The following is a 282,085-nucleotide window of genomic DNA, read 5'->3' as shown; positions in this document are numbered from 1 at the left end:
CCACACCTGAATTTCCCTGCAGGGAAAAGAAATGGCTCCTAATTCCACAAACTGACATCATTAATATGTGACTAATATCCCTCCTCATATGCTAGCTGCCACAGCAATGAGGAAGACACTCCGGGGAGAGGGCGAAAGACAGCACAGCAGGGAGGACCCTTGCCTTTGGAAGAGAGAGGTCAGCAGGTGAGGCGCTTGCCTTGCACACAGTTGACCCAGGTTTGATCCCACGCATACTCTAAAGTCCCCTCACCCTGCCAGGAGTGATCCCTGAGCGAAGAGCCAGGAGTGAGCCCTGAGCACTGCTAAGTGTGGCCCCAAAACAGAAACGGAAGATGATTCTGCATCTGCCAATACAATTGAGTAGGTAACTTTAAAAGTCCTTCTATTTAAAAAGCATTCCTAAGGGCCGAGCAATAATAAAGGGCACAGGACGTTATGGTCCTCCGAACCCCACCAGGAATGATCTCTGAGTGCAAAGCCGGGAGTCAGCCTTGAACACCGCCGGGTGTAGCCCAAAAGCGGGGGGGGGGGGGGGGGGGGGGGGGAAGCATTTCTAGGAATCAAATTTGAAAATGCTGATCCCTAGAAATACTGATTACATAACACTATTCTTTTAATTACACAGCTGGCCTCTAAGAAAGCAAGCCAGATTCTTCTTGGGGGCAGTAACGTTGAGGGAATCAGGAACAACCGTGGTAAGTAAGGCCAGGCTTCCCCATTGTCCTGGAAAGAGAGCGACTCTGCTCTTGGGCCCACCTGAAACTGAAGAATTACATGTAGCTCAACTCCCAGATCGAGCCAGGCCCCTCGAAGAGAGCGCACGTCCTAGGGGAACCAGCTCGGTGACACAGTGCCAGGAGGAAGCTGACTTGTGAGGAGGTTGAACAAAAGCATTCCTTAGGACCAGGAGGTGGGTCAGTGGTGGAGCACAGATCTCGCCTGTGTGAGTCCCCGGGTTATAATCTCCAGTGTCACCAAGAAAACGGAAGTGTTTCTTCTAAGAACCTGAAGTATAGTTCTTCGCACTAGTCCTCTGGGAGAAAGGGGACGTCTCAACTGTTTGCTGGCTGATGAGGAGCCAGTGTAAGCAGCTAAACCGAAGGGAGCCACAATGCAGGGGGGAATATCAAGTGCACTCAAAGCCACCAAGGCACCCCCGCATATGGTTCCCCTGAGCCCTGCCAGGAGTGAACACAGGGTCAGGAATAGGCCCTGAGCACCTATGGGTGTGCCCCCCATCACCACCCCCTCCCCCCGCCAAAGGAAAGGATGAAAGGATGGAAGAATGGATGGAAGGAAGGAAGGAAGGAAGGAAGGAAGGAAGGAAAGAGGCTAGTGTGGCTGAGAATAGTAAATCTCAGGGACAGTAGTCTGGAAAGTATATGAGGACAATAGTTAAAGTAAATACCCAAATACCCAGCGGACCACACACAGCTTGTAAATCATGTTGGCACCAACTGTTTCTTAGTTTATAATGTGTAACAGCAAAAGTAAAGTATTTTTGCAACTCTAAATTTTTGCAATCTTTTCTTTTCCTTTTTTTAAATTTTGGATGGGGGCCTGGGCCACACCCAGTGGTGCGTTGGGGGATTGGGGGGTGGGGAAGACCATGCTCCCCGGATCTTAGCTGGAGCTCCAGCATGCAGAGCGCTCACTCCAGCCCCCTGAGCTACCCACCTGGCCCCTCAGATCACACCTCCCTTCTTTATTATCAACCCTACCGAGGTTGCGGGCTGGTACTGCTGAGTTAGCAACCAGTCCATTTCCCACCCATCACTCAAGCAGGGGTGGTTTTCACAGAACCAGACCAAATGCTAGCACTGCACATCTACTGGAGCAAAGTTCTATCTGATTTGGTAACGCTCTGTAACCAAATAACCAAGTCTTCATAAACAAGGCAGACTCCAGATGGTTACCTGACAAAAGACAGCAAGCAACTTGAACTCAGAATCACCTGGTTTTGTTCTAGAACCTTCCCATTCTCAAAATGTAGCTCTTTTGAGTCCTAGGTGGTCATAAAAAATACTCTGGACCTACCTATATTCTTGCAATACTATTTCCCAGTACTACTGGTTTGAAGGCTGTTTGAAGAGCCGAGGGAAATAAGTAAAACTGATCAAGGACCTCTACTTTGAATTGAGAGAAAGGAAGTTCCGGGAGATCGAGCTGGAAGAAAGTGAGTTCAGGAAGAATGAGTCAGCAGGAGCAAAGTTTCCTAAACCTGATCTCCCCTTAGTCCAATCTCCTATTCTTGGATGGCAGAGCCTGTCACAGATTACTTTTATAGCCTTCACTATATATTTATATACACACACACACACACATTAGACAATAATTACTCCTCAAAGTTTAACTAGCTAAAGAGGGTACATTCCATTCTTTTTGACAAAGGACAAGCTAAAGTTAACCAAGACTGCTTTGCACTGGAAGATGAGAAACATTTTTTTCCCCCAGAAATGAATTTTTATCCTGCTTGGTTGAGAACATTAATCTCCCCAAAGATCCAAGTATCTGGGAGAGAGGAGTGGGATCAATCAAGAAAATAATCATGCCTAACCTAATCAAATTAGGCCTTGTGGGCTGGGGCAATATTGTTCAGCAGCTAAGGCGTCTGTCCTGCACAGGACAGACCTGGGTTCGATCCCTGTGGTCCCCTAAGACCCCCAAGAGCAATCCCAAGTGAGGTGCGTGGAGTAGGCCCTTAATACAGCCAGCTGTGGTTCCCCAAACAAAGAAAAACAGATAAAACAAAATCTGGCCTCGTGTCTTGGATTTGCTATTGGGCTATCCCTTACAAACTCGAGACTTGATCAACATGGGCTCACTGTACACGCCGCACCCGGCCCCCCCTCCACCCCTCCCCCTCTGCTGTGGAGCAGAGTTTCTCGAACTTTCCTCAGAGTTCAGAAAGGTCCTAGTTGTCTTTTCCCGTACTCCTAACCACACACTTGAGGGCCAGACCACGTCAGAGCCTCCCCTGGGGAGGGTGCCGGGTCTCAGTTTTGACGTTTCTCAGGCGAGCCCAGCCTGTTGTCAGTGGGAAAAAATGGATCATACTTGGGTGTTTTTCTTAAAATTTTAGCTTTTGTTGACCTCGGGAGGTGCGGCTACAGAGTGCCTTGAGGGAGAAAGCCTACAACTGGCACTAAAGACACGCCAGAGAAAAGCCTAGAGAAAAAGGGGGGCGGCTGGTGCCTCAGAACGTGGCTGCAGTGAGTGGTCCCAAGGGTCCTCTGAGGCGGGGACAAGAGTCCTTTCCTTCTAACTGATGGAGGCAGGCAGAGAGCAGGAAGGGCCCCATGACAATGAAACTTCTAGGGAAGAGAGTCACCAGAGTTTACGATGAAATTCCTGGGAAGTAAAAGTCCTAAGGTCGGGGCTGGAGAGATAGCACAGGGGGTAGAGTGTTTGCCTTGCACGCGGCCAACCCGGGTTCGATTCTCAGCATCCCATATGGTCCCCCAAGCACCACCAGGAGTAACTCCTGAGTGCACAGCCAGGAGTAACTCCTGTGCATCACCGGGTGTGACCCAAAAAGAAGAGAGAAAAAAAAAAAAACAGTTCTAAGGTTGAACAAGACCTTCAGCAGGGGTCCCTGAGGAGATTAAACCCCTCCCCATGAAGGAAATTCCTCGAATACCCTGGAACCTCTCCCTTAACCTGATTAACTTTAGCGATTCGGCCCAGAAAAGACTTCAGAACATTGCAGACCAAGGAGATATCCTCTAAAAGCCACCTTGAACAAAGGAAGGGCGCGCACATGCTGCCTCAGCCCATGTGGCCGAGCACATGTGGTGTCCGAGCACATGTGTTGCCCGCATCGCCCCTCTTGAGATGTGCACTTTCATGCTTTCATGGCTATTGCTGGGATGTGTATAGGGGCTCTCTCCGCCCTTGGAGAAGCCCGGGTTCTCTCTTGAACACATTACTCTCCACTCTCCCCCACTTTCTCTCCCTCCTCTCCTTTGAAACCTCCACATAAAATCCATTTTACCTGACTGCTTGTCTACTCCTGAAATCCTTTTCTGAGAGGCGAGATAACAACCCAGTAACCCTGGTTCACGGGTGGCAGAGGCGGATCGGGAGAAAGTGACCGTCTTTCTCCTCCCCGCTTCACGTAAAGCACCTGTGGGGCCCTGCCCTGTCTACCTGCCTGCCCACCTCATAACCAGCCGGTGGTCCCCCACAACAAAGACAGACCCTCCCAGGATCTGAGGGAGGTCACCGCGATCAATCAGAACAAATCAGGCCAATCTCACGAGTAAGTGGACTGGCCCTAAAGGAGCAAAGGACACACTGGACAGGAGAAGCAACAGGGACAGGGCCCCCAGAGCACGGTGCTCAGGGCCCCAAAACACCCTGGCTACTTGTTAAGAAGGGACACTGGGGCTGGAGGAGGCTGACCCTCATTCGATTCCTGTCGGAGAGAGAGGGGCAGACACAGAATGACCTCGGGATAAAAAGAAACACAGAAGGGAAATAATTAATGCCCAAAGACAATAAAAATAAAGGGCAGGAGAACTGGGCTTTAGCAGGAAGCTTGCTCTAGTAATGGGGCGGGCAGAGGAGGACTGGAGTTAGGACAGGGAAGGGACCATGACAACAAGAAGAGAGGGAAGGGGTCGCTCTGAACGAGAACTGGATGCTGAAAGGAGGCAGAGCGATATGAAGGGCACCTGCTCAGCAACAGTGCTGCAAACCAGTGCCTAAAAGAAAAAGAGAGAAAGGAAAAAGTGCCTGCCATAGGGGGGCAGGTTCGGGGGAGAAGGGAAACTGGGAACACTGGTGGGAGGAAGTAGATTCTGGGGAAGGGACTGGTGCTCAAACACCGTCTGCCTGAAACGCAATCGTAAATAATGTAACTTTGTAATTCATGGCGATTCAATAAATTTCTTTAAAAATAACAAACAAACAAACACAGTCCTCCCGTTGTTCATCGATTTGCTCGAGCGGGTCCAGTAACGTCTCCATTTTTGAGACTTGTTGTTACTGTGTTTGGCATATCGAATACGTCACGGGTAGCTTGCCAGGCTTTGCCCTGCCGGCGAGATACTCTTGGTAGCTTGCCGGGCTCTCCGAGAGGGGCGGAGGAATCGAACCTGGCTCAGTCGGGCTGGCTGCGTGCAAGGCAAACGCCCTACCGCTGTGCTATCCCCACTTTAAAAATTTAATACTTTTAAAAAATAAATAAAGGGGCCAGAGAAATAGTATAGTGGGTAGGGTGTTTGCCTCACAGATGACCAACCCGGGTTCGATGCTTGCCCTGCACGCAGCCAACCCAGGTTTGATCCCCTGCATCCCACACAGTCCCCGGAGCACCGCCAGGAGTGATTCTTGAATGTAGAGCCAGGAGTAACCCCTGAGCATGGCCAGGTATGGCCCCCAAACAAAACAACAATAGCCAAGAACAAAACAAAGCAGAGTCAGGGCAGATGATGAAAATTGGAACTCTGCTCATGCTCCTAGTCGGCGGGGTGGGGGGGTCTGATCCCCCCTGCAGCCGCCACAGGGAATGCTGTGGGGCCTCCCCCCAAATGAAGAATGGAACTTCCACGTGACCCAGTGACTCCCTCCTGGGCGTCTAACCCCAGAACACTGATCCGCAGGCATAGACGATTATTAATTTAATTAGTGAAACATTAATTCGCATGCACACCTGCGTTCATCGCAACGTTATGCACAGCAGTCGAGATCTGGAAAGAAGCCAGTCCAAGTGCTGGAAACAAGCAAATGGGTAAGGAAGTCGCCGTCTGCCTATACCAGGGGCTACTCGGCCTCGAGAAATGATGAAACCTCGAGGGCTCACTGGAACCTGGTTGGAATTAAACCCGGGTGACTGGCTACGTGAGTCAGGAGGAAGAGGACTATTTACCAGGTGATACTGCTCTTTGGTGGAGTAGAAAGAAGCCAAGCCAGGGAACAGGCAATCTTGATGGAAACGAACCCCGGAGACAGTGCCAGGAGAACAGTAAACTGAGACTGCAAACAGTGTTCAGGGGAAAGGAGGGACCTTGGGAGAGTGGCGGCGGGCTACTGACACCCCGGTGGTAGAATGATGCAGGCTACTGCAAGTAGGACACAGTAACATCAATGCTACTGCAAGCCATGAGACCTCAAGAAAAAGAAGCAGAAGAAGCAGCAGAAGAAGCAGTAGCAGCATTGTTGGGGCAGGATTGTAGCTCAGCAGCTGAGCCTTGCCTCTCACTTGTAAGGACCTAGATTCAACCCCTGGCAACACAAAAAGGAAAACAAAGAAAAAAAGATGACTACAATAAATGGACAATACAGTTCTTGTCTGCTAAAAATGATATCAAATTGGCTGGACAGATAGTATGGGGGGGCGAGGAGGGTGCTTGCCTTGCATGCAGACCACCAGGTTTAATCTCTGGCATCCCCGAAGTACCCCAACCCCGCCAAGAGTAATCCCTGAGTGCAGAGCCAGGAGCACTGTCAGGTGTAGCCCCAAGGATAAAACAAAACACAAAAATGTAAAATGATTCTTCTCTTCCTAAAATCCAAAATACATTCCAACAGAGTTATTCCCATGAGTAGCCACTTAAAATCAAAGGATACTGATTTGCACTCTCTACTTCACTCCATTAAAAAAAAAACATACACAAGGGGCTGGAACAATAGAACAGCATATAGGGCTCTTGCACTGCACACAGGGATTAATCCCTGGCACCCCATATGGTCCCTCAAGCCCACCAGGAATGATCCCTGAATGCAGAGCCAGGAGTAAAGCCCTGAGCACTGCCGAGTGTGGCCCCGAAACAAAAACATACAACCGGCTACGGAGAGATAGGAAGGGGTTAAGGCACCTGCCAGCTGGGTTCGATCCCCGGCACTATCTGTGGTCACCCCCGAACACTCCTCAGGGCTCAGTCCTGAGCAGAAGCTAGGACTGATCTCTGAGAACTGCCAGGTGTGGCCCAAGCTTCCCCCTCAACCACCCCTGGAATAGATCATAAAATACGCACAGAGGAGAGTGACGGGCTGGCTCGGTACATCACCTGCGCCAGCACTTCCAAAGCTTCACCACAACTAGATCTGCATTAAATAGGCCCCAAACAGAGCAGCCAGCAGAGAAGTTAAAATCCATTTCCTGTGTTGCTATTAGGAACCTGAATGTTAAACTCGGAAAAAAGCCACTTAATTCTGGTAGGAAAATCCCAGGGCAGAGATCAGACGTCGCAATATGCCCCGTGGGTTTATTAAAAGATCCTGGGGGGGGGAGGGGGGCGGGGGAGAAGAGGCTGGAGAGAGTGTCCAGAGGGAAGGCGAAGGCGCTGGCCTTGCATGTGGCCGCAATGGCTGCGACCCTGTTTCCACTCCCAGCACCACACATAGTCTCCTGAACACAGGGCCAGGAATAGGCCTTGAGAGCTGCCAGGTGTGGCCCCAACCCCTCCACCCCCCTCCATGCCCCCCCACCACACACAAAGATCCTGAGGGGACCAAAGTGAGAGGAGTGAGTATAGGGGGAAACTCTTTTGCCTTGCAAGCAGTTGACCCTGGTTTGACCTTGGCACCTCCTGGTCCTCTGAGCACTACCAGGAGTGACCCTCCCCCAGCACAGAGCAGGGAGGAGCCCAAGTATCAATAGGTGTGGCCCCCAAACTCAAAACCCCTAAATACATAAACCAACGAATAAATAAAAGAGCCTTGGCGGGGCTGGAGCCATAGCACAGCAGGTAGGGTATTTGTCTTGCACGCGGCTGACCCGGGTTCGATTCCCAGCATCCCATATATTCCCCCGAGTACCACCAGGAGTAATTCCTGAGTTCATGAGCCAGGAGTAACCCCTGGGCATCACCGGGTGTGACCCAAAAAGGAGGAAAAAAAAAGAGCCTTGACATTTGGGGGTGGGTGCATGCAGACCTGAGCAGGCGGGCTGGCAGCCCTGCCCTGGGCTACAGGGTGTAGGAGGGAAAGGCAGTCCTGCCTGGAGGCACCCCAGCCACCCCCGACACCCGCCTTTCCTCTGCCATCCCGCAGGACGTTTGTCCCACAAGGAGGCAGGAACGGCAACTAGGAATTTTCCACAGGAAGGCAATTTGGAATCTGCCTGGTCTGGATGTCTGGTTTCTCCGTTCAGGTAAGGGCAGGTGCAGAGGGTACGGGACGCAGGCAGAGGCGGCTGGTGCCAGCGTAGGTTACAGCAGGCGGCAGCCAGGCAGAGCTCCTGCTTTCCTCCCCCATGGCATCCCTGCCTCTTCCTGCTCGGAAGCGGAGGCTGAAAATCGTGGGCCCTAAGCCCAGCCCTTGTGCTCTGCAGGTGGGAGGCCCCATTCGACCTCGGCACTGCACAGTCCCCCAAGCGGCACCAGGAGAGACCCAACCCCCTGCAAGACCGCAGAGAGCAAAACGAGAAGAAAACCGGCTGGCAGTATTTTTTTTGGGGGGGGGGGGGTCACACCTGGTGATGCACAGGGGTTACTCCTGGCTCTGCACTCAGGAATTACCCCTGGCGGTGCTCAGGGGACCATATGGGATGCTGGGAATCAAACCCGGGTCGGCCACGTGCAAGACACGCACCCTACCCGCTGTGCTATCGCTCCAGCCCCCACAGCTGGCAGTATGAAGGATTCCTGCCGAAATTCAGGTTTCTGGTCCCTCTAGTGAAAGCCGAATCTGTGCTGAGCGACAGGTTCGGCAGAACCTCCCTGACACCCTCCAGCCCAACAATTACCCCATGAGCGGGCCTCCAGGGACCAGTAGACCTTGCCTTGCCCCTGCCCAGAAGACCAGTAACAGATTATTCTTGCCTGGAGGCCAGGCACACCACAGACACCGCAACAGAAGCAACAGCTGCCCAGCAAGGCCCAGGCAACAGCCGCCACAAGACAAGGCCCCTCTAACAAAGGAGGGACGCCTGCAGACGGGACAGGAACAGCCGGGAACCAGGAACCCTGACAGCGTTGAGAGCTGCTCAGGGTCTGTGCACCAAGCATTTGGTGCAGTATCATGTGCAGTATCTCCCCACAAACATATGTTGGGGGGGGGGGGCGTTGAGAAGGGGCTCCCAAGTGGTGCTCTAAAGGCCAGGGGCCACCCCAGTAACACTCTGCGCCAAGAAGGCCAGAGGCTGTGTGCCCAGACCTGGTGATGTGAGGCTGATGGGGCCACGGGGGCAGAGGACATGGAGTGCCAGGGATGGAGCATGGGTTCCTGACCACTGAGCTACCTTCCTAGCCCTGGGGATCCCTTTTATCAGAAAAGAGGGAACAGTCCTAGAATGGTCCCCGAGAGAAAACAAGTTTCCCAGCATTCTACCCTACAGGCAGTGGAAATAACTTAATGCTCACTGATTAAACTTTCAGCCCTGATGCTGACAGGCAACAAACTGAGGAACTTCGTAACAATGGAATAGTAATATTTTTTTTATGATTAGAAGAGGAAGAAAAAAAATTTCTATGTCAATTCTTTTTTTTTTAAAGATAAAGAAAACTTTATTGAACCTCGCTTTAGGTTCGTTTACTCATGGATTTGCTTTAGGAACTTAGTAATTTAGTGTGAGAACTGTTTTCTATGTCAATTCTTCCTGCCGAACCCTTCCTGAAAGCATTCAGATTGTTCCAGGCTTACTCACAGGCTCACCAACAGAATTCAGTCTTTTCTTTCAAAGGACTGAGCTCTTCAAGGTAGAAGGCAATCTGTTGCCAGATGTGCTGTAACAGAGTCACCAGCTCTGCTGAACAATGAAGAGAACACGTGTGTGTGTGGGGGGGGGGGGCGCAGAAACAGGCCCCCTTTCAAGCAGAAGCCCCAATCTCACCCCAATTTTCTCTTTGCAGCACCCACAAGCTTTGGCCGGGAGCTGATAATGACAGGACCTGCTCTGTGCGCCTGTCTCTGCTGTCTCTGCAGAGATCTGTTCCAGTATCACATGCAACACTGCTCAAGGAAACCATTTGCGCTACCTCGGACAATGGGGCCACATTAAAAATCATCTCAGGACAGGAAAGAGAGCGCAAAGAGCTGAGTGTAAGCTTTGCATGCGGGAGCCCCGAGTTCAACCCAGAGCGCCACATTGTCCACACCGCAAGCCAACAAAGGAACCCAGTAGGTCATCAGAGACAAACAACAACAAAAAGTCACAATCAATCGATACCTGGCTTGAAATGTGGTCTGATACCAAAGGAACCGCGATCTAATTATTCTTAGTATATAAAAGTATTTAGGGGGCCAGAACAATAGTACAGCAGGGAGGGCGCTTGTCGTGCACATGGTCAGCTCAGGCTCAATCTCCGGCACCCCATATGGTCCCCCAAACACTGCCAGAAGTGATCCCTGAGCGCAGAACAGGTGTGGTCCAAATTAATCAAAGGTACTCTGAGACCCTAATCTTTTGGAAAGTGGCTACCCACATTGTTGAGAGGAAAAGGTAAAACTTGGAAACTGCTGCTCCTGGTGATGCAGCAACACCCCATCCCCATTTTTGACAACCAACAATGTCCAAACACTGCTGAGGTGTGTATGTGGGGGAGCGTGGGAGGGGGGCAAAATAGCCCCAGTTTGGGGATATTTTAATTGGGTCTCTCTTGGCTGGAATCCTTTGGGTTTCCTGCACACCTGAGCTCTGGGGACTTCTCAGCTATGATTCCTTTAACTGATGATTCTTCATCACCATCACCTTCCTGTTCCTCAGGGACTCCAATGATTTCTATGCTGCTTCTCTTAAACTCATCCCCCTAGTTTATTGGTTTTTTAATTTTATTTTTATTCTTAATGAAGTGAGGTAGTTACAGACTTACAAACTTTAGTGATTACATTTCAGTCATACAGTGATTGAGCACCCATCCCTCCACCAGTGCCCATTCTCCACCACCAATGTTCCCAGCACCCCCCACCTCCCCCAGCACATCCCCTTTTACTCTCTCTCTCCTTTTGGGTGTTATGGTTTGCAATACGGGTACTAAGTGGTCACCATGCTCGGTCTATAGTCTACTTTCAGCACGCATCCCCCATCCTGAGCGAGCCCTCCAAGCATCATTTACTTGGTGGTCCCTCTCAGCTGCCTTTTCCCCTAGCATGTGAGGCCAGCTTCCAAGCGTTAGAGCAAGCCTTCTGGCCCTTATCACTACTATCCTTGTCATCCCCCTAGTTTAGACCCACTGATGAAGCCTCCCAATTTCCTGTGCACTATCCCGCTGTTGCCTGTCTGCCTTGTGGGCTCCCTGACTCTTCTGTGCCCCAAGAGCAACACTGACATTCCCTCTCACGAGCTAATCCACCCTGGCAGACAGTCACAACCTCCAACACCTCCAGAAACCATCCAGCACCCGCAGGGACTGGCCCTCCCTGATAGCCTGCGCTGCCCAGCTACCCAGTACACAGCAGGACAAAGAGCTTGGCCACGGGTTCCTGGGCCAAGGCTGCAGGACCTGATTCTGCAGGACCAGGTAGCCAGTCCATCCTCACTGGGACCGTCTATGTCCAGGCTGAAGTCGCCCGGCACGGTCTGAGCCTGGCCCGCAGCCGGCACCTGAGCTGCGAATGGGGGATGGCCGCACTTCTGGTTTTGTTTGTGGTCTGCCCCAACCTCTCCCGGGGCTCCCCGCACTTCAGAGTCACACCCAGAGGAGTAGGGGCAGGGGGATGGGGGGTGGGATCACAAGTATCCACACCACAGCCTGGTAAGGAAGTAGAAATTTCCAAACCTTTGACAGAACTATATGAGAAGCTGGGCAGAAATCTGGAAACAAGACAAAGGCGACAAGTCTCTGATCAGTGGGAGCCCCTGGCAGCACGCGCGGCAAGCGAGGGAAGCCAACGGGAAGCCAACGGTGACCAACATTCCGGCCTTCCTCCAGGCAACGCCCCAGGGAACCCATGTCCCAGCAAACCCTAGGACTCTTCTGGTGTGTCACACACACACTGGGTCACTCTCAAGGCATAGAACCCCTGAAGTGCCTTGCACATGGCTGAGCTGGGCTCAATCCCCTGCCCCCGGTATGGTCCCTCTAGTTTGCCAGGAGTGATCCTTGAGTGCAGGGAGTGGGGGGAGGAGGAGGAGGAGGAAGGGGGGAGGAGGAGTTGTTGTTTTAGGAAGCCAGAATTAAAGAAATTATTCTATTGGACAGTTAGAAAATTAGGGCAAAAGGGATTTTATAGTACTTTGAAATTTTATTTATTTAAATTTTAGGCCACACCTGGCAATGCTCAGGGCTTACTCCTGGTTCTGAAATCACTCCTAGTGATGCTCAGAGGACCGGATGGGATGCCAGGGATAGAATGATTCAGCCATGTGCAAGGCAAGTGCCTTACCTGCTGTACTATCTCTCCAGCCCCCCCCCTTTTTTGGGGGGGGTCACACCCAGCAATGCACAGGGGTTACTCCTGACTCATGCACTCAGGAATTACTCCTGACGGTGCTTAAGGGACCATATGGGATCCTGGGAATTGAACCCGGGTCGGTGGTCACGTGCAAGGCAAACGCCCTACCCGCTGTGCTAATGCTCCAGCCCTTCCAGACCCTTGACCATACTTTTGAAAAAAGCCTCCAATTTACTCTGTTTGGCCCGACTAAACTTTACCTCCTCAAGGAAAAGAAGTAGAAGGGGGTGGATCAAACCCATGAGCTATCACTGGAGGAAGTGAATGTTTTCTTTGGCGCCATCCCGGATACAAGTTTCAAAACCAACAGTCTTCTTTCCCACTGAGGATTCCGTCCAGCCCCCCCTCCACTTGGCGTCTCTGTGCTTTGATAAGAGGAGTCTGGTGAGAAGACAAACCAGCCCCGTTCCTCTAAAAGAGGAACAGAGATGTCTTCGCAATAGAGATGATTGGGAGTTTAAAAATTCACTTGAAAGGACTTGGCTACTCGCCACCCTTTCTTTTGCACAGTGACAACAAGCGACGGAGGTGCTTTCTGGAGACGCCACATTTCTCTAAATCGCTTCAGATACAAATTTTGGCTTCAGCTTCTCGGGGTGCAAACAACAAGCGTCACCTCGGTGTTCACTGCACTGTGTGCGGGCGGGGGCTGGTTTCGTCTGTCCTGAGAGTGGGGAGAGAGGCAGGAGAGGGAGAGAGGCGGCAATGGGGGTGCCCGTGTGCGGTCCTTGGCACAGCGAGAGCATGTAGCAAGCCAAGTCTGGCCACGAGCTTTGGGGGCACGTACCAGCCCGGAACAACCTGTCAAGCAAGGCCACCCCGGGAAGGTCTGCCCGCCCCCGCCAGGGCCGCACACGAGCTGCCCAGCAGGCACGGGTCGCTTCTGGGGCTCCGGCTTCCTCACACAGGAGAAAGAGAGGAACCTCTTACTCAAGGCGGCTGTCGTGGCGAAACAGAAAATGTCACGGACACGTTTGCCTAATGCCCGGCTGCGTAGATCCAGGGCTGTCCTTGCGGGGGACCCAACTTCTCTTCCTTCCCCTGACCCTGGGCTACCAAGTCCAACACGCGGGTTACCCCGTCACTCCAGCCTCAGGACACTCCAGGACCAGGAGGTGACCTCCACTCCATCACGCAAGCAGATAAGACAAGCTCGCTGGGCCAGCAGATGGTTTCTCCCTGCCTCGGTCGTCACAAATTCCAACCCGAGGCAAGCGGGTGTACGTCTCGGGGGTTCAGAGGGTACACTGCCTGAGAGGGTCCCCCCTGGGGATGACTGGAGGGTCCTCGCTTTCAGATCAGGGCTCATCTGACTTCCTCGGCAAGGACAGTGTGGTAACAAGGGGCACAGTGACCGAGAAATGGAGGATTCCGTTTGGCAGTGGGCTGTTCAAGGTCCCCCACACCCCCAGCACTGCACAGGACGATCCTGCAAGCACCGCCGGAAGTGGTCCCGGAGCACTGAGCCAGGGGTCAGCCCTGAGCACTGCCAGGTGTACACCCTCCCCGCCCCTCTGCCACCACACAGGATGAAAGTCTGCCTTGACCAGATGCAGCTTGCGTTTATTTCACCAAGCAGGCCTTCCCCTCGCCTCGTGACCTTCCACGCAACTACAGGATGGGGGCCACCTGCAGCAGCCGTGTCTCGCTGCGTATCCCCTCGCTGAGGTCCCACGTGACACCTCCACTTGCAGAAAGTCCCCTCACCTGTGCCTACTCCCCTCCCCGTCCCCAAGCCCCAGGAGGGCCGGGGGGAGCCTGTATGCCTCTTCGCATCCACAGCGTCCCGGGGACGGACGGGGACACGATCCCTCGGAGATCCCCAACACTGGCGATGGGAATCCTCCCGCATTACTGAATCGGTGCTTTCTGAGCCCCAACAGGAAACAGAACATTCCAACCGGCAGACGGAGAACACTCGGTGATACTCGGGTTCTCTGGGAGGCCATCATGTGGACCGGCTCCGTCAGAAAGCCCATCTTCTGATCGCTGACAACACAGGGAGAGCATCCAGTGCTCGAACTGAAATGGGGGGTGCGGTGCCGGCCCCCGGAAGTCCTGCTGAAACTCCTCTGGGCTCAGGCGCTCAGGTTCTCGTCCTCGGGCAGTTGAGACTGAAGGGGGGGGGGCGGCGAAACTTGCCTTGAAGAAGGCACCAGAGCCATGGTGCAGTGGGCAGGGCACTCGCCTTGCATGCGGCCAACCTGGGTTCAATCCCGGGCCACCAGAAGGTGTGACACCCCTCCCCCCAACCCCGGAAAAAAAAGAAAGAAAGAAACCTGATCTGAAGGAAGGAAGGAAGGAAGGAAGGAAGGAAGGAAGGAAGGAAGGAAGGGGGAAGGGGCCACATGGTCTCCTTAAGGATGCTCAAGCCAGGTGAAATACCTCTTTCTACATTGCCTTAACCAGGGAATGAGTGACCTGCAGGATGGTCAGATAAGCATTTGGGGAGGGGCAGAAAGTCTGAGAGCATGATTTCCGGCATAGCCTGGGTGCGGATCTGGAGTCCGTGCTCAGGAGTTTTCCTTTGGGGTCAATCTCTCGTTAACCTCACCCACCTATTCATTTCCCTCCTATCCCTAGATTACCATATCACTTCACACACAAAAAGCAAAAAAAAAAATTAAAAATAATCATAAAAAAAGAAACAATAACTGTCCCAGGCAAAGAACTAATATACCCTGTGGCCCACCTGCTCTGCCCTTTACAGACCCTGAATTCATCACAGACAGACAGACAGACAGACAGACAGACAGACAGAGAAGGGTCTGAGGCACCCCTCCTTCCTTTTGTCATAAAGGACAATAACCACTGGGGACCCAAGGTCCCCGGCTGGCCCCGGGCAGCCTTCATGCTAAGCCCAGGGACAGTCTTCCTTCTCATCTTCAGGAGGAAACAAAAACAAGGTCCTGACCTGAGCTGTCTGGAATGCTCCTTTCCTAGCTCACATGTCTGGTAAACTCCTACTCACTCCTCAAGGCTCAGATCGGGTATCACCTCCTCAGGGAAACCTTCCGTGCCACCCCCAGCCCTGGGCATGACCACGGGCATGTCCTGTTCAGGACCGACAGGATTTCCCGGCTGCTGAACTTGAGTATGGGCCGGGGGTGGGGAGGAAGGAGGCAGAACAGTCTTCCACAGTGGGATCAGGAATAACCTAGGGGAGACCCCTCTGGGAACTTCACAAGAACGCATGTACCCAGAACCAGGGGCCCCAAATCTAGAGAATCTCCCCCTTTCTGATGGGGGAGGGGAGAGCACATTCTTGCTTGGTGCTCAGGGATCACTCCTGGCATGGCTTGGGGGAGGGGTGGCAGATGGGGTGCCGGGGATTGAACCCAGGGAGGCTGTGTGCAAGGGGAGCACCCTCCCCACTGTACTTGGGCTCCAGCCCCAGAACCTCCAACATAACAAGCCCTGCTCACAGGTGATCCGCACGCATTCTGAAGGCGGTCACACAGAGTGGGCACAGGGGCCCAACTTCTGAGTGCATCTCTGTGCCGGGCCACAACATTCACTCCAAGTCTCCGGGCGGGAGACGGCATTGTCCACAGAGGAAAATGCCAAGGGAGACGAGCCGTGTCTTGGCTGTGACCTGGCCCGACCAGAATCCAGACACACCTCAAGGAAGAGGGAAGCCAGGCTTGGGAGTCGGGAGACCCCAGATAAAAAACAAACAGGCTTCCATCACCCCTTCCCTCCTTAACTGAGCACTTCAGGCTCTCTCGGCTTCATGCCTCACACGCCACTCCAGAAACAGGATCACACCACCGCACGGATTAAGAGGGAAGAAGCATATGAAAGTATACGCACGTTAAGCATATTAAAATTCATACTTTCAGGGCCAGAGTGATAGTACAGCAGGCAGAGCGTTTGCTTTGCACACCCGCTGACCCGGGTTCAATCCCCGGCAACCCATATGGTCCCCTGCGCACCACCAGGAGTAATTCCTGAGAGCAGAGCCAGGAGTAACGCCCGAGCAATGCTGGTTATAACCCCAAAACAAAACGAAACAATAGTATTTGAGTTTTGTTCTCTGAAACAGAACTACCGGGCTAACGAGACAATACAGTGATGGGCTTTTGCCTTCCATGCGGCTGACTGCGTTTAGATCCCTGTCACTGCATATGGTCTGAGCACAGAGCCAGGAGTAAACCCTGCACAAAGCCAGGTGTATTCAAAAAAAGAAAGAAAACAAAACAGAATTACCAACATCTTCCCCCTTCGACTCCCACGGAGTGGGGGGTGGAACCAAGCCTCACACATACAAGGCAAGGACTCTACCTCCGAGCCACGCCCCCGCCCCTCAACAAGTCATCTTTAGAAGGGTGACTTCAATGTAGCTCCAAACAGAGAATGCAGTTACTCTGTCAGACACAGAAATGCTCGAAATATACAGAAGTAGGTAACCAATACCATTCAAGATTTTTACAGGCCAAGTTTGATTGTGTGTTTTGGGTCTGCACTCAGGAATTACTCCTGGCAGGGTTGGGGGGACCATACGGGGTGCCAAGGATGAAACCCAGGTCAGCTGCATGCAACGCAATGCCCTACCCACTGTACTATCTCTCTGGCCCCCATGGGCAAGGTTTAAACCAGTGACGCCAAGGGCAGGAAGGACCTTCAAGAGGTCCTCTGGCTCTGGCGTTCGACAGTTCTGCGGCCTGCACCCACGCCAGAGATGAATCTGACTCTCTGCCCCGGTTACCGTCTGGTCCACACCCCTCACCCACACATGCAGGAGCACGGGGAAGACCTGGGGGCTCCTGGAGGCTGTCAGGTGATGCCGACCAGAGGGAAAGCTCCTGAAGCTCTGCCCCTAGCCAAGATTCAGCGGGTGCTGGTCCTCAGTGCCCCTCCCTGGGTACGGATCCTTCCCTTCTGACCTCCCTAGTGTGTGAGAGGGTTAGCCCGTGGGGTTGAGAAGTGGCCGCCTCCCGACTCCAGACAGGGCACAACGGGGTCACAGGCCAGGCGCCAGCACTCCTGTTCCACACCCTCCGCCCTGCAGGGGGCACTTCAAGGTTCCTGCAAACCCCCCCCCCCGCCCCGTGCCCCCCGAACCCCCCTCCCCCACAGCAGCTCATCCTTAGCAATGAGCAACCAAAAATTTCCCCACCACCCCATCTGAGCACTGCCAGGAGTGAGCCCTGAACACGGAGATAGGAGTAAGTCCTGAACATAGCCTAGTGTGGCTCAAAAACCAAAATAATAATAATAATAAAAACAAACACTGTCCTCCCACTGTTCATCGATTTGCTCAGTAACACCTCCATTTTGAGACTTGTTGTTACTGTGTTTGGCATATTGAATACATCACAGGTAGCTTACCAGCTTTGCCATGCGGGCGAGATACTCTCAGTAGCTTGCTGGGCTCTCTGAGAGGGGCGGAGGAATCGAACCCGGCTCGGCCGGGCTGGCTGCATGCAAGGCAAACGCCTCACTGCTGTGCTATAGCTCCAGTCCAATAATAATAATCATAAATAAAATGGCAGTCTCCCCTCAACACTTCCTCACGGTCAGCAACGGCACCATTAATAGTGGACACTATTACTGTGAACTGCTCCCAACCCCTCTGTATGGAGGAGGGCGGCTCCGAGCAAGACAAGGGCGTGAGCCACCCCCGCTGGGGTTATGGGAACTCAGGCCTCTGCTCCTCCCGCTCATAAGGGGGATGTGTGTGAGGGAGAGTGTGAGTGCCCCAACCCCACCCAGCGCTGCTGACCTCGCAGGCGCTGCTGCCTCTGTCCTGCTTCCAACGCTCAGAACCTTCGCCAGGGCCCGGTCTGCCCAGGTCAGAAGATCAAAGATTCCTGAGGAAGGCAGATGTGCTCAGATGGGGTCCCATTCTCTGTCTCTGTCTATCTCTGTGTCTCTGTCTGCCTGTCTCTATCTGTCTCTGGGTCTCTGTATGTCTCTGTCTCTGTCTGCCTGTCTCGGTATCTCTGTCTCTGTGTCTGTCTCTGTCTCTCTCGCTACATTAGTGGGACACTGAAGATTAAGGCCAACGGCAGGGGAAGGGGGACGATCGCTTTATTAGCCAGAACTTCTTCCTGACCGATTCCCTTTACTCAGGGCCTTCCTGAGCCAGCAGACCCAAGCCCTGGGCCACGGCTTGACCAGCGCTCCTGCTTTGATCCCTGAGGCTGTTCCTCACCCCGGCTTGGGCAGCTGAGAGTGTGGTGTGGCCAGCTGGCCAGGCCTGTCGTCCCCACCCCCTCCGACAGCCGCCAGTGGTGACAGTCCCACATTCTGATAGAGACTCTCAGACTATAGGGGGCGGCGGGGCCTGCTCTCTGGAGCCCTGGAACAAATGGTCGGCCGCCCACAGCCCCCGCAGTTGGTCCTTGGTGCGACCACGCTCGTTCCCGTTTCGAAAACGAACTTAGTTTCAGGCCTCCAACACCGCCCCTCAGCCCCTGGGTCCCCGCCAGGAAAGTCAGACCGAGGCTCCCCACCCCCCAGCCCTCTAAGGCAGCCCACAGGTCCCAGAGGCACCCCCGGGGGTGGGGTGGGGTGGGGGGGCCGTGAGAGGGTCCACCCTTCCGCAGGGAAAACCCCACTGCACCCTCCAATCTCTTCAGAACCAGAGAACCGGGGAAGAAAATTCCTGTAGACCAGCTGAATCCAGAGAGGGAAGAAAGGAAGGAATGGGGGTTGGGGATAAGAATCCCACCACTCCCTCCCCTCCCCCTCTCCCCTCCCCCTCTCCCCTCCCCCCTCCACTGCTCCTTCCGGCCTTCCCAGGTCTCCTTAGGAGGGCACAGGCCCCCTCGGGCCCCTCCAGGCCGCACAAGGATGGAGGGGGAGCAATCCTGTGATCCAGAAAGGAAAGAGCAACTGGCCGAGCAGAAGGGAGGCTCGAAGGGAGGCGAGCCGTTTCTTCAGAGGCGCCAGCCGGTGGCAGCTGCACTCTTTGCCCGGAGTCCCTCCACCCCAAGCAGGCTCCTGCCCTTCAGCCCTCCCGAGCCCCCGGCCCATTACCTGTCTCAGCCCCCAGAGGAAAGGCATGGTGCAAGAGCATCATCCACGGGACACACGCTGGAACAAAGGACTCTGAAAAGTTAAGGTCTGGGAAGGCGCCTCTCCCCCCCACCGCGAGGCCCCGGGCCCCCGGCCTCCCTGGCAAAGAAGAGAAAGTAAACAGAGTCCGGGCCCCAGCCGGCGCACTCACTCACTCCCGCCCGCCCTCCCTCCGCTCGCCTCTCGACTCCCCCTGCCTGGCTCCCTCCCTCCGCCAGGCTCTGACCCACCCCCACCTTCCCATGACATATCTCAGACGCAGCAAAACCCCAAGCTGTCTGCCAAGGGGGAAATGACATCAGTTCAGGCTCGGCAGGAAAAAAAAAAACTCCAGACAGCTGCTGTGGAAGACAGAGGAGGATGGACTGCGAGCCCAGAGAGGGCCAGCCCTGCGGGGAGGGCAGGGGGCCACTCCGCCCCGGAACGTGCATAAATCAAGCCCTCCTCGGCTGAAAGCTGAAAGGAGCGGCCTCTGAATGTGGGCTGGACGCGCCCCATTGTTTCTAAGCCCTGGGAAAGAAAATCAGACCCCTGGTCCATCCATTTCAGAGCAGAGCCTCGTCTCCCCGGCCAGAGTCCCAGCTCAACACACAGCCGTGCATGAAGGGGGCTCTCCCAACGTTTCCCTGGTGCGGGTGTTGAAGGCAGTTGTGAGGGAGATCTCAGACACTGACCTGGGGTGGTGGGGGGGGGGGGGGAGCGGGGAACACAGATTCAGTTCAATAGTCAAGTTTCTGTTTCATAAACAAGCTGTGCGTGTACAGGTGCCAACATCTTTCCTCACTTGTCTTAGAAAAGGTACAAGCGCACACCCCTCCCCACCCCGCCTCCAAGTGGCCGGCAGAGCAGATAGTCTATATTTAAACTCTCCCTAGCTCAGTCTCTTCCTTAGGAGTAGCTTACGGAGAAAAAGACTCTCTCTAGTCACAAGCTCAACCCTGAGCAGCCAACGCCCTGGGACTCTCCGGGAAACCAGCCCGCACCCCCCACCTGGCCACCCTTCCCTTCCCTGAAGATCAGGTCACTGTCCCACTCCCTGGCCCTAAACCCGTTACCCTCCTGAGACACTTGCAAAGGACAGAGAAGACTCCTTAAAGGGGGAGTCATCTTCAGAGGGAATGTGAAAATCCAGAGTGCCTCCGCCCTCCCCCACTTCAGTTTTTGAGTCATACATGGCTGTGTACAGGGCTTACTCCTGGCTTTGTGCTCAGGGATCACTCCTGGCGGGCTTGGGGAATCATGTCAGGTTGCGGGGATCAAACCCAGGTTGACCACATGCCGAGCCAAGCACCCTGCCCCGCTGTATTCTCTCCAGCCCCCAGAGTTCTTTTCTGTTAACTTCTTAGACCACAGGTAAAGGTGACTTGCCATGTCTTTTAAAACAAGCACGATTTTCTGTCGGCCATCAGTGATCGACACAGTGAAGGCCTCCGGGCGTGTGGCACGGGGCTTGGCAGGACCCAGGAAAGTCAGAAATGACTCTTGCAAATGAATACCAATCACCCCTATAAATTAGCTCTAAACTAGCAGGACCAACACTCACAGCAGGTACCAGTCCGTCCCAATCTGCAGCAGTGGGGGGGCGGGGGGGCCGCACACGTGCGCGCACAGACACAGTGTACTTCTGCAGACCTCTCTCCCTGCCGGTCAAGGTCACAGCAACTTTCCTGACAAGGAAATGATTGGGCCGAGCCTGCTGAGCCTCTTCCTCAAAAAAGAAAAGAATGCAAAAAAAAAAAAAAAAAAAAGCTTCACAGCTAGGGGAAAGAGAAAAAACAGACACCATTCTGCCCTCAGATTCTCCAGACACACAGTCTTATCTACTCCAGGCCTGACTACCACTTCACCAACAGGCCACCGTGCCAGGCAGGCAGGTGGAACGGCAAGGCAAGCCCAGGGCAGAGCAAAGAGGCAGCTTTCAACACCTTCCTCTCATTGCCTCGGTGCCCTGGTAATTACCGGCTACCCCAGAATCCATGCAAGAACGACTGACACCGGAGAGCCAATGAGATGGAGAGGTGTCCCCGGCCTCCTCAGCCCGGCCCAGGGCACTCTGGCCTCCGTAGAGCCGCTGCGTCCCCCTGCCCGGAGCTCCTATAGGCAGGCCTCTAGGTGCCGGGAAAAGCCCTGCTCCCAGGGATTGAGGGCACCGGCCCATTTCTCACCAAAATCTCTAACCAACAGTTATCTAAGTCAGTGCAACTGCCACAAAAGTATTCAAAAGTAAATCTGGAGGACTTCAAAAGAGCAAAGCGGAGCCGGAGTGATACTAGAGCACGTTGGGCGCAGAGAGCTAGCTTGCTCACACCTGACCCAGGTTCAATCCCTGGCAACGCATAAGGTCCCCGGAGCCTTCCTTGCCAGGAGTAATTTCTAAGTGCAGAGTCAGGAGTAAGCCAGGAGCATCGCAGGGTAAAGCCCCAAAACCAGGGTGGGGGAAAAAAAAAGCAACAACTGTGTCAAAGGTTTCAGGGTCCCAACCACCATGACACCCTTTAGGGGAGCCTCCCAGGACAGAATTTCTAACTCATGTCCACTGCTCTGTCTTTGGTTTTGTGGGTTTGGTTTTAAATTGGGCTTGTTTTGTTTTGGGGCCACACTTAGCTGTGCTCAGGTCCTACTGCAGGTTCTGCACTCAGAAATCATTCCCAGGGGGTTTCAGGGGACCATATGGGGTAGTGAAGATGGAACTTGGGTCACAGACACCTAACGTCTTATTGCTCCAGCCCTGCACTTCGTCTTCTAATGAGATGAGAAAGCCCCATGTAGGAGGCAGCACTAAAGCCGGAAGTAACGGAGCAAGATCACGGACCCTCACAAAGTGAGAGCTGACGGTGGCTTCTATATGGTGTCCCACCCCTCGGTCAGTTAATGCTCTTGGAGCACTGAAATTTAGGGTGTGAGCAGAAAAAGAGAACAAATTGGCAAACACAGGCACTCCTAGGAAGGGAAATTCATTTTCTTGCAATGCCCAACAAACATTACTATAACCAAGGGATAAAGTAACTTAGCTTCGGGTGGGATTTAAGAGGTGAGACCATTATTAGCAACTTTTACTTGTCTGAGGAAAAAAAAACGGGGGGGGGGGGGGGAGGAGTGTTCTTTCATGTTAGTGATTCAGGCTCAAATCTGGTAAATCAAATCCTTCTTCAGATCATTTGTCATCTACCTAACAACACACATTTCAATGAATTCATGACAATGAGAGAGAGAGAGAGAGAGAGAGAAGAGACATTCTAAATCAAATAATGCAGGATAATGTCAGAATGTTACAATTTATGACAATAGTCAGTGTCTGACACATGTGATCATTGACCCAGTCACCTCCTTCCCAGCTCAGCCAGTTTCCAACAGTGATGCTGAGCCCCTGGGGAGTCTGATTAACTTACTCTTTAAGAGGACCCCCTGCAGAAGCCTATGTGTTCAAGGCTAGCAGAATTAAAACTTTCACTGACTGATTTAAGAACACTGGGCTCAAGGGCTGGAGAGAGAGTGCAGTGGTTCAGGCATTTACCTTGCATGCACCCAACCTGGGTACGCCCCCCCAGCACCACATGTGGTCAGTCGTCCAAGCCCCACCAAGAGTGATCTCTGGGCACAAAACCAGGAGTAAGTCTTGAGCACCGGTGGGTGTGGCCCCAAAGTAAAAAAGCAAAACAAAGCGCCACTCCCCCGGCCGCCCCCCCCCCCCCCCGCAAAAAAAAAAAAAGTTAAGCCCAGGAGATGGCTTGAAGGATGGAGCGCATGCTCTGCATGTGGGAGACCTAGGTTCAAACCCCAGCACCACACGGTCCGTCAAGCACCGCAGCAGGAGGAGGTCCGGAGCACCACATGGTGTGGTCCCAAACCCAAAAGGAAATCAAAAGAGAGTCTCGGGGCTGGAGCAATAGCACAGCGGGTAGGGTGTTTGCCTTGCACATGGCCGACCCGGGTTCAATTCCCAGCATCCCGTATGGTCCCCTGAGCACCGCCAGGGGTAATTCCTGAGCACAGAGCCTGGAGTAACCCCTGTGCATTGCCGGGTGTGACCCAAAAAGCAAAAAAAAAAAAAAAAAAGAGTCTCTGAGCAGGTCGGGGGGGGGGGGGGAAGCACAAGTACTAGCATGTGGAACCCCGCCTGCACGCCCACCCCACCCCCAACACAACTGGGGGTGGTTCTGGTGCTCCCCGACAGTTCTCCTGCCCTCGGCGCTGGGTCCCTGTGACTGCCCCGCAAGAACCTTCCCAAGCACGAGACCGGTCAGGCCGGTTTATGACAGCCGGTTTCATCACTGCCCTCCCCACACCCCCGCCAGGCGCCCAATTTCTCGTCTTTAAATTCTGGCGCAGGCAGAGGGGAGAAGGGAGAGTGTGTCCAGCGCTGACAATGGAACTAGACTGGACAAGGAACGCCACTTGGCCCACTCCTCCCTAAACCCCAGAACGAGCCCGTGCGGTCACTACCATCTCCGTTTCTCAGCTGCAGAAACCGAGGCAACGGGGCAGCGAGTCGGGAGCAGGCTCAAGAGGCCGCTTCCTGCACAGGTGCACATGAGTCAGGGGCTCTCTCACCAGCGGTCCCGGGAGGGCGAAACCCAGGGCCGAGGACCGGCTGGAAACCCGAGGAGACAGGCCTGAGGCCGGCCTGTGCTCTGCAACCATGTTCCTGAGGCGGCCACTTGAGCTTGCACGTGACCGGGGCATTCCAGAGTGTGGCCAGGGCCTCGGCCCAGGACGCCTGTGCTGACCCACGGAGGAGCCGCAGCTGTCCTGGGCAGACGTCCTGGGAAAGCCCCACAGCTCTCGTCCGTTCCCAGCACTCCGAGGTGCCCCACCCCCCGACACACACACACACCCTACACCACACAACGGGACCCCAGGCCTGGGACCTCGGGGATCCGGTCAGCACGCCTTCAGCCTCTAGCCATGCAGTCAGCCCGGCAGCAAGCAAGGAACCTGAAGAAAGAGAGTCTTGTCAGAACACAACAGCACCGCCAGGCCTGCCACCGAAGAGATCCTTGAGCGAGCAAAAATGGCCATTTTTTCTCTCCAGGAGCTGTGGGTAGAGGCGGCAAGGCTGACGCAGAACATCTGTGTGGTTCTGGCCCTCAAGTCTTGTCAGGTCAGGCCGCGGCACGAGTAAGTCCTGCAGAGTGCTGACTTTCACAGAGCAGCCAGACACGAGTGGGTCCCGATTCCCTGCCCGCCGCCCCCCCACAACCCAAGGGAGCACTACAGAAAGAGTCAACCGGAAGCTTCACACCACAAACGTGGGGCTGGACAATCGAGGGACCCTGAGGTCTTCCTTGCCACCAGCACCTGCAGACCTGGGGAAGGAGCCCCCGGCACCCCAGATGGTCTCCTGTGCCCACCAGGAGTGATCCCTGAGTGCAGGGCCAGGAGTACGGCCTGAGCACAGCCAATTGTGGACCAAAATCAAAAAAAGTTTCAATGAGGTCAGTTTCACTGGGAGCCCCGGAGGAGCGGGTGCTATTACCATCCAGGGAGAGAGTTTATTCTTTTACAGGAACATCCAAGGCACTCTTTTTCCCCTTTCCCTTTTATTCTGGGGGTGGGGGGTGGGGGGGATACGGGGAGGGCCTCCCAAGAGTGCTCAGGAGGTAGATCTGGGGGCCCCGTTGGTGATCTTTGGCCAGCTGGGCTGGCAGTTCAATGCAAGGGCTTGAGGACACCGCCTTTGGGTGCCAGAGACCACACGGGCTCTCCTGGCAGAGATCAAGGTCTCCAGGGCTGCCCCCGGTGATGCCTGGGGGAAACCAGGGTCAGCCACGTGCAAGATATGCACCTTAACTCCTGTACCCTTCCGCTTACTCTCCTAGCCCCGCACATTCATAGCCCCGCACAGTCATCTAAAGCAGTATTTCTCCACTGAGGCCAGATGTACTCCCTGCCCCAATGTACCCCCAGAATACCCCGAGGGGGTCATGATGAAGATCACATGGAGGGTGGATATGGAGAATACTGGACTAAGGCCTACTGGACAAGGAGGACCACAGGGAGGAAACGAGGTCTGAAGGAAACCATGGGGAAAAGAATACCAGCAATTCAGGAGACAAGAGCCCGCACTTCCGGCCCAAGCATCAGTACAGTGGGTAGGGCGCTTGGGTTGTACGCGGCTGACCCAGGTTCAATCCCCAGCACCACAAAGTCTTCTGAGCCTACCCTGAACATACCCAAAAAGAGAGAGAGAGGAAAAAAAAAGAAGAAAGAACCTGCATTTCTGTGGCCCTCGCAGCAGCAAGCACTGGTTTGCATAAAGGGGCCTTAATCAGAGACCCCAGGATACAGAAGACGGCAAATATGAAGACAAAGCAATCCAACCCCCCACATGAAAGTTGGTGACACTCCCCTGGCCACAGAAAAGAAGCCCCAGAAATGACTAAGAGACCAGGAAGGCTGAGCTCAAGTCAGAGGGAATATGAGGAAACCCTTCCAAATCCTCAGCCGGGGAATTTAAAGCACCTCAGGAAGCTCAGAAGCAAAAGTGCCTTCCTCCGAGCTGAGCCGGGCCCTGCCAGAAAGCCCCTTGGTCACGGTTTTTCACTTAGGGGCTCTGGGGTGAATCTGTGCTGAGTTTGGTTTCCCTCTCCTCCCAGCCCCCCCCCCCCAGAAAATTCCATTAGCAACACCTTGAAGATGCTTTTCTTCTCCCCCACCCCCCACCCCCGTTTTTATCCCTTTGCACAAAGGATTGTGAAACCTAATAGGGTCTCATTGGAAACATAGCTCCTGGCACCCAGCCGTCCCCCCCATTTACAGGATCTTACGTAAGTCACCAATTATCTCCCCCTCCCGAGGCTATTCCATGACCCTCCATTCCACATCTAAGATTTCATGGTCTAAGGCACCGGGCAGACAGCCCTAAGACAATTCATCCTAGTCCCTGAAACAGCTCAGTTGGGAGAGCGAAGACAATTTGTCCTGGCTGGAGGTGACCCGGAGGGCTGGAGCACACGCTGTACATGAAGGAAGCCCGGATTCACTCCCCGAAAGGCACGCTCCCCCTAGCACCCCAATACCGCATGGTCCCCCAGCACCGCCAGGACGACCCGTTGCGCAAGTGGGGAGTAACCCCTGGGCACTGCCCCAGGAGTCAAACAAGCAGGGAAACAAAACCAAAAACAGATCATTTATCCTTCCCATAAACTGCAAGGACTAGGAAAACTTCTGGATTACGCATGACCACAGTCCAAGCAAAATGGCAACGGCAACGAAAGGTGGTGAAACTGGAAAGGGTTTCCTGTTTTTGTTTTGTTTTGGCCCCCCCCCCCCCCCACACACACACACACGCGCACACTACTCATGGCTCTGCACTCAGTAATCACCCCTGGGGGATGCTATGGGTTGCTGGGGATTGAACCCGGGTTGGTCTCCTGCAGGGCCAGAGCCTCCCCGCCGTACGCTTGCCCCAGCCACGAAACGGGACAAGACTTCACAGCACTGCTGGCCCTTTGGTCATTAGGACGCCCGACCGCAGGCCACGAAGAGTACGACAACCCAGAGAGAGAACAGAAAGTGTGCTAGCACTCCGACCAAGAGGGGCCAAGTCAGCGGGTAAGCAAAGCCGAAGTGGGCAGACGCGACGTTCGGGGCCTGGGCTCCAAGGGATGAGCTGGACATACCTTTGAGAAAGGGTTCCTCCTCCGGGGCAAAAACAGGCACAGCAAGCACAAGCCAAGGGCCTCCCCCGGAGACAGAACAACTTAACACCCATTGTCCTGACTCTTCGCTTTGCCCCAGATGTAGCTCTGGACAAGATGCGACCAGTCTGAGCCATCCGGTCCCTTTGCCTCAGCAAATGGCATGGTCTGTGCGTGGGGCGCCCCGGGACACGGCCGGCCCCTCTGCCGGGCAGGCACACTGAAGGTCAGAGAACATGCTATGACCTAGGACTCACGTTTCCTGATGGAAAGGACAGAGGTGTCCCAGAGAGATTTCCCCCATGGACCGTCCCTTCGGCACTGCAATTTGTACCCATTAAGCCACATCCAGATGTGAGCCACAGGGCGAGATCTCTAGCATCAGGCGCCAGCCAGATGCTGCCAGGCCCAGACTCTCCACTGTGCTACTGGCCACGAGCCTCATCCCCAGACCTGGGGCCAGTTGCTTAACCTCTCTGAGTCTTGGACTTAGTCTTTATTCTTTCCAGGCTTGGGGGCGCTATACTCAGGAGGGCTGAGGGTACAGGGAACTATCCCAGTTTGCAGGGTTTGCCATTATTCCTTCTTTTTTTTTTGCTTTTTGGGTCACTCCCGGCGATGCTCAGGGGTTACTCCTGGCTCTGTGCTCAGGGGACCATAGGGGATGCCAGGGATTGAACCTGGGTCGGCTACATTTGGGGCAAATGCCCTCCCGGCTGTACTATCGCTCCGGCCTCCCAGGTCTTGCCAAAGATGACACTCAAACCCAGGGCTCCCCCATGTCAATCACAGCTGCACCCTTTAAGCCTCTCCCCTGGCCAGGATATTACTTTTTCTTTTTAAAGATTTCTCCTGTTCTTTTTTCGTTTGTTTGTTTCTGAGGGTCACACCAGGCAGTGCTTTAGGACTTACTCTGGGCTCCAGCTGCACCCTTTAAGCCTCTCCCCTGGCCAGGATATTACTTTTTCTTTTTAAAGATTTCTCCTGTTCTTTTTTCGTTTGTTTGTTTCTGAGGGTCACACCAGGCAGTGCTTTAGGACTTACTCTGGGCTCTGCATAGTGATGCCAGGGATCAAACCCGGGTTGGCCACATGGAAGGCAAGCACCCTGCCCACTGAACTATCTCTCCTATCTCTCAAACCCCTTAAAGTTATTTTTTTAGTTTAAAATTGTTTAGGTCACATTTGGGCTGGAGCGATAGCACAGCGGGTAGGGCGCTTGCCTTGCACATAGCCAACCCGGGCCGACCCCGGTTCAATTCCTCCGCCCCTCTCAGAAAGCCCGGCAAGCTACCGAGAGTATTGCACGAGCACGGCAAAGCCTGGCAAGCTACCCGGGGCATATTCAATATGCCAAAAACAGTAACAAGTCTCACAATGGAGACGCTACTGGTACCCGCTAGAGCAAATCGATGAACAGGAGGACAGTGCTACAATGCGACAGAGCTAGGTCACCCTTGGATGTGCTCAGGGGACCACATGTGGTACAAGGCGTTGAACCTGGGCCCACCACATGTAAGGAAATGCTGTCTCTTCAGCACTCTCTCTCCAGCCCCTCCAGGCTCACGACTTATCGGCATTGCCCAGAGACTGCTCCAAGGCAGGCATTTCTGATAAGGGTCAGGCCGCCTCTGCCCTACAGTTCATCTGCCCATCAGTCCCCCAAGCCAAAAACCTGCTCTAGGGTTCAAGCGTTTTTCCACAGCATCCTTCTTCCCAGCGGCTTTCAGCCTCCAGATCCTACGTCCCATGTTCTCCCTCGATGGCACTGCCCGTCAGCTGTAAAAACCCCAATACTGTACCTTGAGGGCGCGCATAGCCAGCCAGGCATGGGACGGGGACACACAGCTGACACTCCCGGAGAGCTGAACGGAGAAAATCCACTGACCGGGCCTCCTCATTTTCCCAGGTTTCTCTGAACATTTGTGCAATCTCAGATAAGAGCAGGATTTTTCCAAAATTTCTCCCTATGCTAGAAATCGAGGGCAAAAGTCATAAGTTAATCTTTCACTTTATACACTGGGCAGAGGTTGGAAATAGATTATGTGTCACACAAAATGACAAACGTTCTAAGGGAAGGAAGAAAAGAGTTTGCCACGGGTCACTTGATGAGAATTAATTGTGAAGATTGAAGAATTATTTCACAATTTGCTTCATTTTCTTTCTCTTTTTTTCACTTGTCTCTGTTTGGGGGCCGCTCCCTGGCAGCTCTCAGGGCTAACCCCAGCTCTGTGCATCGCTCCCGGCCGTGCCCCGGAACTCAGAGAACCAGACCTGGGCCTGGGCCTCCCAGCCAATCCACCGAGCTATCTCTCCGACCCTTGCTTAATTTTTTTAATAATACCACTAATCACTTCCAATCAAAATACTCATATTCTCCATAGCCATGTACACTCCTCGTGTATGTTACTAAGTTGGTTTTTTCCTTTGCAGAAACAATACATTCTCACAAGCAATGTCTTAGCCTGTAACTCTGAGGCGTTACGGCCAGGCTGGGAGACGCTCACAGAGCTGAGACACGCTTTTCACGCAGGAGCTGAAGGTCTGATCCCCAGCACCACACGGTCCTCCAAGTACCACCAGGAGTGGGCACGCAGCACTTTCCTCCTTTCTCCAAAAGGAGAGAGACAAAGAAAGCAAAAGGAGAGAGACAAAGAAAGGCATTGCTGCTGATTTTTTTTTTTTAGGGCATGATAAGGTATGCGGTTTTCTGCTAAGAAACAGAATCCTTTTTCTCTTTTAGAGAGTCTAACAGAACTATTTATGGCTGAAATGATATGAAGTTTGCAAGTGGCTTCAAAATGATGGTGTGCAATTTGCTTCAAAGTGAAAGAAAACTGGGGACAAGTGGAAGTAAAAACGGACAGAGATAAAACAAGGGCAGTCATGAGGATAAGCTACTGAAGCTGACTCAGGGTACACGGGGCTCATTTGTCCAGGCTCTTTACTTCTGTCTGTGCTTCAAGCTTTTCATAAAAAGAAAAAAATGTAAGAGGATTCTATTCTGAATAGTGCTCATTCTTTCTTACTTTATTTTTGGTTCAGGAGTCACACCCAGCGATGCCCAGGGCTTACTCCTGGCTCTACACTCAAGAGCCTATGGTCCCCCTACTCACTGGTCGTGCTAGGGGGGACCATATGGGGTGCTGAGGATTGAACCCAGGTCGGGTCCTGCAAGGCAAGCACACTACGCACTGTACTATCTCTCCAGTCCTCACCCCCCATGCCCATTCTTGACTTAAAATAATATTTAAGTTTTTTAAAGAATTTAGGAATGAGCTGGGAATTTGGCTGAAGAGTAGAGCATTTGTGAGGCTTAAGTTTAAAAGGGAGGGGAGGGGTCAGAGCCGCAGTCCAGCTTGTAGGATATTTTGCCTTGCATGGGGCTGACCGCAGTTGGGTCCCCGGCATCCCATATGGTCCCCCAAGCACCGCCAGGAGTAATTCTTGAGTGCAGAAGCAGGAGTAACCCCAAAGCAACACTGGGTGTGACCCTCAAAAGGCAAAAATATTAAAAAATATTTAAAAAGAGGGAGAAGAGTAAAGGGGAAGGAAAAGGGAAGGGGAAGAAAGGAAAGGAGAATGAAAAATGGAAGGAGAGGGAAGGAGAAGGGAAATAAGGGGAAGGGGCGGACTAAGGAACACCAAAGGCTCAAGCAGCCAAAAGAAACAGAAAAAGTGGAGACTTCAATGAAAAAACTCTCTCTCTCTCTCTCTCTCTCTCTCTCTCTCTCTCTCTAACACACACACACACACACACACACACACACACACAAAGAACTCCACACAGACAGTGAAAAATGAAACAAAACCCGAGATTGAGAATCGCTTCCTAACTGAGAGCTGGGGTGAGGGGTGGGCAGTGTCCTCAGAGGCTGACTGGAAAGCACAGGCACCATCAGTCTCCAGGGCCACACAGGTTTGTTTTGTTCTTATTTTTCCATTTTGGGGCCACACCTGGAAGTGCTCAGGGGCCACTCCCGGCAGGGTTTTGGGGGACTAGCTGGGGTGTCGGGGATCCAACCAGGATAGGCCGGGACAAGGCAAGAGCCCTCCCTACCCCTTGTACTGTGCTTCCAGCCCTGCGACGGAGATTTTTTTGACTGGAGGAACAAACTGCAGAAACGGCTGCTCTGATGAGGCTTCTGGGCAGCACCGCAAGAAGGGAAGTCCTGAGGACAGGGGACGGCACAGTGGAACACCAGAAGCCGAAACAAGTCCAGAAACAAGGCCAGCTGCAGGCCCTCGGCACCACATGGTCTCCAAGCACCCCTGAGTGCGGCCTTCAAAGTCCCCGGGGAATGCCCAGCACCCCAGGACCCAAAGAGCTGCCATCCTAGGTCCCTTGTGCCAAACCACACCCCTGGTTGGCCATGAATTGCCAGTGGGAACCCAGGCCACCTGAGCACCACTCAAGAGGGTCTCCCAAGTTCTACAAAAAGGTCGACCGCAAGGCAGAGAGAGCACTCAACATTGCTCGTGCTCTGCCAGCAAGAGGCTTCCGGTGTGATCCCCAGTGCTGAATGATTCCCCCGGGCACTCCCAAGGATCACTGAGTATGGCCCCGAAACCAAAGTATAATTAAACAGGTGCACAAAGATCAACCTCTTCCCCAGACCGTGTCTCATTAAACCTCTTTCCCTTCAGCTGGAAAAGGCACGTAAGCAAAAGACCGAACAGAAATTTCCCCCAGAGATCTACTAAACCAGGCTGGGCGCAGGGCTCGGTAACCAAGACTCGTCTTGCAGATGCTCTTCCTTGTCTATGTACAAGGCCCTGATTTCCATCACCTCCAAAACAAACACTGAAAAAAGAACAGTCTGTAAATGCCAATCAGAAGCCAAAAAGATGTTTGAGATCACTAATCATTAGGGAAATGCAAAGCACAGCTACGACTAGGTATTATTTAAATCTTATCAGGATAGGGGGGAAAAAAGACCACAAGGTTGTGGAACTTGGGAAACAACCTCAGACACCGTTAGCAGAGGTACAAAATGGTCCAGTCTTGACAGATCCTCAAAAAGTTCAACAGAGTCACACCACCAGAACATAAGACCAGTCTTTCCCCTGCTAGGTACATAGCCTAGAACAAAAACATCTTTTAAAATTTATATATTTATTTTGCTTTTGGGGTCATGCCCAGCAGAGCTCAGAGGTTATTCCTGGCTCTGCACTCAGGAATTACTCCCGGCGGTGCTCAGGGGACCATATGGGATGCTGGGGATCGAACCTGGGTCGGCTGCTTGCAAGACAAACGCCCTCCCCACTGTTCTATCACTCTGGACCAAGAACAAAAACATTTATCCAATCACAAAACATTAGGAAGATGCAAATCAAAATAAAATGAGATACCATCTCACACCACTGAAACTGACACATGTCAAAAAGAACAAGAACGACCAGTGCTGGCACAGATGTAGAGAGAAAGGGACTCTCATTCACTGCTGGTGGGAATGCCGACTGGTCCAGCCTTTCTGGAAAACATCATGGGCATTCCTTAAAAACCTAGGAGGCTCTTTCGGCCGTGCTCAGTAGCACATGCTGCCATGAACCATGTGATCCATGGGCAGAGGAAGGGCACAGGCTCCATATTCCATGCTCACGTGAAGCATCACAAGGGTGTGTGCCATGGACTTCACTAGGCGCCACAGCTCCATCAAAGGCATCGTGAGGGACGATGTCCACGACCCCAGCCCTGGGGCTCCCCTCACTAAGGTAGTCTTCTGGGACCCGTACCAGTTCAGTAAGCGGACAGAGCTGTTCATCGCTGCCAAGGGCATCCAACTCAATATCGGTACTGTGTTCCCAGTGGGCACCATGCCAGTGGGCACCATCATATGTTACCTAGGGGAAGGCTGGTGACCGAGGCAAGCTGACCCACGCCTTGGGGAACTATGCCACTGTCATCTCTCACAACCCTGAAACCAAGAAGACACGAAGGAGGCCACCCTCAGGCTCCAGGAAGGTCATTTCTTCAGCAGACAGCTGTATGTGGCAAGTGTGGTGGCCAGAGGTGGTGGTACTGACAAGCCCAGACTGATGGCTGGATGTGCTACTGTGGAAGTATATGGCAAAGAGGAACAGTTGGCTCTGTGTGTGTGTGTGTGTGTGTGTGTGAGAGAGAGAGAGAGAGAGAGAGAGAGAGAGTATATGTATGTGTGTGTTTGTGAATGTGTTGTGTGTGGGGGTGAGGGAGGTGTCACCATGAACCGCCCTTCAAAGGTGGTAAACACCAGCATATTGGCAAACCCTCTACCATCCGCAGAGATGCCCCTGCTAGCTGCCAAGTGGGGCTTTTTGCTACCCGCCACACTGGGTCTCTCTGTGTGGGACAAAGAGAAACAGTGGCTGGGAACTTTTACACGAAGTTTGCGCTAAAACATACACACAAACAAACAAACAAACAAAAATCTAGGAATAGAGCTTCCATTTGATCCAGCAACTCCGCTTCTTAGGTTATAACCCAGGGCCCCCGCCAAAAAACGGAGAAAGGACATCTCCACAATAGCCAAAATCTGGAAACAAACCAAGTGTCCAAGAACAGACGACTGGATAAAGAAACGATGGTACATAGACAAACTGGAACATTACTCAGCCATAAGAAGAGATAAAGTCATGCAGTTTGCTGCTCCATGGAGGGACCCGAGGGCATCATGCTGAGTGGCTTAAAGTGGAGGGAGAGGGATAGACAGAGTGATCTCTCTCATCTGCGGGAAATAAGCATAATGGCAGAGTAAGGAACATCCAAAGATACTGGAAACAAAGAACATAAGGCGTGACATTCAGTAGGAAACGTTGTCACTGTGAGGGGCTAGGGATAAGATGGGGCGGAGGAGAGGGGGTCACCAATGATGGAGGAGGAAAGCACGGGGAGGGGGAGAGGCGGTGCTGAGAGGGGGTAGAGTGTTACAGCAACAGCACTGTGAGTCACAAAGCAGAGACTTATTATTTTTTTTGTTAAAAGGCGGCTCTTGTAGAAGCAGACTGGGGGGGTCAAAAAGGGGCGGCGGAGAGAAGTGGACACCGGCGAAGGGATTGGTGTTGAAACATTGTATGTCTGAAACCCAATTATGAATAACTCAGCAATTTCACAGTGACTACATTTTTTTAAAGAAAAAGATACAAAGAAAAAAAAATTTATCCCCACAAAAACTTGTAAGTCAATGGGCAAAGCTGCATTATAACAGCCCAAGGTAGGAAGAACTCAAACATCCATCGCTTAATAAAGAAATAAAACCTGTGCTGTACCCATGCAGTGGAATACTTGAGGAACATGAAAAGAAATAAACCACTGGTGCATGCTTTATGAGAGGGGTTCGGTATGGGGGGGGCATAGAGACAGAGCAGGCTGGGGCGTGGAGGGGGTGACTGCTATACGGTTTCCTAGGTGGGGGTGGGGTGAGGAATATGTTCTGAAGATAGCGGTGAAGATGGCCCAGCCTTGAGAATATTCTAAAAACCACTTAACTGCAATCTAAAAGGGCAGAATTTATGGTACATGAGTTCATCTTTTTTGGGGGGGGGTCGGGCCACACTTAGCAGTGCTCAGGGCTCACTCCTGGTGGTGTGCAGGGACCCTTTGGGATGCCAGGGATGGAACGTGGATTGGCTGTGCACAAGGCAAGATCCTACCTGCTGTACTATGGCTCCAGCCCTTGCAGGAATATTCTCTGTCTCTGTTTGTCTTTGTCTCTGTCTCTGTCTCTGTCTCTCTCTCTCTCTCTCACACACACACACACACACACACACACACACACACACACACAGACTTCCCACACCCAACACACACACCCCATCAGTGGTAACTGATAGAAGAACAGCTAAGTCCATGCCTTGTTATCAGAGCACAAGCACAGAAAAGGCCTCTCCTCTGACTGCCAAGGCTGTTGCCATGGGAAGTGGTTCAAGTGCCTTTGGGACTGGGAGTCAACCAAAAAGTATTCTTAAATTCCTCCACTGCAAACAAATCTTTAAGGGAGGAGGGAAGCCTTCCAGCTTCCCCAAAACTTAAAAGACAGAAGCCCAGAGGCTGCTACTTACCGGTAATTACTCCAGGGAAGGCACTAAGTGCTTCCTAGCATTCACTCAACCTGCCTGATAACCCAATCAAGCAGCTGCTATTAACCCCATTGTACAGATGTGAAAATTGCGCTAATGAACTAGCCTAAAGTCATATGGGGACATTCTGAGCCTAGAGCAAACATTCCTCAATGCCATATCCAAGTATTCCTAGTTCTGGGACTCTCACAGAAGTCACTGGTGGCCACTCAGCAATCACCCAACAGCTGAGGCCACATGCCTGCAGCTCCCAGGAGACCCACATCTGTCCCGCAGTGCCCCCACAGGGGCCTTTTCAGGTACTACAATGCCCTGGGTGACTCTTGCTCCAAGACTAAGGGGGGCAGTGTGCACCCGGGGAGAATGAAAACTTAAGCAGATTAGAGATTCAAGGATCTTGGTGGTTTGGGGAACCGCACCCAGAGGTGTCAGGGCTTACTCCGGGCTCTGTGCTCAGGGATCATTCGGAGTGGGGCTTAAGGGACCACATGTGATGCCAAGGATGCAGTTTTAAACTCTATTCTAGTCCCAAAGTGCTCTAACATTCCAGTTAAGACAAAGTCAAGAATTCATTTCCTCACCCAAACAAACCACTAAGAGGGAAAAAAATATTTATATCTGGTCAGTAAATTGCAGTTTGATTTTGCTGTCATTTCTGAGTTTGATTGGCTTTTAACATAACTAGCTTGAGAGACTACTTTTCTTTAGGTGGAATTTTAGATAAGGAATTATGAGGGAAAAGGCAGCGTGTAGAATTTCAAAAGACATGACTATTTGACCCATGAAAGCCTCTGATCTGCAAGAATGTGGGATAAAACAGTGCGATAACAAGATCCACCTCACTCGATATTTTATTTATTTTTTTGGTTTTTTGGACTACACCCAGCAAAGCTCAGGGGTTACTCCTGGCTCTGCACTCAGGCAATTACTCCTGGTGGTGTTCAGGCACCATATAGGATGCTGGGGATTGAACCCGGGTTGGCCGCATGCAAGGCAAGCACCTTACCCACTGTACTATCCGGCCCTATCACAAACAAATATTCTTACAAAAACTTCCAATCACTTAATGTTTTTTTTTTTGTTAATTGTGTGTATGTGTGTGTGTGTGCGTGTGTGTGTGCGTGTGTGAAGGCTTGAGGAGAAAGTTGTGCAAGTTTCACAGTCAGGAAGTGCAACCTCTGGCCAGTGTGAGCGCCACAAGGACCCCCCTCCCCGCTGCAGCTTTGTGTGCTGGCTAAGAGCGCAAGCCCCAGCGAGCACACACACAAACACAAGGAAAGGAATGCAAACGAAGCTGAGCGGGCGAGCACAGAGCCAAAAGGGCGTGCGACCCTGGCCATAACATCCATGAGGCGGGGAATGGCCCAGAACAACCGGACAGCGGGCAGGGCGCTTGCCTTGCACGCGGCCAACCTGGGTTCAGTCCCAGGCATCCCATATGGTCCTCCAAGCACCATCAAGAGGAATTCCTGAGTACAGAGCCAAGAGCAACAGCGGAGCCTCGCCGGGTAGGGCCCCAAAACAAGGAAGGAGAGAGAGAGAAAGGGAGAGAACTAAAACCAACCAACCAAAAAACCCACCTGAGAGGGTGGATAGATCCTTAGCCTTGGCACACTAAGGACTGCGAAGACCCCAGCGACACGAGACGCACAGCTCATCCGTTTTCCCACGGAAGAGTGTGGAGAGAAGACAACCCAAAGCAAATAAACCAGAGTCCGGGGAACGCAGCTGAGTAAGCGAGCTTATCCTGAAAGCCCGGCCACGCAAGGCTCGGGCCATCTCCAGGCCGGAGAGAGTGACCTGCTCTTTCTCCTGCACAGGGAAGGTCCGGGATCGTCTCAATAGGCTGCAGAACGCTGGAGCGTGAGACTTTGTTTGCGAGCTGCTTACCTCCCCGGAGGCAGTGCCCTGGATTTGCCTGCCTGCCTTTCTTTCCTTCCTTCTTTCTATCTTTCATACTTCCTTCCTTCCTTTCTTTTCTTTGTGGGGAGGGAGGGTCAGGGAAGGTGAAGTAAGCAATTCATGTTATTGAATGCAACTTGACTTAGAGTGAGGGGAAAGAAAAGAGGAATCCGTGGTTTCTCCAGAGTGATCAAAGCAAGCAATGACACACGGAGGCAGGCAAGTGTTCAAGGGAGAACTTGGGCCTAAAGAGCTTTATCTGCACCGCTTTGTGGCATCCACATTCCATGCCAGGGTTTGGGGATTTCTTTTTTTCTATTTCTCTCTCCACCTAGTGAACTGCACAGGCCAGCCGGAGCGTGTGAGACCTGCCACCGTCACTGCCCCCTGGGACTGGGTGACTGTCCGGTGACTGTGGGGCGGGTGCTTCTGCCTGCGAGTGGGGAAGGGGACAAGGAATGAACCCACGTCACTGCACTGCCAAGATCCTATAGTTACCTGAGTGTCAGTCATGACCCTTTTTGGGGGGTGGGGGCTGGGTCACATCTGGCTGTGCTCAGGGTTTGCTCCTGGCTCTGTGCTCAGGGATCACTCCTGGCAATGCTGGGGGGGTGCGGGGAATCATATGTAGTGCCAGGGGTCAGACCAGGGTTGGCAGCATCCAAGGCAGAGCCTGAACCCCTGTCCTATCTCTCTTTCCCTCCAAAGGGCTATTTTTTGAGCATCAAGGGGTGTGCCACGCCCAGAGGTGCTCAGCGTTTGCCGCCCGCTCTGTGCTCAGGGATCACCAGATGGGTGGGCTCGGGGGACCAGATGGGCTCGAACCTGGGTCTGCTGCATGCAAGGCAAGCGCCCCAACTGCTGGACTATTGCTGGGGGGGCCCCCTCAAGCATCTTAACAACTCGCGTAAGGCAGGAGAGGAAGTGCTCTCGGGCCCTCCAGGATCGTGGCTGCGGTCAAGCTTTCACAGGGCAGTTAAATTTTTAATCCAAAACCATCTGAGATGGTGGTTTTCAGCCTTTCTAAGCCTGAGGACTTGCGGTCGAAAACCACTCATCTGAGACACCTACACATCCACAGAGAGCCGGTGGGGCTGGAGAGCGCTCAGAGGGATCCCCGGAATCCATGATCCCCGGAGCACAGAGCCAGGAGTAGCCCCTGTGTACCAACAGCTGTGGCCCAGCCCCTCCCCCCCCACACACAAAAGGGGTCGTTACAAGTGCCCGACACCTACAGAGGAACAGCACCCTGACGCCTGGAAAGGAGAGTCTGGGGGCTACACAGCCACCCCCAGGTCCCACACGGTCTCCCAGGGACCCTGAGAACATCTGGTAGCTACTGCGGCCTGAGCATGTGGGAGAAGAAAAGAGCAACTCGTAGAAATGAGCGCGGGGGTAAGGGCTGGAACGGGAAAGGAAAACGGTCCTAAGAACATGACTCAGTCCCAACTGGCTACGGGACCGGGAAGGACGCGGAGGAAAGAAAGTCTCGGGGCCACCAGGCTCTGCACCAGGCAAAAACAAACACGCTGTTAAAACGAAACCACAAGGGCAAACCGCAGCTAGGGGAAAGAGAGTTCAAGACGAGGTGAAAAAGGGAGGTTCACCTGCCTGCTGAACCACAGACCGAAAAGACTGGCTTTTTTCAGACGGTCGGATGCTGGCTGGAGCCAAAGGCCGATGGAACCCGAAAAAGACCCAGGCTGGAGGGCAGCGCCGGGCGGGCGGGCTGACGGGAAGCAGGGCCCAGGCCGGCCCACGACCGCACTCCACAAGCCGGGTTGGCCACGGTTTTGTTCTGGGGGGTACCCTGGGCATGGAGGGTGGTGAGCGCCCCTGCTGGCTTCCCCTAGGAGATGCCAGGTGTCCTCCCCAGGTTGGGACAGCCAAAAGCGTGCCCAGCCCCAGAACAGTGTTCTGGGGAAGGGGCGCAGACCTGCCTCCAGCTGAGAACCACGACTCGGAACACAGCGGGTACAGCGCTGCCGGGCACATGGTTGGCCGGCTCGGGTCCCCGGCACGACACACGGTGCACTGAGTCCCGTCAGGAGTGACCCCTGAGCACAGAGCCAGCAGAGACTGCTGAGCACTGCCTGGGGGAAGGAAGGAAAGGAGGGAGGGAGAAAGGAAGGGAGGGAGGGAGGAAAGCAGGCAGGCAGGAGGTGTCCTGAATAGTAAGATCACAGGGCCTGGGCCAGAGAGCTAGTACAGCAGGTAGGGCACTTGCCTTGCACATGGCCAACCTGGGTTTCATCCCCTCATCCCCTGAGCACCATGACATATGGTCTCCTGAGCACCGCCAGGAGTGATCCCTGAGAACAGAGCCAGCAAAGAACCCTGAGCACCACCAGATATGGCCCCAAAATTAAAAAAAAAAAAATGGGGGCTGGAGAGATAGCACAGCGGAAGGGCATTTGCCTTGCACACGGCCGACCCAGGTTCAATTCCCAGCATCCCATATGGTTCCCTGAGCACCACCAGGAGTAACTCCTGTGCATCGCCAGGTATGACCCAAAAAGAAAAAAAAAATGTCAGGGACACACCTCAACTCAGACAGAAGGCAGAAGCAAGGGCTTGACTCTCCTTCACTTCCTAATCTGCCATCACACCCTCTGACAGGACACAGAGGCCACCAACTGTAACAAGAGTGCTAATCATCTTCATACTTAGTACCTAATCATCTTAATACTTACTAGCCACTAAACACTTATGAGAATCTGATGTATATTAATTGCCCTTTTACCTTACGGGAAACAGATACATATAGAAGGTAAATACTCCTATTGCTCCCATTTTATAGATGCACACACTGAGGAACAAAGAGCTGCCATGTAAAATGCTCAAGGAGTCTGAGCAGCACCCTTCCCTCGGGCCAGAACCTCACCTAACTGCCCACCCTCACTGCAAGTGGTTGGAACTCAGCCGCTTCAGGTCAGCTGCAAGTCTCTCGTTGATATTTAGCCTAAGTAAAAATCAAACATCCTACCACTTTGGAAAGGCCCTTGTAAGTTTAGACATAGAGTTACCATGTGACCCAGCTTTTGTGTAGGTTGACACAAAAACTTCTGCCCACACGTCCACGGCGTTCTGCATGAGAGCCCCAACAGTCCTCAACTGGTAACACATCAAGAAAATGTGGCATATCCCTACCAATGAGGATGACTAAGTTAGAGAAAACTGCGAAGGGGCCCGGGGCGTGGCTCAATGGCTAAAGGGGCTGCCGGGAAAGCTGGGGTCTCAAGTTCCACCCACAGTGCCACTGCTGGGGGTGAGCCCAGTCCCAGGAGCGCTGCTGCGACATTTACACAGCAAGCAACTCCGGCCACGTGGCAGCCGGGTGCGAGTGCTTCGACCAAAGGGGTGCAGCTCCCAGCAAGAACCCAGGAAGGACGGCCCCTAGTGAGCGGGTACGTGGGCACCAGCACGTCCACAAACAACACAACTCTAAGGACGGCAGAGCCCTGGCAAGCACACATGCAAGCAGATGGCGACAGGGCGACAGGAGTGAGCCCGACCAGTGCCACAACCAAGCGCGCATCACGCCAGTCATGCTGCCAGTGGAAGCAGTGACCACAATCAACAAACAATGGTGGGGTGGATACTGATACACACACTGATAAAATACCTGATAAAATACCTGCTGGTGCTTTATCTAGTGGGGTTTTGTTGGTTTTTTGGTTTGTTTATTTTTCTAGGGGCCACACCTGGCCATGCTCAGGAGCTACTCCTGGTTCTGTGCTTAAGAGTTATTCCCGTCAGTGCCCAGGGGACTATAAATAAAAGATGTCAGGGATCAAACCCTGCTCAGCCGCTCAAGGCAAAGAAATCCCTATCTGCTATGCTATCACTCCAGCTCCTGGTCCTATATCTACTTTTAAAAGTTGAATTTTGGGGCTGGAGAGATAGCACAGCGGGTAGGGCGTTTGCCTTGCACACGGCCGACCCGGGTTCAATTCCCAGCACCCCATATGGTCCCCTGAGCACCGTCAGTAGTAACTCCTGAGTGCAGAACCAGGAGCAAACCCCTGTGCATCGCCAGGTGTGACCCAAAAAGCAAAAAAAAAAAAAAAAAAAAAGTTGAATCTTGGGAGCAAGGAAGAGTGCCCAAGTGGTAAATCACATCCGAGCACAAGTGAGACCCAAAGTTAGGTCCCCAGCACCCACATGGCCCCTGAGAATCACCAATGTGACCCCTGTTTCAAAAAAAAAAAAAAAAAACAGAATTGAGACCAGAGAGATCACATAGAGGTTTAGGCTCTTGCCTCGCACATGGTTAATTCCTTTGTTCCTTGGCACCACCAGGAGGGTTCCCTAAGCACAGAGCCAGGAGTAAGCCTTGAGCACCACTGGGTGTAGCCCAAAACCAAAACCAAAGTATTTAGCAATGAATCTTTTGGCGTGAGTGACAGTACCAGTAAAACCTGACACACAAAAAAATTGAATATTAAAATTTCAGTTCCTGGGCCAGGGAGGCAGCTGGGAAGGTCAGAGTTCATCTTTTGTGAGCAGCAACTGTGAGTTTGGTCCTCACCAAACCCCCCACTACAGGGCACAACCCCAAACACCAAGCCAGGAGTAGCCCTTGAGCACCACTGAGTATAAGAAAAATTAAGATTCTCAGTTATCCCAGATTCTTTTCTTTTTTTTTCTTTTGAAATAAAAGTTTCATGGAAGGAGGATACTAACTCTAAAAAGACGATGGGATTCTTCAGAGAGAGAAAGAAAGAAGACCGAAAGTAAAGGTAATCCATGTGCTACAAGGTACGGGAAACCCCGAGGCAGACTGAGGTAAAGGCACCCACAGTTGGAAGTGGGGGTCCCGAAAGTAGAGTGTCTCTCCTACCCACAATTCTAAGGCCCCAAAGCCACCTGCATCTCAGGGAGGCAAGGGAAATGCCATCCCACTGAGCCAGGCTCTGTACCATTCCCAGCCGGAAGCAGCACATAGGCCCCCACAATGCAGTAGCTGCTGGAATAAGGCCAGTGAAAACCTGAAGTAGATTCTGGACCAGATGACTTTTTCCTTCATTAATGTCTGCAAGGCAAGAATCCACCAGAAGAAACAAAAACCAAGGGCTGGAGCAATAATACAGCAAGCACACAGGGCACTTGCCTTGCATGCGGCCAACCCAGGTTCAATTCCCAGCACTCCAGAAGCTACCCCAGCCCTGCTAGTAATAATACCTAATTACCAGGACCAGGAAAAAGCCTTCAGCACTGGGGCTGAAGTAATAGCACAGTGGGTAGGGCATTTGCCTTGCATGCGGCCAACCCGGGTTCGATTCCCAGCATCCCATATGGTTCCCTGAGCACTGCCAGGAGTAATTCCTGGGTGCAGAGCCAGGAGTAAACCCTGTGCATCGCCAGGTATCACTCAAAAGGGAAAAAAGAAAAAAGAAAAGAAGCCTTCAGCACTGCCAGGTATGACCCAAAAACAAAACAAAAAAAGCAACAAAACAAAAAGATGACCCAGTGACGACCAAATGGACTAAATTATGGTGGCTTCTGTGTCAATCATTATATGGCAAATCCATCCCACAGATTAAAGTTTCCAGCATCACTCTCCCAAGTACTCACCCACAGAAGAGACAACATGATAGGGGGCGGGGGTGGGGGGACAAGGGTGAAGATGAGGAGGATCCTCATTACAACAATCCTTTCTCTGCAGCAATGGAAACCACAGCAGCACGGCTGGTCAATGCTAGCACCCATCCAAATGGAACAAAGTACAAGAGCCACCCTGTCCCAAAATAAGTATCGGGAGAGCCAGAGACACGATAAGCCAACTGCGGGTGATTGGCAAACTGCAATCAGGGCATGACATTGAAGCTCGCCTCCCACGGGTCCTGGCCAGCTCCCAGGCGGGCACGAGGAAGCTTCCCCTCCCATCCTTTCTCCTGCTCTCTGGGTGGGTCTGGTCCCACCACCCACCTGGAAATACACTCCGCTCTCCACCGGGGTGAAGCAGTCCACAGACCCAAGGGCCCCCAACTCCAGCACCGGAAGGAGGGCTCCGAGGGCTGGAGCCCAAAACACCTGAGAGTAGCATCCCCCAGCCCAGCACGGCGGGATAGGATTCCCCCAAACAAAACCAAAGAGTAGAAAAGAAAGTTCCACTGTTTCTAGATCAACTCTCTAGTCATACTTATTTATGAGAACCTGGTAACAGGTTCTTAGAGATACAGAAATCACAGATGCAATGAAAAAGCAACAGTTTGGGGCCAGAGCAATAGTACAGCGGGAGGTCGCAATGTCCTGCATGTGGCTGACTGACTTGGGTTCCCTACCCAGCAACACGTAAGTCCCCCGAACCCGTACCAGGACTGATCCTTGAACACAGAGCCAGGGGTAAGCCCTTAACTCCGCTGTGGCCTCCAAAAAAACAAGCCAAAAATGAAGAAAGGGAAAAAGCAACAGGTCTGCTTTGTCAACATCTATGCTTCTTAGCTCTAATGGTGCTGAGGATGTAGCTTTTCTAATAAAGAACTTCGGCCAGTTTAGAACTTTGAAAGGGAAAGACAAAGAAGCCAAACCAAATCTAAAAATAAAGGACTCCAACCCCGGCAAGGGGTATTTTCCTGGGCCAAACACCAAGCCCCGCGGCTTTCACCTGCGTTTCTAATATACGGAAATAGATTCGTAGGGGGAAAGAGAAGCAATCCCGCAAGTAAATGAATCAACCAGATGGAAGTACCGTCACACAACTGAATGTTATTGAGCCACAAAGAGCAATAAAGTGCTCTGGCACTGAGACCCGTGGATGAACCTCGAAAACATTATGCTCAGGACAAGGAGCCAGACACAAAAGGTCACCTAAGGACGGATTTCATTTATAGGAAAACTCCTGAAGAGGTTAAAGACACAAAACAAACCTAAGGTTGCCAGGCGCTTGAGGTAGGGGCACAGGGAGTAACTGCTGAGTGGGTCCAGATTTTTTAATTAGGGAATGAAAATGTTTTGGAACTAGAGACGGGTGGGGGCGCACAACGGTGGAAATGTACTAACCACCGTTGAAATGTTCGCTTTCACACATTTAATTTGATGCTATGTGCGTTTCCTCTCATTTTTCCAGAGGAAATGGGCAAAACCAGACACCAGCATGAGAAGACGGGCCCCTCATCTGGGGGGGAGGGAGGAAGGTCAGCACTGCTGGCCTCTGCTTTAACTGAGGACTGCACATAGAGTTCAAGTGCAACATGGCACCAATTCTGCAGCCGGGAGTGGCCGGAGAGTGGGCTCCCAGGTGTACCCTTCTGAAAAGACAAGGGAAGGAAATAAAAACAGGAAAGTTCAGGCAAAAGTAAGGGAAGGAGGCGTGGGTTCCCCCCCCCCACAAACTGCACCCCACCCAACTTGGCACCAGGAATCACGCTCCAATTAGGGTTTCGAAATGCCAGCCTGAGCTGGAATCGGCACCAGCAAGCTTCTCTCCGGGGACACAAAAGCCAGCCACCCAGCAAGAAACGCTGGGGAACTCCATTTGCTGCCCATAACTGCCACGAGCACCGCCCTTGCTCAGAAGCCCCGTGCTGGCCCCTCTGGGCATGGGAGAGGCGGGGGAGGGCAAGAGCCAGGAGCAAGGGGGACTCTCCTCCTGGGGGTCGTGCCCCCAACACCACGAACATGAACATCGGGGGGGGGCCACCTCTGAGCAGCCTGAGCTTAGTAGCCCTTCAGCCCTCCTCCCTTGGGACCAGGCCTGCACGCCTGCACACACGCACGCGCGCACGCCCTGCCCCGCAGGCTTGCCCCACCGGGTGGGGGGCCACGAGGGCGCCCCGAGGGCCCCAGCTGGGCACCCCTACCCAGTCCCAGTCGTCCCAGCACCCCCGGCCTAAGTGCTGTCTCCACGGCCCCTCGCTCGCTGGGCAACGTGCTGGTGCCACCTCCCTGACGCCCAAGCCGAAACAGGTGTCCCTCAGCTCCACCCCGGCCCCCTGAGGTCCTGTCCACTGCAGGCGGGAGGGCCCTTCTCGGGACCCTCGGGCGCCAACGCTCCCTCCTTCCACTGCAGCCCGCCAGCGACGCCGTCTCCGGCGGCCTCCAGCCCGACCCCGACGACCACCGGGCCCCCCGGCTGATCCGGACGCTCCCTCCCCTTACCTGCGGGGGCTCAGCCCTGGCTGACAGGGGGCTGGGCAGCGCCTGGAGGAGCAGGAGCGCCATGCCATGCAGGAGCCTTCTCCTCGCCATCCCCCTCCTGCTCCTGCTCCTCCGCCACGGCGCCGCCACCTCCCTCCTCCCCCTCCCTCTCCTCCTCTTCCCTCTTCTTCCTCCTTCCCTTCTTTTCCTGTTTCACTCTCCCCTCCCGCTTCCGGCTCTGTTCCAGCCCGCCCCAGCCCAAACACCCGCCCAGACGCGGGAGAGGCTCCGCTTCCCGGGCGGCATTGGCCTCTGCCCTTCGTCCATTGATCAAAGCAGCTGTCGGTCAAAGGGAAGCCCCGCCCCCCCGCCCAGCCAATGAAAAGTAGGAGGAAGCCGGGCCATCTTGAGAGGGGCAAAGCCGTGCGAGCAGTCCGGTCCACGGAGAGGCGGAAGTCGCCGGGTGGGGGGCGGGGCCGCCTCGAACGTGCGCTGATGAATCGAATCCGAGTGTGGCCATTTTGAGTGTGGCGGAAGTATTAATTTCTACGGGTCATAAGGGAAGCGGTCTGTTGATTCCAGAGTCGGACGGAAAATAACTTCTTTTGAGCCTAAAAATATTGGCATGATTTTTGTGTCGAAGCTTAGCCCTGTTTACGAGGATCACTCTCTTGTCTCAAGTTACCCAAACAGTAATTTAGGTCAATTTGAATTCCCTACGATATCCTACCTTTACCTGAACTACAGTGCTTTGTCAGCCCAAGTTCCAAGGATAAAGTCTTTTTGTTTCTTGTCTTTGTTTTTTGAGGGGCAGCACCACAGCGCTGCTCTGGGGCCACATCCGTTGGTGCCAGGATTAAACTGGGGCTACTTTAGCCATCTCCCAGGCCAGACAAATTCTATTGACTTCTAAACCCACCCTCAGACCTGCCATCCACATTCTCCTTTTCTGATTAACATAAATGCTGGCCTCCCTGCTGGCCAATTCTTCCCTTTCAGATTCTTTTCACCCACCACAGCAAGAGTGCACTAATCTATAAAGCAAATACTTTAACACCTACAGGATACACCTATAGGTCTCCGAACACCTCCAGGTCCTGTGTGTCCTGGGACCTGCCAACTCCTCTTTATCTCCCCTTCTGCCACTTTCCCGCAGATTACACCCACATCAAATATCTAAAAGATCCTTGAAGGTCCAGTTCCCTGTTTACAAACCTTACTTTCCACCCTTGTTCCTACTTCTAGTCAGGTAACAGTACACAGTGTAGCTAATCTGTAATTTCGCCTACCTGATTCCTCCCACTAATTTTACTTATTGTAGGACACACGCACCAGGTTTTATGTTTTCAAGCAGTCCCTACAACATCCTATTCAGGGTCCACAAGTGAGTTCCATTCACATTGATAAATGAAAACCAAACGATCCCTTGCAAAGCAGCAGCTGTCTGTAGGTGCTGAGTTCCTCCAAAAACCTGCCCGAACATTTTAGTTTTACATGCTGGTCCAGCCTAAGCCAAAGATAAACCCAGAAGGAACTTGTTCTTGGCTTAAATGTTGTCAAGAACGGGAAACAGAAAAGACTGAAGAAGAATCCGTTTTGTTTCAACACAAGAATGTTAAATCAGGGGGCTGGAAAGATAGTACAGCGGGCAGGATGCTTTTTTTGCACATGGTCAACCTGCATTTCGATCCTCAGCATCCCATATGGTCGCTCGAGCACTGTCAGGAGTAATTCCTGAGTGCAGAGCAGGAGTAAGCCCTGAGCACCAACAGGTGTGACCCCTTTCCTCCCCAAGCAAAAAGGATGTTAAATTTGTTAAATCAACACGCATGTTGCCAGCCCATGTGGATGTGGTGCCCAGGCACGTGGTTTCCACATCTCCCGCCCCTTTTGAAATGTGTATTTTCATATTTTAACCCTGGATATGTACTGGAGCTTTCTCCACTTTGGAGAAGCTCACATTCTGTCTACAGCCTCTGTCTCTGTCTCTCTCATTCCTCAAGACTTCCAGATAAAACCTGTTTTGACTTCATAGGGGCTGAGCAATAGCACAATGGGTAGGGTGTTTGCCTTGCACACAGCTGACCCAGGTTCGATTCCCAGCATCCCATATGATCCCCCAAGCACTCCAGGAGTGACCCCCCCGCGAAAAAAAGAAAACTTTTTTGACTTCAAAAAGTGTCAAACAGGGGCTGGAGAGAAAGCACAGCGGGTAGGGCATTTGCCTTGCACGCGGCCAACCCGGGTTCGATTCCCAGCATCCCATATGGTCCCCTGAGCACCGCCAGGAGTAACTCCTGAGTGCAGAGCCAGGAGTAACGCCTGTGCATCGCCGGGTGTGAACCAAAAAAGAAAAAAACAAACAAACAAACAAACAAAAAAAAAACCAGGTCAAACAGTGTCAAACAGGTTGAGCTGTAGTACAGTGGGTAGGGTGTTTGCCTTCACAAGGCCAACATAGGTTCAATCCCTGCAATCCAGATAAGTTCCCCAAGCCCCACCAGGAGTGATCCCCGAGCTCAGAACAAGGAGTAAGCCCTGAGTACTGCTGGGTGTGGCCCAAAAACAAAGAGAGAGAGAGAGAGAGAGAGAGAGAGAGAGAGAGAGAGAGAGAGGTGTCAAACTTTGTCCATCCTTTCTTAAAAGGAAATATTAGCTTTTTGGTCACAGTCATACTCAGGAATCACCATATGGGATCCCAGGAATCAAACCAGGGTCGGCCATGTGCAAGGCAAGGCAAATGCCTACCCACTATGCTACCTCTCCGGATCCTACACCAGTATTCCTCAAAGTGGGCATTACCACCCCCCAGAGCACTGGACTGACAGGAGGAGCAGTAGGTAGCCGCAGTTAAGACGAGGTGGAGGATTAACTTAATGAAAGTGGTTTTTCAGGGAGGTGCTAAGTTTTCCTGAAAAATGGGCAGCAGGTTAAATGAGTTAGGGAAGCTCTGCTTTATTTTTATTTTTCAGAGGAAATCTCTGCTTTAGAGCAGTGGGCCCTTCAAGTGTGGCCCCCATCAACAGACTCAGCATCCCTGGAGAAGACCAGAAATGCAAACCTACAGGCTCCACCCCCAGACACACACACACACACACACACACACACACACACACACACACAATCAGGTCAAAGGATGGGTCTTGCCTCTGCCTGCTAGGAGATCCTGATGCTGGCTTAAGAACCATTGCTCCAGGGCCAGGGAGAAGGTTAAAAACCCTGGAGCCCACACTTACTGCACTTACTTACGTGCATGTGTGCATGTGGGAGCCCTGGGCTCCATTCCCTGGAGCAAGGGCTGAGCACTGGGCCAGGAGTAGCCCTGAGCACTGCTGGGTGGGTGTGGCCCCCCAAAAAACAAATATTGCTCCAGAGTTGGGGAAGCATTTCATGAACAGGGCCTGGTAATACTTTCATTTTACCGCCAACGCAGGGGTCTGTCATGTAGTCCTCTTTCTCTTTTCTCTTAATAAATGCAAGTCATGGTGTGTAATGGCAGGATAGCAGGTAGGTAGGGTGTTGACCTTGCATGTATCGACCTGGTTTCAATTCCTGGCACCCCACAGGTTCCTCCAAGCACACTGAAGTGATCCCTGGGCATCACCAGGAGTGGACCCCAAATAAATAGAATGTTTTTTTTGGGGGGGGGCACACCTGGTGGTGCTCAGGGGTTACTCCCGGCTCTGTGATCAGGAATTACTCCCGGCATGCTCAGGAGACCATATGGGGTGCTGGGCTTCAAATCCAGGTCGGCCGAGTGCAATGTGAACATCCTTCCAGCTGTACTAGCTCCACCTCCTAAATACATATATTCTTTAATATGTCAGGCCTGGAGATTCTGGGCACAAGCTTCGCAGAGGTTCTACCCTCTACACTCTAGTTCCCTGAGCACCAACAGGAGCAGCCCTCCAGCAGAGGCAGGAGCAGCCCCCGAGCACTGGAAGGTGTAGCCCAAACCTAGAATTGATTAATTAAAATAGAATTTTTAAATACAAAGCCATTCCTAGTTCCCCCGCCTGAAGAGCAGGGTAGCTCCCAGCAAAGGCGAGCAGCTTCTTCCTCTGCAGGGCAGGACCAGCCGGGCCAGTGGCCTCTGGGTATCTGTGGCCCCTTATCTGTGATACTCCCCTCCTCACTAAGGTCAAGGTCAGATCCTGACCCTGGTAGCCATGCCTTATTTGGTGAGCTGGCAGACGTTCACCTGTATTTTTTTCAGAAAATGACTTTCCTTCCCTGGGATAGCCCCTGCTTGTCTGACGATACCAAATGCAGACCCAGACCCGGGCTAAGGCGGAGAAGCCACAGCAGGCCCCCAGCTGGCGCTAAAGGAGCCGCCTGGAGAGGGGCTGGTGGGGAGTGGAGGGCAGCACAGACGCACGGGTCCCAGCAGGCCCACCAGTCGATTCTCAATAGACTGCGGTGAGGAAGGGAGGAAGGATTCCATCACCGTGATGAGCACACAACAGCCTGTTTCTTGCCATGATCACATTTCTCTTTCCAAAGCCAAGAAGAGTCAGGCAGAACTCTGGGTTGGGGGAGTGGAGCCAGGGGCAACAACCATGCCCAGGAGGTTGTGGGCACTAAGACCTCCCAGAAGCCTGAGGCTAAGCCTATACGTGAAACGGCTGGGGGTGGGGGGACCATAGGGGCAGTGCGGCAGGGAGGGTGGTGGAAGCAAGGGGAAACACACGTCTCTCCTCTCCCTGAGGCTGCCTGGCTGGGGCAGGGGTAAAAGGGTCCCTGGCTTGAGAAGCTGGGGAAGGGGGCACAGGTAGGGTCTTGCATGCAGCCAATCCAGGTTTGATCCCCGCATCCCATATGGTCCCTCGAGCAATCCCAAGAGTAATATTCCTGAGTGCAGAGCATCACTGGGTAAGACCCAAAAAGCGAACAGAGAGAGGGGAGACGGAAGGAGGGGGAGAAGGAAAGAGAGAGAGAGAGAGAGAGAGAGAGGAGAGAGAGAGAGGGGAGAGAGGAGAGAGGCAGGGAGGGAAGGGAGAGAGAGAGAGAGAGAGAGAGGAGAGAGAGAGAGAGAGGCAGAGGCAGGCTGTGGAAGAAAAGGCAAGAGAAGAGGCTCAAGTCTAGCTCCAGCTAGAACCAGAAATCTCAAAGGTTTCCTCCTTTTTGTTTTTGGGCCACACCTGGTGATGCTCAGGGTTTATTCCTGGCTCTGACCTCAGGAATCTCTCCTGGTAGTGCTCAGGGGATCCTGTGGAATGTCAGGAATCGAACCCCAGGTCGGCCGGTCACATGCAAGGTGAGCGCCCTAGGCACTGTACTGTCGCTCTGATCCCAGGTCTCCTCCTTCACCACAGGTTTGCTCACATACCTTCCCAGGTTCCAGCAACTCCTCCCTGAGGAGTTTGGGGGGGGGGGGGGGTGTCTCCAGGGGAGGGGGCAAAGCAAGGAGCAGACAGAAGACTGCAGCTGTTTGGCCTGTTTCACTTTTATCCCCTGAGGTCCAGTCAAGCAGAGGCCAGGGAGAAGGCTGCAGGCTGGGCGGGGAGAGGCGGTTAGAGACCCTTGTTGAAGTAGACGTAAGGCATGGTGTCCCCGTATGTGGCCTTGATGGTGTCTTGGAGTTCTGGTTCCAGAGAGGAAACTGGAAATTCGCTGAAATGAGAGAAGGGAGTGAGGAGCATCCCTGAGGGGGGAACAGAACGGGGTGGGGGCTGGAGCCATAGTACAGTGGGGAGGGCATTTGCCTCGCACACGGCTGACCCGGGTTTGATTCCCAGCATCCCTTAGGGTTCCCTGAGCACCGCCAGGAGTAATTCCTGAGTGCAGCGCCAGGAGTAACCCCTGAGCATCACCAAATGTGGCCCAAAAGCCAAAAGAAAAAAAGAGCATCCTGGGAGCTGGGGAGATGGTACAGTGGGTAATGTACCTGCCTTGCATGCAGCCAACCTGGATTTGATGCCTGGCACCGCCCCCCCTCCGCCCGCCAAGAGCAGCCAAAAGTGACCCCTGAGCACAGAGTCAGGAGTTAGTCTTGCGTATCACCAAGAGCCCAAAAGTCCCAAAAATCAAAACAAGAGCATGCCACTCAAGCGAGCAGCCAAAGGCCTGCAGATAAAACTTATGTATCACCTCTCAGAAATCCCCACCCTGTTTTTTTCTATCAGGTTCTTTTTGCTTGTTGGGCTTTTCAATTGTTTCAGAGCCACACCTAGCTACTCCCAACTTAGTGCTCTGGAGACCATGAGGTGCTGGGGAATCAAACCCGGGCCTCCTGAATACAAAACAAAGCATAAGCTTAAGCATTCTGAGTTACTTCCCTGGCCCTCCACCGGAATTTTTCTGGGGATGTGGTGTGAGGGTTGGGTGTTAAATTTTGGGGCACACCCAACTGTGGTCAGGGATCAGGAGATATCTCTTAGCATAGATCCAGGAGTAAGACTGAGCAAAGCTGAATATTGTCCAAAAAGCAAAACCAAAACCAAACGCTATTAATAATAATAAAAAGGAAAGTAAATAGAAGATATGTTTCTACTCGGGCTGAAGCGATAGCACAGCGGTAGGGCGTTTGCCTTGCGCACAGCCAGCCCGGCTGAGCCAGGTTCAATTCCTCCGCCCTTCTTGGAGAGCCCGGCAAGCTACCAAGAGTATCTCGCCCGCACGGCAAAGCCTGGCAAGCTCCCCGTGACGTATTCCATTTGCCAAACACAGTAACAAGAAGTTGCACAATGGAGACGTTACTGGGCCCACTCGAGCAAATTGATGAACAACGGGAGGACGGTGACAGTGATGTTTCTACTCAGTGCACAAGTGGAAACCTTCCTTTTTGGTGAGATTGTGGGGTGGGAGTTGGGCCTCACTAGTCAGAAGGTGCTCAGGGACCATATAAAGTGGCAAGGGTGGAACTGGAACTGTGGCAGTCTGATTGCAAAGCAAGTGCCTTAACCCCTGTACTATTACTATCTCTGCCCTAAGTGAACAAATACAAAGCTCCCCCCAGTGGAACCTAAATGTGTGTGTGTGTGTGTGTGTGTGTGTGTGTGTGTGTGTGCGCGCTGGGTGTACCCTTCACTGTGTGTGTTGGGAGAAGGGGGTATATCTTCCACTGGTGTGTGTGTCTGTGTATTTGGTGGGTATACCCTTCATTGTGTGTGTTGGGGGAGGAGGGTATATCTTCTACTACAGGATATACTGCTTTAGCAGATGACAACTGAACTGCCTCCCTAAGAAGGGAGAGGGACAAGACTTTTCACTGGATATCGACAAGCTCCAGATCGCTGGGGCTTCCCATCCCCGGTTTTCTGTTGTTGTTGTTTTTCTTTTTATTTTATTTTTTGCTCTTTGGGTCACACCTGGCGATGCACAGGGGTTACTCCTGGCTCTGCACTCAGGAATTACCCCAGGCAATTCCTGCTCAGGGGACCATATGGGATGCTGGGAATCGAACCCGGGTCATCAGCGTGCAAGGCAAACGCCCTACCCGCTGTGCTATCTCTCCAGCCCCTCCCATCCCTGGTTTGATGCTTTCTCCCCCTTCTCCATCATCCCTTCCTATCTGCTGCTCCCCACTGAGGCCATGCAGGAGAAATGGCAAGACCCTCGTCATCCACTCTCTGAGCCAGGAGCCAGAATAACTCCCAACTCTTCGTTCACATTCACAGACGTGGGGAGATGCAGCTCCCGAAAGCGGAAATGCGGAAAGGCCGGAGCTGTGGCCCTTCCTCAGCTCCCTGGAGACCCGCCTGGGTTACTGGTCCTCCGGGACTTTCTGGCCAGCATTTGGACCAACATGCACTTGTCCCTGGACTAACGCCGCCCTTCCTGTCCCAGCAGTTTACCATATCTGGGGGAAGAGCGCGCATCCCACCGGCACCATGAAGACGAGGCTGCAAAGAAAGGAGAAAGCACCGCGTGAGGGGGCACCCACGTGCCTCCCAGCCCCTCCTGCCAATCCTCCTGTGGCCTCCCCCAGCCCTGATGCCCCTGCTGAGTTCACAGGTGTGGGAGCAGAAGCCCCCGTGCCTGCAGGCCCCTGCTGGTGTGTAGGGAAGGCAGCAGGGTGGGAAGGCCACGGACCTGTCCCTGCGACCAATGGGCACTGGGCTGTTCCGGGACAGCTTCCCAAGCCACCGCACATGCAAGGAATTGGTTAAAGCTGCTAACACGTGATGCTGACTCAGCAGGCCAAAGGGGGCCAGGGAGCGCTGAGCCTGGCTGGCGTTCGGGCCTGCACCTGCAGGCAGGCATCTGTGGTGCTGGAAATCGGACCCCGATCTCCATGTGAAAACATGTACTCAACCACGGGGTTAGACCCAGCGTGGCTCAGGAGTGACTCCCAGTCCATGATCAAAGGACTCTCCCAACAGTGCTCAGGGGTCCCGCCTGGGGCTCCTCCTTGCAAAGCTTGTGCTCCAGTCCTCTGGACTCTCTCTTCCTGGCACAGTCCTGAGTCTCAGTTTTTCTAACAGGTTCAGTTGATACAGGTCTTGGGGCCACAGGACAGAGGATTCAGAAGTTTGGGGGCCACATCCAGCCTATGCTCAGGGCTGACTCCTGGCTCTGCATTCAGGGATCACTCCTGGTGAAACCCGGGGACCATATGGGGGGTGATGGGGAACTGAACCCCTATAAGGCAAGCATCCTACCCACTGTACCGTCTCTCCAGCCCCAGGATCCGGGATTCTAACAGAGCTGGGTTCGCAGCTCTGCAGCCCTGCCACACTTCCCAGGGAGCCTCTTTCACAAGAGGATTAATTGAGAGAACAGGTAAAGCACCTAGTCCGGGGGGACTGCTCACTTAGTGGGAACCACATCAGCAGAAGCTACGAGAGCACAGCATTCGCTAGGACGTGGGTGTGGCCCCCAGCTCAGCTCTGGCAATTACCAGCTGGACACCCTTGGGGAACCCTCTCCACCTCTGGAAGCCTCAGCATCATCATCCTAAAGAGTGGTGAGGCGTGGGGGCTGGAGCGATAGCACAGCGGGTAGGGCGCTTGCCTTGCACATGGCCGACCCGAGTTCGATTCCCAGTGTCCCATATGGTCCCCTGAGCACCGCCAGGAGTGATTCCTGAGTGCAGAGCCGGGAGTAACCCCTGAGCATCACCAGGTGAGATACAAAGAAACTAAATAAAGAGTGGTGAGGTGAGAGGCTGGAGCACTAGCACAGCGGGGAGGGCGCTTGCCTTGCACATAGCTGACCCAGGTTGGATCCCTCGCATCCCCATTCAGATCCCCCTGAGTGCAGAGCCAGAAATTAGCCCTGTGCATCACTGGGTGACGCTTCCAGGGCTGAGGAAATCCAAGGCCATCCCAGGAAGCCTTAGCGCAGTGGGAACAGCTCACACAGAATCCAGCTTGGTGGGGCGGGGACCCGGAGCTGCAGCTGGCACTGGATGCTGGGCACTGGCCAGCCAATGGAGGCCTCTGAGAGCGACCAGGGGTGGGGGGTGCTTCCTCTGGAGCACTTGGCAACCTCAGGCTGTCTCATCATGTATGTGCATTTTTTTTTAGGAACGCGGGAGCTGTTACTCCTGACTCTGTGCTCTGAGGACCCTGTGGGGAACAGGATGCGGGTGGGGGGACACGTAGAGGGGATATATGTAAGGTAAGCGCTTTATCCCCCATCCACATCTCCAGCCCATCATCATTTAAACTTCCTAAGTGACTGGTATTGGGATGTAAAGGAACTGTGACTGCAGGTTGTTGCAGGGCTGTGTCCACCGTAACACTCCCTAGCACTCCCAACACAACACATCATTATCATTTTTTTTTTTGGTGGGGGGGCTTGTCTCAACATTTTTGTCTTTCTGCTAAAAATGCAGGGGCTGGAGAGATAGCACAGCGGGTAGGGCATTTGCTTTGCACACGGCCGACCCGGGTTCGATTCCCAGCATCCCATATGGTCCCCTGAGCACTGCCAAGAGTAACTCCTGAGTGAAGAGCCAGAAGTAACCCCTGTGCATCGCCAGGTGTGACCCAAAAAGCAAAAAAAAAAAAAAAAAAAAGCTTCAGACCTAGAATCAGAGACAAGATCCAGGGGCTGGAGCAATAGTACAGCAGGTAGGGTGGTTGCCTAGTACATGGCCAACCTGGGTTTGTTCCCCAGCACCCCACCCGATCCCGAGCCTGACCAGGAGTGATCCCTGAGCGCAGAGCTGGGTGTAAGTCCTGAGCACTGTCAAGAGTGAGAGAGAGGGATGGGGGAGGGGGGTCATTCCACTTTCCATGTGAATGTGTGATTTAGCTCAGCCAATCAGACCCACCCTGCTCCCTCCCCCACCAAAAAAAAAAAAAGTTGGGACAAGAGCGAGGCCAACAGCCCAGAGGTGTTCTGAGCCAGGCGTTTTGGAAGCCAGGTGAAGGGTCATATGCTTCCAGGCAGCGGCAACAGACCTTGGGGATCCTGGGGCCCCCAGAATCCAGAGCTGGAAACTGTGATACTCACAAGCACCCACACAGCAGGACCTGCAAGGGGGCGTGCAGCGTCTTCACTTTCTGCAACAGGACAAACGAGAGAGGGACGGACACGGCACTGAGGGACGCTGCGCTGGCCTCTATGCCCGCCCATCATGGTCAGCGTCCAGGGGCCAGCCAGCATGGAACAAAGGGGGTCTGGGGTCCCCTCGCCCTCCAGATAGGGCATGGAGGCAGGTGCTGGTGTCTCAGGGCAGTGAGAGGGAGGGGCGAAAGGACGGGCGGGCCCCACCTACCTGCATGAAGCGCAGTTTCTCCAGCCGCTCCATGATGATGGGCAGCAAGACTGGAAGAGACCAGGGGAGAAGCCGGGGTCAGTGGCTGGTTTCCCCAGGCCCCTCACGAAAGCTGGGGGGAGACTGAGTTCTGCTCCCTCTTCCGAGAGTCTCCAGAAGACACTTCCATTTGGGAAGAAGGAGAAGGGGCGTGTGGGCTCCGTCTTCCTTGACTTCCTCCAGCCGGCAGAAGGCGCTTCTCAAGTCCCCCCAAGCCTGCGGCCCGGAGTCATGGGACAAGTAACCAGAACTCTCACTGGACTCAGCAGACAAGGTCCAGGTCCCCCCACTCCATGGACCCCACACCGAAAGTATTTGATAAACGGCTGCTGGCAGGAAGGACTTCCTCCATCAACCGCTAATAGACATCCTAGGAGTGGTAGAGTGGGACCCCCCACATCTCAACACCCCAAGAGACCCCAACACTGAGTGTGACTGCAGTCTCTGCCCTGAATCCCGGGGTTCCCCAGGACGGGAGGGAATCCCCCACTTACTCATGCCAGGAGCACAGATGGTGATCCGAGAAATGACCACCTGGGTGATGCCGAGAGCTGCCGCTCTCTGGACAGAGAAACAGGGTGAGAGTCAGAAGCTGCACAAAGCGGGAGGGCAGGGGGAGGGCTGAGCCAAGGATGGAGATGGGGCTGGGGGAGCCCACAAAGCCCGCTCCCCTCCCCCCCCCCGGCCACGCTTGCAGGGCCCCAGGTGAAGGAGAAACACCGTGAGTGGCCTGCTATGGACAGGGCCCGAGTCCGGGAGAGGCTCTCTGCTCGCTTGGGGTCCCCGACAGTCAGGACAGGGGCTGCTCACCCGAGACTGACCGATCTCGTTCTGATTCCTGTCCTTCACGCAGATGCCCTGGAGCAGCTCCCTGTGCAGAGACAGGCGGGATGGACACTGCCCAGCCACAGGACAGCAGCTTCGGGAAGGCCCTGCCTGCAGTGCGGCCCCCCGCCCCTCCCCAGCCTGGCGAGTGAGGCCTGGGAGTGTTCCCCGCAGGGGCGAGAGCCAGCCCTGCATCCAGACCCAGAAGTGGACATGGTGATCGTGAGCAAATTCCATCAACCGTACGAAGAGTAAATTATCCTCATCTGCAGGACGGGGCCAGGTCCCCTGCGACCAGGTAAGGAGCAGAGCAGACAACCCCACAACATGCTCTCTGCCCGGCCCCTGGCGTGGGGGATGGAGCGATGGCTCTCGAACCATTTCTGTCTTTATTCGGGGGACGGGGTGGGAAGGGGGTTTGGGCCAAACCCAATGCTGCTCAGGGTTTACTTCTGGCTCTGTGCTCAGGGATCACGCCTCAGGCAACTCAAGGACCATCCGGGGTGGCATGCATCAAACTGCAACCGCTCACGTGCAAGGCAAGCGCCCTACCCTCTGTACACTCTCTCTGGGCCCTGCATCCATACAAGACTGGGGCCGGTGACGTGGCTCGGGGGCAAAGCATCTGGCTTGAGTTTGAGGCCCCGGGTTTGGTTCCAGACATCATACCACACACACACCCTGCCACACACACACACACACACACACCTGAAAAAACACTCCACCAAGGCAGGGCGCGGGGACTCGGTCCTTTGTTGAAAGGAGTAACTGATGTGAAAGGGAGAAAAATGGGGCCTGGAGCTTGGGCTACTAGTGACATGTACCACAGGGAGCAGGTCGGGACAGTCCCAAGGATATGAGGCGTGTAGGCAGCAGAGGAGATAAAGGCAACGACAACCAGAGCAGCAACGGCAGCTGATGGGACATGGCTTTTTGTCATATCCCAGGCCCTGCTCTGAGTGCGTTAGGGCTCCTTCATCTTCCTTCGTGGCGGAGCCAGGGGTTGAACCCAGGGACGCCTCACACACAGAGCTGTACCGTGAAGTCCCACGGGCCCTCCAACATTATAGTTTACATTGGTGTGTGTGTGTATGTGTGTGTGTGTGTCGAGCACAGGGCAAGGCGTGTTTTGCCACAACTGGTGTGCACAGGACTTAGTCCCGGCCCTCACTCCGGGATCATTCCTGGCGGGCTTGGGGACCATATGGGACTGCACCCAGCTCAACCCTGTGTAAGATCCCTCTCGGCTGCACTATGGCTCTGGCTCCACATTCAGTATTTTGTAACCAAGGAACATCTCTACGCCCTAGTCCGAACCACGAACCACAGGACAGGCGGGTGTCTCCTCCCGCCTCTATCTGCTTACTACTCTGGCTCCTCCCCTCCCTCCCCCCGACCTTTTCTTGTTATTGGGGGGAGATCTGGGAACCAAGCAGCAATACTCAGAAGCTACTCCTGGCTCTGAGCCCAGGGTCACTCCTGGCGGTGTTCAGGGGACCATACATGACGCCAGGGTCACACCAGGTCAGCTGCATGCAAGGCAAGCGCCTTACCTCCTGTCCTAGCTGTCCGGCCCTTCTATGACTCCTTGCAAAGCGTCTTGGCTCCCTTCTCTCTTTGGACACCTCGTTGGGCTACCATTCCTTCCGGAAGTCAGCCCCAGGGCTTTGGAAGTCGGCAGCGTTCACAAACTAACTACGGTGGCGGTTGAAAGGACACGATCCAGCATGAACCCCGTGGGGCCGCCCTCTCTGCCCGCTTCCAGCCCAGAGGAGACGCGTCCATCCGCCCGCCAGCCAGTCCCAGGGCCACAGCGCCCAAGCTGGTGCATCTTCTCCAGGTACTGCCAGAGGCTCTCCCTTCATCCCTCCCGCCCCAAGAAACCCCCCTCCCCTCTACCCTCCAGCTCCCAGAAGCCCCCCCACCGCCTGGTTTCTTGCCCTTGCCCTGGTAACCTCAGGGTGTGCAGGGAGGGAGGGGGGTCTCTATACTCACTGCTGTCGCATCATTGGGATGTTGATGCAGTTGGCTGCGGCCACCGCAGCAAAGGGCACCCAGCGGCCCACCAGGGGTGGCGCTCTCTGGGGACAAGAGGGAACAGGGTAGTTTAGCTCACTGGACACTGGGAGGAGGGGGATGGCAGCTCAGGGACGTCAGCTCTGCCACACAGTTGGGACTCCTTCTGAGACCTAAGAGAGACCCACCAGGGCCACCTTCCCGGCTGCCTTTCCCCCCACAGGCCTGGGCTCGGGCCACAACCAGCAATGCCCGCCACCCACCCCCCCCCCCCACCCCCCCCCACCCCCCCCCCCCCCCCCCCCCCCCCCCCCGCTGCCGCGGGAGAAAGCTGCTTTCCCTGGGACTTGGCTGCCCCCTAGTGGCTGACGTGCCCACCACCACCCTGGACAGTACCTTTGTCAGCATGTTCATGCCCACGGCAGTGGCCACTGCTGTGGTGGTGGCTGTGACGTAGGAAAGGGCCATCTGCCTAAGGGGACAGAGAGTTGCTGAGGGCCAGGACTGAGCGTGAGTGAGGGTCTGCAGACGGACTAGGAGAGAGCGAGTGACCGCCCAGCCCGGAGGGTGCTCCAGCAGGCCTGCTTTCAGTTCAGAAGGTTTTAAATTTTTTTTTCTTTCTTATTTTGGTTTGCGATATGCCTCTCGGAGAGCCCAGCAAGAGTATCCCACCTGCACGGGCAGAGCCTGGCAAGCTCCCCGTAGCATATTCGATATGCCAAAAACAGTAGCGACAACAATCTCATTCCCTTGACCCTGAAAGAGCCTCCAATCGTTGGAAAAAACGAGTAAGAAGAGGCTGTTAAACCTCAGGGTTCTGGGAGCTGGAGCAATAGCGCAGAGGGTAGCGCGTTTGTCTTACACGCGGCCCACCCAGGTTCGATTCCTAGCAACCCTGAGCATGTCAGGAGTAATTCCTGAAGTGCAGAGCCAGGAGTAACTCCTAAGCATTGCTGGGTTTGACCCAAAAAGCAAAAAATAAATAAATAAAATCTCAGGACTTGGAGAAATAGAGACGTTACTGGCGCCTGCTCCAGTAAATCCATGAATGAGATGACAGTGATACAGTGATATTTTGGTTTGTGGGAAGTCACATCCAACAGTTCTTGGGGGCTAGTCAAGGTATGGTAGGGCAGGGACAGGGCTCCTGCAGCTCTGGGTTGCCAGTGAGCCCTCGGGCCTCTGGCCTCCTCTCCAGACCTTTGTTTGGTACTTTACACAGGCCAGCACTTCCTGCCTCCCTGCCTTGGAGCCCACGTGCACGCACAGGGGTCCCCCGGCCTCTACTGGCTGATGCCTGACTCTGCATAGCTCAGCTGTGCCGGCAGCTTGGCAGAGTGCCCCCACCCCCACCCGCCTTTCCTGCAGAGAGGCCATTCTGCCCTCTGGCTTCCCCCTGAGGCAGCCGTGCCTGGCATCTGGTTTGTTGGTTTTTCTAGGGGGGGCTTAGGGAACCCACATTTGGAGGTACTCAGGGCTTACACCTGGCTCTGCGTTCAGAGATCACTCCCGGTGGTCTCGGGAGACCATACAGGAGGCCGGGCACTGAACCTGGGTCGGCTGCATGCAAGACAAGCACCCAAGCCAATGGACTCCAGCCCCGGTGCCCATCTCCTGACGAAAGACCCTCATTCAGCGAGCACGGGCACCTCCTGGCTCAGCCAAGCGCACCCCCGCACCCACTACCCACCGACGGCTCTGGTCACGCGCTCTGGGGCATGAGCACCGCTGGGACTGTCCGAGGCGGGGCTGCTCCCCTGCCCAGACTAAGAAAACACTTGCCAAACCCCAGAAAGCGGAGACAAGGGCAGCCGAGACCCTCTCAGACAGGATGTCCCTGAGGAGGAGGCGGGTGGCGGCCGGGCCAGATTGAGAGACCCCCGCCAGGGGCTTGGGTCGCCTACCTGCCGGACGTGGGGGAAGCGGCGTTCCTGTTGGTGTAGTTCACCAGGGCGTTGAAAGACTGGTTCACCCACTGCCAAAAGACCACCGCCGGCACGGTTCTGCAGGCACAAAAGGGGGAGGGCACGGCACGCCTGTCACCCACCTACCCAGCAGCCCCCAGACTCACTTTGCGTGCCAGCTCACTTTGGCTCCCGGCCCAGGCTGCTCCCTGGACCTGGCATGTCCAGCCTCCCTCGAGGTACACGGCAAACCCTGCTCAGCTGACAGAGCGCTTCCTCCGAGAAGCCTTCCTGATCCTCTCCAACTCTTCCTGAGCTAGTCAGGCCAAGCTCCTTTCCCCCAGGACCCCATTTCCCACCTCTCCCATCCCCACCCCCACCTACCACCTGGGAACTAGGTGGCAACTGTTCATCCATCAGCTCAACAACACTGGTGATCCCTCGAGGAAAGGTCTGAGGATTTGTTGGGTTTTTTTTTTTAAGTCCCAAACCCTGGCTTAATAATTGTACTTGGACTTGGCTTAATAATTGTACACACAGGCTTGTTCTTCAACAGGCTTGTTCTTCAAGCCTGTGCCCTCACTTGCTTGTCTCAAAGTTTCTTAGCCTGCCAGTTTCCACTCTTTCTTAACCACACGATCTCTCACGATCTTTCTCTCTCTCTCTCTCTCTCTCTCTCTCTCTCTCTCTTTCTCTCTCTCTCTCCTCTCACATCTTTCTAAATTAGCTCCAATAAAAGCTTTCTGGGGCTGGAGCGATAACACAGCAGGTAGGGCATTTGCCTTGCACATGGCCGACCCAGGTTCTATTCCTAGCATCCCATATGGTCCTCCGAGTACCGCCAGGAGTAATTACTAAGTGCATGAGCCAGGAGTAACCCCTGTGCATTGCCGAGTGTGACTCAAAAAGAAAAAAAAAAATCAATTTTCTTACTTCAGGGTTGGAGCAATAGTACAGTGAGAAGGGCGTTTGCTTTGCATGGCTCTAACCCCTAAGTATCACCGTGTGACCCCCCCCCCAAAAAAAAACTAAAATCCTTTTTGTCTTCACGAATAAATAAATAAATAAATGGGCAAACTGTGGCAGAGGCAGGGAGGACAGGAAGGGGAAAAGTGACTCAAGGCCGGGCCGTGAAGCCAGTGCATTAGCAGAAGCGAGAAAGGGCCTAAGTTCTGCTTCACCAGGGCCGCAGGCTACAAAAACTCATGCAGGGCTGCACAAGGGCTCGAAGGCCTGGAGCACACGTCCAACGTCGCAGGACCCGGGGTTCAATTCCAGGCACCGCGTAGCCTCCTGAGTACTAGGTGGAAGGCTGGTGGCCCCCAGTACCACAGGGAAGCCCCCTGCCCTAGACATACATTCAATGCATTACTGAAGAAACTTTTGGATTTCGGTATTTTGCTTTGATTTGGGGCTGGGGGTTGGGGAGGGGGGAGGGACACACCTGGCAGTGCTCAGGGGACCATACAGGATGCCGGGAATGGAACCCGGCTCAGCTATATGCAAAGCAAACGCCCGACCCACACCGGGATGCTTGCCTGTGACTGAGTTCAGGCTGGCAATGACTGTACTGGAGGGATGGGAGGCACGAAGGGGGGTGGGGGCGTGCTGGAGGGGATGTGGCTGCTTTCAGGGCTTCCTGCACACCAAGCACCCGCCCCAGTCCTGCGCCAAAACCCAGACCCTGAACAATCACTCTAGGGAGGAGTGTCTCCATGTTCCTCCAGGCAGCGTCCCTCTGAGGACGATCTCTAGCGTGGAATACACACCCGAGGGCCCCCCCTCCCGCCTGTGCCCTCCGCGGCCCTCTGCCCAGGACACCCAGCACCCCACCCCCACCCCAGCTGCTCGGGTCGCACCTGTAGAACTGGAGCATGAAACCGGTGATGATCATGCCCCCGGGGACCTGGAAGGACATGCGCCCCATAAAGTTCATCTTCTCCCCGGTGTCTGGGTGGAAGGCCGAGTCGTACAGCTTCTTGGCGTACAGCAGCTGCTCCGGGCGGGTGCCTGGGGGTACCACCCCCAGCCTGCCCCCCGCACAAGGGGTGCGGTCACCTCCTGGCACCCACAAGGATGCCCTTCACCACACCTCCCTCCTCCTGCCTCCCCGCCAGCCCCCACCTCCTCCTGAGCCCCTCACCTGCTCTTCTCCACCATCATCTTGGCCCAGTCTAGCTCCCGCTCCGGAACCAGGGCAGTGCGGGGGTCTGTGATATTGAAGAAGTGCTTCACCCGCCCCCAGAAAGTGCACTGGTCCCAACGAGGGGCATCGATGTCAAAGGCCGCCATCCTGCTCACACTCGGGCTGAAGGATGGGGGGAAAGGAAGATGGGACCCAGCAGAAGAGTTTCCCCCAGGCTCTGAGACTTGCACCGGGGAGGCGGCCCGCCTGCCTTCTTCCTGGCTTCATCAGGTTGAGTGGTGGGATATGGACGTGTACATCCTGAGTGCCTGCCAGTGGCCCCATCCTGTGCCTGACCACACTGGGGGGGAGGCCACAGAAAGGGAAATCTCCACCTGGCCATGGGGAGCCTGAGTCTGAGCCAGGAACAAGAGCCCCACTGTGCAACAGCAATCAGACATGTGAGGGGAAGCAGAGCAACCCAAAGGGGCTTTCTGGAAGAGGCAGCACGTGAGCAAAGTCCCAGACGATAGAACAGACTTGGTCTGATATAGGAAGACAGTACAATGGCAGGGCACTTGCCTTGCACGTTCCACCCAGTTCGGTCCCCAACACCCCAGGGCCAGAGTGACAGTACGGCAGGTAGGGTATTTGCCTTGCACGCAGCCACTGGGTTTCAGTCCCCAGCATCCCATATGGTCTCCCAGTATCACCAGAAGTAATTCCTGAGTGCAGAGCCAGGAGTAGTAACCCCTGAGCATAGCCGGTGTGAATCCCCCCACCCCCCGCCACACACACACACACACACACACACACACACACACACACGCAAAAAGATCCCCAGTAACCTTGCAGTCCCCAACCTTGCAGTCCCCGCAGCCCTCTAGATGTGATTCTGAGTGCAGAGCTCAAGAGTAAATAAGCTGAGGGGCTGGAGCGATAGCAGAAATGCCCTAGTAGGGCGTTTTCCTTGCATGCGGCTGACCTGGGTTCAATTCACAACATCCCATATGGTCCCCTAAGCATCGCCAGGAGTAACCCCTGTGCATTGCTGGGTGTGACCCAAAAAGAAAAAAAAAGAGTAAATAAGCCGAAGGGGTGGGTGTTGGATGACTGTATGATTAAAACTCAAACCTGAAAGCTTTGTTACTGTACCTCATGGTGAATCAATAAAAATAAAATAAAAAAAAAAGAGTAGGGGCTGGAGTGATAGCACAGCGGGTATGGCGTTTGCCTTGCACTCAGCCAACATGGCCGACACAGGTTTGATTCCCAGCATCCCATATGGTCCCCCGAGCACTGCCAGGAGCAATTCCTGAGTGCTTGAGCCAGGAGTAACCCCTGGGCATCGCCAGGTGTGACCCAAAAAGAAAAAAAAAAAGAGTAAATAAGCCCAGGGCAGTGCTGGAGAGATAACACAGCGGGTAGGGCAGGGCGTTTGCCTTGCACAAGGCCTACCCAGGTTCGATTCCCATCATCCCATATGGTCCCCCAAACACTGCCAGGAGTGCAGGAGTGACCCTTGAGCATCGCCAGGTGTGACCTGAAAAGAAAAAAAAAAAAAAGCCCAGGGCACCACCTGGTGTAGCTCTAAAATGACAAATAAGAAAAAAAGGAGCCAGAGAGAGAGAGAGTACAGCAGGTGAGGTACGGCCGTTGCATGTGGCCACCCCAAGTTTGATCCTCGGCACCACATACGGTCCACCAAGCACCTCCAAGAGTGATCCATGAGCACAGAGCCAGGAAAAAGCCCTGAGTACTGCCAAGTGGGGTCCAAACAATGTGCAAGGTCCAGGGAGAGAACTTGCATGTCTGAGACCCAGGGCCCAGGGTTCTATCCCAGACTCTGCCAAAAACTCCAGTAAACACTTGTGTGAGCTCGGCAGGCAGGAGTGAGGCAGGCCCAGGCATGGCTGAGCTGCAGCTGGAATCTCCGACCTGGAGAGGGGGGTTGGGCACCCTTTTTTTCAAGGGACTGCATATGATTAAGTCAGGTCACCCAAGAAGGAAAATCTCCCTTTGGATCTAACGTAAAGCCAACCAATTAGGGGACCTAGGGAACTTTCTTCACCGGGATACCCAGAATGGAGTTTGGTGGATCACTGGAAGAGGTGGGGGCACTCCACGGGGATGGACACCCTTGCCAGCTGGACACACACTAGAGGGGGTTCCAGCCAGTTCTATTCGAACTAGCCAAGCTGACAACTGGACCAAGATCTGAAGCGAAGCCTGAGATTTCTGAGGCAGAAGCGATAGAAAAACAGGATTTGAAGACGATGTGTGGATCTTTTCATGTTGCATTGCAAGAAGCAGGAGACTTCCTTAAATGAAGAGAGGGCCCGTCCCAAGTCCTTCAAACGCCTGCTCCCATCCATGATGCTGCTCCTTCCCCTCTGCACTAAAGGTCATCTGCCTCTTCCACCCTCAACCCCACCCCAACCCACCCTCAGTTTTTGGGGGACACCCAGCTGCATTCAGGGCTTATTCCTGGCTCTGTGATAAGGGATTACCCCGGGCTGGGCTCGAGGAATTAGCTATGGTGTCAGTGCCGGGATGAACCTGGGTTGGCCCCATGCAAAGTAACACCTAAAAGCATGTGCTACCTCTCCAGCTCCGGTCTTTCATCTTAAAGGTTTGAAACATAGCCTCACACCAGTGAGAACGGCACATATCAAAAAGTCTGGAAACAGCCAGTGTTGAGGTGAGAAAGACACTCTCATCCACTGTTGGCACAAATACCATCTGGTTCAGCCCCTGTGGAAAGCAATACGGAAGAGATAGAACAGCTAATAGGCTGCCTGCCTTGCATGCAACCGACCAGGGTTCAATCCCTGGCATCACCCGAGCCCCGCCAGGAAGGATCCCTGAGCCTGAGCACATCGCCCCACCAAAAAGAAAAGCTGATGGGGCTGGATCAATAGCACAGCGGGTAGGGCGTTTGCCTTGAACACGGCCGACCCGGGTTCGATTCCCAGCATCCCATATGGTCCCCCGAGTACCACCAGGAATAATTCCTGAGAGCATGAGCCAGGAGTAAGCCCTGTGCATCACTGGGCATGACCCAAAAAGCAAAAATAATAATAATAATAATAAAAAGCTGAGATAGAGCCAGGAAGAAAGATGGTACAAGGGGTTGGAGCATGTGCTTTTATCTAGGAGTACCAGGTTCAATCCCCAGCACCACAGTTTCCCAAGGCACCCCTGGGAATGAGCCCTGAGCACTGATTCAGGATTCATTCCTAAGCACCACCAGGTGTGGTCAGGGAAAATAACAACAACAAAAAAAAAGACTGGAATTAGAATTGGAATAAAATAAAATCATGGGGCCAGAGATACTATTAGTGGCTCTACAGTCCCATAGGTCGCCCAGGACCTGCCAGGAGTCAGTAACCCTGAGCATTCCCGAGTGCAGAGCCAGGAATAAGCCCTGAGCACTGCTGGGTGTGGCCCAAACACAAAAACCAAAAAAGGAAGTAAATAGATAAAGGCAGATATAGGGCAGGAGAGAGCCTGAGGCAGAGAAGCTCTGCAGCCCCCCAGTACTGAACCATCATGCTCACAAAGTGATTCTCACACCTCCTGACGTTGTTCATCAATTTGCTCGAGCGGGCCCAGTAACATCTCCATTTTGAGACTTACTGTTACTGTGTTTGGCATATTGAAGACATCACGGATAGCTTGCCAGGCTTTGCCGTGCGGGCAAGATACTCTCGGTAGCTTGCCGGGCTCTCTGAGAGGGGCGGAGGAATCGAACCTGTCTGCACGCAAGGTAAATGCCCTACGGCTGTGCTATCACTCCTATTTAAAAAAAAAAAAGGAATGTATTAGCACATATTTAAGTTCCCTCCTTAAGCCCTCTCCCCCAACTCCGGAGTTCCCTGCAAAGAAGCACCTGTCGTTCAGACCGAGGCTTGACCCGCCTCTCCAGATGTCCCTTAGAAGCAGCCCTTCCATACACCCCCGAAGGCCAGTGCCCGCTACAAGTCCTCTCTGCTGGGAACATTTCCTTTACTTTTTCTTTCTTGTTTTGTTTTGGGGCCATACCTATTGATGCTCAGGGCTTACTCCCGGCTCTGCACTCAAAAATCACTCCTGGCAGTGCTCAGGGGACCATCTGGGATGCCGGGGCTCGAACCTGGGTCAGCCATGTGCAAGGCAAGCGCCCAGCCTGCTGTACTAAACTCTCCAGCCCCCTCTTTTTCTTCCTTTTTGGTATCCAGGTACTTTAGGGGTTACTCCCAGTTCCATGCTGGGTTTGCTCCTGCACATACTCGGGGATCACGCCACACAGGGGATCCAACCTGGGTTTCCCCTATGCAAAGCAGGGGCTCTGGACCCTCAAGAGCAGTTTTTATTTGGGGGAGGGGGTCACACCAGCGATGCTCAGAGGTTACTCCTAGCTGTGCTCGGGGGACTATATGGGATGCCAGGGATCAAACCCAGGTCAGCTGTGTGTAAGGCAAATGTCCTATGCTCTGTACTATCACTCCGGCCCCCAAAGTGTTTCTTTAATGCGATGCCAGGTTCTCATCAAGGCTGGTGTGATGAGAAATACCACGCACTTTCCCCACGAGGCGACGCACTCTTTGAAGTCCAGGGTTCCGTCCATTTTGTTCATCTCTGCTGCCCCAGTATCTCCCCCGAGCAGCCAAGTCTTCACTGGGTATGAGGCTCTCTATACAGCAGCACCTGGACACTGAGGCTCAGAGCAAGCTCTGGGTCCAGAGGCCAGAGAACTCCAAAGGGGGAGTTCTGGAGATGGGCACAGAGCTGGAGTGATAGGACAGCGGGGAGGGGTTCTTGCCTTGCACGTGGCCATCCCGAGTTCAATCCCCAGCATCCCATACCACCCCCAACCACCACCTCCAGGAGTGATTCCTGGGTGCGGGGCCAGGAGTAAGCCCTGAGCATCACTGGGTGTATGGCAAAAATCAAAAAGAAAATGATGGGCCCAGTGGACAAGCACAAGTAGGAGGTAGAAGAGCCAATGAGTGTGGCAGATGTATCGTGGTAGCCACCGCAGGGATTTCCTGCCGGTGGGAGAGCCATGCGCTGACGGGTAAGTGGGAGCGGTGATTTCTCCAGGGGGAATAAGCCACAACACGGGGCTTGAACAAAGCCTGTCTTTAGCCCTTTTCATGGGCAGGAGGGTAAAGGGGAGGTTTAGCCAAACCCAGCAGTGCTTAGGGGCTACCCCTGGCTCCAGCCTCAAGCATCAGTGCTGGCAGGACTCAGGCTATCCATAAGCAGTGCCTGGACAGAACCTGGGTCAGCAAGTGCCTTACCTCTGGACTCAGTCTCCAGCCCTGGGAACTAGGCATTTGTTTTTAAAGCCCTTGGCCTGTCCCTAACCTCAAAACTCCCATGGCAACCTCTGAAGAAGTCAGAGGCCAGAGAGCAGTGGCCGTGTCCAGCACGCCCACATCCGCCCCTCCCGCTCCACTCTCCAGGGACAGGCTGGGCCGAACACAAAGGCATTTCACCCAGAACCAGCTGACCCCAGGAGTGGCAGGGCCCAGGAGGTCACAGTCCTCGACGCTGACAGAGCCCCCTCGGGAGAGAGCCTGGCCTCCCCCTGCCTCCCCCTCCCACCACAGACATACACGGGGCGTTCTCAGGCCTCACCCCAACACTGGAAAGCCTTCCACAAAGGAAGCACTTCACACAGAAGGGTAATCATTTGCGAAATTATGCAAGCACACTCACCTTCCTGACCGAGGTCAGGAAAGGAACTGTCTGGTCCCAGTGCAAAGCCAAATGCAGTCCAACAGAAAGAGCTAAGTTCTGAGTCTGGGGTACTGCCCCCAGCATTGGCTGCCCCCCATGGGCACAGTTGTGGGGCTCCAGCTATGGACCCCCGTCTCAATCTGCTCCCTGGCAGCTCGGTGAACTTCTGCAATGGTCATTTTCTCGCTGTTGAGCTATCGCTGTAGAATCCACCTCCCTGGCATGCCGTCAGCTCCTGCCACCTCTCAGCTCCTCACCGCCTGCCTGGATTGTACCCCACTGGTTTGAGGGGTGCCCTGGATCCAAGGTCCAACTTTCAGGTCAAACTAACACTCTGCCAGGGTTACGGAAGGGGCAGGTTTGTGTTCACCTAAATTACCAAGTGTCTCCATTGCCCTGTTTGCTACGCCCATGCGCAGAACTCCCGTGCTCCAAGTTTTTTTTATCTTCCCTCCCTCCCTCCGTCCCTCCCTCCTGCCCTTTCTTTCTTTCTTTCTTTCTGTTTTTTGGGCCACACACAGCAATGCTCAGGGGTTACTCCTGGAGGACCATAAGGGATGCTGGAGATCGAACCCGGGTTGACCCCATGCAAGGCAAACTCTTTACCTGCTATACTATCGCTCCGGTCCCTGTTTCCTTCCACATGCCACACAAGTCATACCAAGTACTTCCTGAAAGAAATCTCAGGGTCGCCCGAAGAACAGTTTCCACTGATGGACAATGGGGAACAAGGGGTAAGTTGGAAATCGGTAGGGTGACTGATGGATTTGTTTCAAGGATTTGAGAATATAAAAAAAAAAAAAAAATGGAAATCCAAGATCCCACTAACCAGAAGAACCTGGAAAGGCTCACATCGCAGACTAGAGGCACAGAGCCTGCTCACTGGCTGAGGCCAGGCTTGGCATACGGGAGGCCCAGGCTCAATCACGTGGTTCCCTGAGCACCGCCAGGAGTGACCCCTGAGCACAGAGCCAGGACAAGCCTTCCCCACCTCACCCCTGAGTGCCGCTGGGTCCAGCCCCAAAACAAAACAAAACAAAAAACTAAACCGTATCCAGCACTGGGGAGCACTGCGGAGCACTGTGGAACACTGAGGCTCAAATGTCTTTGCACAAAGCCAAGGAATCAGCAGGAGGAGCGGACCCAGGGCTGCCCTTCACCTGTAGGCCTGGCTGTCGTGAAGACTTCTCCTATCCAGGGCCACCAGGCTGAGGATGTGTTAGACGGGCCTTCCCAGAAGGGAGGGGGGAACTGGAGAGAGACCTCTCACCTCTGGAAGGATCCCATCCTTCCCAGGCAGCTGATTTTCTCTGGCAACTCAGGATTCAGTGGACAGACTGCCAACCGCCTCTGAGAAATCTTGCAAGGGAAGGGATAAATCCAAGAACTCCCTGTCTGTCGCCCCAAGCAGAAACACAAACAGCATCTCTGCTGCTTGTATAGACACAGGGAGCGCTGAGCCAGGCAAACACTGTCGTTAGGGCTGCCTCAAACCAGCTGGAGGCAACTCATAAAGCAAAAACGGAACACCAGGGCCACGGTGTAGCTAGACGCCAGATGCCACAGAAAGAGAAAACTACTGAGGCCAGAGCGACAGTACAGCAGACTGGGCGCTTGTCTTGCACATGACCAACCTGGGTTCGATCCCTAGCATCCCATCTGGTCCCCTGAGTCTGCCAGCAGTAATTCTTGAGTGCAGAGCCAGGAGTTACCCGTGAACGGTGCCAGATGTGTCCCCAAAACCAAAAAAATAAATAAAGAGAAACCTACCTCCTCACCTTTCCCCCAAGACAGGGGAGAGAGGGGGACTGTTCACCTAGCACCTCATTAGTCAAGGGTTGGAACTAGGTTTAGTCACAGATCAGAACTAATGAATTGGAGCTGATGTTTCAGATACAGTTTTTTGGGCTTTGGGCTATACCCTGCAGTGTTCAGGGGCTACTGGGGGAGGTCTTGGGGGGAGGGGGTAGTGCTGGAAATGGAGCCTGGGCTTCCCACACGCAAAGCTTCTGCTAACCTCCTTGGGGTAGCTCTTCAGCTCCAGATCCGGAGGCCCGCTAGGAAAGAGGCAAAGCCCCAAACCTGGACGAAACAACACCCAACAGGGTGCCTGCATGTGCTTGGCACTGCTCTATGTGCTGGGCTGAGAAATTCACCTCATCCTCAAAGAATCCTGAAATGCTGGTCGGGTTGGAGAGGCGTCATGTTAAATCACCAGGTCCACACTATCAGTACTTAAAAAGTTCTGGATTCAGAGGCTGGAGCAATAGTACAGCAGGTAGGGCATTTGCTTTGCACACAACTGACCCAGGTTCAATCCCCGGTGTCCCCTGAGCCCCACCAGGAGTGATCCCTCAGCACTGTCGACTGTGACCAAAAAAATCAAAATGATAAATAAAAAGTTGTGGATTCAGGGGGTCGATGGAGAGGTATAGCAGACAGGGAGTTTGCCCTACTGGAGAGCCCACCAGGGTTTGACCCCAGGCACCCATATGGTCCTCTAAGCCCCAGAAGTGATCCCTGAGCATAGAGTCAGGAATAAGCCCTGATCACCCCCAAGTGTGGTCCCCCAAAAAGGTATGGGGGCTGGAGTAATAGTACAACAGATAGGGTGTTTGCCTTGTACACAGCCAACCCCAGTTCAATATCTGGCATTCCATATGGTCACCCAAACACCACCAGCAATGATTCCTGAGTGCAGAGCCAGGAATAATCCCTGAGCACTGCCAGATGTGACACCCTCCCCCTTACCTCACTCCCCCCAACACACACACAGCTTCTGGATTCAAGGACGGCAGGATAGCACAGAGGCTATGGCACTTGCCTTGCTAATCAAGGATCCCAATTTGAGGGGCCAGAGATAGTAGAGCGGGCAGGGTGTTTGCTTTGCATGGGATGACCTAGGTTCCTTCCACCCAACCCTACATGATCCTCTGAGCACCACCAGGAGTAATCCCTGAACACCATCAGACATGGCTCAAAATCCAAAATCCAAGGCGGCTTCCCCGAGCACTGCCAGAAGGAATTCCTCTCCCCAAAACAAAATAACAGTTCGTTCACTTTGCTATTACAAACCAATGTGTTACTCTTACCTTAAAAATATGATGATGCTTTGAAGCATCCCAGTCCCTACTCTATCGCGTTAAACAACCGACCAGTAACGCTGTGAGAAAGAAACCCCGTGGGAAAAGCATTTCCCTAGGATGTCATTTCCGTGAGGGCAGCGTTTTGTCCTTCCACGCACTGTCGGGGGTGGGGGTGGGGTAGGTTAGACTAAAACCTGAACTTGGAAGTTTTGGGCAATTAGTGCCGCTGCGGGCCATGCAGACCAAGCACCCATCCCGGCCCATCGGTTCCACGTTGCTTATCAAAACCGGTCCTTCCAAAACGCCTTTCACCCCTGCAGCCAAGCAGCGCACCTCTTGCGCCCAGGGCCAATTCCTTAGCGACCTCTTGCCCTTCCTCTACCCGAGCCTCTCCATCCCAGACTCAAGACGGGCGTGTGCAAACGGGTGCGCCCCGGAGGCCGGCGCACGAAGACACTGGGGGTACCGAAGAGACGTTTCCTGGGCAGCCCCGGGGGACGCTCCTGGTGCCACGTGGCTTCGCCAGCTGAAAGCCCGGGCTGCAGCCCGTCCAGAGGGGTCAGGACAGAGATCCAGGCTTGCCTCCCCGGGGCCTCGAGCGCGGGAACGGTGGCGGGCGGTTTCCTCCCAAGATCCCTTACCTGGTCCTGGGAGGAAGACACAGTGACAACTGCCACCAGGAGCAGCCCGTGTCCGCGGCAGGCTGCACGAACACGCCGCCTGCAGCCGGGAGCCGCCCCTTCTCCCCGCCCTCACGCCCCTCCTGCCGACCAATCGCCGGCCGGGCAAAGCCCCGCCAGCCGCGCGGGCCAGGAGCATCCTCCAGGGCCAGCCGCCGCAGGCCGCTCCCGCAAGCCGCCTGCGCAGTGGCCGGGCGCCGCGGCGCGCTTGCGCAGTCCAGGGACAGGCCGCGCTGGACCCCGCCCCGTCCTGCTGCTCGGCCTCCGCGCCGTGCGTGCGAGGGACGTCGGGGGCGGCGCCGCTGCAGTTGCCCCTGGTAACGGGGGAGGCAGCAGCAGCAGCAGCGGCAGCAGCAGCAGCAGCAGGAGGAGGAGGAGGAGGTGGAGGAGGAGGCGGAGGAGGAGGAGGCGGAGGAGGAGGAGGAGGAGGGACCCGGCGGGAGGATGGTGAGTGTGGGGGCCCGAGCTCCCTCCAGAGCCAGCCGATCTCTGGCCTCCAGTTCTCCAGACCCGGGTGGGGCCCGGCGCCTTGCTGCTCAGGAGGGAAGCGCCCCGCCTGCCATCTGGGTCCTGGGGTGGCTTCGCGGGGCGGCGGGGACTCCCCAAGGGTGCGCGCTGGAAGGAGACCTGGGCCCTGGGAAGAAGGCGGGGCTTGCAAGCTTTGCACGGGGCTCGGTAGGGCGTGTGGCGGCGGGTGCGGAGCCCAGGCCGCTTCTCTGCTCGGGTTGGGGTCAAGGATGAGGGCGGATCCGGGGAGCCGCGGCAGAGCAGCATCGGCAGGCGTCGAGGTTCCCGGGGACGCGGCCTCCCCGCGCCGCGGGAGGATGGGGTCCGCCCGGGGCCAGGCCCGGAGCCGGAGGAGGGTTAGCGCCCGGGTCTTGGGAGCGCTGGCGGTCCCCGAGGAGGTGGTAGCCTAGCGCTCCCCTTCCCCGCGGGCCGCGGGCCCCCGGGGGCAGGTGGGAGTCCCCCGGCTCCGGAGGCGGGAGGTCAGCCTGGCGGGCGCGCTGCTGCAAACCCCTGTTGTTTTTTGCGGGGTGAGGGTACTGAATTACAGGGTTGATGGTGATGACCGATTTAAATCCATCCTGATGGAGGCAGATTTGCTTGCCACGTCCCTGCTGGTCTCCCGAGGAACCTTTGGTTGCAGCCTCCTTTTGCGTTGGGAACGCACCAGAACGTTTGGGGTCCCAAACTGGAAAGAAGTGGAAATTGAAATGAGATGAGTGACCATCAATTTGGCGCGAGGTTTTCCTCCCTTGCCGCTAATTGTACACTGTGTGATGTGTCCCACGTGGCTGTTGATACTTTGTTCCTATACTTTGTTCCTAGTTTCTTTCTTTTTTGTTTTGGAGCCACACCCGGCAATGCTCCGAGGTTACTCCTGGTTTTGCACTCAGGAATTACTTCTGGCAGTGCTCAGGGGACCATGTGAGGTGCTGAAGATCTAAATTGGGGTCAGCCACATGCAAGGCAAGCTCCTTAGCCCCTATACTTTCTCTCTGGTCCCATCTTTTTTGGGGGGCAGGTGGCTTTTTGGGGTCACACCCTGAGATGCTTAGGGGTTACTCCTGGCTCTGTACTTACTCCTGGAATTACTCCCGGCAGTGCTGGGAGGACCATATGGGATGTCCGTGAGCAAACCCAGATCAGCGGCTTGCAGGGCAAACACCTACCCAGTGACTCCTGGCCCCTGTTCTTACGTGATTTCTGTGTAGTTAATATGAGGGAACCCAAATAGCAGAGCGATAGTACAGCGGGTAGGGCATTTAATCTTGCATGCAGGCCAACCCAGGTTCAATTCCTGGCACTCAGTGTGCTCCTCTGAGCCCCTCCAACAGTGACCCCTGAGCTCAGTACCAGGAGTAAGCCCTGAGGACCACCCGTTGTGGCCCAAAAACAACGAGAGAGAGAGAGAGAGAGAGAGAGAGAGAGAGAGAGAGAGAATAAAATGGAGTCTCTCTTTAGAGAAAATCAAAATCAAAACTAGTCAGAGTTGATTTTGAAGCTAAGAGCAGAAGGCCACCAAGAGCTGTCTGAAAATTATGGTCTCATCCCAAACTCCAGTCCCTTCTTGAGTTCAGAAATGTTAAACTTATTGATGAGCATTATTTTTTTTTTAAATATTTGGTTTTGGTGCCACACTGGGCAATGCTCAGGAGTTACTCCTGGGCTCTGTACTCAGGAATTATTCCTGATAATGCTCAGAGATTATTCCTGATAATGCTCATTCCATGTAGTGCTCAGGGACTATATGGAATGCCCAGGATCCAACCCAGCTGGGCATGTGCAAGGCAAGCCCCTATAGCAGGGCTATAGCTCTGCTCCTCAATTCATTGGTGAAGTGAGAAGCTAATGTCTGTCCTCAAGGATGAAATACTTGTACCTTGGCTCAGACCACGCAGTGCAATGAGTACATTTCAATAAAAAGAAAGAACTTCATTGATTTTCCATTGTCAGATTGTTGAAAAAGTAGAATTATTTGATCTGAAGTTGCCAATCCTATTTCACACTTGCTGCATTGCAGTTTTATTAACCTCGGGCTAAACAGATTTTCGCATGTTTTCCTTTTATTAATCGTTTATACATGAGCTGTCCATTTAAAGGCTAAGTTTTTCTCAACAAATGAGTACAAGCATAAATATTTATACAGAAAATAAGTAGAGTTGAAATGAAAAAGGCATGCCAAACTAACAGAGATGGGGATGCCATGATAGATGGGAAACACATGAATTGGGTGATTTTTTTTTCCTAGCATGTTTATCAGAAGTGGACTGTGTAATTACATAATTGTTTAATTTATAATTACAGGCCACAATATGTTAACCGCTGCTCATGTTTCTGGTTTTCAATGAATATTGTACACAACAAATTGACAATGTATATACAGCACTATTGTACACAAATGTTGGACTGAATGATCAAACAGAAATCCTGTTTGCTTTTTTGCCTAGTGAATAAAACGGGACCAGAGAGATAGTACAGGGGATTAAAGTACCTGCCTTGTTGCAGGCTTTAGTTAAGTCCCCAGAGCACTGCTAAGAGTTATCCCAGAGCGTCACTGGGTGTGCCCCCCCAAAAAAAGACTAAATTGAATAAGAACTTAAAGTGAATTATTTTATATTGTTTATCTGGCTTTCCGAATACACTTTATTTTTTTCTGCTTTTTGGGTCACACCCGGCGATGCACAGGGGTTACTCCTGGCTTTGCACTCGGGAATTACTCCTGGCGGTGCTCAGGGGACCATATGAGATGCTGGGAATTGAGCCGCGTGCAAGGTAAATGCCCTACCAACGCTCCAGCTCCTGCAATACATTTTTTTCTCTTCAAAAGTGCGAACTATTCTTAGAACTGAAAGTGGAACATGGAATTTATTTATTTATTGCTTTTTGAGTTATACCCAGCGATACTCAGGGGTTACTCCTAGCTCTATACCCAGAAATTACTCCTGGGGGTTTTTGGGGAACCATGTGTGATGCCAGGGATCGCCCAAGTTGTCTGTGTGCAAGACAAATGCCCTACCCGTTCTACTATGGCTCTGGCCCCGGAACACGGAATTTAAACATTCACAGATGTGATTGGGTCTCACTTGGGATCACCTGGGGCCCTATTGCACTGAAGGAAGGATGAGTCCTGAGTTTAGAGCCTAATTTTTTTTTCCTTTTATTTATCTCCATTTTTTTAATTAATTTATTTATTTATTGAATCGCTGTGGGAAAAATTACAAAGCTTTCAAGTTTAGGTCTCAGTCATGCAAATATCAATCACAATTCCCTTTACCAATACTTATTTTTCACCACGCAGAACCCCAATAAACCCCCACCCCCCAACCCTCCAATGTCTGTGGGGTAGATGAATTCTGGTTAACACTCTGTCTACTTTGACTAGCTTCATTGTTTTGATAAAAGTTGCACCATTATTATTTAGACTTTACCACCCCCTCCCCCCGAACTCAGCCATGCTGAAAAAGCATTGTGAAATGATCTGCTTTCTATAGCTGGGTTCGAAAATTAACCCTGCAAGTATTTCTACTGAGAGTCAGATAATTAAGAGATTGGTCTCTGTGCTTCTGGAGTCGTGGCCGTGCCGGAGAGCCGCTCGTGGGGGGCAACTGGTGACCTCGGTCGGGTGTGAAGGACGGGCCGGAGCGCGCCCCCCTCCCCGTCCCATGAGGTATCCATAGAGCCTAATTTTTAAAACTCCAGCCATGACATACACAGTTTTTAAAAAATTGGTAAGACTGCAACAAAAACTCATCATTGCCACTAAACATTTAGAATAAGTTGTTTTGACCTTGTCTTGTGCTACAAAACCTTTGGAGGAAGACAAAGATGATAGCAAGTTGAGCACCTTAATCGCTGTCATTTCATCGACCCATAGCTTTATAGCTTTTCCAAAAAAAATTTTATTTCACCCGAGAAATTTTATATTTCACTCACCCAGTATGCATGACCAGAAAGATATTCCAGGAGGGAGGCACTTGCCTTGCATGTGGTCACTTCAGCGACAGCCCTGATTTGATCCCTAGCTCCACCTTTGGTCCCCCAAGCACTGCCAGGAGTGATCCCGGAGCACAGAACCTAGAGTCAGCCCTGAGCACCTCTGGGTGTGGCCCAAAAAAGCAAAGGAAAAAGAAATGTACGTGATTCTGGGGCTGGAAAGACCCTCAGGGGTTAACGTGCTTCCCTTGCATCCCACTGACCCCAGTTCAAACCCCCAGTCCCACAATCGGCAGGAGTCACTCCTGAGCACAGAGCTGGGAATGACCCCTGAGCACTGCAGATCCTGAGTCTATAAGCATATAAAAGTATATACAAGGGGCTGGAGCGATAGCACAGTGGGTAAGGCGTTTGCCTTGCACACGGCCGACCCAGGTTCAATTCCCAGCATCCCGTATGGTCCCCTGAGCACTGCCAACAGTAATTCCTGAGTGCAAATCCAGGAGTAACCCCTGTGCATTGCCGGGTGTGATCCAAAAAGCCAACAAAAAAAAAAAAAAGTATATACAAATAAAACATAGACTGATACTAAGTCAGAAAGAAGTTTACTTTAAAACGACCCCCACATTCAGTTACACAACCCCATACGGGATCATAACCCACAGCTGAAGAAACGAGGTCCTGGACAGCTCTCCAGGAGTTCCTCACGGAGCACTTTGTTGGGGTGGGGAGACCCTAGCAGTAGTCGCCAGGCGTGTTCAATGTTTGAGCACAGTTCCCAGCAGTATTTATGTCTTCTAGTCAGAAAAGAGTCAGGGAAAAGTCCAAACACAAATTCAAAAAAAAAAAAAAACCCAAACCTCCTATCTTGGGGATAGGAGGGAGCACTCCCAGCAGTGCTCAGGGGCTATTCTTGACTCGATGTCCCAGGGGCCAGAGCTCAGGAGACCGTGTGGTGCCGGGGATGAAACCTGGGCCCCTGCCTGCATGTGCTCAGCCCACTGAGCTCACTCAGACCCCCATATGCTGCTTGCTTTGTTTTTGTTTTGGGGGCCACCCAAGCAATACCCTGGCAAGGCTTGGGAAACCGTATGGGGTGCCGGGGCATGGGACAGCTGCATGCCCTGCCCACTGTACTGTTGCTCCCCCACACCCACCCTCACAACTGCTCCTTTTTTTTTTTTTTTGGGTCACATCTGGCGATGCACAGGGGTTACTCCTGGCTCTGCACTCAGGAGTTACTCCTGGCAGTGCTCGGGGGACCATATGGGGTGCTAGGAATCGAACCCGAGTCGGCCGCATACAAACGCCCTACCTGCTGTGCTATCTCTCCAGCCCCACAACTGCTCTTTTGAGGCCTCCTGTGCACCTTGCTTTACATGCATCTCATTTAACGTCTTCATCTTCATCGTTTTTTGGGGGTAGGAGGGTTGGGGGTGAGGTTTTTTTTGGTTTTGTTTTGTTTTATAAGCATTGGTCTCGTTTTCTAGATGAAACTGTGCCCAGGGCACTGTCCACTGTCACTCTCTCCATTGTGAGACTTCTTGTTACTGTGGCTGGCATATTGAATACTCTCAGTAGCTTGCCGGGCTCTCCGAGAGGGGTGGAAGAATCGAACCCGGCTCGGCCGGGCTGGCTGCGCGCAAGGCAAACGTCCTACTGCATACATAGAGAAAAACTGAATACAGTTCTGTGACGCTAAAGTACATAACGCCCTTTTTAATTAGGACTCTAATGAATTAGGAACCCACCCTTCCTGAGGAGATGCCACCTTTTGTCCCTCAAATACTGTATTTATGTAGTAGAGTAGTGAGGTCCAAGAAGACTGTTCGACTGAGGTTATCCCCATCAGAGGGACAGGAGCTCCTGGAAATTAATAAGGTCTCTGTAGGCAATCCTGAGTTTGATTTGGTCTGGTTTGGTTTGGGGGCGGGGGGGGGGGGGGTGGGCACACCCACTGGTGCTCAGAGGTTACACCTGGCTCTGCACTCAGGAATCACTCCTAGCGGTACTCGGAGGACCACATGCTGGGGATCGAACCTGTGTCAGCTGCATGCAAGGCAAGTGCCTTACCCGCAGTACTATCTCTCCAGTCCCCTGTTTTATTTTTTGTGGTGGTGGTGGTTGAAAGAGATAAAAATTAATAGGTCCATTTCATTTAAGTTAGTTATGAGAAGTGCGTGTACTTGACAGTGGCTTCGTTAATTTCAATATTTAAATCTGGGCTGCTCCCCCGGGGCCACATGTATTTTTCCATATCCCAATGCATTCCTTTCTTCCTCCTCCCTCACCACCCCACTCTCTCTGAATGACCTAGATTGTCTCATTTTACGTCAGCGCACCAGGCCTCTGCCAGGAGTTGAGTGTAAGCTGATTTTGAGGCCGATAAAATGTCTGTAGGCAATAGCCCATCTATTCATGATTTGCCTGGAGAAAAGTTTGTTTAAATGCTTCATGGCTGAGTCAGACCGCTTCTGTCCACCAGGGAGCAGACGACTTGAATAAACACACATCACCAACTTGCTGTGTGCGATGAACATTCTGGTATCCTGAACTGCCTTTGCAGAGAGGATATATATATATATATATATATATATATATATATATATATATATATGGAATAGCATCACAGTCACCTGTCTGGCTCTCTGTTATTCTTGGAGCATATGCTGGGTATTTAATGATAAAGCAATGAATGGACACATCGGCAAACATATACCTTACAGAACATACACCTTGTCTTTATGCTGTAAAACTCTGACCCATAATAAAATGAACTGCTCAGGACTTTCTCCCTTTCTTGACATTTACACGCAAGTGTGAGCAGGCCATCTATGGCAAGATGCATGGGGCAGACAACCTCTACCTCTGGGCTTTATCTAACCTTCCTTAAATCAGCTTACTTTGTGTCTTTCAGGCAGAATCCGAATACCTATAAATATCCTCTTCCCTACTTAGCAAACCCTCATAATCCCCGGCTCCCTGTCCTCAGGCTCTGGGAGAATGTGCTGCCGTGTTATACTTGCGTTGGCCCTGCCCAGACCATGCTGGAGATGTCATTTATTATTTTTGTACGGGAAATGTTAGGGGAACTTTCCATTTCTCCGTAACTGCACCGAAAGGTGAAGCATGTGATGTTATTGTTTCCAGACAAGGAGAATTCCTCACTAGAAATGTTAGAAGTGTTCTTATTTTATGATTTATTTGAGTTTGGGGACCGTACTATGCAGTGCTGAAGGGCAGCTCCTCACTGAGTGCTCGGGAGTCACTCCTGGTGGTGCTGGAGGCCTGTGATCTCTCTTGTTCCAAAGTGTTGTTTTGAAACCATTAGGGAAGGGGTTGGAGCGATAGTACAGCGCATAGGGCGTTTGCCTTGCATGCGCCGGACCCGGGTTCGATTCCTACCATCCCATATAGTCCCTGAGCACCGCCAGGAGTAATTCCTGAGTGCAGAGCCAGGAGTAACCCCTGTGCATCGCCGGGTGTGACCCAAAAAGAAAAAAAGGAGAGAGAGAGAGAGGGAGGGAGGGAGGGAGAAAAGAGACTGTTAGGGAAATGAGGTTTAGCTGTAATTAGAAAAGTTTCTTTTCCTTTTTTTTTTAAATCTGTCTTTTGCTTCCCTCCTTTTTGGACGAAGAGAAATTATATTCTCTTACTGAGTTTCAGATATAATGAGTGTATATAGAGTCTTCGGCTGGAGCGATAGCACAGTGGGTAGGGCGTTTGCCTTTCACTCGGCCGACATGGCAGACCCGAGTTCGATTCCTCCGCCAGTCTCGGAGAGCCCGGCAAACTACCAAGAGTATCTCGCCCACATGGTAAAGCCTGGCAAGCTCCCTGTGACGAATTTGATGTGCCAAACACAGTAACAAGTCTCAAAATGGAGACCCTGCTGGGCCCACTCGAGCAAATCGATGAGCATCGGGAGGACAGTACTACATATAGAGTCACAACTTGCAGAAAGTGGGTTTTTGGTGGTTGTTTTGTTTCAGGACCACCCCTGGCAGTGCTGAGGTGGGGGCTACTTGTATCTCGCTGCCCCGGGGTCGCAGGAGATTGAACCCTGTCCTCCTGCATGTGAGTCCTGCCTCTGCCTGCCAACTCTTTGATCCATTTCAGGCCCTATATTACAGTGGCCTTTGTTTTTGTCTTTTGAGGGAAGGGATGTTGGTCGTGTTTTGGTTTTTTGAGGTTTTGGGTTTTTTTTTTTTTTTTTAGTTTTTGGACCACACCCTTGGTTGGTGCTCAGGGCTTTCTTCTGGCTCAGAGCTCAAGAATCATTCCTGGAGATTTCGGAAATCATATGGGATGCCAGGGATCAAGCCCAAGTCCCACTGAACAGTCTCTCCAGACCTCCAGGGCCCTATATTTACTGAGTTTTTAAAGAATGACTAGGGATAGAGAAACAGTACAAGTGGGCAGGGTGCTTGCCTTGCATGTGGCTGACCTGAGTTCAATCTCTGGAATCCCATATGGTACCCCCAGGCATCACCAGGAGTAACCCTGAGCATCACCAGGTGTGACAAAGTAGTAATAATAATAATAGTAATAAAGAAAAAAATTAGCACTCATGAGGAAAATCTAAGATGCTCATTTTGTTGTGTGTGTGCATGTGTGTGACACCAGGGATGGGGCCCAACCAAGGTCTCACAGTTGTAAGGCCAGTCCCTGGCCTGAGAATTAATTTTGGTTGGGGGGAGGGGATTGGGAAGGCCGGAGGGTGCTAGAGGAAGGAAGAGGGGTTTGGGCCCAGCAGTGCTCAAAGGCTATTTCTAGGTCTGTGCTCAGAGGTGACCCCTATTGGTGTTCAGGAACCATAGGTGCAAAGTCAGTGCCTGAACCTCCCAGACTATCTCTCCAGCCTAACACCTTGAAAATACATCATAGCGGGGGGGCTGGAGCGATAGCACAGCAGGTAGTGTTTGCCTTGCATGTGGCCGACCCGGGTTCAATTCCCAGCATCCCATATGGTCCTCTGAGTACCGCCAGGAGTAATTCCTGAGTGCAGAGCCAGGAGTAACCCCTGTGCACCGCTGGGTGTGACCCAAAAAGGAAAAACAAAAAACAAAAAGAAAGAGAAAGAAAATTTACCTTCTTATGATTTCTTTCTAATATAAGACATGAGAACTTCGGGGAACTGGGAGGTAACCTAGTATATACCCTGACCCTGATTTACTCCTCTGTAGCAACGTTCCCCCTCTCCCCAAATTACTGAGTGACATTCTGGAGGACCCCCCAAAACTCCTCAGGTGGCCTGGGTATTGCCAGCACTGCAGGGCCCAGCAGCACCACGGCCTCGGGTCCTCGCATTGACCACCAACCCGATTGGCGGAGCATCACAATGGGAGCCCTTGGACCTCCAGAGCACTACTAGAGAGCCCCCACCCTTCAAACTGAAAAAAAAAAAAGATGAGAATTTCACTTGTGTTATTGTCTAATGCAGTAATGTGATAAACTGCAGTTGTTGGGATGATATTGGGAGCAGTAATAAGAGCGTCTAATCAGAACTCGGACTGAGTAGGTCAGTGTATTTTCTCTGTTCTTAGCCTTTTTGTATCGGTAGTCCTTGAGGATTTTAGAATTCTAATTTTAACTTTTCTGAAAGGTGGTATTATAAACAAGTGATCGCCATGTAGCTAATGGAGGCTGAGAAGCTTCTCATAAATGTAGCTTTAGAAAGGAATGATGTCAAAGAATTCAAGGCCAAGTAAGATATAAACTATCAGGGTGGGAAGGGGGGAGAAATGTTATGTTATTTATTTTTAAATCTGCCTATCTTTTGTTTCTCTTTTTCCAACTCTGCTCAATTTCTCTTCCCCAAATATTTTGGTATAGAATTTGCCTTTCTGTCTTAAACTACACATTCCACTTTATTGCTGGAAAAATTGAGACTGAGGAGATTAGTGTGATCCTTAGCAAGTCAGTGCAAATATAGAGCTAGAAGTGGTAAACAGTCTCTGAGGCAGAAAGGAATTTTTTTTTGGGGGGGGGTTGGGGCCACACCCGACTTATGCCCCTGGTGGGGCCTTGGAACCAGAGGACCATCTGCTTGCGCCAGAGATGAACCTGAACAAGCAAGGGAAGGGATGTGTCAGGCAAGAAAGTTGGATTTTGTTGTTGCTGTTATTGTTGTTGTTGTTGCTATTGTTCTGACGCTACACGTGGAAGTGCTCAGGGCTTACTCTCGGCTCTGTGCTCAGGGACCGCTTCTTGCTGGTCTCAGGAGAACATTTGTCATGTTGAAACCTGGGTCAGAACTGGCTTGGCCACGTGCAAAGCAAGAGCCTTACCGGCTGTGCTATCTCTGATCCCAGAAAGGAATTCTTAATGATTATGCTTATTTGTGTATCATGGTAAAAAAAACCCAATTGTTGAGAATTATTTTATAAAATTGTTATTTGATCATTGGGAGCATACTGGTTTGAATTATTGCCCAGTGTAGTGCAAGTACAAATATACATATATTTATTTATATAAATAAATTTATGTATGTAGGTTAGCACTGTAGTACTGTCCTCCCATTCATCGATTTGCTCAAGTGGGCACCAGTAGTGTCTCACAACAAATTGTGAGACTTGTTGTTACTGTTATTGGCATGTTGAATACATCACGGGTAACTCGCCAGGCTTTGCCGTGCGGGTAATTTACTCTCGGTAGCTTGCCGGGCTCTCCGAGAGGGGCGGAGGAATCAAACCCGGATCGGCCATGTTGGCCGCGTGCAAGGTAAATGCCTTACCCGCTGTGCTAATATATATATATATATATATATATATATATATATATATATATAATCATTTTGGGGCCAGAGAGATAGAAAAACAGGTAAGGTCCTTCCTTGCCTTGTACACAGATGACCCAGGTTTGATTTCCTGTACCACATATGGTCCCTCAAGTACTGCTAGGAGTGATCCCTGAGCTCACCGCCAGGACGCAGGGCCGGAGCAATAGTACAGCAAATTGTTCATTTGCCTTGCATGAGATCAACCTGGGTTTGATCCCCAACATTCCCATATGGTCCCCCAAACTCCACATTTGCAAATTACTCCACACCAGAGTAATAACTTTGTGCAGAGCCAAGAGTAAGTCCTGAGTATCACCTGGTATGGCCTCAAAGCCTTTTTTCACTTCCAAAAAAGGCGGGAAGTAAGCACTGAGTGTGACCCCAAAAGAAGAACAACAACAAATATACATATGTACGTATAAAAGCTTTTTATATAATTCTTAGACTCGGTTCAACAACTTTATGCTTGAGAGATTAGATTGTGTGTGTGTGTGTGTGTGTGTGTGTGTGTGTGTGTGTGTGTGTTGGGGGGAGGGTTGGAGTCACACTTGGAGATTCTCAGGGACTATTCCCTGCCCTTGCTCAGGGGTTGCTTCCAGCTGTGCTCAAGGAACATGCCATACAGGTATCAAACCTGGACCTCCTGCATGCAAAGTATATGTCCAGGAGTAATTCCTGAGCTCTGCCACGTGTGGCCCAAACCCCTCTTCCCCAGAAGTTGTATTAACTTGCTTTGAGAAGTCTATTCAATTCAACAACTGTTCACCTGTTTTACCAAATAAGTACCAGATAGTGTGAAAGACGGAGACCGTAGTCCTTACCTGCAGGAAACTTCTTTCTCTGTAAGGAGAAACATACAAAATTCAGTTATCAGTTACCTGGTATGATGCATGCTATACTCTGAGCATATATAAAGAGCTTTAGGAACAGGTGTTGGGCATGAGCTGGAGCAATTTACAGTGGGTAAGGCACTTGCCTTGCTCGCAGCTGACCTGGGTTCAATCCCTGGCATCCCACATGGTCTTCTGAGCATCGCCATGAGTAATTCCTTAGTGCAGAGTCAGAAGTAACCCCTGAGCATTGCCAGATGTGACCTTACCCCCCCCCAAAAAAAAAAGGAACAAGTTTTGGGCAGTACTTCATTCCCCCCAGGAGATTCGGGGTGACCTCTAAGCTCATAGAAGCAGGAATACGCCACGGTATCAACTAAGTGGCTGAACTTACTACAGCACATCGGCTGAAAGCTAGAGAGAGGGTAACAGAGGGGATAAACGACCTCAGACTAGACTGTTAATACCCTAAGGCTCCACCACCAGGGATTTTTTTCCAGTAGGAGTTGTTCTGACATCCAGCAACATCAAAGCCTGTGCTCCTCTAGTAATCTCCCTTCTCTGTGCTTGTTCCAGGGCTTGCTCTCAATTCTGCGCAAATTGAAAAGTGCACCGGACCAGGAGGTGAGAATCCTTCTCCTGGGCTTGGATAATGCTGGCAAGACCACTCTCCTGAAGCAGCTTGCCTCTGAGGACATCAGCCACATCACACCGACACAGGTGAGAACTGCCTTGGCCCCCGTGCCACGTAACCCAAGGAAGATGATCCCAGCAATATGAATGAGAACCTGGGAAATGTTTTTTTCTGGTTCCCAGTTTTGTTCCTGTGAAGCGTACACAATTTTAGGGGCCGGAGAGATCGTACTGAGGGCAGGGCACTTGCCTTGCATGTGGCTGACCCAGGTTCAGTCTCCAACATCCCATATGGTTCCCTGAGCCCAGTAGTGATTCCTGAGTGCAGAGCCAGGAGTAACCCCTGAGCATCACCAGGTGTGGCCCTAAAACAAAAACAAAAGCATATGCAATTTTAAAATGATCGGAAATTTCAAAATATATATATATCAAGATTTCATTCACAGGCAATCCTCAAGTGCATGGACAGAAAATGGAGCAGTGATGACCCAGGGCTCGAGAGGAAGGGTGGTAGAGATTGACTCTTTAGGGGGAAGGAGTATCTGCACCACTCGGGGACTACTCCCTGCTCTGTTCTCCTGGTTGTACTCAGAGGCCCATGCAGTGACAGGGCTCAAACCAGAGTCAGATGCACCCAAGGCAGGTCCCTTAACTCTTGTACTGCCTCTCTGGCCCAGTACTGATTATTATTACATGCTTTAAAATGATTAAAGCATGGGACCAGGCAGGGAGATGGCTTGGTGGGCTAGAGCATGTGCTTTGCATGTAGGAGTCCTGAGTTTAACCCTCAGCATCAGATGGTCCCCTGGCTCTGCACTCAGGAATCACTACTGGGCTCAGGAGTGGTGCCTGAGTACCACCGGGTATGGCCACAGAACAAAACTGAAAATTAAAAGAGGGCCTCGAGGCTGGAAGCGATAGTACAGTGGGTAAGGTGCTTGCTTGCCTTGCAAGTTCTGTCCCCAGCACCTCAAGATAGTTCCTCTTCACACCTTCCCCCCCCCACCTCGAGCCCTGCCAGGAGTAAGCCCTGAGCACGGCCGGTTGTGATCCAAAACCAAAAGAGAAAAATAAAATAAGGCCTGCGGGAATAGCTCAGTGGCTGAGCTTGCATGAGGTCATGAGTTCAGTTACCAGGGTGACATCCTACATTGTCTGGGATCGCTTCCTGGGCTGCGAGCAGTTTCCAAGCCACACTGCAGCTCGGTGTGAAGATCACCACAGAGTGTGCAGTCACCAGGGAGCATCCCGTGAGCCTCAGCCTAAGGGCATGATCCCTGGCGAGCTGGTGTGCGGACCCCACAGTGAAGGATATGCGATCATATCCTTCAGCACCTCAATCGGGCACGTGTGTGACTCCTGACCGTCTCAGCACTTCAGCACAAGGGGAAGGAGACAGGAAGGGTTAAAAGGATCGTTTTTGTGTTACTTTTGTTTATTTTGGGGGGCCACCTCCTGCATTGCTCAGGGTGTCACTCCTTGCATGTCTGGGAGACATATGTGGTACCGGGGATCAAACCCAGGTCAGCAGGTCAGTCGTGTGCAAGAGAAGTGCCTTTTCCACTATACTATGATTCGACCCCAATTATATTTGTGTTTTTTTTTCTTTTGGGGTCACACCCAGCAGTGCTCAGGGGTTACTCCTGGCTCTGCACTCAGGAATTACTCCTGGCGGTACTTGGGAGACCATATGGCATGCCGGGGATCAAACCCAGGTCGGCCACATGCAAGGCAAACGCCCTACCTGCTATGTTATTGCTCTGGCCCCTGTGGTGGATTTTTTTTGTGTGTGTATGGGGGTGGGGGTTTGGTGGGTTTTTTTGTTTTTTGGTTTTTTTGCTATGTTTTGTTTTGTTTTGTTTTGGGGCCACACCCAGGGCTTACTCCTGACTCTCCACTCAGGAATCACTCCTGGGGATGCTCAGGGGACCAGAAGGGGTGCCAGCGGTTGAACCCAGGTCAGCTTCATACAAGGCAAGCACCCTACCCGCTGTCCTATCACTCCAGCACCCCAGGTTAAACGTTTGTTTTATAACACATTCCTAATTTAATTTTTTTTCCATTGTTTTGTTGACCACACCCAGTGGTGCTCCAGGTCACACCCGGTGGTGCTGTTAGGGTCGCACCTGGTGGTGCTCAGAGGGGCAGGTGGTGTTGGGGAGTGAACTTGAGACCTCGCACCTGAGACCAGGCACACTTCAGTGGGGGCGTTTGCATGCACCTCATTGTGGTACACTGGCACCCGCCCACGTGTGGCCCTGGGGGATCCCCGGGCACTCCTCTACTCTCGGACACCCTGCAGGGCTGGAGCGGCCAGGGTCTTAGCCACGCCACAGTTCTTAGTGTCTCCTGTCCCTGGACTGCAAGGCGCTCCGTGTATGCTTTCGGTGGCTGTGCATGCACTTCACGGCCTCTGAGCCCGCCTGGTGTACACCTCCCTGCAGAAAAGTCGTTTCAGCTGCTCCTAAAATGAGCAATTTTACAGACTCTGAACAAATTTAATGTATAGCCTAAGGAGGTGCAAATTACAGTAGTCTAGCCTGGAAAGACGGAAAACATGTATTAGGGTGTCAGCGTTTTCTGCCAGAATCAGAAGGGCCAGGCTTTGTTTTTGTTTTTGTCTTTAGCTGGAGATCGGCTCAGGCTTTCTCGAGCCCCGCGAACGTGGGCCTCCCCCCCCTCACATGCCGACTGTGCTCCAGGGAGGGCCCAGCCTGCCAGCTCAGATTCTCAGGCTCTTAAGTGTTCTGGGTGACTCTGCAGTTACATTAGATCAAGGTGTCTGAGTTATTTAAGAAAAAGAAAAAAGAAAAGAAAAAGACGAGGGGGTGCAGTGCCATCAGGTCAACCTGTACCCATGGGCGAGTGCATCGGCAGCCTGATGGTGCCTTCCGGTTGCCCTGATGCTCCAGAATTGCCGCTGTGCCTCTGACCAGACCCCAACAACTTGGAGCCACGTTTCCCAAAAAATTAAAACTGCTAAAAGTTAGGTATGTGGAGCTGGAGCAATAGCACAGCGGGTAGAGCGTTTGCCTTTGCACGCGGCCAACCCGGGTTCAATTCTCAGCATCCCATATGGTCCCCTGAGCACTGCCAAGGGTAATTCCTGAGTGCAAAGCCAGGAGTAACCCCTGTGCATCACCAGGTGTGACCCAAAAAGCAAAAAAAAATAAAAATAAAAATTTAAAAAATTAAAGTTAGGTATGTGGGAGCCACACCCACAAACCATCTCTGGCTCAGCTACACAAACTCATTTATTGGCCTTGCTCCAGAGACCCATAAATAAATCTTGAAAGAGATCAGAAGCCACAGTTAATCCCACACCCGCGCAAGGCTGAACAGACCAGGTAAAACAGAAGGAGGCAGGTTAGCCTGGTGCCCACCCAAGCAGAGCCCCCGGCAGCCACTTGCTTCCACAATCCAAAATCACCACCATGCCCCTGACCAGACTCCACCGTCTCAGAAAGAACCTCAAGATATAATCTGGGGACTGGAGCAATAGCACAGCTGGTAGGGCGTTTGCCTTGCATGCAGCCAACATGGCCAACACAGGTTCGATTCCCAGTATCCCATATGGTCCCCCAAGCACCGCCAGGAGCAATTCCTGAGTGCATGAGCCAGGAGTAACCCCTGAGCATCGCCGGGTGTGGCCCAAAAAGCAAAAAAAAAGATATAATCTGCTAAAAATTTGGGTGGTAGGTTTTATGATTGAAATCTTCAGGCTTTCTTGGGGGTCGGGATGGGCTACTTCCCCCCTCCTCCTTGTACTTCCAGAAGCCCTGGCAGTCACATCCATACCCCAAAGCTGCCACCCAGTTAAAAAGCTGCTCTAGCCTTACCTTTCCGATAAAAATACTGAACGCCCTGAACAAACATGATGACCTCTTAGTATCTGTCTTGCAAACCATAATGCACAAAAGGAAAAAGAGAGAGAAAGAAGAAAAGTGCCTGCCAGAGAGACAGGCTGGGGGAAGGGGTGGGGTGTTGAGAGATGGTGGAAGGGAAACGGGGGACATTGGTGGTGGGAAATATACACTGGTGGAAGGATGGGTGTTGGGTCATTGCATGACTGAAACCCAATTGAAAAAAGTAGATAGAGTGATAGTACAGTGGGTAGGGCATTTGCCTTGCATGTGGCTGACCCGGATTCGATTCCCAGCATCCCATATGGTCCCCTGAGCACCACCAGGAGTAATTCCTGAGTGCAGAGTCAGGAGTAACCCCTGTGCATCGCCAGGTATGACCCAAAAAGAAAAAAAAAGTTATGTGGAGTTCATGCCTACTTCAGTCAGCTTAATCAGTGGCTGAATAAATAGCAGTACTCCTACATTAAAAAAAAAAAAAAAAAAAGGAGCCAGATCAGTCATAGTACAGCAAGTAAGGTGTTTGCCTTAGATGCACCCAACCCAGGTTCTATCCCCAGCACCCCATATGGTCCCCTGATCCCTGCCAGGACTGATCCTTGTGCACAGAGCCAGGTGTAAGTCCTGAGCTCCGCCAGGCATGACCCAAAAACTAAAAACCTTTATTATTCTTTATTTGCTTTATGATAGATAAAATAATAGCTGCCCCCTATAGTAAATTTAGAAAGTCTAAATAAACAAAATTGAGAAATTAGATATCGGATACCATGCCAGTCAGACGTGCCCACTGTCAACACATGAAAATGTGGCTGACCCTGGTTCAATTCCCAGCACCACACATGGTCGCCCCTAAGCACCACCAGGGATCACAGAGCCAAATATATATCCTGAGCACTACTGGGCGTGGCCCCAAAACCAAAAATGAGAAGGGAGAATGAGGGAATGAACTCCAGACAAACAGATGCGCCCTTGAAGCTTTAATCATATCCTGAATCTGAATAAACTTGGAAGTATTCATTCCCCTACCAGTGTTTATTCATGGTAGTTATTCCAGTTATTCACATAAGGGGGACAGTGACGAAGGCAAGGGAGCCAAGGACAGGCAGTGCTGAAAGCTATGTCCAGAGAACCACAGGGCCTTGGGGTTGGGAGAGAAGGTATTTCAAGAGTAAGAATGAAAGAATCTCACAAGAATGATCTAGGGGCGGGAGCGGTAGTCCAGCGGGTAAAACACTTGCCTTGCACGCAGCCCACCAGGGGTTCAATTTCTGGCATCCCATATGGTTTCCTGAGCCCCACCAGGAGTAATTCCTGAGTGTAGAGTCAGGAGTAACTCCTGAGCACTGTCGGGAGTGGCCCAAAAACAAACACAAAGAGTGGCCCAGTGTCTTTTTCGTTTTTGTTTGGGGCCACACACATAGCTGTGCTCGGCTTCTGGTTTTCCATTTTTTTTTTTTTTTTTTTTTGGTTTTTGGGTCACACCCGACGATGCTCAATGGTTACTCCTGGCTCTGCACTCAGGAATTACTTCTGGTCATGCTTGGGGGATCATATGGAATGCCGGGAATCAAACCTGTGTTGGCCGCATGCAAGGCAAATGGGTGTGCCAAAGTATTTATTTCTTCCCTCTACCCGTGGCACTGAGAGCAAGACACGGTGCCTCCTTCAAGTGTCATGTCTGGTAGAGTATCACATAAGAAAGAAATAGCTATTTTGTATCACAGTCTCAAAACTTAATAGCATAATGGTGACCTGTGCCTCTTTTTACAGGGTTTCAACATCAAAAGTGTACAGTCTCAAGGTTTTAAACTCAATGTATGGGACATTGGTGGACAGAGGAAAATCAGACCATACTGGAGGAATTATTTTGAAAATACAGACATTCTCGTAAGTACAGTCTTTTGCTTATCAGAAATTCCATTCCATTGCCATAACATTAGTCTCCATGAACTTGGGCTGGCAGGAGCCTACAGATTGTGGAAGAGAAACAGCTCTGTAAAACTTGTACAAGAACCTTCCCTGTCGCTCAGTAACAGTGTTGTGCCTCCCCTGCCTTGGCAGAGGGAGTGTTTATTCATGACTCTAGCAGTGAGAGCAGCAGAGGAGAGGAAGAAACCAACAAATCAACAGACCTAGGGTCCAGGATTGCAGTTCAGTCGTAGCACATTTCCCTTACACCACCAAAAAAGTTCAGTTCCTGTCACCCCAAAAAAGAAGGGGGGTGGGGCTGCGGTAATAGTCCAGCAGGTAGGGCATTTGCCTTGCATGTGGCTGACCCAAGTTCAGTACCCAACATCCTTTATGGTCCCCCAAGCACCACCAGGAGTGATTCCTGAGTGCAGAGCCAGGAGTAACCCCTGAGCAACACTGGGTATGGCCTAAAAAGAAAAAAAAAAAGAGGGAGAGGAACGAGATATATATAGGGTATTGGAGGGTAAGGCATTCATTCCCTTGCATGAGGCTGATCTTGGTTGGGTCCTTAGCATCGTATACGGATGGTCTCTTGAGCACCACAGGAGTGAGCCAGGAGTAGCTCCTGATCACTGTCAGATATTGCCCCGAAACCAAATAAGCAAGCCAACAGGTCCGTCCCAAGGAGAGCAACCCAGGCAGTGAGAGTCCTGAAAAGAATTCAAATAAGAGCTGGTTTAAGGATGGCCAGAGCCATAGTACAGCGAGCAGGGTGGGCAGGGCACTCGCACACAGCCAACCCGGGTTCAATCCTGCATCCCACATGGTCCCCTTGAGCCCAGAACCAGGACTAAGCCCAAGTACAGCTGGGTGTGGCCTAAAAACCAAAAAATGGTTGAAAGAGCTGATCATGTTCTCCCTACCCTAGAAAAGAAGATGTCTGCGGTCCATCTTTAGTTGTTTCGAAAATGACATTGAGTCAGAAATTAGCCTCATTCTGAATAGTTTCCAGAACAACAGTCACAGGACTCATGGATGAGGAGCTTGTGGGGAAGTGTCAGGTGCTAGAGTTAGGACACTGCTTCCCACAATTGTAACTATCCCAAAGTTGCCTCATGCATTGGGGTCCTCCCCACGCTCAAGCAGAGGCCAAGATTTGAGCTTGTATCTCAGTGGTTTGCATTCTCTTCATCCCTGCAGACCTGCAGTTGAAACTTTCCTAGGTCTCCTATCATTACTGTTTCAGAAATCTTTGCAGATGTCACTATTCACATGCATAATCTCTTCAGTATAAGGCCTTTGCATCTCCTTTAATGATCTTCCTAGCTACATTACCTCAGCCATGAACATGCCCAGGATCCAAGGTGCAGGGAGAGTGTGACTGGAGAGATTCTATGGCTGGTAAGGCTCTTGCCTTGCACAGGGCGAGCCCTGGTTTCATCCTGGGCATCCCATATGGTGGTCCAAGATTGCCAGGAGTAACCCCTGAGCATCGCTGAGTGTGGCCCAGAAACAAACAAAAAGAACCAAGGGGGTTCTTATGAACTTGCATAGGGGGAAAAAAAAGGGTTTTGTTTTGTTTTGTTTTTTAGTTTTAAACCCTGTGCTCAGGGCTTACTCCTGGCTCTGCCAAATGCTGATGAAAATGTGGAACAGCCAGAACTCAGTTCGAACTCCTATTCATTGCTGGTGGGGGTGTGCAGTGTACGACCGTGGTGGAAGATCATTTGCAGTTTCTTGCAGAATGAAACATTCTCACTCAACTGAGTTACTGACCACTCTCCACGGTGATCTACCAAATTCGCTGAAAAATTCAGATCGGAGAGATGGCTCCCAGGGCATCCTGGCATGCCGGACATTGGGTTCTCTCCCCATTGCCCCTCAGGCTCACTGTACACCGCTGGGGATGACCCAGGGTAGTTAGGACTCCTTCTTAGGTTTGTTTTCTTTGCTCTTTTGGGGCCTCGCTCAGCAATCTTAGGAGCTACTCCCTGAGCAGAGCTGGCTGGGTGTTCCCAGTAGTCCATAGGTCAGCCCACGGCCCCCACATGCAAAAGCATGCGCCCAAGCGTGGAGCACTTGGTACCACAAGGAAGGTGCTTGCCTTACCTGCAGCCAATCCTGGTTTGGTCCCCAGCACCCTGTATGACTCCCCAGTCCCTGCCACAAGTGATCCCTGAGTACAATTAGGAATAGGCCCTGCCCACAGCCAGGTGTAAACACACACACACACACACGCACGCACACACGCACACACACACATGCACGCACGCACCCGCACACACAAAGCCTGTGCTCATCTATTTGAGCCATCTCCCAGCTCTTGTATTAGGACTCTCTTATTTGGAGTCTTTTTTATTTAGGGGGGGGGCGGGGAGCTGTAATAGGGCTCCTTTCCCCATATTTCTCATCAACTGAGATGCCCAGGAAAGAACAGATCAGAACAGCCTAAAGGAGTTTCCTTTGGCTCCATCAAAGTTTGATTCAGAGTCAAACTTTCATTGTTTTCCAGTGTTGCTTGAGCTTCAACAAGTTCTGGGCAGCCACTGATTCCCCGGGCTTTGATTCTAAGGCTTCAACCTGCATGCCAGCCTGAAGCAGCTTGGAGTGGCAGTGGTCGTGGGGCTGTGCTTGCTTGTCTATGTCTGATAGTGTCCGCTGTGACTGAGAAGACCTGTTCCACTAGGCTGCATGCCAGCAAGATAGGACCGGGGCTTGACACACTTAGCCTGCTTGCTTCTTGCCAGTTATCTCTGGAGGGCTAGAATACATTCTGCTTTGGAGCAGTGCTGACACCTGGCCAGCCGCCTCCCTGTATTGTATACATTAGATGTGGCTTTTTACTGACTTTTATATTTCTTTGACGTGGGGGCTGGCGTTAGGGGGTTGCTGAGGATTTTGAGCTATTCCTGTGGTGCTCGCAGGACCATGTTTGGTGCTCGGGACAGAGCCAGTGTCTGTGGCTTGCAGGGCGAGCCCTTTCCACGTTATTCTTTCTCTGACCTGTTTGTTTGTTTGTTTGTTTTGCTTTTTGGGTCACACCCGGTGATGCTCAGGGGTTACTCCTGGCTTATGCACTCAGGAATTATTCCTGGCGGTGCTCGGGGGACCATATGGGATTCTGGGAATTGAACCTGGGTCGGCCATGTTGGCTGCGTGCAAGGCAAACTCCCTACCCGCTGTGCTATCGCTCCAGCCCCATTTGTTTGTTTTGTTTTGTTTTGTTTTGTTTTGTTTTTGAGAGGTGGGGTCAGAGGTGGGGTCTGGGCCACCTGTGCTCTGGAATCACTCCTGGCGTGTTCAAGAGACCTTCTGAGGTGGCAGGGGTAGAAACCTCATCCACCGTACAATACAAGCACCCAACCTCCTGCACTGTCTCTCCCTAGAGCTATTTCTTATATATTTTTCTTTGTTTTCCTTTGTTTGGTGGCCACACCCGGCAATGCTCAGGGCTTACTCCTGTCTCTGTACTCAGGAATCACTCCTGACAGTGCTCAGCGGACCCTATGGGAGGCCAGGATTGAACCCGGGTTGCAACCTGCTGTACTTTCTTCCCGGCCCTTATTTCTTTGGTTTTTTTTTTGGGGGGGGTCACACCCGGCGATGCACAGGGGTTACTCCTGGCTCATGCACTCAGTAATTACTCCTGGCAGTACTCAGGGGACCATATGGGATGCTGGGAATCAAACCTGGGTCGGCCACGTGCGAGGCAAATGCCCTACCCGCTGTGCTATTGCTCCAGCCCCTATTTTACATTTTCCATTGTGGTCACACACAGAGGTGCTGGACAGGCTGCAGGGGACCACCAAAGTCACCCCAGAGGTGCTCAGGGGTCCACATAGTGCCAGGGATCAGGCTTGTGGCCCTGAACACAAAAATCCTGTGATCTGCCACTTGAGCCATATTCCTATTCCCTGCAAGGTGTTTTTTTTTTTTCAATTTTTACATGAATGAAAAGAATCAAAAATAAGATCTCCCAACACATAAAAGTGATAAATATATAATTCAAATCTTAGTGTCCATATGGGGCTAATACAGTGAGTAGGTTACTTGCCTTGCACATGACTGCCCCAGATTTGATCCCTGGCACCTCATACGGTCCCTTGAGCCCCACCAGGAGTGATCCCTGAAAGCAGAGCCAGGAGTAAGCCCCGAGCCGAGCACAGCCGGATGTGACCCAGAAACAAAACAAACGTTAAACAAATTTCAGTGTCCATAAATGAAGTTGTGCCGTGACACAGCTGTGTTCTTTTGTTTGCCTGTTTCCTGTGGCTGCTTTTGCACTACAGGAGCAAAGATTAAAAGCTATAAAAGAGAACATACGGGTCACAAAACCTGAAACATCTCTTGGCACCAGGGAGGTAGTCCAGAGCTCAAGGCACTTGCACTGCATGTGGCCAACCTGGGTTTGACTCTCCACACCACATCTGGTTCCCTGTGCACCACCAGGGCTCAGCCCCAAGCACCACTGGGTTTGACAACAAAACAAAACTAAAATAAAAGGGGGCTGGAGCAATAGAATAGCGGGTAGGATGCTTGCCTTGCTCATACAGCCAACCCGGGTTCAATTCCCAGCATCCCAGATGGTCCCCTGAGCACTGCCAGGGGTAATTCCTGAGTGCAGAGCCAGGAGTAACTCCTGTGCATCGCCAGGTGTGACCCAAAAAGCAAAAAAAAAACCCTAAAATAAAGGATCTCCTACCTTATAGAAAAAGATTGTTCACCACCATCGTTTATCTTTTTAATGTTTTTTTTTTCCTTTCCTTCTCTTCTGTTATTGTTCTGTGAGAATTGGAGGATGACACACCTTGCCGATGTGTGTGCCAGGCCGCACACAGTTCCCATGTTTGCACACACTTGGTTGTGGAACCTGGAGCCCCAAATGACAGTGCCACTGGGGATCATGCTTGGCTTGTGGGGGATGGTGCTAGAAGCCTCCCAGCTGCCCTGCCTTCCCAGGACAATTCTTGAGAAGTTTGAGAGGGTTAGGATAACTCCTGAGAGAGTCAAAATTATCCTCAGGGAAGATGACACTCAGCTTTATTAACGTGGGGGAGGTCACAGTAATAAATAAAACTTGAGGTGTGGGGCCAGAAAGATAGTACAGCAGGTCAGGCGTTTGCCTTCTACATGTCCGACTCAGGTTCAATCCCCAGCATCCCATGTGGTCCCCCAAGCCTGCCAGGCATGATCCCTGAGTAGAAAAGCATGAGTAAGCTAGAGCACTGCTGGGTATCACCCCCAGACCAAAATAAATAAAAGATTTTTTGTTTGGTCCTTGGGGGCCATACCCAGTGGTTCTCAGGGTTGACTCATGGCTCTGCACTCAGGGATCATTCTTGGCAGGCTCGGGTGACCATATGGGGTTCCAGGGATCGAACCACATCAGCCGCATGCAAGACAAACACCCTACCCACTATAGTATCTCTCAGGCCTCAAAACCTGTTTTGCCTTATTTATTCATTTATTTTGGTTTGGGGGCCAAGCCTGGCAATGTTCAGGGGTGACTCCTGACTTTGCACTCAGGAATTATTCCTGGCAGTACTTGGGGACCATATGGGATTCCAAGGATTGAACCTAGGTTGGCTGCGTGCAAGGCAAATACCCTATCCACTGTACTATCGCTCTGGCCTCCCAAAACATTTTTGTTTTTTCCAAAACATTTTTTTAAGTGAGCTAGATCTTGAACATTCATCTCTTCCATGACTTCTCTGTCAACCTTGAGCATCGGTACTATTAGGAAACAAGTAATTGAAAACTAGAAAACTAGAAGTTACCCAGGAACCACATTTGTCAGTTTCAGGCTCCGTTTGGACCTTTGTTTCAGCTGCCACTGAAGAGCCACACTGGTTCGTGTCATCCCTTGTGTCTGCTTACCCTCTGATGGAGTGACACTTAAGAGCAGTAAAATCGCCAAAAGGGGGCAGCAGGAGGGCGGCAGCCCAGAGTCAGAGACACAAAGAGCTCTCCTCTCCCTCTCTGCTGGGTCAGCAGTCTCTGGGTAGGCCCGAAAGGCCCAGCTGCATCAGAAATGTCTTTTATTTCTAGGTCTTCCTCCCACAATCAGATAAGAACTTCAGGGCAGGGCTAGGGAGATAGTACAGGTTTATTTTGGTTTGGGGGCCACACCTGCTGATGTTCAGGCACTTGCCTTGTATACAGGCAAACCCAAGTTCAATCCCCAACACCCCAAATGGTCCCCCCTGGCCTCCTGCACCCCAGCACAGAGCCCTGAGGTCAGCCAGGGATGTCCAAATGGGAAAAAAAATTTCAAGGCAGTTGCAAAGATGTGAATTGGCTTTCCTTGTAGCATCTTTCTGACTAACATGGATAATAACAATTTGAGATTTATGAAATTTGATTTTTAGAGGTTTATACTGGTTTGGTTTGTTTGTTTGTTTGTTTGTTTCTTTGTTTTTTGGTGGGGGTTCCAAACCTTCTACCAGTGCTACTCAGCCCAACAGTGCCGAGGCCTGTCAGTGCTGGGCTTCTCCAGATGGTACTTGAAGAGGACATTTGATGCCGGGAGTCAAACTCAGGGCCTCATGACTGCCTGGTACACACTTCAGCCTCTGAAGTTCTTTGTTTTGGGGCCTGGATCAAACTCAGGGCCCACACGGACAAAGCAAGTGCTTTACCACTTGACCCACACCCTGGCCCTCCTGTTTGAAGATCAATCAAAACACTATGAATGTTTTACTTTCTTTGATTCTTGCTGTTTAGTTTATGTGTTTTCTTTCTTTTCTTTTCTTTTTTTTTTTTTTTGTGGGAGTGGGGTTTGGGCCACAGCTGGCAATGCTCAGGGGTTACTCTTGACTCTGCACTCAGGAATCACTCCTGGTTGAGCTCGGGGAACTATAAAGAGTGCTGGGCCAGCCCACTGCACTATTGGTCCAGCCTTGTTTTCAGATTTTTTTTAAGTATATATATAACTGGGATCAGTGGTAGAGCATGTGTCTTGTATGCGTAATTCCTGGGTTGATCCCCAGAATTGCAAAAAGAAAAAAATTATGTATTGTTTCATTCTTTTGAGGGGCTACCCCTAGTGTTACTCAGGGCTTAGTCCTGGCTCTGAGGATCATCCCTGGTGGGGCCCAAGGGACCATATGGGCCCTGGGAATCAAATCTAGGCCAGGTTTGCTGCATGCAAGGCAAGTGCCTGACCCATTGTATTATCTCTCTGGCCTCCAACAAAAAAGAAAAATATTTTAAACAGGAACCAGAGAGAGAACTCAAAGGTGAGTACATGCTTTGCACATCAAAGACCCTGGTTCAATCCCCGGCACCTTATTGGCCCCAGCACCACAGGAGCGACTCCTGGTGAGGAGCTGGGAATAGCATCAAGAACCAGCAGGTGTGAATCCCCTCCACACACACACACACACACACACACACACACACAAAGATCTGGCAACAGTTATTAGCAACAACAATGGAGGGACCAAAACAATAGTACAGTGGTAGGGCAACTTGCCTTGCCCACTGTAGACCCAGGTTGGATCCCCAGTGTCCCATATTGTCCCCCAAGCACTGCCAGGAGTGATCCGTGAGCCCAGAGCCAGGAATTAGCCCTGAGCATCACCGGATGTGGCCCCCAAAACAAAAATAAATAAGTAAATCAATAAAGAAGAACAGCAGATGAGGTGAGGCGCTCCTCGTCCTTAGCTGTTTGCCTGAGGAAAGAAAGTTGGCAAGAAGGAGCAGGCAGGTTCAGTGGGGCGGTGCCAGGCAGGACACTGGGTGCCGCCCCAGAGTGCAGGAGCTGGAGAGTTCTCCGTGCTCAGGTCTTTTCCCCTTGGCCCTCTTCCTCATAAATGGGGCCGTTGTCTTGTAGTCTTCATCATTATCAGCTGATCGTTAAGTTCTGTGAGGAAAATGCTAAATGGCAGGGAGGGAAAAATAAAACTATAGTTTTGGCAAATCCTCCTGGTGAATCACTTCATGGAAATGTTTTCTGTGAAATTCCAAACCCCAGTAGTAAACGGTGAGGGAGACCGAGAACTTTCTCCCAACTGACCTGGCACCTGGCAGTCCTTTTTCTTTTCCACTCTTGGAGCCGGCCTCCCCTCCCTGCCTCATTGCATCAAAAGGCAGTTTCTGAACCTGCTCTCTGCCGCTGTCTTTTGGATCTTGGGCCACGCATCGCGGTGTGCCAGGGCTATCCCCAACCCTGTGCCCGGGGTCCGCCCCAGGAATTCCCCGGGGAACCCGTGCAGTGCTGGGCATCGGACACCAGCTTCCTGCCTGCAGGGCATCACTCAAACTCCTCTGTCCACATACACTTGATTTTTTTTTCTTTTTTTGCTTTTTTGGGTCACACCCAGTGATGCAAAGGGTTTATTCCTGACTTTGCACTCAGGAATTACTCCTGGTGGTGCTTGGTGGACCATATGGGATGCTGGGAATCGAACCCGGGTCGGCTGCATGCAAGGCGAACGCCCTAACTGCTGTACTATTGCTCCAGCACCTACACTTGATTTTTTTGTGTGTGTTTTGGGCCACACCTGGCAGTGCTCAGAGTCTAATCCCAGGTAGAGACTTGGGGAGTCACTCCTGACCTGCTATACTATCTCTCGAGCCCAGAAAAGTAGTCAAACCAAGTGCATCCATCCTTCTTCCCCTGATTCTCCATAAAAGAAACACAGCTAGAAATACAGGATATTCTTCAGAGAAGAGAATGAACTTTGTTCCTTGTATAATCACTGTGCACTAGTGATTCTAACTGAAAGAGATTTAAGCAAAAGAAAATGTAATTTTTTTCTTCAAGAGAGCAAATGTTCAATGTAGCACACTATTTGACTTAATATCTTGGGCTGAAGCGATAGTACAATAGGTAGTGCATTTGTCTTGCCCACGGACACCCCAGGTTCAATCCCCAGCACCCCATGTGGTCCCCCAGCCCTCCAGGAGTGATCCCTGAGGGCAGAGCATGGAGTAAGTCCTGAGCACTGCTGGGCATGGCCAAATAAAATAGATTAACTAGGGGCCTGGGAGTATCATTGGCTCAGTGATTTAGAATGCGCAGTTTGCAAGTGTGAGTTTGGTTCTTGGTGCCACTAGCAGTGCCAGGACAGTCCCGGCAGTGCTGCCTGTGTTCGTCATGCTGCAAGTGACTGCCAGCTACATCACAGCCAGGCATGAGCACCACTGCTCAAGGGGCGTGGCCCCGGTGAACCCTAACCTCCAGTCATCCTGTAAGGCTGAAAGGAGAAGGAGGTCCCTGAGTCTCCCGTTTAGTGCCTGAAGACAGCATACGATAAACCCGCCAAGGCTCTTGAAGGTGATGGCCTGGAAGAATCGCCACACACCACTCCACCCCTGCCACTTTTGTCATGGAACACGGGCTGTGCAGTGGCGCCTTTGGTGTGTGGCCCGCTGGGCAGTCCACATTTGTGAAGCTCCCGGGATGAAGCCATAGCTCAGCAGGTGGGGCACTAGCCTTGCGTGCTGCGAGCCTGGGTTCGATCCCCGGCATCCCATATGACTCCCCCAAACACTGCCAGGGCCGATCCCTGAATGCTGAGCCAGGGATCACCCCTGAGCACCACCACATGGGGCCCCAGAACAAACTGTCACTGTCACTGTACCCCTGTTGTTCATTGATTTGCTCATGTGGACCCAGTAACATCTCCATCTTGAGACTTGTTGTTATTGTGTTTGGCATATCGAATACGTCATGGGTAGCTTGCCAGGCTTTGCCACACGGGCAAGATACTCTTGATAGCTTGCCAGGCTCTCCGAGATGGGCGGAGGAATCGAACCTGGCTCGGCCAGGCTGGCTGCGCGCAAGGCAAATGCCCTACCACTGTGCTATCGCTCTAGCCCCCCAAAACAAAAGCAAAGCAAAAACAAGAAATTCCCCTATGACATTCACCCAACTATGAAATCATCGAATGGCACATTTCTCACAACGTATTCCATTGTTCAGTGTGTGACTCTATAGGATTTTCAAATACCTCCAAATACCCTCCCACCACAAACAGACTAGCAAGAAGGCAGTGCCGGGTGTGGCCCCAGAACAAAACACAAACAAAAGAAATCAAAGAGTGAAAGGAGGATGGATAGACTGAATCAGCTAAGCATGTTTAGTGACAAACGCCCATTAAGGTTTTACCGCCATGACTCCCCTCACTTCTTAGACTTTGGAGTACTGCTGGAGGAGTTTTTGGGGCCTCTCATTCGTGTGTGTATTTCACTCATGGATGAGGTCAGCAGCCCATGGGCCGCTCTAACATGAAGTAACCTCTTCCTCTCACTTTACAGATATACGTGATTGACAGCGCAGACCGAAAAAGATTTGAAGAGACGGGCCAGGTAAATAATCCTTTTGTTGAGCTACTTCCCAAATAGTGGTATTCTTCCAACTACCTTGTAAACACAGATATCTTTTTGGTTTAAGAGGGGCAGTTCAAACAACAATCATTCTTGCAAACAAGCCAAAATATCAGTTGCCTTGGGGCTGGAGCAGTGGTACAGCGGGTAGGGCATTTGCCGTGCACGCGGCCGACCCGGATTCCATTCCCAGCATCCCATATGGTCCCCCGAGCACCTCCAGGAGTAATTCCTGAGTGCAGAGCCAAGAATAACCCTTGAGCATCGCAGGGTGTGACCCAAAAAGAAAAAAGAAAAAAAGAAAAAAAAAATATATATATATCAGTTGCCTAAAAGAAATTAGTTGTGGGGCCAGAGAGATAGTGCACCAGGTTCAATCCACAGCCCCACCAGGAGTTATCCCTTACTCTTGCAGAGTCCTGAACACAGCCAGATGTGGGGGGAAAAAAAAGAGGGGTCATACGTATGACCTAGTGGGTAGGGCACTTGCCTTGCATGCGGTCGACCCAGGTTTGATCCCTGGCATCCTGTGTGGTCCCCCGAGCACCACCAGGAGTAATTCCTGAGCATTGCTGATGTGACCCAAAAACAAAAGAAACAGAGAAATTAGTTGATTATTTGGACAGTTTTCTTATTAAAACCTTTAGTTTATTAAATAAGATATCGGGTTGGGTAGGGCACTTGCCTTGCATACGGCTGACCCAGGTTTGATCTCCAGCATCCCATATGGTCCCCCGGGCATCACCAGGAGTAATTCCTGAATGTAAAGTGAGCAGTAACTCCTGAGCATCACTGGGTATGACTGAAAAACAAAAATAAAGAAACTCTAAGCAGGTGTGGAGCCAACAAGTCAGGTATGTGCCTTGTACACCACAAACCATGGTTCAGTCTCTGGCACCATGTGGTGAGTGGTGCCAGGAGTCATTCCTGAGCACAAAGCACCCCTGGGTGAGGCAAAAATGAACAAACGAAAGACACAAGGAAATCAAAACTACCACTGTGTCCAAAAGTTCTTCAGCTTTCTTCCCAAACCAATTCACTTACCGTTATACATTGTCAATAGTAAGGGATCCCATGGGGCTGGAGTGATAGCATAGCGGGTAGGGCGTTTGCCTTGCATGCGGCCAACCCAGGTTCGATTCCTAGCACCCCATATGGTCCCCTGAGCACCGCCAGGAGTGATTCCTGAGTGCAGAGCCAGGAGTAACCCCTCTGCATTGCTGGCTGTGACCCAAAAAGAAAAAAAAATAGTAAGGGATCCCTATGTTGGAAGAGGTGGGAAGGAATGTAAAGCCTAGTCTAAGCTGCTCTTATTTTCAAGCTAAAAAGTGAGGTATGGGGCCTGAGCCAAAGTACAGCTGGGAGGGAGGGCGCTTGCCTTACCCACCCGGGTTTGGTTCCCCGGCACCCCATATGGTCCCCTGAGCACCACAAGGAGTGATCCTGAGCGCAGAGTCAGGAGTAACCCCTGAGCATCGGCGGATGTGGCCCCCAAACAGAACAAATAAAAGATGAGATAGACCTTGACTCTGAAACAGTTGCAGGTAGAGAATGCTGGTCGCGGTGATTACACAATGTGGTTTTAGGCACACTTTTAAATAGAAAAGCAGAGGCCGGAACAATCGTACTGGAGTAAGAGTACTTGCCTTGCACACAGCCAACCCTGGTTTGATTCCCTAGCACCCCATATAGTCCCCCAAGCCTGGTTAGGAGTGACCCCTGAACACAGTAGTTCCTAAGTGCAGAGCCAGGAGTAAGCCCTGAGCACCGATGGACAGGCCCAAACCTCCCCCCAACACACATACGCGAAAGTCTCAAAAGGAATTTTCACTTAATGTTGACATTTAAATATGTGCACGTAATAGGTGTGTGTGTATATATGTCTGCATTGTCGACCTTGAATAAGTTTAGAGTCTCTTAAGCACAATTTATTTACCAAATTGATCTACAAGCGCCCTAGAGCAGACTCTTGTTTGGAATGCAGATTCCTGGGTCCATGCTTGGCCTTGGCTAAGCCAGTCTCTTCGGCCTGGGCCCAGGCATCGGCCAGGGGACCCGCTGGAGAAGCCCTGCTCCAGAAACTGGCTCGTGGATCAGCCTGACTTTTGTTTTCCCCTAATTAGAAGTGTCTGGTGAAAGGGATTTCATCACCCTTCCCTCCCCATCCTTTCCCCGCAACGATCCAGGAACTAGCTGAACTACTGGAAGAGGAGAAACTCAGCTGTGTGCCAGTGCTCATCTTTGCTAACAAGCAGGACCTGCTCACGGCAGCCCCCGCCTCCGAGATCGCCGAGGGACTGAACCTGCACACCATCCGCGACCGGGTCTGGCAGATCCAGTCTTGCTCGGCTCTTACCGGAGAGGGCGTTCAGGTGAGGTTGCCGGAAGGCCAGGCCCCTGGCAGCCAGAGCCAGCCACGGCCCGTCTGTCCCTCTCGCTGGGGAGACAGAGCAGGACGGGAAATAAATCACCTGGGCTTGGCACGTGGACGCGTCCAGGATGCTCTCCCGGGACACGGAGAAGTTGGGTACTTTTCGATTCAGAAACTCAGCTGACGTTATTAACCGTTCCGGGAAAGCCAGAAGTCACCCTCCCATACTCCCCCCCGACTTGGGGGGAATCAGAACACGCTGAAGGTCCCGTCTCGCTCTCGGGTCTGTGCCGATTAGGTTGGGTGCTGTTTCGTGTCTCAAGTCGGGGAGGCTAAAAGCCGATCCTCCCCAGATAACAGCTGTCGACGCTGGTGCTCAGGCCCTCCTGATATGTGCTCTGTGCTGTTGGTTCTCTCCTTGGCACTTGGTTTGGTGTCTGTTTCCTGCCCCATCCATCGGCTTGGTTCCTGCTGCCAGAAAGCCCTGTGCTTTATGCCACGGGCGTGGAAGCATCCTGCTTTACACTGGGCCAGAAGGCACGCCCCCACGATCCTAGTTTAGGAGAGAAAATGGCTGTATCTCAGGGCTGGAGAGAAAGTACAAAGGTTAAGGCACTGCCTGCCGCGCAGTGTAGCCGTGACATGGGTTTGTTTCCCGGCACCAAATACAATTCCCCAAGCACCACCGGGTTGGCCTGAAAAAAAAAAAACAAAACGCCACTGGGACAGGAGAAGCGCCCCAGTCCCCTGGGAGGCACATCCTCCGAGGATGAGAAAGTGGGAGCTCTGGTGCTTCTCGCGAAGGCACCGTGAACCACTGATGCTTGGAGTAAGCCTTCCGGGACCCCCACTCTATTCTGAAGCCCCGGAATGCTCCCTGTGCCTTAGTTGTTTGTGTTTTGATTTGTTTTGTTTCTCGCCTTAGTTTTGTTTTGTTTTTTAATTTATTTTTCTTCAGGTCAGATGGGCAATGTGCCAAGTGTGTAACACATTTCAAGGCATGTGTCACACAAACATGTAAACACTTCATGCCTATGAACCAGAAAGGGATTCCACGTGCCCCTTTTTAAACAACCTGTTCTTGCCAGGCATGTGGTACGGGCCCCAGAACCGGGCGGTACCACTCTTGGTGCACCCTTGAGGGAACCGTGTCGTGGGGCCAGGGGATGGCTCAGAGGGTCGAGCACATGCCTTGCATAAGGGAGCCCCAGATCCATCCTGGGCACTGCATGGTGCCCCGAGCACCATGCCAGAAGTAGCCCCTGACCGCCACAGTGACCCAAGAAGACAAAAACAAATAAAGGGGACAGTGGACAGGGCACTTGCCTTGCACATGGCCGACCGGGATTCCATCCCCCTTGGGGCCCTTGAGCCCCACCAAGATTGATCCCTTAGCATAGAGCCAGGAGCAAGCCCTGAGCACTGCTGGGTGTGCCCAAACACACACACACACACACACACACACACAGAACAAAGTGAACAGAAGCGGCTGCAGTACTTTCCCAGGGTCACGTCACTGTACCTGGTGCCGCCTCTCCACCTTCCTCCCCTCAGCATCTGCAACCCTGCAGCCTCTTGCCCTCTCCCCACTGAGACCTGTGGCCCACGGTACTGATGTGGCGTGAAACTGCTGGGCCGGGGCTCTGTTGGCGCACACGCCCCCCAGGCGGGAGACCCCGTGTTCAGTCCTGAGCGCCAGGGCTGGGGGCTGCCATCTGCTTTAGCCGCTTCCCAGAACCATCTCCGTAGTTTCCCCTGCCTGCTGCCTGCTTTGTCCCCGGCTCATGTCGAGGCGGGTGGCTTCGGAATGGGACCCCTAAATCTAGAGCAGTGAGCACTCATACCCTCTTGTGGATTTCTCAACCACTGCACCCACAGAAGAGAGAGACAGAAAGTGTGTGTATGTGTGCATGTGTGTGTACACTTCTTAACCCCTGGAATCAAAGAAGAGTGTCTGTGTGAGTGCATGTACAGGAGTGAGTGTGGGAATATATAAGAGTGTGTCAGTGTGTGGGAGTGTGTATACGTGTATGAGAGAGAATGTGTGTCAGAGCAAGTGTGTGTGTGTGTTGTGAGTGTACATTTCCCGTCCCCTGCACTTATGTTCCTCAGCTGGGCCCACTCCCACCCTCACTTTAGCTCCTCCTCTAATGGGTTTTCAGGCTTTATGAGTGTCTAAAAGGTTTGGGTTTGGGAAGGGGGACAGTCTTAATATTTTTGTCTTTGCCACCTGATGGTAAAAGTAATATATTCATATTTTTATCACCTAAAAGACATGAAGTAAGGGCCAGAGCAATAGTATAGTGGGTAGGGCCTTTGCCTTGCATGTGACTGATATGGGTTCAATTCCTAGCATCCCATCTGGTCCCCTGAGCTTGCCAAGAGTGCTCCGTGAACAGAGAGACAGGAGTAACCCCTGAGTATCACTGGTTGTGACCTGAAAAATTAGTAGTCCCTGCATATTAAAAACAAAAGGAGGGGCCAAAGTGATAGAACAGCGGGTAAGGCATTTGCCTTGCACGTGATCGACCCGGGTTCAATCCCCAGCATCCACATAGTCTTCCAAGCACCACCAGGAATAGTTCCTGAGTGCAGAGCCAGGAGTAACCCCTGAGCATCGAGGTATGGCTCAAAAAGAAAAAAAAAAGACATGAAGTTGAAAACTGAAAAGGTCTTTCCTCTCCCGGAGCCCGCACAAAGAAGCGGCCCACCATTAATGCTCTGCTTCTGCTCCTCCGCTCTGTTGAAGCTCAGCCACGTCTGGGAGTGTGGCCCTCTCGGCTCTCAAACTGAGCGTCTATTTCAGGCCTTAGTGTGCGAGCAGGCCGAGCCGGGACACCGCTTCACTTAGCTTCCCTCTTCAGCAGAGAGCGGAGCTGGAGTTTTCCGCGGGGCATTTCCCTGGATGGTGCAGCAGCAGGGTCGAGAGTGGGAGGCGGTGGCCCATGACCCCTGCCTCCCTTGTTATGTGCTTGTGTGTGTGTGTGTGTGTGTGTACACTTGTGTGTGTATGCAGCAGGATGCCTGCCCCTCTCACTGACTCACAGCACAAGCACCCAGACTAGAGACGTTTTGAGGCGGGGAGTTTCTGAAGGGAAGACTAACGGAGTGGGCCACCATGGGGTACAGACTCCCAGTAACGCAGGAGCGCCAGTCCGGGCCCCGGGGCACTCGGCTGGGAAGCCGGGATCCTGGGTCCTCAGCTAAGCCTCCTTGCGGGTGTCAGGGGGAGCAGGAGTGTCCCCTAGAATCCAAGTCAGGGACAGGTGGGTGAGGGGGCCCCGTCGGGGCTCTCCTGTCTCTGGAGGCCCACAGTTGGGGCCTTCATCCCTCGTAGCCACCGAGAAATGCACTTTTAAGTCACAGGGTCTCCGGCCAGAGAGAGGCCGGAGCTGTCAGCCCGTGGGGGAAGTTCTCAGGATCAGAGACTCCGTGGGAAATGACTTCAAGAGGGGCGATCCAACAAAGGAGCTCAGAGCAAAGGAAAAACGTAATGATTTTCCATGGAGGAGAAGTAGTTTCAAGGTCACTTAATTAGTTTAGTAGATAGTACCACGGTGTACAGCACTGGGTAGTTAAGACTGGGATTTCAAGGTTAATGAGATTAGATTATGGTTAATAGAATGATATAAATTTAGAGAATTTAACTATTATTTGAAATGGGTTATTTAATAAAAATGTTAATTAAGAAGGGAATCTACTGTCTGTGGTCCTTTAGTGGTAACCTTTGGAGATGGGAGAAAGGTCGTGGGGTTTTCTGTGGAGTTACTGACCGTCCCTCTCAGGCTGTGCCCCTCGCCTCCACTCCTGCCCACTTGGCCAGCTTGTTTTCAGTTTAAAGAGCCGCTGACCAGGGGCAAAAAGGCGTTTGCCTTGCACATGGCCAGCCCTGGTTCAATCCTCAGCACTGCATATCCCCCGAGCACTATTAGGAGCGATCCCTGAGCACTGCCAGGTATGGTCTAGTCTCCCCACCACCAATATTAAGAAAAGAAAAGAAGAGCCACAGATGGAGGCGAGAAATCGAGGCCTGGAGCACTTTCTCTGTATGCAGGAACCCCAAGTTCAGTCCAAGCAGCACTTGGTCCCCCAAACTGATGGGACTCAAAAAGAAACAAGTAATAATCACTAAACAGGGACTTCTTTCCCTGTGTTGCTTTAGTATATGCTTGTAATGATTCTTATTAAGGTCTTGATTGTTTCTCTCACCATGGAAGTCACATAATAATTACTAAAATTTCCCCTAAGAGTCTGTTCTTCCTCCCGTTCCACTCTCCCCCACCACCCCAAAGCTGGAGGCCCAGAGAGTTGCTTGCCTTGCATGCAGCCAACCTGGTTCAACCCCCAGCATCACCGGGTCCTCTAGCAGTGACACATGTGCCCCCCCCTAAAATTACACAGCTGGTCAGTAATGAGCAGAGGTGCCCAAAATCAGAGTAGACCCTAAATGGGTCGTGACATCTGGCACCACAGTCCTAATGAACTTGAAAGAAAATGTATGCACACCAAAGAGTGAAAGAAAAGGAGGGCCAGATGGGCCGGAGCCATAGTACAGCGGGTCGGGTGGATCGGGCGTTTGCCTTGCAAGAGACTGACCCAGGTTTGGTTCTCAGCACCCCAGATGGCCCCTCTGAGCCCACCAGGAGTGATTCTGTGTACAGAGCCAGACGTAAGCTCTCCCTGGGCACGACCCAGAAAAAGAAGAGTAGAGCATAGGACCAGATAGTACAGAGGGGAGGCGCTTGCCTTGCACACCACCAACTTGAGTTTGATCCCCAGCATCCTGTATAGTCCCCAAGCTCAGTTGTAGCTCAAAAGTCAAAAAAGGAGGAAGAAAAGAAGGAAGGAGAGAGAGAGAGAGAGAGAGAAAGGAGGGAAGGAGAGAGAAGACCAGAGATATAATATGGGGGACCATGGGTAATCCCCATTACCACCCAGAGTTCCCCCTTCCCAAAAAAATAGGAGGAAAAAAGACCCATAATTTCTGTGAGGATTTTTTTTTTTCTTTTTGGATCATACCTGGCAATGCACAGGGGTTAACTCCTGGCTCTGCACTCAGGAATTATTCCTGGCGGTGCTCAAGGGACCGTATGGGATGCTGGGAATCAAACCCAGGTCGGCCGCATGCAAGGCAAATGCCCTCCCCGCTGTGCTATCACTCCAGCCCCTCTGTGAAGATTTTAAAGAGTGTCTCTCTCTGGTTTTGGGGTCACACTTGGCAATGCTCAGAAGTTCTTCCCGGCTTTGCACTCAGGAATTACTCCTGGTAGTGCTCAGTGGACCGTATGGGATGCTGGGGATCGAACCCAGGTTGGCCATGTGCTAGGCAAGCGCCTTCCCACTGTGCTACCTTCAGCCTTGGCCGTGTGTCTCTTACCCTGTGTCTCAGTCTACTCTGGATGCGTTTGAGAGACCAGTATCGTCCTGAAAAATAACAGCCGGCAGAGTTGAGCTCAGCCCTGGGGACTCCGAGTGACTCCAGCGAGTCTCCACAGTCGCCTACCTTAAGCATACAATTGTTTTGTTTGTTTGTTTGTTTGTTTGTTTGTTTTAAGCATACAGTTGGAGATTATGGAGAATAGTGATTCCTGGGAGGTAGTGATTAGGTCCTACTCCGAAATCAGTGCTCAGCATTGTTTTAGCAGTGCTTTGGGTCTATGTACCGAGCCAAGAATGGAACCAGGGTCGGGAGTGTGCAAAGCCAACGCCTTACCCCACGCTCTCTCCCCAGCTCCTGTAGGTACAGTCTTTCTTTACAAATCTTGACTCTTGAGCGGGAAACAAAAAAAAAATTGGTGGGAGGGAGAACGGGGATGGTGGTTGGGTGATATCTAGTGGTGCTTGGTGAACCATAAGGTACTGGGGTTCAGACCTGGGCCATCTGGGTGCAAAACAAGTGTTCAGTCTTTTGACCCATTCCCCTGACCCCAGAAACTAAATTTTAAGTGTTTCCAGACACGTCTTTACTTGCCTGGTTGATGGAGGAGGCGGCCAGCCTGTCCTCTTGTGAAGGCAGGACTTGCTGGGAAGCCCTCAGCAGAAAGCACAGGTCAAGGAAGGTCCGAGGGACCGGAGTAATAGGACAGCGGGTGGAGCATGTAACTATCACTTTGCCTTGCGTGCGGCTGACTCCACCCCTGAGTGCTCCATAGGGTCCCCGAGCACCATCAGGAGTAATATCTGAGTGCAAAGCCAGGAAGAACCCCTGAGCATGGCCCAAAGACAAAAAATAAATAAATAAAAAATAAAAGATCCAAAAGGCCAGAGGAGGGCACGAGTTTCAGAAAACCCTCCTGCCGAGAGGCCGCAGACCAGGAGGGATGGGCAGAGCCCCGTTATGATAAAGGAGGAGTTGATGCTGAACAGCTGGCAGGGAACCCCTTGTTTTCACGGGTGGAGGCGCCTCCCCTTGTGTCCTGGGTGAGGCCGAGGTTGCTAGGAGGCCCAGGGAGAGAGACATCAGTCGTTCTTCTACTCCTAAACTTCTAGTCCTGAAGAATCTGAACCCCAGCTCAGGGCTCTCCCTGTGGGTATTAAAAATACTTTGTCTCTGAGACTCTGTGAGAGTGTGTGTGTGTGTGTGTGTGTGTGTATGCAGTGATACTGGAGAGCTAGAGTGATCCTCCAGTGGGTAGGACGCTTGTCATACACATCGCTGACTTGAGTTAGAGCCCCCTGGCACTGCAAATGGTTCCTGCCCTTGCACCCCAGGAGTGATCCCTGAGCACAGCTGGGTGTGGCCTGAAAACACAGCAAAAAAATTAAGAAACTGGACCGGAGTGAGGCCAGAGCAATAGCACAGCGGGTAGGAGAACACAAGTTGCCTCGCGTGCAGCCAACACAAGCTCAATTCCCAGCATCCTGTATGGTACTGTGAATACTGCCAGGAGAAATTCCTGAGGGAAAAGGCAGAAGTAACCACCGAGCATTGCTGGGTGTGGCCCCCTCCAAAAAAAAAAAAAAACTAGTCCAGAGAGATCATACGGAGGATAAAGTGCTTGCCTTGCACACAGCAGACCCAGTTCATTTCCCAGCACCCCATATGGTCCCCTGAGCCTCCAGGAGTGATCCCAGCGCACAGAGCCAGGAGGAGTCCCTGAGCACTGCCAGGTGTGGCCTAAAAGAAGGGATGGGAGAGAGAGTAAAGCAGGTAAGGCACTTGCCTTGCATGTAGTCGATCCAGGTTTGATTCCCGGCATCCCATATGGTCCCCTGAGTTTACTACCTCAGGGAGTAATTCCCGAGTGCAGAGCCAGAACTGACCCCTGAGCATTGCTGAGTGTGCCCCCTCCAAAAAAAAAAAAAAAAAACACAACCAGAGGTTAGATTGGTAGTAGAGTGGCTTGGGCACTTGCCTTGCACATGTCCAATACAGGTTCAATCCCCAGCATCCCATATGATCCCCCAAGCCCACCAGGAGTGATTCCTAAGTAGAGCCATGAGTAAATCCTGAGTACTGCAGGGTGTGTCCAAAAAAAGAAAAAAAAATTATGCTGGATTAGAATTTCACTTCCCGCAGAGATGAGCAGTTCCAACCTGCTCGAAGCCTGAGCCCTAGCAGACCCGCCTACACCAGAAGCTTTGAACTTGGGGGAGGTCAGCACCCGCCTCGCGCCCACCTCTGGCTCTTGCATCAAGCTCTGAGCAGGCCCAGCCGGGTAGTTTCTTTTATGGAACTTTTCCCTTCATATGCCAACCGCATTTTCTTATCTCATAGCAGGTTCCCTACTTCTTTCTCAGCCTGTCGTCACTTGTCTTTGACTCTGAGTTGTACTTGGAACTGTTTATCTGCAAGGTAGACCTCAGATCTGTTGATTCAGTTTGATAATGGGGGCACTTGAGCGATGCTCCAGGGGTCACTGGGGACCCAATTCATGACTTCATGTCCTAGGCCTGGGCTTTACCACTTGAACTATATTATTTGTATTTTGGTTTTGTTGTTATTTTGGGTTTTTTTTTTTTTTTTGAGCCATGCCCGGAGATGCTCAGGGTTTACTCTGGGCTCTGCATGCAGGAATCACTCCTATTGGTGTTCCGGGGACCATATGGGATGCCAGGGATTGAACCTAGATCAGCCGCATGCAAGGCAAGTGCCCTACCCACCGTACTATCGCTCCGGCCCCCTCAGGTTTATTTTTAAACGTTCAAATGTCTCTGTGCACTCTGGAAGTGCCACCTCTCGGGTGCAGTACCCTTGTCGGCGGAGAGAAATGCTAATAGGCAGCCGAGTTCTGTATGTGCTGCATGACCCCGGGGGCCCCGTGGCACAATGCAACAGGGACCGGCAGCGTGGCTCCATGCTGGTCTGAGCGCCTGGCTGTCTTGAAGCAATTACCTCTGGGGCTGTGCAGTTCTCATGGCACTGAACACCAGGCCCGCCCAACCGCGGCTGCCACCGCTTCCTCCCAGCCACCAGGCAGTGCCAAGTGCCGAGTGCAGAGAGCTGGGGCCAGGAGGAGGCAACCGAGGGTCTCCACAGAAAGGGCCATCTCGCCCCTGATCCTGGCGGGAGGAGGCTTCCATCTGTGTGGCAGGGGCACACCCCGACCCCCAGTGGTCATCGTTCCAGGGAATCAAACCAGGACCTGGTCGTTATTTTTTTTTCTTTCCTCCCCATGAGACCAGTGCTCCACAGTGGAGGTCGATGTGAATCACACTGAGCTTCCGCAGGGTGGGGAGAGGGACAGTGGAGGCAGGAAGGGCAGGGGGAGACGCCTCCCCGCCTCAGCCTGGCATCTCTGCGCCCCGCAGATCAGATGCACGCAAAAGTTGCTCCGACCAGTTTCAGACAATAAAGGCCCCGCCACGAATCAAGCTCTGAGTTCATTTCCTTCTTGGGAGGCCGAGCCCTCGCCCGCCTCAAGTGAAGGATCACCTTTTCCTCAGTCGCCTGTGGTCAGCGAGCAGGCCCTGGCCAGCTGAAGGCGGGAGTGTGGCGGCTAATTGGAACCTGAGACTCAGAAGGCGCCTCCCCCCGCAGCGCTGTCTCCGGAGTTTCCACTGGAGGTGGTGGTCTTGGCGGGCGGCACCCGCGCAGGGAGGTAAACATGCAGGCTCCCACACGCTCGATCCCATCCCTGGCAGCCTCGGGGAGTTGAGTGGAAGGGCCGAAAACAGCCCCTGGCATCTTCCTGGCTGCAGCCAACCGTGCGGAGCCTTCGGCTGGTGACTCCCTCGGTCTCAGAGCTCTATTCAGTTATAATTCTTTTCCTTTCTTTTTTTTTGGGGGGGTGGGGGGTTGGGGGGCCACTCCTGGCAATGTTCAGAGGATACGCCTATGCATTGTTCAGGGGGTGCTTTTTCTTTGTCACACCCAGCAATGCTCAGGAATAGCACAGCAGGTAAGGCGTCTGCCTGCCCTGCACGCGGCCAACGTGGCCGACCCGGGTTCGATTCCTCCGCCCCTCTCGGAGAGCCCGGCAAGCTACCGAGAGTATTTCGCCCGCACGGCAAAGCCTGGCAAACTCCCCATGACGTATTCGATATGCCAAACACAGTAACAAGTCTCACAATTTATTGTGAGACGTTACTGGTGCCCGCTCCAGCTAACCAATGAACAACGGGAAGACCGTGCCACAGTGCTACTCTTGGCAGTGCTAGGGGAACCATATGGCGTGCCGGGGGTTGAACCTAGGTGGACTGCACGCAAGGCAAACGCCCTACCTTCTGCACTATGACTCCAGCCCCTCGGGAGTCGCTTCTGACAGTGCTTCAGGGGCCGCATTGTGCCAGGGATGAAACTGGGGTCAGCTGCATGACGGGTTAAGTGCCTTCACCCTCAGACCATCTCTCTGGCCCCCACAGCGGTCCAGAAGTACGGCCTCTCCCAACTTCAGGGTGACGCCTGGCTTCTCTGTGAGCAGAGACAGAGCCGCCTGCCCCACAGCTGCCCAGGGTCCTTGAGAAATGGCATATGGTCAGAGGACATGGACACCTGTGCCACGGGGCCTCGTTTCCTCACCTGGAATGGGGACGTGCTAATAGCACCTACTTCCCGGTGGCCACAGGGAGGAGAGAGAGTACAGGGGTGAGAGCATTTGCCCTGCATGTGACCCGGGTCCAACTCCCCGCACTGAATATGGTTCCCCCAAGCACAGTGCCAGGAGTGATCCCTGAGTACTGGCAGGAGTGACTCCAAAAGCAAAATAAATAAAATGTCATTGTAAATACTTTTTAAAAGAGAGAGAGAGGGGCTGGAGTGATAGCACAGCGGGTAGGGCATTTGCCTGGCACGCGGCCAGCCCAGGTTCGATTCCCAGCGTCCCATATGGTCCCCTGGGCACCACCAGGGGTAATTCCTGAGTGCATGAGCCAGGAGTAGCCCCTGTGCATTGCCGGGTGTGACCCAAAAAGTGCAAAAAGTGAGAAAGAGAGAGCGAGCAAGGAAGTTGGCGGAAAACGACAGTTCGGGCTGAGGGCATGCTTTGCAAGCAGGAGAACCCGGTTCCGGTGATTCACCCGACAGATACCTCCCAGAGTCCTAGTGCAGGACTTCCTCCCACAGTGCACGGGGCTAAAGTGCGGAGACGCCCCATCCGCTGGATTATCACCCCAGCCCCTCTGGGATCTTCAGGGATGCCTTCTGCTGCACCCAATTCTCCCCGTCCTTCCCAGCAGAGGCAGCAGTCAGCTCTGCTGCGCGCCCTCTGTCGGCAGGACTGAGTTGGGCGGGACAAGGGCCCCTCCAGCCCTGAACATCTGCCGGGGGGCCCTGCGAGAGCTCCACTATCCCAGTCGTCCTGTCCCCCCCACCCGCCCGGGAGCGCGCAGCCCCGCACCCGCCACCTTCTGCCCAGGGATCCTGCAGCTGAGTAAATATTTTTCCTATCTCTTTGGCTGCATTCATGTTCCGTTACATATGATAAAAGAAAACCTCCCTCTCTTGTCAGCCGTAAAACTAGAATGAATCTGCAGAGTGTGGGAACGCTGGTGTTCGGTTCCGCTGGCGAAATAGCGCAGGTCTCCATAGAGGCGAGCGTGGTGCAGTGGGTCCCTGGGTCCTGTTGGTGTGGGTGCCCAGGGGCAGAAGTCCCGAGCTGTTCCGCTGGAAGGCTTCAGAGATGGTTATCATTATCCATTTCCTCTTTATTGAATAGATTTTATTGGTAAAAACCTTTTTTTTTCCTTTTTGTCTCCCGGCAGGTGATCCTTTTTTTTTTTCTTGGAAACCAATTAGCTACTAAAATTAAAACATTCTTCCTCTTTAAATAAATCCTTTTCACAAAATGGCCTTCAGATCGGCCTCAGCTTTTCCAAGGAAGCTGCTGACCCAGTTGTCACTGGAGGCGCCCACCTTTCCCCTGCCTGCGTCCCTCCACCGTGACCTGTGACCAGCTGCTGCCCACCTCTGCCCGGCCAGCCAGGGCCAGCCTCCTGGCGGGTGCCTGGGCGCCAGCTCTGGGCCGGCCCAGCAGCTTACGGGGGCTGTCCTGCCCGAAAGGGCTTCCATGGCAGCCAGCAGAATTCTAATCACAGTAAATTCGGGTTATGGTCAGATTAGCCGAGAGATAGGATGCCTGCTGGTTGTTTAGCACTGATGTATTGTTTATGGGATTAATGTGCGCAGTGGCCCAGGGTGTCAGCTGATATTTATTACTTTAAGCTGTCTCAGCTGTTCAGGTTCAGCAGCTAGCGCCATGGTCACGGAAAACCTGGGGCCCTGCCCTGCGTGGTTGCCCCAAGAGGTGTAACCCAAGGTGGGCCTCCGGCGAGGGCGGGGGCCAGGCACCAGGCAGGGGGTGTAGGCAGGAGCCCCCTTGATTTGGTTCTGAGGTCTAGCAGGGACTGCACACCTTGAAGGTCAGAGAGACTTTGGGGAAAGGCAGAGCATTCTGGGAAGTGGGGGTGAAGAGGAGGTCATCCCAGCAGGCCCGGCCGCTGCAGGGAGGGCAGGGAGGGGCCTGGTGTATGTGGTCACTCTCCTGTCCCTCTCCAGCCTTTTCTTGAGGACACGCTCAAGGTCACTGATCCTTTCAGGGAACCTTCTCCCCAACTCCTCTGCCTGGTGGGGCTACCGGAAGTGGGTAAGGCCTGCTTATGCCTGTCTGCGGCGCACCCCGGCCACCCCCAGCGTGTCCAGTACAGAGCTGGGCCTGTTTCTGCAGAGAGAGATTTCATGTAGCCCGAGCGTGCGCGGTCCCACTGTCAACACCGGGCCGCCAGGCGTGGGGCTGATAGGACGAACTGAGCGCCTGAGCAAAGGTCGGCTTTCAGGAAAAAAAGGGCCAAAAATGGCCGGAATCTTTCCTGAGCGCGCCTGCTCCGTGGGGACCGGGACCCAGGCAGATGTGTTTGTTTTTTCAAAGGGAGTTCCTGAGGTCCCATCTCAAGTTCAGACCTTGAGCGCAAGCGTGCCTCCTCCTCCTCCGGAGGTCCCTGATATCACGGGCTGGGCCCTGCACTCCCCCCACCCCCCAGAGTCCCTGGAGCTGGCGGTTGGGAGGGAGGGGCCAGCCCCCTCCCCCCGCAGTGCGTGGGGCCTGTCTTGCAACTGACCCTGCCTTTCTCTGCCCCTTTCCCCCAAAGGACGGCATGAACTGGGTCTGCAAAAATGTCAACGCAAAGAAGAAATAAAAGCACGGAGGTGCTGCGGGAGCTGCGGGCGCCGGATTCCATCCCGAAAACACTGATTTGCTGCTTTCTGACCAAATGTTTTCCCATCTGTGCTCACAGCTACAGCTGTTTGGAGAGAGGGACCAACACAGTTGAAAGAGAATCCTCATTCCAGCAGTAGATTTAACTGATCTCTGAGGTTCAGTATCATTTTTCAAATAAAGGAATTAGATTATTTCCTCTGCATAATTGAAATAGTATTAAATGTCTCAAAGCACATGATTAGAAAATGAGATCTTTTAAATGAGTGAGAGATTGCATTGCAGTTTAGACAATTCCAGTGGGCTTAAAAAAAAATGGAAAGAAAGAAGGGGAAGAAGAAACAGCAGTTGATGCCAGTCTGATTCACTGACGTGCGGCCTCTCATTTGCACCCAGGTCTGGAAACCACCATCAGGCTGGCGGGGAATGGGGAGGGGGGGGGGTCACCCACTTTTACCACCACCAGAGAAGCCAGGCTGCACTGGGCCGCAAGCAGCAGAGTGCCAGCATCCTGTCTGCAGGTAGAAGGAAGACATGCCGGTAATCCCGACCCTAGGGAGGGAAAACCCTCTCCCTACAATCAAGTCCCCATAGAAACCTCCCTTCCCCTCCCCCCGCCCAGCCCCCCAGCCGGCCGCAGCGGGAAACCAATTCCTGTGACTTTTGACTGTAATGACATCTGGAATGTAAGGAGAGGTGGGAGGTTTAATTCCAGAAAAATTACAAGGTCCTTAAAAAGCCTCACATGGAGGGCTCGGGCCGGAGTAAACAGGCTTTCCCCAGCTCAGTGGAGCAGGGAGCCGCCGACAGATTAGCCGGCTTCTCCCCTGGCCGTCCTATAGAAGGGATTTCTAAAGCTCAAAGACGCCTGTGTTTCCAGGATCACAATAGGCTGCTGCTATCAGATTTAAAAAAAAATTAATAAATGCAGCTTTGCCACTGACGAGCTCCACGGAGAAAAGCCGGGCAGATCGATTTTTAGAAAGAGATCCATTTTTACCCTGAGCTGGCAGCCGGGGCGGGGTGGGGGCGGCAAGGGCCGGGGCCCGTGCATGAGGGCAGGGGCCATGTCCAGGAAGGACGGTCAGCACAGCTGGTCTCCTCGGCCTCTCGCCAGCAAAATGTGTCCTCTGTTGATTGATTAGAGAGCAATGACTGGAGACTTCTCCTGCCCCCTCGTTGCAGAACGAGCTTGTTTCCCAGAGCCTTAAGAAATCCCAGCTTCCAAAAAAAAAAAATCCAGAAAAAGAAAATCCCCAGCTTCAAGGCCAAGCAAGCAGGCCGGAGCGTTGCTGGGCTCCTGGCTTGCACTGTTCTGGTGCCCGAGCAAGGCGGGGGAGTGGGGGATGAATAAGACACCGGTGGCCTGGTGGCCGGTGGGGTCCCCATGGCCACCTCAGACTGGGAGGTCGCCCTCCCCAAACCCGCTGCGGGCACCCAGGGGGAAACACTCCAACACCCCGGGTTCTCCAGCTTCTAGGTGAGGCAGGAGCGTGAAAGGCTGAAAGGCGTCTGAGTGGAAGTCATTAACCACCGAAGAAGAGCAGAGCGCCAGAGCCCGCGGGTGCTGCGGACAGACCTGTAAGCACTTGCAAGACAAAAGAACGGTGGTGTCTGCAACCTGCAGGCGCGGGGGGGGGGGGGGGGGGGGGGGGTGCGCACCTTGGGTCCCCTGCTGCCTCCTGCAGGGAAAAGGAACCAAACCTGAAAAAGAAGCAAGGAGAAGCTGCCCCCAAAGGCAAACTATAGCTCTCACATGGGAAAAAAGTGAGATTTCCCCCCAAAGAGTGCGTCAGGCCAGGCTTTGGGGAGCCGCACTACGGCTCTGAGGTTGCAACCTGATGTCCCGGCCCTGTCCAGTGGCTCAGACATTTTGTTTGCAGGGACCTAAGGAGCCTGGGAGCCCCAGTCTCTGGGCATGAGCCCCACCTCCCGCCCGCCCCCCCCCCCCACACACACAGCCCCTCTGAGTGGTCCAGAACGTCGAACCTGCCGGGACCTGGTCAGGGTTTCTGAGAGCAGAGATGGAAAAATCCCTATTTAAAATAATAATAATTTTTTTTTTTAAGCACGCCTGTCCCGCTCCCCCTGTGGCTGCAGACGGAGCGGGGGGACACCCTCGCCCCAAGCGCCCACTGCACCCCGCACGCACTGGGCACTTAGCACCCAGACGGGCTCGGCCCCCACAGCGACGCCTGGGCTGGGGGAGCGATGTGGGCAAAGGCCTTCCCCTCCCTCCGCCGCCCCTCTCCCCTTCGCGCTCCCCGCTGCCATGGCAACGCGGTGTCATTGTTGTGGGCAGCGCTGGGGACCCAGTGTGAGGCTGAGAGTCAGCACTTCTGCCCGTGGGTGGGTCGGCTGGGTTGGGCGTCCAGAAAGTACTGGAAGGGCCTGGACCTGCCCCTCCCGCCCCCTCCACCTCCGTTCTCTCTCTCTCTCTCTCTCTCTCTCTCTCTCTCTCTCTCTCTCTCTCTCTCTCTCTCTCGCTTTTGACAAATTTCTCTATTCCCCTCTGGGCAAAAGCAGCGGCTATTTTTGTGCCACTTTTTTTTGCCCCACCCTCCCCGTCGGCCGCTCCTTATCCGGCCTGGCGTGGAGGGTGACACCATGTCACCCGCGGCCCGTTCTCGCCCCTTGATTCCCGTCCGCGTTTGCTTTGATTTGCTCTCCTTCTCAGGGCCAGTTCTTCCTTCCTTTTATTTTTAGCTCTGCACGCCATGTGGTTTCAGGGTTCAGTCTGATCCCTCCAAAGACTCTTTTTTTATTATTTTTTTATCGTCCCTTTTGAAAATGATAATCAAAGGAAGGGACGTGGTATTTGGTCATGTGGAAAATCCAATGTATAATTTAGATGTCTGTCCAAACCCCGACAAATGCCACCTCTCTGTAAGAAGCCTGGCTGCGCACGGGCTTTGCTGAGCCCGGAGAGTTTCAGAAATGGGCTTGTCCCTCTGGAGTTTAGCGCTCCTCCGGGCCTGTGGGGGAGGGGGACCGGAACGTCCACCTCAAGGCCACCAGCACCACCCTTGAGTATGCCTGGGGGGGAGGGGGCAGCTTGCTCCCTCTGTGAGGGGGGGAAACTGAAGCACAGACGGATGAAGGTTACATCCTAGATCATGGAGCTGAGCGCCAGCACAGAGGAGCCTGGGGTCCAGGTCTAAATGCAGCCGGAAGTGGCCACTTTTCACAGGACAAAGACAGTCCTGCTCACTTCCCAGCACAGTGCCGCGAAGGCTCTCTGCTCCTGTCGTTGTCCTGGGGTCCCTGTTTGAGTATTTCCTGTTCTCACAACAGCACGACTATTGATTCTACACTGATGAGATTCTATAGATACGTCCTAACAAAAGCACAGAAGATAATATTCAGGAAGTCAAGTGGGCACAGGGTAGGTGCCTGCCAAGTGAAATCTAGGTTGTCAGGTAAATGGCTGGATGCTCTGTTAAACTTGAATTGCAAATAAACACCCACTTTTAGTATAAGTAGATCCTGTGTCCATTATTTGAGAGCTACTTATAATACATTAAAAACGTCATTGAGGGCCAGAGAGACAGTATAGTGGGTAGGGCACTGTCATGTACAAGGTGGACCCGGATTTGATCCCCGGCACCCCATATGTCTCACACCTCCTGCAACACCCCCACACCCCACACCTCTATCCCCGCACACCCACATCCGGCCAGAAATAATTCCTGACTGCAGACCCAGGAGTGAACATTGCTGAGTGTGGCCCCACACACACAAAAGGGAAAAAAAAAACCTGAGACCTAGCACATCCATGGACGACACACGTGCTCTTTTATGGGGGGAGGGGACAACAGGGCACACAAGGAAGTGCTCAGGGCTTATTCCTGGTGGGCTCGAGGGATCACATGGAGTGGCCCGAAATCGAACCCAAGCCAGCTGTATGCAAGGCAAAAATGCCTTACCTGATGTACTATCGCTCTAGCCCCCACACACCTGCTTCTTATCTGTAAAAGTGAGGCAATCACCAGGGTTAGAGCGATAGTATACAGCAGGTAAGGCCTTGCACACACATGCAACCCAGGTTCAATCCCCAGCATCCCAGATGGTCTCCCAAGCACCGCCCGCCCGGAGTAACCCCTAAGCATCGCCAAATAACCCTGGTGTGGCCCAGGAACAAAAACAAAAAGACAATTGCCAAACCCAACCGGTTTCTCCTGAGGATGAGGGAGTCTGCAGCTTCCTGCAGCCTCTACAGCTTCCCTAGCTCTCCTAAGTAAGTACCCTGCATGCCCCAAGAGGTGCTCCCCCCACACACACACCCCACCCCCCACCCACGTGGTGCTGACTCTCAAGGCAATCAGGGGCCAGCAGCTTTCCCGGAGGTGCCTGGCAGCCCCATGATCTCCTCAGGCTCCCAGGACCACCCCAGCCACACCTCCTGCAATTAGATTTATAAGTGGGAACAGGCTCTTGTCAGAGGCTCCTGATTGGCTCCAGGCAAAAACACAGTTTAGCGCTCAGTCAAGCTGCATTTTAGGGCCTCTGTCTCTCTCACCCTCCTTTCCCCCCTTAATTGCAATCTGTTCAGTAATTTCCTTTTCCAACACTGCAGAACGCAGAGAAGCTGCAGCACCAGGAGCTGGCCGGGAAGAGAAAGGCAGCACCGGCTCCCGCAGCCCGCCCTGAGTCCTGCGTGCGTGCATGTGTGCGTGCATGTGTGTGCATATATGTGTCTCCAGAACCAGCCTAACTCACAGGAGAGATATGACTGACAACCAGGTCCCACAGGACAAACCAGAACAAACTGTTCAGGGAGTGTCCACCTGTACTTCCCAGTTATCTTTTTTTTTTTTTGGCAGGGGGTGGAGGGGGCACACCCAGGAATACTCAGAAGCTACTTCCGGTCCATGTTCAGGGGTTGCCATGGATTGCCAAGGCTCCGCATGTAAAGCATGCCACTCAATTTTGATCTCATTTAATCCTGCGTCACTCGCTGTTGGGGACACTCTCCGTTGGACACAGGGCTCACAGAACTGGAATCACGTGCTTGAGGTCACACAGGAAGTGTGGGGCAGAGCCAGGATTTGCACCCAGGCCTGTTTGATTCTGGGCTCCCGGTTCATCCCATGAAACCTTGTTTGCCACGCTCAGAAAAGGAGCTAAGGAATCCTCCCTTCACAGAGGAAACTGGCGAGGCAGCTTTTCCCAGGGTGAAGAGCGGTGTCCCTGAGACAAAGCCTTTGCAAGGGGAATGAAATATTAATGGCTGAATTGCAGGGAACAGGCTCGGGCCTCTGGGGCGAAGAATGCCCTGGCACACCTGAAGGCTGGAAGCTATAAAGAGCTGGAGGGCGGGATTACCATTTAGAAACTACAGTTCCGTCTCCTTATTGGCTGATTGGTCCTGCCAATAGCCCCACAAATACCATCTCTCAGCTGAAGAAACCAAGGCACTCAAAGATGAAGCCCCCTTCCTCCAGCGCAAGTGTGGGCCAGTCTCTGCCTGGATTCCTGTCCTGTTGGGAAGGCCAATGTTCTACCATCTTGTTTTGTTTGGGGGAGCCACACCTGGCAGTGCTCAGAGCTTACCTGGCTTCCCGCTAAGAGATCACCACTAGTGGTGCTCAGGGGATCACCGGGGGAGCCAGGATCAATCGAAAACTGGGTCAGCCCCACGCGAAGCAAGCACCATCCCAATGGTTATCTTTTTTGTTCTTTGGGGGCCATACCTGAGTGTGTTCAGGACTTACTCCTGGTTCTGCACTCAGGGATCACTCCTGATGAGGTTCAGGGTGGGGGGTACCATAGGTGATGCCAGAGATTGAATCTAGGTTGGCCACTGGCCACGTGCAAGGCAAGCATGCCCTCCCTGCCCGCTGTTCTCTCTGGCCCCTCCCATGCCTTCTGAATTAAATACAAGGCCATATGCAGCAGCTGGGAGTGGTCAGGGGGGAGAAAGCCCAGAAAACAGAGAGGGGAGGGAGCTGTGTCTGTTCCTGCCACTGTCCTCTACAGGATCCACAAGCCCCTTCTCCAGTCTTAGAGGCGGACCCTTCTCTGGAGATCACCTGCAGAGGGGGTGGCCCACCCACTCCACACTGACCACAAAGGAAGAGGAGGTTGTTGCCTTGGGCCCTGGCTTAGCATCCTCTGCCTCTGTTCCCACCCAGGGCTCAGCGAGGAGAAGAGCTGAGGGCAAAGGGCCCACAGGGGCCAGCGAGAGGCTCAGGGAGCTGAAGCACATGCTTTTTTGTTTTGTTTGGGGGCCACATCAGAAGTGCTCAGGGATCACTCCTGGCGGTGCTTGGGGGATTGTATGGGATACTGAGAATGGAAGCTGGGTTGGCCGCATGCAAAACAAGGGCCCACCTGTGCCGTCCTATCACTCGGTTCCTGGTGCACACACTTTGTGTGCAGAAGCCCCACGTCCACCCCCAGCACCCGCCTGGCCCCCACACAGTCTCCGTTGGCGACCCCATTATCGGAGCTGCTGTGACCCACCCCACCTGAGACAGAATGCTGCACACCAGTGTGGCCTGAGGGCCTGGACAGACATGGGGGCAGGGGACTGGCCTGTGATGCCACCACGCCCCTCGTGGGGTCCCCCACCACGGCCACCTAAGCTGGTCCCCCCATTCTCACCTGGACGGTCCCATCTAGAGCACTCTGGGATTTGGGGCCCCTGAGCCTGCCCTGCTGGGAGGAAGACAGAATGGAAGCAGTATTCAGAGCCGGGGATGCAGGTCCAGGCAGGGGGGCGTTGTCTGCACAGCTGCAGACGCCCCCCTGCCCGCCCCCAACGACTGTGAACGGGCACGTCTCCCCCTCCCGCCACAGCTCCTGAAACAGTTGGTCCTAATGAAGGCGAAGTGGGCAGGGCAGATGTGTGCATTATCCATATGCATGTGGGGAGGTGTATATTTATCCTCACGCGGCCCACCCCGCCCGGCAGCTGCCGCCACCCTATGCCAGGAGGGTGAGTGAGCACTTGTGCCTGCCCCCTGCCCCCCTTCCCCACGAAGCCCTCCTCCCCAAACCACACCCACAGCCTCCACTTGACCCATTTTGGAGGCCGAAGCGCTTGTGTGTGGAGAGCGAGCACCGGAGCGTGTGCGCACAGCAGCTCCCCGGTGGGGCTCTCGAGAGCGCCTCTGAAGTGTCTTGATTGCAGCCATACAATGGCGTCTCCTGCCAGTGCTCCCTCTGCGCCTTCTGGCTCCGTGCCGCCGCCTCCCTGGGGCTAGAGTTTCTGCTGACTCGGGCAGAGGCTGCCGTGCAGGGAAGCAGAAAGGCTGATGAGGGACCCCTGGCCTGGCCTAGCCACAGTCCCTCCTGCTCTGGGTGCTGGGTGAGGGGCCTACCTGCCATAGCCCCCAGCCCTTCTCTCTCCCTCAGCCCCTTCCTAGACATCTTGTTGACTCCCATCAGGCCCCTCACTCTCTACTGCGCTCAGTCAGGGCCATGGGCCCCACACCGTTTCCTCCTCTGCACCACGAGACCCACTGCTCAGAATAGGCCAAAGTGTTAGCGCTGTCATGGAAGGGCCCTTGATCTGACTCCAAATCTTTAGCGGGTTTGGGGGCCATAACGGTGGTGCTTTGGGGCTACTCCTGGCTCAGTGGTGTTTGAGCAGGGATCAGAACAGAACACTTGCCTTGCACATGGCTAACCTGGGTTCAGTCCTCAGCATCCCACGTGGTCCCCTGAACCCCACCAGGAGTGATCCCCAAGTCACTCAAGGACTTGTGATCCCCAGCGGTGCTCAGACTGACTCCTGGCTCTGTGCTCAGGGAACACTCCTGGCGAGCTCAGGGGACTATAAGGGGTGTTGAGGACTGACACTGGCCAAGTGGAAGGCAAGCACCCTACACACTGTACTACCTCTCCAGCCCCCACCCCTGCCCATGGTATTCTTTTTTTTTTTTTTTTTTTTTTTTTTTGCTTTTTGGCTGGAGCGATAGCACAGCGGGTAGGGCGTTCGCCTTACAAGCGGCCAACATGGCCGACCCGAGTTCGATTCCTCCGCCCCTCTCGGAGAGCCCGGCAAGCTACCGAGAGTATTGGATATGCCAGACACAGTAACAACAAAGTCTCCAATGGAGACGTTACTGGGCCCGCTCGAGCAAATCGACGATCAACGGGAGGGCCTTTTTGCTTTTTGGGTCACACCCGGCGATGCACAGGGGTTACTCCTGGCTCTGCACTCAGGAGTTACTCCTGGCGGTGCTCAGGGGACCATATGGGATGCTGGGAATTGAACCCAGGTCGGCTGTGTGCAAGGCTAACACCCTACCTGCTGTGCTATTGCTCTAGCCCCACCCCTGCTTTTCTTACCCTTCCTTTAAGGGCTTGTCTGAGTCACCTGCCCTGCTAGGATGACCCAGTAGCCCCAGGGCTCCCCCTTTCTCCATGCATTCATTCATTCAGGCCTTCATTTATTCAGTAACTCTCCAAGAGGGGCTGCTCCTCCCTGCTGTCTCACTGACCTTGCTCGGAAATACCCAGTCCCTCCCCTGTCTGCCCCCCCCACACACACACACACCACACACACACACACACACACACACACACACACACAGCCTTGAGCCTCTGTACACATTCTCGCTGCCCAGAAGACTCCTGCTTAGATATGCCGCGTGCTCTCCTCTCATTCTAGAGGGCTCTGCTCAAGGTCACCTTCTCAGGAGGGCCTTCCCAGGTTGCCTCCCTGGGTAAAAATAGTCATGCCTCTGGCCCTGCCTTCTCCCCCTTTGCTGGTTTATTGTTTGTCATCTTCCCTAGTCAATCATCGGCTCCGAGAGGCCATCTGTTTGTTCCCCACCTTGGAGACTGTGTCCAGCAGGAAGAGGGCCGTGCTCAGTGCGCTCAGGATTTGCTCAGGGAATGAGTGAGGAATGAGACGGGCTCTGGGAAATCAAGGCTATCAATAGCTCCTGTCCCACGGGGATTCCTGGGCCCGTGGTAGGAGGCAGCCGAAGCATGGTGGCCTGACACGTCCTCACCATGCAGAACAAGACCAAAGGAGAGGACACATGGTGACCCACCTGGATTCAATTCCCGGAACCTCACAGGGTCCTGAGCCCTGTCAAGAACAGCGGGGAGAGGGGCTGGAGGGATAGCACAGCGGGCAGAGCGTTTGCCTTGCATGCGGCCGACCCGGGTTCGATTCCCAGCATCCCATATGGTCCCCCTTGGACTGCCAGGAGTAATTCCTGAGTGCAGAGCCAGGAGTAACCCGGGGACCCCCCCAAAAACCAAACCAAACCAAAACAACGACGACAACAAACAACAACAACAACAACAACTAAATACACCTAATATAGAGCCAGGAGCAAACCATGAACACAGCCATGTGTGGTCCCAACAACGCAAACAAAACCCTGGAAGAAAACAAAATTACAAGAGACCCCAGCGAGCAGAGGATCAGGCTGCTAGGAGAGGCCCAAGCACAGGGAGAGCTCGCTGGGCCCCATGGCAGCTGTGACCCCGGCTCTCCCACGTCCTTCATTGCTCCTGTATTTCTTCTGCAGAGCAGCGAGGCGGAGAGAGACCTACTAGACCAGGGGGAGCCGGCCAGGCAGAGGGAGGACAAAAGGCAAGGACGCAGCCCCCAGAGCATGGCCCCACGGGGGCTGCCGCCCAGAGATACCAAGGCCAGGATAAACAGGAGGGAATCCTGAAGCTGCAGCTGGTGGGCATTTGGTGTGGCTGAAGAGGCCCTTTTGTTAGGTGGGACAGACACATTTGTGTCTCTGTCCCTCTGTGCAGTCTCCCAGCAGGCACACCCCTGAAACGTGTCTGCCAACCATATCCCTCTGCCATAGTTTCCTGGTGGACCAGAATTCCATCTGCATCACTCTTTTAAATTTTTGTTTTGTTTTGAAATCCATCTGCATCACTCTCTTTTGTTTATTCTGCTTCGTTTTGGGCGGGAGTGATGCTCGGGGCTCACTCCTGACCCTGTATTCAGGAATCACTCCTGGTAGTGCTCGGGGGACAATACGGGATACTGGGGTTCTAACCCGCATTGGGCAGATGCAAGGCAACCTGCTGAACCATCTCTCTGGCTCCTGCATTGCTCTTTCTTGAAAATCTGCTCTGCTATCTCGTTGTTATGTCAGGCATATGAGAGGATCATTCTGTATCTGCACCTCTCCTTCTGACTACCTTCATTCAGCAAGATCTCTCCAGACCCATCCATGCAGCAGCAAATGACCCGATTCCATCTTTTATCACAGCTGAGTAACCATTGTGTCGATGTACCATAGCTTCTTTATCCAGTCATCTGTTCTCGGGCACTTGGGCTGTTTCCAGATTTGGGCTATTGTGCTGCAATGAACATAAGATTGCAAATGTCTTTTCTGAAGAGTGTTTTTGAGTCCTTTGGGCAGACGCCAAGAAGTGGAACTGCTCCTTCATTCCACTTTTTGTTTGCTTTTGGACCACACCTGGCAGTGCTCAGTGACTTCTCCTGGTTTGTTGCTCAGGGGTCACTCCCAGTGGTGCTCAGAGGACCTGGTGGTGTCGGGGCCCAAGCCTGGGCCCACTACGCGAACAGCAGGCATTCCCTTTCCCTTGGATTTAATTTATTTTTTTATTTTTTTAATTTTTACTTATTTATTTATTTTCCCTTGGATTTAATTTTATTTCTGTTTTCGGGCAACCCCTGGCAATGCTCAGAGCTTACTCCTGGCTCTGCACTCAGGGATCATTCCTGATGGTGCTCGGGGGACCACATGGAATTCAGAGGATTGAACCCAGGTAGGTCACACGCAATGCAATCACCCTACTGCCTGCATTAACGCTTTAGTCCCTCCCTTTAACCTTTTGAGTGGTCTACTAACCCTCTCCACTTCTTTCCATTTGTTTTGGAGCCTCATTCCACCTCATACTTACAATTATTTATTTTTTGCTTTTTGGGTCACACCCAGAGATGCACAGGGGATACTCCTGACTCTGCTCTCAGGAATTATTCCTGACGTGCTTGGGGGACCATATGGGATGCTGGGGGTCGAACATGGGTTCGCCGTGTGCAAGGCAAATACCCTACCTGATGTGTTATTGTTTCAGCCCCGAATTCTTTATTTTTTGAAACTACAATTCTGGTGGGTATTTTTTTTTGAGGGGGGGTGGCGGGTGGCAGTACACACCTGGCAATGTTCAGGGGTTACTCCTAGCTCTGCATTCAGGAATTCATCCTGGTGGTGCTCTGGGGACTATATGTGATACCCGGGATAGAACCCAGGTGGGCCTGGATGCAACACAAATACCTTACCCACTGTACTATCAGGGAAAACCTACTATTCTGACATGTTCTTATTTATTTGTTTTTGAGTCACACCTGGTGTTTCACAGGGGTTACTCCTGGCTCTGCCCTCAGGAATTACTCCTGGCGGTGCTCAGGGGCCCAAATGGGATGCTGAAAATCGAACCCGGCTTGGCTGTATGCAAGGCAAACGCCCTACCAGCTGTGCTATCGCTTCAGCCCCCTGGTGTGTTCTTTTTGTCTATCTGCTTGTTTGGGGGGCCACACCCAGCAGTGCTCAGGGCTTACTCCTGGTTTTGTGCTCAGGGCTCACTCCTGGTTGGCTAGGGGAACTCTATTGGTGCTAGAGATCAAATGCGGGTCACCGCATGGAAGGCAAGTGCCCTCCCCACTGTGCTCTGGCTCTGCTTCTGCCAAGTGCTGGAAGCCGCCACACCCCACCCACCAATACCCCTTCTCTTGCTTCCATGACTAAAGCAAACCATGGCCCCAAGTAGCTCAACGAGCTCTCTCTCAAGGAAGGCCAACTGAAGACCTAGAGAAGGAGAAGCCAGAAGGCTCCCTGTTTCCTTCCGTTGAGAGGAATGAGCCCCACAAAATTTTAGAAAACCCACTCCCCGGCTGAGCGGTCCAGGTGAGTCCACAGCCCTGCGCCACAACTAGCCCGGAGGGAGAGCCTGGGATGTGCCGGCCTGGCCTGGAACTCTTGCCTTGCACGTTAGGAGACCTTGGGTTCAATTCCAAGCATCACATAGACCACCATGCACTGCCAGGAGTGACCGCTGAGCACAGAGCTAGGAGTATCTCCTGAACATCCCAGTGACCTAAAAAACAATAAATGAATAAATAGTTAGGAAAGAGACCAGGGGCTTTGGTCTTTTTTTTTTCTTTTTGGGTCATACCCAGCGATGCTCAGGCAGGCGTTACTTCTGGCTCATGCACCACTCAGGAATTACTCCTGACTCAGGGGGGACCATATGGGATGCTGGGAATCAAACCTGGGTTGGCCACGTGCAAGGCAAACACCTTACCTGCTGTGCTATTGCTCCAGCCGAAGGCTTTTCTCACTGGGGGAGGGTCTCACGTCAGGAAGAATATGGTGGCTGGGGTCCTAAGCAATAGCACAGTGGGTAGGGCATTTGCCTTGCATGCAGTCAACCTGGGTTCGATCCCTGGCATCCCATATGGTCCCCCAAGCAGCGCCAGGAGTAATTCCTGAGTGCAGAGCCAGGAGTAAGCCCTAAGCATCACAGGATATGACCCAAAAAGTCCAAAAAAAAAAAAAAAAGAAGAAGAATATGGTAGCTTTGGAGATGGTTCAGGCAGAGCAAGGCAGAGCGCATGTCTAGCAGGTACAGGCCCCGAGTTCCCTGGGACCACTGGGGTGTGACCCTCCTTTTTTCACAGTGCAGGAGGGAAGATAACATGGATTCCAGCCCCTGCCGCCAGCTGTCACTGCCTGTATCCGCTCTCTGATCTGTTTCCCACTTGTATTAGCCTCCAAAGAAGATTCTGAAATGTGAGCCCTGCTTTTGTTGGTCTAGGGCAGGGGCTATCCAAGACTGCACCCGGTTCCTTGGATGGAGCCATAGGTCAACTCAGGTTTGAACCCCATTTGGTCCACAGAGAATGCCAGGGTTTGATCCCCTGTGCCCCATAAGGTCCTGAGCCCTGCCAGGAGTGATTCCTGAGTTGAAGAACGAGGAATAAGCCCTGAGCACCACCAAGCATGGACCCCCCCCCCGAAAACAGAAAACAGGGGCTGGATCAATAGCACAGTGGGTAGGACGTTTGCCTTGCATGCGTCCAACCCGGATTCGATCCCTAGTATCCCATATGGTCCCCTGAGCACCACCAGGAGTGATTGCTGAGTGCAAAGCCAGGAGTAACCCCTGAGCATTGCTGGGTGTGACCCAAAAAGCAAAAAAAAAAAAAAAGAAAAGAAAACAGAAAACAATGAAAAAGGTATCCCATTCCTCCCTTCCTTGTTTCTTTCCTTCCTCCCTTCCTTTCCTTCCTTTTTTATTTTAATTTTTTAAAATTTGGGCTAGGGCTTACCTGCTGTACAATCTCTTGGCCCCAGTTTCTTGTAAATGTAACACTTAACAATGAAAACAGGGCTTAGACTGTCAGAGAGATCAGTTTCTTTCTTCTTTTTCCCTTTGGGGTTTGGGGTGGGGAGTGTCACATCCAGCGGTTGTCAGGGCTTACTACTGATGGCTCTCAGGGGACCACATAGGGTGCAGGGGATCAAACCCAGGCAGGCGGAGTGCAAGGCTAAGGCCTTAGCCACTATACTTACCCGCCAACTCCTTACGGCCTGAGCCCAGCTCTGGAGAGCAGTTTTTTGTTTTTTTTTTCTTTTTGGGTCACACCCGGCGATGCACAGGGGGTTACTCCTGGCTCTGCACTCAGGAATCACTCCTGGCGGTGCTCAGGGGACCATATGGGATGCTGGGAATCGAACCCGGGTCGGCCGCGTGCAAGGCAAACGCCCTACCCGCTGTGCTATCTCTCCAGCCCTGGAGAGCAGTTTTTAAAGCGCCTCCCAGGATGTTTCGCAAACGTCCAGTAAGGTATCATTTTAGTGTAGGGGCTGAAATGCAGACGCCCAGGACCACGACCTTCCTCACCGCAGGCCATGCAGGCCCCATCCCCAACATACAGGATGCAGACCCGCAAATCTGGTCCAGAGAACCCCCTCGGCATCCCCAACCCTCCCAAGAAGGTGTCTGGGAAAAGGGCACGTGGTGTGAGTGGGCGACCGGGAAGGGGGACCTGGAAGAACCCAGAGGGAGGTTAGAAAGCGGGGTCTGCGTTTCAAGAGGGGGCCCGGGGCGCCGCCTGGGCCGCAGAGCCTTAGTTCCGGGGGATCCCGCCGCCCCCATCCCCGCCCCCCGCCGCGCCCTTTGAAGCCGGGAGGGGGCTTTGATCTGGGGTCTCGGGGGCTCTCAGCTGGCCGGGCCAGCTGCGCGGGGAGGACGCTTGGAACCCACCATCCCTCAGGCCTCGCCCTTCCCGCCCCCTGCACCCCCTCCTGGCCGCGGGGACTGTTTCCGGCTGTGGCAGGGGGCACCCACCCACCCCCGCCCCGCCTTGCAGCTGTTCCCCAGCTGCCCGGCCCCACCCCAAAGACAGCTGGGAAGAGAGACGGGGGCGGGGAGCAGCGGGCGCAGCTGCTCGGCTCGGGGGCTGGCCGGGGAGGGGCGCAGCGACTTGAAAGGCGGGGGCCGGCGGGGTGGCGGTCGTCTCCCGGAGGGATCTTCACATCTGGGCTGCAGGAGCTGGAAGCCGGGAACGGGGGGCGGGGGGCGTGGGGGGAGCCTCGCTCTGGACACCTAGTTCTTCCCGGAAAGTGGGGGCGGCCGACTCGGGGTGTGCCTACCGGCGCAAAGGTGTGTGTGTGCAATCCCCGCCCTGCACCCCATTAGGGCGGGAAGGTTCCTCCACGCCTGTGCCAGGGGGACCCTGCGGAGGCAGCTGCCCGGGCTGCCCGGGGCCTCTAACCCTTTGGGGAGGTGGGTGACAGCTGCTCCTACAGACCCAGGGACAGCTGGGGGTCTGGAGACAGCTGGATAGGGTTAGCGTTGCCCTCCTTGCCTGGCTGCACCCCCAGGACACTAGGGGAAGGGGTGTGTCACTGTCTGGGGGTGGGGTGGGGTGGAGGCCTGGGGAATTGGGTCAGTATTCTTCTGGCCCAATCCAGCCCCTGGAGCTCTCTCCTGCTCCCAGTCTGTGGAATGCACGGGAGACCCCCCCAGACACACACACCTCCTCTTATTGGCTATGAAAGAAAGCTAAGTGGGAAGGAAAGCGTCGGGCCTCCCAACTTGGGCACAGAAGCGTCCCAGGGTCTGACAGGCAGAGACGGGCGGTGAGAGGGAGCAGATGTGAGTGGTCTCAGGCAACCGTCCCATCCTGGCTGGAGGGGCCGACAGCAGCCATCTGCCCCAGCTCCAGCCCAGACAGGTGCAGCGGAAGCTGCGGCCCAGCTGTCACGGCCCCAGGCGCCTCCAGCTCCTTGCTCAAGTCAGGATGGGGGTAGCAGAGTCAAGGCTCATGGTCCCCCACCTGGACGCCTCCCTCACACGCACATACTCTACGTCCCCTTCTACTCCCACAGGGCATGACTGAGGCACTTAGCAGGACCAAGGCACTGGTTTGGTCTGGCCAGGGACGGTTGGAACCCAGCAGAGCCTCACACATGCAAACCACAACCCCGCCTACCAATCTGAGCACCACACTCGCTTATCCATAGCCCTGGCCACCGGGTTCTTGTAACTGCATCTAAGGGTCTGTGACTCCTGGACCCTGCTTCTCTGCCTTTCTGTTTGCCCGGGTGGGAGGGATTTGGGCTGATCCCACCCAGTCAAGGGTAAAAGCCAGGTTCCCATCCTGTCTTTCTACAAGGGACACAGGTTGCTTTATTTTTTGCTTTCTGGGTCACACCCGGCGATGCTCAGGGGTTACTCCTGGTTCTGCACTCAGGAATCACTCTTGGTGGTGCTCGGGGGACCATATGGGATGCTGGGAATCAAACCCAGGTTGGCCGCGTACAAGGCAAATGCCCTACCCGCTGTGCTATCACTGTAGCCCTGACACAGGTTGCTTTAAAGAGGTTGGGGTAGGGTGCTTGGGGACACCCTCAGCAGGGTTCCGGGCTACTCCTAGCACTGTGGTTGGGGGACCGTGCGGTTCTGGGGATTGAACCTGACTTGGCTGCATGCAAGGCAAATGTACTCCCCTGTACTATCTGTGGCTCAAGGACAAATCGTTTACAGATTCTTCAACAAATGTACGTGGTGTTGGCAGGCCCTCCCACTCCAGAGGTCCCTGTGACAAGGATGCTCTGCCAGTCTCTATAGCAACACTTCTCAAACCCTGGAATGTGTTACTGCTGGGGAGTTAGATCTGACCTGAGCCCTAGTCTCTCCCACAAGAGCCTCCAGTCAGCTTTTTGCTTTTTCAGGGCTTTGGGGCTATACCTGGCTGTGCTAAGAGCTTACTCCTGGCTCCATGTTCAGGGATGACTCCTGGCAGGACTCGAAAGACCCTATGTGGTACTGGGAATGAACTTTTATCAGGGTGCAAGACACGCACCCTACCCATGATTCAGCCTTTTCAAGGTCCTAAGCAGCTGTCAGGATGGGAGAACGTCTTTCTCCCTTGCTCCTCACCCTGAAGGCAGTTTTTCCCAGGCCCTTCCTTTGTGCTCTGGGGCAGGGGCCAGACCTTGAGTCACTCAAGGAAGCTTGGGGCTAACTCCTGCTCATGGGGCCCAAGCCCCAGTTAGAGGACAGGGCCTGCTCTGTTCCATGTTCGTGTCTCTGCATAGTGCCTGGCACTTAGCATGTGCTCGATAAATATTTGTGGACTGCAGGAAGTAAACTTTGCAAAACTCACTGAAAGGTATTTCTTCCTTTGTTCGTCCTAGCTAAGAGCGTATTGGCAGAACCTCAAAGAGATGCCAGGGCCCGGGCAGCAGGGGGCCAGGCCTGGGAGGCCCTCAGCAAATACTGGAAGCCAGTGCTGAGTGGATGGTGTATCTGAGAGTCAGCACGCATCAGGAACAGGCCAGACCCAGGGCAAGGGCTTTCAAGGGGGAGCTGGGGGAGGCATCTCCCCTCCCCACCACCGGAAGACCCCAAGCCTAGGAGTGGGGAGTGGGGTAAGAGGCAAGGCAGGGTGGGACTGCGCCATTATGTTTATTAGAAGGCTGGATTTCGGTGTGTGCTCTAGACAGATTACAGAATAAATACCTGTGCCTTAGGACAGGAAGTCCACGATTCATACAAAGTGCTCGCTACAGGAAGTTGCTGTGCCAAAATCCAGGCAAGGGCCCAGCGTGGGGCAACCCCTCCTCCCCCGCTGACCTCAACAAGGGCTATGCTGTTTATTTTATTATTTCTTTTATTTCTCTTTATTATTATTAATATTATTATTATTTGCTTTCGCTGTGGTCACTATCATTGGCAAAGTTCCTTTCCCCTTTCCTGGACATGGGGTTCCTGTCTGGAAGATTCCACTCTGAGGCTGAAGATGCCAAAAGCTGCTTGAGACGTGGCCTTTGAACTCCATTTGGGAGGAGGGTGAGAAGAAGGAAGCAGGAGAAATCATTCTTGGTTTAAAAATATTAAAAAAAAAGTTCCACCATCTACAGGTCATTCCTTACTCAGTGATCAAAGTGCCCCAAACAGAAGAAGCAGGTCAGTAGGGCCCGGGTGTTCCTCACAGGTCTGGACCCCACCCGCCCTCCAAGGCCTGAGGGTAACTGAGGCTCCTTCCAGCCATGGGAGAAGAGTGGAAGTAAAAAAAGAGAGCAGGAAGTCGTAGAGAGAGCAGAGAGGAGAAAAGAGAGAGAAAGAAAGAGAGCTCAGCGCCTTGAGGTAGACGCTTTCCCAACTCCAAGGCCACCTGTGGCCCCGGCCCGGGCCCGGGCCAGCTCCCACTATCACCTCCATGTCCAGGAGAGTCATTAAAAAAAAAAAAAAAACCAAAAAAAAAAAAAATCCCCCCAAAACCCTAAAACCAAAACAAAGGCCCAAACAAAATAAAATCCAAAAGGAAAATACTTGGGGAATGAAGGAAGAAGAGGGCCGGGCAGATCTCTGAATGCATAATCCCCGAGCCACTGGGGGCCGGGGGGGAAGATTCCCCAGCGCCCCTGCCCGCGCGGCGTTAGCTCGTCACGTAGTGCTTGGTGGACGGCTGCCCATACACCCTGTAGAAATCCTGGTGGCCAGGCTGCTGGGAGGCGTCGAGCCAGTCTCTGACCGCCAGGCCAGGAAGGGACTGGGGGACGGCGGGTGGTGCGGGCGGGAGCGGGTGTGAGTACTCCTGCGAGGGCACTGTCCAGGGGAAGTGGCCGGAGCGGGGGTAGGGCTGGTGGCCGCCGTGGTTGGCCACGGAAGAACAGTAACAGTTGTCCACAGAACAGACGAGAATCTTGCGGCCGCCATACTGGGGGAGCATGGGCTGCTGGGGGGCAGAGCCATTGGGGTACTGCGATGGGGGGAACACGGGGCTCGAGTGCACTGGCTGGGCACCGCCCGGCAGGGCCACCAAGTGCTGCGTGGAGCTGCAGGGCCCCAGGGGCTGCCCTGACTGGCCCTCGCCGCTGGCGGGGCCCGGAGCCCCGTACTGGCTGCCCACTGGGCCCGAAGGTGTCTCCAGGAAACTGGCCTCGGGGAAGGCCGTCGAGTGCTTGCGCTTCTCGGCCCCAGAGCTGCTCACGCCACAAGGGTACAAGGGGACACTCTGAAGGAAGGGCACCGGTGTGCCGAAGGGGCCTGCGGAGAGGGTGGGGGCAAAAGCGGTCAAAGCTCACTGTCCCATTCCCCCCAGCCCTCTCCCCCCCGGGGCCCTGCCCGTTCCTTGCACCTACCACGCCCAACCACCGCTATTCCCGATCCACAGCTGGAGAAATGGGCAGAGGCAGAGTGGACTCTGGGCTTGCCCTGAGTCCCACAGCTGTAAGCGGCAAAGGCAAGATGCGAAAGTCTATTTGGTGAGGATAAAGCCCCTCAGCGAGAATACTCTGGCCTTTGCAGCCCTGCCCAAATGGGCCTTTTTTTTTTCGTCCTTTTGGGTCACACCTGGTGATGCTCAGAGATCACTTCTGGCTCTGCACTCGAATTATTCCTGGCAGTGCTCAGGACACCATATGGGACGGCTGGGGATTGAACCTGGGTCGGTCACATACAAGGCAAATGCCCTCCCCTCTGTACTGTCGCTCTGCCCCCCACCCCACTCTACCCCGCAAAGGGTCTTTGCTTAGATTGAAAACCACCCCTCACCTTCTAGCATCTTCCGCAGGTGCTTCTCCTTCTTGGCCACCTCGTTCAGAAAGAGTTTGGAGTTCAGGTGGCCAATCTTAGGGGGAGAAAGGCTGCTGCCCGTGCAGGTCTGGGTCCTGGGGGCAGTGGACGGGGCATCTGCTGTGAGGAGGCATCACCGGTGAGGCCGCCCCACCTCCCCCACCGTGGGCCTGGGCCTCCCGCACTCCCATAACCACGGTCCCTGATGGCGGGGGCCGGCAGCTCACCTGTCCATCAGGATTTTCACAGACTTGGTGTTCTAGGAGGAGAGAAAAGCGTTAGTAGGAGAAGCACCATGGGCTGAGGGGAAGCCAGAAGCTGCCCAAATTCTCTCTTCCCAGATTCCAAAGAGACTGTGGCGAGGGCAAGGACAGGATGCCACTTTTTTTTTCTTTTTTTGGGTCACACCCGGCGATGCACAGGGGTCACTCCTGGCTCTGCTCAGGGGCCATATGGGATGCTGGGAATCGAACCTGGGTTGGCCGTGTGCAAGGCAAACGCCCTACCCGCTGTGCTATGGCTCCAGCCCCGGTCTGATTGTTTTGAGGCCACACCTGGTGATGCTCAGCACTCAGGAATTACTACCTGCTGGTACTCGAGGAACCATGGGATACCGGGGACCAAACACAGGTTAGTCACATGCAAGGCAAGTGCCCAACTCATTGTACTATTGTTCCGGCCCCCAAAAGAAGCATTTATTGAGCACAAGACAAGTTTTTTTTTTCTTTTTTGTGTCACACCCAGAGATGCTCAGGTGTTACTCCTGGCGGTGCTTGAGGGATCATACGGGATGCCGGGGATTGAACCCGGGCCGGCGGCGTGCAAGGCAAATACCCTCCCCGCTGTACTATTGCTCCAGCCCCAACAGTTATTTTCGCTACCTCCATCAGTCTATACAGCTGTCCTGGGCAGGGGGCAGGGGTAGGAGGGGTGGCATACAGCGCTCAATACTTGCTCTGAAACTGTCAGGGCCAAATGTGTTTTAGAACTGGTCATTTTGGCTTTTAAAAACCTTTCTTTTGGGGGCAGGAATAATAGTACAGAGGGTAGGGTGCTGGCCTTGCCATCATGTGGCCACCATACTGGGGGAGCACACGCTGCTGGGGGGTACTGCGATAGGGAGAAACAGGGCTTGAGTGCACTGGCTGGGCACCGCCTGGCAGGGCTACCAAGTGTACTTGTGAGTACCGCCAGGTACGGCCCCAAAACAAACCAAAAAAAAAAATCAAATTAATTCAGAGGTGCTCAGGGCTTACTCCTGGCTCTATGCGCTGGTGTCTCCCCTGGCAGAGGCTGGGGTTCTGGGATGGAACCCAGGTTGGCAGCATGCAAGGCAAGTGCCCTACCGACTGGAAAAGCCCTTCCTTTTGGCTTTTAGAAACATTGTCTAGAACTCCCAGTCAGAGAGCATTTCCTATTTTGAATTTCGCAGCCACAGCCTATGGTGTTCAGGGGTCGCTTGCAGCAGTGCTAGGGATCAGAGGCCTCCTGCACGCAGAGCATGTGCTCAGCCCTTTGAGCCGCCTCCCAACCCCAGGACACCATATTCAATCAATGCTTCTGCAGCAAAATTGAATATTTATACCATGCGAGAGAAATAAAGCTCAGAAATGACCAACATCAGCGCAAGTCAAAATTACTATTGCATGAGTTGCCAATTTTTTTTTTTTTTTTGCTTTTTGGGTCACACCTGGTGATGCACAGGGGTTACTCCTGGCTCATGCACTCAGGAATTTACTCCTGGCGGTGTTCAGGGGATCATATGGGATGCTGGGAATCGAACCCGGGTCAGCCGCATGCAAAGCAGATGCCCTACCCGCTAGGCTATTGCTCCAGCCCGAGTTGCCAATTTTTTAAGGTTTTCAGAGGTTTCTTTCTTTTTGGGTTTTGAGATCACACCCGACAATGCTCAGGGATTACCCCTGGCTCTGCACTCAGGGATCACCCCTGGTGGGCTCGGGAGACCAAATGGGAAGCTGGGGATCGAACCCGGGTAGGCCATGTACAAGGGAAGAAGCACCCGACCTGCCGCACATTCCAGCCCCGTGAGTTTTCAGAGATTTTTTTAAAATTGGAAATTGGGAACTAAGGTATTAGGAACAGAGTGACCTGTCTGAGGCCTCAAAGCCTGAAAGAGCCGCGCGGTTCTGAACCCGGCACGCCGCTCCACAGAAGCTGTGGCTATCCTTGTGGGGAGCGAGAACTCTCCCGAGCCCGGCCCAGCCCACCTTCATGAAGCTGACGTCCTCCGTCTTGTCGAAGAGCAGCTGCAGGGAGCCCAGCAGCTTCTTGGCCTCCTGCATGCGCTCCCCGAGGTGCAGCGCCTGCGCTGCATTCTCGCTGCAGAACTTGGCCTGCGCCTTGTCCAGGACCTCCACCGTCTGCCGTAGGTCCTCGTCCAGCAGCTGGTGCAGCTTCTCGTACTGCAGCCGCACTTCCTCCTTCAGCTGGTTCACCTTCTCCTGCAGGCGAGGGGGGCCGTGTGGGTGGGCGGCCAAGCTCGAGGTGGGGTCTGGGATCCCAACCCCGCAGGAGGTCTACCCAAATGTGACGAGGCAAGGGGCCAGTCACCCCTGGCAGCAGTGGGGGCCTCAGCCCTGAGAGGTGACTGGATGACTGACCAGCCGATTCTCAGGAGGGAACCAGCAGGATTTTCTGCCCCCAAACCTCCCTGGTCTGACGGCGCGTTAGCTTAGCTACCTCCACCAGGCGCTTGTCGGTCTCCAGTTTGTAGAGCTGGTCCTCAATGTCCTGCTCCCGCTCCTCCAGCCGGTCCTGCTGCTTCATCAGCATCTTCTGCAGAGAGAGGGGGGAAGGGCTTTCAGAGGGGAGTGCCAGCCTTCCCTCTAAGAACCAACAGACATGCCCTCAGCCCTCTGACTCCCCCAGATGGTATGAAATGCCTGCCACTCACCCCATGGTGCCCCCACACTCTCGGGGGACTGCTGACAGCTGTCAGGCCCTCCCGCACATACCTCTGACTTTTGTTTCCCTGCGTGGCTGTGACGCACGAGGTACCATCACCCTCCTTTCAGAGGGCAGGAAACCAAGGGCCCGAGAGTCCCTGGCTGGTAAGGGACAGAGCTGGGATATCTTGAAACCCAGTCAGTCCTCTGGCAGCAGGATGGTCTCTTCTGGAGGGGTGGGGGCAAGCTATGCTCCCTGGGGTGCCCACCTTCCAGGTGATACTGTCCGACGCAGAGGGTCACCCTACTAAAGTCACGTGGACCAGAGGGAGACCACCAACACTTCCCTCACCCTCGCGGCCTTCGCCCAGCTACCCCATCCCTTGGTCTTGGTACACAGCCCGTCAGATGAACAGGAGACCGGCTCCCCAACGACCAATCTGAGGGAGGGATGGACATCAGCTGCTCTTCCCCAGCCTGCAGGACGATGCAGCTCAGACAGCAGAGCTGGTGAAGCGGCCAGGCCTCAGAACTCACAGGAATTCCCTCCTTGCAAACTCCCGAGCAGGGCAGCAGCTTACAAGCCCACTGCCACGCCTGCGGGCCCCACTGAATGTGGGCAGCCTAGCCTGGCCGTGCAGTGTAGAGCCGCGGCAGCTCAGGTTAATTCAAAAGGTTTGTCAGAACCAGATCTTCAGCAGCACAGGCCCACGGCGACAGGCTCAACGGCAGGAGACAGCACAGAGGAGAGGGCACTGGCCTCGCATCAAGCCGATCCCAGTTCAATCCCCAGCACCCCTGAAGGTGCCTGAGTCCTGCCAAGAGTGATCCCCGAGCACTGGAAGGTGTGGCCCAAACCAAAGAACAAAAATGCAAGCAAACAAAGGCAGAAAACCCAACAACCCAACAGCTCCATATAAGCTCCATATAAGGCTTCATGAAGGTGGGCTGGGCCGGGCTCGGGAGAGTTCTCACTCCCCACCAGGATAGCCACAGCTTCTGTGGAGTGGTGTGCCGGGTTCAGAATCGTGTGGCTCTTTTAGGCTTTGAGGCCTCAGACAGGTCCTCCTCCATGGCTGTGCTGAGCACATGGATAGAAAATGGACCCGCCATGCAGGCAGAGGAGTGACTGCCTTCATGCTTGGAGAGCCCCGGCCCTCCTCCACCTCCTCCTCAACTCAAGGTCTCTTAAAAACCAGGCTTGGCCACTGACCCTCTCCACCCCCTTCCAAGGCCGGCCACACAAAAGCTCCAGCACCTACAGACGTGAAACATGATCGCTGAGTAAATCCGGGCTCCTGCGCACCGAGGAAGACCTGCGGAGTCCCAGCAGCCCAGCCGGAGCAGAGCCGGCCCCACCAGGAACGCTTCCTCTTCTGCCTGGCGGGAGGCCACCCGGTGACCCTCGGGCTTGACCGCATGCCCGACTCCCTCCCACATCCAGGTGGTCTCTGCGGTCAAGCTGCGGCCACCCAGCCTTTCTCTTTTGCTCTTCCCCACTGGCAAGGTAGGGAAACTGAGGCCATCAGACTCCACTGCACGGGTGGCTACCGTGGAAACAAAAGCTAGGGTGGTGTGGGGGTGACTTAAAGGTCAAGTTGTTGGTGGGGTGGCCCAGGTTTTCTCAGCTTAGAATTGCTGCGGAAAACTGGGGTACCCCCTTCAACAAGTTAACCTTTAAGTGACCCAAGGCAGGATCTCAAAAGCCAGCCTGGGGGGCCCAGGGATGCAGCTCAAAGCGTTGGGGGCACATGCTTGGCTGGGAAGGCCCAGCAGCACCAGGTTCCCTCATCACCAGCCAGGAGTGACACCACCCACCCAGAGCTGGTAGTAACCCCCAAGCACCAGTGTGCCCCGCCCCCCCAAACCTGACAAAGACTTGCCCTGGTCTTCCCGAGGTCAGGGCTGCAGAGTCAGCACAAGGGGAGTCCGGCCCTGCCCACTGGTGGCCTGTGAGTGACCTGGGCAGTGCAGCGGACACGGACACTGATCCATGCACACACAGCCGCACCAGGCCTGCCGGGATGCAGAGGGGACAGGACCCCTCGTAGGCTACAGCAGGTGCCCAGACTCGTGCCTGCTGGCTGCCTCCTCCCTGCCTCAGGGCCCAGGACCCCACACCTGTGCGCCAAGGTTTCCTTACTTGACTCCTCACAGCCAAAACCAAGGGCTGCGCCCGCTGTGCCCCTGATGAGGCGCAGGAAAGAGGCAGCCCCAGTTCTAAGCCGTTTCCCCAGTGCGAAATGGGGATGGTCCAGCCCACCCTAGAGGCTCAGGGTGCTACTTCCTGCCTAGTCTGAGGGGGTGGGGCTCGGCCTCTCTCACAGCTCTGGGGGCAGTATTCCTGCCCTGGAGCTCCCCAATGTCATCCCTCAGCCTCAGAGGCCTGCAGGGTGGTGCCCACAGGCCTGGGGCCCATGCGGTGTGGACCCTCATGTCTAGCAAAGGTAGTCTTTTCTCTCTCCTCCCTCCCGTCCCCCCTCCTCCCCTTTCTTCTTTCTGTGGGGGCCACACCTGGAGGTGCTCAGTGCTTACTCCTGGCTCTGTGCTCAGAAACCACTCCTGGCAATTCTGGGGCCATATGGGATGCCGGGGATCGAACCTGGGTCGGCAAGGCAAATACCCTCCCCACAGTACTATCACTCCAGCCCCCCGCAGGTTTTATTATCATTCACTAACTTTTATGCAGCCCAGAGTCTCCACTGCCTCCCCCATTCTGCCCAGTCCAGGCTGGCACCAAATTTCCCCCCAGTTTGGACGCCATGGGGCTCCAGAGGAGGACCCACACCCACCCAACAAGTGATGGCAATCCTACCCCACCACACCCAGGAAGCAGGAGAGGAGGGGAACCCAGGCTCCCTCAGGGACCGGGGAGTTTGCAGGGGCTGGTCCCTGCACACTCCTTCATCGCTTCTCCTTCATCCCCTTCACTCTGACCTGGGCAGGATGCAGAGCAGCTGGGAGAGGGGGTGCAGAGGAAGTGGGGTCTGCGCCCCGCCCCGTGGCCAGCAAGCCTCCTTTCCAACCTAGCCCCGGCGAACTACAGCAGCGGACGCCCCACTCCCACAGGAAACCCCAGGGCGAAGTTAGGCCCAGATTTCGCCGTTTGATTCTGAGCAAGAGCTCTGAGGGCGGGGTTCGAGAATCACTTTACAACCTGCTCCCCGAGGCTGCGGCACCCTCAGGAATGTGGGGGCCCTTGAGGGAGCCTCCTGCAGGTGAGGTCCAGCTCCGCCCAGCACTGTGGCCCAGGCAGCATCTGTCCCCTCTTGTCCCATCCCTGGTGCCAACTGACGAGCCTGCGAGGGGAAAAGCAGAGGACTCTGGGCGTGGAGGTGCTCCAGGCCCATCCCTGCAGCCCTGAAGCTTCCTCACACCTGTTGCCCAAGGCAGCAGAGGCTGCCAGACCTGCACCGCACAGTCTCCCCCCTCGACAGACAACCCCCTGCCCTGCACTGCCGTCACTCCCCTGAACCTGTGCAGGCCTGGAGGAGGGACACTGTCTCCCACATGGGAAACCTGCCGAGCCAGAGATGGGGCACTCTAGGTCCCCGACACTCGCACCCGGGAAAGCCCCACTTCCCCCTGCAGCCTGACCGGCCGGGCCCAGCTGGCATTTTGGGTGCCAGACTGGACTGGGCAGATAGGGGAGGCTCTGGGGACTCTGGGCCGTATCAAAGTTAATAAATAATAATAATGAAACCCTCAAGTCAACCTTGAAGAGAAGCAAGGTCAGGAGGAAACAGGGCCCCACAGACCGGTCCAGAGGCAGGGCTGAGGCCCTGATGAGGCCAGCACTGGGGTGGGGGTGGGGGGGCGGGCTGCTCCCTCCCGTCCCACACAGTCACAGCCCACACAGCCCCCTGGCCTCAGACCTGGTCCCAGGAACTCCTCAGCCTCCTTTCTCCCCGGGCCCGAGCAATTCCTGTCTAACTGAAAGCCCCGATTCCCTGTCATGGCCTACCGTGGGGCCAGCACAGACTCAGACTGAGCCGCCCTGCAGCCCCGCAGCCCCGAGAGGGCTTCCCAGCTGCAGAGTGGAATCAGCTCTAGGCGTGCAGAGAGCAGCGCTCTGGGGCAGCGGAACAAAGAGGCGAGAGAGAAGGCCCCCCTTTGTCTGGGTTTGAATGCCAGGCCAGCCGGCAAGGGAGGCTTTCCCAGAGCCAGGGCGAGCCAGCCTGCTCTGCCCAGGCCAGGGGCCCCGGCGGGCTCACCTTCCGGGCTCTGCCACCCCGCCCCCAGCACAGAGGCAGGATGCGCCTGGGTATCCACCTCCCAGGCCAGCTCCAGGCGACTCCCCTGGTTCCTGGTCTCCCAACAGTGCCCACCGCAAGAGAAAGTCACTACACGCCCCCACCTGCCAGGGCCAAGGGTGGGCAGTGCAGGTGTGCAGCGAGCAAGAAGGCGCCCTCACACCTCTGCCCCCACAGCCACGCAGAGCAACTCCATGACCCAGTCACTCGCACTGCTCCTTCGTGCACATACCTGAGAACCAGAAAGAAAAAAAGATCCCTCGTGTGCGCATGAGGTACGCAGTCAGTGGACACACACACCTGCCGGTGGCCAGGCAATCAATAGAGCGTGCGTGATGGGCGCCCGGCTGTGTCAGCAGAATTCTGGGGGCACGTGGCGGGGGGGAGGGGGTGAGCTGGGCCTCAGCCTGGGCCCCACTGTGCAGTCTCCACCAGGCCGGGATGGAGCGAAGGACCCTCCCATCTTGCACACACAGCTTCTACCCCGCTGCCCTCGGAAGAATGCGGGGAGGCGGGGAACAGTGGGGTGCCGGGACAGTCTCACCCCCTCAGCCCACCAGGACACAGACCCAGCAGAGAGCGGAGATCTCACCTCAGTGTAATCACCCCTGTGAGCCAGGCAGCAGGAGGAGGACACCATCTCCCTCTGCAGCTGGACGTGGAAGGTGGCCCAAGCAGTGGGATCCCTCCCCAGAGGACATTATTTCCCTCAATGCTGAACCTCTGACAATGTAAGGAGCACTTCCAGTCTTGCTCCAGAGCCCGAGGCACAAAAGTGACGGTGACCTGTGCCTGCACATACCTCACCACAGCTGGACAGGGCGAGGGAAGGCTCTAGCTCCTACCAGTGCCCACCCTTGCCCAAAGGAACCCCAAGACCCTGGGTCTGGTGAGGGTCTGACGACGTAGGCCTGCCAGCCCAGGCCCACCTGAATGCCTCCAATGGCGCCTCCAGGGAGAAAGATTTTCAAGGCCTGGAGCTATAGTACAGCGGGCAGAGAGCTTGCTTTGCACCCGCATGCAACCCCCAGCATCCCACATGGTCCCTTGAGCACTGCCAGGAGTGATTCCCGAGCACAGAGCCAGGAGTAACCCCTGAGTACCACCCACTCGGTGAGACCGAAAAACCAAAACCAAACAAAAAAAAATGATTTTCAGTATCTAGGCTGGACCTGTCCCATCCAGTGGGCATCTTGGCCTCAGAGTGGAGTAGGCAGGCGAGGAGCAGGCCTGACCGGGGGAATGCTGGCCTCCCTGCTGGGCTCAGCTCTAGCTGTGGCCCAGACCCAAGGGGATTTTCAAGTATGCAGTAGGGGGGCAGAGGAAAGCATGTCTCTAGCCCCTAGGGCACTTCAGTGGCTGCCCCCCCCCCCCCACCTTGCTGTCCCTAAGCAAAAGCACAAGAAGCAGAGCTGGTCTCTGAGGCAAGTGCGGGGAGAGGCCCAGCCAAAGGCCCCTCGTCCTGGCCGCCCACAGCTGAAGCCCTAGCGATGGGGTCTTCCTCTCAGGGCGGGCACTCTTCCTCACAGTAAGTCTCAACCTGGCGGGGACTTGCTATTTAAGGGTTTCCAACGCCAGTGCCCTGGGGCGCCAGAGAGAAGCAGGAGGGCCCCGGTGGGGGAGCCGGTGGGGGGAGCTGGGAGAGGGATGAGGACTCAGGCTGCGGAGCACAGATGCTGAGTGCACAGAATTGCACATCTGGGCCTGATGCAACCCCTCCCCACTTCTGAGCCTGCCCACACCAGGAAGAGGAACGAGGGCGCACACATATATGCAGAGACAGACCAAGGCCACACACACACACACAGCTGCTGACAAAGTTCCGTGACGGCTCCCACCCGGTTCCTTCCACGAGGAAGGGATCGGCGACATGCTGGTGGCAACCCCAGGTAATACACCAAGCGTCTGTGCCACCCACCCCATCCCGCAGCCATACAGACGGGAGACAGGTGCACTCGAGGGCAAAGCAGACAGTCTCAGACACTCGCAAACACAGACACACACCTAAAGATACCCTCCCCTGACGAAATCAGGTACAATTATGCTTCCTCCCGCACCCAAATTAAAGAGACTCCTGGCACTCAGACACGGCTAAGAGCAAAACCATGGGTGTGGGTACACAGACACTCACACCCAGGTTACTGCCCCCACCCCGCCTGGATCCTTTTAGCTACAGCTCCTTCTCTCGCGCCCCCCCCCCTTCCTACTGCTGCACCAGGGACAGAAAACCGGACAGCCCTTTCTCCTGCCTCTGCACTTTCCCCAACCTCCTCCCCCAGCCCTTCTATTTTTATTAATAGCAGCGGCTTCCTAATACCGGGGGAAGGCTGGGCCCGGCCCGGCCCGAGCGGGGGGCAGAGGGCGCCAGGGGCTCCTCAGCCGCCCCTGAGCCTCCGCGTCTGCCCGCCCAGAGGGGGAGGGAGAAAGGCTCTCCATCCCTCCCACCTCCTCCAAGAAACCAGAGGCCAGGTCCTGGCACAGAATCCCAGGACTCGTCCATCCGACTGGAAACTAATTATAGAGCAAATTTTATTTGCCGTCCCTGCCCTCAGCCTGTGGTGACCCTCCTGCCTTTTGTTAGTTGCATGTGTATGTTTTTTAATTGCTAAACAATGACTCACTCTGACTGGGTCCTGTTCCCCCCGCCCCCTACACACAGGAAACAACCCCCATCTACAACTGTCCCCTGCCCAGGGCTTCCTCATACCCAAGCTCCCCACTGGCCCCGACTAGCCTCTGGGGGTCCCCACCCATAAACACTCCCAGGCAGACCAAAGCCTAACCTCACCCTCATGATATCACACCCAGGCCCCATGTTGGGGCTTCCGAGATGGCTCAGACAGTCTCAGGCCAACCCCTTCTTTCTGCTCTCTGGTATGACTCAACCCTGAAAGCCAGGGGACCGGGGAGGGACCTATGAGCACCCCCCCACCCCCCTCCAGTAAAGAGGACGGAAGTATTGCCTCAGTCCAGCTCCCAAGCCCGGCCCAGAGGCCCGAGGGGGAAGGTGGTTTTGACATTGGCCGCTGCTGCAGGGTGTATACAATGGGAGGGGATGCGGTTCTGTAATCACCCAGCCGGCAGCCCAGGGGAGCCAGCTGCCTGAAACCAGATTGCAAGGCAGCTCAACCTTAAACCCACAGGATTCTTTTTCCGTCTTCCACTTCCCCTCCCCAAATGTGGGAGGGCTGTGATCAAGGGCTGGGCTGGGGAAAAAAAAAAAGAAAAAAAAGGGCTCAGGGTGAGGAAGGCACAGACTTTAAGGCTCTTTCACAGCAGACACAGGCAACACCACGCAGGAGGCGGCGAGACGCACAGGCGCGCAAGGAAAGCTCCTGATGCCTGGGCCCCCGGGTGCAGACCAGTAGCAGTCCCGGGCCTCGTGCGGGGAGATACCCAGGGTTCTGCTCGCCCTCCGGAAGCACCTCTCGGCCCCCCCATGTGTTTCCAATAGGGCTGGAAACTAACATGGCTGCTTTTGTTTACTTCCTCATTGGTATGCCAGCATCATGGATCATGTCAGCCACAGCCGAGGCATCAGGACACTCATTACATAAACAGCAGCTGGAGAAGCAGGACCTGGGTCACTGCCTTGGTGACTTCCCATTGGGCCCACGGAAACAACACACACAGACACACAAATCGAGGGGGAAGGAGCTGAGGGCCCAAGAGAAGAGCGAGGGAGCAGCACCCAGACTCTGCCAGGCAGGGCCCCGCACCTCCGTGCTATCAATGACTCCCAAGATGGACCCTCATAAATACAGGTGCAGGAACGGGTCCAGTCGCCAGAGGGTGGAACCCTTCTTCCCCAGGACCCGGCCCTCGTCCTCCCCTAACTTTCAGAGTGGAAGAGTTGGAGGGCTGAAGCGCCCAGAGCGGGGCAGGGAGGTTCTCCCCCCCCCACCACGCCCGGGCGCGGGGCCGCGGGTGCGTGGAGCGGGCGCGCGTGCAGGGTACTTGCCCGGATCTCATTCCTGCGGATCTCCACGTCGCACACGGAGTGTCCCTGATGCGCCCCGCTGTAGTAGCAGCAGTACTGGCACACGGCCACCTGCTCGGCCTCGCAGTGGTAGAGGCGGTAGGCGTTGTGCTGCGGGCAGCTCCAGGCCCGCACGTCGTCCGCCTCCACCAGGAGGTGCCCGCGGGCGGTGGAGGGCTGCTGCAGGTGCGTCTGCACGTGGGACTGGCAGCAGGGCGCCTCGCAGCGCAGGCAGACCTTCTGCGCGGGCAGCGGGGGGCCGCGGCGGCAGAACACGCAGTGCAGCGCCGCCGGCGGCTTCTCCACGTGCAGGGCGTTGAACTTCTCCACGATGTTGGTGAGCTTCAGGTTCTTCTCCAGGCCCGGCTTCTGGTTGTAGGCCTGGTTGCACTCCGGGCAGCGCACCAGGCCGCTGTCCTTGGCCCACGCCTCGCCGATGCAGCCCCGGCAGAAGTTGTGCTTGCACGGCAGTTGCACGGGCTCCACGAAGACGTGCAGGCAGATGGGGCAGATGAGCTCCTCCTCGAAGCAGTTCTTCCAATTCTCCGCCATGGCGGCCGCGGGCAGGGGGCCCGGGCCGGCGGCCTCCCCGACGCCCCAGGCGCGGGGCTCCGTCGGGAGCGGGAGCTGGGGGGGCCCGCGGAGCCCCGCGCTCCGGCCCCCGACCGTCGCTCGGCCGCCCCCCGCGGCGGGGAGCCGGGGTCCTCACGCGTCGCCTGCTCCCGGCGGGCGCCTAGCGGGAGGCGGCGGACTGCGCCCGGGCCGCCGCGGCCGGGGCACCGGCCCTGGAGGGGAGCGCCGGGGTCCAAATTCCATAGACGAGCCCGCCTCCCCGTCGCCGGCGCGCGGCTAGGGCAGCGGCGGCCCGCGGCGGCCTGCGCCCGGCCCCGCGGCTGACATGGGGACGCGCCCCGCGCCGCCGCCGCACGCTTCCTTCCTCCCTTCCCGCGCCGCCGCCGGCTCGAGCGTCCGGGGGCGCGCCGGGCTCGGGGGTCCGAGAGGCCGGGGCGGGCGGGCGGGCACGCGCGCGCGCGGCTAGGCGGCGGGGTCCGGGGCCCGGCGCGGGCGCCCCCGGGCCGCGGGCGAAGGCTGCGGGGCGCGGGCGGGCGGGCGGGCGGCGGCGACGACTCCGGGGCGCTGCGTGCGCGCAGGGGCAGTCATTCAGCTGAAATTCCAGTCCCCGGCCAGAGACACCCAGCCCGCCTCTGCCTTCCTCCTCCCTTCACAAATAGAAACGGAAGGGGGAGGGAGAGAAGTGGAAGGGGAAAAAAAAGAGCGAGCGAGAGAGCCAACCCCCCGAGAGGGGAGGGACGAGGAGGACGAGGAGCGGCCCCCCCGCGGGGCTCCGGCCGGCCTGACCCCCCGCGCTCGCTTCCTCGCGCGCCCCGCGCCGGGCACCGACCCCCGCGCGCTCCTCCGGCCGCGTCCGCGCCCGTGCCCGCGCCCCCGTCCGCGTCCGCGTCCGCGTCCGCGCTGGGCGGGCGCCCGGGCTCGGCCGAGGAAAAACAAGGATGGATCAAACTAGAAAGGAATTTTTTTTTCCTCCACTGCTAATGAACGGGAGGCTCGGCTCCCCGGCTTCCCCTCCCCCCGCCGGGCCCTCCCCCTCCACCGCCCCGGCCCCCTCCCCCCTCCCCCCACTTTCTTTTCTTCTCGGCCTCGGCTCCGGCCGGGAGGCGCCCGGGGCCGGGTGGGAGCCCGCCCGCGGCGGCGGGGCCCGCGGCCTCCCTCAGCGCCCAGCCATCTTGGGCTGCCGCGGGCGCTCGCTCGCTCTCCCGCTCGCTCGGGGGGTCCTGCCGCCCCGCTCCCCTCCGGTGGTGGGCTTCCTCCCCTCCCTTCCTTTTTTTTTTTTTTTTAGGGCTGCTGGCGTCCTCCCTCCGATTAAGAGAGAAAACGCCAAGTCCCGATCTCTCTCCTCCACCTCCTCCTCTGCTCCACCCACCCCGGTCCTTTCCAAAAAAAAAAAAATTTTTTCCCCTTCAAAAAAAAAAAAAGATGAGAATTGGAAGAAGAAGAAGTCGGCCCGACGGCGAGGAGCGGCCCCGGCTGCCCGGGCGACGCGTCCGGGGCGGGCCCACGCCGGGTCGGTGGGTCGCGGCTCGTCCGCCCGCAGCGGCGTCTCCCCGGGGGAGGGCGCTCGGGCGGGCGGGGGATCTCCGCAGCGCCTTGTCGCCTTCAGAGCTTTATCCTTCGATCAGGGGGGAGGAAAAAAAAGAGGAAGGAAAAGAAAAAACCCCAACACTCTCTTCCCAGCCACCTTCAGCCATCTTGCGCGTGTTAGGATTTCAGGAATAATCTTGTTTAATAAAAATAGCTGCGTCTCTCCAGCCCCCTCCTCCGCATCCTGGGGTCCCCGCCCCCTTTTTAATAATAATCCCGAGAATAAAAATGACCCCGCGGGCCGGGAAGTCCTTTTTTTTTTTTCCTCGCTCGGACTCGGGCACTCCTAACCCTCCTTAAAAAAAAAAAAAGACCCTCAACAGGGGACGCGGGTCTGGGGTTCGCCGCTGGGGGCCGGGGTCGTGCGCCTCGGCCGAGAGCGAAGCACGGGGCGTCTCTCGTCCCTACCGCGAAGCTGCGAGGAGGGCGGGCGGGGAAGGAAGGGGATGCACCGGCTCTCGGGGCGCTAAGGGGTCCCCGCTCTTCCCGCCAGCGCCGGACCTCGGCTCGGCTGCGGGAGGCGGGCGGACAGGGCGGGGATACAATGGGCTCGGAGGACAGCGCGGGGCGGCCGGGGCACTGCGGTGAGCCGGACTCGCGAGCCCCGGCCGAGAGGGGCGGAGGGCGGTGTCTACATCAAGGCCGGTCCCGCTACTCGGAAAGGGGCGGGGAAACGGGGAGGGGGTGGCGAGGAGAAAGCGGCAGGGCCAAAGCGGCGCCTTTAATCTGCACCCGCTCGTCCGGCCCACCCGGCGCCGGGGAAAATCAGCGGACGGGGGAGGGGCGGGGCTCGGCGTCCGGAAGCGCCGCTACAGTGGCCGAGGCGCGAGGCTCCTCCCCTTTTCCCTATCTGGTGCCGGGTGCCGCGGAGACTGCGCCTGCCATTGGTTTTCCACCTGAGGCCCCGCCCCCTCGAGGCGGGGCACGGCCGAGGACTTCACGTGACTCGCACTAACTTCGGTACTTTAAACATCGGGGTGGGACGGCTGGGTTCCACGCTTCTTAAAAGGGCGATGATGCCGCTGTGCGGTGGGACCACTTCTTCCTGGGCCCCGATACACATAGCTCTTTTTACCTGAGAGCGAAAGAGGGTGTCAATCAGCTCATCTGATGGAACTGAACAGGGGCAATGGCGAAGATTTACAATGTGGCAATTTCCTGATGTCCTTAGTACTTTTATGCACATTCCTGAGACTTGAAACTACCAACAAGATTGACATTATTACCTGAGTTATATTTTCCTTTCCTAAGAAAACAGACTTAAAAGAATTGAGCGAGAAAATAAGCCCTGAGCACGGCCCAAAGTGGCCCCAGCCTACCCCCCACCAAAAAAACAAAACAAAAAAGCCACTAAGAATGGGCTAAGGACTTAGCACTTGCCTTGCTTAAATGTGAGTGTGTGAGGCTCCATCCTCGACACCTAGGGTTTCATCCTAGACACCTCAAAAAAAAATACATGCTAGAGATTAATTTATTAGTTAAAATATTTCACAAGATGGGCCAGAAAGATAGTACAGCAGGTAGGGCATTTGCCTTGCTCTGGACCAACTTGGGTTCAGTCCCCAGCATCCCTAACGATCCCCCAAACACCACCAGGAGTGATTCCTGAGCACAGAGCCAGGACCCCCAAATCAAAATACATATATTTTACAAGAGCTAGGAACTGAAGACTTAAGGTGCTTGCCTTACTCTTGGCCAATGAGGATTCTATCCCTGGAATCCCACGTGGTCCCTAGAGCATTGCCAGAAGTAACCCCTGAGCATTACCCATTGTGACCTCCCACCTCAACAATTTTTTTCAACAAGGTTTTTTTTTTTTTTGTGCAAGGCACTTTTCCAGGCTGTGTGGATTATGTTTGAGGATCATGTAGCAAAAAAAAAAAATTTTTTTTTTTTAATTAAAGAAGCTAATTTCTGTGATAGAGTAAGGGGTTCACACGACTCTTGAAAAAAGTTTACATTTAAATCAAAACCTGAATGCTCAGGAGTCAGGCAATTGACAGCCTGGGTGGAAGAGTGCTCTAGTCAAGGAAAAACAATTGCAAAAGCATGGGAGAAGCCATGTCCCAGGGGAGAAAGAAGGCTATGCGGTGAGAGAGAAGATAGGCTGGGCTGGAACACCTGAGAGCCTTGTAGCTCATGGTAAGGAGTTTGGACTTGAAGCTGGTTGTGACAAGCTGTCAGATCTAAGATCAATTTTGGAAGCAGAGCCAATACGACTCAGTATAGATTAGATTGGGGTTGAGAGGAATCAATACACTAATAGTAACAGGGAAGGAATTAAATCAAAATGTGCTTACAAAGTCTACCCTTTGGAACTTCCAGAGCATTTTTATAGCTCAACAGGCAAGAGGGCAGGCTTTGTATGCAGGAGACCCAGGGTTTGATCCTTGGCACTGCATGAGCCCTTGAGCACAGAGCCAGGACATTGTTAGGTGTGTCTCCTCAACACCCCCCCCCCCCACACACACACACACCCGGCCCCATTCCCTCTTAGTTGATTTGAAGAGGAGACAGGCTGAGTGGAGTATCTGAACACATGGTTGGCTTGGGTGCACAAACATGTTTTGGGTCTGGGCTCTCTAGAGATTACCCATTGGTTATGATGTGCACACACTTGTTCTTGGTGACGCTTCAAGGGGTCTGGTTGCTTTAATTGTGGTACTCCCACAGGGGTGTGCAAAAGAACCTCATTTTGCGGTGGGTGAGACAGGTAAAGGCGGGTCCCGGTTGCAGAGCTGACCGCCACTCCAAGCCTGTGGCAGGAGCTATGCATTGTCTAATCCCTGGCCCCTCTGTTTATTTCTATTTTCTTATTTTGGGGTGCTGGGCAGTGGAGGGACCACATGAGTGAACCTGGGTCTCCTCCACAAGTCTCCTGGCAGCCACTCCAGCCCTTAGAGCTCTCCCCAACTCCTCCCTCAAACCCTTCTTACTGAGTCTCTTTGCATACATGGAGCTCCAAAATGTTCAGAATGATACCTATGCAGACCGAACCCTGAGGGCACGACAATCAGAATGTGTTACTTCAGCTAAAGGTGGGACCCCCGGGGAACACAGGTACTGAGAGCCACAGCTAGAGGAGAACAAACGTCCTTGGTGAGGACCACCAGCAGGCACATGCTGTCGGTTATGACAATAAAGGCAGGAAGGGAAGGGAGAGGAGGAAGAGGATAAAAAGGGAAAATAAGGAGAGGGCCAGCGAGATACTACTGCACTTGCCTTATGTGCAGCTGACTTGGACTGAATCCAAGACACTGCACATTGCCCCCTGAGCACCACCAGGAGTGATCCCTGACTGCTGAGCCAGGAGTAGGCCATGAGCTCCTCTGGATGTAACCCCAAACCAAAGAAAATAAATAATAAAACATGGAGCCAGAGAGATAGCACAGTGGGAAGGGTGCTTGCTCTGTACATGGCTGGACCAGCTTTGATCCCCAGCACCCCGTATCGTCCCCCAAGCCCCTCCAGGAGTGATCCCTGAGTGCAAAGCCAGGAGTTATCCCTGAGCATTGCTGGGTGAGCCCCACCCCAGGCAAAAAAAAAAAAAAAAAAGAAAGAAAGAAAGAAAGCACAAATCCAGCATCAGCGTGATAGTACAGAGGTAGGGTGTTGGCCTTGCATATAGCCGACCCAGGTTTGATCCCTGGCATCCCATCTGGTTGCCAGAGCACCACCATGAGTAATTCCTGAGTGCAGAGCCAGGAGTAACCCCTGAGCATCACCAATGTGACCCAAAAAGCAAAAAAATAAGGAAGGAAGGAAGGAAGGAAGGAAGGAAGAAGGAAGGAAAGCAAGGAAGCACAACTCCTCCTGAAAACATCTAGAATTTGCAACTCAGCAAGAGGTAGATAGTAGTGCCATTTACTAGAAGGGAATGGAAGAGTGGGATTTGGATGGAAAGATTTTCCATGGCTCTAAGTTCGAGTTGGCCCTGATATCACAGGGGAAATGTTGAGACAATTGTATATGCAGACTCAGGGGGAGGTTTGTACTTAAGCTTATGGATTTCAGAGTTATCGGTGATTACATTCTAAATGGTAGAACTGAGATTCAAATCTAGTTCAATATCACCCTTGGGTCCCTGATCCTTGCAGAAAATTATAGGGCCTCTCTGCTCCAGGACCTCCTTCCTCCTCCTTCCTGATGTGCAGGGCTGATGTGGGCCCTTCAAGGACAGAGCCCAGCCTTCATCTCTGAGTACAGAGCCAGGCGTAAACTCTGGGCCCCCCTGAGTGTGGCCCACTTTGCCTCCCTGAGCTTGGAAATCTTGTTTTGTTGCTGTTGTTTGTGTTGCAGGGTCCGGTAGGGCTTGGGGCCTGGAGGGGCTATGATGCCTATCTCAGACCTCCGGGTAGTAGACCTATGATTTTTCTCACTGTTCACCTACTGGCAAGCATAATCTGTGTTTTTTCTGACCAGGCTGCTCTGATTTCCATCTCCTCCATGAGCTCAACTCCCAACTCCCGCCGTCTTCTCCTCCCAGCAATCAGCACCGGCTTCCTGGACACCTTATTTAGTCCTAAGGGTCCCTGAGTGTCCAGATAACGACAGCTCCCTGATCTGTCCCTCTAGCTTGGATGCTTGCTCTCCTCATTGCTTTTGTTTTATTTTACAGGCCACACCCAGCTGTGCTCAGGGCTTACTCCTGGCTCTGCACGTAGGGATCACTCCTGGAGGGACTCAGGGCATTATATGGGGTGCCAGGGATCGAACCTGGGTCAGCTGTGTGCAAGGGAAGCTGTACTACCTTTTGGGCTCCCTAGCTGCAGACTTAGCTAGCCATATTCTCTCTGCCCAGCTATCTCAGGCCCCTTGTATTCAATATATTGGAAACCAAACTCTTCATCCTCCTGTTCCAGCTAGTTCCCCTCCCCTGGGCTCCCCGTCTCAGTCTCAGTCTCTGGACTCACCAGTCAAGGATCAGGGAGCACTGTGGACTCCTCCTGTCTGGAGTCCCCTCATGCGTCAGTCATGGGTCCATAGCTCCTCCTCCTCCTCTCCTCTAGATCTGGAAACCAGTGCCTTACCTGAGGTACAACAAACATTTTGACAAACATGTCGAAATCAACACGTGCACGACTAGATCAACGTGAGCACTCCCACCCACGCCTTGATTCTGCAGGTCTATTTGTCAGAGAACATCCGGTTGCCAACCCGTCAGCAAATTTTGACTGCATCCGGATGGGGAGATGGTAACATGGTTAGGACATTTGTCTTGCTTGTGGCTGACCCAGGTTTGATCCCTGGCACCGCAGATAGTCCCCTAAGCACCTTCAGGAGTGATCCCTGAGTACAAGAGCCAGGAGTAAACTCTGAGCCCCCCTAAGTGTGGCCCCAAAACACAGAGTAACCAAAAAAACCCTAAAATTAGGGGCTGGAGGGATAGTACAGAGGTTAAAGCACTTGCTTTGTGCATGGCTATTCTGGGTTCATTCTCAGGACCCTTTATAGTCCCCCAGTTCTGCCAGGGGTGGTCCTTGAGCACAGAACCAGGAGTAAGCCCTGAATACCACTAGGTGTAGCCCAAAAACCAAAACCAAAAAAATAAAAAATAAAACAAGAACCTAAAATCAGATTATGGAACAGGAGAGATAACTGGTTTTCTTTCTTTCTTCTTCTTCCCCCCCCCCCCCCCCCACATTTTCGGACCACACCCGGTAGTGCATAGCTGGAACCAGGGTTGGCTGCTTGTACTTTAAACTCTGTACTATCTCTTTGGCCATGGAGAGATTGTTGAAAGGGCTGGAACATAAACTTTGCATAAGGGAAGCAGGCTTTTGATCCCTAGCATCACAGGGTCCCTGCAGTACTGCCAGGAGCAATCCCTGAGCAGAGAGTAGCCGCCCACCCTCCCAGGACCTCTGGGTGGGGCCGAAAAACAAAAATGTCAGATTAAGGGGCTGGGAAAATAGCTCAGACAGCTGGAACACGTGCTTTGAACTCAGAAGCCCTGCTATGATTCCTGCATGCACCTTATGATCCCCCAGGTGTGGCCTCACAACAACAACAAAAAGGAAATAAAGTGAAATTGTGTGACTTTGCTTAAATTCTTCTAAAGGGCTTTCCGCTCTGAATAGGCTGAAAGTTTTAAAAATGGTGGTGGAAGTGGGGCGGAGGGATAGTTCAGGGGATAGGGCAGTTGGCCTTGCACACGGCTGACCCGGGTTTGATCCCCAGCATCCCATATGGTCCCCTGAGCAGCGGCCAGGAGTAATTCCTGAGTGCAGAGTTAAGAGGAACCCTGAGCATTGCTGGGTGAGACCCAAAAAACAAAAAAAATGGGGGAAGGAGTGTCATTCCTGGCGCTGCTTGAGGGTTATTCCCAGCTCCATGCCGAGAGGTCATTCCCAGTGGTCTACGGGGACCATGCGGTGTTGGGGATCAAGCCCTGGGTCTCCAGCATGTGCTCCAGCCCCTTGAAGTATCAGAAGTCAAGGATTTATCCCTGTGGCTGAGTTGGACTCTAGAAGGCACTGGGAGAGGCTGTTTTTCTTATCTGCGGTCTTGGCAACAGCCACGCCACTACCCCTGGTGTTTTCCTGCGATGCCCCTACACAGGGCTTTGCTGTTGCTTATATTTTCTGGTTGCCTATATTAGGACTTCTATATTAGAAATACATTTATTTAAAATGCCCATATTAGAAATCTCTTCCCCCTCCCCCCCAGTATTTCTGTTGCCGTTTCCAGTGTTGGTGGGGCCTTCCCACCGGTGCTGGGGTACCATGGGGGACAACTGAACCCAGAATTCCTGCTCCAGCATACTGCGCACTTTGTACTCGTTTAGGGCTCTGGTGGATCAGTGGTCAGGCCACATGCTCGGCACGTGCTCGGCTTCTGGAGCTGTTTCCCCAGCCCCAAGACCTTCATGACCTTTATGTTTGAAATGTACCCTATCCCCCTGCCCTCATGCCCTCTCCTCTTCCGCTCAATTTTTCTCGGTAGCACAGCTCCTCATCCCATGTATTTTACTTACAAAAATCCTGGCCATCACTACAAGATTTTCAACGCAGGCTGCAGCAGGATAGGACACTTGCCTTGCACACAGTGGATCCAGGTTCGATCCCTAGGACCCATACGGTCCCCTGAGCTCCGCCAGTAGTGATCCCTCAGCACAGAGTCAGGAGTAAGCCCTGAACACCACCAGGTGTAGCCCCAAACCAAATAATTAGATAATATATTTTTAATTTTTTTTTTATTTTTTGGTCACACCCGGCAATGCTCAGGGGTTACTCCTGGCTCTGCACTCAGGAATTACCCCTGGCGGTGCTCAGGGGACCATATGGGATGCTGGGAATCGAACCCGGGTCGGCTGTGTGCAAGGCAAACGCCCTACCCACTGTGCTATCACTCCAGCCCATAATTAGATAATATTTTTAAATTCAGACATTGTGATTTACAAAAGTATCGAAGTTAGAGTTTCAGACACATAATATTCCAACACCAACCCCACCACCTGTGTCAACTTCCCGTCACTAATGTCCCCAGGTTTCCTCCCACCCTACTTGATTTTAATTAGTCTTAGGGCCACACCTAGCTGTGCTCACCAAGCTGTGCTCAGTGCTTACTCCTTGGTTCTGCTCAGGGATCACTCCTGATGGTGCTCAGGAGACCACAGAAGTGCAAGTACCCTACCACCTGCTGCATTACCTCCCAGAGTCTGGGGGCTGGTGCTCTCTTGTTCTAACAGGAGAACATTTTTTTGGGGGGGCTCACACCAGGCGATGCACAAGGGTTACTCCTGGCTCTTGCACTCGGGAATGACTCCCTGGTGGTGCTTGGGGAACTATATGGGATGCTGAGAATCGAACCTGGGTCAGCCTCTTGCAAGGCAAATGCCCTACCTGCTGTGCTATCAGCTCTAACCCTACCCGAGAACTTTTGTGAGCAAAATTCCCTCTTTTGTTGAATTAAATCTCCAGCATCCTTGAGCTTTTGAATTAGAAATGCCTTTTTTAGGGAGTGGTGGGGATAAGTCAGGGAAGGGAACACTGGGGCAGTGGGGGAGGGGCAGGGCGGGAGGGAAACTGGGGATGTTGATGGAGGGAAGCGGACACTGGTGAAGGAATATTGTATGCCTGAAATTTAATAACCTTTGGGACTGGAGTGATAGTACAGCAGGTAGGGCGTTTGCCTTGCACGCGGCCGACCCAGGTTTGATCCCCGGCATCCCATATGGTCCCCCAAGCACTGCCAGGAGTAATTCCTGAGCATTGCTGGGTGTGACCCAAAAAAAGAAAAAAAAAAGACTTAATAACCTTTAACGCATCCTGACTAAAAAGTAATTTTTGTTGTTGTTTGGGCCACACCTGGCTCTGCACTCAGGGATGACTCCTGGCAGTGCTGGGGGGACATATGGGATGCCGGGGATCAGATCAAACCTGGGTTAGCTTCAAGCAAGACAAACGCTCTACTCACTTTTGCTCCGCCCCTTTCCCATCTTGAGATTTTCACCTTGACCCACCTTCCTTCTGGGCCCAACCCCAAACTCTAAGGAGAAAAACGCCTGGGTCTTGGGTGAACCTGGCTTGGACCAGCCCAATTCTGTTGTTCTAGCTGCCGCATGGAATTGGGGAGGGGGCTGGCTAGACAGACCCCGCCCGGCAGCTCTGAGCCCATCAAGGCTTGGGAGTGGCTGTTGTAGGGGAAGGGGCCCAGACACAGCGGGGAGGACCTAGATTTGTTTGCTTTCAGGGGCCACGTCCGGTGATGCTCAGGGCTTACTCTTGGCTCTGCTCTCAGGAATTACTCCTGCCAATGCTCGGGGGACCATATGGGATGCTGGGATCAAACCAGTTCAGCCGTGTGCCAGGCAAGTACCCTACCCACTGTACTCTCTCTGGCCTCTTGGAGCACCTAGAAGGGAGCTGAGTCCCTTCTCTGGACTTGACACACACCCTGTGCTCTCAGGGTCAGTGAGCCCCATGGGTGCTGCAGCTCTGTCCTGAGTCAGGGGATGAGGGCAGAAAGATAGGCCCATGGCCTGAGCTTGCCTTGCACATGGCTGACCGAGTTCAGTCACCCCAGGAGCCCTGCCAGGAGTTCAACCAGAGACAGGATTAAGCCCTGAGCACCGTCCAGAGGGCAGGAAAAGGCTATGTGTGGACCTAGGGCCATCATGTTCCATCTGGACACAAACTCCCTCTTGTTAGCAAAGTCCCCCTCTCTTCCCCAGGGGCACTGGGCTGAGGTTTGTCATGCCTGTCCTGGAGGCAGGAGCTGGGAAATCCAGGGCGGAAGATGGCCACTGGCAAACCCCACAGGCCCAGAGGAGACAGAGTCACCCACTGGGTGTGCCCACACCCCGCCCCAGGCCCCATCAGGGAGGGGTATGGCAGGAAGGTGGTAAGGAGGGCCCACCCTCCCTCCCAAGGGGAAAGGGATTGGGGTGGAAAGGTCGAGGAAGAGGCCGTGCAAGCCATTCCTTCCTTCCCTGGGTGTGCTCAGTCTCCAGCCCCCTTGACCTGGGAGGAATTAAGAGAATAAAGGCCCGGCTGTTCTGGGTACCACCTAATTCCCTAGAACGCTCTTTTATTTTTTTCCCTTGCGGGGTTATACCCAGAGGTGCTCAGGGCTTACTCCTGGGTGGGTTCAGGGAACAGTATCACGGTGCCAGGATCAAACCCAGGTGGGCCACGTTGCAAGGTGCCCTACTTACCGTCCTATATCTCCGGCCCCCAAACAACATGCCTGGGAGACACCCCACTCCTCTTCTTTCAAGAGGTGGGTCCAGGGCCCCGGGCCCTCTGCTCCCCTCTTCAGCAGCGAGAAAGCAGCACAAGACACAGCACTTCTGCAAATCCGTTTAATGCGCTTCGATTACACAGAGGAAGAGGGGGCAGGAGGGAAACGACCTCTAAGTGAGTCACCCAGAAATTCTTACAAAAGTCCCAGGCTGGCTGCAGCCCCGAGGAACCGAGTCGCCACTGACATTAGAAACTCATAGAAAACGTTACAAAAGTCTGTGCACTGCACCACTGGGGGTCTTGTACAAAAGGAGGGGCTCTCTAGGGCTCCTGACTTGTAACAGGGACCCCGTCACCTCCCTGGCACAGAGGACTGAACGCCAGAGAGGACAGACAACCAGATTAAAAAAAAATAGTCAAGGGAACTGCCCCATAGGGGCGTCAACTTGGGGTTTTCTCTGCTCTCAACTCAAAACCCAGTCCCAGGCCCTGTGTTCATCTTTGTAGGGGCTCCCCCAGGCTCCCCATCCAAGTCCCGAAGTCTTGCTTTTGGCAGAGCCACAGGGGCCAGAAGGCCTGTCAGAAAGGCAGTGTGTGCCCCCAAACAGGAGACAAAAAACCAGGGTGGGCTGGGGTCCCCCAGGAGGGCAGATTGGGGGCAAACCTCAAGAAAAGGGGGGAAGAGGCACGTGGAAGGAAGCTCCTGAAGGTCACACCTAATTTGCCGTGCGGGGAGGGCTCCCCAGGAACTTCAGGGAAGAAAAGGGGCACATGCCGGGTCTGGAACAGGGTCAACGGCCTTGGTCCTCAGTGAGGGGTCCCTCTCAAGGGCCAGAAACCCAAGCGGCACCCCGTCTCTGAGGAAGTGCTGTGAGAACCATGCCTGAGAAGAAGGGGAGCTGGCGGGGAGTGGGGTGATGTTCTCAGTGGGACCAGACCCCAGTCTCAGCATCCTGGAGTTCACCTGTGTCCCCCGCGATGACAAATCTCAGCTCAGAAAATACTCCTAGGGGCCGGAAAGACAGTACAGTGGGTAGGGTGTCTGCCTGGCACTCAGCCTCAGCGAACCGAGGTATGATCCCCAGTATTCCATATGGTTCCCCAAGCCCCACCAGGAGTGACGCCTGAATGGAGACAGACCCAGGAGTAAGCCCTGAACACTGCTGGGTGTGGCCCAACCTCCCTCCCCAAAAACCCAAAAATGAAACAAAAAAATCCAAATATGGCAGGTGGAGGCCAGCCCCCCAAAGTAAGCATGGATATGGCCAAAAAAGGGAGGTGAGCTGCCAGCACTCTCTGGCACCTCCGAGGTGAGGGTGCTGGGGTGGGGACTGCGGAGAAGGGTCTCAGCCCGATCCAGGTCATTTCCGGCTGCGGCCGCTGCTGGACCTTGAGGCTCCGAGCTGGACGCAGTAGCCTGGGCAGTCCCAAGGTGTGTGCAAAGGTGCCGGGTCCTGGGGGCCCCTTGGGAACCCAACTCCTGCCCCTGGAAGCAGCTTCTTGGCTGGGGTCTGCCAAGTGAGGGCTCCTGTGCCCGGTAGCCTCCGGGCGCCCTGCTGGTATGCTCCCCCCCCCCCCCCCCCCCGCCCCGCCCCGGGCCTGTGGGCTTTGAAGACTGTGCTTTGGTGAGGCTCTACAGAGGGATCTTTAGGGCCACACCTGGTGGTACTTGGGGATCACACCAGGCAGTACTTGGGAGTCGGCGGCTCACAAGGCAAGAATCTTACCAACCCTTGTACTCTCTCTCCCGACCATGCAAAGGGATCTCAAAGTAGCAGTCCCAAGAGTCAGGTGAAAGAGGAATGAAAGCCATTTGCTGATTCTCCAGAGGATCCCCCAAACCATGGGCCAGAGCTAGACAGGCTGCCAGAGGGAAGACGATGAACATGCAGGGCTGGGGGTGAGGGTAGACAGCAGGTGGCTGGGGGAGAACAGGCGAGGAAGAGGAGTGAGTCGAGGCAGGGGGTGGGAGGGCACAGCGAGCAGTGTTTGCCCAATGGGTGGAAGGGGACGGGGCGACAGGACAGCAGGTAGGGCATTTGCCTTGCACGTGGCCAACTGGCTTCGGTCCCCGGCGTTAGCATCCCATATGGTCCCCCAAGTCTGCCAGGAGCAATTCCCAAGTGCAGAGCCAGGAGCAACCCCTGAGCACCACTGGGTATGGACCCCAAACCAAAACAAACAAAACTGGGGTGAAGGACAGATTGAGGGGCTGATTTTCCCACCTGTCATAAAGCTGGAGGGCGAGGGGATGTGTGAATGAGGGGGGGCAGGAGGAGGTGATGTGAGACCCCGAGCCTCGGCCTGGGAAGTGAGGCTGGGTTCGTCGCCACGATTCTGACGGCCCGTGAAGTGTGTGAGGGCCCTGTCTACCTTCCCTGGGCTCAGGGCCCAGAGGTGGGGAAGCATCTCAGCTTGCCCCCCCTGGCCCCAGCTATACCAGGTGAACTCTGCCACCTTCTCTGGTGTTCAGCGAGAGATAGGACCCCAGGCTGGGCCCAAGAGAATGAGACAGTTCATTCTAAGAATAAAGTTCTGTTTACAAAAAAAAAATTATATACATGGCTTCTGGACATCTTTGAAGAGCAATAAAATACCGTCCGGTGTCTATAAAATACAATAAGGAGGAGGAAAACCAGCGTGGGGGCCTGGACTGTCCTGTGGCCACAGGGGCTGAATGCCCAAAGACTCCACAGTGGAGCTGGGCTGGGCACCCATCTGGCCACCCTCCCCGCCGTCTGGTTCCGTCTGTCTCCACCGAGGGCCACAGACCAGGTCCGCAGCAGGAGGGAAAGCTTGACGGCTGCCCAAGCAGCGCCCGGGCCTGGGCAGGGCAGCCCATCCTCACACGCGTCCTGTCCTCTGCAGGATCTCCGGGTGCAGGGGTCTCCCCAGAAGTCCCTGGGAGCAGCTGGGTGTGCTTGTGGCCCCGGTGGGGCCCAGCCCATGTTAGTGCAGAGGACTGTCGAACACCACGTCGGGAAGGATGGAGACTTTCAGCTTCTTTTCGGGCCAGCTGTACTCCTTAGGCAGTTTGAACTGTAAGGGAGCAAGCACAGACCTGAATGCAGAAGGCCCGCACACCGCCACTGCCCGGCTGCCTTCAGTCCCCAGGGCCGGACCCGCCAGGGGCCACTGCCGTCCGGCTGCTGGGGCCTGGGCACCCCTCCTTTCCCCTCACCCTGCCACTTAGCAGGCGAGGGCTGGAGGAGGCCGGCTGGGGCTCTCTCACCCCTGCTGGCCTCCCTGAGAGGACACCCTCCTGCCACAGGCATGTCAGGAATCTGCCCCGGAGGGCGGGAGGCCCGGCTGGAGGCAGGGGAAGGTGCCGATGCTACAGGAAGTGACTTGAGGTCTCCAGCTCCCCAGGGCCACACTTCCAGAGGCGGGTGGGGAAGCAGCCTGGGGAATCAAAGGGCTGGGCTGCAGGCAGGCAGGCCCGCAGGCCCGTCTGCACCAGGGCAAGTGTGGCTTGAGGTGTTTCCCGGGGCTTGAGCAAACTGCCTGCTTCCCCCTTTCATGCTTATCAGCTTCCCAGTGTTCCAGCCTGGGGGTGCTCTCAGTGGTGGTCACAGAGGTCCCCCAGGTCCTCCCGCCCCACCTGACTCAGTTTGCTTAACCTGCTGTGTGAACAGGAATCAAACCCGGGGCTTTATTTACGCATGCCAGGCATGCGTTCTACCATCTGGTGGGGGGAGGGGGAAAGAGGCGAATATTGATCTGTCTGTCTGTCCATCTGTCTATCTTTCCTGTAGCAGCAGGTATCAGACCCTGGGCCGCATGTGTGAGCTACATACCTGGCCCCAAGCTCACATCACATTCCCTTTGCACAGGACCTTGCAAACGGGCTGGCACACAGCTGGTGCTCGATAGATGTTCAGTGACTCGCCCTGAACAGCACTGGAGCTTGGAAGCAGGGTCTGCCTTTTGTGACTCTCACTGTCCCCAGGCCAGGCTGGACAGGGGGAGGAACAGAGCTCTCAGGCTGCCCAGAGCTGGGGCCGGAAGTAGGCAGGCCTGACTTCTAGCTGGCAAATCTCCCTCCAATGGAGGAACTGGCCAAGGAGAGACCGAACCGGAGAGAAGGGACAGCCTCTGGACAGGAAAGCAAAAATAAAACAACATACAAAACCACGGTCCTTCGTGACCCACTTTCCCCAGCTCCCCCGGCTCTATCCCTCCCACTGCACTGTCCCCTCGCGCCCCCCACGCCCCAGCTCCAAGCAGCGGCCTGGCCTGCTGCCATCGCTGCGGCCTCTCAGGAAGTGCTCTGGGCAGCTGGCTCTGGCCGGGCTGAACGGGGGCCGGGCCGCGGGGCCTGCTGCCTGGCGGGGCGGATGGCGGGCCCGGAGCGGGGGCCTGGTGAATTCTGAATGGATCAATGAGCTGATTGATGCAACCACATCCTGGAGGACAGAGAAGACACTATCGCAGTGGGGGTGACCTCAGGGCTGGAGGACGCTTGGAAACCTGGGCAGGACACATGCCTCTGCCCAGCGCAGGCTGGAGGGGCCCTTGGGCCTCCAGGTTAGCTGAGGCCCCCACCCCCACCCCCGGGGAGCCCCTGAAGCTGTAAGCTCCAGTACTGCCCGAAAGTTCCTTTCTGCCTGGCCTCCCCGCTTCCAGCTTGAAAGCCTGGCTCCAGGGAGGCCAAAGAGCCCGCCCTGGCTCCACTTCCAGGCAGAGAGGGCGCAGGCAGGGTCTATCTGGAGACCACAGGCAGGGGCGGGCCCGGGCGCTCTCCAGGGCCAGGCTAAAGTTCCACCAACTGAGGGGCACAGACGCCAGGGAAGCTCAGATTCCACTGGGGTGCAGCTTAGGAGGAGTGGGGGGCGGGGAGGGGAAGGGACTTTCCAGGATGAGGTAAGGCCCTGCAATGGGGATGCCAGGAACAAGGAAGAAAAACAAAGGGGATTACGGGGCTCCACTCCCGTACCCCTGAGGAGCGGCCCGGGAGGCACAAACCCCCACCTGGCCGGTGGCTGCCAGGCTGGGCCGAGGGCAGGCAGAGCGGCTCCTGGGTGGCCCGAGGCGATCGCAGGAGCCCTCTGCCCACCGCGACTCCCTGCTGGAATGTTCTCTGGCAGCAGACGTGGGCCTTCTGTTCAGAACCTGCCAGGGAACAGCAGGGGCTGGAGAGGCGGACTAGCCGGAAGCCCTGCTGCCTTCTGAGGAGGTTCTGAGGAACCGAGTCAGACATGCCCCCGAAGCAGGGAGCGCTCGGCCGTCGGACACCACTCGGGCGCCCTCCCACGCAACACGGCCTTACCTCTTCTGGAGAAGTCAGATCTTCCAAGTCCTCCAACATTTTCTCTACAAATTCTTCCGTCAACAGAATCTGGGAAGGAGGCACAAGACAGGCTTTTAGTTTAAATATCTGGGTTTCCTGCCAGCTGCCAACTGAGGGCCTTTCTCCTGGCCCCGGACCACAAGCCTCCTGGGGTGTGCTCTAGAGAAGGTCTCAAGGCACCCCCGTGGACATGAGGTCCTGGTCCTGATGCCCAAGACCACCGGGCCCCCGACAAGTCAGCCATCCTCTCCTTCTTTGCCCCCTGCTGCAACAGCAGGGGACCGAGGCAGGGAAGTAAGGGCCAGCGGGTGGGGGGCCCCGAGGTGGGGTGGCCCGAGCAGTGCACATGCTCTCTGGGAGGGCCCCCCCCATCCGTGGCCCAGGCTGCTGCGGGGTGTGGGGCACTTTCGGGAAACTGCATCAGCCCCGCCCCACAGGACTCACAAGTTCCCCCAGCCCTGGCTTGGTAGGAACAAAAGGAATCTATTGGATTTGGAAGCCAGCCTGGGGGAGAATGTGGGAATGTCTCAGAAGGTGCATCCAGGAAGGCGGGCGCTGGAGGGTCTGGGCGCCGGGCACCACCCTCTCTCTCCTTCATGGACGAACAGCCTCTCAACTCCCATTTGTTTTGGCCAGGATTCCTCCAGGCTTCCTTAGGGAAACCATTTCTCCAGCCTACCTGCCCTAGGTCCCATTTTGCTGTGCTTGTCTGATGGCCTCCCACTTGACATTTTGATGTCCAGGACCTCCTGTTCCCCCCACCTCCCTCCCCGCCTGTCCCATGGCTGGGCACAGCCATCCCCGCTCATCCTCAGCTCATGAGGAGTTTCTAAGGTTAACGGCAGCATCTGCAGGCGGGACGGTGACTTCCTCACCACACTCTGAGCTCAGGCTGCATGCGCAGAGCTGGACCGGCTGTCCCCAGTCAGGCTGAGGGAGTCCTCCCCCTCCCACTCTGCCCTGAGCTGGTCCAAGAGGCTCCCGGTCTCCACTGCTGGCCTTTGTGTACCCGGATTGTGCCTTTCCCTGCCCCCAGTCCCCCACTGAGAACATCCTGGTGGGGAACAGAGGAAGGGGTGGGGAAGAGAGACGGAGGGTGAGGGGCCGCCTCTGAGGGAAAGCCCAAGTGGATGGAGAAGGGTGGGGATGAAGATGAGAAGTGCCCTGTCAGGTTCCCCTGAGAGGAGCTCGGTCCGGTAAGAGGCTGCAGGGCCGAGAGCTCAGGAGGTCCAGGTTCCATCCCCAGCTCCGCATGAACCCCGAGCACTGTAGGGCTCGTGCTCAGAATCTGGGAAGGAGGCAAAAGACAGATTTCTATTATGAGCTGGTTCTTGACCACTGCAAGAAAACGAGAACAGAAGCTTCCACACCTCGGAAGAGTCCGCTTTAAGAGTAAGTGAACGGTCTGGGCTGCTACAAGAAGGGAAAATATGGGGCCAGAGAGATAGCACAGTGGGTAGAGCACTTTTTGTGCACACAGCCAACCCGATGAGATCCCTGGCACCACATATGGTCCCCCAAACACAATCAGGAGTGATCCCTGTGCTCAGGGCAAGGAGTAAGCCCTGAGCATCGCTGGGTGGGCCCTACACCTAAGTAAATTAAAAGGCGAGGGGAGTAAGTGGGACCCGTATGGATCTCAAGGGAGGGAGGCTGAGGGGATGGAAGTGGGTACAAGTTACAGGACAGCACCCGTACCTTCTCCAGGACGTGACTCACCACCAAATGGCTTATGGGGCGTTGCCATCTGCAGAAGGCGGGAAGCGACCCAAGAGGGGAGGGCATGTACTGGGGTCCATGAATGGCCGAAAAAGACCCCATACCTGTCTAAATTCAGCTCAGGACACCAACTCACTCCACCTAGGGTGCACGCACCCGTCCAGCCTAGCACCTTTCGGATCACACATCCCCGGGGCGCCTCTGCGAGGCTGGCTCTGGCAGGAGGCCCAGGACACAGGTATGAAAGCAGCTCCAGGGGCCGGAGTGATACTATAGCCGGGAGGGCATGTACCGTGCAGGCGGTCGGCCCGGGTTCAATCCCCAGCATCTCATCTGGTCCCCGTGCATCTTCAGGAGTAATTCGAGTGCAGAGCCAGGACTAACCTGCCGGGTATGACCCCGCCCCCCAAACAAAAACAAAAACAAAAAAAGCAAGCAGGTCCCCCCAGACAGGCACCCTCCTCCAGGGAGACATCTCTGACCCAGCACGCCAGCATGTATGACCAGGCACTCACCACTGAGCCACCGGTCCACATCTGATTCTGCTCCAGGAGCTCAGGCCTCGGTGGAGGCCAGAGCTGAGGTCTGTCGTGGGCCCCAGGAAATGCCCATCCGCTGCCACCCCACCCCCCACCCCCGCCCCGTCACCTTGCCCTGCTGTGGCCTCTTCTCCTCCCACAGGGTTTCTTTCCCCCGAAGTCCAGAGAGTTCCTCGACCAGTTATCACCAGTCTGCTAGAGCAGTACAAAAGTCACATTCATATTTTTGGTATTTCCGGGGTTTGCTGCCACGGCTGTACACACAAGCTCCAGCACACGCGGACCGAAGGAAACCCACTCAGGCCCCAAGGGCTCCCATTCGGCCCACTGCACTCATCCCCAGCCCGGGAGTGTGCAGGGGACCTTCCTGCCAGAGAGGAGAATAGGTCTGGGGGTGGGGTGGTGGCCGGGAGGAGGGGTCCTCCACAAGGACCTTGGCCACCCAGAGAGACTCAAACAAAAGGAAAGTTCCCATCCCCAACCCCCAAGCTAAACCAGCTCCTCCTCGCACAAAGGTCTGCAATTAGGGGCTAAAGGAAGACCAAGTGGGAGCCATCTGCCTCCAAAGGGACGCCATCTCCGTGGCCACTTCCTATGCAGCTGGGGGGAGGGGACAACGGAACCGAATCGGGGACACCCCCAAGTGGCTCCTCCATTTTTCACTTGTGGCGATTCGCTGCTTCCTTTGGAAAAACTTCCTGGGATTTTTAAAAAAGAAACGAGACACAGAGGAAAAAAATCACACAGGAGATGTGCGTGATAGGAAAGGGTGAGATTCCCCGGCAAAGAAACGTGGGGCCTGGGCTGGACCGTCACAGCCCCAGGCACCTAATTTAATTTCCTCTGGGAGTTAAACCTTAGAAGCTGGGATTGAACAAACAGGCCCTGTTCTTTGTATATCCCAGACCTGGAGCTGAGAATGTTAACAGATCTTATCAACAGGACCCTGGAGATAGACAGCTATGATGGAGCAGCTCCTGGGCACTCTCTGAGGAACAGACTCGCTGTTGTGAGGCAAGTGTGGGAAAGGCCGGTGCTGAGCTGGGGGCCCAGGGCTCTGGAAGCTCCCCGGGGCCCCACAGGGCTGCCTGGCTCTGCAACAACTCATAACAGGAATCATGACAGGAATGGCTGGAAGGACAGCCAGGATGACACCACCCCCAGCGCCACGTGGGGGCAGGGCCGTCTCCCTGATGAGGATCGATAGTGGACGACGGAGGGGCAGTAGGGGGAGACTGGCAAGAGAAGGGACCCAAAGAAAAGTCCCAGCGTGGTGTGGAACCACCCAGGAAGGGGCCCAGGGCAGTGCACCCAGGAGATGCAGGAGACGGCCCTCTCCATCAGCCTACTCACGCCCTACCCCTTAGAGCATCCCGCGGGTCCGAAATCCAAGCCAGAGCTCACCTGTGCCCTTAGTTAAGAAGTAAAAGGAGGGACCAGAGAGATAGTACAGTGGGTAGGGCGTTTGCCTTGCATGTGGTTAACCTGGGTTCGATCCCTGGCATCCCATAGGGTTCCGTGAGCACCGCCAGGAGTGTGGCCCAAAAAGAAAAAAAAAAAGAAGCAAAAGAAGTTTTGTTGGTTTTTGAGTTACAACTGGTAGTGCTCAATGGCTGACTCCTTTTCTGTGCTCAGGCCTCACTCCTGCTAGGCTCCTCGGGAGACCATACAGGGTGCTGGGGATGGAACTTGGGTCAGCTGTGTAAAAGGAAAGCGCCCTACCCACTACGGTAGACTCTTAGGCTCTGGCAGTTCCTCTACCCTGCCCTTTCTTTCCTCAAGGTTTCTACCAAATTCAGCCTCTGTGCTGATCATAACAGTCCGAGGACAAGGACCTGAGCCCACTGGAACAGTGGCTGATTATTCCCCTAATAGCAGGCCTGCAGGCAAGGAGCTATTGCCCCCCACTCTGCAGAAGCTATCTCTCGCTCTCTGGCCTACAGAACAGGATACTCTTTAATTTGGCGGTGTGTGTGTGGGGGGGAGGGGTGCTTTCAAGCAATGCGGATGGGGCCCAGCAACTCCCGGAGACACAGAGCCAACTTGGTCAGAGGTTCAGAGGATGGAGCCTGGGATAATGGGGCCACCTAGGCTATATTCAGTGACGCTCACGGCCTTCAGGGCTACATTTGGTCATGGTCAGGAGCACTCAATGGTGCTCTTTCTTGGGTGGGAAGGGACTGATTCGAGAAGCCTCAAATACTCAACACTCACTCCTCTCTCCTCTAAAGGGGAGGTGAAGGGGGTTTCGGCTTCTACCAATGGCCTGGAAACCTGCAATCCCAACGCCAAATACCATGCAGCTCCCGGCCACAGGCTCAGCGACACGGGCTGAAGCCATCCACCCGCAGCTGCTCAAGAGCTCGGTTGGTCAAGTGGAAAAGGCAGCAGACCACGCCCAAGGATGGTCTTTCCAAGTAGGGGAGCAGGGGAAGTTTGAGGCCGGCTTGACACATACAGACAAGACAACACTTATTGTAGCCCAGAAAAAAAAAAGGGTAGCAGGAAAAATAGCAATAATAATAAAACAGCAGAAATAGTCATCGTCATAAAATTCACAATAGCACTCCGCCGATGTATCCAGCACATCTGTGCAGGAACAGCTTGGGGGTGGGAAGAGCCAGGCCGGGTCAATCCGAGATCAATCCAAGCAGCCAGCCCCTCACTCCCCGCAAGCTTTTGAATATGGAGCTCCTAGGTCTAGCTTCAGGATCAGAATATCCCAGGTACCTGTGTTTGAAAAAAGGCACCCCAGGAGGCCTTGGGAGACTGTGGGCACAAGACTAGAGCTCACAGGAAGCGGGAGAGGTATGTGGACCCAACATGGGCTAAGCTAGGAGGGGCAGCCCCCGTCCCCCGACCCCTTCCATGTTTGGGGACTGATCCCAGGTGCCTTGGAACAGCCGGACTTTATCTAGACCTCACAGTACCCCAGACCCCAGCAAGCCTCAAAAAGGACCCCAAGGGGCTGGAGTGATAGCACAGAGAGTAGGGTGTTTGCCTTGCAAGCAGCTGACCTGGGTTCGAATCCCAGTATCCCATATGGTTTCCTGAGCACCGCCAGTAGTAATTCTTGAGTGCAGAGCCAGGAGTAACCCCTGAGCACTGCCGGGTGTGACCCAAAAAGCAAAAAACAAACAAACACACAAACAAAGGACTCCAGGTGTCTGCCATGGGCGGGTGGGCACGCGGGCTGGGTGCAGATCTGAGCCCCATCTCCATGAGGGCTGGAGATGCTCACCCTACCTGGGGTCTCACTCGCCATGCTTTGTCCGGGCCTTGTTTACTCTTCATGGGGACGTGAAGCTGTGGCCCTCTCCCCCTCCCTCTGCTGCTCTCAGGGAAGGAAGCCAACCACTGACAGAGGGCCGCCTGCCTCAGAGCTGCTTGGGTACCCTGGGGATGCGGAAGCAGCCGGCCTGCACCTCGGGCCCCCCACGACAGGCAGATGAAAGCCAGGGTGTGGCCTCCTGTGCGCGCCCAGTGCAGTGCAGTGCAGGGTGAAAAGCTGACTGGGGCAGACGACAGGCTCCCCTTAGCCTGGGTCGGGATGCCCCTGGCCCAACCAAGGGTTCCCGGAGGCAGGAGGAACAGTAGGGGCACCAGCAGGGTGGTGCCCAAGCCAGGGGCACGCATGATGGGTGCTTGAGGGTGGAGGCGGTGGCAGTCTGTGGGAGGACAGGGCTGAGCCAGCCAGCAGCGGGGCTTCCCATCAGACGCTCACAGCGGGAAAGCACGGTGGGGCTTAACAGGATCTCGTGATTAGGGATGTGACCGCTGGGGTCCGTCTCTGGCGTCAGGGCCTGGGACCAGGAGCCAAGCGCCTCATGCTGGGTGCCTGGTGATGACAGGCTCCGGGGAAAGAGGCTGGTTAAAGGCCTGGGGAAGGGCATGCTGGGAAGGGGTGAGGGAGGGTCCACACAGCAAGCGGGAAGGCACCAGGGGCATCGCCTCCTGGGACGGGGAAGCCCCTGGCATGGGAGCTGAGGCCCGGTCCCTCGGTGTGCCCAGGGGAGCGGCTGCGAGCCGAGGCCTGGACCTTCCCAGGTCTGGTGAAACGGGGGTGGGAGGGAGGCCAGGAGTGGGCAGACGTGGAGGCCTGTCCACGGCACGTCCCGGGTTTTGGAAAGGGCCCAGATTCCCTCACCTTCTGCCTGTTTCTCTCGGCCTCTCCTTTGTCACTCTTCCCCCATGTGGGGTGTCTCTGCCGTGCCTTTCCCCAAGAGCTCGCCGGCCTGGGCCGGGCGCCAGCACCAGGTGCCAAGGCCGGGAGAGCGGGCGTCCAGGGCTGACGCGAGGAAGCTGCCCCGCCCGCCTGCCACGGCGAGAAGCTGGGCCGGCCCCTGCCCAGCCCGCCCTGCCTTGGACCCGCAGCAGGCCCTGGGGGGCACAGAGGCCAAGGAGACCCTGCAGAGTGTGTGGTCACCTCTGTGCTCTGGGTCTCCTCTGGCCCCTCACCCCCGCCCCGGGCAGGGGCTCTTCTTTGCCCAGTGCCGTGGCTACTCCTGGGAGACCATGAGCCTCACCCCAGGCCTCCAGGAGGTTCTGCAGATGCCCAGGGAGCCAGGCGGCCCGAGGGAGCCGGAGGAGCCCACAAGTAATTACACGCTCAGGTTCCCACAAGCTGGGGAGCTGCCTGGACCCACCACGGCAAGACCCTAGAGGAGAAGGCGGCTGGCAGTGGGCTGAGAAAGTGCTGACGGCGGCGGGGAGGGCGGAGGCTTGCCCAGCGCCCCTTGGAATGGGCCCGAGGAGCAACCTCCCGGTGGTGTGCGTGGGGGTGCCTGCTTGGGGAGCGGAGCCCCAGCCAGCCCTGCTGGGCTCTCCCCTGTGAGGCGGCCCCCGTGGCGGACCACACTAATGAGCCCGTAACTTAGGCCTTTGATTAAGCAGTTTCTAGCACAGCAACTTTATTGAAACATGCCGAGGCCAGCGGCTGGTTCCCACCGCTCCCCGTTCCCCAGGCAACAGCACCCAGGAGGGGCCGGGCTGGGGCATCGGGGCTGCGGGAAGGTCCAGCGCTGCCCGAGCGGAGCGTGGCGGCCGGGGCACAAAAGGTGCTTGGGAATTGGGGCTGGGTCCAAAACTCTGGCGGGGAAGAAGGGTCATGGGGCGTCTTGGGAAGACAAGGGTCCCAGGCTGCTGAGAACCCCAGGGGTGCCCAGGAAGATGGGGGGAGGGACTTTATGCTCACAGTGGAGCAGGTGAAATGGGGCTGGGTGGGATTTCTTCCTGCGTTTGGGGCCACCCCGGACTCTGCCTCCCCAAGAAAATGCTCCGAGACCTTCACGGCAACATGAGCCCTGGGGAAGTTTGCTGAGACACACTGGCACATGGTCTCTTGCTGGACACGGGGACCTGTGAGTTGCCCAGGCATGGGCTCAGGGGAAGGGGCCCTGTCCACCCCGGGCTCACTGCAAACTGCCACACTTCAGAGCTGGTGCTAAAGGAACTCCCAACACCACATGGACGGAAATCTAACAGGACCAAGTGGGACTTTTAAAATGTATTTATAACTTTATGGTTCAAAGTAATTTTGTTATGAAACAATGTAATAACAACAGTGGAAAAGGCACCATAATTTATGGAGCACAATATCCCCTAAAGCGCCCTCCCACTTCTGGCCAGGGAGTGTGCCCAGAGCCCTTTGTTTGCTGTTTGTTTTAATTAAGGGTTAGTATTTTGGTGGGGGACTGCGGAGCTGGCTGAGGAGGAAAGAGTCAGCTGCAGAGACGCACACAGCAGGCGGGTGCTGAGGTCTCTTGCGCGCGTGAGCACACACACACCCCCACCCATACACACACACACCCCTACCTATATGTGCTTCCCTGACCCCACAACCCCCACCCCCAACCGGGTCACACCCAGAAAGCCAGCATCATTCTTCCCCTCTCTACTCCAGTTCTCCTGCCCGTGCCCCTCAACCCCTTCCCCACAAACAGGCCCAGTCCTGGATGCTCTTTCCTGACACTCGTGAGAGGTAAGGCAGAATTCCTCCCTCCACCCTCCCACCAAGAAACAAAAACGAAAAAAATGGGTTGGAGCAATAGTATAGTAGGTAGGGAGCTTGCCTCGAATGTGGCCGACCCAGGTTCAATCCCCAGCACCCCATATGGTCTCCTGAGCACTGCCAAGAGTAAGCCCCGAGCACAGCCAGGTGTGGACCCCCTCCCCCCCAACCCCGCCTCGCCCCTCCCAAAGGCAAGCAAACAAAGCCCACTGACACAGGAAGGATGCTGCTCTTCAAATACAGTTAGGATGTGCCTGACCGGGCCCAGGAGGGGGCAGGTGGCTACAGCTCTCGGGCCCACACCTCACTTGGCAATGGCTTGGAAGCGCTGCTTCAGCTGGGGGAGCGAAAGAGGGACAGTGTCCTGACAAGCCACCGGTTGACATGCAGAGGGGGACCTTGGGGAAAAGGGGGTCGGCCCTGTCTGCTGAGGCCCGTCCGTCGCAGCCTCCGCCCCGTGTCTAGAACCTACTCTTCGGGGCTTCTGGGGTGTGGGGCTTCCACTAGGGAGCGGCTCACATAGTCCCTCCCTTCCTGCTTCTCTTTCCTTCCTTCATTCTTTTTTTTTCCCCCTTTCTGGGTCACACCCAGTGATGCACACGGGTTCCTCCTGGCTCTGCACTAAGGAATTACTCCTGGCTGTGCTGGGGGGACCATATGGGATTCTGGGTATCACTAGGGTCAGCCGCATGCAAGGCAAATGCCCTACCCGCTGTACTATCGCTCCGGCCCCCTTTCTTTCTTCTTGCTCCGGTCCTTCACCCCCATTTACTTTTATTTCATTTTTTGTTTGGTTTTTGGTCCACACCAGACAGTGCCCAGGGCTTACTCCTGGCTCTGTGCTCAGGGATGACTACTGACGGGCTTGGGGGACCCTATGTGGTGCCAGGGATTGAACTCGGGTTGGTCACAGGCCAGTAGGTCATAGTAAGTAACCCTACTTGCTGCACTCTCTCCCCAACCCTCATTTTCTTTCCTTTTCTTGCTTGAGTTTTTCCCTTCTATTTCTGGGCCACACCTGGTGATGCTCAGGGTTTGCTCTTGGCTCTCGCTCAGGAATCACTCCTCACTGTGCTCAGGGGACCATATGGGATACCAGGGATCAAACCCAGGCCGGCCAAGTACAAGGCAAATGCTCTACCCGCTGTACTATTGCCCATGCCCCTCACCCCCTTTTTTTATACCTCGGTTTATCCAGAATGCAGAAAGCCTCAACATTTCTCATGCCTGGATTTCTGACCTCCCCAAAGGTGAGGCCTGGAGAGTCACAGCTCAGGTAGCAGCAGGTGTGTGTGTGTGTGTGTGTGTGTGTGTGGTGTGTGTGTGTGTGTGTGTGTGTGTGTGTGTGTGGTGTGTGTGTGTGTGTGTGTGTGTGTGTGCGCGCGCGCGCTCCGGAAGTGCTCCTGGAGTGGCGACAGAGGCAACATCCCCTGCAACCCAGCGGTCTCCTAAGGGGCAGTGGTCCCCAGAGCTGCCCAGGGAGGAGGGGGCAGGGAAGAGCCTCCTCACTTGTAACCAGGGTCCGTGAGCCGCGTACGGGTGTTCCTCGGTGGCAAAGGCGCCTTCTACTCCCGTGGAGACGAACGTGATGGCCATGTCACCCGTGATGCTCTTATAGGTGAAGTGTCGCCCGTGCAGGAGCCTGCCCCTGGGGGGGAGGACAGGGAGAGACTGAGCAGCTGGTCTGTTACCCCTCAGGTGATGCCCCCTGGATGCCTGCCTGCACCTGGGCACCATAACTGAGCTCATCCCACACCTCTCGAGGCCACTTCCCGCCCCATCATCATTCCCCACCAGCCCGGCCAGCAGAGACCCCGAAGGGGCATTCAAATGGCCAGCAGGGACCTGGCTGCCTCAGTGTCCCAGTGAGGACATTGAAGTCAGGAAGACGATTGGCAAATGTGCCCACACGCATGCCAGGAACTAAGCGAGGGGTTTGAGAGGCGCCTCAGAGAGAGTGTGGGGGTGAGGCGCCCGCCTTGCATGTGGCCAAACCCAGACTCAATCCCCACCGCAGGGAGGGGATTAGTACAGAGCTGGGATTAGCCCCCGAGGACCGCTGGCACGGCTCGAACCCCACCCCCTGCCCTGCCCCACACCAACCACCTGCAAATGAAAAAAAATAGGAAAAGAGAAGGAGAGATCTGGCGAGAGGCAATAGATTCAGCCGCAGAACCGCCTCGAGCAGAGTGAGGGGCTGGGCATCGGGCAGCGCAGCCTGTGGGCACCACTGGGGCGCCTGGTCCTCAGCGGCTGGGCTCAGAGAAGGAAGGTGGTCTGTACGGGCAAAGCAGCACACGGCAGATGGGTCCCCAACTCTTGGCTGGCGGGGCGGCCAGAGCAAGCAGGCCCACACATGGACAGGTGAGTTCCTCAGCGCGGCAGGATCAGAGATCAACTGTCCTTGGGTCCCCGACAAAAGGTGGGGGGGGGGCGTGTGTGCATGCTGGGGGGCTCACCGGAGGCAGAGGGGAATGAGGGCGCCAGACTCCTGGTTGAATTTCAGGTGCACGCTTTCGAGCTGCCGCGTGCGGATCAACTCGTGCGGGATGATGGCCGTGGAGCTGTCGCTCTCCAGGCTGTCCTTGCGACTCCTGTAGGGGTGAACACAAGCGCGGCAGCAGACTCAGCACCTGTGAAGCCGTGGGAGGAACGCCGAGGGGTAGGGGGTCTCGGGCAGGGGCGACTAAGGCCAGGGAAGGGGACTGAGGGGCGTTGGGAACAGCCACTGTCCCCACACACTCACCAAGCCCCTGTGGCTGTGCTGGGACAAGCCCGTCCCCTGACCCTGCTCCTCACAGTGCCTGCCCCTGGCAATAGGGGGCAAGAAACTTGTCCACTGCTGGGTTGTGGGTGGAGCCGGGACTTGGAGTCTGAAAGGTGCTTAAATCTTCATCACCGTGGACCCAAGAAATAATACTGGGATTGGGGCGCTTGCCTTGCACACAGCTGACCTGGGATTTGGTCCCCACCAAGTACCACCAAGGGTCACCTCAGAGCCAGGAAGAGCCCCGAGCACCACCAGGTTGGGCCCAAACTCCCCCAAGAGCCGGCCCACACGGCATACCGGCCAACCACAAACAAGTGGCCTAACCCCAGCACGGCAGCAGGAGCTTATGGGAGTCCTCCCCCAACTGCTCCCAAGGTCTCAGACCTCTCATCCTCCCAGGTTGAGGGGTTTACAGTCCCAGGAGCTGTAGGTCCAAGAGCTTCCCTTCAGCTGCCGCTGCAAAGGCCAGACCAGAGCAGGTGCTGGCATGCTGGGCATGTATACTACTGCCCACAGCCAGCCCTCCTTTAGTTTAATTTTCTTTTCTTTCTTTCTTTTTTTTTTTTTTTTTAAAAAAAAAGGTGGTTAGGCTGGAGTGATAGCACAGCAGGTAGGAGGCCGACCCGGGTTCAATTCCTAGCATCCCATATGGTCCCCTGAGCACCGCTAGGAGTAATTCCTGAGTGCAGAGCCAGGAGTAACCCCAATGAATCACCAGTGTGACCCAAAAAACAAACAAAACAAAATAAAATAAAAATTTTTTTTAAAAAAGGTGGTTTGGGTTTCTTTTTTTGGGGGGTGGGTGGATTTCTTGTTTTGGGGCCATATTCAGCTGTGTTCAGGGCTTACTCCTGACTCTGCACTCAGGGATCACTCCTGGTGGGGCTCAGAGGACATGGGATGCCAGGGATTGAACCTGGGTTGACGGCATGCAAGGTGAGTGTCCTCCCCACTATACTATCTCTCCGACCCCAGCCAATATGCCTTTAAACCTGGATGCCACCCGACCTTGCATGTAGCCATCCTGGGTTCAATCCCCATCATCCCATATGGTCTCCCCAACACTGCCAGGAGTAATTTCTGAGTGCAGAGGTAGGAGTTACCCCAAGCATCTCCAGGAATGTCCCCTTCCCCCCAAAAAAGAAGAGAAAATAGAAGAGGTCGTGCTCCCAGCAGCTGGGCAGACCCACCCCCAAGCTGACCCGCCTGCACAGGGGCCCCTTCCTCTGGCTTCTCAAAGCCAGTTCTGAAACTGCCCTTTGCCCTGGCCGCTCCTCTGACGAGAACTTTCACAAGGACCCGGAGGAAATCAACGCCACGGCCAAGAGGGTGATGGAATTTCACGACTGGAAGGAAACCATGAGGTTGTATAATCTATTGCTTTCCTTTACACTCTGAGAGCCGGTAACGTGTTCAAGGCCATGGGCCGGGCAAGGCCTCCGGCCTGGAAGTCTCAGCCCCAGGCAGCTCCTCTCCCCACCCTGGGGGGCAATGCGACCACCAAGCATGCCTCCAGGGCCCCTTCAGGGCACAGGCTCTCACTTCCTCATTTTGTTATTATAATTATGATTATTCCCTTTTTTAGGGGCAGTGGTATTAGAAAGGGAACATGGGGACCCACCACGCAAGGCAAGTGCTTTCCCATGGGGTCACCTTCCCCAGCCCCCCCCTCCCCTTCCCTGCCAGCCAGCCCTCTTGGGTATAAGGTCGCTTTGCTCCAGTGAGATCGCAGGGACTTTGTGGTGCCCTCACCGGCAGCAGCCCCCTATGTGGTTGATGCCTGGCCCGATGGTTAACTCTTCCTTTACAGAGGAGGAAACTGAGACTCAGATGTTTGTGATGACAAGCCTCAGGTCCCAGGCTGGCTGCTTTGTTAGTCAGGGCTGGACTGTGGGCATAGTGGGTGCGAGGGTGCTGGGCTACGTGTGGCAGTGCACAGAGACCTTGTGTCATGCCCAGGACTCAAACCAGGGCCGGCCACCTACGAGGCAAGCGCCTTACCCGCTGAGTTATCTCTCTGGCTCCCCATGCCTGACTCTGGCCACGACACCTGCAGACTCCTCTGACAAGAGTCCACGGAATGACCTCCCGCCTCCCTCGCTGGGGACAGAGGCCCGGCTGGCCCCCGGATTGCTAGGGGAGCCCTGAGTGTCAGGCACAGGCAGAAACGCTGATGAATAGCAACTGGGGGCGGGGGAGGGGGTTTGAGAGAGCAGCAGAATCAACAGCACACAGGGCTGGAGACGTCTCAAGCTGGAGGGAAAAATAAATTGTTGAAAGTCAGCTAAAGTCACCTTGGTAACTGCTCCAACACACTCACCCAGAACAGAGGACATCAAACCAAACTGCAAACAGCTTTAAAGAAATGGAAAAGAACTTAATCATCTGAAGAATTAATGTGACAAGGGCCCACATTTACACCTCCCACCAACCTTCAATCATTTGAAAATGTACTTTAATCTTATAAGAGAAAAAAAAAAAGAATTGCAAAATGCTAGATCTGCAGTCCTGGGGCTCCGCACGCTGCTTCACTGGAAATGTCCCCTCACTCGCTCCCCCTGTATCTCTCCCGTGCGCAATCTCTCTCTCTCTCTCTCTCTCTCGCCCAGCTTTTTGCTGATTTGTTTTTTCTGGACATCGATGCAGAAGCATGAATTATTTGTGTGGGCTGGGTGAGGTATTAAATCTGCAGCCGACATAGGTTTGCAATGTTTTGCATGGTTGTCAGCTTAATCTTAGTCATAAAAAAAAAAAAGAGAGAGAGTGTGTGTGTGCTCACCAGCATGGCCTAATTTTTCAGCTGGGCTGTTTTCTCCCGAGTTCCTGGTGGAGGGGAAGGCGGGGACTTGGGGGTTGGAAGGGAGCAGAGCTCCTGGGAGGCCACCTGCCCGGGACAGCCAGGACAAAGGCAGCTCAGGGCCGAGGGTGCGCGTTTCCAGTCCTGCATGGCCTTGGACAGACACGCTCCTTCGCACCTCTCGCTATCCTCTGGATGGAAATAAATAACTCCCTGAGACAGCCCCTGGAAAGCCTGTCAGGCACCCCAGAGTGAAGCCATGAAAAGGATGTTAGTGGCGGCCTCTCTATCTGCTCCACCTCCAGGAATGCTGATAGCTTAACTGAGACTTGTTTGTCTTCTCCTGGACCCCAAACCCAACTGCCTTAGCTCAGGGCAGACCGCCCCCTTCTGAGCAAAGGTCCGGCCCAGGCGGGAGAGGGCAAGTGGGCGGCGGACTGCTCCACCATGGACTCTGGGCCCCCTGCAGCCTGAAGCACCTTCCCGGAGGCCTTTGTTCTGCTGGGGCGCCGGGCGGGGCCCCCCCTTTCGCAGCCAGCCTTCCTGCGATTCTCATCTGCTGGTCCTCCCGTGGCCCGGAATCACTGAATCCACCCTGCCTGGGCAGCCTTTCAAATCCTAGAAGCTGTTCTTTCCGTTCACCGATGGTCTCCCTTTTCCAGGGTTCGTGGCCCTCACTTTGCCCGGCATTTCCGGAAGACGGGGCTCTGAAACCTTCCGTCCATCCAAGTCACACTCCCCCGGCTTGTCAAAGCCAGAGTGTTTGTGTCCGGAAGTGGAGCGTCAGGAGCAGAAATAGAGAATGTGGCCAGGGCCAGGGCGGGGCATGAGGACCCTATGTGCTTTCTTTCCTCTAGCCACTTTATTTCGATTCCAACTGCCACAGACTGCCTGCTCTCCACAACCCCCTCACACCACCAACTGGTACTGTGTCCCCGCGGGCTTTCTCCCCCGGGCTGCGCTGTCCCAGAGGCACTGTGAGTTGCTGGGTGCCAAGAGCAGAACTCAGCACTACCTGGCTCGTGTTTCAAGCAGACCGGATGGTTCTGAAACCTGACCCTGGCGTCCATCATACTGGCACTCCCCCCTGACTTCACATCACTGACAACGATGATAAACTCACCACCATGCTCTCAGCTCAGGCTTTGATTGAACAGAGGTCAGGACGGGGCTGGGCGGGCCGGCCAACAGACTGACCTCACGACTCTGGGAACACTCAACCCGACGCGTCAGCCCACCTCCCATCACCAAGCCCTGGGCCCTCTTGGGTGCTCTAGGCACATTTCCCTGCCCTGCCAACAATGAGGTCAGGAGACATTTGCAAAACTCTCAAAACGTGCTCCAGCTCACCTCCTTCAGATCTACGGCATTTCCTCTGTCTTGCAGTAGGAGGAGGTAATGAATTCTAAAGGCATTGAGGAAGGACATTGGGTAGGGCACTTGCTTTGCATGTGGCCTGACCCAGGGTTCAAATCTCCAGTATCCCATATGATTCCCCTGAGCACCGCCAGGAGTGGTTCCGAGTGCAGAGCTAGGAGTAAGCCCTGAAGATCACCAGGTGTGGCCCCCAGACAAAAACAATAAAATAAAAAGGGAGTAAGGAGAGCTGGGGAGCTCGTTCTGAGGGCTAGTGCTAAGGGTTCCCAGCACTGCACAGGTCCCAGGAGAGACCCCCAAGGAATTTGCTGGAAAACCCCTCAAGGACCTCTGGGTGCGGTCCAAACCCCTCTCATCTTACCCAAAAAGGGGCGGTAAAGTGATAAGGCGTGCTTGAGCCTTCCTGAGTCCGTGCAGACTCTCAGGGTTCCTGCTCCCCATGAAAGAAGGTTCTCGTCCACGTACTCAATAATACACTCCGGAATTTTCTCTGAGTAAGGCACCAGGCTAACCAGATGCCTTTTGCATCTAGAAACACTTAATTATTATTATTATTTTTTGGAGGGCTTTAGGTCACACCCAGTGCTGCTTAAGGGTCACTCTTGACAGTGCTCAGGAGCTATTCCTGGCTCTGTGCTCAGGAGTGGTCCATGGCAGAGTTCAGGGAACCATACGAAGTGCTGGAGATTGAACCAGTGGAAGGCAAAGCGCCCTGCCCCCATGCTAGCTCTCTCGTCCCTGCATCTGAAAGCTTAGAGCGTTCGGTCTGCCCGCGCTCGCCTCCATTCCCTCAGACTATGGACACTAGTCAGGCTAGCGACCAGTTTCCTAGGTTTTCCAGATCACAGGAACCGTGGCCAGAGACTATGAAACCAAGGTACCAATCTTTTCATCAGCACCAGCGTGGCGTTCCCTAGCCCGTTAACTGTTTTTTGGTTATTTTTTTTTTTTCAGTTCATCTTTGCTTTCCTGCTGCCACAGATGAATGTTCTTCTGTCCACACAATGGAGCCACGTTGTTATCTTGCTCCAAACAGAAGAAGGAAAAAAAATTATTTTTTGGTAAAGGGAAATGTGTTTGATATTTGCATGACTGAGACATAAACCTGAAAGCTTTGTAACCTTTCCCACAGTGATTCAATAAATTAAAAAAAAAATTATTTTTGCTGGTAATAGCATCTTTCTGCTGGGTTCTGTTCTTGTATTTCAGCTAAATTTTGACCTGTTTCTTAACGTGGGGGCTGATACACATCTCCTATCAGCTTTTGTTCAAATTCTTCTGGGGATCAGAGTTGCGTCAAAGATTCTCTGTCCACCTATACTGGCCCTTTGTGGGGACTATTCATAATAACAATATTAAGGTACCTTTTTGTTTTGCTTTGGGGACACCCGAGTGGTACTCAGGGGTTACTCCCAGGGATGCTGGGAGACCATGTGGTACCAGGGCTCAAATCTGGACCTCCCACATCTACAAAGCATCTGCTTAGCCTTCTCTCCAGTCTCTCAGAGGTATCTTTGACTCAATGTAGATGCTAGTACTTGGTCCTATGCTAAATTCATTTACATAACAGCCCTATAAACGGGCATTATTTTTCCCATTTTATAGATGAAGCTGGGCTGGAGTGATAGCACAGCGGTAGGGCGTTTGGTTTGCACGCGACTCGCCTGGTCGAACCGAGTTCAATTCCTCCACCCCTCTCGGAGAGCCCGGCAAGCCACCGAGAGTATCTCGCCCGCACGGCAGAGCCTGGCAAGCTACCCGTGAGGTACTTGCTATGCTTGATATGCCAAACACAGTAACAACAAGTCTCACAATGGAGACGTTACTGGGCCCGCTTGAGCAACTCGATGAACAACGGGAGGACAGTGCTATAGATGAAGCTGAAACTGATCTAAATAACTAGTTCAAGGTGACACAGTGAGCAAATCCTGGGCTGAGACAAAACCCACAGGTCTTCCTGACGCTGGCTAAATCTAGAGCACAGGGGCTGGAGCAACAGCACAGTGGGTAGGGCATTTGCCTTGCATGTGGCCAACCCGGGTTCAATTCCCAGCATCCCATTTGGTCCCCTGAGCACCACCAGGAGTAATTCCTGAGCGCAGAGCCAGGAGTAGCCCCTGTGCATCACCAGGTATGACCCAAAAAGCTTAACAACAACAACAACAACAAAAAAAAAACCCTAAATCTAGAGCACAGCATTTCTGCTTTCTCCCGTTCTTCCGAGTAAACATTTTTTCTTCTGAGGTCTCAAGACCATGAAGACAAACCTAATTTTTCCCCTCAACTCGTAAGGGGGAGATACTCTCGGTGGCTTGCCGGGCTCTCCGAGAGGGGTGGAGGAAAGAACTGCTTCCTGGAAGCTAGGACTAGACTTCCCAAAGGTCATGATGCAATTTTAACGTCGAGAAAGTTCTAGAAAAGCAGATATGGTGAGGGCTGAAAATAATAGGCTGCCACTCAGACAAGATTCATAAAATGTAGGCATCGCGAAGGCCCTGAAGACTATGAAAGGCAAACGAGCTGGTTTTCCTTCTGTGCAAGTCAGCATCTTCCATGAACCCCACTTTCCCTTCGTAAGCAGCAGCCCCCTGAAGGGCTGTGGGGACCCACGTTCGGCAGACCGCTGGCCAAGGGACGGGGCTCCACAGTGCTCCTTCTCAGTGCCGTGCCACTCTGCCAACTGCTTTCTCCATGGCCCTGTCCCTTCACATCGGCAGCCTCCCTGCTGGCCAGGCCCATCTTTTTTTTTGCTTTTTGGGTCACACCCGGCGATGCTCATGAGTTACTCCTGGCTTTGCACTCAGGAATCACTCCTGGCGGTGCTCGGGGGACCATATGGGATGCTGGGAATCGAACCCGGGTTGGCCGCATGCAAGGCAAACGCTCTACCCGCTGTGCTATTGCTCCAGCTCAAGGCCAGGCCCATCTTTCCCTTACCCCGAGGAAGGTGCGCTCACGAAGCCTAGGGGACGGCTGCCCACTTTCAGCCTGAGGCCGGGGAGGTGGAAGTTCTACTGCATGGACAAATATATAGCCTTGGTGCCAATTTTGGGACCTGGAATGTACCATCATTTCTTCTTTTCATTAGAGGTGGGGGGTGGTTTGGGCCACACCCAACAGTGCTTATGGGCTATTCCTGGCTCTGTGCTCACTGGGATCATATGTGGTGTCGAGATTCAAACTGGGGTCAGCAAGATGTAAAGCAAGCATTTTAGCCCCTGTCCTATCTCTCCAGCCCAATTGTCCACTTTTCCTTTTTATTGGGCAGGGTAAGCTGTAACAGCTCCCACAATAGCACATCTTTTTTGGGGGGATGAGGGGCAGACATCCTGTGGTACTCAGGGTGTACTCCTGGCTTTGTGCTCAGAAACCACCCAGGGGACCATATGGAGAGCCAGGGATGAAACCTGGGTTGGTTGTGTGCAAGGCAAATGCCTACCTGCTGTACTGTCACTCCAGCCCACTTCTTTGACTTTCTTGTTTATGCCCACATCCAGCGATATTAAGGAATTATTATCTGTGTTCAGAGATCACGTCTAGAGACGCTCAGGGGAACATATGTGGTACCAGGGTTCGAACCAGCTCAGCTGCATGCAAGGCAAGCACCTTATCCCCTGTACTGGCTCTCTCTAGTCCTGACATTAAGAAAACGATCATCCTTTAAAAATTCTTTCTTCTTTTGTTCTGGGTCACATCCAGCTGTGCTCAGGGATCATTCCTGGCTGTTATTCGGGGACCATGTATGCTGCTTGGGCTCGAACTGGGCTGGCAGCCTACAAGGAAAGCGCCCTACTTGCTATACTATCGCTCTGGTCCCAGGTATTATTTTCTCCATCAGTACATTTTTGCAGCCAATGGTTCCTTCCCCATTGGTCTCCAGTGAAGCCATCAGCTGCCCTGTGGCATTGGTGGGGAGACAGTCCACTCCTCCTGCCAGTCTACGCGCCTGTGAGCTGGCAGGCACCCTCTCCTATGCACCCTTTTTTCTCCCCTATGGTTTTTGGGCCACACCTGGCAATGCTCAGGGGTTACTCCTGGCTCTGTGCTCAGGAATTACTCCTGGCGGTGCTTAGGGGACTGCATGGGATGCTGAGGATTGAACCTGGGTTAGCAGTGTGCAAGGCAGGCGCCCTCTGGGCTGTCCTCTCACTCTGGTTTCACTGCCCCCCTCCCTGGGCCCTCTTTCTCAGGCAGAAGTCATTCATGAAGAGGCTCTAGAGTCACACTAGGGTGTGTGACTGTCAACCCCAGGGTGACAACTTGGCTTTGAACTTTCTGAAAGCTTTAGTGACCCTAAAGATGCTGTAGAAACCACAAAAGCTTCCATGTTCTCATTTGTAACTGGGGGACAACCCTGGTAATTCAAGACCTCATCCCGTTCCTTCCTTCCTTACCACCTGCCTGTATGACACATCCTATATTTAGACTTCCCACTGCATAAGGTGACTTTTCCCGTATTTCCCATGCTCCTCCCACTGCTAGACCCCTGGTGTCTGGTCCTGTATCCTTTACATGCTCTTTGCCACATCCACACTTCACACAGACAGAACCTGCCCTGTTTTTTCCTCTGCCTTGGCCTCTTTCTCCTGTTTCCACATAAGCCTGAGATCCGGGCCGTGTGCAGCAGCGGGCCAGGAGAGGGGGGAGGGGAGACCCTGGGGTGGGGGCCTCCTGAGAAGCTGAGTCTCCTGAGCCCCGCCCGGCCTCCGATTGCCGCGTCCTGTCTTTAGTTTTCCACCCTTCCTTCCTTGGCCATACCTGGTGATGCTCAAGGCTTACTATGCCAGGCTCTGCACTCAGAATGACTCCTGGAGATGCTCGGGGGACCATATGGGATGCTGGGGATGGAACCCCAGGTAGGCCGCCTGCAAGGTGCCCAGGTAGACAGCCTTCCCCACTGTCCTATGGCTCCGGTGCCCTGCCTTGCTGTAGTTTCTGATGGTGCTGAGGGCTGTCTCCCTCGGGCAGGAGCCAGCTGCCCTCCTGGTCAGTGTGGAGGACAGAGCCCTATCACCAACTCAGTGCGACCAATTCCCTGACAGGGCTGGTCCTGGAGGGAGGGTCAGGGGGTGTGGAGTAGAAGGTGATCACCAGTGACCTCCAGGTAAAGGCTCCCAGTCCCAGTTCATTTCCCAAGATCAGGGTGGGACAGTGAACAGTGGGCAGGGTCTGGCTGAAGGAACTGGAGCAGGTGAAACTCACATAAGGGGCGGGGGGGGGGGGGGCGGCGTTCCTTCATCAGACATGAGCTGCCCTGGGCTCTGGGGATCGTCTGTCAGGCGTGGCCGGTGACGAGGACCCCGCAGCTCTCTGCTTCTGGACGCCCTGCGCCACTCAGAAAGTGCCCTCTACAGAAAGGCTGGGTGACACGGGGGCTCGAGGATGGGTGACACAGATACTTCTAGGTGTGCAAAGCCAGAAGGGCTGCAGTGTGGACTGAGAATTCAAGGTGAGGCCGTGAGCTTCCGGCTAACCCATCTGTCTGGGAAATAGGGCAAGGGTGGGGTTCATGGGGAGCACAGCAGCCTCGTTGTGTTTGCAGCCCTTGCTCTGTCCCTTCAAAGGTGCCTTTTTTTTTTTTTTGTGGGGTGGGGGTCGGGCCACTCCTGGCTCTGCACTCAGGAATTACTTTGGCAGTGCTTGGGGGACCGTATGGGATGCTGGGGATCGAACCCAGTCGGTTGTGTGCAAGGCCAACACCCTACTCACTGTACATTCGCTCCGGCCCGCACAGTGAGCATTTTAAGTAGTGCATCACAGAAGTGCACCCCTCTCGGTGAGAAACACCCCTCCCAGGACAGGCAGGGAGGGCACTGGGAGGGTGGGTGCAACCCACAGGACTCCCCTGAGCCCCACAGCCTCAGTCAGCTTGTCACTGGGGCCAGGCGGCGCCTGAGCACTGGAGGTGTCAGCATCAGTGCACTCGTGTCTGGAAGTCGGCGCTGATGAGCACGCGGAGAGGCTGGCGCTCCGGGACAGGAGACCTCGGAGACGGGGCGCCTGGTCACCACCCTGCAGATCCTCATGAATATCGGGATGTGGTCTTCATGGCAGGTCCATATCGGGATGCCCAGGACTGGATCCCTCGGCTAACCTGGCCTGACTGGCACTAGCCAAGCCAAGAGGCCTTTTCCCCACGGCCAGTCTTGGAAAGGCCGGATCCGCATTTCACAGCTGGAATGTGCAGGTTGTGAAACTCCGGGAGAAGCTCAAGAGGGCCAAGCCCAGCATTCCCGGAAGGCGGAGGGAGGCGGCTGGCTGGGGGGACATGAGAGGAGCAGGGACCAGGGGCCTGTCAGTGGCATGGTGGATGGCAGGGAGAGGGAAGGAAGGCAGGTGTTGTTGTTGGTTTTTTTTTTGGGGGGGGTCACACCCGGCAATGCATAGGGGTTACTCCTGGCTTTGCACTCAGGAATTACTCCTGGCGGTGCTCAGAAGACTGTATGGAATATGGGATGCTGGGAATTGAACCTGGGTCGGCCACGTGCAAGGCAAATGCCCTACCCACTGCAGTATCTATCCAGCCCCTGTTGCTAAGGACTTAAAAACAAACCTCTGATGGTCTCTTTATTCTCACCCAGTGGTGCTCAGGGACTATTCCTGGCTCTATGCTTGGGGTAACTCCTGGTGGGGACCATATGGGGTGCCGAGGCCCTCCCCCACTATGCTACTGCTCCAGCCCAGAGGGTAGCTTCTGAACAGGAGAAAAAAGGGTCCCAAGGCAGCCGGTACGAAGGGGCCAACGGGACACAGCTCAAGGCCACTGGGCCAAATGGCGCACCCTCCTCAGGGTGAGTCCACACCATGGGCCTCTCTCTGCAGGGCAGTTTCCACCCGTTCGCCAGTGCTCCAAGGAGGGCTCTGGTCTACTGGCTGGGTGAGGCTGACACGTGAAGGTCACCAGCACCTCAGCGGCAGTCTGTGTCCCTCGCAGGACCCTGAGAACAGAGCTGGTAAGGTCAGACCGTGCAACTGCCAGAGTCAAAGGCCATGTCAGCATCTCCATTCCTCAGTTTCCTTTTCTGATTATCCCCTTTCAGGCACCGGAGAAACAGTCCAGCTGTGGCTGACCCGGGCTCTTCCCCTGCCATCTCCTATGGTCCCCTGAGCCTCCAGGAGTAATTCCTGAGTGCAGAGCCAGGAGAACCCCCGAGTATCGCTGGGTGTGACCCCAAAACTAAACAAAACAAGGATTAACCCCTTTCCAGAGCGACTAGGGATGGGAGGAATGAAGGTCGCAGAAAGCCCTGGCAGGGTGCAGGGCGCGCGGCGAGCTCGGTCTAGGTGCTCTGCCACACAGCTGTGGGAAGAGCGAGTTGTGTGACTCGCCCCGGCTGCTGCGGCCCAGCTTCTGCCTCTTCTCCTGAAGTGGAGCCACCTCCGGGCCATACTGGACACGGAGCAGCAATGCGTCCGCTCGTGGCAGGCCAGGAAGCCTGACGCAGGGAAAAGCGGCCAGGCAGACCCAGCAAGGCCGGCGCTGCCGCCGCCGCCCCCCGGGACAGGAACAAACACTGGAGCCAGCACATTTGGGGGCCACTCTCTCGGCCGTAATTTCTCCGAAACGGGGTCAGGTCCCAGAGAGGGCAGCACAGATATTACGGCTGTGCTTGCTGATCTGAGCGGAGCCCATCACCATCAATTCCGGGGAAGAGAGGGCTGCGGGGAGAGAGACGGAGGGGCTGCCGAGGACGTTGCGCGGGCGGGAAAGGAACCACTTCTCGGCCTCCTGGAGGCAGACTGCACCGGGAACCTCAGCGGAGACCTGGGTGCCTGCCAGACTGCAGGTTCCAGTCCTCGTGGGGCTGACCCGGGCCCTGGGCTCTGGGGGGAAGCAGGACCCCAAAGGGCGGACACCTCCAATCTTCTACCCATCTGGGGTGGAGTCAACACAGGGCCAGGTGAGGCGGGGTGGCCTCTACCCGTGTCCACAGAGAGCCTGTGACCCCGATCCAGGTCCCCAAGGACCGGTCAGGGGGAGGGGTGCGTAGCATTCAGGAACCCGGAGCCAAGCCGTGAGCAGGGCAGGCTGCAGCAGCCACAGTGAGATCTCGGGCCTGTGCTGGGCACATGAGAGAGGCATGTGGGACCCGTCTCAGCGGCAAGCCCTGCCCTCCTGCCCAGAAACCTGGACCTTCCAGAGGTGGGAGGGACAGCCGGGAAGAGCCTGCCTGCAAGTTCCAGACAATGATCGAGTCTTAAACCTTTCGCATCACTCCAAGCGCCCCTACCAGTGCCAACGGAGTCCTGAGGAAGACGCCAAGCCAAGGGCGCGGGAAGGGCGGCCGGGCCAGGGTCCAGGCCCACAGGTGGCGTTCCCACATGCCCTGAGCCCTGGCCTGGCCCGCGGCTGCCACTGGGAAAGACACAGTGCCTTGGGCCACTCACTCTGCACGCTCTGTGCGGCCAAGGAGGCTTCTCCGGGCACTTGCCCAAAAGCTCCACTCTCATGGTTTTGGGACGACAGATGCACCAGAGGAGCCGCCGTGGGCAGCCCAGTTCCCAGAATAACTTTCTCTGCTCCGCTCCCCCGAGGGGGCCTCCGCTGGAACCGGACGCGCCGGCTCTCTTCCCGTCAGCTCTTTTCTTTGCTCCCGGGGTAAAACCCCTTCCTGAGAACCCCTCCGAGGTTCATCTCAGGTTCCGGGTCCAAGAAGGCCTCCCTCGCCGAGCCTAGACCCTGCCGCTGCGGTGCTTCTGGGAGCCCCTTCCCACACACTGCACCCTACACACTGCATCCGGGGTGCTCAGGCCATTCATTGTTTCAGCCTCTGCACCCTACCCCCCCAGCACTCCAGATGGACCCCTGGGCCCAGAGCCTGCCCCGCTCCCCCCCACTGGCAAGAGGGACACCCCAGAGCACAGTGACTTTCTCCCGGGCAGTCACCGTGCCGGCCCCAGGCTGCCGTGGCAGCAACCGTGCCCAACAACGGCTGTGGGGCTGAGGAGAGGGTGCCCAGCTCTGGCTCTGCCCAGCCGTCAGAGGCCGAGAAGTCAGTGGGAAGCGGATCTGCCCTCTGGGGTGGCCAGCCTCTCCCCAGGGCTCCGGGGCCCCAGACCAGGTGGGGGGGGGGCTTGCACAGGACTTCCCGTCCCCTCGTGGGCCCCGTGGCGGGGAGGCAGGAAGAAGGCCTCAGCAGCACAGGGCTGGCCAGACAGGGAGGCCCCTGGGGTTGCGGCTATCGGCCGGAGACCAGGCTCCAGGAAGGAAGGAAGGGCAACTCTGGCTGAGGCCGAGATAAGGGGGGCTCCGTGCTCAGCACAATGGACTCCCACAAGGCTGAAAGGCCCCGAGTCAGATTTTGCCCCAACTCGGCCTCCCACCTGCTCTCCCAATCCGGGTAAATATTTACCGGCGTTTACATTCCAGATCTGCTGGGCCTCCAAGCAGCCCTTCCCGACGGTCACAGAGACCCCGGCCCGCACGGGTCACGGGCTCTGCTCTCCCTCGTAGGAGCTGGGGGACAGGCACCACAGTACCGAAAGTCCCCGACTCCTGGCTGTTGGGAAGACCTGGTGACCAGGAGGTGGGGGCGGGGGGGGGGCGGGGGGACTCACGGGGCCCGGTCGAGGGAGAAGCCATTCTGCCGCTGAGTGTTGATTGGCGGAAGGACGGGTTTGCTGTTGATCTCGAGTCCTCTCCTCAGGGTCTCGCGGATCTGCTCTGTGTCTGCAATGACACCACCAAGTTGCTTGAGGTCCCTCCCCTCTGGTCTCCCGGCACGACCCCCATTCCAACTTCCTTCAACACCCTCAAGGTTGGTGCTGAGCCTGTGTCATGCATCAGCATGGCGAGGCGGCTCTGTGCGCTCAGGAAACCTCTGGTCCAAACAGAGCCCAGCAGGGCTGGACATCAGAGGCCCCTCCAAGAACCAGCGCTTGCCCACTCCCCAGGCCTACCCCGAAAGTGTTCTGGAGTGACCACAAGGCCTTTGGCACTCCTTAAGACCACTCGGGCTCTGCTCGCTCACTGACACTGAAGTCAGTCAGGGTTCCGAGGGCACTGGCACGAAGAGGCAGGCGTCTCCTCCTCACGTTTTGAGGTTCTAAGCAGTCAACTGGCATCGGGCCTGGCCAGTCCTTCCTGTTAGGTCGGGTCAGAGGGGATGCAGAGGTCACTATCCACCTGGGCCCAGAACACCCTGTTGCCCTGAGGGCCAGGCAAGGGCCTAGGAGTGAGAGGAAGCCCTCAGTGGCATGATTTGTTTGCAAGGGGCTTTGCTCATCCTCAATATGACGTTTACTAGTTTTTCTTTTTTTAAGCTTTTGGGCCACACTTGGCGATGCTCAGGAGTTACTCCTGGCTCTGTATTCAGGAATTATTCCTGGTGTGCTCAGGATACCAACCGGGGCTGGGTGTGTGCAAGACAAGTATCTTATCCGCTGTACTATTTCTCCAGCCCCCACAAAACTCACTAGTTTGAGCCCCTATACTGAGATTTTGATCTAAGATTTATCTCTGCAAACACAAAGGGAAACAAAGCAGATTAATATTAACTGCTCAAAGGATGGACTTAGGGCAGATAACAAGATGATCAGTTTTTGGGGGTGGGTGTTCGGGCCACACTCAATGATGGTCAGGATTTACTCCTGGCTCTCCATTCAGGGATCACTCCTGGTAGGGCTCAGAGGACCATATGAGATGCCAGAGATCAAATCCAGGTCAACCACATGCAAGGCAAGCATCCTACCTGCTGTACTGTCTCTCCAGTCCTATGACGATTCATTTCTAACTGCTTTGTTACAGTGGCATGGATTACTTTTATAATTAAAAAAAATAATAATGTTTGAAGAGGATTGCCTCTCTGAAATTACCCATTTGTCAAACACAAGGAAATGGTTCTAATAAAACCATTTTTTCCACTTTGACTCTCCTCTGGGCTTAACACACCATTAGAACAAGCAGGGAGGGGAAAAAAAGAGTGTCCAGTATTTTCACTAGGGGGCCTAAGCTTGTTTTAAGGTAAATAAGATTTATTTAAGGAGCTGGAAAGACTGTACAGCAGGTACGGGGGGCTTGCCTTGCATGCAAACCACCCTAGTTCAACCCCCAGGATCCCACATAGTGCTCCAAGCACCCCAGGAGTAATCCCTGAGCAGAGCTAGGCGTTAGCCTTGAGTCAGTTGCATATGTCCCCAAAACAAAACAAAACAAAAAACCTTTTCAAAATCAGGAATTAGAGGAGACAAGAGAGAAGAAATAAAGCAAAGGAAAGAAATTATAAATCCCAACTGGGATCCTAGCAATTCTAGAGCGGCGTGTCCAGGGTTTAAGTTTTATTTTATTTTTCCCTGAAAGAAGAAAATCTTTTATTTGTGCTATCACATATGTAGATATATTCAGCCTTTAGGCATCTTCGTCTTAAAAAAAAATAGGAAGAGGTAGAGCAATAGAGAAAGGACGTGGACATAGAGGCCGTGAGCGTGCATGGATGTGTGAAGGGCGGTTTTCCTGTTGGTCTTAGTAAGGAATGTCCTTTACCGCAGGACAGGATACTCAGAGCCCCTGCCCCAGCCCCACCGGGAATGCAGCAGGGAAGGGGCACCCGGTGCGGGTCTGGGTCACTGTAGGCCCTGCTGGCTCCACACTCAGGCCTCCCTCCCCCAAGGCCCTCCCACCCCCCCACCCCGGGTCTGACATGGCTTCGAAGCCAGCACTGGGCCCTGTGTCAACTCTAGGATGGTTCATGCTTGTTCTCCGGTGCTTGGGTGGACTATGGTCTTTTCCTGTCACTGTTCTACAGCTTCCACTCACCTCCGTGACCTGAGGTTACCAGGGGCGAGTCTAACACACAATGGTTTGGTGGTGCTGCTGGTGGCACACTGGAAAAGCACCGCAGGAACCCAAGAGAAACGGGCTGATAAGGCTCCCCAATCCCGCCCTGCTGGAAGGCTTCAACTCGCTGCTAGAAGCATGACCGGAAACAGACACCGAAGGGCCAGACTCTGTGAGAGACCCATCTTCTAGGGCCTGAAAGAGGAAGTGGGGAGGGGGGCTTGGCAGTGACGCCCACCTTTGCCTGAAAGCCGCCGGGGCTGCGAACCGATGCAGATACTCCTGCTGTCCTCGTCGTCTTCAGGCGGCCGGCTCAGGTCATCCCAGGCACACTTGGCGCTGACACCGCTCAGATTGGAGCCGTCCGTCTCGATGCCTTTGTCAACTCTCTCCTGCTTGGAAGGAGCCAGAGAACCAGAGTTCCCTCAGTGACCCCCTCACTCAGCCCCTCGGGGGTGCAGGCAGCACGAGAGGCCCCAGGGAAGCCTCTGCTCGCCTCGCCCAGCCGGGCCTCCCACCAACACCACCTGCTTGTGGGCTTTTGGGGCCTCAATTCTGCCCACCCCAGGCTGGCACGGAGCTGATGCGACTGAGTCAAGGCCATGGCCTGTGAGGAAAGGAAAAGGCCTCCCTCACTTTCCTGGTCATCGGAAAAGCCCCTCAGTCTCTGGGTCAGGGGGCCCAGGACTGGGTGGAAGCTGACCTCTGGTGGGGACCAGAGACTGGGACCGACGCACAGCGGCGGCACCGGCTCCACACCTGCAGTTTCCTCTCCCGACGGCAGAGGGTGCTGCCGTGCAGGGAGAAACAGCTGCACGCCGAGGGGCGCGGACCTGGCGCGCAGCCGCCTGGCCTCTGGGGCTCGCTAGTTTGGCCAAAGCACTCAGGACGGGGACCCCTTCCCAGGCCTCCAACTGAAACGGGGTGCTGGAGGTCAGCAGCCATCTGCAGACCCCACTGGAGGTCCTGGCCTGGGTTGGGCCTGGGCACCGCGGTGCCCCAGCCCTCTGCACATGGCCCCGGGGAAGAGCTGTGCCCACACATTCCTGGCATTTCTGGTGAAACATCGCTCGGCGGTGTGAAAGGGCATCTGGAAGAGGACCAGCTTGTCTCATAAACAGCCATGGGGGCCTCGGGAGGCAGCTGAGTGAATGCCCCGGGGAGAGGCGGCCTCCTGAGTGCCCACCCCACCCCCCCACAAGGCGCCAGGGCCCCCAGACTGGCCAGCGAGCAGCAAATCTGGGAAGCGCACAGATGCACGTCAGGCCCTCATCTGCGGCTGCTGCTTGGCAGGTGGACGTGCCCCTGGTGCCTCTTTCCCTCCCTCAACCACACCCTCCTTCCTGGTGTCCTGGGCAGAAACAGACTGGCGGCAGGGAGTGGCTTTTCTGCTCCAGGCTTGTGGGCCCTGGTTCACGTGTGGGATGGGGGGTAGGTGCCCCCCCCCCCCCACTATACCTTTCCCCTCTAGGGAATGAAGAGCCCAGGATACCTCTAGTCAGTTAGGCCCATTGCCTGATGGAAAGGGCCTTGGGCAGGCACGCAGCTGGCCAGGGGTCGAGCTGGACCACAGGGATAACAAAGAGTCCGGAAATGAACCAGCCATAAGCCTCAGAAAGGCACAAGTGGATGCAAGGACCAGTGTATGGAGCAGAGCAGAGCAGAGCCAGCAGAAAGGAAAGCTGGGCCAGGGGGACAGCACAGGGGTTAAGGTGTTTCCCTGCACGCAGCCAACCCTGGTTTGATCCCTAGCACTGCACATACTCATCCGAGCACTGCTGGGAAGATACTCCTGAGCTCAAGCCCCTGAACACTGCCAGATGTGGCCACAAAACCTACCTATAAAGAAGAAAAAGGGGGGAAGAAGCCCTTAACTTCACCCTATGCCTTCTAAGTGCTTGTGTGTTTTTCAGTTTTTATTTGGGGGAGAACCTGCAGTTAGCCGTGCTCTAGACTGACTCCTGGTTCTGTGCTCAGGTATCACTCCTGGCAGGGCTTAGGAGACCATATGGGTAGCTGGGGACTGAAACTGGGCTGGCCACATACAAGGCAAATGCCCTACCCACTATACTCTCTCTCTGGTCCCAGAGCCCTTGCTTGTTTTATTACTATTTTAATAAGGGGGCAGTGTCAGGAATCAAACCCAGGGCCTCACACATGCTAGGCAAATGCTTTATTGCTGAGCCACATCCCGCAAACGGCCCTTGCCTGCTTGCCTTTACAGACCACTAGGTGCTCTGAACCCTGGTTTCAAGACAGCGTGGAGACCATGGAGAAAGAGCTTAGATAACAGGGGCTGGGCAGGTTAAAGGTATTTCACGCTTGGTACCGAAGAGGGACCAGACAACAGGGACTTGGGAAGAACTAACCCTCGTAAGCAGAAGCTACAAGGGCCTGACTCTCCAAGCTCTCCTCGCTTGCTTGCCTATTTCCACTCTGGAGAGAAAGTTCTCTCTTCAACATATGATTCTCCCTTTCTCTCCCCTCATATCTTTCTAAATAAGTTTCAATAAACTACCTTCAGCTTCAAGGGCCAGAGCAACAGTAGAGTGGGTAGGCACTCGGCTTGCACATGGCTGATCTGGGTTTGATCCCTGGCATCTCACATGGTTCTCTCCCAAGCACCACCAGGGGTGATTCCTGAGTGCAGAGCCAAGAGTAACCTCTGAGCATGGCCAGGTATGGCCCCCAACACCCCCCCCCCAAAAAAAAACCCATCCTGCTTCACCAAAAAAATAATAGGAACAGCAGCTACAAGGAAACCAAGCTTAAAGGAGAGGAAACGGAGGTCATTACCGGGAAACCTCAGGGTCAGAGGGCAAAGAAAAGAGAGGCGCGTCATCTGTGAGCGAGTGGGATTTCCGCCTGCAGGAACCTACATGTCCACATGCTGCCTCTCCCGCCTGCCTCTTCCTGTCCCTCCCAGAGCCCACGACACTCCTGGCTGCTGCCCAGGGCCTGCCAGCCTATTCCAGGCAGGAGCTGCCTCGCGGGGAGCTGTCTGCGGCTCAGGCGGGCCCTCCGCTCCCGGGACTGTGAGAGGCAGCAAGCAAGCGCCTCTGGCTGGCTCAGGAGCTTCCTGCCACCGGTCAGCTGGGGTGCCCTGTCCTCGGGGGGCTCCTTGCAGGGGACGATGAGAGGAGGGAGACTGGGAGAGGCTGGGGGAAAGGAGCGGCTCCTCTTCCAGCAGGAGTCTGTGCACAAACTGTGCTGTCCCCAGAATCTACCACGACACTGATGACACTCAGGTTCTGCGGATGGTCCAGGGCGCACCCTGTCTCTCGAGTCTCAGGGACCGCCACGCCGCAGGAGCTGAGCTCAGACACAGCCGCAAGGAGAAAATGTATCCAGGGCCCCGGCCAAAGAACTAGTACAGCAGGCAGGGTGCCTGCCTCGCATGAGGCTGACCTGGGTGCGATTCACGGCACCCCATATGGTCATCCAACCCCCATTAGGAGTGATTCCTGAGCGCAGAGCCAGGATTCATGCTTGAGCAGAACTGGGTGTGGCAAAAAAAAAAGTATCTAGGACCAGAGAGTACAGCAGGTAGGGTGCTTGCCTTGCATGAGACTGACTTGGGTTTGATCCCCGGCACCCCCTATAGTTCTGAGTCTGCCAGGTATAACTCCTGAGAAAAGAGGTGGGAATAAGCCCTGAGCACCACCGATAACCAACCAAACAAACAAAACAAAAACAAAAATGCATCCAAAAGGGGGTAGGACTTTGTTGTTGTTGTTGTTTTTTTTTTCTTTTTGGGTCACATCCGGCAATGCACAGGGGTCACTCCTGGCTCTGCACTCAGGAATTACTCCTGGCGGTGCTCGGGGGACCATACAGGGTGCTGGGAATTGAACCTGGGTCGGCCGCGTGCAAGGCAAACGCCCTACCTGCAGTGCTATTGCTCCAGTTCCGGGGAATCAAGGCTCAGCACAGCTGCTGGGCTGAGGGGGTCAGTATCCCATTCTTCGTGTTGCAAGACTCTGTTTGAGGTGCTCCCTGAAAACGTTCTTTAAACAATGGGGAAGCGCGACTGGAGAGACAGCACAGGGGCTAAGGGTCCTGCCGAGCACGGCCAAGCCTAGTTCAATCGCCGGATGTGCTTCCACGGAGCACCACCAGGAATGGTGACCCCTGAGCACAGGGCCAGAGTTCCCCGAGTACCACTTGGTGTGGCCCAAAACCAAACAAAGAAGAGAGAGTGAGAGAGATAGAGAGACAGAGACAGAGAAAGAGACAGAGAAGTTAAAAAAGGGAAAGGGAGGGAAGAGAAGGGCCACATGGAGGGCGGGACCCAAAGCTCCCGGAGAAAAAGAAAAAAACAGGTTCCAAAAAGAGCCGAGATCATCGGGAAGTCCCAGATGGGGTAGGTACCGCATCCCGCCTCCCCCAGATGGAACCCTGGTGACCAGAAGCCTCTACAACCATAGCTCGAGTATGCGGGAACTAGGACATTTCCTCAAAACCGCGCGGCCGCATAAGCCGCGCGGTTTTGAGGAAATATAGAGTGACATCTCTCTATATACAAAGTGATCAATGGGAAGTAAACCACCGAACGTTTCTCCCTGAAAATCAGAGTTAAGTTTGGAGCACGGCCACAGCCCCAGAAACACAAGGACTTAATGCAGAAACCAGCAGCTTGGAGCAGAAAAGTGAACGGACTATGCGTTAATCCAGGCCATCATGTCTGCCCGGAGGGGAAAGGGTGTTGCCCCATTCGCCCTCTCTTCTCTGGAAAGAAGGATGGCGGCCGCATGGGGGCCTTGTGGACAGCAGGTATGAGCCGGGGGTGTGGGGGCGACTAAAACCTCATGGGAAGGGGGGCGTTCCGGTCCGTCCTTCACGCCCTACCGAGGTCACCAGTGGCCCCCCACGAGCGGCTCTCCAGCACGGCCACAGCCCCAGAAGCACAAGGACTTAATGCAGAACCCAGCAGCTTGGAGCAGAAAATTGAACGGGCTATGCGTTAATCCAGGCCATCATGACTGTCCAGAGGGGAAAGAGTGTTGCCCCATTCGCCCTCTCCTCTCTGGAAAGAAAGATGGCGGCCGCATGGGAGCCTTGTGGACAGCAGGTATGAGCCGGGGGTATGGGGGCGACTAAAACCTCATGGGAAGGGGGGTGTTCCGGTCCGTCCTTCATGCCCTACCGAGGCCACCAGTTTCCCCCCATGAGCGGCTCTCCAGCACGACCACAGCCCCAGAAGCACAAGGACTTAATGCAGAACCCAGCAGCTTGGAGCAGAAAAGTGAATGGACTATGCGTTAATCCAGGCCATCATGTCTGCCCGGAGGGGAAAGGGTGTTGCTCCCTTCCGCCCTCCTCCCTCTGGAAAGAAAGATGGCGGCCACATGGGAGCCTTGTGGACAGCAGGTATGAGCCGGGGGTGTGGGGGCGACTAAAACCTCATGGGAAGGGGGGCGTTCCGGTCCGTCCTTCACGCCCTACCGAGGTCACCAGTGGCCCCCCACGAGCGGCTCTCCAGCACGGCCACAGCCCCAGAAGCACAAGGACTTAATGCAGAACCCAGCAGCTTGGAGCAGAAAAGTGAACGGACTATGCGTTAATCCAGGCCATCATGTCTTCCCGGAGGGGAAAGGGTGTTGCCCCATTCGCCCTCCTCCCTCTGGAAAGAAAGATGGCGGGCACATGGGAGCCTCGTGGACAGCAGGTATGAGCTGGGGGTGTGGGGGCGACTAAAACCTCATGGGAATGGGGGCGTTCCGGTCCGTCCTTCATGCCCTACCGAGGTCACCAGTTGCCCCCCACGAGCGGCTCTCCAGCACGGCCACAGCCCCAGAAGCACAAAGACTTAATGCAGAACCTGGCAGCTTGGAGCAGAAAAGTGAAAGGACTATGCATTAATCCAGGCCATCATGTCTGTCCGGAGGGAAAAGGGTGTTGCCCCATTCGCCCTTTCCTCCCTGGAAAGAAAGATGGCGGCCACATTGGAGCCTTGTGGACAGCAGGTATGAGCCGGGGGTGTGGGGGCGACAAAAACCTCATGGGAAGGGGGGCGTTTCGGTCCGCCCTTCACGCCCTACCGAGGCCACCAGTTGCCCCTCACAAGCGGCTTTCCAGCACGGCCACGACTCCAGAGCACAGAAACCAATTTCTGAACTATCTGACTTTCAGTAGAAATACTTCCAGGGTCAATAAGTAAAATAGCAGAAATCCAAAACCAACATTTAATTCTTGAACCCAGCTGTAGAAAGCAAATCACTTCACAATGCTTTTTCAGCATGTCTGATTTGGGGGGGGGTAAACTCTAAATAATAGTGGTGAATCTTTTAATGAAACAATGAATCTAAGCAAAGCAGACAGAGTGTTAACTAGAATTCATCTGCCTCACAGGGACTGGGAGGGGTGAGGAGTGGGGTCTTATTGGGGTTCTTCATGGTAAAAAAATAAGTAGTGGTAAAGGGAAATGTGTTTGATGTTTGCATGACTGAGACCTAAACCTGAAAGCTTTGTAACCTTTCCCACAGTGATTCAATAAATAAATAAATTAAAAAAAAAAAAAAGGGAAAGGGAAAAAGAAGAATGAATACTGCAAGCAATATTCATGTCTTATCGATATTATTTAGTTGCTGCTGACTTTTTCAAACTCAGATTTATTGATGCATTACTGCAAACAGTAAAATTCAAAACTGTTTGAGTTTTTTTTGGGGAGGGCCTTCACGCCCTGGTGGTACACAGAGGTTGTTCCTGGTGATGCAGGGGACCAGGTGGTACCAGCACAGGGGTGGGACGGGGGCAGTAGTACAGTGGGCAGGGCACTTGGTCTGCACATGGCTGACTCAGGTCTCCCTCATGCAAAGCACGTGCTCAGTCCACTAGGCTAGCTCGCCAGCCCTAAAACTTGTAATTGTTTTGTTTCGCTCTTGGGCCACAACCGGCTGGGCTCAGAGATCACTCCTGGTGGGCTCAGGGGAACGTATGTGGTACCAGGGATGGAACCCAGGGTCAGCCGTGGGCAAGGCAAGTATCTTACCCACTGTATTATCACTCTGGTCAGGAAATTCAGAATTTTTTAATGAAAAACATACATGTGTCTGAGATAGGCTTTCCTGGCCAGAAATTTCTGCTTTTTGACTTGCTGGATTCAGGTGGCCAGTCGCAAATTGTGACGGACTTCTACTCACTCACAGACGAAGCACCTCTACTCCCCCAGCATGGAAGCCAGTGCTTCTGGCTGAGACCGAGGAAAGTGTGCTGGAAGCTTTTCCCCATTAAAACTTACTTGCAGCTGCGGATCAATCTCGAATATGGTCTCTCCCCGCCGCATGTCCGTTATCAGCCAGGGGCCGCCGGCTCTGTGGACCGGAGAGCGGGGAGGGTGGTAACTGAGGAAAGGGTCTCCGCCCACCCCAGCTGGGGATGCAGTGGGGACTGTCCTGATGGGAACAGGGGGACCCGCCCGGGGTGGGGGGGAGGCTCCCACAGGTACTCACACGGGCACCGTGCGCAGCAGCTCCAGGATGCCCTGCCCGTTCCACTGCTGGGCGGCGTGCAGCTCCTCCGTGCAGACACCGACGATCTGGGTCAGGACAAGAAGCCCGTGGGCATTAGTGGCCTTTTGTCCTGCCCTCCTGGGTCCATCGCCTTTTTTTTTCTTTTCTTTTTGGGTCACACCCGGTGATGCTCAGGGGTTACTCCTGGCTCATGCTCTCAGGAATTACTCCTGGCAGTGCTTGGAGGACCATATGGGATGCTGGGAATCGAACCCGGGTCAGCTGTGTGCAAAGCAAATACTCTACCCACTATGCTATCACTCCACCCCCCTCCATCGCCTCTTAAGGACAGTTCTGGTGAGTGGACCTATGCTTGGGGTCAGGGGCTCAGGGGCTCAGGGGACAGTCTCCTTAGCGGGGAACAGTTGCCTGGCTGGGAGATGGATGGACGCAGATGGGGCTGGGAGGCCTGACCTCGGCCCTCAGTGATAGGGAAGGGATCCTCCCTCTGCCACAGCAAACTCAGACAGAGGGACAGGGAGCGGGGCCGCCGCGTCCGGCATCACGGGGAAGGTCTGAGATGCGGCATTCTGGCAGCTCATGCAGACACTCCGGTCCCTGCTGGACACTGACCGAGCTCTGACCCTCCGCCAGGCCCCGTCCTTCCCACCGGGTCCCGCAGGGCTGCCCCTGACTTCTCTGCCTCCCATAACTACCCCGGCCCTGCTGCCCTTCTTGGCAGGCTGGATCCCACTTGACGCCACCTGACAAATGGGCAGACAGGAGTAAACTGAGTCCCACGGCCCTCCCTGGGGGGTCCCCCCTAGTGCCCGGTGCCTCACCTGCAGGAAGGTGACGACCCCGAAGGGCGTCTGCACGGGCTGCATCTGCGGGTCCTCTGTCAGCAGCATGTGCTGGATCCTCGACTCGCTGTTGTCCAAGGGGCTGTGCCAGGACACGTGGTCCCCACTGCAGAAGGTGTTCTCTGTCGAGGAGACAGACGGGCCATCAGCATGCATCAGGGGCCAGAGCCACTCTCCCGGGAACCAGAAGCCCTCCCGGGGCAGGCCCCAGCGGGGATGGTGGGATGTGAGGCTGCGGTCCCTGAATCTCCTGTTCAAGGGAACAGCCCCGACTCTGCTCTGCCTCTCAGCACCTCATGGAGGGCATGGCAGAGAGGGCAGCTAGGGGTACCAATGCCAGCAAAGTGAAAAGCGCTGGACCGAGGCCCTGCCAGGCTCAAATCCGCAGGGGAAGCACCGTGGAGAAGGCAGCTCAGTTCGGAGATTCTGTTCCTGAAAGCAGACACCCAACCTCAGCAGCCTTAGACCTATCTACCACCGGTTTCCAAAAAGAGGCAACAATGTGGGGTCCCACCTGCCTTGAGCGGTGGGAGTCTCGTTTGGAGCACACCCTTGGCAGAGGGTGCAGTGGGCAGAAATCACTCCTTTGTGTCCCCTTCCCCCAAACACACACACACATCAGGGTATCCTCCTGGCTCTATGCCCAGGGTGCGGTTTGGGGGGCCACGTGGGATTGAACCTGGGTCGGCCATGTGCAAAGCAAGCGCCCTCCCTGCTGTACTGTGTGCTCGACCGCACAAGTTGCACGAACATCTTGGAAGCGATTCTGCATCAGCACACAGGGAGACATCTGCCTTTCAAACGGGTGCTGCAGACCCTTGCCTCACTTTCATGACCCGGGAAGTTCACAGCTGAGGTCTTTTCCCTTTCTATCAATTTTTAAGGTAATGTAAAACACACACACACACACACACACACACACACACACACTTACACACACTCCGAAGGCAGAAGGAAGATGCCTCTTTTCGGAGACATGGGCTAATAAGCAAGGTCAGAGGCTGCAGAGCTCAGCAGGCAAGAGCACGTGCAAAGCATCATGGTCTCCTGAGCACTGAAGCGCGAGTGGCCCCCAAACCAGAGTGGGGTGGAGAGAGAGAGAATAATTTCATTTACAATAGAGTTTTAAAAAAACAAATCAAGACAAAAATAGAAGAACACAATACTGAGGAATGAACTTTGCACAAGAAATGTAAGACTTTGCACCGGGTGGGACACAGTACGGGGCAGGAGCGGGCTGGCTGGCTGTGATCCTGGCAGTGTGGGGTCATGGCCTCGGGCTCCACTGCGGAGGCTAAAAAAACCAAAATCAACACAACTGTGTACTCTGAAAAATGATACCGTGATGAGGGAAATTAAGATAAGTCACTGGAGATGTGTCTGGGGGTGGCCCGCGGTGTGGCATCTCATGTTTTGCAACCAAGAGGCCCCTGGTTTCAATTCCCGGCACCAAAACACACACACACACACACACACACACACACACACACACACAAACCAACAAAAGAGACTACAGCGGATTTACAGAAACTAAAAGATGTCACTGAAGGATGGCAGAGTTTAAAAATGGCAAAAGTTGGGGCTGGAGAGAGGACAGGGTGAAGGTGCTTGTGTGCAGGCAGTTCATTTCCGGACATGCATGTGGCCCCCAGTACCACTCCTAAGCACAGAGCCAGGCGTAGCCCCGAGCACCACTGGGAATGGCCCCCCGAACAAAAAATGGGGCCAAAGTACCCAAAATTCAACGAAAAGGGCAAGGGATTCTGAAGAGCCAAAGCAATGCTCATCAAAGTTGGAAGATTTCATTTCCTCCGTTTAAACTCTCTCTCCACAGCTGCCCAGACAGTGTGGTTCTGTCCTAAGGACAAACATATGATCAATGTAACCAAGTCTCGACTCCAGAAATAAACCATCACATTTATGGTCAATTAACTTCTGACAAGAGCACAGAGACAATTCCCTGGAGGAAAGAAAAGTCTTTCAGCAAATGGTTCTAGAACATCTGGAATGCAAATATGAAATAATCAATATGGATGCCTTCCTTACGTCACAAACAAAAATTAATCCAAAATGCATCACAGGTCTAAGGGTTTTACAGTCAAGACTATTGCATTCATAGAAGCAGCAAAGGAGAAAAACTTCTGAACTTGGTTGAAGCAACGGTTTCCAAGCGAGGCACGAAAAACCAGAGGCACCATCGACTTATGGTCAGACTACATGGAAATGGACAACCTGTGAGTGGCCAAAGGGTTTGCAGAGACAGTACGGTGGGCAGGGGACTGACCTTGCACACGGCTGACCCGTGTTAGATCCCTGGCACCTCACATGGTCCCCTAAGCCCCACCAGGAGTGATCCTGAGCACAGAGCAAGGAGTAAGCCCTGAGCTCTTCTGGGTCTGGCCCCCAAGCAAAACAAGCAAAAAGTAATATTACATTGTAAAGAAATATTACAATGAGGTCCTCATGTAACCTACAGCACGAAATACTGTAAAGTGGGGTTTCGGGAAGAGCACAAGTGCATGCAGGTGGCAGGTCACGTGCCCACTGCTTGCGTCCGATCTGAGACCAATCCCTGATGCCTAATGCCCTCGGCCCCCAGCACTGCCAGGTGTGGCCCCTGTAAGAGAAGAGACAGACTCTGCGTGTTACTGAACTAAATAAGGTGAACATGGAAAACACTTGCTCACAATTAGGCAGAACAGTCTGACAACTGAACAATAAATCTAACAAGTGTAAGAAACTCCGTGAAAACAAAATGTTATGAATTTCTGGGGGTGCTCAGAGCTCACTCCTAGCTGAGCTCGGCGGGAATCACAGCCAGGTCGGGCACCCGCAAGGCAAGCACCCTACCTGCAGTGCTCGCGCCCCTTGCCCGCCTTCTAGGCCCCAGATCTTCTCTTCACCAGAAAGCTGAAGAGGAACATGGCTTGCAGCTTACAGCAAGCGCCGGTAGGTGGCATCATTGCTCTGGGTTTAAGGCAGGGCTGGGCGGGTTCACTCCAGTGTCCCACTAGAGGTCAGCTTTGTACCCCCAACATGGCAAGTGCTTAGGCTACACATGGGAGGGGGGAGGGGTTGGGGGGCCCAGGCGGGAAGGTCTGGAGCTGTCACCTGTTATTGACCAGAAGTGACTGTGATTTGAAATAAAGGCATAAGCACACATTTTCCGTGAACTAAAATGGACTGAAAGGTCCTTCGAATGGACTTACTCGGGGCAGGGGCTCCTTTCAGGCAGCGGGGCGGGGAGAGGCTGGGGCGTGAAGGGAGACACCCAGTCGCGCCCCAGGACCCATCCACCCACCCGGAGCGTGTGGTCACGATTTGGCAGAAGGCACTCGTGAGTCGAGGCGGGCGGGGTGGGGGGTGGTGGGACGCCCCTGTTCCCGGGCTCTGGCGGCAGCCAGCCAGAGGCCAGCCTCTCCTCCGCGGCCTGCCTGGCGGGAGGGGGGGGGGGGAACTGGACGTCGGAGCCCGGCTGGGGCCAAGAAACGGTTTTTCTTAACAATGAAAGCGCCCTGGTCACAGTTTTCAAGCCTGGGACAAAGCCACAAAGGGCTCATTCTTGAGTCGGGTCTGGTCTTTATGCCCGGGATGCTCAGCCCATTCTGCGCAGAGCCACTTGCGGGCTCAGGCCCAGGCCCCGGGGCCCACCCCAGGAAGCCCTCGGCCCCTTCCAAGAGGTTTTCAAATGCTAATGAGGCTCCACACAGGCCCAGCTGTTTGGTCCAGAGGCTGAAGGGCTCCCTGCCAGCCTCTGCTTCCTTTCTCTGGCTCACCACAAGTATCCTCACCACAAGAAATCAGGATGCAAATCCCTGGGACCTCAGCCCAGCTCCTCATCTCCTACCCCAGGTAAGGCATGGACACCCCCTCTCCACAGTCTTTCCTCCTCCTCTAAGCCTGACCTCAGGTACCAGAGAAACCACCTTCCATGCTGCCCTATTGGGCACATGGACCAGAGGGGAAGTGCCACTCCAGAGTGGCCGAAAGATGCTCGCTACAGTCTCACCCTTCCTATCACTGCCTGATGAACAAATGTCTCCTTGCAAGGTGTGTGTGTGTGTGTGTGTGTGTGTGTGTGTGTGTGTGGTGGGGAGGGGGAAGAACACACCTAGCAGTGCTCAGGACTTAGTCCTTGGGCTCTCCACTCAGGGATCACTCCTGGAGGGTGTGGGAGACCATCTGGGATGCCGGGGATGGAACATGGGTTGGGGGCAAGCACCCCGCCCGCTCTGCCATCGCTCTGGCCCTAGCAAGAACTCCTGAAGGTCGGGCAGCGGCACAGCTGCCTGAGTGGCCTCTCCAGCGGGCTGTCCCCGGCCCTGCCCCGCTTCCCAAACACAGGTTTAGTCTTGGTGGTTTGAAGTTGCTATAACTGAAATCAGCGAAATCGAGGGAAATATGGGTCGTGGAAGAAAACGGCTATTGTTTGCTGATTCACTGGCGCTGCCTCCGAGGAATGAGAAAATGAAGCCATTCTTGGAGAGTTCTTCATTGTCCCAACTCAGCAGAAAAACTCTATTCTGCGGGGCAGTCCCACGGCCGGGACAGAGAGCCAATGTGGCCCCCCCCCCTCCGCCCCCACCAGAGGGCAGAATTGGCACGCCTGGTCCAGAGGACAAGAAGAGCTGCTGCAGGCTGGGGCAGCGGGTTCTGCACAAGCACACCTGCATGTGGTTCCTCTGAACACGACCCGGAGTGGCCCCGCTCCTTCCCCCTCCAAGAAGGGGGCAGCATCGGAGCCCAAGACCCTGGGGAGCCCCCTGACACAAACGGCAGAGGCAGAAGAGGCCACGGGAGAGGCTGGCAGCAGGGGTGTCTGCGACATGCCCAGGTCCAGCTCAGGGTGTCTGGGGATGCTCCAGAAGAGTGTGGGGGCCCACGCAGTACCCAGGAAGGCACCCAGGGCTTCTAGGGCAAAGCCTGCACCCCAGTTTGTTTTGGCATCTCCCCAGCCCAGTCTGCCAGAATCCAGTCGGGAGGGGGGGGGGCGGAGAGAGAGTTTGGCGGGCAGGGCGCTTGCCTCGCCGTGGCTGACATCGACCCCCAGCTCCCAGAGAGCCCCCTGTGCCTGCCGAGAGTGACCCCTGAGACTGCTGGGTGCAGCCCTGAATCCAGAACCAAAATAAGTAAGTTAAAAAGGGTAGAGAAAGAAATCGTTTTACTTCGAAAGAGGGAGAAGGAGCCACCGAAAAAGGAGATTCCGTGGGGTGGGGTGGCGGCTCCGGGACAGGCATCTCACCGTGGCTTAGGGCCCCGTGTCCCCTGGGGTCCTCCTATGGGGTCCCTACAACACAGAGTGCTGGCAGGGAACGGCCAACCAAGCTGTGCCCCGTCCCTGGCGTGTCCTAGGAATACTGCCACACACACAGGAGAAGCTGGTGACGAAGCTGAATGGGGCCATGCTGTGGCAGCAGCTGCTGGCTCCGCCACGAGACACACGTCTGTGAGGGCAGAAGCACCAGCCTGCACAGCCCCCTGACTCAGGACGCCTGCTCGGGTGACAATGTGGGCCTGAGTTCGAGTCCTGCAGCTCAGAGCTAGCAGTGCGCCTGCTGGACAGGTCAGCCCATCCTCCTTCCTGAAGCCCAGGGCTGCCTCGTTGTTCTACGCTAAGGGCAGGGGTCTGGGGGGGGGGGGCGGGGGGGGCAGGGAGGTCAGCACTGAGTCTAACTGGCTCTTAGATCTTTCCAGGAAAGAAGAGCCACTGAGGAGAGCCCGCTGTCACGACCACAGTACGCATTTCAAGAACCCTTAACACCCCCAGGAGATGCATTTTGGGGCGACCTGGGCACTGTGCAGAGGACATGACCTTCATTGTGCTGGCACTCTAAGACGCTGGGTCTCTCCTCGCCACCCCCAAAGAAAGGACAACAGGGGCTGGAGCGTTAGGACAGTGGGGAGGGCGCTGGTCTTGCACGCAGCTGACCCAGGTTCAATTCCAGCACCATATGGTCCCCTGAGCACCGGAGTAATTCTTTTTTTTTTTGCTTTTTGGGTCACACCCAGCGATGCACATGGGTTACTCCTGGCTCTGCACTCAGGAGTTACTCCTGGTGGTGCTCGGGGGACCATATGGGATGCTGGGAATCGAACCCAGATCAGCTGCGTGCAAGGCAAACGCCCTACCCGCTGTGCTATCCAGCCCCACCAGAGTAATTCTGGAGTGCAGAGCCAGGAGTAAGCCCTGGCTTACTTACAAAACAAACGGAAGCAGTGCCTCTGTGCACTGCGAACACCAGGCACCCTCCTTTTCCTTAACAACACCCCCCTTCCTTGCGGGGATGAGAGAAAGCAGGGCACAGCTGCCTGCCTGGCCCCTCTCCTGGCTCCTGGCTCTGGGAGTGCCCAGATGTGTAGGAGCAGTGAAGCAAAAGTGTGGAGAGCGATGGTGTGGTGTGTACCCATCACTCAGGAGCAATCCCCAAACCCTAAAATGCCCGAGACTCCCGAGCACTGCAGGGAGGCTGAGTCCCGGATCCTCTGGCGTGTAGAGGCTTCAGCTGCTTCCATACTGCAGGCCTCGGCACCCCGCTTCCGCTTCTACGAACTCTGGGGACCAGCGGCCTGGGGACAAGGAAATCCTAAGGTCCGGCTGGGATGGAGCTGGTGGGAGAATGCTTCCTTTGCACGTATGTGTAAGGCCCAGGACTCAATCCCAGGCACAGAAATACCAAATAACAGGCCGGAGGAATAGTACGCAGGTGGAGCATGCTGCTGACCTGGGTTCGATCCCAGCATCCCATATGATCTCCTGAGTACCGCCAGGAGTAATTCCTGAGTGCAGAGCCAAAAGTAACCACTGAGCAATGCCAGGTGTGGCCCCAAAACAAAACAAAAACAAAACTACCAAAGAAATAGACTCACATATACACACACAAATTAGACTCCTTCAAGGAATGGTGCAGACAAAAGGCCCACTTTAAGAAAAAAAAAAAAACACAACAGAGCCAGGAGCTGCTCGGGGGGCTGGAGTGCAGCTTTGTATGTGGGAGCCCCTGATTCCTTCCTCTGTACCAGTCTCCTGAGCATCACAGGAAGTGGTGATGCACCATCTCCCCCAGAGCTGCCCTGGTGGCTACTCCTAGTAGTCACCTACTTTGGCGGTAGCCACCAAAGCACTGCAGGAAGAGACCCCCCCCCCCACACACACACACAAACCCCCCCTCCCTACAAGAAACAACAACCCAAACAATCCAGAGAGATAGCACAGCAGGTAGGGCACTTGGCTTGCAGGAAGCTGACCTGAGTTCCAGCCCCAGCACCCCATCTAGTCCCCTGAGCACCACCAGGCAGAGTCCATTAAGCAAAGAGCCAGGAATAAGCCCTGAGCACAGGTGGGTGTGGCCCCCCGCAAAACAAAACAGAAACCCCACCAACCCAAATCTGGGAAGAGAGGTGGGTTCATGCGGGACAGATTACCCAAAGGGTGGGTAATGGCTGGAAGGCAGCGGCTGGCTGGCTGGCTGGGATGGATGGTGGCCGCCTGTCAAGAGTTCGCCCAGCCTGGGTGAGTGGTGGGAAGCATGAAGCAATCCAGCCACCCACCGTGCGCCTCTGGAAAGTTCTGAGCGCAGAACGACCACTGGTGAGCAACTTCCGCCTGAGACCGCATCTGGCCTCACACCGCTGCAGGGCGCGCGCCCTGACAGGACCAACGGCAAGAGGGGGCATGTCTGTGCTTAGAGAACTGGGAGGAAACGGAAAGGGGTGTTGGTCCTTCTCGGGTTCGCCAGAACCAGAGGAACTGCCACCGAGGAGAAGGCCAGTCAGAGAGGATGCAAAACGGTTTCCCTCACATCTTCTCCAAAAGGACCTCTGGGTCCTTGGCTGCCTCCCACTCAGTTCCAGTCAAGGTGCTCCAGGCACACAGGGAGATGGACACAGAGAAGTCTGGTCTCGGGACACTGCTGGGGGTGGGGGGGAAGGGAAGCACGGGGAGGAGCCCACGCTTGGAAGCCTGTTCCTCACTTGACTCAGGGGCGTAGGTTCCAGAGAAATGAGACCAAGTCGCACCCCCTGCCCCCATGCCCCCAAAATACAAAAAACCTGTTACTAGGGTTTCTGTCAAAGAGGAGAAAAATATACCCAGCATTTGGCTTCAATAATTATTACATCACGGGCAATCCTGAATCATCTATAATCACCACCCTCCCTTTTCCTGCAGGATCTTTTTTTTTTTTAATTTTTATTAGTGAAACACCCTGAAGTACAGTTGTAGACTTATAAACTTTTTTGTTTTTTTGCTTTCTGGGTCACACCTGGCGATGCACAGGGGTTACTCCTAGTTCATGCACTTAGGAATCACTCCTGGCGGTACTCAGGGGACCATATGGGATGCTGAGAATCGAACCCAGGTTAGCCACATGCAAGGCAAACACCCTACTCGCTGTACTATCACTCCAGCCCCCAGACTTACAAACTTTTGTGCTTGGGTTTCAGTTGCACATTTTGAAGCAAATCTCAGGCATCATTGTTTCACCCATGAATGTTTCACACTGAGCTCTAAATACTAACTTTTTCTTTCTTTTGCTTTCTGGGCCACACTCGGGGCTTACTCCTGGCTCTGCACTCAGAGATCACTCCTGGAAGGGGGCTCACAGCTGCACATAGGGCAAGCACCTTAACCTCTGTATAATCTCCACAGTTTTGTAAATAAGATTTTTTTTTAGAAAAATAGTGCAATTATTATCCCCACACTTAAAACGTTTGACAGTAGTTAAATTTTATCAACTACTAACACCACTGCTCAAATTTACTTTCCAAACAAGAATCACACAGTTTATTTAGCTGATTTTTTTGGTTATTGTTTTTGTTTTTATGGACCACAGTCAGTGATGTTTAAGGGATCACTCCTGATGGCACTCAGGGGATCACATGGAATGCTGGGGATCAAACCCAGGTCAGCTGCATACAAGGCAAGCACCCTACCTGCTATACTATCACCCTGGCCCTGGGCTGATCTTTCTTTAGGGGTGGGATTTGGGCTGTACCCTCTGTCCTGAGGGCAATTCCCAGCTGTGTGATGCTGAGTTGCTCTTGGTGGTGCTCAGGGGAACATGTGATGGCAGGGACCTTGTGTGTGTGTGTGTGGGGGGGGGGGGGGTTGGCTGCAAGCACGCAAGCATATCAACTATATTCTCTCTCTAGCCCTGATTTTTTTTTTTTAATTTTTGGGCCATAACCGGCAATGCTCAGGTGTTCCTCCTAGCTCTGTGCTCAAGAATTACTTCTGGGGAGCTCAGGGGACCATGTGGGGTACTGGGGATCGAACCCTGGTTGGCTGTGTGCAAGGTAACGTTAACATTTTTTTAAATGTAGGGGGTCATATCGAAAAATGCTCAGGGCTTATTTCTGGCTGTGCACTCAGGAATTGCTCCTGGCAGTGCTCGGGGGACATGTGGGATGCCAGAATGGAACCTGTCCTGACTAGTGCAAGGCAAATGCCCTCCCCACTGTACTATCTCTCTGCTCCCTATTTTTAACATCTTTTAAAACTTTAGGGACTTCTTCCTCTTCTTTTTTCCCCCTTGCAATTTATTTGTTGAAAGAATGAGGCTGCTTGTCTAGTAGAATTTCCCAGCCTGGTATCTTGTCGATTGCATCTGCAAGCCCGATTAATGTGTTCCTCTGTCTCTTGGCCTTTCCGGTGACAATCAGAGATTAGAGAATCACATTGTGGTACATTTGTAGCCACTGATGACAACTGTCTAGAGCCAGGATTTCATTAGGAGGTTCCAGAAACTGTTTTTTCTATTTTTTATTATTTCCAGCTTTTACTTTTTTTTTTTTGGCTAGAAATATTTGCTAAAGATACCCCCTACGTTAAACATAAAAGGCAGCTTAACTGTATTCTTTCATTTGCCGATTTTCAGATTTGGCTTAACAATTCTTACTGACCTATAAGTGGTAGTAAAGGTCTTGTTTTTTATTTATGTCTTGGGCTACATCTAGCAGGGCTCAGGGGCTATTCCTAATTGTGTTCGGGGGTCACTCCTGGAGTATTTTGGGGACCAAATGCTGCCAGAAATTGAACGTGGGGTTCCTTCACGCAAAACACATGCTCACCCCTTTGACAAGGCCTCACAATCTTTAGCAGCCTGGTATAAAGAGACGGTAGGTTTGGGGCAAGGGTGGAGACTCAAAGGGCTGCAGCTCATGGAAAGCATATGAGACTCCTTTGGTCCCCAGTCCCACATGGTCTTCTGAGCACCACTGGGAATAGTCCCACAGCACCAGAAGGCACAGCCCCAGAACAAAACAAAATAAAAAACATACTAGAGAAAAAACATTTCATGTACATCCTGATAAAACCATTTCATGTACATCCAGTTAAATTTTTTTTTAATTCTTTTACTTCTTATTGTGTTTTTCTTTCTTTTGTTTTGGGGGCCATATCCAGGTGTGCTCAGGAATCACTCCTGGCAAGCTCAGGGGAGGGACCACATGGGACGACGGGGTTTGAATCTGCGTTGGCCGCAAGCAAGGCAAACGTCTAATTCGCTGTACTACCCCTCTGGCCCCACCAGTTAAAATTTGAAAAAATTTGAAAAACTATTCTTGTTTAATTTTGTGTTTTTTTTCTTTCCTTTTTCATTCTTTTGCTTTTTGGGCCAAGTCTCACGATGGAGACGTTACTGGGCCCATTTGAGCAAATCGATGAACAACGGGAGGACACTGCTACAGTGCAGTGCAGTGCTTTTGGGGCCATAGCCAGCAGTGCTCAGGGATTACTCCAGGTGGTATTTGGGAGAACATGCAGTGTGGAGTCTTGGCTCTGCACGCAGGATTAATTCCCGGGGCCAGCGAGAGTACAGGGCACGGAGTGGTGGAGGGCATTTGCCTCCCTGGCATCCCATATGGTCCCTGAGAACCACCAGGAGTAATTCCTGAGTGCAGAGCCAGGAGTAAGCCTTGAGCATTTCTGGGTGTGCCCCTCCCTCCCAAAAAGGAATTAACTGCTGGTGTGCTTGGGAGGCCCTATGGGTTGCCAGGGATCAAATCCAGGTTGCCACACGCAAGGCAAGTGCCCTGCCCACTAACTATCTCTCCGGCCTCTGTGTTATATTTTTCGAGGAAGTGCTGTCCTGCTCTTCACAGTGGCTACGTACCTCCCAGTAATGCACACGGGCGCCGATTTCTCCACATCTGTGTGTGTGTTCACAGTAGCCCTCATAATGGTTCTGAGGCCAAAAGCAGATGATTTGGAGTTCATTAAAAGAGAAATTGTTCCTAGGAGGCTTGACTGAGTCCGGAGACAACCCTTAAAAGGACAAGAGTGCGCGCGCGCGCGCACACACACACACACACACACACACCAGACACAGCGCTTCTGGCATTAGAGAAGCATTTCGTGCGTGTATGGTGCCAAGGATTCAAAGCCCAGAACCTCAACACATGCCAGGCATGTGCTCTACCACTGAGCCACAGCCCCGGCCCAGGAGCAAGCTGCCCTGAGCTCTGCAGCCACAAGAGAAGGAATTCTGTCATCAACCTGAGGAAATCTGGAAACAGGGGCCAGGGCGATAGTACTGTGGGGAGGGTGTTGCCTTGCATGCGACCGACCTGAGTTTGATGCCTGGTATTCTGTATGGTCCCCTGAGCCATTCCAGAAGTAATTCCCGAGTGCAGGGCTGGGAGGAGCCCCTGGGCACTGCCAGGTGTGGCCCCCAACCAAAACCAAAGTAATAAAATTAATCAATTAAATTGGAAAATAGGTTCTTCCCCAGCAGGGTTCTAAGGAGGAAAGCACTGGCTGGGGGGTCAGGCCAGAGGGCAGGGGCACGAGGATTGAACTCTGGCCTCAGAAGGCCCCACAAGCACAGCCAATGGAGCCCTGGAGGTCCCTGAACACTGGGGGTGGCCCTGGTAGTCCCCAGTCCCATAGGCCCTGGGCAGCTCCGGGTCCTTGGGTCCTCCCTACACAGAACCAACGATCAGGCCCAGTTGGGGGATCAAACTGGGTCTGGTCATGTATGTGCCAGGCAAGTGCCTTACCCTGTGTGCTGTCTCTCCCGTGCCCCACTTTGTTTTCTTGGAGTGGGGGGGCTTGGGGCCACACCCATTGCTGCTCAGGGGCTACTCCTGGCCCTGGGGACCATAGAGCACTGTGGACGGAACTGGGCACATGCAAGGCAAACACCTTAACCCCCAGAGTATCCCTTGTGCCCCTCAAATGCTTTTTTTTGCTTTTTTTGCTTTTTGGGTCATACCCGGCGATGCACAGGTGTTACTCCTGGCTTTGCACTCAGGAATTACTCCTGGCAGTGCTCGGGGAACCATTTGGGATGCCAGGAATCGAACCCGGGTCAGCTGTGTGCAAGGCAAACCGCCCAACATGCTATGCTATCACTCCAGCCTCCTCAAATACTTTGAAAACACCAGAGCAGGTGATAGTTGATCAACTGCCCTCATACCAAACTCATACATCCACCTCATACCAAACTTTTTCCCCAAATAAAACATTTCCCGCCTTTTGCTTCTCTGACCTGTGCCCTAACCTCCCAGACCTTGTTCTGAGTGCTTTTCCCAGTCTGAAGGCCACCCTTCTCCCACACGCTTTGAGCTGTCACTGTCCAAAGGACAGTGGGTGCCCAGGAGGGGCAGTGGGATCAGAGATGGGACAAGAAGCAGGCAGACTTCTGAGTACGTGTTACTGACAAGCCTCTGGCTGTCTGTGGGCTGCCCGTGGACGCCCAGAGCTCCGTGCCCATCAGATGTGGGACCGGGAGGAGGGAAACCAATTTTGGTGATCTGGATATAAAAAGAGACAGCAACATATTCTGAGTAATAACGTTTTAGAATGTGGGCCAGACTCCTTGCCAGGATATTTCTTCTGCTTGGAGGAGAGCAGGGTGGGAACCCGCGAGGCCTGGAGTCTGCTGAGCCTCCAAACTTCCTCCCCGCTGGGACAGAGCCAGCCCGGGAGTCACGGACTCTCGTGACCCACATCGTAGGCCGGAGAGGCTCCATCGGGCGTCCTCCTGGCGGGGCTTCCAACTCCGAGCGAGACCACAGCGGCAGTTGCGGCCACCCTGTCTCTGAGATCATGTCCACGGAGGCCGGCTGGGCACACGTGCCAAGCTGCTGAATGGGCTGGCCTTATGGCCCACTAATCCCACTTTCCAATCAACTCTAGGCCAACTAAAAACTGCAGGGATGTATATATACAGATGCTCCTTCCCTATGTGTAAGAGAGAGGGGGGGAGAGAGAGAAAGAGAGAGAGAGAGAGAGAGAGTGTGTGTGTGGTGGGTGTTGGGCCAGACTGGGCTTACTTCTGATTCCACATTTGGGGATCATTTCCGGTGAGGTCTGGGGGGCCATATGGAGTGCTGGGAACTGAACCTGGCTTGGCCACGTATAAGGCAAGTGCCCTGCCTGCTGTACTGTCTCTCCAGGCCCCAGAGGTTCTATGTTTTTATTTTATTTATTTATTTATTTTTAAATTTTTATTAGTGAAACACCATGAGGTACAGTTGTAGACTTAACAAATTTTTGTGCTTGGGTTTCAGTTATACAATGATCGGGTACCCGTCCCTCCACCAATGCCCATTCTCCACCACCACTGAACCCATTATCCCACCCCCCCTGCCCCCCATCTCACCCTGTCTCTGTGGAAGGGCATCCCCTTTTGTTCTCTCTCTCCTTTTGGGTCCTGTGGTTTTCAAAAGAGGCATTAAGTGGCAATCATGTTCGGTCCATAGTCTACTTTCAGCATGCTTCTCCCATCCTGGGAGGATCCTCCCAACACCCTTTATTTGGTGCTCCCTTCTCTATCTCTGCCTTTTCCCTTAGCATATGCAGCTGGCCTCCAAGCCATGGAGTAAACCTCCTGGTATCTATCTTGGCTATTTTTGGATGTTAGTCTCCTATTTTGTTACTTTATGTTACCCAGATGAATGCAATCTTTCTATGTCTGTCCCTTTCTTTCTGACTCATTTCGCTTAGCATGATACTTTCCACGTAGTACCACTTGTATGTGTTTTTATTTTTTATATTTTTGTGGTGCCAGGGACTGAATTTAAGGCCTCCCTCATGCAAAGTAAATACTCTGCCACTGCGCTAGCTCCCTGACACATACAGATGCTTCTTGTTTGTTTGTTTTGGGGGTTTTGTTTTCGGACCACACCTGGCAGTGCTCAGGAGTTACTCCTGGCTCTGCATTAAAGAATCACCCCTGGGGGCCGGAGCGACAGTATAGGGGGTAGGGTATTTGCCTTGCACACAGCCTGCCCTTCCCAGGTTCAATCCCTGGCATCCCATATGGTCCCCTGAACACCACTAGGAGAAATTTCTGAGTGCAGAGTCAGGAGTAACCCCTAAGCATTTCCAGGCATGACCGTCCCCCCCCCCCAAAAAAAATGCCTGCTACAGAGGCAGGCGGGGGATGGGGAGTGGGGTGGGAGGGAAAATGGGGACATCGGTGGTGGGAAATGTACACTGGTGAAGGGAAGGGTGTTGGAACATTATATAACTGAAACCAATGATGAACAACCTTGTAACAATGTATCTCACTATTATTCAATAAAAAAATTTTTAAAAAGAAAGAAAAAAAGAAAAACTTCCCAGGTATGGCTGTGTTCCACAAAATCTTATTTACAAAAGCAACAGACCAACAGGCTACCTTTGTCAATCTCTGCCTGCTCTTTGAGTTTAAGTTTCCTGAAAAATACCCAGATTCAGGGTTGAAGATAGTACAGTGGGCAAGGGAGCTTGCGTTGCATGCGGCCACCGGGGTTCAATTCCGGCACCCCATATGGTTCCCTGAGCCTGTCAGAAGTGATTCCCCGAGCACACAGCCAGGAGTAAGCCCTGAGCACCACTGGGGGTGACCCCAAAACAAAACAAAAACAGCCAGATTTAGGGCTGGAGAGGTAGTACAAGGTTTAAGGTGTCTGTCCTCCAGCACCCAAGAGGTGAGCACAGAGCTGGGAGTAGCCCTGAGCACTGCAGGGTGTGGCCCAAGACCCCCCCAACCCTACACATCCCCCCACCAGACTTAGATATTGGCTTTATTACAATTCACATGTAAGCAATTTAAATTTGAAGACCTAAGCTCATTTCTGAGGGGCTAACCAGTTTTTCTTCAATGCAGTTGGAATACGATCTTTTAACTATTAAATCTAAAGTCTTGGAAATGTGCAGGGAAATCAGATATAGTTGGTCAGTATTACTAACAGATGAAAGGGAAAATATTTTACAGATCCACTGCCACCAGAAAAGAGGATAAATTAGGCTGAGGGAAGAAAACGTCAGGAAAATCAAGAGGAGCACAAGGAAGAAAAATGACATTAATATAACCAGGCAGCGCCATTTGGCTTCAGTTAAGGGCTGGGGCGAGGGGTTTGGCCAAACTAGGAGACAAGAGAGCCAGGGCTTCTTGGGGGTGATGTTGGCGTCTCTTGTCAGGCATAGACATGAGGATACACACACGGTGTGGGCAGCTCAGGAGACGTAGAAAAGTGGCCCAGCGAGGTCCGGGCTGGGAGCGGGAGAGATTCCTTCGCCTCTCAGACCTTACCTTGCCTTGCTTCCATGAATCTGAGGCAGAGGGCACGCGGGGTTGTGGGCCCAGGTGTGGCGGGCAGAGCACCGGGTATAGGGGACCCATAACACGCAGGAAGATCTGAGTTCAAAGCCTCAGGGATTAGAATGGGGAGGTGAGAAGAACACTAATTTTTTATTTTATTTATTTATTTATTTTGCTTTTTGGGCCACACCCAGCAATGCACAGGGGTTACTCCTGGCTCTGCACTCGGGAATTACTCCTGGCGGTGCTCAGGGGACCATATGGGATGCTGGGAATCGAACCCGGGTCGGCCATGTGCAAGGCAAACGCCCTACCCGCTGTGCTATTGCTCCAACCTAATTTTTGAGGATGGAGCTGCACAGGCTGCAGCCAGCACGGCCCCTGGGCGTCTGGGGAAGGGTCACTCTCACAATTCTGGCAGGAAGTCTAGAACACCTCAAATCCAAGCACTTGCTGACTTAGGGAAAGGAGGAAACGTTTTCCCATCCCTAAACCGTTCATGTCACTGCCCTTCTGAGACTGCCTCTGCCTGGAATCCCACCCAGACGCTGTCCGACTCGAGCGTCAGGGCAAGGCCAGCACTGTCAGGGTGCCGAGCCTCGTCCCCCCACCCCCGCCCTGAGCCCTTGCTCCCCTACCCTCCCTCACATTCCTCCAGACTCAGCTCCTCGAGTTCCTCCTCCTCAGCCAAAAATCCATTTCTCGGCCCCCTTCCTTCCAGCCCTGGTCTGAGCCCGCCTTGTCGAGGGAGGCCACCCGCTTCTTCTGGAGCCAACAAGCCTGCCTCTGGGACCGGGTATTTGGTCTAAAACATTCACTGGATTGAGTGTTCAGTGTCTCGCTCACTGCCTACCTGCGGGGGTCCTGTCTGTCCTTCCACAGGGCTGACACGCATCCGACAGGATCCCTGGCATGTCATACACACTGAAACTGAACAAACAACGGGTGGGAAAAACCACTCCCACTCCCCCAAGTCAGCTCTGCATTGAGAACGGATTCTTGGAGGGGCTGGAGAAATAGCACAGCAGGCAGTGTGCTTGCTCTGCACACGGCTACCTGGGTTCGATCTCCAGCATCGCTTATGGTCCTCTGAACCTCACCAGGAGTGATCTCTGAGTGCAGAGACAGGAGTATGCCCTGACCACCACCAGGTGTAGCTCCTCCACCCCCTCCCCCTTTTTTTTAATAAGGGTGAAGATAGCCCAAAGGGCTGGAGTACGTGCTTTGCATGGGAGAGCCTGTCTTGATCCCTGGTACTGCATGATGGTTGCTTGGGCACTGCAGTGAGCAACCTCCACTCCAGCACCAAGAAGGGAGCAGCCCCCAAGCATAGCCAGATGTGAGCCCCAAGCCAAAAAGAGGTATAACCTTCTATGCACATATCTATTTACAGCTCTGGGAAGTGGCTCAGGTTGGACTGCATGCCTTGCAGGTCTGAGGCTGTGGGTCTGATCTTCAGCTGTCCCTCCCCCTCCTTACACACACACACACACACACACACACACACACACACAAATTCATGCAACAATTATCATATCGGCCAGTGAAATAGTACAGGGGCTAAGGCATTTGCCTGGCACCCCACTGACCTTGGTACAGTTTTTATAATGAACAAAGATTTTTTTCTAATGGAATGGAGAAAGGGAAGAAAACGTGCCCAAAAGAAGGCATGGTTGGTGCTAGCCCGTGAGGCGCACGGAGTCCAGCTGGCCACGCTGCTGGTTCCCGCAGGGCCGCGGTCTCCCAGCTGGAGCCCGGATCCCAGACAGAACCACAGGCGGCCCCCACACGGCACCCGTGGAAGGCCTGGCCACCTCCGCAGGCCAGTTAGCGGGTTGGGGGCCATGCCACTCCTCAAGACCCAGATGAAACTGCCTTGGAATTTGTGGTGAAGGCCAGCCCCACGGTAGAATTGAGAGCAGACGTCTCTGGCGGAATTTGACAGCACAAATCAGAAATCGAACCCTGCTGAGCTGGGAAACGGTTTTCTAAAGAAAGCCAGAGGGTGGAGGGCAGGGGAGCAGTCGCTGGCAACCAGAGCGTAAAGTGATCGTGAAATCAAAAGGGGATAAGAAAGGAAGAGAAGTTGGCTGCAAAGTAGGAAGGAAAGAAATTCCAGTAGCTACTGGTGACATTCCCTGGGGTCGTTACTGCAGAACTGGACAAATGATTCAGGCCACAGGCTGGGTTTCGTTCTGCAGCTGCCATGGCTGGAGACAATGACAGCCGCCCTTCCCTCAGGACGGCACCTTCTCTCTCCACACGACACTTCTGCACTGGCCCGAAGTACTGATCAAGGAGGAAGGTTACGGCCAGTGGCAGGGCTGGGCTTCTGTGAGCGGACAGACGCTGCTCTTTCCAGGAGCGGTTCTTCTGTTCCATTATACTCCTGGGCCTTTCCTTGGCCCTGACCATGGAGCCAGGACCCATCCTCAGAGCGAAAAGATGGACACTGGTTCATAAACAAGTGTGGTAGTCTAGTCAATGGGACACAGCAGAAATGAATGGGAGCAACTCCTAGGAGGTTTGCCCAGTCACTAGGAGACAAGCATCCCTGCTTATAGACCTTGTCTAGCGTGATTCTAGGCTGTGAGGGACTATGACAGTCAACTTTACTGACTGAGCGAACCAAATTCTCTTACTATTTTTCATTATTTTATTGCGAGGCGAGGTTGGGCCATAGTCAGAGGTACTCTACGACAATTGCTGGTCTCTGTGCTCTGGAGTAACAGTTTCTCGGGGGACCACATGCGGTATCTGGGACTGAACTAGGGTCAGTGAGTTATAAGGCAAGCACCTAAACCCCTGTACTATCTCTCCAGCGGCCCAGCCTCCCCACTAATTTTTGTTATTCGTTTTGAGGCCACATCTGGCGAGCTCAAAACCTCACAGAACTTCTTCCTGGCTCTATGCTCAGGGATCACTCCTGGCAGTGCTTGGAGGATGATATGGGGTATTGGGGATTGAATCCAGATAGGCTGTGTGCAACACAAGCGCCCTACCCACTGTACTATCATGTCCCCAGCTCTCTCTCTCTCTCTCTCTCTATATATATATATATATATATGACGTACATAATATATATGTAGCACTGTCCTCCTGTTGTTCATTGATTTGCTCAAGCGGGTACCAGTAGAGTCTCACAACAAATTATGAGACTTGAGACTTGTTGTTACTGTTTTTTGGTATATTGAATACGTCACGGGGAGCTTGCCAGGCTTTGCCGTGCGGGAGAGATACTCTCGGTAGCTTGCCGGGCTCTCCAAGATAGACGGAGGAATTGAACTGGGGTCGGTCATGTCGGTTGTGTGCAAGGTAAATGCCTTACCCACTGTGCTGTGTGTGTGTGTGTGTGTGTGTGTGTGTGTGTGTGTGTGTGTACCAAAATGGCTTCCTCTACTAAGGAAGGCAGAGCAGAAAGTTAGAAAAGACTCAAGTTACAACTGCTGAACAGATGGCAACCAAGCCCTAGAATTGTTCTACCACAGAGGATCTGCTATAGAAGGCAAGTGTCTGGGCCAGAGCGAGAGTACAGTGGTAGGGTGCTTGCCTTGCAGGTGACCAACCTGGGTTTGATCCCTGGCATCCCATATGGTCCCTTGAGCATTGCAGGAGTAATTTATGAGTGCAGAGCCAAGAGTAACACCTGAGCATTGCTAGATATGACCCAAAAACACGAAAAAAGAAAAAAGAAAGAGAGAAGGGCAAGTGCCTTCTGTCAGGTCACCCAAGTGCCTGTCAACTTCATCCCAGTGGATCCAAGAAGCAGGAAGACGGTTGCTCCATGTGCGCATTCTCTGACATTATTCTCTGTAACCACACACCATCAAGGCCGATTCTCCTCCGGCTCTGACTTCTCGACCCAGAGCAAGAGCTGCTCATTTCTCACCCGCAGGAAGCCTTTGCAGCTGAGCCTTTCTCTACCACACCAGACGGTTGCAAGTGAAGAAGGGGGAAAACTTTCATTCTAAATCCAAATGCACCATCACAGACCAGTGTGGTCACAGGACACAGGCAAGAAAGCAAAAGCCACCCAGTGTCCTTGCCCATGACTGGAGGTGGGGACAGTGGGAAGGTGCAGTCTCCTGCTTGCTGGGACCTCAGTCTGAGAGAAGCTGAACTCTCCTGACGGCGGGCACTCCCTGGCACGCAAGGAGAATCTGCCTGTAATACAAGACACAAGACCAACAACACACGAGGCAGAGCCCCGAGGACACTCTGAGCAGACAGATGAAGCCGTGTCTGAAACTCTGGACGCCTCACTCGCTCACTCGTGCCAACAAAGCCTGTTGTTGTTTCAGGTAGCCTGAGTTGGACTTTCGTCTTTTTTTTTAGAACCAGAAGCATCGCCACTAGCTTCAACGCTAACCTGCCCCTCCCAGGACTTGATACCTTCACCTTGTCTATCCTCACCTCCTTGAGGCCTCTCTCATCCCACTTCTGTTTCTCCATACACACCCACTCCTGGCACCAAGAGTCTCTGGCAGGCGGGGCTAAGACATGGAGGGGGGGCATCCCCATCTTCAGGTGGGGAGGTCAGAGGCCGCCTCCCACAGCCGCTCCCTCAGAACCTCGAAGCATCCCGGCCAGCCACCTCCCCAACACTCCTGTCAAGCCCTGCTGTGAGCAGACCAGACCCGGAGGAGCAGCCTGGGAGCTGCGTTCGTTCGCCTGATGATTACCGCCCGGCGTGTTTTCACAAGCAGATGGGAGGGGTGCCCTGCAGTCACTGAGCCGAAAGTGGACACCCCGGTGAGGCAAGACTATCAAAGGGAAGGACGCTGCCAGTTACACAGGCAGGCATTTCCTGTGTGCCCAGAAAATGGCACAAACCATCAAACACACACGCTGCCCAGCACCTGTGCCTGACCCTTAGTGACGTCACCACACGGGATGTGGGGGAAGGATGGTGAGCAATGCTTACCCACCCTGAGGGAGGGTCTACGGGAAAGTGTGGGGCGCTCTACACTGAGACGACCCCCAAGGCCTAAACCTGGACAGGCACAGTAAGGAGCAGGCGACCATTCCACAGAGAGATCCTCCATCTTGCCAGAGGATTCACTACAACATCCCACGACACCACACAGGCCCAGCGGTACACAGCTAAGAACCAATTGGGGCTGGAGGGAGAGCACAGCAGGTAGGGCATTTGTCCTGCACAAGGCTCACTCGGGTTCGATCCCTGACATCCTGTATGTCAGAGTAAAGACAGAGTAATTCCTGAGTGCAGAGCCAGGAATAACCCCTGAGCATTGCTGGGTGTGGCCCAAACCCCACCCACCCCCAATGAAAAGAACAGGACTGACTCAGCCACAAGCTGGCTATGTAAGCCAAGGAGAAACTGTGTGTGTGTGTGTGTGTGTGTGTGTGTGTGTGTGTGTGTGAGATTTCTTTCATTGTTATTACTGTTTATTTTTTATATAATATTCAAAACAAGGAAATTTTATTTGAAAATCACTATTATTGATTTTCTGGGTGGGAGAAAGATCAAGACATGAAGATTCTGACTTCAGGTGAGCAGGGATTGGGGAAAGCAAAGCATTTCTTATCAGTGTTGGTTTCTTGTTTTCTTTTGGGGCCACACCCAGCTATGGTTAGGGTTTACGCCTGGCTCTGCACTCAAACTACTCGTGGAGGTGCGTGGGGAATCACATGGGCGCGGAGGATCCGACACAGGTTAGCCCTGGGCAAGGCAAACACCCACTTGTACTATCGCTCCTGCCCTCAGTGTTTTGTCTTCAAATGGGCTTTTCACGGTCAATGGAAAAATAAAAAGAAGATAGCCAAAATATCCACCTTCTCATTCCATACAAAGCTTTTAAAGACTCAGGTCCAAGATGTATGTAGCCTTGTCTCATGCATGCACCTGCCACACATGCATGAGACGGTGGCTTTGGTCCTTAGTACATGCACGTGTGCGTGCTCATGCTCACACACACACACGCATGCATGCATGCATGAATGAATAACAATAATTTCAGGAAATGCTCATATAGTACTTACTGTATATTGGGCACTGTTCTAAGTGCTCTGCAAATAACTCCATGCATAGTTAGTTTTATCTTCACTTTAAAGATGAACAAATTATAGAGCCCATGACAAAACTAAGAACACTGGCCAGCTTACTGGGGGGGGAGGGATATGCTCCAGATTGCACTGAACTTTTGCCTCCCTCCCTCCCTCCCTTCCTTCCCCCATACCCCCATACCCATGTGCTCAGGGCTTACCCCTGGTCTTTAGCTCAGGGATCACTCTTGGAGGGTTCGAGGGAGAGACTATACGGGGTTCTGGGACTGAACCTGAGTCAGCTGCACACAAGGTAAGTGCCCTGCTGTACTATCTCTGGCCCCTTCTGCTGGTGCTTTGATCAGGCAGTACTCTGCAGGATGACAAAGGGTACATGGGAGAAGAGTTGAGCTAGAGGCTCTTCTGCTTATAACCCAGGGGTTTGGATACTTTCTGAGGATCTGTACTCATGAGGTGCTCAGTAAAAAGGCAGGGGGTGGTGGCAGCTAAAATGAGGCATAAGGGAGGTTTCGGAAGCACTACTCTGCTTTTCTCTGCAGTGCCAGGGATCAAACCCAGGTCTCATGCATGCACGGCCTACACTTTACCTCTGAGTCGCAGCCCTGTTTCTTGATTTGGATGCGGATAGTAGGGCTATGTGTGGTGGTTTGTTTTTTTTTTTTTTGCTTTTTGGGTCACACCTGGTGATGCACAGGGGTTACTCCTGACTCTGCACTCAGGAATTATTCCTGGCGGTGCTCGGGGGACCATATGAGATGCTGAATCCGTGTTGGCCATGTGCAAAGCAAACACCCTACCCTCTGTGCTATCACTTCAGTCCCCTATGTTTAGCTTTTGAATGCTCAGGCAGTTGTCGAGTTAACAACTGTTATGAATAAAGAAAGGATAGGATGGACCAGAAAGAGAGACAGCTCTCAGCAAGCTGAGCACATACTTTGCATGTGGGAGACTCATGTAGACTCAATCCCTGGCGCCGTGTGGTCCCCAAGCACTGCTGGGTGCAAGCTCCAAGAACAGGGATGGAAGTAATCCCCAGCACCCCTACCTCCCCCCCTCAAACAAAAAAAGACAAAAAGGAAGACTTCAGAGGATTTTTGTAATGCTACATCAGGAAGCCCAAATCTCAGCTGAGTTGCAGGTAACACAGCGGCCTGGGGACAGTGTCACTAGGGCCATGCCTGCCTGCACTGCAGTGCTCCTCCTCGCGCTTGCTCTGACCGAAACCATGCCCAGCTCTCGCCACTGCACATTAAACAAGAACGTCGGAGATGAGGCGGGCAGAGAACGTCGGAGATGAGGCGGGCAGCTGTTAGCTCGTGTCACCTCAGAGACACAGTCAGAGAGGCCACTGTGGCCGAGGGGCTGGGGCCCACACTCCCGTCCTCACACATTCAAGCATCAGTCACAACGTTTTAGCCTGAAATTTCCCCGTCCCACAGAAGTCAGCAGAAGACTCTGGGAACCTCCGTCTGGACCCACCACCCTTGGGACACTGCGCTGCCCTGGCCTTCTCTCTTTCCCACATGAAATATTTCACCAGTCTAAACATCAAGTTACAAACTTCACTTATTTTATAAACACTTCATCAATTATCTAAGGACAGTGAACATTGGTGTACCACCATCGTGTGTGTGTGTGTGTGTGTGTGTGTGTGTATCAACATAGAATATCACTGGCATACAGCACTGTTAACTGTAAAACTCATGCATAGAAATATAGCTGGTCTATGTATTTTTCCAGCTCCCCTCAAAGTAAGTGAACTTTTGTAAAATTAAGAGTAAATGCATTTAAAGTTTCACGTGTGGGGTCACAGCAATAGAGCAGTGGGAAGGGCACTTGCCTCTCATGTGACCGACCCGGATTCAAACTCTGGCATCCCATATGGTCTCCCAAACACTGTCAGGAGTGATTCCTGAGTGCAGGGCCAAGAGTAATTCCTGAGCATTGCTGGGTGTGGACTCCCCAAAAATAAAAAATAAAAGTGCCATTCCATTCAAACCTTTCCACAGTGAATGTACCCTTTCTCTTTCTTTTGCAATATGTGGAGGGAGTCTTTGAGTTCTTAGGGCAATCCTGACCCCAAGCAATTCTTATTTATTGGTTGGCTAGCTGGTTTGGGGATCATACCTGGCAGAGCTGGGAGGGGCCTATTCCTGGTGGTATTGGGGTCTACATGCAAAGCTTGTGCCCTTGAGCCCCTTGAGGCTTCTCCCTGGTCAGCCCAAAGATCTTTTTATTCAATCGTTTCAGCATCTACTGGTAATCAGTCTGGATCAATGATCAAATTAGTGTTGAAAAAAGGGGTCACAAGCAATGTTTACCATTTGGGGTGAATGAACTCAAGAGAAATCCTATTTTCTGCTCACTGGCATCTTTTTTGTTTGTTTTTGGGCCACACCTGGCAGTGCTCAGGTTACTCTTGGCTCTGCACTCAGGAATCACTCCTGGCAGTGCTCAGGGGACAATATGGGGTGCCAGGGATCGAATCCGGGTCCAACGCATGCAAGGCAGATGCCCTCCCCGCTGGACTATCGCTCCGGCCCCAGCATTGTTATTTCAGACCTGTAATATCAGAATTTCATCTGCTTGACTCCACCTGACAGTGACTCATAACACCTGTTTTACATTTCTCTCTGATCTTTATCCACCTGAGCAGGTACATTAAGTGGAAATAAACACAGGAATGCACTGGCTTAAGCAGTGACCCAAGAGTTACCTGTCTGTACAAGCCAGAGGCTGCCCAGCCCACAGAGGCCCCCCCGCCCCCAACTTTTCTATGGCAGTTCAACTTCCCCATCAGTAAACGTCTATTTTCCCAAAGATGGTTTTATATGCGCATCTGCTGCAGGCATCCCACGAGGGAAGAAAGGGGAACACAAAGCATTATAGCAGCACGATGGCTACAGGCTGCAAACCAGCTGTGGATCCGCGCCTGTGAACACCGTCTCTTCCAGTCAGCAGTGGTTTAGGGCCCAAGTACCATCCTCAGACCTTAAGAGTCCCTCTGGAGAGTCAGGTCAGAAAGCAGGAAACAGACACCCCAGTTCAGACTCTGGCCAAGTGAATGAAAGCCTTGCACGGGTGTGAGGATCATGCAACGGCAAGCTCTTCTGGGGATTTGGGAAACTCACTGAGAGCAGGGTGTATATCCCACGGATGGCATTTAAGAGCCCCTCTCATCATGCAATAGCTACATGCTTCTAACAACTGACTTCCAAGGTCTGGAACAAGACTAGCTTAAAGAATTAATTGCTGGACTGAAATGATGGCACAGAGGATAGGGTGTTTGCCTTGCATGCATCCAACCAGAGTTCAATTCCCAGCATCCCATGTGGTCCCCTGTGCCCCACCAGGAGTAATTCCTGAGTGGAGAACCAGGAGTAACCCCTGAGCACTGCTGGGTGTGGCCCCAAAACAACACCCACTGGGATGCTAAACAGACCCAGGAACTCTTATGTTCTCAGCAAGTTCTCCAGGACCTTCTGAATCAGAAGGGTCGGCGATCACATTTTGGGGATCACACCCTGAAAACTACAGGTTGTTCTGTCCTCATCTATGGCAGTCAAAGATTTGAATAAAAATGCCTTGGACTTCATGTGAAGGTGTCTAACCAAATCAAAGAATCAAACTCTGCGGTGATATAGGAAATGCTTGTGAGCAATGACCCTAACGGGAGCAACTCCAAGGATTAAAAACAAACCCAGCATGACCCAGTAACTCCCGTCTCGTGCACAGAGCCTCCCCTTCGGGTCCCTTATCAGCGTCTCCAGGAGGGCTCCAGGAACACAGGCCGGTGCTCCGGATGGCACCTGAACTGCTTCAACATTTCTGACCGCTTGAGATACTGCCTGATCCCAGTTTCCCCTCCACTGACAGCCAAGACTTAGCAAGGGGGGGCGTGCCCTTACAGGCCCGGGAGGGCTTGGTCACTGGCAGTCAGGAGCAATGAACATTAGTACTGACCACGGGGGACAGGGCAGACACAGACGGACCATTAGTCAGGGGCTCACTGGGAGCAGGGCCACAGCCTGCAGCGAGGGTGCAGGGTGTCAGAACAAGAGGGTGGCAAGGAGGAGGTGACTGTCACACCGTCTCTCCCACAGCCCAGGGAGCATTCTACCCAGGAAGCAGCAGCTAAGACACAGCTCTTGCCTTAATGGTACAAACGGGGTGCCAGTACTCCTAGGGAAGGTCGCCCCTCCGGCACCCAAGCATGCCCGCCAGTGCCCAATGGCCACCCTGGCTTGTGGCAAAGGGACCATCACAGCAGCTGGCACCCGGGCTCTTACCTGACTGGAACACGTATCTGGCCAATCCCTGCATTAGCTCTGCGGGCCAGGTTGGGGGTGCAGATTCCCCGGTTTCTCTCTTCAGACGAAATGTCAACTCAAAGCCAAAACCACTAGGTCCATCTGTTCCTGTAAATCTGAAAGGAATCAAAAGCAAATGATTTTAGTTCATCACATTAGGAGAAACACTCATAATTTTAGTTTTCCTAGCAGGGGAATGGGGAGAGAGTACAGCAGGTAAGGCATGTCCCCTGCACACAGCAAACCCAAGTTTGATGCCCAGAACTGCCTGCAGTCCCCAGTCCCTCCAGGAGTGACCCCTGAGTGCAGAGCCAGGAGTAAACCCTGAGCATCACTGGGTGGGCCCCTAACCCACCTCCACACACACAGAGACACACACAGACACAGAGACACAGACACAGACACACACACACACACACGGAGGTAAAACATAGTCACGACAAAATTTGCAGCAATGGCATGTCCTATGCAAACATGAGCCCACTGGAATAACACGTGCATGAACTCCTCAGCAACCAAACACAAACCCTGAAAAAAGGAGAATTCTGGCCGAGCAACAGAAGCAAGAGGCCGATTCAAAGGGCAGCCCAGGCCTCACTGGAAACTTCCACAGGGCAGCTTTCAACCACCCCCCCAATCTCTGCGGCCAGGCCGGGGACACAGGGCAGACAGTGATCTGGGTCTGACACCAGCCGACGCCTTACTGCCCTGCGGGGCTGTGCTCTGCCCAGCCAGCACGGGGACTGACAGTCCTCCTGAGACCTTCAGGACCTGTGGGCAGCGTGTTTCCTCCTCCGAGAGGCATCTAGCAATGCCAGAAACAGGCTCTCTTTTAAGTTTTCGTTTTGTTTTGCACTTTTTTTGGAGAACTGTGGGGCGTGGGCACACCTGGTGGTGCTCAGGGCTTTCTCCTGCCTCTGCACTCAGGACTCACTCTAGGTGGGGCTGATGAGACCATCTGGGGTGTCAGGGATGGAACCCGGCTTGGTCATGTGCAAAGCCAGAGCCCTGCCCGGTGCACTATCTCTTCAGCCTGCTCCCTCCTTCCTTCTTTTCTTCTTCTTTTTTTTGTTTTTTGTTTTTTGGATCACACCTGGCTCTGCACTCAGGAATTACTCCTGGCAGTGCTCTGGGGACCATATGCTGGAGATCGAACCTGGGCCGACCGCTTGCAAGGCAAACGTCCTACCCGCTGTGCTATCACTCCAGTCGCTCTTTCTTTTTTTAAGAGGCTGAGAATTAACTTTTTGTCTTTTGTTTTGTTGGGTCTGTGTTTGTTTACAGTGACAGGAATCAAACCCAGGGCCTTACATGAGTTATATCTCTGGCCCCATACACATAGATTTTGGAGGCCTGGCTGAAAAGAAAAAGAAAAAAAAAACTTGACAAGACACAGTATAATCTATTTTATTTCATTGTTGTTTTTTTTTTGGGGGGGGGGGAACTCATTTCAGAGAATGAAGAACTCCATGAAGCAAACAGGTGGGCTGGGCTTACAGGCTTGCGGGAGGCATGACCCGGGCCTGGGCAAGGCTGACCTCCAGCTCAAGCCCTACAAAGGTCCCGGGGTAAAGAGGTTTCAGGCAGCCTCCAATTAGCGGCGGCTTTGTACCGTGCATCAGACCCCAGCTCCGGGCTTTCATCTCGGGCCAAGAGAAATACGTGAATTCCTAACCACAAAAACTTGAAAAAGAGACTAAAAGCAGCCCATGCCTTCGGTTGTGCAATGGGGCAAAGATGCGGGTGCAGAGGGGCGGCCGCGCGGGGAGGGCACGCACAAGCACGCGCGTGCACGTGTCCGCCAGATGCGGCCAGCAGGGGTGCGGCCGGGACCGGGGGCTCCGGGCCAGCGCTGGGGTGGGCAGACCGGCCCTCCCTTGGCTGGTAGGGGGGTGGGGGGGGTGGGCCCAGCCAGATGGTCTCCACCTGCGGTGCACTACCACCCACCAGGCCGGGGTGGGGGCAGGGGCGGGGGCACCACCTCTACACCCTGGACCTCCAGTGTGGAGGGGCCCCGCCTCGGGATAAACACGCAGCCGGGATGGGGCAAAAGGGCTCGCGTGTCCAAAGCAGACCAGCCTACTGACGAGATCACTCAGACGTGAAAGGGCCCTGCAGGGGCCTGACGTGGCCTGAACCCCTTCAAGCGTGGACTTCTCCAGTCCACCGCCAGGCAGGACTGGAGGATGTAGACCCTTCCCGGGCAGCTGCTCTCCTGCGGCCCTGCCAACGAAGGGGTACCGAGGGGAGTGGAGGGTGCCGCAGAAGGTGGGCTGGGGCCAGAGAAAGAACCACGCATGGGGCCGGAGAGATAGCGCGGCAGGTACTGCGCCTGCACTGTGCCTGCACTGCCCGCAGACCCAACCCTGCACCCCATTCGGTCCCCTAAGTGCCACCGCCAGGGGTGATTCCTGAGGACAGAGCCTGGAGCCAGGAGTAACCCCGGAGCACAGCTAGGTGTGGCTCCAAAACAAAACAAAACGAAAAAAAAGGAACCATACTACCAGAAGGCTGCTCGGACGCTGGCCTGTGGTGGAATGTCTTCCCACGGAGACATGGATTTCCAAGGAATATACGACAGGTTCCCCCGGCCTGGCAGGGAGTTGGGAGGGAATCCAACCCTGGCTGCACAAGGATGGAGGAAGCAACCCTCAACACTTTCCCCAAGAAAAGCCAGCTCACTGAGAGAGGCGGGCGGGCAGACGGCTGTGCTCTGGAATTGTGCCAGCCACAGGAACGCCAACTCTGCTCACGGGAGAATCCTAAAAGTGGCTGCTGGACCACCAGGGCTAGCCCCCACATCTGCCCCAAAAACCTGGCTAAGAAACAGTGCTCCTTCGGGGCCCCAAAGCACCATGGTTCCGGGCCTGTGACAGGAGCCCAGGCGAGACTTTCTGGAAGGAACGTGGCGGGAGGGTCATCACAGCTGCCCAAGAGTTGGTCCCTCATGTTCACCCCCCCTTTCAGGACGAGGGAAATTTCCATCAGAGCCAGAGTGAGGGACCATGCCACACCGCCCGTGCTGGTGACCGCAGGGAGAATGCAGACCACACATGCACTGTCGGCAGAAACGTACAACGGCAGAGCTGCTCTGGAGGGCAGCTTGGCAGCGCCTCAAGAAGTTACTCACTCTATAGGATCCAACAGTTCCTGGTTTCCTGGTGTAGCTCCAGGAAAACCGAAAACATTTGTTCACGCCAAAACGTAAATGCTAATGCTGACAGTGGCAGTATTCATAATAGCCCCGAATGGAATCAGCCTCCGGTAGATAAATGGGTAAGCGAAAGGAAGCACATAGTCCTACAGGGAAATAAATACCATCTGATGAGAAAAGGACTTATGGATCAGTATTTACAATCGATGCCCACTACAAGGATAAACCCCCAAAACACCATGCTAAGCAAACAATGCCAGGGAAAAAGGCCACATATCATGATTCCACATGTGCGAGATTTTCAGAATAGATGAATCCAGAAACAAAAAATAGGTGAGGGGCTGGAGAGACAGCACAACAGGTAGGGTGTTTGCCTTGCACGCGGCCGACCCGGGTTTGATTCCCAGGATCCCATATGGTCCCCTGAGCACCGCCAGGGGTAATTCCTGAGCGCAGAGCCAGGAGTAGCCCCTGTGCATCGCCGGGTGTGACCCAAAAACGAAAAAAAAAAAAAAAACAAAAAAACAAACAGATGAAGAGTTACTGGGGCTAAGATGGGAGAGAGAATGTGAAGGGGATTCTTGGAGGGGGAGGAGGTAAGTTCTGGAATTAAATAGCTGGGATGGTGGCATGACCTTGCAACCAAACTAAAGCACTGAATTGTATACTTTACTTATTTATTTATTGTTTTTTTGGGTCACACCCAGCGATGCACAGGGGTTACTCCTGGCTCTTCACTCAGGAATTACTCTTGGCGGTGCTCAGGGGACCCTATGGGATGCTGAGAATCGAACCCGGGTCAGCCACATGCAAGGCAAATGCCCTACCCCTGTGCTATCGCTCCAGCCCCTGAATCGTATACTTTAGCAGGGCGAATTGCATAGCATACGAACTGTCTCCTTAACAAACAAACGTGGGCATCCTGGGCATACCTGAACGCCGCGAGACGAGGCCAACCCTGCCAAACATACCAGCTCTTCGCCTGGCTCTACAAGTGTGACAGAGGACCATGTCAGCACCAAGACCCCTGGTCATCACAACAGGTCAACTACAACGAAGGGAAGGAACTTGGGGAGGGAAGGAAGGGGGGATGGAATAAGAGAACAGACGGTAAACAATCAAAGTGCCCAATCATAAAGAACTGTTAGGTTAAAAAAAAAAAGCAAAAGAGGGGTTGGGGAAGAGAGCTCAAAGGGCTATGGTATGTGCTTTGTACACTGCAGGCCCAGGTTCAATCCCCAGCACTGCATGATCCCCTGAGCACAAAGCTGGGAGCAGTGTCTGAGCACTGCCGGGTATAAGACCCAAACAAAAACAAAGCAAACAAAAAAGCGAGAGGGTCGGAAGCAAAGGCTCAAGGTCTGGTGCTCACACTTTGCATGCAGGAGCTCAAGGTTCAACCCCCAGCACCCCAGCGGGCCTCCAGCCCCGAGTAATTAAATAGCTGGAATTAAATAGCTGGGATGGTGGCATGACCTTGCAACCAAACTAAAGCACTGAATTGTATACTTTACTTATTTACTTATTTATTTACTTATTATGCCCTGGGGATCTCTTAAGTACCACCAGGCATGGTCAAAACACCAAAGGAAAAAAAATAGTTACTAGTTTTTGAGGAAGAAGAAAATAAGGAAGGCAGAAAAAATGCTTGTGCCAAGGAAATACAGCTCAGGGTATATCTCATGCCTTTGCCTGTATGATCCCCAGCACCATCAAAAATTTAACACACACACACAACTTATGGTTCTCAATAGTTGGATATAAAAACAAAGATGTGGCTCAGGAATGTGGCTCGATAACCGAGCCATTACCGTGTGTGAGGCCCTGGCACTGAAAACAATCCAAGAGTACATCTGTGTATGTTTCCTAGCTCTCTCCAGTCACGGGCTACCCACGAGCAATGGCAATGCCTAGCACCAGACTGTGCCTTCTAAGTATCATCTTTGACCATAAGGAAGCAGAGCTCCCTGGGGAAGTGCCGAATCCAAGGGCTGGGAAAGTACAGGATGAACTTGACATTTTGTTGTGCCAGAAAGTAAGAAATGCTCAGAGTCTTGAGAGGAACACTCAAGCTAAACTGAAGGACTCCCACTGGCCAGATCTAGGTAAAAATCTGAATACTGAAAGAAATGGTAATAAATTAACATCTTTTCATTAAGGATCCACGGGAGCCGGAGCAAGAGTATACCAGGTAGGGCTCTTGCCCTGCATGCAGCCAACCAGGGTCCGATCCCTGGTATTGCACATGGTTCCCAGACCACGGTCGAGAGTGATCCCTGAGCACAGAGCCAGGAGTAAGGCCTGAGTACCACGGGGTAGGGACCCACCCAAATAAGAATCTATGAGTTCATGTGGATCACAACAGACCTAGTAACATCAGTGCTCTGTACTGCAGATCTGCCTAGAATCCTTCACTTTGAGTCAATTATTTAGATACAGACATGCATATAGAAATAACATATATATACACAGACATATGTATTCATATCCTGTTAATTCTGACTCTTTGGAGATGGTTAGCAAATACACTTTTATAAAAAGTAAATAAATAGGGGCGGGAGCGATAGCACAGGCATTTGCCTTGCATGTGGCCAAGCTGGGTTCGATTCCCAGCATCCCATATGGTCCCCCGAGCACCGCCAGGAGTAATTCCTGAGTGCAGAGCCAGGAGTAACCCCTGAGCATCACCAGGTGTGACTCAAAAAGAAAAAAAAAGTAAATAAATAGAGGGAAAAAAGGGCTCTTCCTTACAGAAAAACTCAACCAACAGATGTAGGAACAAACTGGGAATTAGAAACCACCGTTTGGCAGCCACTGTAATAATTGACTCAGGCAAGAGCCATGAGTGGGGATGCCAGGGATGTGGCTGGGTGGTAGGACGCGAGCCCTGCATGTGTGAGGCACTGGCTTTGAAGCAAAACATCATTAATGGGGCCGTAGAGATAGTTCAAAGTGGTGAAATACAAGCCTAGAATGTGTGCGGTCCTGAGTTTGATCCGTGTCCCACACTGCTTCACCCAGCACTGAGTACTGCCAGGTGTGGTCCTAAAAGCCCCCTGAAGTTCACCCAGACTACTGGGTGTGACCCTTATTTAAAAGAAAAAAAAGGGCTGGATTGACAGTACAGTAGACCCAGGTTCAGCTCCTGGTGTGTGAGGCTGTGGCCTCAAAACAAAAAACAAAATTTATGGGCTGAAGAGGGAGGACAGCCAGTAAGGCGCTTGCCCAGCATGTAATCACCAGCACCCCATATGGTCCCCTGAGTACCGTCAGCAAAGATTCCTAGGTGCAGAATCAGGAGCAACCCCTAAGTATTTTGGGTGTGGGCAGCCCCCCAAAAAAACCAGCAAAAGAATTTAAAAAATAATAATAACAATAACAAAAGAGGGGCTGGAGAGACAGCACAGCGGGTAGGGCGTTTGCCTCGCATGTGGCCAACCCGGTTCGATTCCGGGTTTGATTCCCAGCATTCCATATGGTCCCCTGAGCACTGCCAGGAGTAATTTCTGAGTGCGGAGCCAGGAGTAACCCCTGAGCATCACCGGTTGTGACCATAAGAGGCATATGAGCAGCATCAAAATAAGTAACATTCACACATACAGGTTCGGGGTGAGGGGGATACTTGATGGTCATTATATTTTAGTTCAGGTAACATAGTTTGCAAGAGTGTCGACATAATGTACAAAGGGAGTACAACCAGGCTGAGATAGTACATCAGTTAGCGGACATGCAAGCCTAGCAGAATCCTGACCCACGTATGAATTCTGGTACGTGGTCCCCCAAGCATCACTGTGTGCATTGCTGGAGGCCCCCAGCACTGCCAGAGTGCCCTGGGGATCCCTGATGCCACCATCCAAGCAGCATCAGATCCTCAAGACTTTGCTATGAGCCTCCAGCCCAACTATGTAAGAAGACACTAAGGGTGTGGGGCATCGTTCAGAGGGTAGAGCGCTTGCCTTACACAGCGCCAACCCAGGTTCAATCCCCAGCACCCCACATGGTTCTCTGAGCTCCACCAGGAGTGATCCCTGAGCACAAGCCAGAAGTAAACCCCGAGTATCGGTGGGTGTTATCCCCCACTACCCACGAAAGAACTGACGTTGGGGACCATGAGAGTCGCGCTGGGGGCTGTTTGACAGCTGAAGAGCTGCCCTGCAAGAGTGAGGCTGAGGCCAGGCCCTGCTGCCTGGGCTGCCCAGTTGCCCAGCACCCTATGCATTTTCTGCCGTGCCGCCACCAGGTGTTGTGTGAACCTGGTAAGGTGGTCTATGAGCACTGCAGCCTGGAGTGAGTGGGTGTGGGCAGCTGTATTTGCACTGCAGCATGCCCCGATGAGCACAACAAAGTGTGGGAACCTCAGCAAGCCTGGGTTGGAACAAGACAGCTAGAGAGGAATGACCCCAGAGAGCACAGCTATGAGCTCAAATGCCGTGCATGTGCACGTGTGTCCATGTGTGCCTGTGTGCATGTGTGTGTGTGTGAGGGCAAGCAAGTGAGAGAGAGAGAGAGAGAGAGAGAGAGAGAGAGAGCACTCCCAACATCTTAACAATACCCATGGAGGTGGGGGAATGAAGATCATTTCTCACTAACAGTCCTTCTCTTGCTGGCTCGGAAGTGTCCACGACTCTCCCAGCTGCGAGGCAAAGAATTCTGCCCAGAAAAGTCATCCCCAGCGGAGCCTCAGATGGAAACGCAGCCCGACTGACACGCAGGCTGGGGAAACCCTCAGCTTAGCAACCCGGGGCCTCCTGACACAAAGGCATCAAATTGATGTTTTACTTTTTTATGATTTTGGACTTTGGGCCACACCCAGGGATGCTCTAGGGCTACTCCTGGCTCTGCATGCAGGAATTATTCCTGGCAGTGCTTGGGGGACCATATGGGATGCCGGGGATTGAACCTGGAGTGTGCAAGGCTAAAAGTCCTATACACTGCACTATCGCTCCCGCAAACTGATGTGGTTTTTAACCAGCATCTTCAGGACAGTCGGCCAGGGGAGGAAGGTTGAGAACTATGGTTCTCCCAAAATCACTGCAGAACTTATTAAGTTTTGTTTTGTTTTGGGGGGCCATGTCTGGCAATACTCAGGGGCTACTCCTGGCTCTGTTCTTAGGAATCACTCCTGTCAGTGCTCTGGGGACCATAAGGGATGCTGGGGATCAAACCCAGGTCGGCTAATGCAAGACAAGCACCCTACCTGCTGTACTATCACTCTGGTCCCTCACTGCAGAATTTATGCCAGTTTTTGTTTGTTTTTTTGCAAAAGAAAAAAAGTTCAGGTTTGGCCATTATGTAAAGCTTTTATAAAGGATATAAGCTGATTTGGGGCTGAGAAAGCTGGGTGTGATGAACATGCGAAGGCGACGATTAACGTGGGGAAAATGGTACCTTCCCTGTCAGACTATGGCAACTTTGCTGAATGTCACCATTTTTTAAAAGTCGGGGTCACTTGGGGCTGGAGTAATAGCACCGTGGGTAGGGCGCTTGCCTTGCACGCGGCCGACCCGGGTTCGATTCCCAACATCCCATATGGTACCCCAAGCACCGCCAGGAGCAATTCCTGAGTGCAGAGTCAGAACAAACCCCTGAGCATTGCTGGGTGCAACCCAAAAAGAAAAGAAAAGTTCGGGGCCACTAGCACCAGGCTATTTCACTCAGGGCACCCCATTGGGGGGCGGGTGAGAGCCTTCCCCACCCCCAAGGGACCCAGACCCAACAGCCAAAAACCTCCACAACCCAATTGCTGCCATGCTCAAGGCCGCTCTGAGTGAACGCATTTCTGGACCACGTGGCCGCATGGTGACACATAAGATACTCCCTACCCATTCTCCAAGAGTACCACACCACATTTGATGGATTCAAATAGTAGGAAACCAATCATAGAGGGAAATACATATATATATATATGTGCATATATACATATTTTCAGATATATATATACATACATCACTCAACCTGTAACAAGATGTCTTAATGGTCCCTGCCAAAATAGAACAATCTTCATACTGTTTCCTCTATGGATACTTTTTTTGTTGCATTTTCAGCAGTTTTTCATAACAAACAATACAAAATATATTATTTCAGTTGTGCTTTGGGACAGGGATTGGGGATTGGGATCGAAACATTCCAAATATGGTGGTGGGAAGGTGTAATGATGGTGGGACTGGTGTCTGAATACTGGATATGATCGAATATTGTGAACTACCTTATAAAATAAAAAATTAAAAAAAAAAACTTGGGGCCACACTCAGGTGACCTCAGCTTGCTTGGATTGGGGATGCTTGTCTGCCGGGTGCTTAAAGGCCATCAAGGCCACACCTAGAGGTGCTCAGGGGTCACAGGAACTAAGCAGGCACTGCTAGAGTGGAGAGGCCACATGTTAAAGAGGGCTGAACTCAGGGACACGCACTCTACCATTTGAACGATGCAAATGCACTCTACCAATGTGACCCCAAATGTCACATTCTTTACCCTGCCTTCAAACTCTCTGACCTCATTTTGCCCCCACTGGTCTAAGAAGACACACTAGTCTTCTTTCTGTTCCGAGAAGATCAAGGTACTTTCTACCTCAGGACCTTTGCACTACTAGCTCCTTTTATTGCCTTCACACATATAAAGTCCAGGGCGCACCAACTACACTGACCGAAACCAACAGTGCCCCTGAGGTTGTATTATGTGCCGCTACTGCAGCAGCCAGGACGGTCACATAAGCTGCCAGTTCAAATGTTCCATCTTTGAGGAACTCATCCCTGAATACCTAAATACACCCTCTTCGCCCTATTAACCCCTTCTTCTACCTTGGACTCGGGCACATCAGCCCTGATTTATTTTCAACATGACACTCACTCCACCCTTTTTTTTTTTTTGCTTTTTTGGGTCACACCCGGCAATGCACATGGGTCACTCCTGGCTCTGCACTCAGGAATTACTCCTGGCAGTGCTTGGGGAACCATATGGGGTGCTGGGAATCGAACCCAGGTCGGACACGTGCAAGGCAAACACCCTACCTGCTAGGCTATCGCTCCAGCCCCCACACCCACGCTATCTTAAAACAATATGCATTTGGATCTATTTCTCCAGAAGAATAGATGGTCTGACCTGAGGCACAGCTCGCATGTGTGAGGCTGAGCTCAATCCCTGACCCCGCATCAAAAGAAAAGAAGCATGAGAGCGAAACCTGTGCCATGCAAGGCTAGCACCTTACCCGCGGTACCAGCTCCAGCCCGAGATGATGTTGGAGGGAGGAACTCCAACAGGAGGTGAGGGAGCAAGGCCTGGGGCAGTCTGGGAGGCCAGGGGTTGGGGGGTCAGGTGCACAGCCCTGGGGCAGGACAGCAGAGCGATGCTGACACTCCGGAGGAAGACTAAGGGGACAAGTGTGGATGGAGCAGGGTGTAGGAAGGGGAAGAGGAGGCCGCCAGGGAGCCCACCCAACTGCTCAGCCATGGCCTGCCTTCCATCCTTCCTCTCCACACACAACTCCTGGCCACAAAGTAAAACTCCGTGATGAGCCTGGCTTGGGAAGACTCTGGCACAGCTGTTGGTTGCGTTTGTTCTCCCACCAACCAAGCTCTTCAGAAGTCTTCAGAAGTCAGATCTGTCATGTGCAGAAAGTCCAGCCAACCGGCGTGCCCCCTGGGACGCAGAAGCTGGCCAGGCCCCATTTCCCACGGGTCAGGCTCCAGAGCTCCCGCCCTCGTGCCCCCAAGGCCTGCGACCAGAGGAGAGGAGGCAGGTGGTCAGAGGCCCGGCTCCAAGGCCCCCAGGTATCACCCGGAGGTCAGCGCTAGAAAAAAACTAAAACATCTCCCTGCCTTCTGCATGCGGCAAGGCCAGTTCTAGAACCAGAAACCGAAGAAGCCCAAGTGCCAGGGAAGGGGGTAGGAAGCGAGGCTTCTGACTCAACACACTGGCAGTAAAGGGCTGGGCGTCCACTGAGGCACGCCTCCCTGTGAAGCTGCTATAAACGCACGTTCTCACTGGCAAACGGGCATGTGGCCAGGCCTGTAAGAAGCCAGTTCCGAGCTGCATGGCTCCTGCTTACAGTGGGCTCTCCCCTGGGCTCAGCCCTGGACCGCGGACAAAGACGCTGAGAGGTTCAGAGAGTGGTGTCCAACCCACCTCACCACCTTGTTCTCCAGTGCAAGGGCAATCCAGGGCTGGAGACAGTACATGGGTGAAGGAGCATGCCGTGCATGGAGCCAGTCCAGGTTCGATCCCCGGTCCCCCTTGGTACATCCACAACACTACAGGATGTGACCCTGGAGGCCCCCAGCACTGCCCGGGGACTCAGGGACCTCTTGGGCACCACTTGAGAGATACATCCAAAAAAAATTTTTTTTAAATGAAGGTGAGAATAAACCCTTCAGTCAAAAGACTGAGGTTCCATGAAGCCCAAGACCAGTTCTGTACCCTTCATTACAATCTACTGTACTGCACACAATTGTGCCCACTGCAGCAACTGGCTTTGTGACAAATGAATGCTGGCCCTACCCACACAGGCCAGAGGCCAATGGGCTCACCTGGAGGTCCGTCCCCCAGATCCACAGAGCACACGGGCGGCCAACCAAGAGTAGGATTAACAGTAGCTGATGCCGACGCTTGGCAAAAGGCCCCCCAGACCTAACAGTAGCCCATTTACTTCCGGCAGACTTCCTGAAAAGGCTGTCACTCGTGCCCTGTGAGCTGCGAGCCCCCTGCCCCGCTGTGTGCCTAGGGTGGCGGGAACCCACTCTCTCTGGCCATCTCTCCCACTTTCCAAGGTCACGAGTGGGAGAGAGAAAGGCTCATGGTGCTTCCTGCTGGCACCAATTCCTGATTGGTCTAAGGAGAGAAACAACAGCAGGGTTAAGATGATCATTCTCAGGATTAGTGGCTCCACATGGGGAGATTTGTCTCGGGGCAGGCCGATCACAACTGCCCCCACTTCTGTGAGAAGGCGTAGGGAAGAAGGAAGGTCGGCAGTTGATGGCAGGTGGTGGGAAAGTGCCATCGTCCCCAGCAAACGGGCTGCGTGAGGATCTGGAGGCCCTGCAGCCTCGGACCTACTGAATGTTGAAAGCTGTGGAAGCCAGGTCAGGGGAGATGCGGTCTCCAGCTGAGGGGACGACGGGGAGGCGTCACTCACAGCCAACTGCAGACAGAAACTCCCCAAGCTATCGGATCGGTGACATAAAGACTAAGGGTTTTTCCCTTCTCTCTTCTCTGCTTTCCACAGGGACATTCACAATGTCTTTATAAGTGTATGTGTGTGTGTCGGGGGTGGGGGTGGGGGTGGGAGTGAATTTATAATTTAAAAAGTGACAACAGTACTAGATGGGACTGTGAAAAACACAGGCCAGCAAAGCATGGGATTTGGGGAAGCTGATTTGACACAGATTCAACATGGGGTCTGTCTGGGGTCTCACTCAATTCTCATCTAAGACAAGAGCAAGTTGTAGGGTTCTCTGTACTGGAGTGCACCATCAACCATGAATCCTTGGTTGACCCAGGTTCGATCCCCAGCATTCCATATGATCCTCAGACTCATGACAGGGAGTGACACCTGAGTGCAGAGCCTGAGCATCACTAGGTGTGGCTCAAAAATCAAAAAAGCAAAGAAAGCAAAGAAAGGGGAAGAAAAGAAAGGAAAAGGAAAGAAAAGAAAGTCAACAGAATAGCGGGATTCAGGTGTGGACCCAACAGCTCCTCAGGGGAAATAAATCACTTACTGGTTTGAGAATCGACCAAAAGGGAGAACACGCCAGAAAGCATGATTCGCCCAGCATCAGAACCCAGGAAGTGAGAAAGGGGGTCTTTGAGGTCAAGGGTGGAATGCAGAGTGGGAGGTGAGGAACGAAAACCTAAATGTGGCACCAAAGGAGAGATAACACTAAGCACATAAAATGATACTCAACATCACCTGTTACAGAACTGCAAAATTACACAAGACCCCTCTGCATCCCTACTGAAGGGCCCAAACCCCCAAAGTGGCGGTGACAAATGCTGATGAGGACACAGAATTAAAAGAAACTCTCATTTGCTGCTGGTGAAAATGCAGAAATGTACATCAGCCCTGGGAGACAGCATAGCAGTGTCCTGAGGTAAACAGAGCCCTGTGGGTGATCCAGCAGTTTTACATGATGAGATGACTATGTGTGTCCGCACGAAGACCTGCAGATGAATGTGTGTCACAGCATCTTTTCAAAACTGCCAAATACGGCACACAATGTCCTTCAGTAAGTAAAAATTTATGGTGTACACACACAATGAAGTATTATTGAGCGATAAAAGAAAATGAGTTATCAAGGCTCAAGACACGGAGGAGCCGTTAGTGCACACTGCTCAGTAAAGGAAGCAAACCCAAAAAGCTGCACGCCGTCTGGGTTCAACTATATGACACTACTGAAAAGGTCAGGGCCAGAGCGATAGTACAGCAGGTAGGGCATTTGCCTTGCATGTGGCCGACCCAGGTTCAATTCCCAGCATCCCATATGGTCCCCCAAGCACCGCCAGGAGTAATTCCTGAGTGCAGAGCCAGGAATAACCCCTAAGCATCTCTGGGTATGACCCAAAAAGAAAAGGAAAAAAAAACCCAAAAAAGGTGAGATGAGGAAAGACAGTGAGACAGTCATCGGTCGCAAGGTAGAGGGGAGAAGGGAGAGAGGGATATAAAATTGTTCTAAACTATAATGACTAGGAACTATGTATCTGTCAAAATACATGGAACTACATGTGAATGGAGTGAGCCCTAATGTAAACTGAGAACATTAATCAATAATAATGCATTATACAAAGGTTTTTTGAGGTGTTGGTGGTATAGTGGGGAGCACAGGTGCCTTCCAGAATTGGTTTATAAACTGCAGCAAATGCATCACTGATACTGATAAGATGTTAATGATAAGGGAACTATAGAAGAAAGGGTATGTGGGAAAACTTTGTGTTATCTTCTTCATTTTCTATCAACCTAATAAAACTGTCCTAAAATATAACCTATTAATTTAAAAAATAGTATTTTAAAAACTGACAGGGGCCAGAGAGATAGTTCAGTGAGTAAAGTGTTTGCCTTGCACACAGCCAATCTGGGTTCAATCCCAGCACTTCATATGGTCCCCTGAGCCTGCCAGAAGGAAGCCCTAAGCACCACCAAATGTCAGCACAAAACAACATCAAAAAATAAAAAACTGATAATCTGCATTTCTCTAAGGATAAAGGGAAAACTATCCACCCCAGGATAACAGCTGACAATTTTAATACACATTCTCCCAGACTGGACTCGCAGACACACTAAATGTGGGAGCACTCACTTCTCTATTCCTCCCCAGGGAATGATCAGAAACCCAAATCGTAGGCGAGATTCATCCTGGGCTGTGACATGCTAGGCACAATGGTACCAGGTCAGAAACGTGACCGTGGGAACTTGCCATCCAAGTCCTACACATCATCTTGTGCTCTAAAAGCTGCAAGTATTCCTGGCAGCCCACGGATGCTGACTACGGGAAGCAGTAGGAATGACCGGGAATAACGGTGGGATTGACTGTGGAGTGATGTCATAATGAAAGTGGGAATGACTAGGAATGACAGTGGGAACAACTGGAGCCAGAGACAGTTTGGGAATGACTGCAGGTCTGACTGCAGGAATGGCAGTGGGACTGACTTGGGAATGACGGTGGGAATGACTGGGAATGACTGCGGGAATGACAGGGGGAATGGCTGTGGGAAGTAGCGGGAATAACTGCAGGAGTGATGGCGGGAATGACTTCTTAAATGACAGTGGGAAACAGCAGGAGAGACTGTGAGAATGACGGTGGGAAGTGACAGTGGGGCGCAGCGGGATGACGGTGGGAATGCCTGCAGGAAGCAACAGGAGCCCCGCTGGGGGGCTGGTGTCTACTCTCCTTTACCCTCCGGCCTTTGCCAGCGAGGCAGTCTAGTCCGTCAAGTTGCTTCCGTCTCCAGCTCAGTTCTCCCACGAAGCACTTCCTGCTGCATTATTCACACACCATTAATCCCAGACACCTTTCAACTTCATGGTCTCGGCTGACCGTGGCCTCCAGCTGCTGGCTCCGGTCCCCTTCCTCCCTCACCCCAGCCCACTCTCTCTCTCTGCAAAGGTTGTGGCCAGGAGCAACGGGGCTGCGGGAGTCAGACTGCCTGGGCTCGTGTCACAGGTCCAGCATGCGCAAGTCATGGCTAAGTTCCTCACCTTCCCGGTGCCTACATGCCTTGTAAAAGAAGGAGGGGACTGAACAAGCTTAGAGAAAGCACTTAGAGCAGTGCCTGACTCAGGGGCCAGAGCCAGAGAACAGCGGGTAGGGCACTTGCCTTGCCCCCGGCCAACCCGGGTTTGATTCCTTGGCATCCCACGTGGTGTCCAAGGCACCACCAGGAGTAATTCCTGAGTGCAGAGTCAGCAGTCAACTCTGGGCATGGCCGGGTAGGGCCCCCAAATCAAAATCAACCAAAAAAGAGTAGTGCCTGGCTCAAAGTAAAAGCTGTGTCTGCAATTACACTTACATGCTTTTAAGTTTCCTCAACACTCAGGGACCTGGGTGCGGGGAGATGGATGCAGTCCCACACAAGTCAGGCAAAGCCCAAAGCTACTCTCTATCCACCCTTCTGTCGTCTTCCCAAGTCTGCCATCTGGTAACCTGCCGGTGTTGGGTTTTTCACAAACAGGAGCCAGGTCTGGTTTCTCATGGTCCCCCCAACCCTTAACCAAATCCACCTTCTTCTTCCGCAGTGCTTCACCTGGACTGGGGCTTGCTGCCTGGTGTGCTAGGCAGGTCCATCAGTGTCTGAGGGCTTGGAGGGCAGGTCTGGGAGAGGCCAGGAGAGTCCAGGGGCAAAGAGACTGTTCCTCAAGGCTTGAGTCAGGACAGACACAATCACCCCATACTTCCTAGGACCACAGAGCCACCCTGAGCGGCTGAGACAGGAAACAGAGCTGTGTGCCACAGCAGAGGCAGCTGGAGGGATGAGGACGGGGTGAAAGGCCAAAGTCCAGGGTCTTTAGACCACTGAGCAGGAGAGGTGCTAGAAAACACTCAGGTGTTTGAACTAGCACTTGGCACAGGGGAGCTGGGAAGATGGGGCTGGAAGGGTGGGCCAGGTATGACTGCCTCCAGGGTATCAATCAGAGCGGGGCAACCAGGAGGTGAAGTCAGCGCAGCCCGGAGGGGGCGCCACTCTAACTAGTCCTCCCCCCACCCCGACCCCTCAACAGTCAGGCTCGAGGAGCCTCTCCCCAGCTGTACGTTTACTATTGAGGGACTCTGGGCTGAGGAGTTTGGGGTTCTCCCCTCCCTCCCCAGCAAACGCAGAGACAATCCAAGCTGCAAGTGAAAAGCTTGACCAGGGAAGACTCCCCACATCCTTCTGGCCTGCAAGGAAGATCACATGCCTCAGTCTCCCTGCGATCTTATGGGGAAAAAAATAAAAGGGAATCCTCAGCATCCTTCTATGGACTTGCCTGCCTCCAGCCTGGGGTGACTGGCCTCTTCCTTTTTACTTTACGGGGATCCCTCGCCTCCCTCTGACCATTCCTAAGTAAAACTATAAAAGAGCAGGATGAAAGGAACTCTCAAGGCCAGAGAGATAGAGAGTAAAGGGCTTAAGGCACTTGTCTTGCATCTCGCTGGCCCTATTTTGATCCCGAGCACCAAGAAAGTCCTCCAGCACCTGAGCACAGAGCCAGGAACAAGCCCAGAACCCAGCTGGGTGCCGTCCAAACACAATACAAAATCCGAACCCAAATAAAAAGTGAATGGGGGGGAAATTCTCACCATTTCAGAATGCAGAGATCTGAGACCTGGGGCCTGAAAGCCGGCAGGGGTTCAGGCCCCTACCCCCACAAACACTGGCACTTCTACCCTCCCAGGACCAATTCTAAAGGCTCCTATTCCTCCAAGGCAGCCGGGAACCCTGCCCTTAGCGGTCAGCCTGAGAGCCAGCACCTTTAAGAGTTCGTATACGTGGGGCCAAGGTTTTGGGGGGCCGGCTTACCAATGAACCTACCGTGCATGCAGCCTGCTGAGCTCAGGGAATGCAGGAGGGGTTCCACTGGTGAGTGACTTAGAGGAAGAAGCCTCTGTTATCAGCCTCACAGAGCTGAAGGAAGAAAGCCAGGCGCAGGGCCCAGGAGAGAGCTCTCAGGCCTTGCACGCAGAGGTCCCTGGAATGATCCCCAGGGACTATAAGGTTCCCCAAGCACAGCTGAGATATACAGTCCTGGTAACCAGAGCACCCTTGGGCCCAAGGAACACCCCCGAGCACTGATCTGGGAGTTGTCCTCAGGCTCCCTGAGTACTGTTTGGGTGCCCCCATCTGCTCCCCAAAAAAGAAAGCAAAGCAACAGCCCAACCAGAGAAAGGACTGATCTCCCAAGACAGGTTATGGTCGGGAAAGGTTTCACTAGGAACCCTACAGGATAAAGCGGCATGTTAGAAAGTTGCTCCCAGGCGAGAGGGAGCTCAACGGACCAAGGACACACTCGCATCCCAGCACTGATAGTCCCCAAGTGCTGTGAGGAGCAACCCTTGAGCACTGGGCCCTCCTGAGCACCAGCCGGGACCCCCCTCACGCCCCCCCCCCCCAAATCTTTTCACAAACCAAGCTTTGAGAAGGAAAAATTCACATTTCCCAGCTGCAGGAGACCAAGGCCACATGAAACTACAACTAGAAAAGTTAATCTGTATCCAGTGCTTTAATAAATAACTCCTTTGGGTGCAGAGCCCAGCCGTTAGGAAGGCACCTCAAGGGGAACGGGGGTGTTCTTCACCCCGCTGGCCTGACAGAGGCCAGTCACTGCTGCTTACACCCCTGGGAGGGCGAGAGCAGCTTCAACCCTCCCAGGGAGCAGGTGCCGGCCAGCCAGAACATGCAGGGCGACACGCAGCCTGGGCATGGCAGGAGGATGTCCAGCCTCCAGAGTGGCCAGACCACCAGGCCTTGGCCACAGTGAGTCCTTCCAGTCCAACACACAGAGTGAACGACCTTAGGCGGTGGAATCCCACCACAATCGGCTGCCTGAGGTCACGAATGCACTGTCCTTGGGGCCAGAATTCGCCGTGCGGGTGGCCGACGAGGGTTTGATCCCTGACATCCTATATGGTCTCCAGAGCACTACGAGGAAGTGACCCCTGAGCACAGACCCAGGGGTAAGCTCTGAGCACCAAAGAGGAAGACAAAAAAACAAAAACACACAAATGCCTGCTCTCATTCGCCTGCCCCCCCGGTTAGGCCCTGGAGTCTGGGTCAGCTCGAGCTGCTGGCAGCACCAGGCAGCCTCTCCCACAGCCACACGGCACACCCAGCCCCCCACACTGGTCTACGCTGCCTGGCCCCAAAGGGGCAGTCGGGGTAGCCCGTAGATTCGGGGTCTGCAAAAAGGCACCCCACTCTCCCCTACAGCTGCCCCGAGCTGGAATTTGTTCCTGCACCCCAACCTCAGAAACAGGTCTCTGCAGGGGGCAGGGGTCGTGACTGAGTGGTAGAGCAGGCGCCAGGCGCGGGGCTGGTCCCAGCACCAGTGCCCCGCCCACCTCCCCAAGCAGGACCAGGAGTGGCCTCCACAACAGTAGGGGACCCGAACACGTGCTCTCCTGCCGTTTGCTACAGTGAATAGGGAAGAGCAGGGTCAGCACAGGCAGTCCCAGGGCTGCATCCCACAAACCATGACCCACCCCAGGGCTGCCCAGCCCTGCAGCCCGGGAAGCCTGGCTGGAGCAGGGAGAGGCGCACAAGAGCCCCCTGCTCGTCCTTAGGCTCCACTGACCGACCGTGAGGACAGCTCTCAATGGGAAGGGGTGTATACTGGGCCTCTAACACAGCCTTCTAAGAGATTCAAATGGAAAAGCAGTGTCACACAGAGGCTAAAAAGGCAGGTTTTTTTTTTTTTTTGCTTTTTGGATCACACCTGGAGATGCACAGGGGTTACTCCAGGCTCTGCACTCAGGAATCACTCCTGGCAACGCTCAGGGGGACCATATGGGATGCTGGGAATCGAACCCGGGTCAGCCACGTGCAAGACGAAACGTCCAACCCACTGGGCTATCGCTCCAGCCCCTAAAAAGGCAGGTTTTGAAGTCACTAAATCTGACTTTTTTTTATCTCCTATGAAATAGGTTCTCTACGCCTATAACTTCTGTATCTATAAGCAAGAGGTAGTAACAATTCTTTAGGTCACAGAACTACTATGAAAATCACATAAAAGGGCCAGAGAGATTGTATAGGGGTTAAGGTGCTTGTCTTGTTTGTGGTCGACTCGGGATCAATCCCCATCACCACATATGGTCCCCAAGGCACCCGCAGAAGTGATTCTGAGCACAGAGCAGGACTAATTCTGAGCACAACCAGGTATGGCCCAAACTGCCACCGCCCCCCCCCCCAAAAAAAAACCAGAATAACATAAAATAATGCCCCACTGAGGCCAGAGCAATAGTACAGTGGGTAGGGCGCTTGCCTTCCATGCAGCTGATCCAGGTTCAATCCTTGGCACCTCATGCAGTTCCCTGAGCACTGCCAGGAGTGATCTCTGAGCACAGAGCCAGGAATAAGCCCTGAGCACCACCGGGTGTGACCCAAAATAAAAACAAATAATGCCCCATAGAGTCCTTCACCCCGATCATGGGACAAAACAGAGAACAGGGATGTCAGAAAACGCTTTGGCTGTCTCCTCAACTGAACAATTAAGGGAACTGCATCGGTATTTCCTGTCTGAGGCAATAAATAATACTGGGTCACATTTTAAAACAAGTTTCCTTTACAATCCTGTTAATTTTTCCATTTTTTAATCACAGCTAGGGTCAGGTTTAATTTGGTGTTAGTGTATCTTTCCACACCTCCGCAGACTTGACTCTCTCCTGAACACAGAGCAAGATCGCCTCGGGCTCAGCGGCCTCTGCAACAGACTCAGTTCTGAAGGAGAATTTCGTAACATTGCCCTCTTATCACTCATTTCAATAATTACCTTCAAATTACTGCAAATGATACTGCAAATGATACTGGTTTCCATAGACAGTAGTGATCTTAACTAGTTTTTTTTTTTTAAAAAAAACCGGGCAGCTGACAAATGATGCTACAGTTTCCGTGGGCTTCCTTACCCATGGCTGCAGGCCCCCTGACACCTGGCACTCAGCAGGGAGGTGAAAGGCGCAGGGGGACTGCGCCTGCCTGTCATCTCAGTCACCCAGGGAAACGGCTGGGAAGAGTGGGATGGGTAAAGTCGGCCACAATGCTCAAGTCCCACCAGTCGCACTGGGCACCCATCAGGCAGTGCCGAACCGAACCCCCAATCTCCACAGCAGGGAAATCAGGCACCCGCCCCCACCCATTTCCCGGGGAGTCATGGACTCGGGCTTTCTGCAGGAAGAGGAGAATCAGTCCTGAGCTCTGCCCAGGCTTTCCAGGTTCACAGTCTTCCCTCACAGAAAAGAATCCCAGGAGGTAATGAATGGTGAAGGAGAGTAGTTTTATTCAGAGAAATATGGAAAGACACAGAGAGAGAAATATGGAAAGAGAGACAGCGAGGTGGAAGGAGGGAGAGGAGAGAGAGTGTTACATGTTCGAAAGAGAGAACAGGGGTTTCTCCCGAGGGTACACGTCTCTCTCACGTACACATCTCCTCTGATATGGGAGAACCGCCAAGATAGACAATGTGCCAATTGCAACTTGTTCGTGGTGGGGGTGGGGCTCAGAGCTTACTCCTGGCTCTGCACTCAGGAATGAAGCCTAGTGGTGCTTGGGGGATATGCGGGATGTCAGGACAGAGCCCGGGTTGGCCCCAGGCAAGGCGAGCACCCAACCTGCTGGACCATTGCTCTGGCCCACCACCAGACTGTCTTAAAGAGGCTCCATCATGTGAAGTTTGGAAAAGCAGATTTTCCTTCAAGAAGCTTACCAGGTTCTGGGCTGCAGAGATAGATAATACTGAGTTAAGTTGCTTGTCTTGCACGAGACCAACCCTGGGTCGATGCCCTGCACTAAATATGGTTTCCAGAGTCCTGCCAGGAGTGACTCCTGAGCATAAAGGCAGGAGCAGCCCCTGAGAACCATCTGAAATAGTCAGAACCATACCTTCCTACCCACCCCAACCCCCCAAAAAGATACCAAGTTCCAGAAGAAACTAGTCATACCAGCCGAAGATCAATTACAAAGAAAGGGTCAATTACAAAGAACTTATGCAACACAGCCCAGAACCGGGTAGCTACCAAAAACACAGGAGGCAACCCTGCTCCCATGCTCCTTCAGAGCCGGAATAATGCCGGAAACACACGTTCCAGTGGTGAGCTGAGACCCAGGGAGCTGGGGTTGGAGACACAGCACAGCGAGTAAGGTGCTTGCCTTGCACACAGCCAATTCAGGTTCAATCACCACACCACGCATGGTCCCCTAGGCATGCTGGGAGTGACCCCTGAGCGCAGAGCCAAGAGTAAGCCCTGAGCTGCCAATCTAAAAACCAAATAAAAAAGAAAGTTCAAGGGGTATGGTGCCGCCAGCAGGTCAGTCTGTACCTGTGAGGGCGAGTGCATCAGCAGCCTGATGGCACCTTCAGACTTCCAGATATCCCAAAATTGCTGCTGTGCCTTTGGCCAGACCCCAAAAACTTGGGGCAAACTTTACCAAGAAAGTAAACAGCCAAAAGTTAGGTATGTGGGAAACACACCCACAAACCACCTCCGGCTCAGCTATATAATTGGAGGCAAGGCCTCTCTGGTTCTTGACTGAACTGCTTAATGGCCATGATCCCAGAGACTCAGAAACAAATCTTGGAAACCAGTGGCTTTAGGTAGAAATGCGTCCGGTCCCTGCAGTAGGTTACCGGTGCTGGGCCAACCCAGGAGGGAATAGGTTTCATGCCTTGGCCTGTTCCCCCTGGCGGCCCAGTGGCTGCCATCCTTCAGAGGCCACTGGATAGTCAGCTTTGGGCCCCCAGTGACGAGACACACAGGGCCTCACGGGATAGGGGTGGAGCCGGGCTTGTCCTCCCCACCCCAACAAGACCCCAAGTCATTGCCCACGAATGGCCTCTCTGGCTCCTGATCAAGCTGCTTAACGGCCTTGATCTCAAAGACTCAGAAACAAATCTTGAAACCCAGCGGCTTTTGGCAGAAATGTGTCCGAACCCTGCAGTAGGTTACTGTCGCCGGGCCACTCCAGGGGAGAAAGGGTGCTGTCCCTCCGCCTATTTCCCCCTGGCGGCTTGGTGGCAGTCATCCTCCAGAGGCCATTGGACAGTCAGGCTTGGGCCTGCAGTGATGAAACTTGTTGGGCTTCACGGGATGGGGTGGAGCCGGGCCTGTCCTCCCCACCCCAATGAGACCACAAGTCATCACCCACGAACGAACTCTCTGGCTCCTGATCAAGCTGCTCAACAGCCATGATCCCAGAGACTCAGGAGCAAATCTTGAAACCCAGTGACTTTTGGCAGAAATCCCTCCAGATTTAAGTGTTAAAATTTCGGAATTTCAAAATCACATGGCTCTACTGCAGCCATGCGACATCGTATGTTATTCATAACCAGCTGATTGGATTCCACGGGATGTCAAGAGACCGCGTGGCCGCCCACCTACCAGATGGTCAGACTTCTTTGTCAAGATCATGAACGATCGGTTTGAGGCCCTCCATGTTCCCGGAGCGAAGAGATGCCATTGGGCTACACTAGCACGCGACAGGGACAAATGGAGACGTTACTGGCGCCCGCTCGAGCAAATCGACGACTAACGGGAAGTTAAGTGATTAAGTGAACCAGCAATAGAACACAAATTGTCTATTGTTGCCTTTTCAGCATATCTGAGTGTTGGGGTAAAATCTCAAATAATAATGGTGGGTCTGGTGTTGAAATATTGAATGTGATCAAAGTAGAGAGAGAGTAATGTGGAAATCATCTGCCCCACAGGTGAGGGGAGGGTGTGGGATGGGGGTATACTGGGATTTTTGGTGGTCGAGAATGGGCACTGGTGAAGGTACGGGTGTTTCACTGTATGACCGAGACTTAGACCCAAAAGCTTTGTAACTGCTCTCAAGGTGATTCAATAAATAAAATTATAAAAAATGGAAAAAAAAAAGTTCACACAGAGGTCTCACTACTAAAGGACATGAATTTCCTCTTTTCCTTTTTTTCTTTTTTGTGTTTTTGGGACACACACAACGGTGTTCTGGGGACTCCGCCTGCCCCTGGGCTCAGGGTCTGCTCCCTGCAGCGCTGAGGAACCATGTGGTGCCAAGGATGGAGCCCAAGCCTCGACGTGCAAAGCATATGCTGAGCCACATGAACTAGCTCTCGGGACACTTTTTAGTTCTTAAACTTAGTAATGAGGTATTTAACTTTATCTTCCCCCCCTTCCCTGACCTTCGTAGGTGCTGCAGGGTCTGGGGTGGGGGTGGGGTGGTCCTACTCTTGGTTCCAGAGCTCATGCTCGTATGGCAGGGACTCAGCTCGTGCTCGGGTATGGCGGGGTGGTACCAGGGAGCAAAATCCTGACTTCACACATGCAAAGCAGTCGTTGCACCGCGCAGCCACTTTCTAGGGCCCTGACTTAAATATCAAAGTGTTTTACCACACAGACCTTGAACACATGCAAGAAGGTGCTGCTGGGGGAAACAGTGTATATGTGTGTGGGGGGGGAGGTGGAAGCCCCTGCTCCTAAACTCAAAGGTTTTATTGGCCCGTTGGAAATATGGGAGTTTCTTAATTAAATTTAGAACTTAGACCTATAATTAGTAAGCTAACTAGTAGATCATAAAACTCTATAATTTAAGAATTTAGATTTTTAGATTAGATTTGAAAGACAAAATCTTCTAAGAATGTAGACAGTAAACCACAAACTTGGAGAAATATGTCAACAAAAAGGTATGGGTGAGAGATAGTACAGTGGATAAGGCTGTACTATATGATCCCCCAAGCACCACCAGGAGTGATCCTTGAGCACAGAGCCAGGAGTAACCCCTGAGCATCACTGGTGTCCCCCACACTCACACACCTAAAGAAATACAGGTAGAGGTTAGAGGCTCTGCATACCTGCTGTCGGTTCTTACTAAGAATATAAACTGAAGCCTAGCGCAGTTAGGGTCTTTACTGTCTGCATCTGTTTTCTATTCTGCCTCATTATTAATACTGTAATGCAGGGCTCCATTCAGGCAAGATTAATTCTCTGTTCCCAAAGACTTCAGCTGACATTGCAATGGATCCACTCAGAAGGCTACGCAGACAAACCCAGGCACAGCCACTGACATGTGATCAGTGAGAGGTGAGGCCCAGGAAGGGGAAACTGGCCGAAGCCTATGTTCAGAGAGGTGGTGTGACCCCGTGGTTAAGTACACAGAATTCTAGATCAGCAAGATAGTCCAAAGAGCTGGAGCACATGTTATATTTTGTTTTGTTTTGGGACCACACCCAAGTCATGCTCAGGGGCTTACTCTTGGCTCTACACTCAGGAATTACTCCTGGCAGTGCTCAAGGGACATATGGGATGCTGAGGATCAAACCTGGGTCAACCGCATGCAAGGCAAGCGCCCTACCTCTATACGTCTCCTGGATATGTTTTACATTTTGGGGGGGGAGGGAGGAGGGGGTGCAGTGCGGGTGTCATTGTATAAATCCAAAATACCACCTAGAGTGATCACTATACAAGTAGTCAGGGTGGTCAAAAGACAAAAGAAAAAAAAGAGTTTAGGCACCAGACCAGATATCGCAATCCAACTCCAGCTCTTTCACGGCCTTGCGCATGTGACTTCAGGGATCTAACCCCTCAGAGACTCAGTTTCCTCAATCACAAAATAGAAACACCCAGGGCTGGAGCAATAGCAAAGCGGGTAGGGCGTTTGCCTTGCACGCAGCCAACCCGGATTCGATTCCCAGCATCCCATATGGTCCCCCAAGCACCGCCAGGAGTAATTCCTGAGTGCATGAGCCAGGAGTAACCCCTGTGCACAGCTGGGTTTGACTCAAAAAAAAAAATAGAAACACCCAAATAAAATTATAAAGTGTTTGAAACAGTAACGTGGAACAGGACCAGAGAGACAGTACAGGGGCTGAGGCACTTGTGCGCATGCGGCTGACCTAGGTTTGATTCCTGGCACCACATTCAGTTCCCTCAGCCTCACGATGAATAACTCGTGAGCCCTCAAACAAGAAAACAAAAACAAAACAGCACCCACAAAAAACGGTGTGGAAGACGGTAAGAATTGAAATAAAGAAAAGGCTATTCTCTTCTTCATCATCGCCTTCAGAACCAGCCTCAAAAACTCAGGCTGAGCAGGGAAGACTCCCCGGGAGACACGGCCAACACCAAGGTATCAGAAAGACAGCTCAGTAAGGCAAAAAAAAGACAGAATCAGCTTTGGATTAATCGAGCTAATGAAGGGGAGGGAGAAGGACGTTTTACTGAATGAAAGAAACCCACCAGAGGACAGAGCGATAGTACAGCAGACACGGTGCTTGCCTTCCATGTAACTAACCCAGGTCCCCATATGGTGCTCGGAGTCACACCAGGAATGATCCCCAAGCACAAAATCAGTTCTGAGTACATTGGGTAGGGCTCAAAAACCAAAGAAAAGAAACCCTCCCTTTAGGGGGCAGGAGAGAGAGAGCACTCAGCACCGCCTGGTTCCCCAAGCACATGAACCCCACTTGAGAGTGACCCTCAAGCAGAGACAGGAGTAGTCCCTCGGCACCGTCAACAACCCCTCATAAAAACCCTGAGTCCCTTTTTCAGACATACCCAGTAGTGCTCGGGGCTTACACCTGGCTCTGAGTTCAAGGATCACTCCTAGTGGGGCTCAGGAGACCACCGAGTGGTACTGAAACTGAACCTGCATCAGCCATACGCAAGACAACACTCTACCTACTATACTATCACTGGAAGCTATATGTATCTTTAAACCTGTTTTTTTTGTTGTTGTTGTTTGGGGGGGAATAGCATGGAGGAGAGTTTGCCTTGCATAGAGCCAACCCAGGTTTGATCCCTAGCACCGCATATGGTCCCCTGAGCATCACTAGGAGTGATTCCTAAACACTAAACAGAGCTGAGCATAAACGTTGAGTCCCACCAGGTGTGGCACACAGAAACACCTGGAAAAAAAAAAGAAAGAAAGAAAAAAAAAGAAAAAATTATACTCAGGGCTAGAAATAGTTCAATGGGCTGAGCACACACTTTGCATGCAGGAGGCTGGGCTCGATCTGGAGTACCACATGGTCCAAGCACAACCCCCAAATAGTGTGCAAGCCAGAAGTAGTCACAGGGCACTGCCAGGTGTTGCCCCCAAACAAGAGGAATAAAAAGACTACACACACACACACACACACACACACACACAATACCTTATTGAAGAAAGTAGTTAGTGAGCTAATTATTTAAGAGGTCATGAAGCAGCTCATACATCCAAGGACAGACAATAAGATATAGGCAAAAGGATAAAGAAGCAATTATATATCTATAGAAGAGAATATTACATAGAAGGAAACATGAAATCTTGCCGTTTGCTACAACTTGGATGAACTAGAGGACATGATGAAGTGAGCTCAGAGAGAAAAGAACAAATACTGGATGACTTCATTCATCCATGGAATACAGAGAAATAAATCAGGGGACTAGACACGGCTGAATCATGACAAGCCCTTGGTCTTTGATTATAGAACTGAGGACACCAAGCCATGGGGGAGGGCAGGAACGAAAGAGGCAAACTTGGAGTGACAGAAAGACAGTGGTGGAGGCACTCAGGGGAAGTAACTTTTCAGGTGACATAACTTAGACCATTGTACCCCCATGAAAGTTGACACTTTGTAACCATGTTCCCTAATCTACAATTTTAAAGAGAGGCTCTAAAGCACAGTCATTCAGAGGAGGGGCCTGGAAGCAGAATGCCGCCTCTATCACTCCCAAGCTGGGTGACATTTATTAAGCAAATTATGGAACTCCCTTGTGACTCAGTTTCCTCATCTGTAAAGCAGAGCGCATATTAGCACCTACCGATATTACAGGGCTGCGACGAAAATGAAACTAGTTAAAACATGCACATATAAAATGATGAGCAAACCCCTGGGCTCAAGAGCCCTGCTTAGGGAGGGTTAGCTTTGATTGTTCTTACTCCTGCCGCTACTGATTTAGCTGATTTCAGACTAAGTTTACTATGGTAAACCTGATATTAAAATTTGTTTAGGAAGGGCTGGCGTGATAGTAGAGTGGGTAGAGCACTTGCCTTGTATGTGGCCGAGCCAAGTTCAATCCATGGCACCCCATTAAGTTCCCCAAGTCCTACCAGGATTGGCCTATGAGCACGGAGCCAGGAGTAAGCCCTGAGCAACACTGGGTATGGCCCAAAACAAACAAACAAACAAGCAAACAAATCTATTTAGAAGCTGGGGAAATAGCTCAGAAGTCCATAGTGCATGTCTCGCCTGGTTCAAACCCCATGTTTGATCCCCAATATCGCATGGTCCCTCCAATCAGCCTGGATGGCCCTGGTGGCCCTCAATGCCACCAAACCTGAATCCTCCACATCAGGACCTGCACCACTGGGTCGAGTATCACTGGGAGTGGCACCAGGACACCAATGGGAAGGCCAACAATTAAGAACATAAAAATAAAATGCGGGGGGCTGGAGAGATAGCACAGCGGTTAGGGTGTTTGCTTTGCACGCGGTCGACCCGGGTTCGATTCCCAGCATCCCATATGGTCCCCTGAGCAACGCCAGGAGTAACTCCTGAGTGCAATGCCAGGAGTAACTCCTGTACATAGCCAGGTGTGACCCAAAAAGCAAATAAATAAACAAATAAATAAATAAAATGTGTTCATTTCTATTTATTTATTTATTCTGATTTTTGGGTTCCACCCAACAGTGCTCAGGCTGCCAGGGACTGAACCAGGTCGGCCACATGCAAGACAAATGCTTTGCTTCCTATACTATCTCTCTGGCCCAAAATAAATTTGTTGAAAGTCAGTCACTATATACTATATCTTTCTGTCGTGGCTTTTTTTTTTTTTTTTTTTTTTTTTGCTTTGGGGCCACACCTAGCACTCAGGGCTTTACTCCTGGCTCTGTACACAGGGATCACTCCTGGCGGTGCTCAGGGGATTTTATCACGTACTGGGGATCAAACCCAGGTTGGCCACATGCAAGGTAAGTGCCCTACCTGCTATACTATGCTATACTAGAATCAGTCAGTGTAGAAGGAAGTAGGGAAGGCAAATAGAATTTAGAAGTACACAAGGTGGAAAACAGAAGACAGATCAGATTAAAAAAACATACTGTGGATAATCTGACCAGATAATTACAGGTTAAAACAGCATTCTTCAGATCAGAGAGATAGTACAGAAGGTAAGGCTCTTGGCACTGCACAAGGCCAAATCCAGCTTAGATCCCTGGTACAGCAGATGGTCCCCTAAGCACCCCCAGATGTCCCAGAAAAGAGACGAGGAAAAAAGAAGGAAGGAAGGAAGGAAGGAAGGAAGGAAGGAAGGAAGGAAGGAATATGGGCAAGGCAAGAGGGATAAAAGATGCAGCTAAGAAATAGCCAAGAAGAGGGCCAGAGTGATAGTAAAGCAGGTAGGGCACTTGCTTTGCACACAGCTGACCTGAGTTTGATTCCCATCATCCCATATGGTCCCCCAAGTACTGCCAGAAGTGATTCCTAAGTGTAGAGACAGGAGTAACCCCTGAGCATCCCAGGATGTGAGCCAACAACCCCCCCCACAAAAAAAAAATAAAGCAAACAAAAAGAAATAGGAGAGTAAAATGTAGTAGTGATACTGTCAAATATTTTGAACTTGGATTTATGCTTTGGTTTTGGTTTTGTTCTATAATAAGCTAAAATAGAAAAAGAAGTAGGTTTAGAGACATCCACCCAAGTTCTGGGTCTCAACAGGTCTCAACCTGTTCCTGAGTTCAGGCACCAGTGCCAGCTTGGAAGCAGGGGATGGTCAGGAATTCCCGCGCATCATCTGACACTTCCCCCGCGCTCGATGAGCAGTGCTTGCGGACTGACCTGGACCACCTCCACACAAGCAGATACAGGCGGGGAGAGCAGGAAAACGAGGCCCTTGGCCCCACAGGGCTATGGCACTAGCACCCATGCTCGGGGCAACCTCCGAAAGAAGAAGACCCCCAGGGCCAAGGAACGGGCAGGGACAGAGCGGATGAGAGGCGGACACTCACTCGTGGACTCTGCTGTCACCGTAGAGATCGCTCAGGCCGAAGCTGATGTAATGCCAGTGCTCGGGGATGCTGGCAGACGGGCTCCCCACGTTCCTGTACATGCTAACGTAGTCCAAGGGGTCTGGGCCCCCCAACCTGGGAAAGACAAAAAACAGAGGGGTCAGTGGGAGCCTGGCGGCAGACAAGACCAACCCAGGGGCTCACCAGCGAAATGGAAGCCCCCTCAGGGAGGAAACTGACAGGGAAGGTGAGAGAGACCTCGCCTTGGGGTATAAGATCAAGAGAGCTGCAAGAGGTGCCCGTCCATCTCCGATGGGCAGGACCCCTTTTGAGGAACGACAAAGGCCGGGTAGTTTCCCGTCTGGCTTCCTCCTGTTTCAAATTACCAAACGGAACTGGCAGGGATCAAGGCTCTTCGTCACTCTCCCATGCTCTTCCAAGGCATCTCACACACATACCGACTCTAAGGGCAGCCTCCATAGGGGGTCTCTGGGCATTCCCCAGACCCTCCTGGACATTCCCCACGGGCATTGTCCCCACACCGTTCCTAGAAGCAGAGGCTCCGCCACTCCTGCCGCCAAGCTAATTCCTGAAAGACTACACTGTGCCCTACGTCAATTCCAGTCTGTTCCAAACAAGCCCAGTGCCTCCAGACCCCAGCTTGGCACCCCGCAGACCAAAGCTGGTCTTTAATCATGCAGGTGACAAATGCCAAACTTAGGCTAGCTTGGCTCAGCAATGCAGAGAAGCCACCAAGCCCTTGAGGGTCTACATGAGAAGACCCCAGGAGACTGGCAGATGGGGAATATGAGATGATTTGGGGCCTCAGAATATCACAGTAAACTTTCCCCCTAAGTCCAGCAGAAGCTGCTGAAAAAGAGATCCATCATCACCTCACTCTGAGGATTTAATTCAATCAGGGTTCTCTTTAGAAGAGTATTTAGTGCTTTAAAAAAAAAGAAAAGAAAAGAAAGGAAAAGAAAGCAAGACTGCGTTTCTTCAGAATGAACAGGGAACTTGGTAGAGTGAAGAAAGATACTAAATGAAAACCATCACGGGAAGGAAGTTCCCATTTTGCCCATAATTGCACCAAAGCCGCCACGGATGGCTGCACCAACCCAGCTCACCCCGGGGACGATGGCAAGGTGCACTCCTAGAGCAGACAGAGCTTGCTGATGGAAAACGAAGAACCAAAGACAACACATGTTACACGCGATCCAGCAAGCATGCCAGTGGCATGCAATGCGAACACTATTAAAACCAGTAGGTCTGTTTTATTCCTCTTTTGCCACAAAATTACTCGTCTTTGTAGAAATCCTTATTCTCTGCTAGGAAATGCTACTATTTACAGAATTTAATTTGGTGTAGGGACACCCTTAGCAGTGCTCAGGAACTATTCCTGAAGTGATCCTTAGAAGACACTTTTATTTTCTTGTTTTGTTTTGGGTTTTATTTTTTTCTGGGGAGGGGGTAGCAGACCTCAGGGCTTAATTCTGGTTCTGCATTCAGGGATCACTCCTAGAAGTCCTCAGGGGACAATATGGAGAGCTGAGGATTGAACCTAGGTCGGCCACATGCAATACTAATGCAATACTATACTATCACTCCAGCGTCTCAGGAGTCACCTTTTTTTTTGGGGGGGGGGGAGGCAGGGTGTTGGAGGCCATACCCAGAGGTGCTCAGAGCTCACTCTTAGCAGAGCTCAGGGGACAACACGGATGTCAGGTATCAAGCCCAGGTTGGGTGCCTGCAAGGCAAGCACCCTACCTACTCTGGCCTCAACAGGAGTCACTCTTGGGAGTTCTTATCTTCTCACCAAGATCATAGGTGCTGGGGCTGGGATTCAGGCCACCCGCATGTGAAACACGTGCTCCAGCCCAAGGCACCATCTCACTGGTCCTATTTATAGAATTTCTAAGAATAAGCTGCCACAAATAGCTTTGACTCCAACTGAGTGGATTAGGAAAAAGAAGAACGCTCCATCCATGTCGTAACTCCACTGAATCTAATTCCACAGACAGTTGGAATTCGGAAGTTTATGAGGAAGAGAAGAAGAAAGAGCAGTTCTCCCTGGACAGACCCCAGGCCAGCAGCAGAAGGCAGAGCATGGGGCAGTGAGGCCAGGCTGGGGCAGGCTCAGTCCAGCCCCTCCTGCCACCCAGACGCTGCATCCACCCTCCAGGGCTTCATCTGCCCCACCATGGCCACCCTCCTTCTCGACAAATCTTCTGGGAGATGCTCCCTCAAGGAGAGAACTTCACCCAAACATCTCACCGCTAAGAGCTCAGAGTGGGATGATGCTAACTGTGACCCCAGCACAAAGCTTTCAGTTCTATAATACAGAAACCTGATGGGAAGCCAATAAGCATGTAGAAAATAACTGTACTTCACACTTAGAAAAAGATGTTCTCAGGGGCCGGAGCAATAGTACAATAGGTAGGGCATCTACCTTGCATGCAGCTGACCTGGATTCGATCTCCCGCATCCCATATGGTCCCCCAAGCACCGCCAGGAGTAATCCTAAGTGCAGAGCCAGGAGCAACCCCTGAACATCACCGAAGTGACCCCCTCACCACCACCAAAATAAAAGATGTTCTCCAAGGACCCACACAACATCCATCTCTTAATTCCTTGAACACCTGATTTTCTCTCACAGAGATATAACAAGACTGGAATGGCCCCTGGGTCTGGGTTCTACCTTGGCGTCTACTCATAAAGTCTCAATGGTTATTTAAGATGTCAGGTGCCAGGCAGTCAATCACAAAAATGGAAACATTGAGTGCTGAAGAGACAATAAAGGGGTTAAGGGGTTTGCCTCACCCCACCAACAAATCCCCGGGTTGAATCCTGACACCATATACAATCCCCTGAGCACTGCCAGATCTAGGAATAGCCCACTGAGCACTGCTGGCTATGATCCACTCAAAAAAAAAAAATCTAAAGAGGTCTGTGAGACCCCAAATGTAAGGGATGTGAAATGAAGCAATTTCAGAATCCTAATGAAGCGAAACTCCGAACCAGACGCTGAGATATTCCCTCACATTTCTCAGCCTCTAGGCTGCATTTCTAATATCACAAAGTGCCAACTTTGCCCATCACTGATGACAAGTCCTAGAAGCAGCGTGTGGCAGAAAGAGTTCCCCAACCAGTAGGGGTGGGGAAGAGGGGTGGTATTGGAGGGAAACTGGGGACACTGTGGCAGGAAATGTACACTGGTGAAGGGAGTGGGTATTAGAAATCCTGACTGGGCTGGAGTGATGTAGCACAGCGTATAGGGCATTTGCCTTGCATGCAGCCGACCCGGGTTCAATCCCCAGCATCCCATATGGTCCCCAAAGTACCATATGGGACCGGAGTAATTCTTGAGTACAGAGCCAGGAGTAACCTGAAAGAAAGAAGGAAAAAAAGAAAGAAAGAAAGAAAGAAAGAAATCCTATGTATAAAACCTAATCGAGAACAACTTTGTAACTGTATATCTCAAGGTGATTCAACCAAAAAAAAAAAAAGTTACCCAACCCAGTTTAAGTTATTTGCCCGTGCTAAGTATCTTTTTTTCTGGGTGGGGAGGGAGGGGAGTGGCTGAAGGGGAGAATTTTCTACAGCAGTGCTCAGCGGACCAAGCATCACTCCCTGTGATACCTGGCCAGCCAAATCTGTGGTTCACTGCTAGGGCCCAAGGATGATGAAGCTACTCAGACCCTGTGGTACTGGGGATCACCAGAGCCAACCCAGCAGCCTCCTGGGGGTCATGCAGTGTCAGGGACCAAACTGGAGTCCCAACCACAGCAGACACACACACGCCCCTAAGCCATGTGCTAGCTCCCCTGTGCCTACTTTCATACCTTCTGAACTAAGCTCAATATTCAGAGCCACTTGGGTGGCAGAAAGAAAAACAGCTGCCACTCTGTCAGCAGAGGGTTTTCTCTGAGCACGCAGCAGGGCAGGGCCAGCCCTTGTCTCTCACCTCGAAGTCCTCTAGCGCACGCACACATCAAGATCCAGACTTAAATACTGAGGTGCAATTTGAACGGGTGATTAAACTGCCAAAGAGCTGCTTTTCACTCAGAAGCTCTCTCCCCAAACTGAAAGCCCATATTGTGCCTGCCACAAGCTGGAGAATTCATACAGAGGCTAAGCACTTGCCTTGCATGCAGGTTTGATCCTTGGCACCCCAAGAGACCCCTGAGCACAGGTCCAAAGTGTGCTCTGCCCCACCTCCCAGAAAAAAAAAAAGCAGGACCTGACCACAAAAGAATAGTTAGCCTGTCAGAGAAAATTGTACCTATGGTCAGTCACATCTCCTCCTGCCCCAGACAGAGGCAGGCAGCTGGGCTGTCCCCATGCTCAGCCTCTTCCCACCCTCCCTCCATCAACCACAGCCTTGGGTCTGCCACCTCCGGAGGACAAGACCCAGTCCCAAGACAGAGGGACTGTTGGCCCCACACACCTGCATCTGCCCTTCTGGCCAATTCTCCTGGGAGGTGGCACCTCAAGGAGAGAGGCTGCCCAGGGAGTCCTTCCCGACACATCTAATTCAGTGTCTGCATTACTGTAGCTCTGGACAGTCAACCCAACTGCCAGGCTCCTGGCACTGAAGACCCCCCAAAACAGGCTCTTCTGCAAAGGCACCTCAATACCTGTTCTGCTGTGAGCCTGCAGGCTTACAAGAAGGAATGGAAAACTACTAACCCAAACCCAAGCGCTGCCCAGGAGGGTTACTCTCCACTCCCCCCGCCACCAACCGCCCAGAAACTGCTGCTGAAATCCTGATGCGTGTGGCCAGGAAGCTCCGAGCTACATCCCAGCGCCTTTCTTTGCCCGGTCTATGCCACAAGCCCTCCCCCACTCGCCCCATGTCTTCACCATTCGCCCGTGGCCCCCTCCATCCAAAACCAAGACCCGGGTCTCGCTGTCCTAGCCCACGTTCTAAAGCAGAGCTGCTGCAGATGCAGAAGGAAACTGCAGAGAGAGAACGGTGCAGAGTAAGCAGAAAGTTTGTCCGGGGGAGTTGTTCCGCCGAACTTCACGCGCAGGACACTGCCCAGATAGGATGTCTGGGCTCACCCGCAAAGGATCGCAAGGAGACCGCCAGCCCCAACGTGCCCCCCAGCAAAGCCCACTCGGCTCTCCCGGGCCCCGCCCCGCCGCCCCCGCCCCCCGCGGGCTTCCCCTCGCCCACTAATGACCCCCTACGGGCGTCCTCTCCTTTCACCACGTTTACAGTTCCCTCTCTCCTGCGGTTCCCCCCACGGCTCCGACAACCCCCCCCCATTGACTCTTTTCTCCTAATCCCGGCTAACCCTTCATCCTTCCCTCCCTCTTTAACTCTTCCCTACCCACGGGCTCCGTTAACCCCTTTGTCCCCATTACCAACTTGTGCCCTAACTCCTTCAAAGCCTCGCAGCAGGAAGCCCCCATCCAAGTCCTTTAGCCTTCCTCCTCCTCCTCCTCCTCCTCGCCTGCAAATGACTTCGCCCCCGGCGCCTAAACCCTTCCCAGCCCCCCCACCCCCGCCCCGGCTCGGTCCCCGAGCGGCCCAGGGCGTACCAGTACTTGACGATAGCGGTAACCTGGAGCGGGTTCGGCTGGTCGGGGTAGAGGCGGCGGCACTCCCCGTAGATGGCGTGCAGTCCCGGGGGGAAGAGCGAGGCGAAGGGCGGCGGGGCAGTCGGGCCAGGGGCCGGGGGCGCGGCGGGGCCGGGGGGCAGGCTAGGCCGCAGCTCCGCCATTGGGGCGCGTAGGGCGCAAGGGGAACCCGGGAGCACGGGCGAGGGGAGCACTGACGCGCCAGCGGGCCGACTCCGAGGGTGCGACTCCCGGAGGCGCCGGGGGCTGCAGCGAGGTCTAGGCTCTGCGCGCCTGCGCACAGCGCACGGTCCGCCCAGGCCGCCGCCGCCGCGGAGACCGCCGGAGGGTGCCTCGGGGACCGCGGGGCGCTCGAGGGGGCGGGGCGCCGGCTCTCCCCGTCCCCGCACCTATTGGCTAGTGTCCGTGCCCATCGAGGGTGGGAGGGCGTGTCTTGACGGTGAGTCCCGCCTCCCCTCCTGGCCGAGAAGGCGTCCCAAGGCTCTTGGCCTCCCCCTAGCGTTAGGAGGAACCCAGGTTTCACTAGAGACGGCGAGGTGCTAGGGTCCCCGGCTGGGGGAGTGCGCCCAGTTTCGAGCAGTTCTGCTAACACTGTGGTAACGAGAATGCAAACGGAAATCTGACAGTGGACTTCTATATTTGTTCTTGGGATGCTAATTTTCATCTACTGTAAAGCTTACTATTTCCTATTCCTATCTTTGACGGTCCATTGACCAGTCCGTTGCCACTAACAGTACCAAATTCAGGGGTCTTCTACTTATTTTGGAGTTCTGCCAGAAAGTTGCGAGAGTCAGTGAATTAAAGAGATTTGGCAATTATTTGCTCAATGTTTTTAACGATGACAACAAGCTTTTCTTTGTTCTGTATGCAGATTACCTCAAGGAACAGGAATATCCATCATGCATTATGAGTCTGCCTTTTCCCATCATGGCTCGAGTCAGTAACTAGGAGGGGAAAAAAATTATTTTTGGTTTGGGGGCCACACCCTATGATGCTCGGTGGTTCCTCCCAGCTCCTGGTCTAACCGGTGCTCCCCGTATGCAAAACAAGCACTCCAGCCCTTTGAGCCATCTACCCCAGCCCTGTAATTCAACTTTTAATTCCTAAGGCACCAGTGGGAATTATTTTTCTGTTACCAATAGTCTTTCATTAACTTATTCCTATACTAAGTTCCTCCCCGGTTGGGGAGCTTCTTTTCCTTTTACTTTCCAATAAACCTTACTACTTCCAAACACAAGAAACAAACAAATAGAAAAAGCCTTCCATGTATAAATGCCTTTCAGATATCTTATTAGGGTGGAGGGGATAGTTTGGCGACCAGTGCTAAAGGATCTTTGCAAGTTGAAGTAGGGTGAAGGGGACAAAATTAAATCTAAAGAAAAAATGCACCGGGCTGATTTGAAAGCAGTAGCAAAAACCTCTCCTCACCTCTATTTTCTCACCACCAATGATATTCTTGCTCTCCTTGAAAATTAAAGCATGCTTGAGCAGTTCCTGAACCTCATGAACAAGTTTTAATGACCCAAACTGATATATACTAGTATAGATAAGCTATACTTCCAAATACCAGTCTTCAGATCAACATTAGCCTGTTACAAGGTTTACACCTATTCAAGGAGATATACGAGGGGCTGGAGCAATAATACAGCGGGTAGGGCGTTTGCCTTGCACGCAGCTGACGCAAATTCAATCCCCAGCATCCCAAATAGTTCCCCGAGTATCGCCAGAGATAATTCCCGAGCACAAAACCAGGAGCAACCCCTGATCATCGCCAGGTGAGATCCAAAAAAAAAAAAAAAGAGCATAAAAGAAGATATACGAAAGGCAGAAAAAATATTGGTTTTTCCATAACAGCAGATTGTATGCAATTTATTTCTCATTGTTTCCAGTTCTTCCCCCGTGTATATTTTTTTTTGTTTTTTATTTTTGGAGGGGGGATTACACTGGTGATGCTCACGCTTACTCCTGACAGTGCTCAGGGGACCATATGGGACGTCGGAGATCAAACTCAGGTCCGCGGAGTGCAAGGCAAAACCTCCTATCCGCTGTACTATTGCTCCGGCCCAGAGTACATAGGTTTTAAACTTTGCTTTATTTTAGGATGTGATAAGGTATACTAACTAATATAAACATAATTTAAAAAATTAAAATTTTTCATTACAGAATATAAATTTAACTCACAAAAATGACCTTATATTGTCCAGAAGTGAGTGGAGTTTAAACATTCAGAAACTTTACTGACCAAACTATAAACAAATACTCAAAAAAGACATCGTTCACGGGCGCTGCGGATCCTTTCTAAAGGACTATACAGATCCAGGCAAGCTATTGCGTGCACAGATCGACGGCCCTAAATTAACGCGTCCTGAGCTCTTATAAGAAAATACAAAGCCCACGGCGCTGCGCATAGGGAACTCGACGCCCAGTTTCTTGAACTAGGCGGGCCTCCAGAGCCGGCTGGTCGAGGCGACCTAGTGCAAGGCATGCTGGGAGTTGTAGTTCTTCCGAGACGAGGTCGGGCCGCTCCCTGGTCGCCGGTCCCGGCGGCCAGACTGCGCATGCGTGTCAGTGGCGTTAGCAGCAGCCGGGACTGGCAGTTCCTTCCTCGGAAGGAGAGATTCCTCTGCCATGGAGTCCTACGATGTAATCGCCAACCAGCCTGTCGTGATCGACAATGTGAGTTGCATCTTTTCTATCCCTAAAGAGACTTGTGCGCTCCTCTTCTGAGGGATCGCTTCCCGGGTTCCAGCCCGGCCGCCGGCTCTTTGTCACTGGCCCGGCCTGTCAGGCGGGTCCAGCCTCCGCCAGCTCCGTCCTCTCCCACACCCCCGAACCCTCGGCGGGGAGGCCGGCTGGCGATCATGGGATGGTGAACTTTGGGGTGGAGGAAAGCGAGAGCTGAAGTCTGAGCCGGGTCCATGGGCCCGTGGTTCGAGGGGCCTTAACAGCTCTGTGAGCGCCGGGCGCCCGCCCCTCCCCAGTTTCTGGTTACTCTATTGGCTCCTCTGGCTGTCCATCTTGGCCGCTGAGCCCGCCCCTGGGCCTTGCCGGATGAAGGCAGCGCTCTGCAGTGATTGGCTCGCGGCCCTGCCGTTCTTGCAGGCCGCCGTCGTGTTTCCCCCTCGGAGGGGCGGGCGGTGCGCGGAAGCGGTGAGGATTGGCTTCGGGAACTCTCGCCGCCCGGGCCGGCGCACTGGGGCCCGCCCGCGGGTGAAGGTCTGACTTTCCTTTGGACGCGCGTGCTGGCTCTGCAGTAGGGCGTGCATCTGGGTGGGGCCCGGAAATCTGATGTTGTCAGGAAGGGCCCTAGGAGTTCAGTTCTCGCTGGGTATCAAGTATAACATTAATAGAGGTCGAGAAGAAAGGGGCATGACAAAGCAAGTGGGATTGCAATCTTCCTGTTGGGAACGCCTGATTAATGCGGCGGGGACAGAAATTAACTGTCCTCTTGGGAACGCCTAATTAATGCGGCGGGGACAGATATTAAGCGGGCGCTCCGTCGCTTACAAGTGAGTTTTGCGTGCATCCCACTGGAAACCGCCTAAAAACTGGCGTGACCCACGTTTTACAAGAGCAAAGAGGTAAAGGGAGGCCAAGGTCGCCCAGGAATGGTGCCCTCCACCCAGGGCTTGGTCCGTCGTAGCTTTTGCTGATGCCTGCATACAGATGCACCACGAGTGACAAGTGGAAAGAGTCTGGGTCCTGCTCAGGCTTCGGGCGGAGGGGTCTGTGCCCTTTCCAGATGCCTCCACTGAGGCCAAACCGCCCGGTCCTCCTGTGCTAAGCAGATTTCCCCGTGGTCGATCCAGCCCTTAGGGCCTCATTTGTGTTACTTGCATCGTCTGCTTTACAATGCTGGTAGGTGACCACACAGGTGCGATTCTGCAGAGAAGTGAGGCTCAAAGAGGTTGGAGTTTTTTAAATCACCTGGCTCCTGAGCTGCAAGACCAAGGCCCAGATGGAGACCAGAGGCCACGTCCCTCCCTTTTTCCAAGAAAACTTGCTTTTGTTTATTTGCATTCGGAGGTCTGGCCACTGCCTTGAAACCGGGAATAGTCAGTGAGATGCCTCAGTAGTGGAGGGAGGATGATTTGTTTGTCTTCCTTACCAGAGTGTGAAATCCATATGGGAAAAGATGGAGATTCCTTCATTTTTCATGACTCTGCCTTCACCACCTCCCTTCATACCCAGTGCTTGGTACTACCAGCTCAATAAACATTCTGTATTGGGTTGGTGGGTGGGTGGAGGAGCAACTGGATAGCTCTATCACAGTAACAGAGATGCCCCTCAGTAAAGGGGGGGATAACTCCTAGTTTCTGCAGAGGGGTGAGTAGGACTCCTTGTTCTTGAGGTTGATTTTCAGAGAACACGACTATTTTTTTTTTATTTTTTACTAGTGAGACATCATGAGGTACAGTTATAGTCTTACAAATTTTTGTGCTTGGGTTTCAATTATACAATGATCAAATACCCATCCCTCCACCAGTGCCCATTTCCCACCACCACAGATCCCAGTATCCCTCCCACCCCCCCACCCCCCCAAACCCACCCTGCCTCTGTGGCAGGGCATTCCCTTTTGTTCTCTCTCTCTTATTGGAGAACAAGACTTTCTGTCAGTCAATTTCTGTGCACTTCATCAGCCTTTTTCCTGCTTTTTTTCCCTCCCCACCCCCTTTTCTCTTACTTTTAGGCGGAAGAGAAAAGGAAAAAAAAAACCCTAGGAATGAGCAATTTCTTGTTTTCACCAGCAATACAGAAGGGCTATCCATCCACCTTCTTGAATTGTTGAGTGGGACTTGCGACTCTATCCGGTTTTCTCTCAGCCCACCCATTGCCTTCCCTTTTGTTTTTGGGCCACATCCTGTGGTGCTAAGAGGTGGGGGCTACTCTTTTTGTCTTTGAGATCCTCAGTGATCATACACTTGATTGCTGTGTTTGCCAGGGGTCACACACAACTTGATTGTTGTGGTGCCCCAGAGATAGTGTACACACTGATGGGGTTATCCCAAAGGGTGAGGCCAACTACACCATGTGGGGCAGTTTAGGGTAGAATTTGCCTCCCCGGGCTGCCAAGCAGGCACTCTACCAGCTGGGCCATTCCTGAGCTCCCTCGAGCCATTTTCCTTAATCTCTTAAACTAATGCATCACTCTCTCTCCTTTCTCTTTCTTGACTCTGTAGTGGAATACATCAAGCAGTATAATACAGTTTCAGCTTTGCAATGTAAAGAATTGAGCTTTAGAGATAGTACGGGGATTAAGGCATTTGCATGTGGCTGACCTGGGTTCAGGCCCCAGCACCACACATGGTATGAAAGCATTCAGCCAAGAGAAAGCCTTCAGCACTGCTGGGTACGGCCCCAAAATCTAAAGAAAAAAAATGCTAAGAATTTACTTTTCGGGGCAGGGAGTGGCAGTTCATTGGGTAAGATGCTTACCTTGCACGCATCGAGATTCAGTTCCCAATATCCCAGATGGTTCCCCAAGCACTGCTAGGAGTAAACCCTAAGCATTGCCAGGTATGCTGTCTCCCCCGATCGCACTCCCCACCCCCCCCAAAAAAAAGAAGATGAAGAGGAATTTAGTTTTCTTGAACCGGAAGCTAGTATAGCGGGTAGGGCACTTGCACTTGCCGTGCACACCGCCTACCCCGGTTCAATCCCCCAGCATCCCATGTGGTCCCCAGTAGTGATTCCTGAATGCCAAGCCAGGAGTGAACCCTGAGCACCACCAGGTGTGACCTGAAAAGAAACTAAAAAATAGTCATGCTTTATACTATAGGAATGATATGTCTCTAGAAGGTTTAACTGCTCCATAGCGTAACGTTGCTACAATTTTATTTCTGGACGATTGAGAGTATAATTATAAAAAGAGAGAACAAAGAAAGCAACGAAAAGAGACAAGGACCATATTATCACTTCACAGCCTTTTTGGTCTTAAGAAATTGTTGACCATTCCTTTCATCATGTTCTGGCACCAAACCAACTCATCAGGATTTAATGAGGAAAATGGAGAGATGGAGGTAGGGGTGTGTGTGCACATGCTTTAATGACAATGATAAGGTGTTGGGTGTTTTTTTTTAATTAAGCAGGAGTAATTTTTCCCAAGGAATGTAATAGATGATTCACAAAGAGAGCAGCTCTCAGACCATGGTTTGAGGACTACAGCATTTTGATCAAATACTTGGTGCTAAAATAAATCTCAAAAGTTGTGCTCATACCTAAGGTAGATCAACATTCTCGTTAATCTTTTTTAAAATGTGCATCGAGATCGGGGAGATGACTCCAACGGCTGGAGTGTTTACTTTGCATGCTGGAGACCCAGGGTCTATCCCCATTACCAGGTGGTCCCCAAGCACCTCTAGGAATGACCCTCCCCAAACCAAGCCAAGCCAGGAGTAGCCCCCACCCTCTTAGCACCATTGGATGTGGCCCAAAAACAAATAACATGATTATGGATTTTGTAGGCCTAAAAGCAGGAACAGTGCCAGATCTTTACAGCTTCCTCAATAAGCTGACTTTTATCTGTTGCTTCTGCTGCTTCTTAAAGATGAGATAGTGGGGCCGGAGAGAGAGCACAGCAGAGAGGGCACTTGCCTTGCATGGAGCCAAGCCGATTTTGATCCTCAGCAACCCATATGGTCTCCTGAACACCATCAGGAGTAATTCCTGAGTGCTGAGCCAGGAGTATTGCTGGGTGTGGCCCCCAAAATAAAACAAAACAAACTCCCAGTATGCAGAGCGTGCGCTGCAGCAGTTTGAGCTACCTCCCCAGCTCCAGCCAGTATTTCTAACTTTTTTTTCTTTTCCTCTATGGGGGTTTGGAGCATTGGGGTTGTTCCCTGTGGTGCGCAAACAACCAGATGCAGTGCTGAGATCTATCCCAGGACCCTTGAATGCAATACATGTGCTCTCTAGACCCCTATAACTACATTCTTCCCTTTTCCACACACTCTTGAAACTTTAATATGTTACAAACCTAGTAAAATTGTATCATCAAATACTCTATCAATGTTCAAATTTCACTATTTGTCTTTTTGGGGGCCATACCCAAACAAAAAAATCTAACAAAAATGGCCAGGAGAGCCCAGCCTCCTGAGTACCACTTGGAAGGATCCACTCCTGTCATTCAAACACAGACAGGTCAGGAGGACCAACTCCATTTCACAATATGAAGTTTATTTCCATTGTGAGTAAAAATTTCTGCTGCTGACCTGAATACTATAATCACTTGAAATTTTTCTTCATGCTGGAGCAATAGCACAGCAGGTAGGGTGTTTGTCTTGCACGCGGCCAACCCGGATTCAATTCCTCTGCCCCTCTCGGAGAGCCCAGCAAACTACCGAGAGTATCCTGCCTGCACAGCAGAGCCTGGCAAGCTCACTGTGGCATATTCAGTATGCTAAAAACAGTAACAACAAGTCTCACAATGGAGACGTTACTGGGCCCGCTCGAGCAAATTGATGAACAACGGGAGGACAGTGCTACAGTGCTACCTGGCGCTGTTACGGGCTTATTTCTGGCTCTGCGCTCGGGACCATTCCTGGGGAGACTTGGGGGACTCTATGGGATGCGGGGAATCAAACTCAGGTGCTATATGACTCCAGCCCTCTTTTTTAAATTTTAATTTTAATTATTATTAATTTTTGGATTTTGGGGTTACACCCAACGATGTTCAGGGGTTACTTCTGGCTCTGTACTCAGGAATTAATCCTGATAGTACTTAGGGGATGCTGGGAGTTGAACCTGGGTTGGCCATGTGCAAGGCAAACACCTTACCCACTGTACTATCACTCTGGCCCCCCCCATATATATATATATGTATATATATATATTGTTTATATATATTGTTACCATTGGCTCTCCTGACACATTTAAAATTAACTGAGGCAATGAAGTCAGTGTTTCTTTTACACTGTGTTTAAGATATGATAGGCAGGCTTGTTGTTTCTACAAGTTAAGCAAGAATCCATTCCTGAGATGGAATTTTAGCTCAGTGGTTGATCCCTGACTTTATGTGTATGAGGCACTGGGGTCCATCTCTGGCCACCTAAGCAACAAACAGACAAACAAAAAAAACCATCCCGCTGCTTGACAAAGAAGATAAACAGGAGTGGCTTCCAGAGATATTGTCACTGTTCAGTTATGTGTCCTTTGAGAGCCAAGATGTACTCGGAGAGTAAGAAAGAAACCAGATAGGGGCTGAAGCGATAGCACAGCGGGGAGGGCATTTGCCTTGCACGTGGCTGACTCGGGTTCGATTCCCAGCATCCCATATGGTCCCTCAAGCACCTCCAGGAGTAATTCCTGCGTGTAGAACCAGGAGTAACCCCTGTGCATCGCTGGGTGTGTCTCAAAAAGCAAAAAAGTAAAAATAAATTAAAAATATCATCAGTATTTTTTTTTAAAAAAAAGAAGGAAGAAAGAAATCAGATATATGTGGAAGGAGAAACACTGAACTATTTTATTGAGACTGTCTGGGACTGCTGTAGGATCAGGCAGGACCCTTGGAGAAAGGGAGGGTCGGTGAGGGTGGCCTTAAGACACTGGAGAAGGCTGAAGTGGGAGCTCAAAGGAGTTGAATGCATGCTGGATTTAAATGGCATCGCATGGTGTCCCAAGCACTGCTCCTCTGGAGTAGGCACCACCACCCCCCCAGAGGCAGCCTCCCAAACCCAAAAGACACTGACGAGTATGGAAGAGCATTGGGCGCGCCTGAACAAAAAGACCCGTGGCTGCTCCTTTGCATGGTCGCCGGGCAGGAGTGTAGGCCCAGTGCTGCCAGATCTTATGAACAGTCAAGAGAAATCAGGATTGAGAAGTTTCATATGCGGCCTCCAAGCTGTGGCTGTTGCACGTTAGTGTAAACGCAGTCTGGGGTTAGAGAGGTAGCATGGTGGCACGAGGCACTTGCCGACCCTGTTTGGTCCTCAGCACCCCATATGGTCCCCTGAGCACACCATGGGTAATTCCTGAGTGTCTGGAGTAACCCCTGAACACTGCCCAGAGTGGCCAAAAAAAAAAAAAAAACACCCAACCAATTTGTGACTGGTGGGGTCAGAGAGATAGTATAAATGATACTAAATGCTTGCCTTGCTTGCACCCAACCCCAGTTTAATCCCCCAGCACTCCCAGGGGCTACTCCTAAAGCAGAGGCCCAGGAATAGTCCCTGAGCACCACCTACTGTGACCCCAACCCACCCACTCTCCCACCTCAAAAGAAAACTATCTGTAGCCAAAGAAAATGTGTCTCTGAGCAAAAGTAGGCTGCCAGTTAATAATCTCTTTCCTACAGTCGAAGGTTCCAGTATTCAGTATTCTTTTCCCATATGTCGAATGGAAAACTACTAGCCCCTTTCCCAGTATGTCAAGAATATTCAAGCAGGAGCAGTAGTACAGTGGACAGGGCATTGACCTTGCACACAGCTGACCCAAGCTCCATCCCCAGCACCACATATGGTCCCCTGAGCCCCACTCAGTGTAAGACCTGGGCACAGCCAGTATAGCTCCAAACCCAAAACAAAAAGAATATTCATGTGTGTTTGGGATAACTGTGGGATGAGTTTGCCCAAGCTGCAAGGCCTGTAGCCAGCAGGTACTAGGAGAACTCTGCTGAGATACTGCTATTTTTGGCCTGCATCAGAGAACAGTCAGTGGTGGCAATCGTCCGGTCAAGTTCTCAGAAATCAAGTACTCATCCCCAGCATCCCATATGGCCCCCCGAGCACCACCAGGAGTAACCCCTGAGCATCGCTGGGTGCGCCCCCCCAAAAAAACAACTCCCCCCCCCCAAAAAAAGGGAAAGCAAATACATATGAGACTACTTTTTCAGGAAATCTCTAGGAGGCATCTGTTTTCTTAACTTTGCCAGAGTAAATAGCCAGGAGAATGGCCACTCATTTGCCTGGGATACAGTTTCTAGTTCAAGTCTGCACGCCCCATTTTGGCGCTCTCCATCAGGACGGAGTCCCATTCTGCTCCGTGTGCGCCTGGCAGGGGCGGGCTGGGTCTCACTCTGCCCCCCGCGTCATTCCCTGCATTCCAGCTGCTCACTCAGGTTCCATCTTTTATACTTCAACTGCCAGTCACTTGCACCTAATTTTAATTTCAGCCAGCCAGTGTTGTCTGTAGGAGTTTTTCCACAAATGCCAAATACTGCCGACGTAGAGAGCCTCTTACTTCAAGGAACTTAAGCTGGAAAGAGACACAAATGGAAACCATAAATTCTAATAGAAAGCAGAACGAAATCCAGGCTACCTGATGGTACAAGTAATGGTGATTTCCTGAGATAATAGGAAGATAATTCTTTCCAGCCGGGGATTAGTCTTTAGGAGGAAGGTAGTAATATTTGAACCGGGCCTATTATACTTCTGCTGGGAAAGAAATGAATTTGCAGGGGCTGGAGCGATCTACAGCCTGTAGGGCACTTGTCTTGCATGCAGCAGACCCAGGTTCAATCCCTGGCATCCTGTATGGTTCCCCGAGCATTGCCAGGAGGAATTTCTGAGTGCAGAGCCAGGAGTTACTCCCTGAGCACTACTGGGTGTGGCCCAAAAAAGCAAAAAAAGAAAGAAATGAATTCGTTAGTCTGCTCTGCTTCTCACACATTCTAGTCCTTTCGCCAGTAAACTCAAAATTAAACATCCAGAGAAATCATCTTTTAAAATTATCCAGACTCTGAAGGACAGGTCTCATCTTTCCTTTTTTTTTTTTTTTTTTTTTTGGTTTTCAGTCTCTGCCAAGAGATTCAATTAGCCTGTTGACATCACCACACCCAGATGATGGCAGTGAGCAATTATGGGAAGCTTGAGCTAACAGTTGCCCCAGGTTCTCTTGGAAGGTGCTGGTCTCGTCATCCATGCGCTGCCCCAGAACCCCCGAGCTTGCTCCTTCTCAGCCCTGCAGACTCTTCACAGCTACCCACATACTGCCTAGCCTGTGAATTTGCCCTCCGCCCAGGTTTTCTCTCTTCTCCTGGTTTGTTTTGTGCTCAGGGCTTACTCCTGGCTCTGTGCTGAAGGGTCCCTTGTAGCAGTGCTCAGGGGGGAATTATCTGGGCTACTAGGAATTGACCCCAGGCTGGCCACATGCAAGGCAAGCACCTACCCGCTGTACTTTCTCTCCAGCCCTTCTCTTGCTTTTGAGCTTTCCGTCTCCTGGAATCTAGGCTTGCCCTGTTCTTTCTCACACCTCTTTCCCTGGCCTTCACTTCATCCTTGCTTTGCTTGCCAGCGTCAGGCATCAGTCTGGCCATCTCAGCCCGCCTCCACAGAAGAGCATGAGTGAGACAGAGGGAGCAGGGGGTCACTGGGGAGGCCATGGGACCAAGCTAACATTGGCCAGCTGAGATGTGATGCAGTGATAGAGCAGTGGGCCTGGCATGGGTGAGACCTCAAGGTTTGATCCCTGACACCACCGTGGCGTCCCAGGCACCATCAGGAGTAATCCCTGAGCATTGCTCGGTAAACACCCCAAAACCAAAAAAAAAAAAAAAACAGCAAAGAGATCTCCTAGGTATCTCCTGTGTGGTTGGGAAATACCACATTCTATGCCCAGAGAAGTGGTCAGCGGGCAGCAGGAAAAGGCTTGCCCCAGTCACACATGTTGCTACAAGCTGGGTTGGGGTGGAGAATGAAGGAATTAGGTGTGGTGGTAGAAAAGCCAAGAAGGAAGAAAGAAGGGAGAGAGAGAGAGAGAGAGAGAGAGAGAGAGAGAGAGAGAGAGAGAGAGAGAGAGAGAGCTCAAGGGCTAAGCACATGCTTTGCATGCAGAAGGCCCAGGTTCCATCCACTCCAATGTGTGTGCGCCCCACCCCCACCCCCCACCCCGAGCCAGGAGTGATCACACAGTTAAACCAAAAAGAAAGAAGAAAACATCTCTGCAAGTAGTCCCAACCCTGATGCTTGGCTGGCCTTGACTGGGTGTCTATGGAATCTCTGTTAATACTTTGGTTGGGCCCTGGGTGATAGTAGAGATATTGGTGAGGAGCCCAGATTCTTTGGGAGAGTGGGGGGAGGGGGGTGCCAATACACATACTATGTATTGGAGCAGCAGGATTGTCACCTTGGGTTCCTTACCAGTGCTCCGGGACTGCCCTGTGTTGATGAGACGTAGTAGTAACACAAAGCACAGTTCAGAATAAAGAACAAAGAGCTCTGTGTACTGCCCCCTCGTAAGAACCTGCCCTGCTTGTCCTGGGGGACCGGGTCCGTGGAGTGTGCGGCAGGGAAGCTCCGGGGGCCAGGGCGGGTTCCTGACTGGGGAAGCAGGTTCAGAGCGGGCACTGTGTCTTTCTAAGACACCAGCACTTCCATCTTGACTGTATTCCTGAGCTTGTTGGCATGCTTCGCGTACTCACCTTCCTGCACAAAAGAGTGCCCTTCTCTTCATTAATATAGATACATATATATTTTTTTTTCTTTTTGGGTCATACCTGGCAATGCACAGGGGTTACTCCTGGCTCTGCACTCAGGAGTTACTCCTGGCGGTGCTCAGGGGACCATATGGGATGCTGAGAATCAAACCCGGGTCAGCCGCGTACAAGGCAAACGCCCTACCCGCTGTGCTATCTCTCCAGCCCCCTTTATTAATATTTTAATAATCAGAGTGCCTTCAATCATAATCAGGTGCTTTCTCTTTATTAATATTTTTTGGCGAATGGACACACCCAAAGGTGCTCAGGCCACTATCATCTTGAACTTTTTGACATTGAACATATTTTACTTTTGGAAATAAAAATATATTAATAAAAGGCCAAAGAGATAGTACAGCAGGGTGGGCGCTTGCCTTGCACACAGCCAACCTGGGTTCAATCTCCAGCATCCTATATGGACCCCGAGCACTGTCAGGAGTGATCCCTGAACACAGACCAGGAGTAACCCCTGAGCAACACCAGGTATAGCCCCAAAATTTAAAAAAAAAATCCAAGACTAAAGAAAAATCAAGCAGTGTTTGGAGTATACAGTGAAATTTCTCATCAAAACACAAATGTTCATACAAATGTCTGTATTAGAGGCAAATAAAAAAATGTGTAAGCTCTGATGTAGAGCCCTTTTTGTTTTTGCTAGTGTTCTGACCTTTCTCTCTTCTCTCTCCTCAGGGATCCGGGGTGATTAAAGCTGGTTTTGCTGGTGATCAGATCCCCAAATACTGCTTTCCTAACTAGTAAGTTGTTCTGTGATGTCGTGAAATACGGGACGTTTGTCAGCTTGGTTCTGGGCTCAGCCCCCTAAACCCTAGAGGGGAGGGAATCTCCCTGTAAGCTGTAGGTCAGCCTTGGTCCTCCGGACAGTAAGCAGGGAGCAGCAGCTGGCTTTGGTGGTAATCAAAGGGAACTGCTGTGGGCGTGGCACAGTTTGCCAGGTGCCGGTGCAAGTGATCTGTGGCCTGATCTGATGCCCACATGTCACCATTGGTGGTTCATCCCTTTGGATGTCCGCCTTTTTGTTGAGCCTCTTTTTCAGATTCCTCTGTCACCTGGATGGAGACTGACATTAAGTACACCCCCTGTCCCGGTGAGAGTAGTGAGTCTTTTTTTTTTTTAAATTTTTTGTTTTTTTGGGGTCACACCCGGTGATGCACAGGGGTTACTCCTGGCTCTGCACTCAGGAATCACTCCTGGCGGTGCTTGGGGGACCATATGGGATGCTGGGAATCGAACCCGGGTCGACCGTGTGCAAGGCAAACGCCCTACCCAATGTGCTATCTCTCCAGCCCTGAGTAGTGAGTCTTGAAGCTTTCTCGTGATGCCCAGAGGCCATGAGCGGAAGGAGCAGTGTCTGAGGACCAGGCCAAGGGGGAGAGAGTCAGCCCGGGAAAGGGACTAAGGGAATGAAATGTTCTGAATTAATCAGCCATTTAGAAATGATTTCCTTATACCTGCTCCCTTGGTCTGTGCACACAGTAGGTCCTTAATGTCTTCGAGGGTGTCTTGGCAGCTGCTGCCCTAAGCCCAGGGAAAGCAGGGCCTTGATAGCATGGTTCCCTTTGTTTGCTTGGACTATATTGCAATGAAACAACAGCTCACCTGCCATGTGGAAAAGGAGGGAGCAGGGCTGGAGAGATAGCACAGCGGGTAGGGCATTTGCCTTGCACACGACGGACCCGGGTTTGATTCCCAGCATCCCATATGGTTCCCTGAGCACCGCCAGGAGTAACTCCTGAGTTCAGAGCCAGGAGTAACCCCTGTGCATTACCAGGTGTGACCCAAAAAGCAATAAATAAATAAATCTGTCACTGTCCTCCCGTTGTTCATCGATTTGCTCAAGCAGGCCCCGTAATGTCTCCATTGTAGTACTTATTACTGTGTTTGGCATATCGAATACGTCACGGGGAGCTTGCCAGGCTTTGCCGTGCGGGCGAGATACTCTCGGTAGCTTGCCGGGCTCTCCGAGAGGGGCGGAGGAATCAAACTCGGGTCGGCCATGTTGGCTGCGTGCAAGGCAAACGCCCTACCCACTGTGCTATACTCCAGCCCAAATAAATAAATAAAATAAATAAAGCTTTGTTTAAAAAAGGGGGGGGGCTGGAGTGATAGCACAGCGGGTAGGGCGTTTGCCTTGCATGCAGCCAACCCAGGTTCGAGTCCCAGCATCCCATATGGTCCCCCAAGCACGGCCAGGAGTAATTCCTGAGTGCATGAACCAGGAGTAATCCCTGTGCATCGCTGGGTGTGACCCAAAAAAGGAAAAGAAAAAAGAGAAAGAAAAGAAAAGGAGGGAGCTAAGCAACCCCAGCCCGTCGGTAACCTCACGCCTCCGAGACCGTCGCAGTAGACCTGAACACCTTTCCCTGCTGCCCGAGTGTGTGTGCGTGTGTGTGCGTGCGTGTGTGCGGACACAGCCCTGTGAGCTGTCCTGAATGGTGATGGTGCCCCACTCTCTCCCGTAGTGTGGGCAGACCGAAGCACGTGCGTGTCATGGCAGGAGCCCTGGAAGGAGACATCTTCATTGGCCCCAAAGCCGAGGTAATTCCCACACCTGCCCACCCTCCTTCTTCCCCACAAGGGGAGGGTCCGCGTCAGGGCGTCGCCAGGAGCACCGAAAACAGTCCCGCTGCAATGCTCCCCCGGTGGCTCCCTCATCTGAGGGATGTTCAGTTTAATTCTCCCTAGGAGCAGCCTCTGGCCTTAGGAGACACATGGAGCCCCACTGGCCTATACTCAAAACTACTTTACTGGTTTTTCAAGTTGACCGGGTTGGTTATTATTTTGGCAAAAAGAGGGAACTGGAGGAAGATCCTGGAGAGGGTATCCCTGGGGGTTGAGTGAAATTAGCCCAATTTGGCAGAGCCCTCAGGCAGTCCCCAGAAGCAGAACTAGGAGTCACTCTCACCAGCCTCCAACTCCTGCTGGGGTGGGGTCAGTGAGCTCGCAGTGTAGACGTTGAGTGGGAACCCAGAGCCTGAGAGGCACAGAGTCTGCAGGGCAGCCAGGCCGAGGCTGGCCGCCACCGTCAATCCCGCTCTCTGCCCCCAGGAGCATCGAGGGCTGCTTTCCATCCGCTACCCCATGGAGCACGGCATCGTCAAGGACTGGAACGACATGGAGCGCATCTGGCAGTATGTCTATTCCAAGGACCAGCTGCAGACCTTCTCAGAGGAGGTGAGGGTCCTGTGTGCAGGGACCCCATCCCCGGGGACCACTGCCAGGGGTGTTCTGTGATGTGTCGGGCACCAGGCCACTTGCTTTCCACAGTCACTTCTTCTTTCTTTTTTTTGTGGGGCCACATCTTTTTTTTTTTTTTGCTTTGCTTTTTGTGTCACACCGGCAATGCACAGGGCTTACTCCTGGTTCTGCACTCAGGAATTACTCCTGGCGGTGCTCAGGGGACCATATGGGATGCTGGGAATCGAACCCGGGTCGGCTGCATGCAAGGCAAACACCCTACCCGCTGTGCTATTGCTCCAGTCCCGTGAGGCCACATCACAATCTTGGAGGTGGCCAGGGGTTACTCAGGAATCACTTCGGAATCACTCAGGGGACCACATGGGACACCAAGAGTTGAACTCGGGTCGGCTGCATGCAAGGCAACCGCTCTCCCTGCTGCAGTTTTCTGCGGCGCCTCCGTATTCACATTTAATCCCCACACCGTTTCCTGTGAAACCAAGATGGTCATATCTGCACGGGAATGAATATTCAGAGAAGCCACATAGTGTTTCTCTGATCACCCAGCGAAGCAAGTGGTGCAGTTGTATCTGCATCTGTCAGACTTCAGAGCCCGTGTGCTTTAGCTTCTAAGGAGGGAAGGTGTGGTGCAGGTATGGCAGAGCTGCCAGGGAGGGAGAGCTCTTCCCAGGTACACGCAGGGCCTCAAGGTGGGGATGTGGCTCAGTGGGAGAGCGGGTGCCTTGCACGGAGCAGCCCTGGCTTTAATCCTTAGCACTTCAAAGAGACAGAAAAAAGTACCTTCAATGCTGAAATTTATTTTTTTTTCTTTGCTTTTTGGGTGATGCTCAGGGGTTACTCCTGGCTCTGCACTCAGAAATTACAACTGGCGGTGCTTGGGGGACCATATGGGATGCTGGGAATTGAACCTGGGTCAACTACATGCAAGGCAAATGCCCTGCCCTCTGTCCTATTGCTCTGGCTCCAAATTTTAATTTTCTATTTAAAAAAAAAAACCACAATGAACTGAACTTAGTTCTGGACTAAGTTCCTCTTCTGCTGGGGACTTTCTTTTCATTTTTCTTCTTTAATAAACCTTTCTGCTTAAAAAAAAAAGTAAAGAAAGAAAAAAACTACCATTATTTTTGCCATAGTACAAATTTGTGAGCTTAGCAAAAGCTTGACAGTTGAACACAGTTAGTAAACACCAGGATATCGACAAGAATCCTGGGCTTGCTCTTCAAGTCCATGTTCTCCCTTAAATACTTGTACCTCGCCGCCAGTCTGGAGAAACCCTTGTTCTCTCTGAACACATTTTCCCTCTTCTCTTCTCTCACCTCTTTCTAAGCAAGTTTCATCCAGTAAAACCTCCCTTGCTTCACTGAAAGAAATAAAAAATATCTTGGCGGTCAAGGAGAGCTGGGGAGGTGGAGGCGCGGAATTGGGGCCTGACCTGATCTGAGGCGGCTGGCAGGGAGGCTGACGGGGTTCCCGGGATGTTAGGCACCAGTGTTAGCATGTGCTGGAGATGCGTCCCCCTGCTGACTGCCCTCTGGCCTGTTTCACCAGCATCCTGTGCTCCTGACAGAGGCGCCTTTAAATCCACGGAAAAACCGGGAACGAGCGGCTGAAGTTTTCTTCGAGACCTTCAACGTGCCAGCCCTTTTCATCTCCATGCAAGCCGTGCTGAGCCTGTGAGTAGCCGTTGCCCGCTCACCTGGCCCCAGACAGGGAAAGGTCCCGGCTGGCATCAAAGCTTCTGGCTCTGCACTGAGGAATCACTCCTGGTGGTGGTTGGGGGACCATCCGGGATGCCGGGGATTGAACCCCGGCCGGCCAGTGCTCTGCCTGCTGTACTCCGCTCCGACCCCGTGTCAGCAGACTGCTTCTTAACGCTTGTCCTGTGGCCCCTGCAATGTGTCCAGACGCTCTATTCACCAGCTGCTTCAGCCAGGTGCTCTATAAAGCTGGTGATGGCGTTGTGACAAAAATAGTATCCTGCCCCGTCCTTCCTGTCACACCAGGCCCAGGTCTCCTCCTGAGATTGTGCACAGTGACCAGCAGGTGGGGGGATGTGTTTGACCCCATTCTGAAATTGTGAGGCAGGGCTTAAGAATGGGGGAATTTCCTACACAACATCAAACCTCTGGCTTTTCTGGAAGAGAGAGAGAGAGACAGAGAGAGGGAGAGGGAGAGGCCTGTTGGTCCTGGATGCTTTCCTCCAGGCCGGGAGTCTGCAGGGCGGGGCTCAGGACTGGCCTCCCAGCTGCTCTTTGGGCCGGGCTGCCGGCCTCACCTTACCGTTCTGCTGTGCTCCCTCTTGTCTCCCCAGCACTAAGGCTGAGGACCAGGTGCCATTTGCCAGACTTTTATTCTTTCCTCTCATATCAAAGAAATAGGTCTGTGCCCCCAGACTCCGCCAAAAGAACAAAATTAAGACCAGACCCAGCCATATAGGGGGAAAAGCTACTTATTCCATGCGACAAGACTCAGACTTCCTGTTACTCCTTTACTTTTGTCTCTGATATCGAGGGTAAAAGCTGCCCCTTTGGCTGGGTCCCTCCAGCCCCTCCCGGTCGGTCAGGCCTTGCCCCTCTGGGGCCAGGCTCAGTGCCAGCTGTCTGGAGACAGGTGTCTGGAGAACGCCTCCATGCTCGGGCTTCTGCTCTCTGTGCTCTGGAGTTAAGACCCCCGCAGGCCGGTTCTAATCCAGCTGCCCTTGGCCTCTGAGAGGACCTGAGTTTCCAGTGACACCCGGAGTAACCCCGGGCCCCTCTGCTTCAGTTACGCCACAGGCAGGACCACGGGCGTGGTGCTGGACTCGGGGGATGGCGTCACCCATGCTGTGCCTATCTACGAGGGCTTCGCTATGCCTCACTCCATCATGCGCATCGACATCGCCGGCCGCGACGTCTCCCGCTTCCTCCGCCTCTACCTGCGCAAAGAGGGCTATGACTTCCACTCATCCTCCGAGTTCGAGATCGTCAAGGCCATAAAAGAAGTGAGTGCAGCCGTGGGCCCAGGGAGGGGATGTGAAAGGGAGGCGGGGCAGCCAGGACCCCGGGGCCTGCACCCAACAGGTGAGGTCTGGGAAGCAGCGGGGAGGTCTGGTCTGGCTCTGGTCGCCCCAGCTGGGTCCCCTGGCAGAAGTTTCTCACTAGCCAGCATGTTCCCTGCAAGCCTGACTGTCCTGCTTGGTTCTGCAGAGAGCCTGCTACCTGTCCATAAACCCCCAGAAGGACGAGACCCTGGAAACGGAGAAGGCCCAGTACTATCTGCCCGATGGCAGCACCATTGAGGTAGGTGCCCCCTCCAACACTCACACACACCCTGGCCCCCTGCACACACACACACACACACACACACACGCACGCACACACACACATGCACACACACAAACACACCCTGCACCCCGGCTCCCTACACACACAAATGCACATGCACCATACACCCCGGCTCCCTGCACACACACACACACACACACACACACAGGTACCATGCACCCTGGCTTCTTACACACACACACACACACACACACACACACACACACACACCCCAACCAGACCTTCCCCACTCTGTCTGGAACCCTTCTTCAGCAGTACTGTCCCCTGCAGAGCAAGGGGACCTGGTCTCTGACCCTCCAGCATGGAGGAGAGGGGATGCCAAAGGCGTCTCCCTGAGTCCCGATGGGAATAGGAGGGGTGGCAAGTGCTGTCCTACTTGGGCACAGGCTTGGGGAGCTGCCCTTGGCCAGGCCTCTATCGAGAGGAAGAAGTGTCTGGGTGTTGATGATCCTGTGTGTTAGTTAGAGCCAAAGCTGTCTGCATTCAAAGCTGGACTAAGGGGCCAGCGAGACAGTAAGGTAGGGAGGGCACTTGCCTTGCACACGGTTATCCAGGTTTGCTCCCCAACATCCCATGTGGTCCCCCCGAGCATTGCCAGGAGTGATCCTTGAGTGCAGAGCCAGGAGTAAGCCCTGAACACATCCAGGAATGGCCCAAAATCTAAAAAACAAAATGAAAACAACTGGACTAAAGAAAAGCTTCCTCGCGACTTTCCTTTTTGCTGTTCCGTGAGGCCCTGATTCACCGGCCTTGCCCGAGCCGGCTCTCCTGATGCCAGGAGTGTCCCCTCCCCCTCCCCCACTGGCCCTGGCCTCTGCAGCTCGCCCTCTGCCCTGCAGATTGGTCCTTCCCGATTCCGCGCCCCCGAGCTGCTGTTCAGGCCAGACCTGATCGGCGAGGAGAGCGAGGGCATCCACGAGGTGCTGGTGTTTGCCATCCAGAAGTCGGACATGGACCTGCGGCGCACGCTTTTCTCCAACATCGTCCTCTCCGGCGGCTCCACCCTGTTCAAAGGTGGGTCTTGGCTGCCCCGGGAGCTTCCCCTCCTGGCTGGGCCCAGGACTGAAACTTAGCGTCTCCTTTGCATCCACCCAGGTTTTGGTGACAGGCTACTGAGCGAAGTGAAGAAGCTGGCTCCGAAAGACGTGAAGATCAGGGTAGGAGCCTGGTGGCACTGGGGTGGGCACGAGGGGTCTCCCAGCATCCGAGTGCCACCTGAGTGCCCCTCGTCCCAGTTCTGCCCAAGCTGCTGAGGCCTCCAAAGCCAGAGAGACACCTTCACAGGGCACCTGATGCCACCCTGACCCCGAAGTCGGCCAGACGGGCAACTGTTTTCTCTCTTTACAGAGGGGGGGGGACAGATGGACCTCAGGGTGGCACTGTCCGACATCCTAGTGCTGTGCCTCCCCTCCAGAGGAGAGGGACCCCCAGCCAGAGGTCTCTCTGGCCCCCAGCATTAGTGAACCTTCTTCCCAGAGCCCCAGCTTCAGCTTTGGGAACTGGAGATGTTTGGGGCTGTGGAAGCCGGCTTCCCCTGACATGGACCCACTGGCCTGTCCCCACACCCCCCCCCCCCCCCCCCGAGAAGCCAAGGGTCCTGCAGGGCCACAGCTTAAAGCAGGGCCTGGGATTGACACACAGTGAGGAGGGAGAGGGAGGGCAGGGCCTCAGATTTCCCCTTCCCCCTTCAGATATCTGCGCCCCAGGAGAGACTCTACTCCACATGGATCGGGTGAGCGGCTCTGCTGGGAATGAGGGGAGCAGGCGGGGGTTGGGGGGGCTGCCACTACCCAGTGGTGCTAGAGGGAGCATGTGGCCCCAGGCTTGTGCCTGGGGCTCCAGCCCCTGGAGTCCCTTCCCCAGCGCCTCGCTTCTTCCCGTGAAAGCCAAGCCTGACCTGGTTTGGCCCCCAGGGACTGGCCTCGTTCTCACTTGGTTCCTTTGGGTCCCCCCCTGCCCCACTCCAGAGGCTCCATCCTTGCCTCCCTGGACACCTTTAAGAAGATGTGGGTCTCCAAGAAGGAATACGAGGAAGACGGCGCCCGGTCCATCCACAGGAAGACCTTCTAATGCCGGGACATCCTCTTCACCTCTCTCTGAAGTTAACTCCACTTTAAAACTCGCTTTCTTGAGTCGGAGTGTTTGCGAAGAACTGCCTGCGTGTGCGTGTGCGTGTGTGTGGGTGCGGGTGCGGGCGCGGGTGTGGGTGCGTGTCTGAGTGCGTGTGTGTGCGCGGATGCCAGTGCCCTGTGGCCCGGTGACCCCAGGGCCCAGTAAGGACGATGAACGACCACAAGGTGACGGCCGTGGCCCTCAGCTGACCGGGCCCTGGCGGGGCGCCCCACTCCTTCATCAGCTGGGCCTCGGACCGTGTGGGACTCTGCACCATCGGGGGCGAGGGAGGGAGAGCCACACTCCCAGATCATGCTGCTGCCCATCCTAGACGGGGCTCACCGACCCCACCCAGCAGCTGTCCCCCTTGCTTCTCATTCTGTTCTCGGGTCTCCTGATCTCCGACCGAGGACGGGGGCCGGGCGAGCTCTGGCTAGTTTGCTGACGGTTCGGGTTTGGGAGGCAGGAAAGGACGTTTCTCAGCTTTGCGGGGCCCCAGGGCTGCGGCGGGCGTGAGAGGAAGCCTGGGTGTGCTCAGAGACCGTTGGCTCCAGGTCCTGTTTCTTGCTTCACGTCCATCCCTGGGCAATGCCATCATCCTCTAACAGTTTATTTATTGAAGTGTTTGTTCGTTCGGGGACCGGAGAGAGGGAGCTGCTCGCTTCCTGCCCGCCAGTCACCCCATCACACTCATGTTTACAGCACTAGGCTTAGCGTAGCACCCAGGGCCCGCCACTCCCTGCTCCTGTGGCCAGACGGTGTCCCTCAGCACCGTTGGGGTCCCGGCGGCCCTCACCCACTCCCCTTCCCTCCCTCCTCCTCCTCCTCGCGGGCCGGCAACCAACAGGCCTGAGGCTGGCTGGGTTTTCCGACACAGGAGGTAGGAAGCAGAGGTTCTTCGCAGAAGAGGTCTTGGGGGGTCTGGTGCCCGTAGGGCTGGCAGTAGCCACACTGACCAAATTGCCTTTTCTCACTGGAACGACCGAGGGGGCTGGCCTGTGACGGCACGAAGGCCCCACGGGGCGGATTTTGTCCCGTTTTTTGGTCTTTGGACTTGACTGCTCAGGAGGGAGGAGTTCCAGGGGTCCCAGCCCCGGGGGCTGACCTCACAGTGGTCCACACGCCCTTCTGCCCGGATATAGCAGAGCCGGATATAGCAGAGCCGGCTCCCACGCCTGTGACGCCCAGCCCTGTTCCAGCAACGCCCTGAGGCCAGCAGTGCCCCCACTCCTCCTCCCCCGCCCCCCCCACACCGTCTGATGACCAAAGGTCTTGCCAGGTGTGGGCCACAGCAGCAGGTGTGTGTGAGAGCGATGTGGCGAGCCGCGGACTGCAGTGTGCTTAACCAGCTCACCCCCTTCTCTTAGCCCAAGCCTGTCCCCCCGCACAGCCTCGCACAAACCATGATGCCTGGTGGGGCCCATTGTACGTAAATAAAGTCGTTCCAATCTCTGTGTCAGCCTGGTCTTCCTGCAGTCTGTGCTAGTTGAGGGTAGCTGGAAGCGCTGTGGGCCTGGAATCCAACGCCCTGGCCCAGCCTCTAGAGGGCGCTGTCGTCCGCAAAGCCTTATGATTTGGCGGGGGGGGGGGGGGGGGGGGGGGGGGGGGGGGGGTGTCCCCTGCCTGGTTACACAGCTCCAGCTGGGGGAGGTCCTGCACTGAACCTTCTGGCCCACACAGCCAGGCAGAAATCCTTTAGGAATAGATCTAGGGCCCCGCCAACACCTACCGCCCCCCTCAAAAAAAAATCCACCTTTCACATGGGGGGCTAGGAAATGACTCACTGGCCAAAGCATC

At 53.6% G+C, this 282,085-nt stretch overlaps 6 protein-coding genes and 2 pseudogenes across 12 annotated transcripts in view; 3 read left to right on the top strand and 5 right to left on the bottom strand.

Moving 5' to 3' along the window:
- Window positions 1-45,264, bottom strand: part of WBP1L (WW domain binding protein 1 like) — a 62,408-nt gene extending 17,144 nt beyond the window's left edge. Inside the window, exons 1-2 of one of the 4 annotated variants that reach the window (XM_056121015.1) lie at window positions 45,068-45,207; window positions 28,807-28,976 (exon numbers count right to left, since the gene is read on the bottom strand). In XM_056121015.1, coding sequence (XP_055976990.1) covers window positions 28,807-28,905 — 99 coding nt within the window. In that variant the 5' untranslated portion in view covers window positions 28,906-28,976; window positions 45,068-45,207. Of the gene's footprint in view, window positions 1-19,326; window positions 19,425-28,806; window positions 28,977-42,541; window positions 42,668-45,067 lie in introns of those variants that run through there. The other 3 variants (XM_056121014.1, XM_056121016.1, XM_056121017.1) reach the window with 3 other exon arrangements.
- Window positions 32,551-45,045, top strand: LOC130029763 (60S ribosomal protein L8-like; annotated as a pseudogene).
- A 5,225-nt stretch (window positions 45,265-50,489) lies between the features above and the next one.
- Window positions 50,490-72,280, bottom strand: SFXN2 (sideroflexin 2). Of its 3 annotated transcripts, none has more exons than XM_056121020.1 (12): window positions 66,264-66,396; window positions 62,643-62,807; window positions 62,359-62,529; window positions 60,500-60,598; window positions 58,992-59,067; window positions 58,575-58,660; window positions 56,565-56,625; window positions 56,249-56,315; window positions 55,716-55,765; window positions 55,451-55,500; window positions 52,843-52,890; window positions 50,490-50,659 (listed from the first exon to the last, which is right to left on the bottom strand). In XM_056121020.1, exons 2-12 carry the CDS (start codon window positions 62,789-62,791, stop codon window positions 50,560-50,562), a joined length of 957 nt encoding a protein of 318 aa, XP_055976995.1. In that variant the 5' UTR covers window positions 62,792-62,807; window positions 66,264-66,396; the 3' UTR covers window positions 50,490-50,559. The 3 variants fall into 3 exon arrangements, with proteins under 3 accessions (XP_055976995.1, XP_055976996.1, XP_055976993.1); XM_056121018.1 differs by lacking the exon at window positions 66,264-66,396 and adding an exon at window positions 72,079-72,280 and having other exon boundaries at window positions 50,491-50,659; XM_056121021.1 differs by lacking the exons at window positions 58,575-58,660; window positions 58,992-59,067; window positions 66,264-66,396 and adding an exon at window positions 72,079-72,280.
- Window positions 72,281-72,409: 129 nt separating this feature from the next.
- ARL3 (ADP ribosylation factor like GTPase 3) lies at window positions 72,410-116,076 on the top strand. Its single transcript, XM_056121025.1, has 6 exons — window positions 72,410-72,564; window positions 84,742-84,885; window positions 90,432-90,548; window positions 100,836-100,886; window positions 103,091-103,276; window positions 115,801-116,076. The coding sequence occupies exons 1-6, from the start codon at window positions 72,562-72,564 to the stop codon at window positions 115,846-115,848; spliced, it is 549 nt and encodes a 182-aa protein (XP_055977000.1). The 5' UTR covers window positions 72,410-72,561; the 3' UTR covers window positions 115,849-116,076.
- Window positions 104,233-104,326, bottom strand: LOC130029980 (uncharacterized; annotated as a pseudogene).
- A 17,541-nt stretch (window positions 116,077-133,617) lies between the features above and the next one.
- TRIM8 (tripartite motif containing 8) lies at window positions 133,618-146,700 on the bottom strand. The gene is made up of 6 exons (XM_056121004.1): window positions 146,036-146,700; window positions 137,616-137,711; window positions 137,144-137,377; window positions 135,143-135,174; window positions 134,895-135,010; window positions 133,618-134,387 (listed from the first exon to the last, which is right to left on the bottom strand). The coding sequence occupies exons 1-6, from the start codon at window positions 146,603-146,605 to the stop codon at window positions 133,777-133,779; spliced, it is 1,659 nt and encodes a 552-aa protein (XP_055976979.1). The 5' UTR covers window positions 146,606-146,700; the 3' UTR covers window positions 133,618-133,776.
- A 14,041-nt stretch (window positions 146,701-160,741) lies between these two features.
- Window positions 160,742-259,562, bottom strand: SUFU (SUFU negative regulator of hedgehog signaling). 2 transcript variants are annotated; one of them, XM_056121011.1, is made up of 12 exons: window positions 259,193-259,562; window positions 253,646-253,780; window positions 224,338-224,474; window positions 198,471-198,613; window positions 197,629-197,714; window positions 197,418-197,490; window positions 190,416-190,572; window positions 187,960-188,071; window positions 173,917-174,051; window positions 172,967-173,105; window positions 163,169-163,237; window positions 160,742-160,938 (listed from the first exon to the last, which is right to left on the bottom strand). In XM_056121011.1, the coding sequence occupies exons 1-12, from the start codon at window positions 259,372-259,374 to the stop codon at window positions 160,849-160,851; spliced, it is 1,458 nt and encodes a 485-aa protein (XP_055976986.1). In that variant the 5' UTR covers window positions 259,375-259,562; the 3' UTR covers window positions 160,742-160,848. The 2 variants fall into 2 exon arrangements, with proteins under 2 accessions (XP_055976986.1, XP_055976987.1); XM_056121012.1 differs by having other exon boundaries at window positions 190,416-190,569.
- Window positions 259,563-261,763: 2,201 nt separating this feature from the next.
- ACTR1A (actin related protein 1A) lies at window positions 261,764-281,747 on the top strand. The gene is made up of 11 exons (XM_056121013.1): window positions 261,764-261,907; window positions 272,328-272,392; window positions 274,118-274,193; window positions 274,704-274,829; window positions 276,402-276,526; window positions 277,617-277,833; window positions 278,039-278,131; window positions 279,016-279,190; window positions 279,272-279,333; window positions 279,868-279,908; window positions 280,144-281,747. Exons 1-11 carry the CDS (start codon window positions 261,860-261,862, stop codon window positions 280,244-280,246), a joined length of 1,131 nt encoding a protein of 376 aa, XP_055976988.1. The 5' UTR covers window positions 261,764-261,859; the 3' UTR covers window positions 280,247-281,747.
- The last annotated feature ends 338 nt before the right edge of the window (window positions 281,748-282,085 follow it).

This window comes from Sorex fumeus, unplaced genomic scaffold (assembly GCF_029834395.1).
Source record: "Sorex fumeus unplaced genomic scaffold, SorFum_2.1 ptg000043l, whole genome shotgun sequence".
NCBI classification, from domain to species: Eukaryota; Metazoa; Chordata; class Mammalia; order Eulipotyphla; family Soricidae; genus Sorex; species Sorex fumeus.
The sequence above is the reverse complement of the archived record's forward strand: the minus strand, read 5'-3'. Positions and strand labels throughout refer to the sequence as shown.

Excerpts from the sequence above, each read along its gene's own strand:
- ACTR1A (XM_056121013.1), top strand. The coding sequence starts at position 261,860 with ATGGAGTCCTACGATGTAATCGCCAACCAGCCTGTCGTGATCGACAAT. Across the intron at positions 274,830-276,401 it reads TGCAGACCTTCTCAGAGGAG|CATCCTGTGCTCCTGACAGA; the intron begins GTGAGGGTCCTG and ends CTGTTTCACCAG. Across the intron at positions 279,334-279,867 it reads CGAAAGACGTGAAGATCAGG|ATATCTGCGCCCCAGGAGAG; the intron begins GTAGGAGCCTGG and ends TTCCCCCTTCAG.
- ARL3 (XM_056121025.1), top strand. Across the intron at positions 90,549-100,835 it reads TTGAAAATACAGACATTCTC|ATATACGTGATTGACAGCGC; the intron begins GTAAGTACAGTC and ends CTCACTTTACAG. Across the intron at positions 103,277-115,800 it reads TTACCGGAGAGGGCGTTCAG|GACGGCATGAACTGGGTCTG; the intron begins GTGAGGTTGCCG and ends TTTCCCCCAAAG.
- TRIM8 (XM_056121004.1), bottom strand. The coding sequence starts at position 146,605 with ATGGCGGAGAATTGGAAGAACTGCTTCGAGGAGGAGCTCATCTGCCCC. Across the intron at positions 135,175-137,143 it reads AGGACGTCAGCTTCATGAAG|AACACCAAGTCTGTGAAAAT; the intron begins GTGGGCTGGGCC and ends CTCTCCTCCTAG. Across the intron at positions 135,011-135,142 it reads GTGAAAATCCTGATGGACAG|GACCCAGACCTGCACGGGCA; the intron begins GTGAGCTGCCGG and ends CACTGCCCCCAG.
- SUFU (XM_056121011.1), bottom strand. The coding sequence starts at position 259,374 with ATGGCGGAGCTGCGGCCTAGCCTGCCCCCCGGCCCCGCCGCGCCCCCG. Across the intron at positions 224,475-253,645 it reads GGTGACAGCAGAGTCCACGA|ATTTACAGGAACAGATGGAC; the intron begins GTGAGTGTCCGC and ends GATTCCTTTCAG. Across the intron at positions 197,491-197,628 it reads CTGCTGCGCACGGTGCCCGT|AGCCGGCGGCCCCTGGCTGA; the intron begins GTGAGTACCTGT and ends TCCGGTCCACAG.
- SFXN2 (XM_056121018.1), bottom strand. The coding sequence starts at position 62,791 with ATGGCGGCCTTTGACATCGATGCCCCTCGTTGGGACCAGTGCACTTTC. Across the intron at positions 60,599-62,358 it reads TTCATGCTCCAGTTCTACAG|AACCGTGCCGGCGGTGGTCT; the intron begins GTGCGACCCGAG and ends TTGTGCCTGCAG. Across the intron at positions 59,068-60,499 it reads GCTTCCCCCACGTCCGGCAG|GCAGATGGCCCTTTCCTACG; the intron begins GTAGGCGACCCA and ends CTGTCCCCTTAG.